At 36.5% G+C, this 243,182-nt stretch overlaps 3 protein-coding genes, 2 long non-coding RNA genes and 1 pseudogene across 8 annotated transcripts; 2 read left to right on the forward strand and 4 right to left on the reverse strand.

Moving 5' to 3' along the window:
* Nucleotides 1-1,454: 1,454 nt before the first annotated feature.
* KIN (Kin17 DNA and RNA binding protein) lies at nucleotides 1,455-31,536 on the reverse strand. Its single transcript, XM_079107001.1, has 13 exons — nucleotides 31,352-31,536; nucleotides 26,894-26,988; nucleotides 22,574-22,617; nucleotides 22,362-22,484; nucleotides 21,269-21,450; nucleotides 17,835-17,883; nucleotides 16,961-17,021; nucleotides 11,821-11,950; nucleotides 9,935-9,985; nucleotides 7,854-7,922; nucleotides 6,997-7,096; nucleotides 5,364-5,464; nucleotides 1,455-2,177 (listed from the first exon to the last, which is right to left on the reverse strand). The coding sequence occupies exons 1-13, from the start codon at nucleotides 31,463-31,465 to the stop codon at nucleotides 2,115-2,117; spliced, it is 1,182 nt and encodes a 393-aa protein (XP_078963127.1). The 5' UTR covers nucleotides 31,466-31,536; the 3' UTR covers nucleotides 1,455-2,114.
* Nucleotides 31,537-31,638: 102 nt separating this feature from the next.
* ATP5F1C (ATP synthase F1 subunit gamma) lies at nucleotides 31,639-52,254 on the forward strand (the record flags this gene model as incomplete). 3 transcript variants are annotated; one of them, XM_079107002.1, is made up of 10 exons in its annotated part: nucleotides 31,639-31,788; nucleotides 41,306-41,340; nucleotides 41,894-42,025; nucleotides 45,654-45,858; nucleotides 46,396-46,539; nucleotides 46,649-46,713; nucleotides 47,955-48,110; nucleotides 48,649-48,745; nucleotides 51,436-51,469; nucleotides 52,115-52,254. In XM_079107002.1, exons 1-9 carry the CDS (start codon nucleotides 31,733-31,735, stop codon nucleotides 51,440-51,442), a joined length of 897 nt encoding a protein of 298 aa, XP_078963128.1. In that variant the 5' UTR covers nucleotides 31,639-31,732. The 3 variants fall into 3 exon arrangements, with proteins under 3 accessions (XP_078963128.1, XP_078963129.1, XP_078963130.1); XM_079107003.1 differs by lacking the exon at nucleotides 51,436-51,469; XM_079107004.1 differs by lacking the exons at nucleotides 51,436-51,469; nucleotides 52,115-52,254 and having other exon boundaries at nucleotides 48,649-48,749.
* Nucleotides 33,980-41,121, reverse strand: LOC306641767 (transcription initiation factor TFIID subunit 12-like; annotated as a pseudogene). Its single transcript has one exon. The product of its transcript is annotated as a transcription initiation factor TFIID subunit 12-like (transcript).
* LOC306641768 lies at nucleotides 45,865-63,774 on the reverse strand. The gene is made up of 3 exons (XR_013758276.1): nucleotides 63,669-63,774; nucleotides 56,679-56,751; nucleotides 45,865-46,133 (listed from the first exon to the last, which is right to left on the reverse strand). It is a non-coding gene; the product is annotated as an uncharacterized lncRNA (long non-coding RNA).
* Nucleotides 63,775-63,821: 47 nt separating this feature from the next.
* On the forward strand, nucleotides 63,822-233,887 carry TAF3 (TATA-box binding protein associated factor 3). Its single transcript, XM_079106994.1, has 7 exons — nucleotides 63,822-64,206; nucleotides 69,828-70,070; nucleotides 186,495-188,323; nucleotides 198,596-198,678; nucleotides 227,071-227,320; nucleotides 230,212-230,318; nucleotides 231,896-233,887. The coding sequence occupies exons 1-7, from the start codon at nucleotides 64,041-64,043 to the stop codon at nucleotides 232,008-232,010; spliced, it is 2,793 nt and encodes a 930-aa protein (XP_078963120.1). The 5' UTR covers nucleotides 63,822-64,040; the 3' UTR covers nucleotides 232,011-233,887.
* Nucleotides 104,217-115,920, reverse strand: LOC306641123. Its single transcript, XR_013758037.1, has 2 exons — nucleotides 115,579-115,920; nucleotides 104,217-115,089 (listed from the first exon to the last, which is right to left on the reverse strand). It is a non-coding gene; the product is annotated as an uncharacterized lncRNA (long non-coding RNA).
* Nucleotides 233,888-243,182: the final 9,295 nt, after the last annotated feature.

Below are 243,182 nucleotides of genomic sequence, written 5' to 3' on the forward strand. Positions count from 1 at the left end.
GTTCTGTAGTTTAGGATCACATTTTTGTGCTTCAGATATTTTTTCATGAATTTAACTTGAAGTATACTACTTTATTTCATTCTGAGATAATATGTCTGACATTTCATATGTATTTCCTTTCTCTTTTTTTAAAATATTTTTTTAGTTGTAGATGGACACAACACCTTTATTTATTCATTTTTATATGGTGCTGAGGATCAAACCCAGTGCTAGACAAGTGCTCTATCACTAAGCTCCAGTTCCATCCCCTCTTTTTAAAATCTTTAATTCTTTGCAATTCTAACATTAATCCTGTAGGGACATATTATTTTTGACAATTTACAAATTAAGATTATTATGATTCATGAACATTAACTTTCCAAGATTATATAGGTAGTGAATAGATTAGCTAACATTCAATCTTACATCTCTCCAGCATGAAGACCCACTTGTTTTTCATAATACCACACTGTCAAATTAGTTTGCAAAGACTTTAACCCAGCCCTGAATACTTTCTGTAAAGGTACTAGTATTTTCCTGTTACTATTTCTTCTATTCTCCCATCTTCTGACAACAGAAGTTCTCAGCTCTCCTCTACTCTCATTCCAAGCAAGATGGACCAGGGGCTGGCATACAACCCTGGTCTGGCCAGTCAGCAGATCCCATCCTTTTCTTTGGAGTGACTTTACCAGGTATGGTCTAAAAATACTATTGCAGGCCTTCAGTATGAATCATTATAGAACATAGTCTTTTTTTTTTTTTTTTTTTTAAATGGTGTTACTGAAAGGTAAGATGCAAACGTGGAGACACTGGGAGTCATGTTGCTCTTTTAAGAATGCCTGAGAGGGGCTGGGGATGTAGCTCAGCTGGTAGAGTGCTTGCCTCACAAGCACAAGGCCCTGGGTTCAATCCCCAGTACTGCAAAAATAAAATGCCTGAGAATGGAGCCAAGGCAGAGATCAGTCCCAATAAGACCGTTCACACTTGGATCCCACTGCACCTGCTCATGCTTAATTACGTGAACCACACATTTCCTGCTTTTGGTGGGGAGGTAGGCATAAACAAGTATGAGGTGGTTTTCCAGTCTTCTACATCCCAAAAGGACATATTGCTCTATTTATTTAAAAATGGGGAGTTCACCATTGCTGGTGTGATGTAGCTGCTTTGTAAAACTGTTCAGTTCCTCGAAAATATTAAACAAGATATAAACTCTAATATAACTATGCAAGTCTACTTTTAGGAATTGAAAACACACATCTACAGAAAGGTTATAGTAGAGTTATTCATAATACCCAAGAAACAGACTTGGGTATTATGCCTATCAACCAATGAATGGATGAACAAATGTGTTCTATTCGCACAGTGGAATATTATTTGGCAATAAGAAGAAATGAAGTACTCCTACATGCTACAACATTTATAAATCTTGAAATCATTTATGATTAAGTGTAAGAAATCAGTCTTAAAAAACCATGTGTTATATTATTCCATTTATTTAAAATGTCTAGACTAGGCAAATCCATAAAGATAGAAAGTAGATTAATGGTTGCCAGGAACTAGGGAGTGATTGGGAAGAGTAAAGATTGTGTACAGGTCTTTTTTTCAGGGTGATAAAAATAGCCTAAAAAATTAGATATGGAAGTGGTTGCACAACTGTGTAAATACAGGAAACCACTCAACTACACATTTTAAATGGTAATTTGTACAATGTGTAAATTACATCACAATAAAGCTGCTATTACATTTGTAGCTTGGCTTTTTAAAATTTATATAGTTCAATTTTACTATTCGACTATGGAAAATATAGAGTATATGAAAGATTTCCTCTAATTATATGATTCTAAATTGTCTGGTATCAAACACTCTCCAATAACATTCTTTAATAAAAATAAAAAAATCAAGGAAATATTACAAGGAAAAGAAAGAAGCAAGGAAAAATTACATAGTTTTGATACTTCAGTAGACATAATTAGATTTTTCTATAAGTTTCACTAAACAACTCTACAGTAATATTTAAATAAATTCATTTGTTTTATATAAAAGAAATACCCTAACACAGTAGAGTCTCATAATGCCTTGGCAAACACCAATTTGATGCTTTAGAATTTTAATGTATTGTTAACAAATTTTCAAACTCAGGCAAGTTTAGAAATGTCTTCATATTGAATTCCTTCAACTCTGCGTCCTTTTAAAGGGCCCTACAAATTAAAATAATTTAGAAAAGGTTAAAAACGCATGACAAAAAAAGACACCACACTTATAGTTACAAATTTATCTTTTTTATACCCCTAGAAAATCATTAAGGTAGCAAATATTTCTATACACCTATGAATTTTAAAAATAATCTACGGCATTCTAATGAAAAACTACCACATTTTCTTCAATCAGTAGACATTGTGACAGAGACTCCCCAGCTGAGCAGATGACTTCTCAGCTTCCTGGATAAGCAGCTGTACTTCCCGATTCCCTTTGAGGGTTGGTGCAGCCATAAATGGGTGTGAACAGAAGTGATGGTCCAGCCATACTAGGTGACCACATGCAATCTGTCATGCTCCTCTGTGGCCTGCCTGACATGACTGCAGAGGCCACTTCTTGAAGATGGAGAGTCATGAGTTGGAAGGACCCTGGCTCCACCAGTTACAACCTAGAAAAGAGCTCTTCCTTGATGAAGAATACCCCTTTTAAACTTCATACATATCCATCACGTTTGTGCCATTATCCATTTTGAGGATTCTTTTTTACTTTTGCAAATATTAAAACCAATACAACTACTCAAGTTCTTTTATCTAGGTTGGTTGTGATGGTTAGGGTTGGTCCACATTACAGAGAATGGGTCCACCTTTAAACATATTTTCTTCCTTCATATCAACAAAAAGGAAAAGGGGAAAACTTCAAAGGCTGATGCAATCTGGGAATACAGGTGCTGAGAACATGGGTTCTTGTCCCAGACTGCCCAAGTTCAACTCCCACCTTAAGCAAGCGACTTAACCTCTGCACTTTAGTTTCTCACTCCTCTCTCTGCCCTGGTACCCTCCAGTGGGTATAACTGTAATGCTATACTATCGAGTTGTTGGAAAACATATATGTTAAATGCTTAGAATAATACTTAGAACTTTATATGGGTATAAGCACAATAATTATCAATACTTATTATTAAATCTCTGGCTAAAATTTGAATGCTTACCCTCTCCCTTGCAAAGTATAACAGGATGATGATAACAATGACAACCAGGATCCTGCACTGAGATCTCTCTCTCTCTTTTTTTTTTAAGGTGGTGGGGATGGTGTACTGGAAATTTGAACCCAGAGGGGCTTAACCACTGGGGCATATACCCAGACCTTTTTAATATTTTATATAGAGACAGGGCCTCATTAGTGTTGCTGAGACTGGCTTTGAACTCACAATCCTTCTACCTCAGCCTCCTGAGCCACTGGAATTATAGGCATGCGCCACTGCACTCAGCATGACTTTAATATTTTTAAGCAAGAACCATAACTTGCCTTAAAAAATACTTTTTGAAGTGTCATTTTTTAAAAATATAATAAGGATTACATTTAAAGGAAATAAGTTCCCAAATGAACCCTGACCCAGACTGAATCTTTAATTACTGCATTTAAAGGTCTATGTTCAATTACACTTGTCTGATAAGAACCACATATCTGGAGAGTAAGAAAGGAACCAGACATTTGGGTTCATTAGACAAATAGCTAAAAAAGTTGAGGCTCTATTTAGGAATACATTAGAAGCTATTAAAAATCTGCTCTCTGAAATAACAAAAATAGCAGAGGAGAAACAACTTGAAAAGTGATTCAAGGAAAACATGGGGACATAAGAGACAAACATTCATATACAAATGCAGACATTTCTGTTGTTTAAAGGTGGGCATGCTGAAAAAAAATGAGAGAGAGAAAGAAACAAAAACTAGGAGGTGAGTTTCCTCTTCTGGAAACACAAGCTGCTTGTAACCACCTGAAAGGCTTTACTGTGGTTTTGCTCCTAGGCCCTATCTCACAACAACCCTGTGAACAACTAACCCACCAAAAAGAAGAGAGAACTGTGGGTTTATGGTGAGTGAGGGAAGAACTTAGCTTTTGATGAAAACCATACCAAGTGTGAACCAAGATATCAGGACAGAAGCTAATATAACCTCGATAGAAATGGGTTGTTGTGTGTTTCCTGAGGATGGAAACATGCAGCAGGTTCTATATTGGATAGGACTATGAAATTAAAAAGTAAAGGACAATCAGTCTATCAAGGAAATGTGGGACTTCCCATCATCTCAAACTGACTGAGTAAGAAAGAAAAACTTGAGCAAGTTTTAAAAAACCCAAATCTGTAAATTTATTCAGATTGATATTCCTCAATGCCAGGTAAGAGTCCCTTTTTTACTTTCACCCCCTCACAGTTATACAGTGAATGTCATGACAGTTTCTACTTTAGTACTGTCAAGGACAGATTTTTTTTTTTTTTTTTGCTTAATGTATTGAAGTGTGAGTTTTCTTAAATAAGGATCTAAGTGTTTTTCCAGAAAGTCTTTCTGAGGTAAATATTTTCTCACAGGTCCATGAACTTAAGGAGCCTATGATCTTCCAAAGAGAACATATAAAATTTGGCAACTAGTTGCAATTTTTTGAAAATAGCCCAAACTTTCATCAGATTCTCCAGAGGGTCTGTCTATTGCCCCTCCTCCAAACTCAAACTTACTGTATTGGAGATGAAATTTCTTTTGTTTAGATAGGGGAGTAGTTTAGAATTTTAAGACACATCTTTTTTTTTTTTTTTTTAAAGATATCTTGGATTTCATCAAAAGACCTGTCAGTGAACTAACAGTTTCAAGTTGACAAATAATTATTTTTATATGTCAGAGTTCTGGAAATAAGTGAGTTGATTTCTGCTACCTTAAATTCCTTAAGAAAGGAGGGAGACATTTTGAAAATTTAGTGATGCCTGTGGCTCCTTCCCCATCAACTATGATTGCACTTTTCTAGGTAATTTTACTATGTTGAATTGAATATTATATTAGATATGTGGAAAAATGTCAGGATATAAAATTGCCCATCTTGTATATAATTTTATAAAATATAAGGCTGGAAAGGAGAAGACTGAAATAGTAATGGGGGATTATCATTGGGATTATGGGCATTTTTTTAGAATTACTTAAACTGTATGTTTCAGGTTTTATAAAAGTGCACATCTTTTGTAATGAGAAAATAAAATGCTTCATCAAGGACAGAGTCACTAGGAAAAGCATACAGATTTCTACATTGGAAGGAAGGCAAACAAAGAACCCATATTCTAAATTAAAACAGAGTCCAATTCAATTAAAAACAAGGTACTTTTTTATAATTTTTTCAAATTTTTGTCTTTGAGTAAACAAACTTACAGTTTCAATGACTATCGTAGCTGAGAAAGTCTTCTCATTGATGGATTCTAGAGTACCTTCATTTCCTCTGTACCCTCCATTTAAAACCAGTATTCTTTTTCCTACAATAGAAAAGAATATAAAAATTAATAAAAAGAAACTGCCTACTTTTTTCTACCTTGTTACAGCAAAATGCATTACAATGAATACAACAGAAAACAAAACACTTCTCTTGGAGGTTCTTAATCACACTAAGAACTATGTATGTATGTATATATATATATATATATATATATATATATGTATATATATTTATATGAACTATGTAGTATTCTGAAGTGTAGTTTATAAATACTTTGATTATTCTAACATTATAAAACCTCTCATTTTTCTCAATTATTTGTTAAAGGGATATGTTTTAATATTAGATCACAAGAAGTATAAGGTACTTGGAGAAAATGTTCAGAGTCCAGAAGTATCAGAAAATTTCCTTTGCCTCTTTTTAAAATTCATAAGATGGTTTGACAGTTTTATAAAAATTTCAACTTGCATCTATCATGGGACAACCATTTGAAGTATTTACCTGAGAGAAAAGAAATTACACATCCACACAAAGACATGTACATGAATGTCACAGTTTTATCTGTAAAAAATTTTAAACCCAAATGTCCATCCACAGGTGTTTGGATAAACTGTGATGTATCTATATCTTGACATACTACTCAGCATTTAAAAAAAAAAATAAGCTATAGGTTCAACATGTATGAATCCAAAATAACTATGTTAAGTGGAAGAAGTGAGACCCAACAAGATCAACAAAACCCAAAATGAATAACCACACAACTAAGACACCAATATGATTTCATTTGCATAACATTCTGTAAAAATATGAACCAATCTTCGATGACAGAAGGCAGGTCTGCAGTTGCTTGAGAAGACAGGAAGCAAGAGTAGAGGGTCGGAGGTGGGGATTAGAAAAGAAAATGAAAGGAAGTGTTCATAATCTTGATTTTAGTGATGGTTTCACAGGAGTACTGTGGTTTCACATGTTAAAACTGCTCAAATCATATTTTTGATAAATGTGCAATTTATTGTTCATCAATTATACATCAATAAAGTCAATGTAATTCTTCCTAATCTATAAGAAAAGTTTTATTTGAGGGGGAAAAATAAAGGATATGATAAGTGGAAGTTCCTAAGATCAACATTATCAATGTATCTGCAATGATATGCCCAAGGAGATTATGAGTCAGAGATAATCTAATCCAATTAATGTTTATAGTTAGATATGAATAAGAACCCAACTGACAAAGACAGATAAGAGAAAAAAAAAAAAAAGTAAAATAGACTTTTACTTGACTATTTCAGGTAGCTAAACAAATGTGTTAATAATATGTGACTGTGTTTTGTTTCAGAAGAAAAAAAAAGTTTTCTAGAAAGGGAAAATTCATCATGCCACAAAATAGCTTTATCAGAGGACTGGTCAAGTATTAAGACAACCAAAATCAAATGGGGATCAGTTATTTTGTCAGTTGATATTTCTGAAAATGAAACACATCTGTAACTACCAAGTAATGCCAAAAAACCAAGGTTTTGAGAATAGAATCACTCATTTTGATGGACTAGGAAGTAAATGGTCTGAAAAAAAGTTTACCTGGTGCTGGGATTACTGTCTCTAAATGAGTCTGGTCAAGTTTCAGCTTGTCTCCAGAATCAATCATCTTTACAACAGCTGTGTATTTGTCAATTACTTCCTGTCATGTAAAATGAACACTTTTATCATAGAAGAATATGTGAACACTAAGTGAAAAGGACAAATATAAATAAAAAGAAATGAAATTCCAATTGAAAGATACGAGTAACTCATTTATAGATTCCATACATGATTTCTTAGTTAATGATTCTCAATAAAGAATTCAATTCAAAGCTTAGCTAGGGTTTTCATTTGGAAGAATAAGAGAGTAGTGATCTTCAAAGAAGACTTTGAGAAATGTAGCAGGAAGGGCAATTTTGCCCTAACTTAGACTAGAAAAAATGCAATTTTCACATGCACAAGGCTGGGTGCTAGAATGAAACTATATTTAGGAAAGGCAGAGAAGGACTGGAATTTCAAAACTCAAGAGCAGCCAGTCTCCTAGGCAATACACAAGGAAAATCCTCGTGAGACCTCTGGGGCATAATTATACCATCCATCATTAACAAAGAGAATATGTTTCACTGATTAATCAGCAAGGCATGCACAACTGAGATTTTTTAAGTAGTAGTGATGAGATTTCTTGCATACTATTTGCTCCAGTAAGAAAACAGACCAAGGTTAAATATAAACTATGGTTGGAAAAGGAGCATTTCTCCAACAGTTATGAATTCAGATTTAATCTTATGGAATAATTGGAACCTTAGACACAATACTTCTGCTACAAGGATTTGATTTTCAAGAAATAACAAAATAACCTCACCAGGTAACCCAGCAAGTTTTTCACAATTTCCACATATATAACTTCATATCCATACCTTAACGATACCCTTTTTCTTGTGATATTTCTCTCCAAGTTTTTTGGTTATAATTTTCACAATGATTTCCTAGAAAATAACAAAATAAAAAGATGAAGGAAAAGACAGAAATTATCTTTTATGTTTTTCTTAGTAAAATGTAACTGCTCTGCTAAAAAAGAAATTAGTGAGTTCTAACCCTTCCCAGCATTGGCTGAACATCTCATTAGTAATCTTTCATTCCTTCTTCCTCCTTTTGTCCAACATGGTTACCAAGAGGAAAAAATACATACAAAAATCACTGAACTCCACAATGAAGGTTTCTTGAGATCTAGGACATTAATCTGTAAATCTCAGTTCTATTAGTTCTTGTCTTTCACGGATAGTTTTTTTCTCTAATCAAGGCAGTGAAAATGAAGATATTATACTATTGGTATTCCCTGATGATAAAAACTCAGATTGTAAGAGTCTTACCAGGAATTGAAAGGAACCGAGCCTTTGAGGTTATGCATGAAACAATGTTCTTTTCTCACTAGGTTGCTTTAAGTACTCTCTCTCTCTTTTTCCTTTTTTTTTTTTTTCTTTCCCCCAGTACTTGGGAACCCAAGGTCTAAGATCTGCTAGGCAAGTACTGAGCTACATCACCTAGCTCAGTACTTTTATTTTGAATCAGGGTCTCTCCAAGTTGCCCAGGCTAGCCTTGAACTTGTGATCCTCCGGTCTCAGTTTCTCAAGTTGCTGGGATTACAGGCAGGCACCACCACATCTGGCTGCTTTGAATTTTTTGATACAAACAGCATTATTCAGATCAGTTATAGCTAAAAGTATCTCTTTTGAGCATCTCATCTCAAACGGAAAAGAAAGAAATTCAAACCCATTTCATATTAATGAATTCTGAGTTTGCTGCGTTATCACTCCTTTTTTTTTTTGTGATTTGAATGAGCTGTCCAAAAGCTGATAATAAAAATTAAATTGCCTGATTGCTATATTCACTGCAGTGATGCTACATTTGCTACTTCAAGTGAATGTAACAAAGAAATGGTCACAGCACTTCAAGCCAAGCTAAGAATTATATTGACAAAAATTTAGTTAGGGCTTTAGGAAGAAAATATTTAATGGTAGAAAGACATGTTTAAGAGAAAACTTAAAGGGTCTTATTCTTAAGCCTCTATTCTGCTAAGACTTTTTAGATGAAGCCAATTAGTGCCAAAATATCTCCAATTTAGCTATAATATTTTAGGCTAAATTCTTAAAGCCCCTCATGGGTTCATATTCTAGTAATTTGAAGATAATTTATTACATCACTGTACTTTTTAACCCCTAGCTTATATTGGATCTGTTCAGAACATTTCTATGAACGATGAAGTTCTGCTGGTTGTAGTTGCATACGCCTGTAATCCCAGTGACCTGGGAGGCTGAGGCAGGAGAATCTCAAGTTCAAAGTTAGCCTTGGCACCTTAGTGAGGCCCTAAGCAACTTATCAAGAGATTGTCTCAAAATGCAAAAAAAAAAAAAAAAAAAGGGGGGGGGGGTGGGGGCAGAGGGCTAGGGATGGAGTTCAGTGATAAAGTCCCCCTAAGTTCAATTCCCAGAACCAAAACCAACAAAACACAAAAAAGAAACAAAACACAGAAGTTAAATAATTTTCATGCCAGTGAGAGAATGACTATGAAGACTTGAATTAGAATTCTGAACTCAACTTTCAAGGACACTTTCTCAAACCAGAAATGATCTAAGTAATACTTTACTTTTCACTTTTTATTATTGATCAAACCTGTTTCTAAAAGAATAACTAAGGTGCTTTGAAAGTTTTAGGAAAATTCTACATCTCAGTTAAGTTCAATAGAGAGCATCAATAAATAATAAGAAACTTTTTAAATACTAAAAATTACTTTAAATTACTATGTTAAAATAATAAGCAATAATCAGTAAGCAATTAAATAGAAACCTTCCTTGAGTTTGTAAAGTTAAAGCCTGCTTTTTTTCCTACAAGTTACTTAAGGGGGTATTTTCATAAGATGTAAATTGAAACCAATACTCCCATATTTACAGTTCTACTAAATGTAAACACAGAACTTAAGATGCTGCAGTTGAATACTTACAGGCTGTAGCCAGTAGTCTGTTCGGGCTGTTCTTTTCTTTTCCTCTTCAATCTACAGAACACACAAGATATTCATAAAATTATCTCTTTAAAATCCTCAATTTATTTAAAAATACCATTCTAGTTAGCAAAATTATCACCATAAAATCCATATTGCCCCAAAGACCAATGATATAATTTGCAAGCTCTGATAAATACAAATACACATTATCTGTAACTAGTTTTAATTTAAAAAACCTTGGATTTGTGATAAAGCAAGTCAAGTGACCCAGAAAATCAGTAACAACCCCTACTTAGTCAATACTATAAGGCTGTCCTCCAGCAAGCACTTCAGTATTCTCTCCCTGTGTCCTTCTGCGACTGTCATGAGCTGGAACAGGTGGTTTGGTCATTGACAAAAGCAACAAATAGAACAAATTTGCACAGCTTGGTTAAGGAGGCAGTCTGACAGCAGAAAGGAGGCTTCTGGCTTAACAACAATAATAAAGCTCATGAATGAAAGAGAAGAAAAGTACCACCAAAAGAGATGTGTTAAGAAAAGAAAAAGTGACCAAAAGAAAAAGGTGACATTTGGCCTTTAAGGCTACATCTTTTTCTTTCTCAACAGCTTAAAGTTAATTATCAACTTTCAAAGGGATCCAAAAATGTAATTCTTTGGTTGATTCTAAACCTCATTTTTAAATCCTTCAACTTTCAGATATGAACAAAGAACATTCTAAATTTAGTATGTATCATATTTAAAATAGATAGATCTGGCTTTCTGTTTTCTTTGAAATTAAACTAAATTCAAAAACTCCCTGCCAATGGCATGTGTGACAGTGTAGTGTTGCCCCTACTTCGCGAGTCTAAAATGCTACCACCATGCTCTTACTCGCTCCAGCCACATGAGCTGAGCTCTGCTGCCCTAGGAAACTTTCACAAATCTTCTCCCCAATCCTCACCCTTATTCCTCCTTGGCACTCAGTCACTCAGTACTTATTTATTGTCTTGCTTCTTTACTGAATGGTTGCTCACTAGAATGAAAGGCCCATGACAAACAAGGACCATGTTTCTATTCCTATTATTCAGACCCGGGATCTTGTACAATGTCCAGCACATAACAGCAACTCCATACTTACTGAATGGTGGAATGACAACATTTCAAGGTATGTTCATTTTATATTTTAAGCTTTTTAGACTGCCCTGAACTGTGTGAGAGCTAGTGGCAGAGAAGACTAAACAGTTATCTCCTCTTCTTTTCCAAATGAGAGATGGGAAGTCTATAGGAAATAATATTCAAGGGAAAAAAGTGAAGCTTCTTATATCTATTTATTATTCTTTTCTCCCATCCTTCTTCTTCTTCTCTTCCAATTATTTTATAAATTAACTGATAAGGTCACGATTAAGAAAGGAAAAAGGAATATTTAGGAATATATTAAGAACCTACTGCAAAATTTCTCTAGATAATCATATTTTCAATCATTCATCATATAAATTTAGGGCCCCATGTTAAATCTAACATGTCAAACATGTCACAGCTTTCTCCTGCTAGTGAGGAGGTGACACGTGGAAGCCAGAAGCAACCGGAGTGTTCAAGCTGGAGGAGGCAGGACGCAGAGGATCCACAGAGGGTCTGGTTTCAGTTACTACTAAAGCTCTTGTAACTGAACTCCACTGGGTTCACGGCATGGAGAGTTTCAAAGACTGCACTTGAGGCAAGAAAATAAACATAGCAGAGGGCTACAACTCTCTTTAGATGAACGGCAACTGGGACTTTTCCCTAACCTCGAATATAAAGTTTTTCTAATTTTATATTATTCTAATAAATGATGACATTATTTAACTTTGGTTTGAATTACATCTTCCTTCTGATTGCTATAGCATCCACAAGTAATTCATAAACTGTACCTCCATGATTTCATCAAGTGCAGATTTCTTCTTCTTCTTTTCTTTAGATTGAGCTGAGCTCTGGGAAGATTCTTTTCGTTTCACTGAAGCTGCACTCCCTAGTGTCTTGAGTGCACTTGGTCCCAAAGAACTGAAGAGAAGAACCAAGTTTGTTAACTATACACCAACAAATGCTTTCTTTGTGCAAAACTAACAATACAGAATAAATGTTACATGGTTAATTTAGAGGAGCTCAGTCAAAACAATGAACGGCCTGTGTGCATCCTGTGCAGGACTGTAGCATCATGAGAACATTTATGCTGTCCTGTCTTTAGCTCTCCCTACTATCTTTTTGCTACTACAATCAGTAGAGCAAAGTGGAGCTAGCACAGGCCTCAATGGTGGGCAGATCAGGGTTTGAGGGTACTTCCCTTATGACCTATAAAAATTCACTAATTTAACGCTTAGATACACATCTGCACATGGGGATAATAATAGAACCCAACTCCTAGTTTTACCGCAAGGATTAAATGAGACATTTTTACACAATTAGCAAGTCTACTGCATTACTGTTAAAGCAAAGTTTTTTAAAGCAAAGATTTTAACATGTCAAATGATTTTTGTTATTTCTGAGTGCCTAGTGTTTATAGTCTACATTTTAAATTTTTTTAGTGCCAATATTCACATGTCAATAGAATACCATTTTAGTCCCCATCCTTGACTTCTTATGTACATGCCAGCCATTCTGACCAATTTGCTATCAACTGGGCCATGATCTGTGCCTCATGTCACTGAAAATTTGCACATGGCTCATTTCCTACCTAAAATAACCTCTTAAAATTCTTCATGGGGGTTGTTGGATCTTCCAGCTTTCTCACCTCCCATAGCGATTCCTGGCACGAATCACAGCCCACCTGTCTTATATATAATCAGTTGTATTATATGACTCCTCTCTTATTCTACACTTTTTTTCTGGTGTAAAGCAGCAGAACTACTTTGTAACTCACATAAAATAGATAGTTAATATTTGCTAACTAAACAAATCTTACCAATCTCATCATTTAATGTATCATAGTTACAAAAAGCTACCATGGAGACAACAAGGAAAAAAGTGGGGGTCAAAGAAAATCAACAGAATTATTACTTTCCTTTATTTATTTAGGCTTTAAAAAAAAATGCTTTTAAAAATAGCATTAGGGGCTAGAATTGTGGCTCAGTGGTAGAGCACTTGTCTAGCATGTGAGAGGAACTGGGTTTGATCCTCAGCACTGCATATAAAGAAATGAATAAAATAAAGGTCCATCAACAACTAAAATAAATAAATAAATAAATAAATAAATTTAAAAACAGATGTAATCCTTAAAAAAAAACAGCATTAAATTTATTAGAAGCCAGAATACTTTAAGGACTCATATTCAGCTTGAAGTCAACTAAAATCCCTACATCTTTTCTAAAGGATTACAGTTTAAGAGCCCCCACTGTCTTTATATAAATTGTTTTCTCTTTACCTAACTGTAAGGCTTACATTTGCCTTTGTAAAACTTCACTTATTAGGTTTGTCTTGTAATTCAATCCAGTGAATATTTTTTGGGGGGTGGGGAGGGGGTGGGGACTGAACTCAGGGGCACTCAACCCTGAGCCACATTCCTAGCCCTATTCTGTATTTTATTTAGAGACAGGATCTCACTGAGTTGCTTAGCCCCTCACTTTTTTGCTGAGACTGGCTTTGAACTTGTGATCCTCCTGCCTCAGCCTCCCAAAGCCATTGGGATTACAGGTGTGCACCACTGCGCCCGGCTGAAGTGAACATATTTTAAAGTAATGATTCCCAGGTCTGTGACAACTGTACATAATGTGCATTAGTTTTGAAAGATTATATCCATATAAAGCGAAATTTCTCAACTTGTTACTTAAACATTCTTTAGACACAAATGTACTCGTTAAGTTATGAATCCACCCAATTCAGGCTTCATCCCAATCATAATCAACCACAATGTCTATAAAATAGGCACTAATAAACCTAGCAAAAAGGAAATTGGGAATAATCAGCTATTTTGGGCTCTGGTGGTAATAACTTTCTCCTTCAACATTCGCCAATCATCTATTTCCTATTGTAATCAATCATAAAAGCTTGTTAGTCTATTGTTTTCTAAAGATTGTTCTCTACTTTTTGAACACATATTTGCTCAGTTTTCTGCCTTCGTATTCCCCTTTCCACAATGCCTTGCAGATAATCAACAGTTAGTCTTTCAAATGCATCTACAAATTATTTCAGTATTTTGATCTTAGTTTCGAAATTATATTTTATTTAAGGTTGTTATGTTTTCTTTTTAAAACTAAACTAAATTTTTAAAAAATTTAAAAAACAGGTAAAAAACTTGGATAGACTTTTTCCCAAGTAAAGACAAGTGTCCAATTAGCATATGAAAAGATGCTAACTAAACATTCAGGAAATATAAATCAAAACTATAATAAAAATACCACTTCATACTCATTAGGGTGGCCAAAACAAAAACAGAAAATAACAAGTGTAAGCAAGGATGGAAGAAATCGCTAGAAGGAATTTAAAAAAAAAAATGTGGTTGTTGTAGGAAAATAAAAGGGCAATGCCTGAAAAGACTAAATGACGCACAATACGGTAATTTCACTTATGTGCATATACATAAAAGAATTGAAAGCACGAACCCAGAACGGGTCTATATACACCAGTGTTTGTAGTAGTAGTATTTATAATAGCCGAAAATCGGAAATAATTCAAATGTTCATCAATGGATGGACAGATAAAATGTGGAATATCCTTATATCGGGATATTAGCCTTAAAAAGGAATGAAATTTTGACCCAAGTTATAATATGGACAAACTCTGAAGACACTATGATAAGTGAAAAAAGCCATATGCAAAAGAAAAAAATTGTATAATTCTACTTATACAAATTACCTAGAGCAGTAAAATTCACACAGAAGAAAAATAGAATGCTGGTACCAGCGGCTGAGGGGAGGAAGATTTGGGAATTGTTTAACAGGCTTAATTTGGGATGATGTGAACGTTCTAGAGATAGATGGTGGTGAGAGTTGTACAAAAGTGTGGATTTATTTAATATGATTGAACTATATACTTAAAAATAGTTAAAATGAGCTGGGTGTGGTGGCTCATGCCTATAATCCCAGTGATGAGGGAGGCTGAGGAAAGAGGATCACAGGTTGGAGGCAAGTCTCAGAAATTTAAGGAGGCCCTAAGCAACTTAGTGAGAACCTGTACCAAGATAAAGGGGAAGGGGGACATAGCTCAGTGGTAAGGCACCCCTGGGTTCAATCTCTACAATCTCTCTCTCTCTCTCTCTCTCTCTCTCTCTCTCTCTCTCTCTCACACACACACACACACACACACACACACACACACACACACACACACATAAAATAAATGACCAATTTTGTGTTATGTGTATATTTTTTTTTCGTTCCAGAGACAAAGGCATGCATTAACACACTCAACTCATTCTAGGTTTCTTATATAACAGATTTAAACCAGTAGAAGAACAAATCTCTACCCATATAAACATAAAGCATAATTTCAGAGAAAAAAATTTACATGTATTCTTCTAATTGTATTATCTGAAACACTATTTACATATTAACATAGATAATTGAAACAATTTACAGAACTTAATCAAATAAAACATTTTTTCCTAATATATTAAGGTTTGGCGTAAGGGTACCCATAGACCCTCAAAGACATTAGGTCCTTATCCCTGGAATCTATAAATGTTGTCTTATTTAGAAAAAAGGATCTTTGCACATCAGATGAAGTTAAACATTTTGGGATGAAGAGATTACCCACCTGAGTGGGTCTAACATGCAATGAGCCTTACTATTTTAAGAGGGAGGCACAGGGAGGCTTAACCCGTAAAGGAGAAAGTGATATGAGGAATAAGAAAAGAGACGAGTGAAGATGTTGGTCTTGAAGACTGGAAGGGTGCAACCACAAGCCAAGGAAGGCTGACAGCCACCAGAAACTAGAAGAGGCAAGGAACAGGTTCTTCTTCAGAGTATCTGGAGGGAGCAGAGCCCTCCAAACACTGAATTTAGCCCAGTGATGCTGATGTTGGAATTCTGACCTCCAACGATGGACACATTTCTGTTGTTTCAAGTCTTCCTGTTTGTTCTAGCAGTCACAGGAAACTAACACAGAGCGATAAATTTCAGGGCCAGCGGACAACCATAACATTCATCAATATCTCAGAATAACAACTAATAAAAGGAAATGGGGAGTGTGAAAGTTGTCAGAATCAAAATGGAGTCACTTGTGTCAGTCTAACAATAAATGAATAAATAAATAAATAAAGCTGGGAGGTCATGAAGGGTTCCAGATAATAATTGTCACAAAAAATTCTGCCAGCTTCATGACCTTGCACAAAGGATGTTGCAACCTTCTATAAAACCTTGGATTGGTGCCACCTTTGCAATTAATCTTTATAATCATGGATTATTGTTTCAATATATTTTATACAATCTGCCTCATTTTTGCCTTTAACAACTTCCCCTTGCCTCAATCTCACTGAATACTCTTACAGTTTGCTATGGCACGTGTACTCCCATTGCCTGCTATTCTTTTCCAAATATCATTATTCCTCAGGAACTTATACTGCCCTGGGTGGTAGGGAGATAGGCTGATAACTTAAGTTTCTATTTTCAGAAAATCACAATACAGCAAGCAAAACAGAAAATGTGCATCCCAGTCTACATTTAAACTGTGGCAAATGGGTAGGGAAATAAACAGTACAGTAAGGCAGAAGGAACCATAACATGGAGAAGGATTCACAGAGAACCACAAATCTATCTATTGAACCATTCTGTCCAAATGAGCATTTCCTAGCCCAGCACAGACACTCAGGAGCTTGAGGCAGGAAGACCACCTGAGCTCAGGCCAGCATGGATAAGACCCCCTCACATTCAAAAATAAACTGAGCCTTTCCTCAAAAGAAAGAATCATCTCATCACAGTGAAGTAAGAAGAGAACTGCTAAAACACAAACATAAAACCCAATAAACCAAAATGAATACTGCAAAGAGAAAAAAAATTATTCTCAATACTTGAAAACAAGGTATCCAACATGACACTTCATGAAACTTCTAAAGTGTTGAGATCTGTAACTGTAGCTCACCCTGATTTGGAAGATGTTGCTCCTCCTGAGCTACATGCTCCTTTATTCAGGTTAAATGTGACTAGAAGAAAAAAAAGCCCAGTTATTTCATATACATATATATTTTTAGTTCAGGAAAATTATAACACAAATTCTCAGATAAGAGTCCACAGGCATTCACATAGGAAATCATGAACATGCTAATAAATGAGGCTAAAATGCTCCTCTCCAGAAAATGTCACACTGACGCTTGTAGAGCTCGGAAGGACCTTACATGCCATGTTGCTGTAGCAATCAGTGCTGGCAGCTTTGACATCCCCAAACCCCCTTTCCTTGCTCATAGTAGTCCAACTTTGTTTGAGTGTTCATATCTCTTGGCCACGGCTCAGGGGAGAGAACACCATCTGCAGCTCTGGGGTAAATTCTGGTGGTGTAAGCCAGTCGGCATAACTCCCTCTTGACTACTTTTAAAGTGGACATGATACAGTTCTGGCCAACAGTATTCAAAAGAAAGTTCACTGGTGGACCTCTAGGAAGTTTCCTTATTCCTAAGGGAACTCCAGAAGAGATGTTTTCTGACATACTGTGGAAAATTCTGGATCTGGATGTGATGAGTGGAATGCTGGCAGCTACCTTGTGTGTCTGTACGGCACGCAGAATCATCACCTCTGGGATTCTTACTATGGCAAGAGATCTTATTGTTCAAGCTTATTTTATTCAATTTTGTTACTTTTGACTGAAGGCATCCTATCCAATTCATAGTATAACCTTTTCATTTTATAGACAAGAACAACACAACCCTGAAAAATCAAATGTCTTGTTCATAGACATGTCACTTTTAGCAAAGTCAGTACAAAAGAATTCATGCTTAACAAAGAAAAAAGTTAAAAACTACCTTTCTCTTCATCATTTTCTCTGCTTAATTCTGTAAAAACAGGGACCTCCTTAAAAGAGAGAGAGAAAAAAATAATTTATAGTGCATTTACTATAAATATTCAATAGGTTTAAATTATGACTTGCTACCTATGGTGCAAGACAACTCAAAGATAAAACTCTAAAGAGATTTCTAATTAACATTCTCTAATTAAGAATTATTCTAAAGGTTAAAAAAGCTCTTCTGCACCAAACTACTGACGTTTACCTACATTTTTATTTCCATTATAATCTACACAGGAAACAAAAGAACTATGAGGGAATAAACTTTTAGAACTTTAGCTAGACTATTACTTGAAAAAGCAAAACCTTGCCATGTGCCTGCCAGTAATCCCAGCAGCTCTGGAGATGAGGCAAGAGGGTCTCAAGTTCAAAGTCAGCCTCAACAAAAAGCAAGGTGCTAAGCAACTCAGTGAGACACTGCCTCTAAATAAAATACAAAATAGGGCTGGAGATGTGGTTGAGTGTCCCTGAATTCAATCCCTGGTACTCCCCCCGCAAAAAAAGCAAAACCTTTATTGTAGAACAGCTTAATGCAAAGATAAAGAGCCTTACATTAAACAAACAAAACTGCGTATTGAATCCACCTTTGTAACCAATCAGTTTTAGAATCTCTTGTCAGTCTCATCATCTTTCCTAAGCCTCAGTTCTTCTATTTTTAAAATACAGAGATAATACACGTACTTAAGAGTTAGTAGAAGCATTAAATAAGATAATATTACATGGTGTGTAAGTGTGCCATAAACATCAGTTATTGTTTTTACTAACAAAAAAAGACATCTTTGAGATCTAGCTAAAATATTCTTTTTCCAGGTAATGCTCACATAAGCTTTCAAATAGTGAGGCAAAAGAACATAATCTTCCTTATAAAAGAATAAATGAGGATCAGTAGAATTTCTCTTACCTTTTTAAGGTAAAATATTATTTGTATCTGAAAAGAACAAATAACTTGAAGGTTTTAGCAGTATTAAACTAAAATGCTAACAAATAATAACATTATTCTATTGGGCTGGGGATACAGCTCAGTTGGCAGAGTGCTTGCCTCACAAGCACAAGACCCTGGGTTCAATACCCAGCACTGAGGGAAAAAAAAAGTAAACTATTTTTCTCACTTTCCTTTGGACAGGAAGATATGATTCTTATTAATTTCCACAATATAAAATTCTATTTTTTTCTACTGCAAACTGAGGTTTAAATTTTAAAAAGATGAGAGAAATTAAAAAATAAAGAAGCTGGGCACAGTGGTGCACACCTATAAAGCCAGTGGCTTGGGAGGCTGAGGCAGGAGAATTGTAAGTTTGAGGTCAGCTTCAGCAATTTAATGAGACCCTGTCTCAAAATAAAAAAATAAAAAAGGGCTAGGGATGTAGCTTAATAGGTTAAGTGCCCCTGGGTTCAATTCTCAGTACCAAAAAAGAAAAAAAAAAAAATGCTGATTCATAACACTGGTCCTTATCAATGTCTTAAGTCATGTTGTCTGTGACCTGCATTACTCTTCTTAGTAAGTGGCTTAAACAAGACATGAGCACTAATGATCAGAGCCACTGTCTTCATAATAGCCTGAAATTTAAAAATGTATCACATGTTCCTCAGCAGAATAAGTGTTATAATCATAGAATATGCTACTAATGCTACATTAAAAAAAAAAGAATAATAATTTAAGGAGATACGTTTAATCTGATTACACAATTATCATCTATTAAAACATCACATAGTACCCATTAATATGTATAATTTTTGTGCTTTTACATATAATTTTTAAAAATTCATTAAAAAGGAGGCTGGGGTTATGGCTCAGTGGTACAGCACTTGCCTAGCATGTGTGAGGCACTGGGTTTGATCCTCAGCACTACATATAAATAAATCAATAAAATAAAGGTCCATCAACATTTAAAAAAATATTTTAAAAATTCATTAAAAGAATGAAGCATTGATAGAAAGAACATGGGTGAAATGCACAACATTATGTTTAAATTTAAAAAGCCAGACACAAAAGAGACATACAGAATGATTCTTTTTATACAAAGTTCATGAACAGATTAAACTAACCAATGATCATAGCATTCTATCAGCTGTGGATGATAGCTCAATAGAAGAGTATATATCTAGCACGTGCAAGGCATAGGTTCAATCCCCAGCACCAGCACACACACACACAAAAAAGTATATATATTATAGCCAGGCACAATGGTGCAACTCGTAATCCCAGTGGCTTGGGAGGCTGAGGCAGGAGGATCCCAAGTTCAAAGCCAGCCTCAGCAACGTAGTGAGGCCCTAAGAAACTCAGTGAGACCCTGTCTCCAAATAAAATACAAAACAGAGCTGGGAATGTGGCTCAGTGGTTGAGTGTTTGTAAGTTCAATTCCCAATTCCCTCCCCACAAAAGTATATATATTACATGTATGTACAGATAGCTTGATAAGACAGACAGGTAGATACAGATATATTGCATGTGTGTGTACAGATAGATACAGATATAGAGGTATATCAGTGTGGTGGTTACTTCTGGGGGATTGGGGATGGAACAGAACAGGTATGAGAGAACTTCTGGGGACACTGGAAACGCTCAAAACCTTTATCTAGGTGGTGGCTACAAAAGTAGCCCCCTCCCCCTCTTTCCACACATGAATATGTAGAAGTTCAATGAACCGTACATGTAAGATTAATGCACATCTTACACTTTACCACATGTATGATAGAGCTCAACAAAAAGTTTTAAAAATACTAAATGGCTGCCAGTTTCACATACACACCAGCCTGTATTTTCCTGCTCACGTGCAACTGCTAGAATGTTGAGCCCTGCAAGGGCAGGGGCTTTTGCATCTTTTGCTCCCTGTCTATTCCCGTACTTGGAAGGTCCTGGCACACAGGAGGCATCTACAAATATTTGTTGAAGTCAGGGCCTTGATCTAGTTATCCTAATACAGGGACCCTCTTTCCCTCACCCTTCCTTGCCCATTCACTGGCTTTCCCCACAGATTCTTCAAAACACCTCAGCTCAGGGTTTGTATCCACCTTGAAATATTCTTTGCCCTTTCTGGAATGGAATAAATGTTCATCGGCACACTGTTTATCTCCAGCATTGCATTAATCATGCAATTATAATCAGCTGAAATGATCTATTTACATGTCTTCCCATTAGGTACTGTCTCCACTTTAGAGATAAAGAGACTAAAGTTTAGAGAGGTTCTACAACATTCAAGATCATGAAGTTAGTAAGGAATTAAACTGAGATTTCTCTCAACTCCAAACTCTGTGCTTTTACACCCCATCATGCTCTTTCTCCCCTAATTAAGAAACAACACCTAAAAATCTCAATTTGCTCTTTGAGAAAAAAAAGCAATTAGACGTTTTTAGATTTTTAACATCGACTCTCTGGATGATACTGTTACCTACCTGCTCTTTTCCTTCTAGACCTCTTCTCACTTGTTCTTCAATAAACTTGGCAGTTTTTTCCTCATCATCGAGGTCTTGCTTCTTCTTTTTCTCTAGTTCCAGCTGGCGACGGATAGTTTCTGGGTCTCTGTCTATGTACTGGATATACCAGCCTTTTGGTGTCTCATCCACTTTGCACAAGCCTTGAAAAACAAACCACACCATAAATTTGTGCACAATCAAGCAAAATGTAAATACAGTTGTGTTTCATCTCTGCATATTTACTCATTCATTCAAATACAATCAAAATACATTAAATACAAATTCATGAAGCACATGAATTTTTCATATTTCCACTTAATGAAATTCAGATATAAGTGGAATGTTTTCTTTATCTCTTTAAACAGAAAAAACATATTATTCTGATTTTTATATAGCTACATTGAAGCAACATATGTAAACAAGGTAAACATATGAAGAAAGTATTATTTTGAATAAAAATTATTCAGGGATATCGAAGTATCTAATATTCAAGAACATATGATGCTCTGTTAACTTAAAATGAAACAAAGTAACACACTGAATAAGCAATATATTGCCCTAATTTTTTTTTTTTTTTTCTCTTTCCTTGCTAACATCTCTTCCTAGGATTAGAAATGAAAAAAGAAAAAGTAAATTTGGTAGGGTGCAGTGTTGCATGCCTGTAATTCCAGTGGCTTGGGAGGTTTAGACAGAAGGACTGCAAATTCAAGACCAGCCTCAGCAATTTTGCAAGATGCTGTCTCAAAATTAAAAAAAGAAAAAAGGGAGCTGGGGATGTAGCTCAGTGGTTAAACACCCCTGGGTTCACTCCTGAGTACTGTCCCTCCATAAAAAAAAAAGTAAATTTTAAAAATCACCTTTAGTCATCAATTCTTTCCACTGTCAAATGAACTAGTTTAGATGTTAGTATTAAACTGAAATAAACAAAATCAACCCTGGAAATGTATGCTCCTTTCCTCCAATTCTTAAATTGCTATCTGCATCCTCTTTTCAATGAATTTAGAGAGAAAATGACAATTCTTTCTCTCTGGTTAGTGATGTCATAATAACCATGCAAATAACCTCTTCTCACCTTCTCTGCCCAACCACTTAGTAAAATCAGTCAGTGTTTCCCACTGAGTAGCATTCATGTGGATGTGTTCTCGGTGGCTGATGTATTCATTGTAGACAATGTTGTTGTGGACTCTCTTAGTGCCTGAGAACAAAATTTAACACTGAGAACATGATTCTGAGAAGATTATAAGATTATAAAGCTATTCTTTTCAGAACACTTAAGATGTTTACCAAAGCGTCTTCTGAGAAGTTCTAGAAAGTCATTTCGGAATTCCCTGGTTAAGAAAGAAAGGAAAGCATTAAGGTACTTCTACAAATATATAGCATTATCTTCTTGACATTTAAGCAATTATACACTTTTAACATTCATATGAAACATTTATGTGACTATCTGTTAGAATTCTTTAAAAACTGAACAAGGAAAGAACTCCAAAAGATACAGTTTTCAAGGATTAAAGGCAAAAGTCAGTTTGGAGTTGAAATATTGTTTTAATAAAACAACCATAGCAAAAGTTACCACGTATCTTTGGAGAGGGTCCTTCACAAAGTCTCTTAGTGCTACTAAGTGTGGTATAATAACCCCGTTTTATCTATGATAACAAAAATGCCCTTATTCCAGATGAAACTGACACTTAACAGGTACCTTATAAGTAGGTACACTGTATTAAGTGCTAGTTGAACACAAGTGAACAAAACATAAATCTTGATCTTTAAGTTACAACTGAGCAGAACCAATTATAACCAAAGTTAAACTAAAAAAGAAATGTACAAAATATCATAAAAACAATTGAAGGACATACCCAGAGGTGATTTTAATATGGACAGTGAAAGATAAATGCACAAATGGAATTTATAGGTAAAAATGAGGTCATTCCCGGCTAGCATAGAGCTATGAAAGTATCCCATGTTTGAGAAATCACACTCAAGCTACTTTGCATAAAGTTTAAGGCAGATAAAAATGAGGATGAGACTGAAGGTAGAATAGAATAAGGGGGTAGGGGAATGTAATAATAAGGTTAAAGATAATTTTAAGAGTGATAGTAAAGTTTGGACTCATTTTTGAAGTACCTTGAATATCATGCTAAATAGGTCGAGTTTTATGCAGGCAATGTGAAAGCATGAAATAACTTAGTTTGGAAAGCAATTTGTTAAAATCTATGAAGATAATAACAGTGAACAGTAGAGAAAAAAAAAAAAAAAACTCAAATGGTGATCCCCAAACCAGCAGCATCATCATCACTGGGAACTAGATAAAAATGTAAACTCTCTGGCCCATTCCAGATCTACTAAATTAGAAGTTGTGTGTGGGGTCTGCCATTCTGTTAAGCCCACCAGTTGATTCTGGTACACAGGGTGGTCTGAGAACCACTGGTATAAAACATGTACAGGAGAGGCCAAAGTTGAAGGTTGGTTAGCTGGGCATGCCTGTAATTCCAGCTACTTGGGAGGCTGAAGCAGGAGGATTTTAAGTTTGAGGCCAGACTGGGCAATTTAGTGAGACCCTGTCTCAAAATAAAATTTGAAGAGTATGGAGGTGTAGGTCAGGGGCAGCATGCCCCTGAATTCAATTTCTAGTACTTCCCCTCCCCCCACATACACACACAATAACTAAAGATTGGGAGGTTAGTGAGGAAGTCACTGAAATAATTCAGGTGAGAGATGCTGAGAACTACTACTAGACAGTAAGAACGGAGGATACGAAATTCAAGGATATTATGTAGGAGAATTGGCAAGTGGAGATTCCAACAGGACTTGAGGTTTATTTTTAGAAGTCTAAGTAAATAGCAATTGGCCAACACGGATTAGGAAGCAAGTTTGGTGCTCACAGGACAGTGAGTTCACTTTTAAAAATGCTGACTCTGAGATAGCCTTCAGAAATAAAAATTAGAGTTATCAAGGAAAAAAAAATCTAAATCCAGGCAGATGTTAGGAAGTAACTTTAGGATCTGGGAGACATCCAAACACAAAGGTAACAGTTAAAAAGATTAAGGTGACTCATGAAGACTGTTGACTGAATTGACTATGAAGTCAAAGGGGCACCTTGAAGAACGTTCCTGTATTTGCAGAGCTGGGAGAGAGGAGTTAATGAAGAAAAAAAAGCACAAAGGAGCAGAAGTAGGACAGAACAAAGGTTTTAGTGAAGAATTTTAAGTGTTATTCTCTGAAGAAAGATCAAGGAACATGAAGATGAAAACAGGCTCATGCAACTTTTCCTGAACTGAAGAAGTGAGCCAGAACAGACAGGAGAACAGTGAGTATAGACAGCTTTTGCCAGGAGGGTGTTTCCCAAAGTGTGGCATGTATTCGAGATGGTTTAGGTAATTCACAGAGCAGCAATTTTTGCCTTTGTGACTATGTCATTTGCACTGATGGCATAAAAGCAACGGAAGAAAAACCTGCCGGCAGCTTAGTACACAGGCCAGGCAGTGGGCAGTGATGTCAAAAACCACTAGTTGTTCAGTGTATTCTTCACATCATGAGCTCACAATAAAAACCTGGATAGTTTCATCTAAAATATCCTTGAGGAAACAGTAAAACTTATTGATTGTATTAAATCTCAACTCTCAGATATGTCTTTAGAGCTATGAGGTAACTACTTTTTCACAGGACAGCATTTTTACTTCAAAGAACTACTGACACATAAAGTATCACTATTCCAAATTGGAACTTTGGTATATATTTTCTCAAATATAAACAAAATAAACCTGTCATGTGGCAGGAAAGAACTGACAGTATTTGTGACCATGATGAGATTTGACCTTTCAAGCAATAAGTAGAATTTTGGTGAGTTAGTACCTGCTGTGAGCTTGACATGCTTCCTGATACTTAGGGATGTTCTGATGACATCAATGTTGATATTAACCCAAGAAGTCCCAAGTCTCCAATTCTGCAAATATTTCAACAAAATCGACACAGGTGCATTAAAATAGGTTGGAAATCAGAATCTAGAACATATGTATGTGTGTATATATGTGTATATATATATATATATATATATATACATATATATGTTTTTTCTCAAATGTTCTAATCATTCACCTATTATTTTTCTCAAAAATAGACCTCTAAAAACATAATTATTTTAAAGTTATTACAAGTGGTATATTTATTGATCAATTTAAGTTTTTATAGGTATTCCACATCTGGGACAATGGGACAAATGGGTTAATATGATTTGATGACATTACATGATAAAACATGCCACAATTTTGAAGATTTGTGTAATGTAGTGAATCAATGCTTTTCAAAAGTTTAACATGTTACAAAATCATGCACAGGTATGAGATCCACTTAACAGATAGATCAATAAATTTTAATGTAACAGTACAAAAAGTTTACTAATCTAGTTTCAAATTCTAGATTAAGACTAATTTTTAAGAAACTGCCACACATCATGATTGATGTACTATCCAAGAATAATGTCTGAAATCATCTAAAAAGATGACTAAAATACTTCCCTTCTGACTATACATCTATGTAAAGACTGGATATTCTGTATGTGCTCCAATCAATATAACATTTCCTGACAGACTAAATGCAGGAGATGTGAGAACCCAACTGCCTTCTCTATGATGCAAGACATTAAAGACTTTTGCAAAAACACATAAAATTCTTGCCTTTTATTTGGAAAATAGTTTTTCATTAAATATGTTATTTATTTTAATACTTAATAAATTGCTATTTTTAAATGAACTAAAAACAGTACTTTTAAGATTTCTCAGTTTTTTAAGTTTTTTCCTTCTTCTTTTTCTCTTTTTTGCAGTGCTTGGATGCAAAACCAGGCCCTCACACAAGTTAGGCAAGTGCTCTACCACTGAGCTATAGCCCCAGTCTTCAGTTTTAATTTCTAACAGTCAATACATAAAACCCACATAAACAAAACCTCTATGTAGTCTTCAATCATTTGGAAGCATGTAAAGGGGTCCTCAGGTCAAAGGGAAGTTTGGAAACAAAAAGAAGCAGGACTAAATAATAATAATAATAATAATTAACAGCACATCCTGAGTACCAGCCACTCTTGTGAACATGTGAAATATTAACCCAGACTTCCTATAAGCCTTGTTAAGAGTGCTACTTTTAGTGCCATGTTAACAGATGAGGAAACTAAAGCCAGAGAACCTCAAAAGTTCATTCAAATTCACCCTCCACATCTCCTAAATAGACGAGGTCTTGAGGTCAGGAAGCTGAGAGCACAGCATGTGTTCTAGTCACAATTGTGTTAGAATGAAAGTAGTTTCATGTTTAAAATGGAAGGAGGAGGGGCTGGGGAGATAGCTCAGCTGGTAGAGTGCTTGCCTCCCAAGCACAAGGCCCTGAGTTCCATCCCCAGTACTGCAAAAAAAAAAAAAAAAAAAATGGAAGGAGGAAAGTCTATTAATTTAAACAGTGGTAAATTTTCAAAAGAAGATTAAAAAATGAGCACAGAGAGAATAACAGCTATTATGTTAACATATAAGGAATAACAGACCTCCAACATATAAAATATTAAGCACCTACTAAGTGTCCAACTGAATAAAATTTATGAGATAAGGATGTCTTTGAGTTACTTACTCTGAAAAATAATCCATAAACTGCTGAGGATTTTCGGAAGCCAGCAATAGCTGTCTCTGATGAGATTCAGACATACAATGACACTTGAAGCCATTCTGCAAAAAATGCAAAGGCAGTAGTGAAATTCTGATTTAGGTCATCAAAATGGACTCTAAATAGACATACTGAATTAAGCCCTAAAAATCTGCTCTTTAATGATAAATTATAAAAAATAATCTTACCACCAGCTGTCATAAGCCTCCAGTTTTTTATTTTTACTTTATGTGGAGTTGAATTTGCAACTCTGCTAATAAAAGAACAATTCCTCAGGTCAGAGAATGAAAAACAGTGCTGTAAAAAACAGGCATCAGCTGGGCAATGTTGTGGTGCACACCTGTGATCCCAGTTACTCAGGAGGCTGAGGCAGGAGGATCACAAGTTCAAGGCCAGCCTAGGCAACTTAGAGAGACCCGGTCTCAAAATAAGAATAAAAAAGGGCTGAAGATGTAGTTCAGTGGTACAGCACCTGAGCTTTTGCCCAGTACCACAAAATAAAGATATAAATAAATAAATAATAAATAAGTAAATAAATAATTTTAAAAGGGACATTAATAATAAATATTCCTGGGCAGAGTTATAGATGAGTGATTGTATTTTCTGGACTCAATTTAACCAATTATTAAAAATATATTCACTTACTTTCTTCTACTTCAAACTATTAGCCAAAATACAGTGTTGTTATTATTATAAACTTGTTAAATATATTACATCTGTACCTTTTTAAGATGATTACAAAAAACATATAACTTTTCTATTTTTTCTATTCAATATTTAAACCTGATTCTTCACTAGGTTACACAGTTGGAACGTTTTTAAATGTGCCTCTTCTGTAGTCCCAATCTCAGTGAAGAGAACTGCCTTATATCCAATCACCCAGGAATCCAGACAGCAACCTAGAAACCATCTCCTTTTACATTCAACTTCTATCACTAAGTAAATTCAGCCTTCTGAAGAATTTACATCCAGTTCCTTTGCTCAATCCCATTGCCACTGTCCGGATTTCAACACTCAATCTTGCCTAGTTTTCTAATCCTAGTCATCCATGGACCACCTACACAATTTTTGCCTAATCTATACACTACCCGTAAGCATCACAGTTATAGCTAGGCATGCTGGCTCACATCTATAATCCCAGCAAATGAGGAGGCTGAGGCAGGAGGATCCCAAGTACAAGGCCAGCCTCAGCAATTCAGTGAGGCCCTAAGCAACTCAATGAGATCCTATTTCAAAATAAAAAATAATAAAAGGGCTAGAGATGCAGCTCAGTGGTAATTCACCCCTAGGTTCAATCCTCAGTACCAAAAAACAACAAATGAACAAAGTACCATGGTTATTTAAATTGAACTTAAAATTTGGTATCAGTTTCATAAATGAAAAACCAGTATCACTTTCCATAAATTGAAAAAAATGAATCAAAATGAAAACAAAATAATGTTTTTCAACTATAGAAACCCAAAGGAGTAGATGGAGGTTGGCAGAAATACCCAGGCTTCAACCTCAATTTCCCAATATCTTGAGATGGAAGACAGGGAAGGGAACTTGTGAGGGCCAACTTACCCCTCCTCCAGACTACCTCCAGAAGGGAAGGGCAATGAATGGATCTGAGGGCAAACAGGCCCAGAATCACAAGAGCCTCACTTACTCTGCAAACTGGCAATTAAAGGAAAGAACCACAGAATTTCAGAATGACATTTAAGGATAACCAAATAGCTCTAGTTGATGAACAAAAGCTAATTTTTATAAAAGTATGGCAGCCAACAGTAAATGTAGAAGAATAAGAAAATTAATCACTTTGTAACTCTAAAGGAAATAATTGACAAAGTAGGATGCTGAAACACGTAAAGGGAGAGTTGTACCTTTTTAAGATGATTACAAAAAACACCCAACTTTTCTATTTTTCTACTTAATATTTGAACCTGATTCCTCACTAGTACACAGTATAAATCATGGGCTTCTTCACATGATACAAAATAAAATATATAGGACCACCTTTAAAGTATTCTTCCCCATAATGTTCAATCTCAACCTAGCTAAGCCTTTGGATCTAAGTCCCAGTTGACAGAACTAAGAGTTATAGAACTGGATGTGGTGGCATACATGCATAATCTCAATTACTTGGAGGTTGAGATAGGAGGAGTCAATTTTAAGGCCAGCCTCAGTATCTACCAAGTCCCTATCTTTACATGTAGTAGAGTGACCCAGGGTTAAATCCCCAGTACTAAAATAAAAATAAAAATAAAAATAAATTAGAGAAAGAAGGCAAAAAATCAGAAAAATTCAACACAGTGGAAATGCTGTAGGATAACTAACTGGCTTAGTCTCTTCAACAAGTGAATATCAAGACAAAATGGTAAGGTCAGGGAGAGTGAGTTCTATCCTAAATTTAGAATTTTGAGAGAATTATATTTGGAGAATTAAAAATCGTAATAACTTACTACAATTTTTAGAAACTAATTCCTAAGATATTATGTTGGTGGATATATATCACTATGCACTTGTCAAAAACACATAGAATAGTGTGACTGCTGGAGGTTAAAAAATAAACAAACAAAAACTGCATAAAACATGCAACACCAAGAATGAACTGTAATGTAAACTGGACTTTGTGTACTAATATGTCGATACAGGTTCATCTATTTTAACAAGTGTGCTACTCTGCTGTAGGATGTTGGGGTCAGCTGTGCATGTGGGAGGGAGAGGTAAACAGGCAATCTCTGTACTGTCCAGTTGCTTTTTCCTGTGAAACCAAGACTTCTCTAAAAAAGTTTATTAGTTTATTAAAAAGAACTAAAAGTTCCAATAATCAAATCCTATTCATGACTTTTGGTCTTAGTTTGAAAAAACTGCTTTAAAAAACACTTGGAGGACAAGTGAAAAACTATGAAGTGTTTATGAGATGATATATGGGAATTTTTATTAATTGTTACATTGGTGACATACTGACATACATTGTGGTTATATAGAAAATCATCCTGAAATTTTGAGATATATATTTAAGTATTAGAGGTTAAATACTCTGATATTTATAATTCAAAATATTTCAGAAAAAAGAAAACATGATAAAACACTTTTGTTACATCTCTGTGTTACAAAGCCTATACTTATAACCCCCAAGAATTTATATATTGAAACTCTAATCCCCAGTAGGATGGCATTAGGAAGTCAAGCCTTAAATTTAGATTAGGTAGTGGGGGCAGAGCCTTATGATGGTGTTAGTTCCCTTGTAAGAGCCTAGAGCTGGCTCTTTCTGCTCAAAGATACAGAAGGAAGACTGCCCTCTACAAAACAGGGACACAGCCCTCACTAGAACTGCAACCATTCCAGCCCCCGGACCTTGAACTCTTCCCAGTCTCCAGAAATGTGAGAAATACATTTCTATTGTTTAAAGCAGTGTATTGCATTCCGTTATAACAGCCCAAGGAAACTAAGACGCTGGGTAATGGATATAAGGATATTCCTTGCACTAGTCCCAAGTTTTCTGTGTGAGAATTTCACCTTGACTTACACAGAAAGAAGGAAATGGAAATGGAAATGAAATAACTCTATCAATATCTTTCTCTGAGGGCTACCTAACTCTATCAATATCTTTCTCTGAGGGCTACCCTCACAGAAGCACTGGATTAGATTACTCTTATTGCTTCAGTGTTCTTCCATTCTTTTCCAATCAGAGAAAAATGTCAGGCCCATAAGGCTGCTTTCAATTCTTCAATGGGTCTCCACCACCACTTCAATAAGGGAGGGAAGTATAAACTCTGTAGTACAATATGACTTTTCAAGATCTGCCTGAGTCTCTTGAGGCACTTTACCTATAATTCGCTTATTTCAAACTCAACAACAATCTTACAAGTAGGTTCAATTATTATTCCCACTTTATGGAGGAGTAAACAGGTATAGAGTATAAGTGGCTTGTCCAAGAGCACATCCTATTAAGTAGTGCATCCTGACTTCATGATATTGATAGCCTGGTCCTAGTTCATTTAGGCGTTCAATAAATGCTTGTCGAGTGGAAAACTGGTTTCCCTTCTTTCGTCGAATAACGAGTAAGTGGGAATCCTAACTGTCCTATTTAAGAGCCAAGTCAGAGATGGTTATTATTAGTTATCGCCGGATGTCCTGCACTGCACTCATTATTCACGCCCCTGCGAGAGCTGCAGAACCTTTTGATTTCATTTCATTTTTGGGGTTGGGGGGGTGCGGAATGGGAAGGAATGAGGTGTCAGAGACCTCTGGTGCCCCTCTAGGTCCGGAGACTGCAGGGAAGAGCAGCTCTATTGAGCTGAGGAGTTAACTAGCCCAGTGCAGAGCCCAAAAAGCCTCGCGGCCGGGAACCCGAGCCCTGTGCTTTCCTGCGCGTCTGCACTTGAACCTGGATTTCCAGCGGGGCCCTCTGGGAAATGGGGCTATCCCAGGCCCACTTACCTCGTCCCGACACTGCTTCTGGCACATCTGGCAATACCAACGCAGCTTCTGAAGTCCTTTGGATTTGATCCGGTTGGCGATGGCCTTGGGGGTAAGAAAATCTGACTTCCCCATCGTGACCACCGCAGAGACCACTTTCTGGAGCCGAGTCGGTCCGACCGGAAGCGGAACTGGGGTGGAAGGGGTAGGCGGGGCAAAGCTGACAGTCGGAATAGGCGGGGTCTGGGAGGACCGGCCCCAACGCTCGCGAGACTCCTCTTTCTGGCGCGAGGAAGCGAGACTGAAGGAGCAAGCGGGGTGGGAAGGGCGCGCTGGGCAGCTTCCGCGCGTGCGCGGTAAGGCCTGTCTGCCCGACCTTCAAGCAAGGCCGGTACCACCACCATGTTCTCCCGGGCGAGCGTCGCTGGGCTGTCTGCCCGGGCCTTGCAGCCGCAATGGTATGACAGATTACGGGAAGACTGGGAATACTGCGAGGGATGGAGAGCTCGGTCAAATGGGGTGGAATTGGGGCGAGGTGGGGCGCGAGGGACAGAGCCGAGGCCCCAAGGTCCGGTTAGGCCCCGGGTCCTGCAGAAACCTCGCAGCTGGGCAGCAGGAAGCCGCTCCAAAGCGGGGAGGGCGCGCGCGAAGGCTGGAGCGGGGTCAGAGGGGGCAAGGTCACGCCAGGTCCCCGGAGACTGGATGGATCATCTGGGACCTCGGGACCGAGACCTTAGTCCGAATTAATGACGGGTCGGCCTGGAATCCATTCAGCTCATAAATACCAGCTTCTGCTACATACCAGGCTCAGAGTCTCGGGAAGTGTTTGGCAGGGCCCGCAAGGTGAAGGGGGAACCTGAGAAAGAGCCGAGGGGCAGGTTAAGGTGTGCTCTGTGTCCTTGACACCTTTTCAAAGACTCCAGTGCTGGGCAGAGTGCGCTTTAAGAGTTAACGGTCTCAGTGAGCTCCCACTGTGTAGCAGGCGCTTTAGGTACTGGAGAAACGAAGGTGAGAAAAGATTTCTGCCTTTATGGCAGACGGGCGTCTTGGTGCATAAGGGACTTTAAAGATCTGCTGTTGGCGAAGTAGGGAAAGACATCTAGCACCACCTTCAAACGCTTATGCCAGAACATGAACCTGCAAGGTCATGAAATTGTCCAAAAGTCCAGAGAAGGAGGCGATAGATGGGTTTTAAGTGACATTTGTCAACTGCCACGAAGGTAAAGGGTGCTATATGTTTGGACGATTTAAAAACTTCTCTTGGAGCAAAAGAAGGCCTAGGAATAGGCAAGATAAAAATTATGTGGTTGACGTTGTATAAATAGTATGAAATGTTTTGGAACTAGACAGTTCGGAATAATTTCAGACAAAGTCCTGAGGGGATTATTAGCTACAGGCTAAGCCCTAGCAATTCCCTTGTTTTATAGTATGGCGCATTTCTAAGGAGCTACAGCTTGGAACTTGATTGTAGCATTCTGATTTGTGAGAAGGGACTATAAATCATTAATTGAAATCGATAGGTCTTTCATTAAGCTAAGAATTTATAGCAATATACAAGAGTTTCAGGGCAGTGAGGAAGTTCAGTATGATGTGACGTATCCACATAAAATATTTGGTGGATTAGCCTCAGACGTCAGATTTTTCTTCTAATCTTGAAAAAGAATATTCAGAGGAATTAAGTCACAGTAATTAAATTCTCAGTTATATAGATTTTCCATTTGTTAACCATTAAGCAGATATTTGTGGAGTGCCTGCCCTACATCAGTTGGCACTATGAAAAGTGCTAAAATGTGGTGACAAACAAACAGATATAGCCCCATTGAGGTTGCCAGTGTGGCTATTCTTGGTGTGCAGTAGTGCTCTGCAAACATCAACTTTTTTCCTATTCTTCCCATCTTGCTGTGCAATCATGTAATATGTCAGTATTTTTAGAACCTTAAGCACTATCCACTTTATTCTTTAAAAAATGGAAAGAGCCCAGTACAGTGGACCACACCTGTAATCTAGTGACTCTGGAGGCTGAGGCAGGACTCTATCAAAAAAATATGAAGGGCTGGGAAGTTTCAGAAACAATGTTTTAGATAAAAGTTCAAAAAATACCTTTTTTTATTAAGACAAATACAAGATAATTTGAAGATATTTTAATAGAACTTTGATTTAAATAAGAGCTCTCAGAGGCAACTACTGCTAGGAACCTAATCAGCAAATAAATGGCATAGTCCTGACCTTCGAGAATGTTGGTTTAAGAGGTAGATTATGAATACTCATCAAATATCAATGTTTTCAGCTGGGTATGGGCACACGACTTTAATTCCAGTGACTCAAGGAGGCTGAGGCAGGAGGGTCATAAATATGAGACCAGCACTAGCAAGTTAGCAAGGCCCTAAGTAATTTAATGAGACCCTATCTTAAAAATTGAAATAAAAAGGGTTGGGGACATAGCTCAGTGATAAAACTCCGCTGGATTCATCATCCAGTACCCCTTCCCCCAAATATGTGAGAAGGTTATCCTATCTGCCAAAGGAGGAAAAGAAGATATAACCATGGTTGGGGGTTGAAGAAGTGTGAGGTACCACTTTTTGGTGTAGAGGTAGGTGATGGACTTTTACACCGGCATTCACCTGAATTAGGATTAATTTACACCTTAATTAGGATTAGACACACTTCATACTTCCCCTGGATAATTAGCCAGTGATGCTTCTTCCTTAATTTTTATTACATAAAGCATTATATATTTCTTTAAAAAATGGCTCAAACTGCAATTTCATTGGACAGTGAACCACTCCTGATTCCCTCCTTTACTGTGTTCAGGTTTTCTAACAGTGCTGTATTCTTATAGTAGATACTGGTGATCCCAACCCAGGTGATTGTCTATCCAGTGTATTTGATATATTTCAAGCCTCATAAACTCCTGAGGCTTTCTCAGGACATGATGCAGTGATTCAGAACTCGATCTCTCAGTGTAAAATCTTCTCAGCACAAAATTCAGTAAATCAAACCATCCCTCAAAATACTTCATGGCTATTTGATGGTAAATTGTGCTTAAAAAGAGATAACATAGAAATCATCTTTAGATCTAAATGAAGGCTAAGTATGAGAGCTCTTTGAAATGCATGAAATCATATTATGTGCACAGCATAAAGAATAACAGAAAAGGGCTGGGGTTGTGGCTCAGTGGTAGAGCACTTGCCTAGCCTGTGTAAGGCACTAGATTTGATTCTCAGCACTGCATATAAATGAATAAAATAAAGGTCTCTCAACAATTAAAAATTAAACAAGATGTTTTCTCTTCATACCTTTCACTTGGAATAACTCAGGAAAACCAAAACATTGTATTCATCCAAATATGGCATGGAATTCAGATTTGTTCCATACAGTATTCTCTAATGAGAAACTTGTGTCAAATTGAAGTGTCTACCTAAAATCATAATATCCAAATGTCATTTGTGACAGCCTGTAAATGTAGAGTGTTTGGAGTGAAAAAGTCATTATACTGAAAAAAGAAAGCCAGCCAAAAATGGAATTATTTTTCAGATGCCATTATGAGCAATGGTGATTAATAGAATAATTGCTACATCCCATAATCTGTACTCTGAAATAGCAGACTTTGTATTTTCCAGTTTTTATCTTCAGTACATCCATTCTCATATTAAATATGTAAAAGCTCATATTTTACATGTAGTCTGCTTCCTCTTTTCTTTGTGAAGGAGTAATGCCAGTATTATGCTAGATAAGTCAAGAGACTTTTAAAACAAATCTTTTGACTTTGACCTTTCATATATATTTTTATGCACACAAACACAATCACAAAAATGAGACCATAGAACATATTTCATACCTCCATTTTAAAAATTATAATTGATAAAACTTCACTTTTTAGTAGAGTTTTAGGTATGTAGGAAAGTTGAACATTTAGTATAGAGATTTCATATACCCTTCTATATAGCGCTGAACCGTTTCCCCTACCGCTGACATCTTAAAATGGTGTAAGTGCTACATTGAGCCATTATTGAAACTATTAACTAGAGTTGGAGTTTCATTAAGTTTCACTTTTTCTCTTATCAGACCCATGGATTTTGACAAGTGCGTTTGCTATTACAGCAAATTCCTCCTCCCCTCTCCTAGAAACCCTTGAAACAACTGATCTCTTTACTGTTCCTATAGTCATTTCTGGCACAGTATACAGTCTTTTGCAGATTGTCTTCCTTCATATTGTAAATATGCATTTAAGGTCTCTCCCTGTCTCTGTGGCTTGATAGTTCATCTATTCTTATTGCTAAATAATACTTCATTGTGGGGCTATACAAGGGTTAGGTTACCAATTCATTCACATATTGATGTCCTTCAGGTTTTGACAATTATGAATAATGTTGTAAACATTTGTGTGCAGGTTTTGTGTGAACATGTTTTCGGGTCAGTTGGGTAGATACCTAGGAGCATGATTGTGGGATCCGATATTAAGACTATGTATAGCTTTATGAGAAACTGCCAAACCATTTCTCCCAAGGCGACTACACCATTTTGCGCTCCCACCAGCCATCAATGAGAGTTCCTCTCCCTACACATACTTGTCATCATTTGTTGTTTTTTTAATGGATTCTTCTAGGTATATAGTGGTATCTCATTTTGATTTTCAGTTACCTAATAATATGATACTAAGTACTTTTTATGTGCTTTTTTGCCATTTTATATCTAGTGAGGTGTGCAAATCTTTTGCTCATTTTTTTTTTATTTGACTGATTTGTTATTGTCAGGTTTTAAGAGTTTTATATTCAGGGTCAAATTCTTTATCAGAAATATGTTTTGCAAATATTTTCTTCTAGTCTGTGGCTTGTCTTCATTCTCTTAATAGTGTTATCACAGATCCAAAGTTTTAAAGTTTGATAGTTAAAGTTACTGTTTTCTTTCTCCCGCCCCCCCATCATGGAGCATGCTTTTGGTGTTGGATCACTGCCAAACCCAAGGTACCTAGATTTTCTCCTGTGGTATCTTCTGGAAATTTTATAGTTTTCATTTTACAAAAGATCTATGATCCACTCTGAGATAATTTTTGTGAAAGGTGTTGTAGGGTCATTGTTTAGATTCATATTTTTACATACGGGTGTCCAGTTGTTCCAACACTATTGGTTGTAAATAGTATTCCTTCTCAGTTTAATTGTTTTTGCTCCTTCGTCAAAGAGAAGTTGACTGTTGTGTGGGTCTCCTTCTGGGCTCTCTACTGTGTTGTTGCTTGATTTGTCTGTTCTTTCACCAGGAAGTCTTGAAGTCAGGTAGTGGGTTTCAGTTTTCTTTTTCTTCTTCAGTGTTCTTTGGCCATTCTAGATTTTTTGCCTTTCACATTAAATTTAAAATTAGTGCCCTGGTATCTATAAAGTAACTTGCTAAGAGTTTGATTGGAATTGTTGAATCTATAAAACAAGTTGTAAAGAACTGATCTTAGTAATTTTGAAACTTCCTAGCCATAATATGGAATCTCTTCCCATTTATTGAGAGCTTTGATTTCTTTCATCAGTTTTTTGTAGTTTTCCTCATGTAGATCTTATATTCATACCTATGACTCTTTAAAAGTATAAAATAGATCTAATATAAATTTTATTTAAGTTTTTTATGTGTATAATTCTGAGGTCTTTTATGACTTCAGAATCCATTTGTTTATAAATGATACAGTGAGCCTTTACCTGCTGGTTCTGTCTGCAAATTCAACCAACTACAGATCAAAATATTTGGAAAAAAAATTGCATATGCACTCAACACGTACAGATTCTCCACCCTCCGTCATTATTCCCTAAACAGTACAACAAATAGTTACATTATCATAAGTAATCTAGAAGTGATTTATATGGATGGGGCTGGGGATGTAACTGTGGTAGAGTGCTGGCCTAATGTGGGTGAGACCCTGGCCTCAATCCCCAGCACCACACACACACACACACACACTCAACACAAGTACATTAAAGGATATTGTTAGGTTACATATGCAAATATTATGCTGTTTTATATAAGATATTTTGAGCCTTGAGGAGTGTGTATCCATGAGTGGTCTTGAAACCAAACCCAGTAGATACTGAGGGATGATTGTATATAGGTAAGCAATTAACTTGAGGTAAATTAACCTTATATCCTGCAACCTTGCTATAATTGCTTATTGGTTCCAGGAGAGTTTTTTGGTGATTCTTTGGGATTTTCTACATAGATAATTGTGCCATCTATGAACAAACAAGGTTTTATTTCTTTCTTCCTGTTTTAGTCAGATTTTTTGCTGTTGTGAGTGAAGGACCAGACTGGAACATTGTAGAGGAGGAAAAGTTTATTTGAGGGCTCACAGCTTCGAGGTCTTGGTCCATAGAAAGCTGGCTCCATTCCTTGGGGCTGGAGGTGAGGCAGAACATCATGATAGAAGAGTGTGGCAGAGGGAAGCAGCTCACATGATGATCAGAAAGTAGAGAGACTCTACTCTCCAGATACAAAATATATACTCCATAGCCACGCCCCCAATGAACCACTCCCTCCAGCCACGCCCCACCTGCCTCCAGTTACCACTCAGTTCATCCCATCAGGGATTAATTCACTGATCAGGTTAATACAGCCCAGTCATTTCTCTGAACTTTCTTGCATTGTCTCACACTTGAGTTTTTGGGGGCACATCTCCCAATCTATTTACATTTTACTTTCTTTTCTTGACATTGTGCATTTTCTTTTTCTTTTTTTTAAGGGTAGGAGGCTTTATTCTTTTGGCAGATCCTCTCAGTCATTATAGGTATTGCTGCACTGTTAATAAAAAAATATATGCTTCTCTGTAAAGCATTTTAAAAAAATTCCAAGGATGAGATGGCTGAAATCTCAGCTCAAGTATCTCCAAATACATTGTTGTCCATTCTGACCTTTCTGCGTGTTATTTCTTGGTTGTTTTCCGGATCAGTGCCATTCTGTTTACGAGCTTCTGTGGTGCAAGCTTTTTTGTAGGGTCATATTTCTTCAGAGCCAAATCCTGGGGTCCACATGTTCTGCGTTCTAGATGCAGCTGGACATCTTTCACCTCCAGAGTGCTGAACTTGCTATGCTGAGCAAGCTTGCAGGCTGCCATCACCACACTCAATAAGATCATCAGCAATCTCAGCAGCATCTTCATCCAACGGCTCATTTGGATCCACTTCTCTTACGAAGTCTTGTAATTTCTTCTTGGTCAATACCTGATTGTTTTCAGGGCTAAGACAACCTGCTGTCCCAGAAGTGCCTGGGATTTTTACCACTGTAGTGCTATTGGCCATGGAGCCCTGTGGAGGGGTACTGGCTGGATGGGTTTTATAGATGAGAAATTGGAGAGGTTGATTAGTGCTGAGGGGCCAAACTGGTTCATAATCTGCTGAGCTTTGGATTTCAGCTCATAGAGCTTATCAAGATTCTGTTTCTTTTTGGAGCTGTAAGGACCAAGGCCAATCAAAGGTAGCAGCATCTATCTCCCCACGATATGCGGAGACTGCCCCAGTGAAACTTTCTCGTCTCAGCAGCCGTCTGACTGCGTGGCCAACATTATGCAATTTCAATGATTTCCAGTATGATGTGGAGAAAAGTGGTGAGAGGAGACATTGCTCTTTCAGTATTAGGGGCAAAGCCTTCTAGTTTCTCACCATTAAGTTGTGGGTTTTGTAGATGGTTCTTGTCAAGTTGTGGAAGTGTTCCTCTATTTCTAATTTACTGAGAGGGTTTTCCTGAATGAGTGTTAGTTTTGTTTTTTTTTTTTTTTTTTTTTTTTTTTTGTTAGATGCTTTTTCTGCATCTATTAACTATTTGGTTTTCTTCTTTAACCTGTTGATGTGTAGACTATTTTTGAGCATTGAGTGAGCTTTGTATACCTAAAATAATTCCCACTTGGCCATGGTGTGTAATTGTTTTTGAGTAGTTTTGCATCTAAGTTGATGAGAGATGTTAGTCACAGGTTTTTGTGTTTTATAATATCTTTATCAGATTTTGGTATTAGGTTAATGCTTGCTTCTTAGAAAGTGTTCCTTCTGCTTCTAATTTGACCTCTTCTGGGATAGGTTTTGATTGTTTTTTGGTACTGGGGATTAAGCCCAGGGACGCTCAGCCACTTAGCCACGTTCCCAGCCCCTTGTTCATATTTTGAAACAAGCAACCCTTGTTTAGGGCCTAAGTTGCTAAGATTGACCTTGAACTTGCAATTCTCCCGCCTCAGCCTCCCAAGTTGCTGGGAACAGACATGCGCCAATATGCCCAGCTGGGTGGGTTTTTGTTTGCTTGCTTGGTTTTTATTTTTAGCATCAACTACCATGTCTACTAATAGTTTTCAAATCTGTATCTCAACTCTCAAAACTCTCATTTACCATTGGACATTTCCACCTTGTCCCCTAGTCTTTTTAACTGCTTCTTATTCAAAATTCATTATCTCCAGGGCATTAATCCCAGCCCTGTTTTTCTGTATCATGATAGCACGGTGCACTCAGGTCTTTAAATCATAAACTTTCCGTCAGTCTGTTTTCCTTTCTACTAAGAGTTTGTTCTCAAGTCCAGTCTCATATTGCTTTGCCCATACCTTAACCCAGATTCTTGCTGTTTCTTGCCTGGAAGCTGCAGCAGTCTGTGTATCCATGGTATGAGTATTCATCAGTATTCCTGCCTCATTTCATGCTTGTCACTGCCATCTGAAAACTAAACTGACTCATCTTTTCTGTACTATCTCCAAAATAGTATTTACACTGCTTTACTTTCTAATATTTAAAAATATTAAATATTCAAAATAATATTTAAACACAACCCATATCTCCTGCTTCCTCTGCTGCATACCTAGTACATGAAATTATCTTTCAAAACTACATCTTGTTCTGAGAATGCCCACCTTTGGCCTGGCTTTATGCACAAATTTACTGATTCTTCAATTCTCCTGTGTAGCTTTGCTGGCCAGCACAAATACTTTGTGTGAATTCAAAGGCTTAAAGATAATAATTTATAACATGCTGTCTTTCCACTAGGGCAGGGATCCTCTTATTCATTTTTCACTAATTTTAATTCAAGTCTAAACATTTTTATCTATATGCATTGCATTTTAATATTAAAGATGACAAATATTTTATTAAACTTGATGTAAAACTTGAGTTTTATGAATCCTGTCTGAGATGATAATATGTTTCTGGTGGTCAGAAACCATATCCCATTTATCAGTACCTGGAACATAGAAGCTACCTAGTATGCGTTTATTTTATTGAATTTTAAAAGGTCAAAATCATTTTAAATAAATGTACTACCATTCATGTGGTCATGTTAGGCTGTGTGATTGATGCTAACTATTATATATTATTATATTACTATTGTGGTGGTGGTGGTGGTGGTGGTGGTTATTGGTACTGGGGTTGAACCCAGGGGCACATTACCCCTGAGCTACATTCCCAGCCTTTTTTACTTGTATTTTGAGACAGAGTCTCGCTAAGTTTCTGAGGCTGGTTTTGAACTTGTAATACTCCTGCTTTTGCCTCTCAAATCACTAGGGTTCAGGGGTGCACCACCGCATCTGGCTTGGTGCTTAGTATTACTTTTAAACATTGTTCTGCACTAAGTAAGTCAAGAGTTGCTTTTTAGGAGTGTCTGGTCTTGATTTTAAATAATTAACCTAACAAGGGAAAGGACTTTTTTATCCTAGAAGTAATATAAGCAAAGATGGAGATGGGAATGGAGCATTTGTGAATGCCATTGGGACGTAAGTGAACAGTTTATGTTATAGTTAGACCAAATAAAATAAGGTTTGGCACAGGCCTTGGTTATAACTATTGGGAATTTAAATATATTTAAATTTAAATATATGACTATATATATATATATTTATGTCTATTCATATACATTCAAATTCCTGTATTTTGACAGATTGTTTTTCATGGATATTTAAACATTAACTGAATGTTTTTCTTATATAGTGGAATTATTTTTCAAAAAACTGAACTGTTTTTAAAACTTTTTTATTCTCAGGATCCAAGTTCGAAATATGGCAACTTTGAAAGATAGTAAGTATGTTTGTGTCTCAATATATGAATTAAAGAAAACTAAATTTTGACAAAAATACTTTGAAAAATATACCACTTGAGCCCATTTTTATATTGGTCAAAATTGGCAAAATGAACCTATATTATGCATGTGAGATGTTGAACTTGTTTTATAAAAGACAAGTATAAGGTGACACATGAGGAAGTTTTATTCTTATTCTATGTCTTTAGAGTAATAATGATATAACTAGAAAAATCTGTACTGTTTGCATATACATATATACATAATGTTATGAAATATGTGGTTAAGGCATTTTTAATGTCATTTAATGTTTTAAATACATAATGTACTGTTTTCTCTTAGGTTGCCATTCACTTATTCTGTCCAAATTATAACTAGTCTTGCCCTTTTATTAGTGCTAGTTTTAAATAAAGATGAGTTTAGTATCATGCTGTTTATTGATGATCTAAGTGCTAATTATTCTACCTTGCACTTTAGAAAAAATTTCAGTGAATTCACAAATGAAATGATATTGTAATGCCTTTGTCTTAACATAGCATTTCAATTTTTCAGTTACCAGGCGACTAAAATCAATCAAAAACATCCAGAAAATTACCAAGTCTATGAAAATGGTAGCAGCAGCAAAATATGCCCGAGCTGAAAGGGAGCTGAAACCTGCTCGAGTATACGGAGTAGGATCTTTAGGTAAGAGAAGAGTTTGATTTACAAATTATGAACTGTTTAAACATACACTTATGACTTGTTTAGTGCTTTCTGTGATACCAGGCCTATTCTGAGTACTTGACGTGTACTCATTTTCATGTACATACATTCTGCATGGACTCACAGCAACCCTATGAGGACAGGAACTGTGAGAGTCCCTGCATACTGAAGTTAAGTAACTTGTCCAAGGTCACATACAAATGGACAGGAAGCCTCTGTAACCATTATATGTGACTGTTAAACTGAAACATTCTGAAATCTTTCCTAGATTATTAAATGTACCATCAAAAGCACTTGAAAAGATAGTACATTAGACCCAGAGGCTTGATTGCTTCCTGTTACCTTGTGACTGTAGGTGAGAGGATCAAGGGTGGAGAGATGGTACCCAACAGAGGAGAGTTGAAGGAGTGGTCATGGATATGACTTGTTTGGAGAATATCCATGATGTAAAAACAGGGAAAATAGCTGAAAACATTCATTTTTAAGACACTTAACTACAATTCTTATCCTTTCAAAAGCATCAACACATTTTCTTTGGTAATTTTATGTAGTCCATTCTTGATTAATCTTCCTAATGGAGAAAAAAGTGAAATAACAATTTCAAAAAGAATTTATATTTTTCCAGATGCTTTTATGCTTATTTGATTATTAATTTTTCTTGGAAATAAGCAAAATTGGAAAGAGCTGGGAAGTTCCCATCACAATCCTTTGAACTCTTCCATTATTCTGTGTCATATTGACTTAAGGCTACCTCACAGAATTTGTAACTGTTTATTATGAATCTTTCACACAGATTTGAAAGTGAAGAGAATTGTATAGTGAACCCCCACTTATCTACAACTAAGCCTAAAAAAAAAAAATCTCAGCTCAGGACCATCTAAATTTTTAAGTTTGGGGCTCATATCTTTCCGAAAGAATATTTTCATTTTAAGGAAGGTAGTCCCTATTGCTCAGTTCTTATAGCCTTCCAACCTTACTTCTGCTTTTGCCCCTTTCCACTCTTTCTCCATCCCACAGCCAGAATGACTAAGTTGTGAAGCAGTTCATGCTGACCCCTGCCCTAAAATTTCTTTACAGTTAGCATAAAATTGTTACCTTGGCCTTTAGTTCTTTACGTGATTCTCTTCCTACCACATACCACACTGCTGTTTTTAATTTCTTCTGCTCAAAATGCTCTTCCCCTCATTTCACGCAGATTTCTATTCAACTACACCCCTCAAGAGACCTTCTTAAACCACCTTATCCTGAATTTTTCTCTGCATTTCTTGTGTACTTGGGTTATGCTTCCTTATTTCCTTCTTTCTCATGTGTCACTACATGACACTACCTGTCCTTGTTTACTTGTTTTATTATTTGACTCCCCAACTATAGTAGAAACTTCATTCTACATTCCCAACATGTAGAACAGTGGGTGTTCAATAAATGTGCAATTGAATAGGACTAAAGGAAAATGAATCTTACCAACAGAATTCATAAGCAGAATGTTTAAATATGAACTTAGAAGGCAAAATTCCAAATTGAAGATAATATATCTTTGTATTATCTACATATTGTATATAAAGCATATCTATGCATGAGATGTAGAATTGCCTTCAGTAATTTTTTGTGGTCTTCTATATCTTTTTAAACATACATTTATCCTGCCCAAGGAAATTTTATGTAAGAAAATAATAGAACAGGCCCCAGATGACATGGCCTCTCTCACTTTAAAAATGCTGTATTTAGTGTGACCTTGTACAGAGGAGAGTTGATAGGTTAACCATCCATTCATCTCAAACCCACTGGCTCCCATAAGTCTCATTCTCTCAGTAAATGTTTGGTTGGTTGATGCTCAGTTCTTGACTAGAGTAGGTCAGTGATTTCCAGTTTATATAGGATTATGTCTATTTATATCACTGGATACCTAATTTAAGTAGAATGTGTGGCATAGTGAGCATTCAATAATTTTATCTCCTCATAGTCTTTTTTTCTTTTTCTTTTATTTTTTTTTCTGTTTTTGTGGTGCAAGGGATCAAACCAGGGCCCTCGTACATACTATGTAAGACTCTACCACTGAGCTGTGCCCCTGGCCCTCCATGTAGTGTATTAATCATTGCATTTTCATACCAAGTTCCTCAAGCCAAAACTAAGACCAGGTTAACTTTGGCAAAGAGAAGCGTTCATAAAAAATTACTCTTCAGCTTATTTATGTAAAAAATGGAAAGTCACTTAACTATTTCCCTTTCTTGTTAATACAAATAAATATGTTTGTTCCTCCCCCAAAAGTTTGTAGCCACAAGATGTTCATTTTATAAAGGAGAAACCAGGGGCTGCAGATGTGACTCAGTGGTAGAGCTCTTGGCTGGCATGCAAGAGGCCCTGGGTTGAGTCCCCAGAACCACTGAGTAAATAAGAAACTGGCTCAGATAGTTGAATACAGTTATTTGCAGTATAATAATAAAAATTCAAGTCAAGGCTGCTTGTCAGCTTCTGTACTCTAAACTAAGAAGGTATTAACTGCTAGCTATGAAATTTTAAAATTTTTAAATATTTAAAAGATTTTAAAATAGGCATTTTATGCTGTGCAAAACATTTAAAGGACTTAAAAGATGTGTTTTCCCCACTCCATAAACTTTGAGTTGCGTATTTACTTCTCTCTACTTTTTATGGGAGATCCTCTAGTTTTAAAAATTGAGAGTCACTGTCTTATACTGAAGAGATAGCAGGAATGTTCTTGAAGTGGGTGAATGTAACGCTGCAAAATGTACCTTGCAGCTGCAGGGAGCCTCAGCTGTCCAGCTGTAGCAGCTGTTAAAACCCTGTTTGGTCAAGTCGTCCTTCTCAAGGGCTGCTCCTAGCCAGTGACTGAGCACAGACAGATGCTAAGGCAGGTTGGTCTGGGGAAGTCTTGGGGCTCCCAGTAGCCTTACACTGCCAGTGGTGAAGGAGCTGCTGCATCGCCTTTCTTCCTCAGGTCACGTGTTCTTCCCACAGGTCAGGCTTATCATGGTAGATGGCTCTTCTGCCTCTTTTGACTTGTTCCTGTTTTCTCTCACAAGGATTTCTATAGTAAAATCGTGTATCTTTAATCCATTTAATCTCTTCTTTGCCTTTGTTTCTTGGAAGACCAGTTCAACAAACTTGATAAAGTAATACCAAAAATAAATTGTCTTCATTACTTCAAAATCAATAGTTTTTTTTTAATAAGAACTTGATATGCAGATTATATAAGCAACTCAGTAAATATTCGTTTCCTGCTCTTTCAGTTGTATGCTGGAAGTTTGCATTCTATAGAAGTCTGATGTCTAGATAAGTAGGTGTGTCTATAATTCTGTCCTCTTTCACAAGTTTTTTAATTGTACTAGAATTTCTTTTAGTCAGTATTTAAGAAAATTAGCCATTAATTGATTCTAAGGAATCTTTCTTACATACAGATTTAAACCCTTCTGGTTTTTTAGCCTGGTTATAAATAAAGTATGTACACAGACACTTTTGATTATACTTGTGTCAAGTGTCACTTAAATTTAATTGCATATTGTGAAAATAGCATTCCCTGGTAAACTAGGGATTATTGCTATATTTAATATAAACTGATTATTAAGAAAGCTGTGTGTTTTGTTTGTTTTTCAAGCTCTGTATGAAAAAGCTGATATTAAGGTACCTGAAGATAAGAAGAAACACCTCCTTATTGGTGTGTCCTCAGATCGAGGACTTTGTGGTGCTATTCATTCCTCGGTGGCCAAACAGATGAAAAGTGAGGTGGCTACACTCACAGCAGCTGGAAAAGAAGTGATGCTTGTTGGGGTTGGTGATAAAATCAGAGGCATACTTCATAGGTACATTAAATGTGTTGTTTGTGTTCAGCAGGGTGCAAGTGTGATGAAACAGAAGTCTCTGGTAGTTGAAGCAAATACCTTTTTTAGTTAACCTTTCTTGATATACTCAGAGAGGTTTAATTTTTATTTTTTTCAGGATATATAGGAGTATATATTTTTCCCCATTTTTTAACTTGCTTTCCTGCTTGTCCTTCATCTGCATAAGTTGAATACAATGGGAATGTCCAAAGCTCTTAGCATTAAGCCAAACAAAGAATCTGAGGAGGGGTCACAGCCTGGAAATGTGAGAGAGGAACAATAGTTCATTAGGATTAAAAGAGATATAAAGGCAAAGAGATAAGAAAGTTTGGGGATTTTTAGTCCGGACTTCTTTGCAGGTACTGCAGGAAAGAAATAATCATGATAATGCAGAAAACTTAACCCAGGGAGCCATCACTCATTTCCCCAAAAAACTTGATCATTGGTGGTAAATTTTTTCTTTTCCCATATGTTCTTTCAACACAAATATTCTATTAAACTATTTTATGTGATCTCTAGGACTCATTCAGACCAGTTTTTGGTGACGTTCAAAGATGTGGGAAGAAAGCCCCCTACTTTTGGAGATGCATCAGTCATTGCTCTTGAATTACTAAATTCTGGATATGAGTTTGATGAAGGCTCTATCATCTTTAATCGATTCAGGTAAGAAACAATTAGAATTCCAAGTTATTTTCTGTTCATGTTTTAAAATAACTCAATGTCTTAATTTAAAGCTTATTTTGAGATTTATAATTGCTTTTGTGATTTCTAGGTCTGTAATCTCCTATAAGACAGAAGAAAAGCCTATCTTTTCTCTTAATACTATTGCAAGTGCTGGTAAGTAGTTTTTGTATGGTAAGTATTTTTGGATATGGAATGGAGAGAGTTGTACACTAAGAAAAGTAGTATTTGTCCAGAATGTCCTGTTACAAACTGGGCACAGTGGCACACACCTGTAATTCCAGCACCTCGGGAGGCTGAGGCAAGAAGATTCCAAGTTCAAAACCAGCCTCAGCAATTAAAGCAAGACCCTGTCTCAAAATAAAAAAATAAAAAGGTCTGGGGATGTGGTTCAGTAGTTAAGCGCTCCTGGGTTCAATCCCTGGTATCCCCTTGTCCCCCCCAAAAAGAGGGAAATGAACTGATAAGTTTTTACAACATTAGAACTGAAATTCATCTCAGTTTCTAGGTCTCCCATTCTTTCTTATGCTTAGAAAGGTTTTTTTCAGGGGGCTGGGGAGATAGCTCAGTCGGTAAAGTGCTTGCCTTGCAAGCACAAGGCTATGGGTTTGATTCCCAACACCACAAAAAAAAAAAAAAAAAAAAGTTTTTTTTCATTTCATTTTCTACATTTAGACATTTATAGTTATCCAATAATTAAATGGCTAACTTGGAATTATTATATTATGCTGTACTGGTTGATGAAGGAAGTAATTGTTTTATTGAAAAAGAAATTGACAAATGGTGTGACCCTACTTGTGTAAAACCAGAGAAATGAAAGTTGTACCCCATTTGTATACAATGAAACAAAAGAAGGAGAAAAAAAAAAAGAAATTGAGTGCTTGTTGGGTTTGTGACACTCTGGGAGGTGCTATCCAAAGAACTTCACAACCATGAAGTTTAGAGTTTTTTTTTTGGTATGGGGGATTGAACTCAGGGACGCTTAACCAATGAGCCATATCCCCAGTCCTTTTTTGGATTTTATCTAGAGACAGGGTCTTGTTGAGTTGCTTAGGACCTTGCTAAGTTGCTGAGGCTGGCTTTGAACTTAAATCCTCCTGCCTCAGCTTCTTCAGCTGCTGGGAGTACAGGTATGTGCCACCATGTCTGGCTAGTACTTATTTTAAATGTCAGCTTCTTTGTATTTAAGTCTCTCAGAATATCAAAGGCTTTGTTTACACATTATATTATGCTGAAAATATGTTATGATCTGTAGTACAGAAATATATGAAACTATTGGAACAATTTAATGTACTTTAAAATGACTGTAAAGGATTTTTATACTGCTAAGCTGTTTCTTGATGAACTCAGTCTTTGCTCTGTATAACTTCAAAGAAATGTATCACTTGTTTTAACAGAGAGCATGAGCATCTATGATGATATCGATGCTGACGTGCTGCAAAATTACCAAGAATACAATCTGGCCAACATCATCTACTACTCCCTGAAGGAGTCTACCACTAGCGAGCAGAGCGCTAGGATGACAGCTATGGACAATGCCAGCAAGAACGCTTGTAAGTTCAAAATAGGGACAGTGCTAGCAGTAATGTTTGTGTGCCCAGTGTATACCTCTGCTCAGAAGAATACGTTGCCCAGAGTAGTATCAAAAAACAGGAGCCAGGTGTGGTGCATGCCTATAAACCCAGCAACTCAGGAGGCTGAGGCAGGAGGTTTGCCAGCCTGGGCAACTTAGTGAGACTCTGTCTGAAAATAAAAATAAAAAAGGACTGGGTATGTAGTTCAGTGTTAAAGTGCCCCTGGATTCAATCTACAGTACCATAAGGGAGTAGGTGGGGGGGGGCACAGCTAACAAAATGTTCTCTGCCTTAGAGGGAAGTACATCTTTTCGATAGGTCATAGATTTGCAAATACTGTGCAAGGTGGCCTATGTAAGATATAAAAATACTTTCATAAAATTCTTTGTGAGAAGCCAGTTTGGGAATCCAAGAAGAAACAATTTCTTACTTTTAAATTGAACAGTAGAGGTTAATTAACCAATTATTCTTTTCTAGTTTTAGATTTTTATTCTCTCTCTAATCTTTTTGTTTGTAGCTGAGATGATTGATAAATTGACTTTGACATTCAACCGCACCCGACAAGCTGTCATCACAAAAGAATTGATTGAAATTATCTCTGGGGCTGCAGCTCTGTAAGTAATTGTAGATTGTTCTCTCACAGGGGTTTTTCTGACTCATTTCCTTATATGTGATTGTTTAGTCTTTGGCTGCTTAAAAGTTTTCTGTTTTATTTTGTCTATTAAGGTTGAAATCATTCATTGCTTAATCTTGTGTCCTTACTCTCAAGATATAATGATTTGATGGACATGGGATCTGTTTGGTGTATTGTTTCATCTGAAACAGGCTTGATTCTTTCTGTTCAGAGATCATGGTATTGCTAAGTATTAGGAATGAATATGAATATTTGGATATGAATAATTATCATTTGTAAAAATCTGTATTTGACATTTAAAGCATTATAAGCCACACTTTGTGAGTTAGAGGACTAATTTTGTATATCCATAAGCCACTGAATGGAGATAGAGTCCGGGAATTCTTTTTAATTGTTGTTTTCTATTCCAGTACCGTAGACAGTATACTGCCTTCCTGAAGAAAATTTCATTGTTGAGAAAATTTAATGGTTGTGGAACAAAGGATAAGATCATGGGAATATTGTTCAAAAATTATTAAGTTGAACATCAACAATGTGCAAAGTACAGTGCTAGGCACAGTGTTAAAGATGTGATCTTCTTTCAGGGCATTTACATTTTAATAGGATAAGAAAAATATATGTGTGATGAAAGATGAAATGTATAGCAAATTATCTTTGACTTATTCCACCTTAACCTCCTACTAATTGTTTACCAAGTTCTGTTTTACCTTTTAGATATCTTTGTAATATTTTATGCCCATATGACATACATCCTTGTCATTTCTCTCCTGAATTAAAAACCGGTTGAGCTGGGCACAGTGGCACGCACCTGTAATCCCAGTGACTTGGGAGGCTGAGGCAGGAGAACTGCAGGTTTGAGATCAGCCTCAGCAACTTAGCAAGACCCTGTTACAAAACAAGAAATAAAAAGGGATAGGGATGTAACTCCGTGGTAAGGTGCCTCTGTTTAATTCCCAGTACCCCCCCACACACACCAAAAGAAAAGATGGGGGTTGAGTTTTTTGTATCTGCTTTTAAGATAGGGTCTCACTATGTTGTCCAGATTGCCTTGAACTCCTGGACTCGAGCAATTCTCCCATCTCAGCCTCTTAAGTAACTGGGACTACAGGTACACCATTACATCTGACACTTAAAGAGGCACTCAAACAAAAACTTTTTGCAGGGCACATGGTGCAGTCTTAACAGAGAAAACAGATATAAATAGAATACAGGGGTCACAGCAAACTGTGACCCAGAACTACATTTTTAAAGGATTATAAAAAGTCGACAATATATGATTCACAGAAGAAAATTGGCTGATCTTCTTGAGTACAAGGAATATAAGATTCTGCATTACTATATTTTCTGGCTGTCAATACTCTTTCCAGTCCAATTTCTTATTATTTCTTGCTTGCTTGAATCTCTACCACCCATCTATTTTCAGGTCTTCAAATACATCATTCTCTTTCTCACCTCTAAGGAGGTAGTTAGTGCTTTTGCCTAATGTGGCATTCTTTTCTTCCCCTGATCTTTGGATTCTTTATCTGATTGCTTCCTGTTTATCCTCCTAACTGGGCTAGGAGAAATCTTTTTCCCAGAAAACCCTCCTTCACAGTTTGAATGAGGCACCTTTCTTTAGCATTCTGTGCTTCCCTTTATCTTGGTACTTACAACATTATACCAATAATTACCTTTTTATTTCTCTCTGCTCCTGAGGTTAGGATGGGAACATGTCCTAAAATGGATTGAACCAATATAGATTGTTAGCCAGTTGACTTCATCAGCATCAGCTTTACTACTTCTAGCATCCTTCTTCTGTCTCTTATTTTGCTTTCTAACCATGGCTTTGTTAGGAATAACCCATCTCTCATCCTGGTCACTAATGTTCTATTAGTATTGGGATAGTCTCGTGATGTCCAGATTGAAAAACTGGGTTAAGATACTCTCTCTGCGACTTGCCTTTGTCATTATTCTGGCTGTATGTCCTATGCTGATGCTAAGCTGATTTCTTCTTGGGTGTTAAATTAGAGAAAGCCTGGGGCTGTGCTGTGTGAGATCATCCAGAGAACTCAAAAGTACTTTTTTGCTCTTAAGGAGGAGATGTTGTGAACTGTGATGATATAACTTCTTCAAAAATGAGGATCAGGCTTTTCTTGATGGGAATGAGGAATGGGGGATTGGGACATAAAACAATTTAGGGGGGGAAATCCAGATAACTGGCAATTGACTATTAAATTTTTACTCTAGAAGTGTAATCTAAATCCTTATTTTAAAAGTTAGCTGTGTAGTCCTAAGTTGTTTATATGAATGGACTTGCATGCTCTATAACTCATCCAATTATGATGATTATACACATTGACTATTCAGTAATAAAATTAAAGGCATGAATAAATCATATTTGAGGTGCCAAGTATGAGTTGCTAGCTTAAAATTTTTCAATGTATCATATACTCCTTATAGAAAAAATAGTAACTTAAATTATATGTTGTCTTGCCTACTTGCATGAACATGTTTTTGTGGCTTCTAACCAGACTGAAATCTATAGCTTTTTATATCATATTTTTATATCAAAACTTACTTTGGTAAGTATTTATATATTCTCAAGGTAGCATGTAAAGAAATGGACTAGCATGGAATGCTTTTTGACCTGCTTGTTTTGTGTTTTTCTTTTTGTTCTAATATAATAACCAGGGATTAATGATCAAGTTCCATCCCCAGATAAGAGGTAAAGTGCACTTACTCTTTCCATACCCCTTAGGAAAAGAAACCTAGCCGGATAGAATTAAAGCCAGTTTAGCAATAATGAAACTGCTTCTCCAAAGAGATTTCAGATTAGGAGGGCAATTTTTTGTAGTAGCCAATTTATGGAAGCTAGTGGGTTTTGGGGCTTCAAAAAAAAAAAAAAAAATTTTATTAAATGTGTTGGTCATAGAAAATGTAGAAGGAAGGAAATGAATTTGAAAGAATGAGAATTAACATTGTTTTGAGATATTAAGTGTACTTTAGTGAAGAGTGGTGGTTTTCAAACTTTATGGTAAAGAACACAATGTCTGATTTAACAAGACAGCTAGATTCTTGTCTGGTTTTGTATTCATTTTGTTGTGATGTTATGCATCATGAAGCCTCTGAAAAATCATGACATATTCTATGAATAAAATGAGAATAAAAGCCAACAAATAACAGTACTATGAAAATAGGTTTGCCCTCATGGACCCCATGAAAGTTTCCACAGACCAAAATTTGAGAACCACTGGAATATTTTATTTTATAAATTATTCTTTATATCCCAGTTAAAATGTTATCTCTTGACATCATAATTTTCCCAAAAAATACTATATGATTTTTATGTGTTCTTACTTCTGTTTTTCAGGTAAAGAAGGAGAATTCTGTGAGCTGATTTTACTTTTAGCTTACTGCTGTCTGTCAGAAGAAATGTGGTTCATTGTTTGAATTACTAAGGACAGCAAGATATTTGTAAATTATCTTACAATAAACAACTTGAAAATAAAATCATCGTCTCTTATATAAAAATGATTGTATTTTTCAAAATGAGGTGTTAAAACATTTAAAAATATCAACACGCTATTATTTTGTGGAAGAAATTTAAGTAGCTCTTCTAATTTTACCAGCCTTATAAAGTCTAGCTCCTTTGGGGCCAGTGTAGAAGGATGGGCTGCATGCACATCACACCGTTAGCCCTGGCTTCTGTCCTTTGGAAATTTTTTTTTTTTTTTTTTTCCTTTTGCAGTCTTAAAGAACTTGCAACAAAATACTTGGAAGCATTTGCTTCTTCTCATACATATAGTACAGAATTCCAGGCATATACTTTAAATGTTACTTTGCAGTGCTGGGGATCAACCCAGGCCTCCACATGCTAGGCAAGTGCTCTACCACTGAGCTACATCCCTAGCTCAAAATAAATTTTCTAAAAAATCCTTTTGCAAACATTAAGAAAATATTTAAGTATGATATTCACATTTATATAACCATTAAGATTGGATTGCCTGAATTGATTCCATGTGTCATGTTGGCCATATCAAAATCTCAGACTTTCTTTTTCCTATTTGTTAGTAGGGCACTTAATTTTTTTTAATTACAAAATTAATATATGAATTCCAAAAAATACACTATATAAAAATATAAACCCATTCTCATTTAACAGTTGAAGTATATTACTAATTCTTAAAAACCATTAAAAATGTAAGTGCATATATTTAGAAAGGTTTCAAGCATTTTGTTTTTCTATCAATTCTATTCTTAAGAATGAATTGAATGATATTAATATAAAAATCAATTAGCAAGTACAAGCCTGTAAAGAGATCAGTACTGTACTGCCTCTAACAAAAAGGCTTCCAGAAGAGACTGACTGGAACCTGATTATTTTCTAGTTCTCCTGAAAGTTAATGAGCCACTGTTGTATGGGTCAGTGAATGAGGCTTTGGGAGCTTGTTAAACTGAGGCTTCAACCAGAGTAATAACATGAGCCAAGTGCCAGGTACCTTTCAGGAATGTTGGCAAGCAACTGGGTGTTCTGAGGGCTTTTATCTGGTTTTGATGGTAAACAGCTTGGGCCACCTGTTTCTAGGATAACAGAACATTTCTGTGGGGGTGCACTGAATGTCTCACTCAGACAACATGGAGGCAAAGCAAGGGCTAGAACCATCGATATAAGGAATAATCTGTCAGGCTACCTATGGCAAATTCCAGGTTCAAGAGGATGCATAACATCCTCCCTGTTATGGAGGGAGCCTTTTAAGACTTTCAGGCCTTTGCCTTAAAGTGTCCATTCTATCTGCTCATTTAGAAGTGTTTGTTGAGTAAAGATTCTAGGTTTGAAATTGGGATTCCTTCTGCATTTTAGAGGGATTTTGCTTTTTTATCTTCTGGCCTCCATGTGACACTTCAAAAGACTTGAAGCCATTTGATATCTGAACTTTCGTGATGCCTGTTTTTCATCTCTGAAAGCTGTTTTCTGTTTTGGTTTTTGGTGCTGGGGAACAAACCCAGGGCCTAAAGCATGCTAACTAAACACATGGTCTGCCATCAAGCTACACCCTCAACACCCACCCAACCCCAAAAACTTCTAGAAAGTCTTTGTCCTCACTGTGAAAGTTCACAATGATCTTGGGGTGGAGCCCTTTTTAGACATTGTGTTGAACACTTTAGACTTTTAGCTATGGAACTCGGTCTAGAAAAAATAAAAACCAGACATTTTCATCAATTATTTCATTAATGACTTTCTTTCTGCAGCTCCTGTTTTTTTAGATTTGAACCTTCTGGTCTTTCTTTTTGGATTATCTATCCATATTATCTTTTTTCTTCTACTTTGTTAAGAGTTTTTTTTTTTTTTTCCAACTTGATAATTCTGTTGCATTTCTTTTTATTCTCTGTATTCTTTTAAATAATTCCTTTAATTTTACATATTATTAATTTTATTTGGTGTTTTCCCTGCATGGTATCTAGATATTATGTTCCAGAAGGTTGGCAAACAGTTCCTGTGACGCGCCAGATGGTAAATATTTGAGGCCTCTGGGACACAAAGGGTGTCAGCCACATATTTGTTTGTTTTGTTTTGTTTTATACAGTGCTTTCAGAATGTAAAAGAAAAGGAAAAAAAATTCTTGGCGATTTGGACCAGGTTTGCCTGCCAACCCTTGTTCTAAGTTTTCCACAGATCCTACAAACTCAGTCTACCCGTGTTCAAAATTATGACAACCCAGGTGTCCTGGTGCAGCTACTTGCTACTAGGGAGGCTGAGGCAAGAGAATCCAAAGTTCAAGGCCAGCTTTGGCAACTTCGTGAGACCCTGTGTCAAAATAAATGAAAAGGGCTGAGGATGTAACTCAATGGTAAACCCACCCTTGGGTCCAATCCAGTGCTGAAAAAAAAAAAAAGCCAAAAAGAAAAAAAAGCCAAAGAAACAGAACTGATTTTAGAAGCACTGTATTTTTGTTTTTAATTTTTCTACCTTTATTTATTTATCTTTATGTGGTGCTATGGATCTAACCCAGGGCCTCACATGTGCTAGGCAAGTGCTCTACCACTGAGCTACACCCCCAGCCCAGAAGGTCTACATTTTTAAGTAGGGTTCTGGCTGTAAGCTTCGCTGAAGGGTCACCCCACCACCACCACATCAGTATCTTTAGGTTGGATATGTGTGCATTTAATTTGGCATCTTGAAACAGAAATCCAGGGTAAGATTGTGAAAATTAAAGGGTCATGTTATGCGCTTGGCTTCAACTTGGACATTCCACATTGGTAAAGTGCTACCTGACTTTTTCGGTACTTTCAAAGTGTTGAATGAACATCCTTTAACAAGTCTCTGTATATTTTGATGTATTATTGGAGATGGAATCAATGACTCAAACTATGTAAATTTTCAGTTACTAATTAATTGTGCCTTCGATAAGCCTCGTTTTCCATGACACTGCTTGTGCTTTGCAGAGTACAAACTGCACATTTTAAAACAAACAGTGCATGAGATTGGTTCCCCCTCGTCTAAAACTCCACTTTTAATCTTTAACAATCTGATGAGTGAAAAGATAGTAACAGCTCCATTTTTTAAATTGAGTTTTTTTTTTTTTTAATTGAAATATGAGTTCTTTGCCATGTTAGTGACATCAACTCTTTCATTTGTGTTGCAATTTAAAAGTAAGGAAATTTGTGTAATTGCTGTTGGATAAGACTGCATCTTCAATGTTTTTACTCTATACTTTTAAACACTAGCAGATTATGTATAAAGGGAAGCAATAAACAATAGAAATGGCACTCTTAATAGAAATTTTGCATTTCTCTTAACAGACCCAACAGGATCATGGGGGGGAGGGAGGAGACTGAATAAGGATTCAATATGCTTTGCCAACTAGACCCAAGAAGATAATTTTGCACAGAGTAGTAGTGGTGAGGAACATAACTCGTGCCCTACTAAGCTGTCTATAGACAGCTGGATTCCACTGCCTTTAGGGAAAGCAACTGTTCTCCATGTCACTGCAGTAGCTCTTGCAGTAGGTTACTGTTTCCTGCTTCACACTTCTTGCTTCTATTTTTTAAAATTTGAAAATAGCAGCTTTATTGAGATATTAATTCAACTGCCATAAACTTTGCCCATCTAAAGTATACAATTCAATGTTTTAGAATCTTCAGAGTTGTGTTCTAAGCCATTTTATGCACTATTGCAAGATGAATTGTTCTAAAAAGCTTTTATTTATTTGAATACTGACTACCTGCGAGGTACTATGCTGTATATTGGACACTTGCCAGTGAATGAGACGAACACAGCTTCCACTTCCTGAAGTCTATGGCAAAGAACAATGAGCTTGGCTTTGGACATCCACCAAATATTAATTATAGCTAAGGTGTACATAGGAAATCCAGGCAGACATTGGTCATTAGAAGCAGTGAGCCACACCAGTATGGCATTCAGGAAAAATGTGAGATACAGTGTTATATTAAGGTGTCATCTTTATAAAGCCAATGATTAAAAACTGGGGTGAGTCATGAAAAGAGAACAAACACTTAACAAGCAGGCAGAGGCATTATAGGATAAAGTAAACCTTTGATATTTCAGAAGCCAAAGTTCTCCCTTTGAGAGAGAAGGAAGATAGAAAGCTGACAGGGAAGGAGAAAAGGAACATGCTGTTTAGATTTCAATTAGGGATATCAACATGCATTTAGTACTTTAAAATACAATATCTTCTAGTTTGGCCCACTTCAAGGTAATAAAGCAGTCACTGTGGTAATGAAGGTCAGCTCGCAATCATCTCTGTTCTACGTAGTATTCCTCACTAAAAAGAACCAGGTACCCTTAGAGATGAGGCCCTTGCCAGGAAAGCGCAAGGTGAGCCTAGAAAAGCAAGTGCCAAAAGTAAGGAAATGCTCAGTGACAGTGGCATGGTGCAAGAATATGGCCGTGGTGCTGGGTGTGGTGCACATACCTGTAATCCCAGGGACTCAGGAGGCGGAGGCAGGGTTGCAGTTTGAGGCCAGTCTCAGAAACTTAGCGAGACCCTGTCTCAAAAATACATCAATAAATAAAAAGAACTGGGGAGGTAGCTCAGTTTTAAATGACCCTGGGTTCAATTTCTGGTATGCAATAAAAAATAAAAATACAATGGCTTGTATAGGCTCCCACTGGCCAAATGGGACAATTTAATCATCAAAAGATAGAACTGTGATGGTATGACATTCATATTGAACTAAAAAAGAATCCCTAATCACAGATTGATACTAGAAAGTGTGGGGCAACTCTTTTTTTTAAGAAGGCTGGCTGGTGATAAATATAGAAGAAACAATCAACACTTTGTAACTGCCAGCGTAAAAAATAAATATGCAAAAAGATATCAGGAAGGTGTTTGCCATAAAGCCCCTGCTGTCAAAGTCAAGGAGAAGCAGGATTTTGTTTTTTGCAGTGCTAGGGATGAAGTGCTCTACCACTGAGCTACATCCTCAGGTCTGTTTTTTTTTTTTCTTTTTGGTACAGGGGCACTTAACTACTGCACCCCATCCCCAGTCCCTTTTTTATTTTTACTTTGAAACAGGGTCTTGCTAAATTGCTTAGTTAGGGCCTTGCTAAGTTGCTGGGCTGGCTTTGAATTCGTGATCCTCCTGCCTCAGCTCCAAATGGCTGGAATTACAAGTGTGCAGCAGCACCACACCCAGCAGAAGCAGGTTTTTCAGTCTGAAAGTATTACTTTATGGATTAATTTCAAAGTAAGAAAAGATGTCTTTAAAATGGTGAGACGTAGCAGGCAAAAATTACAAGTGATCAAATTTTGTCACTAATAACAGGACAATGTGACTTTCCTGATGTGGAAGAGCCTACTGTTAATGCCTGGTCAATATGGTCAGCTAAAAGCCAGATCCCTTGACCCAACTCAGGACAACTGCAAAGTGCCATTTTAGCGCTAAAGCTCTGGGGGGGTGGGGGGGGGTGGGGGGGGTGGCTTGAGTGTGGGCTGTATGCAGCCCATTCTCTCTCTACCCCAATCTTGCTTTCTTCCCTTTTGTTCTTATTCTTCCATTCCTGTCCTCATTGTCTCTTTCCCTTCCCTTCCTTCCCCTCCTCCCATCCTACTTCCTGCCCTGCCTCCCTTCCCTTTTCCTAGGTGGTGTCTCTCTGCAGGCTAATCTACATCTCAAAGACTGCCTCCGGGGGTGTCCAACTTGGGACAGTTGGTACTGGAGAGGGGCTAGAGAGTGCAAGTACTAAGATGGGATTTTGAAGCTGGCTCGCCCACCTGGCTGGCTCTGAAGATTTCAGCCCTGGTGGTGGATGGAGCACAGGTACTCCTGGCATAACAGAGCAGTTCCTGAATGTGAAAGTAACTGAACTTTCACTAGTGATGAACTGGAATGGTTTAAAAGTGAAACAAGATGGTATTGTATCAATGCATTAGATATTCTAGAAATACGGGAATCACAAGATCCTAAACTTCTAAAGATCAGGTCCTGGTGCTGAACTGCAGATCAGTCTAGTCAGGTGAATGCAATTAACATGAGATTAAAAAAAAAGTGGGGCTGGGGATGTGGCTTAGTGGTTAATGACCCTGGGTTCAATGGTTTAATCCCAGTACCACCCCCCCCACCAAAAAAATACACACACACACACACACACACACACATATATGTATGTACGTGCATATGTGTGTGTGTGTGTGTGTGTGTGTGTGTGTGTGTATGAGAATACATGAGCTGGACGCTTGCCTGAGGAGTTATAGAGATGGTTCACAGATAAGGGACCCCTATGTGAAATAGCAAAAAGTGGGTAACTTGATCTGTAAAATCAAAATAGTTTAAGAATGGGTAATCAGGTGGCTGTCAGCTGTCTTCCCAATAACCAGTCATGATCCCTTGACCCATTTCGAAATCCAAGTCACTTTTCAGCCTCAAACTCTATGACCAAAAGAGGATCTTCAGGAGGAAGATGCTGCAACATCTTACAGCTAAGGTAATGATTCCCTGATGCCTTCCACAAAGAACTGGCAGCCAAATGAGCCAAATGGTATAAGTAAATACCTGAGTAAATATTTAGGTCACCATCCATTGGAGGGAGTACCCACACATTTTGCAAACTCCTGAACAGAGGGGTTTAAGTAAAAATTAGGAGGTGCAGAGTCTTTGTGGACCCATTTGGTGGCCAATTCCCTGATTTCCGAATGCATTCGTGGGATAGATGTACAGGGGTGTTGGCACAACCTCCAATGGTGGTTCCTTGGCCTGAGGGGCAAGGTGTATGATTTGAAGGGCTGAGAAGATGCCTTCTGGTCTTGCATACAGTACAGTTTGGTCTTGCTGTGGATCTGTGTTAATTCTCCCACCCTGTGTCATCATACAGTCAAGGATTTTGGATTGACTGAATGACCATAAAACATCACCTGTCTACTACATTGACATGATCATGTTAATCATACTAGAAAAATAAGAAGTGGCTAGTACTTTAAAGGCTACAATAAAACGCATGTGTTTCAGAGGGTGGAAGAGAAAGTCTACAAAAGATTCAAGGGTCCACCATCTCAGTCAGAGTTTTAGAGGCCTAGTGGTCTGAGTCATGCTAGTACATCTTTTTCAAAGTAACAGGTGAGTAAATGATTGCTTCTTGTGCCTTCCACTGGGAAGAGAGAAGCACCATGCTTCTTTGGGTTCTGGAAGCAGAATATGTCACACCTAGGAATTCTGCTCTGAATCAAACACTGATGATATAAAAGTCTGCCAGTTTGGGTTGGGGCCAAGAACAGGAAAGGTTTCTGAAGTAATTCAGGCATCAGTGCAAGCCACATAACCTAATGACTCTATGGTATTAGAGGCGTTTGTGATGGTAAGTACCATGTGGAATTTATAACAAGCCCTGAAGAGTAAAGCACAATGCAGACCCCCAGACTTCTGCAGCATGGCCATGACATGTGTGATGAAGAATTATATACTTTGGAGAAACAGCCCCTGGCATGCTGCTGGAATGTCTGATTATGGGACACCAAGTAATTATAAAGCCAGAACTACTCATGACAAGCTGGGTTCTGACAGACCCACTAAGTCAAAAGGTTAAGTAAGACAAGCAGTAGTCCACCATTAAGACAAAAGTATATCTGCAGAATTTGTCATGAGCCGGGCCCATAGGGTGCAAGCAACCTACAAAGGACAGGAGGCCAGCCCCCATTTGATGAATTAAATGAATTAATGATAATGCGCTTTCATTAATGTTGCTCCAGCCCCCAACCCTGTTTGCCAGAGACCAATGCTGAATTTCTGTGATAAGGAGCCAAATGTGTAAGTAAAGTCCAAATCCCAGCTGCACCTCAGAATTTGACTGTATTTAGAGTTAAGGCTTTTTTAAGAGGTAAAGACATAGGGTGGGGCCCTGACCTAATGGATTAGTTGTCCTTATAAGGAAAGGAACAAGCATGAAAGACATGAATACAGAGAGAAAAGGCCACAGGAGGCCACTGAAAAGGTAGCCCTCCACCAACGGGGAGGGCTCCAGAGGAAACCAAACCCATCAGCCCTTCATCTCAGACTTCCAGCTTCTAGAACTGTGAGGCATCTGTAGTTTAAGCCACCTGCCTGTGGCACTGTGCCATAGAATCTCCCCAAATTCTTTAATACTTTCTAAGACCAAGTTGACTGCACTGGGCCTCTCTGATCCTAGAAAAAGCAGTCATTTGTTTCAGTAAGAAACAGACACATATTCTGAGTTTGGATTAGGCTTTCCTGCTCAGAGTATCTGCTCCACTGGTGTCCCACATCATGATGCATCAGCCCAAGGGGCCCATTTTATGACAAAAAAGGTGTGGGAATAGACGCAAGGCCATGAAATCCACTGGTGATGTCATACTGCACCACAGAAGCTATGGCCTGGAAGTGCAATGGCGTGGCTTTTGCAGGCACAACTAAAGCAGCAGGCCCCAGGCAGTCCCTTGTGAGGTGGGCTACAATCCCCCAGGGCACCATGCATACTTTAAGTCAATGACTTTTCTGTGGTGCTGAGATCTCAACAGGAAGATGACAGGGGTAGAAGCTGGATTTTCTCTACTACCATCATTCCCAGTGACCTATGTGGGAAATTATTCCTGTTCTTGCAACTCTGGGTTCTCCAGGTTTACAGATCCTTTTTCCAAAAGGGACAATTGCTTTCACCAAGGAACAAAGCAGCAATCCTGCTGAAATGTTAGCTACAGTTGTTACTTGGGTACTTTAGCTAAGAGACAGCAGAAAAGGCAGAAGTCACCATCCAGGCAGGAGCAACTGACCCTGGTCATTAGAAGGCTCAGCTCCTTTTATTCTATAGGAGGCCAAGGAGGAACATTTGGCATGCAAGGGGTGTGTCTGTGTGCCTTTTGGTACTCTTGTTCAACTTTGAAGGTATACTGACAAGTTTAGCAGCCGCAGTCTGAAAAAAAGACATGGAAATCAGGAACTCAGAACTCCTACACATGAGGGTCTGGGTTATACCACCAGGTAAGCCACTGAGACCAGAAGTGAGAGAAAACTAGAATGAAGGATAGAGGGAAAAGGCCGTGAGTATCAACTAAAGCCCATCCGTAGCAGTAGGGCTGTAATTCATCTCTCAACCTTCCTTTTTAACAGTTTCCCCAAGACAAGAGCCCCACCCCCAATCCTGGAGGAGGGGTTCCTCAAACTTGCACCAGGTAGTGAACCTGAGGGAAGACTGCGGTGAACACCATGATGCCCTGCTCAGCATCCTCAGGTCTGAAGGACTTCAACATCCCTTGGAACTGACTCAGTTCCACCAGCAATTTGGCCTTTTCCCTAATCTATCAACATGGGTGGTTAAATGACATGGGACTATTAAGGTACTTGTCCTCACTCAGGACAATTCTGAAGGGTCTCCTGAGCTGCAGCACTCACTCTGGGACTGGATGAGGCTTCCTGACACACAAGGCAGTCCTGCTTCCACCCTTCCCTCCCACAGGTGGATGGCCATGGAGCACTGTCAGGCAGACCTCCTGTAGGCTTATCTCTGTGCGAGCTGGCTTCCTGGGGAACCAAATGTGCAGCATATGGTCATACATATGGTTATACAGAGGGCTATGCTTGTTTTGGGAGATACATGCTGAAAGATTTCAGGGTTAAATGTCATGAAGTTTGCAACTTACTTTCAAGTTGTTCTGGAAAAAAAGTTTTGTATATATATATATATATATAAATACAAACATATATACTAAATGTAGCAAAATGTTAACAACTGGTGAATCTAGATGAAGTGTATAACTGTGTTTATAGTTTGTTTCAACTTTTCTGTAGGTTTGAAATTTTCCATCCCTACCCCACCCCATGCCATACAGGCAAATAAAGAGGAAGTGAGGGAAAGGACATGTGAAATCCAAAGTACAAGAGAGTTTCAAAACTAAGGAATTGTTCAACATTATCAAATACTTACAAAATGGTCAAGTATGGCTAGGACTGAGAAATGTCCCACAGATTTGACATTAAAAAGGTCCCTGACAATCTTGAGGACAGAAGTGGCAATGATGGAGTTTAATATCAATGTTATAGGCTTGGTGCTACCTCATACCTTGCTCCTTGAAGACAGTCATTTGGTTGAAGTACCATGTTTTCAGACCTGATGGGTTTTCAAACATTTAAAAACTGGAATACTTTTGGGTGTGGTGGGGCATGCCTGTAATCTCAGTGACTCGGGAGGCTGAGGCAGGGGAATCAAAGATGAGGTCAGCCTCAGCAACTTTGTAAGACCCTTTTCTCAAAATAAAAAATAAAAAGGACTGGGGATATAGCTCAGTGAGAAAGCACCTCTGGATTCAATCCCCAGTAACAAATAAATAAAATAATTAAAAAATAAAAACTTGAATACCCATTATGTTCAAGGTTCTGGAATAGTTCCTGTAGGAGGCATATGGAACTATTCAGAAACAATTTATTGAGAGAAGCTACGTAAACTCATACTAAATATGCTGTGATGCAGAAGGGCATATTTAAGAAATCAAGTGAGTCAGCCATTACAAACTGGCTACTCATAGGCTGAATCCAGCTTAACTCTGGGATTAGTATAGCTGACAAATTAAAACTTTAAACTGTATCCTAAATAGGTTGGGTCTGGGGTGGGCCCCTGTAGTAAGTAATTCCGACTACTTAGGCGGCTGAGGCTAAGGATCTTTTGTGCCTGTTAGTTTGACAGCCTGGACAACATAGGGAAATCTCAATTCAAACAAAACCAAATCAATTTTCGTTCTCAATATTTAAAAATCAAGCTATTTATTACAACACCCCCATTTCCAGCATTTTGGAATGATCCAGCAATTACTCAGCGGGAGCTGGGAGAAGGCTCTGGGGGCAACCATTCCCAGCACACTGCCTACATCACGGATTTATGGTACTGGTTTGGCCTTTCTATACCCTAGGTTGGTCACAGCGCCTGGCGATAATCATAATCTGCAAACCACGGCCCACGAGCAGTTCACCTGTTTCTGCGCGCGTGTAGCTGGGAAGCTGTATCTGAATAGAGTTGAGATCAGAATGAGGTGAATGAGGGCAGGAGTTTCTGGCATGAGATTCTATTTTTAAAAAGAAGAAATGATAGTACAATATTATTATTATTATTATTTTTATTATTTATTTTTTTATTTTTTTATTTTTTTGGTTACTACTTCTGTTGCGTCCCCATTAATTGGGTACGGAGAGTGCTGAACAGTATGCACTTTATTCAAACCACGCGGTGGCAAGCAGCACTTAATTTTATGTTTTAGCAGAGGCAAAACCAGATCAGATCTGCATTTGGGAAGCACCTTAAATGCCGGTGCCTCTAACTTGTAACATTGAACGCTCTAATAGTAACACCATGAGTACCAAATGTCTAACATCTCAATGTCCTATGCCAGCTTCCTCGTTTGCACCTTAAAACACCGACATTCCCTCTTCCTTCTCCGCCAGACCCCCAGGAAGCCCCCCAGCACCTGCTGTCCCGGGGCGCATCCTCCACTTTCTCTCAACACGTCCGCTTCCGGCCGACTTCCAGGACTGAGAGTCGATAACGAGCCCATCGCTCTGCTCCCACGGGGCGGAGCTTTCTCATCGGCGCTACCGGCATTCGTCTCGTGATGCCTCGCCCCGGCGGCCGTCCAGCGGGAGGCGGAGCGAGTCCAAAATGGCGGCTCTCAGGCTGGCGCGCTCCGTGCTGCTGGGGCTTTGAGGTGGTCGCCGGGGGTCGGGGGGACGATTTCCCCGCCGCGGGGGCCCCAAAGAATGAATCGGGGGCTCTGCTAAGGTCAGGCGGCGGGGCTGGAGAGAAGTGGCAGCAAGGGCTGCGGTGGCGTCCACGCAGCGGGATGTGCGAGAGTTACTCCAGGTCGTTGTTGAGGGTCTCGGTGGCGCAGATCTGCCAGGCGCTGGGCTGGGACTCGGTGCAGCTCAGCGCCTGCCACCTCCTCACGGACGTGCTGCAGCGCTATCTGCAGCAGCTGGGCCGGGGCTGCCATCGGTACTCTGAACTCTGTGAGTACCGGGCTGGGTGCGGGAGGGCTGCCCCGGCAAGTCACGAGTGACACCTCAGTCTCCCCGTCCCTCTCTCGGCGTCCCCAGGGTTCGCGTTCTGCACCCGGCCCCGAGATGTGCCACCTCCTCGGCCTCCGACGCCCCTGGGCTTCCCTTGCCGCTGCAAACTCAAGTCATCCCTTGGGTGCCTCTTCCTCATCCGCTAACTTCCCGCCACCAGCCGGGGAGCCGGTCTCCGCTCCCAGCTCCACACCCTCTTACCTTGCTCGGCTCTGAAGTGTGCCTCGCTCTTTCTCATTGTCTCTTGTTTGCTTTGGGTAGAACCACCCCCAGAATGCCCTACACCACCCCTTACCTTGGTCCTTTTCCTCCTTTGCCCGCAAACTACTACAACTAGTTGTCACAGGCGCTCCGTCTACCGGCCGTTTCTTACAAGACTGGCCATTCTTGAGCTCCTAACTACAGGCTCGTTGACAGCTCTGCTACGTTAGGGACACTGCCTCTTCTTTCTGTGTCTGTTCCTTTCTCAGACAACACCTCCACTTATTACTTCCCGAGGCTGACTTTGTCATTTTCTCTAATTAGGTTAACTTTTCTATCTCAGTTATCCATTGGCTTCCTCCTTTATGTTTCTGGCAGTGGTTATCAAAGTGTGGTAGAGGGATCATAGGTTATTTGAGAGGTTCTCAAGGTAATCTGGAATACAGTGTTTATGTCTTCTAAGTGAATGCCTGGAAATATCTGTAGCTGGTGGCATTTATTAATTTGGAATCATTCTGTTGATGTGTGAAGCATGCATATGAATACCTCTGTTGGAGGAAGCACTCATTTAAATTTCAGGTTGTGATTATTAAAGTGGTAAATTGGAGAACTAGATGAAGTGTTTCATTGAATATTTTGTTAAGATTAAAAAATTGAGACCCATAATATGCTGTACTTCTGATGCCCCAAATTTGATACCTATTTTCATAGTGCCGCCAAAGTGATCTGCCTATAACACAAATCTGATACTGCCATTCATCTTAAAAAATTTCAGTTGCACTCCATTACAGGTTACAGGTTAGAAAACTCAACTCTTAATAGCATCTAGTTCTTTTCGTGAGCGAACATTTTCTTATCTTCTGCCACCCTGCCATACTAATCTGCAACCACACTGAGCTACCTACCTGCCTTTTCCAAAACATTTTAAACTATCCACTCCTTTATACATGTTGTTTTCCTAGAGCATCCTTCAGTAATACTACTTAGATTTCAAGGTTCACTTATCACTTGCTCTATCCCTAGAGCAAGTTCATGTTATCTGCTCTCATTATCCTGTGTATGTTATTTCTGTTGAGTTTATTTAAAACCTTGTCTTGTGATTGTCTCTGTATGTCTCCCCATCTCAGGAAACAAATTGATTATATTTGTATTCTGTAACCTAGAATGGGGCTAAAATATAATAGGCATCCAGAAAATATTTGTAGACTAGATGAATGAATGAATGAATGAATGAATGCTCCACTATCATAATAGCTGTTTGTGGATTTCACCTTTTGAATTTGTAAAATGTTCATTTTTTTTAAAATGCTTGATTTCACTTGTAAATTGGGAACTGCAAACATTCATTGTTGTCTTGTAAGTAGCACCTGCAGATACTCTCCTGGCCTTTGCTTCTTTTCTTCCATGATCCTTGGGTATACTGTTACCATTATGGGCAGGTCCAGATTATGGTTTTGCTACCAAGTTTGCTGAACAGCAGATGTTATATACTTGTAGGTACTCAAAATATACCCTGAATACATAGTTACCTTTCATGATTTATACACAGAACTAGAATGTGCGTTGGCACTGCCCACTTCATGTAACTAGGTATTCGAAAGTCATTGAGAATCATTGTAACACTGTAATACGAACTTTATTCCTAATCATCCACTTTTTTTAGTCAGTTTTCTTAATTTTAGCGAGAATGTGATTATCAGACTCATTATTCCCCATTGTGGTTTGGTGGATTTTAAAAAACGCTAATTTAGGTATACTACTAGACAGACATTTTTAAATTCCTTTCTCATTATTATCCTTATTTAAAAATTGAATTTGTAACCTTAAGTTTCCACTGGGCAATCTTCTACCTTTATTTATTTATTTATTGAAGTTTTTAGAATTTTATTATATGTACAAAGAACTAGCATGCTCTTTCATTGTGTGACTGTCTTGGGCAATCCATTCAAGGAAGATCACTTAGTCTAACTTAGTGAAGCCTGTATGTTTTGGGTACTGAAGGAAACACTGCCTGCACGTGTTGAGGCCGTATTTCCGGATCAGACAGCGCAGATTTGAGCATATGCGTCAAGAGCGAGAACCCAGGCCGAATTATTGCGGGTGGCTCCAGTAGAGCTGTTGGTGATCCATCTTGGTCTCAAGGGTGCAATGAGGCAAAGGTGTTCTACCTTACTTTAAATTCTTTTTTTTGACAAACTTTTCTTTTTGGGGGAGGCGAGGTACCGGGGCTTGAATTCAGGGACACTCAACCACTGATCCACATTTCCAGCCGTATTTTGTATTTTATTTAGAGACAAGGTCTCACACAGTTGCTCAGCGCCTCGCTTTTGTTGAGCCTGGCTTTGAACTCTGGATCCTCCGGTCTCAGCCTCCCCAGCCGCTGGGATTACAGGCGTGCGCCACCGCGCCTGACTTGACAAACATTTATTGATCACCACTACGAAACTAAACCTTATGCTTCGTGTTGGAAACATAAAATTACAAGGCACAATCACAAACGAATGATAATATGTCTTTCTTTAAAAAATAAAGTTCTCAAGTTAAAGCATAAAGTGGAAGTTATTAATTTAACAAATAATGAATTTTTATATTAAGGCAACAGTTTCTCCAAGTATTCAAGAGCAGATGTTTCTTTATGTATTGTGTTACGTGTGAAATATGTGTTCAGGCCCTGAAAGCAGGTGCTCAATCTTTAAATATGACTTCAACTCTAGTACTCTAAATTATTGCATAGTACAGACAGTAAATGCAAAAGAAGTAGGAGAAAGGAGAGGTGTTTGTGGGCTGTGGATTTACAGCAAAGATGAGATTTGAGTTGAGCTGCATGTGGTTATATAAAGGTAGAGAGAATTATTCTGGGTTGGAGGATAGCATAAAATAAGATGTCCAAGTTAGAGTAATAACAGTACCCACTAAGGTGACCAGCTTGACATATGTAGCTAGTACATTTGAAGGATATTCAGGGAAAACATTCAGCAGACTGAAATCAGGTTATGGAGGGACTTTGTAAGAGAAGTGAAACATGGTGGAAAATATTGCATATATTTAATTGGGAGCAACTATGATAAAAGTGGTATTTTAACAGAATCATACTAGAGGTGAAGTGCAGAAGATATTCAAGTGGGCAGAATTTGAAAATATAGCAGTACTCCCCTTGTCTGTACTTCCACTTTCTGAGATTTTTAGCTTCTCAGGGTTCACTGTCTGAAAATATTAAGTGAAATATTCTAGAAATAATTCATAAGTTTTAAATAACTTCTCAGACTATCTAGTTATAATTGTTCTGTGTTATAATTAGTTATTGTTTTCATCTCTTTTAGTACCTAATTTCACAAATTAAACTTTATTATAGGTATGTATGTATAGGAAAAAATAGTATATATGGGATTCAGTATTATATGAGACTTTAAGCATCTATCAAGGATCCTGGAATGTTTACCCCATGGATAAAAATCTGACATCTGTGGCAAGAAGAAGGGTGGGGAAAGGGAAACACCAGAAGTTCTTGAATTGAGGCTTCATAGCATGTGGAAGAATTTGAGATTCTATTTTTTAGACTGAGAGTAATAATGACTTTAATAAGAATAGAAGTGAAGTGCATATCTATGTTCAGTAAGAATAAAGATATTTATATTTACCTTGTATGCATCACAATATTATTTATATTTTACTTTTTAATGCATCATGTAACTAACCCATATTGTAGAAAAATTCAGATTGCAGGTGTTTGAAGTTAGAAATAAGTCTGCTTCAACCATACCATTCCTCTGTGCTGCAGCTAGAACCCTTTGAATTGTTAACCCTTGACTGTATATCTTTCCAGACTTTGCCTATGTCCTGTGAGCACATATGTGTGTACTTCTTGCCAAATTTTTATTGTTCTTTTCCACTTTACAGTGTGACTTAATGTCAGATATGTTGAATTTGAGGTATTCATAGAAGATCTCAGTTAAAAAATATTTTTTAGGCTCTTTGGAAATTGAGAACTGGAATTTTCGTAGAAGTTTTAAAAGAAGCAGAACCTTAAGTTCTGCTACGGTAGGAAAAATGTTCTATTAGCATAGGAAAAAAATGCTTTTGTAAAGAAACTCTCACTATTACCTAATTTTTATCTTTTTGTTTCTATTCATTTTATGTAATGTCTTCGACTTACACTTGAAAATTTATATATAAATTACCTTTATGATCTAAACTCTTCCTTATAAATATACTTGGATTTAAAAAATTCACCTGGGCACAGTGGTGCACACCTGTAATCCCAGCAACTCTGGAGATTGAGGCAGGAGGTTTGAAAGTTCAAGGCCAGCATCAGCAACTTAGCAAGATCCTGTCTCAAAATAAAAAATAATAAGGACTGGGGATGTTGCTCAGTGGTACAGCACCTCTGGATTAAATCCCCAATAAAATAAAAATATTCAGTGATTTAACTCAACACGTGGTATTGAGAATCAAACCAGGGTCTTGCATATACCAGGCAAGCATTCTACCATTGAGCTAATTTCTGGCCTTGTAAACTACTTAAAAAAAAAAAAAAATATTGGAGATTGAATCCAGAGGTACTTTACCACTGAGTACATCCTCAGTACTTTTTTATTTTGAGGCAGGGTCTCTTTAAATTGCTGTGACTGGGAACTTGCCATCCTCCTGCCTCAGCCTCCTGAGTGTCTAGGAATTTAGGCATGTACCACCACACCTCAGCTTATAAATTACTTTTGATATTTGTTGTCTACTAACTGATTGTTTGAATCACTTTCTGTAGTGTTTTGGTTAATAGATTATATTTAAAATTCACTTTTAAGAATCAACTTTGTAATTGAAGTAGTTCACGTTTTGTTTGACATTATGGGAAGCAAGCTGGTGCTAAGTATTTTTACATGGTTATGTAAGCAAAGCTGAACTGTAAATCTTCATTTAGGAATATGTATTAAAGATATGGAATGGGTGTAAGACTTGGTGGAAGAGAAGGTGGGTTTGGTTAATGGATCTTTTATGGCCCTATGATCTATCCTTTCCTTGAAAGTTTTTGAAAAAATTGAAAAGATAATTTTCTTGCATTTCCCCTATTCTTGTTTTTAAAAGAACAACAAATCCCAAGAACTGCAAATGGCTTGTATTCAACTTTTACATTTGAACTAAAGATTGCTAAACATGAAAAAAAAAAATTAGAAAGAATTAGCTTTTTATTATTTAAATAATGTAATGTTTTAAAAAATCTATTAAAATTTCCAGTAATTAGGTTTAAAATACTTAATATATTTGATTCTGAGCTGCATATTTACTTACTAATTTTTAATTAATATTTTTAATAATGTTCATGAAGTTTTAAAAAAATAATTGATTTGCTTTTGACTTTATTTCAGATGGTCGAACAGATCCAATTTTGGATGATGTTGGTGAAGCTTTCCAACTCATGGGAGTTAGTCTACATGAACTAGAAGACTATATTCATAATATTGAACCTGTTACTTTCCCACATCAAATCCCTTCATTTCCTGTTAGCAAGAACAATGTACTTCAGTTTCCTCAACCTGGAAGTAAAGATGCAGAGGAAAGAAAAGAATACATTCCTGATTACATGCCACCCATTGTGTCTTCTCAAGAAGGTTTGTGGTTCATTGTACCTTATATATAAGTGACTATTTTAATGGATTTTTAATCTTTTTAACTTCATATGCTGTGCTACATATAAATTCTGAAAATGCAATCAAAATATTTTTACATTATTTACGAATTATTCTAACACTTAAACTAACAAACATGGCACTTGGCCTTCCAAGCTTCCTCTTTCCCTTCCCTTGGTCCCTGACCCTTTTACCTAGATCATTGATGTAATCAGGGTTATATCTGATGAGGCATCTTTCTCCTTTGTAAATTTTAAATAGGGGAGAAAAAAATTTGACCACAGAGGGCCTTTTAATGGACATATTAAATTGAGAATGGAATATTAAGTAGATTAGAGAACCTTTAAAACAAAAAGAAAAATTGGTATATGTAACTCTATTCCTACCTCATTATTTTTTTCTATATTTTAATAGGTGCATTATGATTATATATAATGGCAATATTTGTTGTTACGTATTTGTAGATACACACAATTTAACAATATAATTTGGCCATTATAATTCCCCAGTGTTTCCTCTTACCCTTCCCCCTGGCCCCTGGCCCTTTCTTCTATTCACTGTACAATATACCTTCACTTTTCATGAGACTCCCACCCCCAATTATTTTTTCCTTTTTCCTCTTGAGCTTCCACATATGAAAGAAAACATTTGACCTTGACTTTGAGTTTGGCTTATTTCACATAATATAATGTTTTATGTTCCATTCATTTTCCTGCAAATGACATAATCTCATTCTTCTTTATGACTGAATAAAACCCCACTGTGTATATATACCATATTTTTTTAATCTATTCATTCACTGATGGATCCCCCTTAGGCTAGTTCCATAGTTTGGCTGTTATAAATTGAGCCACTACAAATGTGGGGATACATTAATAATGTCAATTAGTGATAATTAATTGACACTATAATGTGTCAATTAATTCTTTAGGATAAATAGTGAGGAGTGGTATAGCTGGATAATATGGTTGTTCCTTTCCTGGTCTTTTGAGGAACCTCCATACTGATTTCCACAGTGGTTGTACTAATTTACCGTCCCATTAGAAGTGTAAAAGTGTTCCTTTTCCTCCACATCCTCTCCAGTATTTGTTAGTTTGCATTCTTCTTAGCTGCCATTCTGACTGGAGTGAAATGAAATCTCAGTATAGTTTTTATTTGCATTTCCCTGATTGCAAAGAATGAACATTTTTTTCCCTATATTTTTTGGCCATTTGTATTTTTTATTTCGAGAAGTGTCTAGTTCATTTGCCCATTTATTAGTTGGGTTATTTTTTTCTTCAGCGTTAAGTTTTTTGAGTTTTTTAATGTATCCTGGGCATTAATTCTCTGTCAGAAGTATAGCTAGCAAAGATTTTCTCCTATTCTGAAATTTTTCTCTTCACTTTCTTCCTTGTTTCCTTTGCTATGCAGAAGCTTTTTAATTTGATACCATTCCATTTATTAATTCTTGATATTATTTTCTGAGCTTTAGGAGTCCTATTGAGAAATTCGTTGCCTGCACTTGTATGTTGGAGTGTTGACCCTGTGTTTTCTTCTAAGTGTTGCATAGTTTCTAGTGTAATTCCTAGGTCTTTGATCCACTCTGAGTTGACTTTTCTGCAGTTTGAGAGATAAGGGTCTAGTCTGATTCTTCTACATATGGGTAACTAGTTTTCCCAGCACTGTTTGTTAAAAGGATTTTCTTTTTTCCAATATGTTTTTGGCATCTTTGTCAAGGATCAGATACTATATCTGTGAGGGTTTGTCTCTGTGTCTTCTGTTCTGTACTTTTGGTCTATGTATGTGTTTTTTATGCCAATATTATGCAGCTTTTGTTAATATAACTCTGAAATGTAAATTTGAAATCAGGTGTTGTGATGCCTCCAGCATTGCTTTTTTGGCTTAAAATTATTTTGGCTATTCTGGGTCTTTTATTTTTCCAAATGAATTTTAGGACTCTTTTTTTTCTAGTTTTGTGAAAAATGTCATTGGTGTTTTGATGCCTCCCCCCTTATTAGCAATGTGAGTTGAATGCCATTGTTGAATACTAGGAACAATTAATGAGTTGTGACTATTCACTGATACTTTACAGACTTTTATCTTTTCTAATGGGTATAAATGTTTATTGTTTTGTCAGATAGAACTGTTGAATATAAAATAATCATCATTGCTTCATTTAATGTGTATTCACAAGTATTATCTGTATCCTAATCTTGCACCAATGACAGTTAAGTAATGAATGATGTTTAAGTAATACCAGCACTTTTTTTTTTTTTTTTTTGAAAAAAGTTCCACATAATGGTGCACACCATTTTTTTGCAAAAAAATTTGGCTTAAAATCTCAATAGTTACACTGTAAAATATGATAATAGTGAATCAGTCTTAGTGGTCAGTCCCATTGTGCAGTTCAGTTTTTCCTGCATGATTTTACATCATGTTGATCATTAAGTTCACCTAGACTCTAAAAGAGATACTTAAGTAATTTGTGGTCTACAAATTACATTACATGTATGCATATATCTTTTTATAAACAGATGAAAAAGTTGCAATTTCCATTTTAAAAATTCTAGAACCACATGTATACTTCATTAATGTAAATGATACCAGAAATAAATTATACTTATGACTTTTTTATTGTGATAAAATATAAAACAGACCATTTTAACAATTTTTAATTGTACCATTCTGTGACATTAAGTACATTCACATTCTTGTTGCAACCATTACCATTACCCATCTTCAAAACTTTTATCTTCCCAAATTGTCCCCCTTCAACATAAATCCCCATTCCCAACTTCTCTCAGGCCCTGGAAACTGCCATTTATTTTCTTTCTTCTTTCTTTCTCTTTCTTTCTTTCTTTCTTTCTTTCTTTCTTTCTTTCTTTCTTTCTTTCTTTCTTTCTTTCTTTCTTTCTTTCTTTCTTTCTTTCTTATAGTGGGGATGAAACTCAGGGGCATTCTATCATTGAGCTACATTCCCAGTTTTCTTTCTTTCTATTTATTTATTTATTTATTTATTTATTATATTTTGGTACTGTGAATGGAACCTGGGGAATTTAACCACTGAACCACATCCCCAGCCCTTTTTTTTATTTTGAAACAGGATTTCTCTAAGTTGCTTAGGACTTCACTGAATTGCTGAGACAGGCCTTAAACTTGTGATCCTCCTGCCTCAGCCTCCCAGGTTCCTGGGATTTCAGGCGTGTACCTGGCCTTTTTATGTTTTATTTCGTATTTTGAGACAGGGTTTTGCAAAGCTGCCCATGCTGGCCTGGAATGATCCTCCTGCTTAAGCCCTCTGAGTTTTGGGGCTTACAGGCATGTGCCACCATGTTCTGCAGTATTTTTCTTTTTGTGGCTGGCTTATTTCACTTAACTTCATGTCTTCAGGGCTCATCATGTTGTAGTGTGTATCAGAGTGGTCTACCTTTGTAAGGCAAAATCATATTACAATATAAGTATCTTCCAGCTTTGTTTCTCTAGTCACCTATTGATGGACTTTGGTTGATTCTACCTTTTGTCTTTTGTGGATAATGCTGCTGTGAGTGTTGGAGTACAAATATCTGTTCAAGTCCCTCCTTTTAGAATTGCTAGATCATATAGTAATTCATCATCTAATTTTTTTGTTTGTTTTGGTTCTCAGAATTAAAACCAGAAACTTGTGCATACTAAGCACATGCTCTGCCTTTGAACAACACCCCTAGCCTTGTATAAGGAACCACCATAGAGTTTTCCACAGCAGCTGTACCATTTTACCTTCCTGCCAGCAATGACCAAAGGTTACAGTTTCTTGCAATTCATTTCTTACAGTCTCTTGTTCCACTTACCTAGCATTTTGAAGTGTTACCTAAATTTGTTTCATGGATTGGATTTAAATTTGCTATCAGTTGTTTTATAGTCTGTGTGTCCATGTTGCCTTATCTAAGAAACTGGGAAAATATTGGACTTACGTTGTAGAGCTTTGTGGTGGATTGTTAGATCTTAGGTTCAGTGGGCTGTACTGAATAGTCCTAGTGCTATAATTCAATGTGCTGAAAATGAAACTTACCTGTGCTTTTAATAGCATGGTGGATACAGAAAGAGCTTGCTGTGTTCTTTTGGAATATTACCACAGTTTTCTGGTTTACCTTCTTGGGAAGTAGATGCTTCTCAATAACTTAGAACTTCTCCCCTTCAGGTTTTTGACTAAAGCAAGGAATTAGTGTCCAGAGGGACTATGATGTTGCCTGAACAAAGTGTACCCTCAACAAATGTCCTTGAACTGAGTTAGACACTGTGTGGTGTCCTGCCTGTAGAAGTTCCTTGTTTCTTCTCCTTTTCAGGCCTATTGGAAATGTAAGACACTCCTAAGTCATCTCCAACTCCTTTTAGTAACTGCTTAAAATTCTGCTTCCCCTCTTTTAGTTTATTTGTATTATAACCTCTGTTATTGTTACCTTTGAGAAAATCTTACTTTTTATTTTTATTTTTTTTATTTTTTCTTTTTTAATTTATTTTTTTATTGTAAACAAATGGGAAAAATCTTACTTTTTAAATTCTCTTATGTAAAGTTCTTCTTTTAAAACCCTTCATTACTTAATATTTTTGATCTTAGAAACCTATTTTGTTACAACTTATTTAAACAGAAATTTATTTACTTTAAAAGTATAATGAGGGCTGGAAATGTAGCTTAGTGGTAGAGCATTTGCCATATGTGCATGAGGCCCTGGGTTAAATCCCCAGCACTCAACAACAACAACAACAACAACATCAAAGTAAAATTAAATGGTAATGAATGCACTTAAAAACCAGTACTATCAAAGGAGGATTTCTTGAGCAGAGGTCAGGTAGTGGATGGATTGAAAATAACTAGTTTTCTTCTCTTCTAGAAGGCCATGAATGTCAAGAGGTCTTGGAATTTCCTTCACTGTTGTTGTTGTTGTTGTTGTTAAATGTGATTTATTAAACATCCTGTATATCTTCATGAAAGTAGTGTCAAGTTATCAGTCCATTGATATATCCTCTTGTACTTTGAGATTTAGTCTTGTATGGCTCTGAAATCTTTCTCTGGAAGTCCACTTATTAGTGCCCAACATTTGTAATTTGCTAAGAAGAGATGAAATCAAATCCTGAGAGGAAACCTGAAGAAATTTATAGAAGAAATTTACAAAACGATACTTGTAAGTAATTGGTACAGCAGTGATTCTTAGAATGGCATGAGATCGTGGATTTTATATCAGTAAATTAGACAGTGGTCAAGTTTAACAACTGACTTCTGTGTGTTATCAATGACGTAATTCAGAACTGCCTTCTCCATGTTAAAAATTTTAGTCCACATTCTGTGCCTGTTGGAGCCTTCTAAATCTATTTTGTGGTTTGCTTATCTTTCTCTTTCCTATTATGCCTCCTATTTAATAGTTAAATTGTTAATATTTAGGTTTCTGGGTTGTTTTTTTTTTTTTCTTCTCTGTCTTAAAAAAAACTGGACACATGGGTGGGGGTATAGCCCAGCAGTAGAGCACTTGCCTAAGAAGCACAAGGCCCCAGGTTCAATCCACACATACAAAGAATTGGACTTAAATGGACAATATTGGATTAATTCTTGGTTTTTTTTTTTTGGTGCTGAGGATTGAACCCTAGGGAGTCATGCATGCTAAGCACACATTCTGCCACTGAGGTGTACATCTTAGTCCCTGTTTCATGCATATACTCATCATTGGTCCATGCATAACCTGTACTTATTTATTTACAGAGTTATGTAATTATTTTTAATGCTGTATTAAACCCTAACAAACTGACCATCCAAAACCGAAGCAAGCTCTTAAATAATAATTTACTCAATCACTTGGCTCTTCTTGTTTTACTTTCATAGCATGCAAATATTACACAATAAAATTCCCTTAAAGTTATGGTTATCATGTTTAAATGCTGCCAAGGTAATATAACTAAAATATCAGATTTATGTTGGGTAGTGAGTATAGAGATTTTAGATATTGACTCATGGGCTGAAACTAATACAGTACAGCAAATTTGGGGATTTCTTTTCTGGATTATTTGAAGCAAAAGAAGAATTTTATCTAAGTTTTTATGTTGCCAGTCACAGTGGCGCACACCTGTAATCCCACCAGCCTGGGAGGCTCAGGTAGGAGGATTGCAAGCTCAAAGTCAGCCTGGGCAACTTTGTGAGACCCTGTCTCGAAATACAAAACAGAAAATAAAAAGTGCTGGGGTAATAGTTCTGTGGTAGAACAACTCTGGATTCTATCCCCAGTACTGCAAAATATGAAGTTTTGATACAATAAAAACTGTAACCATTCTAAAGGGGGAATATTGTAAGTTTGAGAGCACTGTTTCTTTCTTTCCTTTCTCTCTCTCTTCTCCCCTTTCTTTTTCTCTCCTCCCCTCTTCTCTTCTCTTTTCATTTTGTATTTGTAAGATGGGGTCTTGTTGTGTTGCCTGGGCTGATCTCGACCTCCTCGCTCAAGTGATCCTCCTGCCTCAGCCTCCTGAGTCCTGGGGCTACGGATAAGTGCCACACTGCTCAGTCTGATTTTCTTATTTCAGCTAACATTTATGAGTTATCTAAGAAGCAAAAATATTGCTGATTCATAAGATACACATGTGGTTCAGAAGAATACAATAAGTGGTAGTCAATACAATAAGATGCTTATCAAAAATTTTTCTCCATTCTTGGGGAAAAGATATAAAATGCAATCTTGTGGTTACCATTTTTTAATATAGTCACACAAGTCAACTTAATAAATCATTTACAATCTGAATTTTTTTAATGGGTACAGCATGTTAGAAAGTTCCTAGTATTCTGATCAGTGGAGCAAAGGGTGATATGTACAGAGGTGAACAACTTTGACAATGACATGGTTCACCAAGTTCTGAATTTTCCTTTTATTTCCTTAAGGGTCACAGGCAGGACCAGACTTGGTCATAAAATATTATTAGCAGAGTACGTCATGGGACTATCTTCTTATCAATCAATCATTCAAGTTGATTCATGTGAAAAAAAGCATTTTGAATGTTTTCTCCATGCTTAGCCCTCTGACTGCCTTGGTGAGCACACAAGAATAGAGGCCTGCAGGCGCAGCATGTTGAGCAGGAAAACCGGGACTTCATAGAGTCATTCATACATGACTCAACTTGTTACTGAGTTTCTAGTTTTCCCAAGTAACTCTATCTTTCTGACTGTTTATCATCTGTAATATGGTGGGCAATAGGGAGGATTAAGCCAGGTATTTTATAAGAAATTTATACAAAATAGAGCAGTGCTTAAAAACATAAAACACTTAACAGTGAATGTTGATGCTTTTCCAATTTATCCATCCTTACTCTTAAAGAATTAGCCTTTGTGTTGATATCACATAGTTATGAGTCAAGGGACCACAAACCCAACTGGGCTGGAGTAGCCCTTCAAGGAGCTGTTTGATTATCAGCAATGTGAAGAGGGTAGGGAGTAAGAGATGATGTAGAAGAAATTCTTGCCTTCTGTGTGTCCTATTACATGTTTAGAAAAGAGACCTTTCACAGGTATTTTCTACGCGCATATTTGTTGCTTGCACTCTTAAGGGTTCTCATGACTGGTACCCAATGTGAAGAACATTCCCTCCCCAGCTTGCCATACATCTTTTCGTATTCACACCAGTACTACCTCCCCACCCTCGTATTATATTATACTGAGGAATGTCTGAAAATACCATACTATGTCAAAGCCATTGTTTGGTTCTCAAAGTATGGTTGGTGGACCCTGGTTTGAGAAAGAAAACACAGAAAGAGAAACCATGTTTTACTTATTGCAGGAAACTTACTAACCTTGACTTAAACTTGGTTAATGCTTTTAAGGTTTCTATTTAAAAAAAATAAAAATAAAAGGATTTTATAACAGTTTTTAGATTTATAGAAAAAAATGAGACAGTAGTACAGTTTCTTTATATTCTGTATTTAGAATATAATATTAATCTCACATGCATATTATGTATTTGTTTTAATTAATTAACCAATATAGTGTATTATTTTTAATGAAAGTCCACATGCTGTCACCTGTCTTTAGTTTTTAGGTAATGTTCGTTTTCTGTTCCAGTATCCCATCCAGAATATAGTTTTTCAGACTTTCTTGTTTTTGTTAACCTTAACAGTTTTGACAATTATGGGTCACATATACTATAAGATGCCCCTCCATTAGAATTTTTCTGATTTTTTTGTCACGATTAGGCTGGGAATACAGTCCTCATGTCAAAGACATAATATGATTTGTCTCTGTTGAAGTTGACCTTGGTCACTTTGCCATGGTGAAATGACTCTCCCCTCTTTCCATACTGTACTCTTTGGAAGAAGTCACTATGTATTGCCCACTCTTAAGGAATGGGGAGTTCTACTCCCTCTCTTTGAAGGTAGACTATCATTTGAAATGCTTTTGCATGGGTATTTGTCTCAATTCTGCCAGAACTTTCTATTTTTATTTTGAAGTTCTTTAAAACATAAACATTTACAGGTTTGAGAAAAATTAACAAATATAATAAACTTGTTGAAAAAAATATATTCCCCAAATATATTAAGCATAAAATGAAAGGTTCTTCTCTCTTTCATCATGTTCTCATTTCCTAAGATTAATCCTTTTTAACAGGTGTGAATCCTTCTAGATCTTTTCATGTGAAATTTTTGGACTCTTCAGACTCAAAACTCTGTTCACTTGGTTGCCTCTCATTTCTTTTAGTGGATTGCAGCAGCAATCCAACCTCCCTGTCCTTTTCTTTTTCAAGTATTTTGTTGTAGCAACATGCCATCCTTTCCTCAAAACAGTGCTCACTGAGATCACAAATTACTATCTAATTGGCTGATCTAAAGGAAATTTGGTACCTTTTAAGCTGCATTCCAGCTTAAGAAACAGAACTGTACCAACTATCTCAGAAGCCCCTTCATGTGCTCAGCCCCATTCTTGGCCCCTCTTCATCCCTCCAAAAATAACCACTATCTTGATTTATAGGAATTATGCTTGAGAGTTTTATCTGCCAAATACGTATCCCTAGACTCATTAAGTTATGTTCTTCACCTTCCATCTGCCTTTGTTTCATGTTTTTAAGTCTTTTTTAATTTGCAGTTTCTCCCCAACCCCACCTCTGTTCCTTTCTTTGTCTTATAATTTATTTGTTGAAAACCCTGGGTCATTTGACACATAGGGTTTTCCACAGTTGTATTTTACTGATTGTGTATTCAGTGCAGTTCAAAGTGTGTGTCGCAAATTGTCAGTGAAATCTGAGACTTGATCGGACTCTGGTTTGATACCTCTGGCATGATATAGATAGTGTTATGTTTATCAGGACATTAATAATGTGTGGTTTTAATTTTTTTTAAATTAGCATTGTTGATCAGTTGTTCATTAAGGGTTGCGAAATAGTGATATTCTATCATTTTGTTTTTACTTCATTCTTTACTTGGAATACTTTTAAAATAAATTCCTTATCCTGTCTACTGTTTAGTAACTTAGAGGTGTAGTTCTTTTAGGAAAAGCAAGATAAATACTTGGTTTCTTCATGTTATATATCAGTTTTCAATGATCTTGTTCCTTATCATCTTTAGAAAGTGACTAGTTTTTTAAACAATATCATTATGATCTTCTAGCCTTAGCCTCCTGTGTAGCTGGGGATTATAGGTGTGTGTCACCACACCCAGCTCTTTTTATTTTTTAAATTTTAATTAATTTAGTTTTGGAGTGCTGGGGATTGAACCCAGGGCCTGCTAAGGATACATCCTACCATTGAACTACACCCCTGACCCAATTTTTATTTTTTAAATTGTAACTTGACAAATTACAGTAGTATATATTTATGAAGTATAAAGTGATATTATGATTTATGGATACAATGTGGAATGACTGAATCAAGTTAAGAAGATATTCATTGCCTCACACACCATTTTTGTGGTGAGAATATTTGAAGTTTATTAGTATATGTATAATTATATATAATATAAATATATATGTAAGATATATAACAATGTAATATGATAATGTATAACATTATTAGTGCTTTTGAAATGTATAACCATGCTGTGGATAATATCTCAATATCTCAAAGAAGAAAAGAAAACATTCCTCCTAATTAAGGCTTCATGCCCTTTAAGCATCTCCTTGTTTCCTTCTTTCCTTCTCCACCTAGCTTCTGGTAACTGTCAGTCTACAGGGTACTTTGAGTTTGTAGATTTCACTTAGAATAGTGTTTCCAGTTCTATTCATGTTGTTGCAAATGACGGGATTTCTTTTGTATGGCTAAATGATATGCTTCAATGAACGAGGAAGAGCAGACAATTCTTTGACTTAGTGATTTCAGATCTTTTGGGTAAATACCTACGGTGAAATTGCTGTATTCTATGGTAGTTCTTTTTAATATTTCGAGAAACCAACGTACAGTTTTTCATAATGCTATGCTAATTTACGTTTCTACCATCAGGGTATAAGTGTTGCTTTTTCACTACATCTTTGCTTTAGTTTTTGTTTTTGTTAGGTATCAGGGATGGTTGAACCCAGGCACAGTTAACCACTGAGCTACTGCAGCCCTTTTTACTTTTTTGAGACATGGTCTTGCTAAATTGTTCAAGGCTTCACTAAGTTGCTGAGGCTGGCTTTGAACTTGGAATCTTCTATCTCAACCTCCTAAGCTGCTGGAGTTATAGGCATACACCACTCTGCCTGGTCTATCTTTTGGTTTTTTTTTGGTGACAGCCCTTTTAACAGGTGTGAGGAGATATCTTACCCTAGCGATTAGTAATGCAGAGATCTTGTCCATATATCTGTTGGCCATTTATATGTCCTTCCTTTGAGAAATATCTGTTCAGGTCATATAGCTATTTCCAATTTCAAATTCAGAACTACAGGGTTTTTACTCTTCAAATTTTATCAGTAAATACTTTTGTCTATATTAAAAATTCTGGTTCTCAGGGATAAAGAAGATCATAGCATTAGAATATTCTGTAATTGCTCATATGCTTTATCCTGGGTTATACATACAATATTGATACTATCTCTTATGATTACTGAAACAAGTGAATTTTTTGTTTTGCTTATGCACTCCTATAACACCAATTTTCCAAAATTTTTCCATAGATATTTTGTTAGATATAGCTGCTTCTTGAGTTCTGTCACCTTGTTTCTGAATCTTTTGTAATTGTGATTTATATTCTTTTATGTATTTTAGATAATTTTAAAGTACAATATATAACCACATTTTCCATTGCTGTAATAAAGTTCCTGAGTCTAAGTACTTTATAAAGTAAGAGGTTTATTTGCTTCACAGTTTTGGAGATTGAAAGTCCAAAATTGAGTTCCATTGATTTGTCCTCTGGTGAGGGCCTCATGGTAGCATCATATTGGGAGTGCCTGAGAAAGGGAGAGATCACATGGCCAGACAGGAATCCAGGGAGTAGGCCTAGGTCCAGTTTATTTATTTATTTTATAATAGCCTTCTAGTGTGAATTAACAAGTGTCCCATAAGAAGTACATTAATTCCTTCCAAGAGCAGTGGAATGACCTATTACCTCCCACTAGTCCCTGTGGCCTAACATCACAACACTGGGGACCGAGCTTCCAACACATGAGTCCTTGGGGAACAAGCCATAACCAAACCATGGCAGAACAGTACATCGCTCATTTGTTTTTTGAGTATATGTTTCTGTTTTTTACTTTTGTTGTCTGTGGGATGTTATTTTGGTATTTAATTTCCGTTTCCTTACAGAAATTGCTGTGTGGGAAAAAAAAAATTGCTGTGTGATTCTAGATGCACCTTGATTTGCAGTGGGGTCGTGTCCCAATAAACTTATTGTAAGTTGAAAATACCACAAGTTGAAATGCATTTAGCATACCTTACCTACCAGACACCTAGCTTAGCACGCAGTATGCTGTAAAACTTTGGTCGTTTCCCCTTGTGATCCAGTGGCGGACCCCAAGCTGTTCCCTGTGCAGCACTCAAGGGAGAATTGTACCACTTCTCAGAATGGTAGAGTTCAAAATTTGAAGTACAATTTCTGCTGAATTTGTATCACTTTCTCACCATAGTAAAGTAAAACAAAAATTATAAGCTGAACCATCGTTAAGGTGGGGACTCTGTCTGATTTTTCTGGATGTTTGGAGGAAGTTTAAGGTAGTCTCTCTTACTTGGCAGTGCTCCCTCTTCTGTTGTTTTTTGTGTAATGTTCAAAATGCAGTTGCTCACTCGCTGACATTTTTTGGTCCGTGTTCCTCCACTACTTTTACCTGGATCTTCTTCCTTCATGTTGGCTTTCCTAATGTCTACAGGCTACTTGAGGAAAGAAAGATCAGGCTAATGTTTAGGTATTATTTTAAGTTATAATTTGGGCTATTTAAAGGAAAACAGAGTAGGCAGACAGACTGTAAGTATCAGAGGTTTCTAATCTAGTATACTGTAGAGAGTGAGGATATCAAAAGGTGTTTCTTAAGTATGGGGGTAAGATGTTTCCATTAGTAAATTCTGGTGGTAGTGAGGAGGATGGACTTTAGGCAGGAGATACCACTGAAGGAGAGACTTGATGGCGCTTGCTGCAGCTCTTATCCAGGGAATGACTTAGAAAAAGGAGCAGATGGGAGAAGTATTTAATGGACGGGGTTTGGTGATAGAGAAGTTGTAGAGGTGATACTGAGAGGAGCCAGGGTTCAAGCTGGGGAGACTGTCTGGGTATCACAATCTAAATACCCAGATCTTAAGCAGAGTGATCAGATCTGGAGTTAAAATTTACGGTGGAGCTCCTATCCCTCAGTGTGTGCTCTAACAACATTTTATTTATTTTTTTAAACTAGGATTCAGGTAGAATTCAAGACTATCCAATGAGACTAGTACCTGGACCCACAGTTTACTTGATTGCTTGTTAAGGGCAGCAGGTACACTTGGTTTACAACAGGTGGGTGATGGTCTGGGTTACTGAGTAAGCACCTCCCTTGTACCAGGCACCGTGCCTCACCCTGGGGACAGAGGCTAACTCATCTTCAAACTCTTAGAACAGAAATTGCTAAAAACCTAAAATAAGTTCTGTTACAAAAGATGAAACAACCTTTAGTTTTTTGGATTAGGGCTTTAAGATATAGCTCTAACACCTTGTGTACAGTGATGCCTAATATCTGCCATTGTCATGTGTTTGACTACTAAAGATTTATAACTTGGCATTTCATTGAAGTATGACGGTTTAAAGTCATTTTTTAACTTTACCCTAAATATGTTATGTCTATTATTTCCTATATCAAGTGCCATTTCCCTCATTTGTAAAATGGGACTAGTTACCTCCATGGAATTATTATTATAATTGAGATATAAATATAACCTATTATTTTAGGTCTCAGATAGGATCTTATGGGGACAACCTTACATTTACAATTTGCTCCTAAAATTCTCAGTGCTAAGTTTAATGGTTGACACACCATGTGTCTTGAAAAAACACAGTACAGTAAATATACAGAGCTGTAATAATGTCTACCTTGATTCTTTCTGAGCTGGACATTCTGACACGCTGTGTAATGCACTATGGCACACAGTAGGACTTGGCTGTGGCTGTCGGTGGGATTTTCCCTCATTCTGTTTGAGGAGGTTCTCCTCTATTTCCCATAGAAACGACTTTTCAGTGGTACAGGCTACAGTATAATTTAGTCTTGGAAAAGGGATTAGCTGTGAAAGAAATAAAAATGAAGATACATGTGGATATGTAAGTTGCATCAGCCAGATCTTTACAAATTATCTTTTCAATTCTGTATTTGCCTTCTATCATTTCTTGATGCTGTGCTTGAATTTTATTGGTATGCCTTTAGGAAGATCTTTTTAAAGTCTTAGCCATATTTAAGATTTTTAATTTTAAATAATACTTAGTTATTCACATCTCACTTTACCACAGGAAAAAAAGTAAAACTTCTCTTCCCCTGCCCCTGCTACTTTTCTCTCCTCCCCTTTTCCATCTCCCTGTTTCTTTTTTTTACTGTGAACACTGTGATAAAGTTATATTACAGTGTTAATTAATTGCTGATATCTTGTGCTTATTGCCGTGCCGTGTGCACAATTAACATACACGAATTGATCATTTTTCTTATGTAGTCAGATTAGGTTTCTATATATAATTTATTTCTATTAAGTATTATGTAGTCAGAATGTAACATTTCAATGCACTCCAGTTGTTAGTAGTTTTTATTATCATGCACTTTACTCTTGGTGGAGACTTAAAATTCTGTAGTATAAATAAGAAAATCAGTTTCTTTTTATTTGAAAAGGGATTATAATTCAGTAGGTGGCACTCTTTCCTTTCTTGTTAAGTATTAGTAAATATCCAATTAAATGCCCAAGAATGTTTTCAATTTTTTGAGAAAAAGCATATAACTTAAATCATTCATGGCTTGTTTTAGAAAGAATAATGACAATTTTGTCCATAACTGACTTTTGTGGAACTTCTTAGGATGATTACATGTGAATATGCTTAATACTTATTTACTTTGAGGAGACTTTTACATGTAGAATGAAATTCCTTTCAGCAAAGGTCTAATGTCATCCCTTCTGAAACTCTAGATTTTTTTTTTCAAAATTTGAAATTGTTATCCATTATTATCTACTTTGCTTCCATGTTTTGATTTTCAGCATCATCAGAAGATACTTTAGAAATTAACAATTCCCTCATTCTAATATAGCCGCTTTCCTTTTTTTTAGGGTGCCCGTCTCTTTTTCTGGTATAAAAAGAATATTTGGGTGATCGAACTAATTAATATGATTTGGAGCTTTGTTCTTTTTTTCACATTATGTTCTTTTTCAGAGAACTTATTTGCTATGGTGTTTCCTTATTCCTGTGTATTTTATTTTCCATTTTTTAAAAGAATTTACCATAATTTACTAAGTTCTTCTCTTATTGTTGGACATTTTTTATTATTTTAAAGTAGTATAGCATCATATCAAATATCCTTGTGCATGTTTTTCTTTTATATTATTTCCTTATGATAAATTCCCAGGAGTTTTTAGGTCAGAGGTATAAACACATTTATGTTTTTTGACACATATTAGACATTGCTGTCCAAAAGAATTGTATCACTTTACAATGCCATAATGAATGTGTGATTATACTGGTATCCTAGAAATCCCACGGGAATTAATTTCAAAGTATAATTTTTTTACCAGCTTAGATTAAACATTTTTGGGGGGGTTGTTTTTATTTTAAATTTTGTACTTGAAATGTGGGAACTACAAAAATATTTCCCAGTGGAATATAACCTCTGATATTATTTTGACGTAGTCCTCTAAGTCTTTGTGTTTGTATGTGTGTAAATGCATGTATGCACAGTACCAATTTTAGCATAGCTTAATTACAGTATATAATTTTATGTACTATTTCATTTGATTAACTCACTGTATTCTAGCTATTAACTAACTTCTTTTTGCTGGACAGTATTAGGTCTAGGAGTAAACAGGAAATGCATCAAATGGACTGAAATGATTTGGATTTGGTAATTCTCTTAGTTATGATAGGGTGTGCATTTGGGAGGTTGGCATTATGGACTTATGCAAATGTGTTAGATATTTTTATCTGAAATGCTTGCTTAGTGAATATCTGTGAATATGTACCGATAGTAGTAAGCTGTTAATTTTGTTTTCTTTTTGAGATGGGGTCTATGTTGTCCAGGCTGGTCTTGAACTCTTAGGCTCAAACATTCGTCCTACCTAAACCTCCCTAGTAGCTGCAATTACCGATGTGCACCACTGCATCAGGCTAGCCGTTTAGATATAAAGTGAAGATTGAGAGGTCTCATCTAAGGTGAAGAATTTATTCCGTGTTGCTAAATAATTTTTATAACCATCATTTCAAATGACTGTATGGTAGGCTATCTCTAAATATTAAATATTGAGACCTCCTCTAATTTTTAATTTATTCAAGTACTAGTACAGTATTTTTATTCACATAGCTTTCTTAATATTGTGAATTCTTATAATTGATTGAAAAGGTTTGAATACCGAGTTTAAATTATGAAGTTTTAGAAAGTAATTTTTGATAAATTCCTTTAAGTATTTTATTATGTTACCATTGGTAATATAGAATTCCTATTTTATTCCATGTTTGCACCTGAAATACTGTTCTAATTCAATAGATGTTATATTACCATTTTTTACTTTTAGTTCTTTTGGCACTAACATTTAACATAATTTGAGAAAAAGTGTTTTTAACCCTTGATGTACTGTGAGAATCCATTGACTATAATTGTTTTGAACTATTTGAAAGGGTTAGCATTTGATAATTTTTAGTCTTCCTTGGATGCTATCAAAAGAGAAAGTTTACTATTTAAAAAACTAAATAAAACTCATTTTGTCTTGTTATTGCCATATGTCCACTGAACCTTTGTGTAAACCCAAGATATTATAGCATTTGGGAGAACATATTTTCCTGCATCTTGAAATATTTTGCTATTTTACCATCATAGAATTATTTTATTATTCATCAGTTAGTCCCAATTGTGCTTAAGAAACTGAAGAAATGATTAAATTGTCTAGAGAAGATTGATTCAATAGTGAAATAAATTGTTATCCTTCATTTTTATTTTTGTGGAACTCAGAATATTTTAACTCAGGAATATATTAAAAAGGATTAGAACATCATCATTTCAGTCCGTTCTTAGTTTTAATTTGAATATAGTTGAGATTTTAGCATTTTTAATTTTCAGAATTGGGAAAGAAAAATTGATGTGCTCACAGTCATTAAAAAAGTCAAAATAAATGCAAAGATTCTGACCTTTGACAATGAGATGATGGAGAAGAAACTGATCATATAAGTGGAACTCTTGACTCTGGGTCTTCAGAAGACAACATCCTGAATGAATTTTTTAATTTTTAATTTAAGAACTGATATATATTCTGAAAGCAAACAAGAAGTATCAGTCTCTCATGTAGTCAGTCATTCACCAGGCAAGACTTCATCATGCAGTAATTAGTTTGTGTCAAGAACCTAAGTCATTCCTCTTTTGGAAGGATATATGACAGTATTTTAAAAATATTTTATGCTATTATGTACTAAGATTTACATGATGTAAAGTATATTAAGTTCATATTTAAACTTCTAATAAAATTGTTTTCACTACTTTTTTATACATACTTCTGTAAATTATGTGTAAACTTTCAAATATAAGGATTTCATTGTTATTTGTTAAATGGTAATGGCTATTCCTGATATACTGAGTGTTAATTTAAAAAAAAAATATTAGTCAGATCTTATGGCATTATTATATTTTAACACCTTTCTTGAGTGTACAATCCTAATTGTGGCTGACAGACACAATTGGGAATAGTTAGAAGGAAATAGTAGTTGTGGACCAATCAGCAGTGGAATGAAAAAGTCAGGAAGTCCCAGGGCCATGGTAAAGGAGAAATACTCATTTTTCATTTCCTTTCATGTACACTGTGTTCAGATTAACTTTAAAGGAGAGTGAGAGGTAGGTCAGAAGATTTTGTCTACAATTGAGTATTACCTGTGTGTGGAGCCCATCTCAGCAGGCATCCAGTCATCAGCTAACAGCCCTTTCCAGTTCCCTTGACAGCTGCCAGATATCCTGTTGCAAATTAAATATGAAGCAGGGATGGACTTAGTTTTGCATTTAAAGATTTCTTAAGGTTCAACTTCAAATGAAGTTATTAGTGCATTCGTTTTTATTGAAGCTGACTTTGTTGGAAAGGAAAGGATAGTTAGAACAGTTTGTGTGGTATTAAGAAAAGTGCTTTGGGAAAATGAAGCGAGTGGCATAGAATTTTGTACCTTTACGTATCTGTTTGGTGCATATCATAACTATACTTGTAAATACTGCAGAATTATCAAGCCTTCAAGAGTGGTATTTAACCTGCTGTGGCAGTGCAGCCTGCTGGTAAACACGTTTAGAGTTTAACAAATGTTGCATGTTTTTACAAATGTTTCCTGCCAAGGTTCTTTTGAGACTTCCCTTTTTAACTTTGTCTTTCTAAGTTTTGATAACAAAAGCAAATAAAATGCAAATTTAGATCATACCTTGAAGGATTTATCAGAGGCAAAATTCTGGATTTGATGAAACTTAGTAACGACAACAGGAGCAACACTGTACCTCTTGCTTAGGTGCCACATGCTGATTTAAGTAAGGGCTTTGCACACATTAACTCATTTAATCTTCATGATAACAGAACATAATTGCTGTTATTATCTTTATCCTGTAGATGAGAAAAATAAGGTGAGGGTGATTGATTGATTGATTGATTAAGATAGGATCTCACTGCATTGCCCAGGCTGGTCTCAAACACTTGGCCAAGACTATAGGCACAGACCATCTCGCTCAGCTGAATGATAACTTCTGAGATTAAATTTTAGTAACTCAGGGATCCAGCATTTGAATCTAGTCAGTCTGATTCAAATCTAAAGAACTTTTTTATTTTTTAATTACTGGGTATTTTTGTACTCAGAGTCTATTGCCATAAGTGAAATCCTATTAACAAGGCAATATCCTGACAATTAAAAAATCCATAAAGCAAATTTTGGGTACATTATGTCACTTGTTTAATCCTACAGATAGGTCTTGGATTTTTTAAAAGACTTAAGTTATTCCATAGAATGTCTGTAGACCAAATTTTAAAAACACTTATACATATAACTATATTTTAAATGTATGTAACAGTTGTGGTTCATAAAATGCAATTTCATTCAGTATTGCTTAGTTCCTGACTTTTTGCTATTATATATTTTGCCAATTAGCATATACCAAAACTTAACAGTTATTGGGAGTTGATGTAATCTTCCTTGTATAAAATTGGGGGGAAGGATGTTATTTATTAAAAATGGTTAAAATTCATTGAGTGACAAACTACAGACCTTCCTTCGAATGTGAATCTCCATTTCCTGAAAAATTCTCTCTCTCTGGGCCATAGTAAATTGTTCAGCCCACAACTGTGAAAGTTAGTGATAGTTTCTATTCTCAGTGATGTACCTGTAGATTAAATTTTTGCTACATTTTAATTAAGAGGTAAATTGGACAGTTACTACTCTTTTCATCAATCTTCTCTCATGATTGAGAAAGTGCTGCATTCATTTTATTCTGGGATTGAACAATTCATGCTGTCAATTTGGGGAAATCATTTGTAGTATGCAAAATCCATACCATATATAAAGTTAAACACTAATACTATGTAAAAAATCAGCCTTGCAATACATATTCTAGTATTGAAGAGAGACAAATTTAGTGCTAGGGTTTTAGATTTATTTTCCAGTTTCCCAAAACTTCCAAGTTAGTTTTAGTGCCCTCTGTTGATATGGTAGTTTGCACATATTTATATTACAGTATTCTAAGATTAGGATATGTTTTGAATATGCCCCCAAAATGGTCATGTGTTGGACTGGGGCTGTAGCTCAGTGACAGAGTGCTTGCCTAACGTGTGAGGTATTGGGTTTGATCCTTAGCACCAAAAAAAAAAATAAAAAATAAAAAAAAATAAGGAGGTTCATGTGTTGGAAGTTGGTCCCGGTGTAGTGATTTAGGAGTTGGTGAGACTTTCAGAGATGAGGCCTAGTGGGAGGTCCTTAGGTCATTGGGGTCACTGCCCTCAAAAGGGATCAAGGTACCTCTCCTGAGACCCCTGAGCTCTTGGTGAGAGTAAGTTGTTATGAGTGAGTCTGACTGCTGAATCACTTTCTGGCTTCCTGTTTCAAGATGTAATCTCTTCTTCCCACACATACTCCCACCATTGTGATACCAGATGCCATTGAGGATCTCATTAGAGGCTGAACCAATGCCCCTACCTCCACTCTCCACCAAATCTTGGACTTTGAACTTCTAGAATTGTGAGCTAATAAACTCCTTTTCTTTATAAAGTTAGCCTGTGTCAGGTATTTCATTATAATGTCAAAAAAAAAAGTACTTATTACTTGTTTATTCAGTTCACTTAGCACAGATTTATTGTTTTCTGGTAGTATGGACCAAGCAGTATTGTGAACACAGAAGACATATGTGTGAACAAGACAGACAAATATCTCTGCTCTGTGTTGACACTGTAGTGGGTGGAACAGATAGGAAATAATAAACATAACAACTCATATAGTGGTTTTGGAGGGGCATAAGTGCTCTGAGAAAAATGTAGAGCTTTATAAGGGGAAATGAAAATGCTAGCATGTGGGGAAGAAAGATGCAATTAAAAATATGGTGGTCAGAGCAATATTGTGAAAGAGGCATTTGAGCAAAGACTTAAAGGAAGCGAAGCAGATAAGGGTAGGATGCCTGGGGAAAGAGCACTTCAAGCAGGGAAGTGGCCAGTGCAAGGCCCACAGGAGGGCGGATGACTAGGGAGTTTGCCGTACTGCGACGGGGTCAGTATGAGTGGAGCAGGGTGGTGGTGAAGGCAGCGTTAGTACAGGGTCAGGAGATAACATCAGAGGTCCTCACGGGAGGCCTGTGGTAGAAGTTGACTTTTACTGTCAGTAAGATGGATTGAAGCATTTTAATACTTCAAACCATTTTTTATTATAGAAAAAGTTCAGCACACAAAAAGTAAATGGACTAGAATGATTAACTTCCATGTGTCTGTCACCCAGCTTCAATAACATCTGCTCATGGTCAGTTTTATTTCATCTAGACTCCCATTTACTACTCCTTCTCTCCTACTATCTTGAAGGAAATCTCCAACATCATATTATTTCATCATAAATGTTCATGTATATGTCTCTGAAAGATAAGAACTATTTTTGGCATGATTACAATAGTATTATCAGACCTTTAAATTAATAATTTTTAAATATCATAAAATAATGAGACCTTTTTCAAATTTTTAATTTTCTCAGAAATATCATAAATGTTTAATGGTTTATTTTTTTACTGTTCGCTTGAATTAGGATCCAAATATCCTAATTTGATATTTGATTTTGTAGTTGATTTTTCTCTCTCTCTCTCATTCAGCAATTTTTACAATAATGAATTAGTTTCATAGCTTCGCCCAGTAGTAATCAATTATTTGTGTTTTTTTTAAGTATCATTATGAACAGTTGATAATGGTTCATAAAATGGTTCAATGAAATTTGATGAGTCAGTCCATTGACACCCATCCAGTGATGTTCAGATTGTCCCATCTTTAGCATCCAGTGGCATGCCACTTGTGGGAGCCAACTGCTTAAATATTGTTAAATACGCAAGAAGTTTGTGGACTGATTGTGAAATGCTGCCTTCATTAAAAATTAAATTATATAAACTTATAATCAATTAAATTATTTTTTAAAACAAATGGCTTCATTTGTTGTTTTGTTGATCATCTAGATTTAAGAAAGTAATGGTGAAAAAGATTGAAAATGTGTTAAACTTCCAAAGGTATAGTGTCTTTAATTACTTCATTGTAAGTAGTACCAAAAATGAGATTTTCTTCTAGTATTCTAAAACTGTTACATGATTAAACAAAGAAGCTGCTTACATCATTGACAAGTGAAATTCTGACATACATCTTCCTTGTTTTGCTGTGGAGTAAACCAGAGGTCAGCAGACTGTGCCTGGATGGCAGCCTGATTCTGTTAATAAAATTTCATTGGAACATCACTGTGACCATTTATTTACATGGTGTCTACAGCTGCTTTGATGCTGCATTGGCAGAGATGAATAGATGTGACAGAGACTGCATGTCTCGCAAGCCTAAAATATTTACCGTCTGGCCCTTACTTAGTTTGCTGTCCTCTGGTCTAAAGACATTCATGTCAGAACTGCATTTGTTTAACTGTTACAAACATAGTTTGGCAACTGATATATAAGTTTGGCAAATATCAATGAAAACATTTTGTAAGAATTAAGTGGTTTTATGGAATTTATGATAAGTAATACTGTCTTTATTATTTTTAATTATGTTCTGTACGTGCTTTATATCTATAAAACTTAAACATATGCACATACCCCAATCCAAAAGCAGTTGTTTTGCCATTTACCATTTATATTTACCAGCGCACCACTTGATCCAGTTGAACTGTCTTTAGCAAAAGGACCCTACTCTTGAATGAGGGATATGGAAATTAAGTAAAAGCAAGAACCATCAGTTTTATAGGGAAAATGTATCTGAGGCTTATCAGGAGTAGTTAGTATGGCACAGAAATTTTTATCAGTGTATATTTAGAAACATTCATAGAGTTTTTATTTAAGTTTGTTATTGATTTCCTAAACAATAGTCTCTAAAGTGCCTCCAGAAAATAATTCAAGGGAAACATGTGCCCCTCAAACAATTTTTTTGTGCCTACTCTTATGCCAGGTACAACAAGATACACAGACTTAAGCATTCTTTTAGAATGCTTTTGTTAATTTTTATTGAATTCTCATATCCGTAGTGAAGCCAGTGTTACAACTGACCATGTGTAGTTCCACTTATGGTGGTTGATAGTTTCCTTTATGATAATGAGGAAGACAAAAAGTGAAGCAAAACAACAGATACCTATGTTGAAACTTCATCGTGAATGATGAGTGACTTTTTTGCTGAGTAGTCTTTAAGTACTAGATTAGTTCCTCAGGTGTGTGTGCGTGTGCATGCGCACTGTTTACAATGGATTGGCTGCATACATGGCACACTATAATCTGCATTTTCAACATTTTCTCCATAACTTTCTTACATCTTGATAATCAACACAATAGGACATTGTTTTGTAGATTTGTTGATTTCCATGTACATACTGTCACCATGGCCAGTTTCAAGCTCTCGATGGGATGCCAGTGAATGTGGTAAGGAAGAGAAGTGCAGCTTACACCGTGTACAGTGCTTCCTTCATACAAGGTGTGAATAGTTGCAGAATAACATGCTTAAGGGTGGTGAATTTTAATTATTTTGTTTTCATTGTAACTGAATTATGAGTTTGTACCATATACCTACTCTAGCACATCATTGGGTAGATCTTGCTTTTTGCAATAGATGTGGATCTGAAAAAGTTGGTATTACTCAAATAAAAAAAAAAAAAAAAATAGAACTTAAAGTGAAGACAAATACTCTTTACTTAAAAGAAACTTGCCCTGAGTCCTTTGTGAAGTGACAGGTTCTTCTATAAAACAGTTATCTCCCAATTTCAGATTAGTTTTTGGAGGAACACCTATTCATAAAGTTAAGAGCATAAAACCAGGGAATTATGTTGTACTTTTTGATTTCTGTGATAATGATGTTTTAATTTTATCCCCAGAGTACCTTGGGGACTGTAAATTCCCCAGCTAAATGTTCTGAAATTTCCTTTGAATTTACTTCTTAAAGGAATCAAAAACACTTCTTTTTGTTTGAATAATAATTAGTACAAGTAGGCATTTGTTTCTAAGGTGATGTGATTTGGTGGTCATGCTGGTGCCTAAAATGAATAAATGCGAAGGAAGAGGAAGGAGAAAACAATGATAGCTGATTTGAAATACAGAATCTTAAGCAAGCCATATACACTTCTTCCTGAAAGTTTGTCTTTCCTATCACAGGTACATCATTTTAATCCCATTAGCAAGTTAGAGCTGTGTCTTACTATGGCTCCCTCAGACATTTTGTCCTGGAGAAAGTTCTCTGGAATTGGAGGAGAAGTTGGCAAGATGCCTGTAGAATAGCAACGGGTATTCCCAGAGAGTGAAAGTTGGTGCCGGCAAGTCTTTGGAACATTAAAGTGGATACTGGATAGTGTATTATTTGGTTGGACTGTCACAGGACTCTACTCAGACTTGTTCTGAAGTTTTAAAAGGCATTTTGATTTTATGTTTCTTGAATCCTTCATCCTATTTGGAGTTATTTCATGAAAGGGTAATTGTATTTTGATTTGAGGGAAATAATGACTTTTTTCTTTCACACGGATATAAATATCTAAGAGAAGTTCTTAGCTTTCTGTTAGCTTTTCTACATGATTATTTACCTCAGTACCTTAAGTGATCCTTTTGTTAAGGTCAAGAAAGAAAAAGGTAGAAGAAAATAAGAGAAGTTATGGAACTGCTCTTAGCTTTCTATATTCACTGGGGGAAAACTGATTTTCAGCTATATCACACCCCACAGTTCTTGTCAACATTCTGAAATATGTACCTATGTATGTATGTACATATATATGTGTGTGCGTATATATCTTTCTTAAAAATTTTTACTACCAACCTTAAGGATTTCTCAGAAACTTTATTTGTCAGTGGAATTATTTGCGGGAGGTAGGAGCAAGGAAGACTGGAGTTTGAGGATTTATGGGGTTGACAGATTACAAATAGGTTTGAATGACTTCGATAGCATATTAACATTTGAGCTCTGTTTTATTGCAAATAGGGACATGAAATCATATCATTGTCCTTTATATCTGATAGTAAAAGAACCACTTTTCAAAATAATGATTGGCCTGGTTGTTAGAGGTTGCTGATTTTTCTCAAAGAATTTTGATAGGAGAATAATAAAATCTTAATCTTTATTCTAAAGCTACTTATTTAATAAATTACCAAATGAATGAGTGATATTACAAGTGATTTCCAGTAATTTTGTATCATATGGATTTGGATTCTGGGTCTTTTGCCTTATTTTATAGTTTTTCTTTTTGACATTTGATGCTTTGGAACCTCCTAGATGACATAATCACTGATGTCAGTGAGGCTACAGTTGTCACCAGCAGGGGCTATTTGTTCTCTAATATACTTAGTTGTTCAATAGTTCTGTTTCTGACTGATCACTTGGAAAACTCCAGGCTTTCTTATTCCACTAAACTAGAGGCAGAAAAATCTAAAATTGATTCCTAAGTTCCTAGCTGTGTCATGTGAGTGGTGTCTTAATTCATTAAGCTTGGTCTTATTTATTTTGGCTTTCAGTGCATCAGTTGTTAATGAGAACTTACCTTAGGGTTGTTGTGGAATTTAACTTATTTATGCTCATACACACATACGCACAACACATAGAGCGGTGTCCAGGATATATCAACAGCTATAGCTATTAATTGTTTTAATGTCATCATCATCATCATCTTCAGATCCACTGGTACATAATAGAGGGTTTTTTTTTTTTTTTTTTTTTTTTTTTTTTTGGTGTGTGTTTCTTATTTTTGGTCATATAAGAAACCATTTTTCTTATCAATGAAAACAATGAGAAAGTGCTCATAGATTATGCTCTTGGCTCTGCTACTTATCTGAACCCAGTTCTCTTTAAAGTGAGTCTGAGGTAGAAAACTGAGTGCCCTCAGATGGGAAAGGAATGAGAGGTAAACAATATATTTCTTCTTCTGCCTTCCCCATCGTTAAAATTTGTTGTTCTTATTGATATAAAGAAACAATTCTATAAACATTACTGTAGTGTGCTATAAACACTGATGTGGCTGCGTTACTGTAGTATTCTAATATTAAGTCCTTTGGGTATAAACCCAGGAGTGGGATAACTGGGTCAAAAGGTGGATCTGTTCCAAGTTTTCTGAGGAATCTCCACACTGATTTCCAGAATGGCTGCACCAATTTGCAACTCCACCAGCAATGTAAAAGTATGCCTTTTTCCCCACATCCATGCCAACATCTATTATTGTTTGCGTTCTTGATAATAGCCGCTCTAATTGGAGTAAGATGAAATCCTAGAGTTGTTTTTTAAAAAAGAAGCAATTCTACCTTTTCCCTCCTTTTTTGTTTTCATTGACAGTGCTCTCCGACCATGAATGACCAAGCCCTTTTAGCCCTCTTGTTACAAGAAATATGGTGTATCAAAAGGCCAGTATAAGACACAAAAAAATTATTCTCTTGCAATAAAACTTTGACCTACAGTGCCTTCAGACATTACTTGATTTCAAAGACCTGATGTCATCAAATTTCAAACAGATACAGCAGTTGACACTGTTGTATGGCACTTGGTTTTGGCTTTGTCGGTGGACCTGAGACTTGGTGAGGATGACATCAGAGCCCTTACTGCTTGCTTCTTAACTTTCTTCAGGGCTCTGTTCATATGTCGTCTTCTCACTGATGCTTTTCTGGGATACTTATTGAAAATTGTAACCTCTGTTCTATATACATACATCTTATCTTCAAATCCTGCTAAGTGGGTTCATGGTTCTGGAGAGCGGCACTGATATCCAAAATAATCTGACATGGACTTTTCTGCTCGGCCATTTCAGACTGGGCTGGAAGAATAATGAGGACCCATTTTCCAATATCACCAATTCCTGCAATCATGTGGGGGATGGGATTGCCCACTGTTTACTTACCTGATCTCAGTTCTTTTGTCCCTACCTCCTAGTCTTTGCTCTTATGAAAGAAAACTTTAGATCATCCTCCATTTGAGAGTGGGGCAAGGAAACAGATATTCATTGACCAGTTTTTTTACCCCCTATGGTGCATTAAGGCTGCACTTTATTTTACTCACTTAGTTTCTTTTCCCCCCTACTAGAATATAATCTGTGAGAAAGTGTTCTTGTCCATCTTATTCATTGTTTCATTCCTGACACTTATATACAATGCCTAGTAGGTGTTCATTAAATGTTGGTTGAACAAATGACTCCTAGAGAATTTATCTCATGACAATTATTATACTCACTGCATTAGCATCCTTGATTTGTGTTTCCCAGTCCATCTCATACTAAAAATGGTTACAATGGCAGTTAAATATGTTGAAATTCACTCCTTGAAACTTGTTATCAGGAAATGAATCCTTAGATGTTTGAATTTTTGTTTGAAAAATATATTTTAAAAAGTTGTGAGAATAGGGACCAGTGATCTCATAAGGTAGTACATTTTTTAAAAACAAGAATGTATTATCTTTAAAATGTATTAACTCCTATAAGTAATTGATAACTTAAGAGTAAATATACAGTGGACTAGTTATACTATTCAAAAAGTCTGTGTTGAGTCTCTCTGGGATGATACAGTGAACTCATAGGGGTGCCACAGGAAATTTTAAATTTTTAAGAGAAAACATTTTTAATAACAAAATAACAAAGTAAAATGTTTTCCTTGAAAATTTAAAATTGAAAATCCTAGTATGTAAGTACTGGGATAAGCTTAACTTGTATAAGATTAAGGCTTATACTTCTATGTCTGGCCACCTTGCAGATGTTTTTTAGGTTTCAAGTTTCTAACTACCTAATTTGAAAACAATCTTAGAGTGTTAGAATTGAGAAATTAAAATTATCTCTTAGGTTTTTTTGTCCCATCACAATTAATAGTCTCTTCCTTCCTCTGAAAGTAATCCCTGTACTTTTGATTTACACATTGGGATTATTTTATAAAGAGATACTTTTCCATCTTGTTCTATTTGCTTATTTTACTAAGAGATTTACTGAGATTTGTTCTTATAATTCCATTTCTTTCCTGAAATTGCCAGTGAGCCTATTTTCCTAAATGTTTTGAAGGTAGTAATAATAGCTTCTTGTTTTTAATATTGGTCTTGATTGCTTTTTTCTGATGTACAGATCAGATTTTCCTATTTCTTCCTATGTCTAATAATTTTTTATTGTATTCTTGATACTGTTAATGCTATTTTATAGAGACTGGATTCTGTTACATTTCTCTGATGAATGTTGTTTGTTTGTTTCAACAGGAAGTTAATTTGACTCAACACAAACTCCCATCAGTGTCTCTTACATTTGGCAGCTGCTGAAATCTGTTTAGGTTTTGATTTGGGGATGTGTGTGTTTGTGTGTGTGTGTGTTTTCTGAAGTATTATCCTTTTTTTCCATCTTAATTGTTGTCTGATTAATGTACAGTAAACTCTTCATGCTTAAAGTGTACAATTTGATAAAGTTTTGACATACGTGTATATTTCTGAAACCACTGACATAGTCAAAATAATGAATATCCATTACTCCAGAAAGTTTCCTCATGCCTTCTTCCTTCCTTTTCAGCTCTGTGCCCAGGCAATCCCTGACAAGTTTTCTGTCACTGTAAATTGGCTTCCAGTTTTTGAATTTTATATAAATGAAATTGTAGAATGTAATTAGTATATCTGTTTCTTCAGGAGAGACTGAAAGAATTTTTGTTGGATAGCATGAAATCTATAGACCAATTTGGAGAGAATGGATGTCTTAACAATATTGAATTTTCCAGTCAATGAACATAGTAAATTTCTCCATTCCTTTACATCTTCTTTAATTTCTTGTCAGCAGTGTTCGTAGTTTTCATACATCTTTTGTACATGATTTATAAACTTACCCATACATATTTCAAATTTTAATTGTTTTATATGGCATCACTGTTTTAAAATTATGCACTTTATTTTTTAGAGCAGTTTTTAGTTCACAACAAAACAGAACAAAGTGAAGAGAGCTCCCATTGGCCATCAAACCACCTCAGAGTGTCCTCCACTGTCAACATCCTAAACTAGAGTGGTACATTGATGAGTCTGCACTGGCACATTGTTGTTACCCATAGTCTGTAGTTTACATTAGGGGTCATTCTTGTACATTCTGTGGATTTCGACAAATGTGTAATGATGTATATTCATTATTACAGTATCATACAGAATAGTTTCACTACACTGAAAATTCTCTGTGCCATCTGCCAATTCATCTCTCCTTTTCTCCCTCTCGATTGCTGACCACCATTGATCTTTTTACTACCTCCACAGTTTTGCTTTTTCCAGAATGTCATTTTCAGATTCACTTTTTATACAGTATGTGTTTAGGATACATTTAGTAATTATGTTCAGGATTCCTCTGTATCTTTCCATGGCTCACTAGCTCATTTCTTTTTAGCACTGAATAATATTCCATTGCGTTAATGTACCACAGTTTATTTATCCATTCGCCTAATGAAGAACTTAATTTTTTTCAAGTTTTGGCAATTATAAATAAATCCATTACAAATGCCCACGTACAGGTTTTTGTGTAGACATGTTTTCAACTTATTAGGGAAACTGTGTAGTTTTTTGATCCTTAGTTGAATTCATGGAGTCTCTTCTGCACAAACGTAGTCTGAGATTTGGGCAGAATTTATAAGCAAAACTCTAGGCTCCCTTTTGTGTCTCTGTTGTTCATAGGATTCAGTTGTAAATTCCCACACTCTGGCCTCTGATTCCTCAAAACTGTAAAACTGCAGGTTTTTATATGAGCTCTAGTAATCTAGCAAAGCATAGACCAGGGCCTACCCTCAGCCAGAAAGCCACAGAAATGGGAAACTCCCAGTATTATTCCCTTTCTCCAAGAGATGACTCCCTTTCAGTTCTACTTGCTTTGGGTTCCTTTTTAGTACCTTCGCTAATTGTTCTTAATATTTTATTCAGAGTTCCTAGTTGTTACCTTGAGAAAGGCTTACTCTGGTGCCAGGTTCTCTGCCATTACTGGAAACGGAATTCCAGTCAGCAGTTTCTCTTTTGGGAACTGGCATTTCAGTACCATAGCCTGGGTGCCAGGACGCTCCTTGCTGTTGGTTTGGTTTGTTGTTTTCAGAACCTTTTCTTTCCCTTGTAAGTCACTGTTCTTTTTGCTCTTTCCATCGTCAAATGATTTTTTCCCCCTTTCTCTGAAAAGTCTACTGATTTTATCAGGATATCTTGGTATTGGTTGTTCTGAGTTGATACTTTTCAGGTACATTGTGTCCTCTTTTAAAAAGTAGTTTAAAATCTTCAGGAAAACTTCATGAAAGTATTGCCTTAGAAATTGTTCTTTACATTGTATCTTTACTTTGGCTTTCTTTTTTTTAGGACTTCTGTTAACCAATATGTTGGGGCTTCTTCACTTTTCACCCTGCTTGCCATTTCTTTTGAATATTTATCTCTTGATTTATTTCTGATTTTTTAAAGAATTTCTTTTCAACTTCTGTATCTCTTAAGACTTTGTTATATTTGCCATTGTGTTCTTTTCTAGTTTACTCATTGTGTCTGAGATGGTTTTTAAAAATTTCTAATTATTTTACTTCTGTAAACTTATTTGTGAATTTTACCAATTCTAATTTCTTTGTATATTTTATATAATTTTTTGATGTTCCTCAGCTTTTTTTGGAATAGCATGTTTTAGTGGGACTGTTTCTGTTTTATCAGTTTGTCTCTCATTTTCAGTGTGATGTCAGTCCACTGCTGCTTTTTTTCTTACAGTAATTATTTTGGGTTTGACCTTGATGCTTTCCTGATGCTCGTTTTGTTGAAATTACTTTTCTTGAGCTTGGAGAAGACTTGGCTCAGATAGCTTTTCTAACTTCCTAGAGCTCCCTCTTTTGGTTTTCATGTAGTGCTGAAAATACGGCAGCTGGATTTCTGAACATCTCTGGCTGTGTAACCTTTCCCCACTGTATACGGCCTTTCTTTTTCTTGCCCTCGGTTTTGAGAGTTCGTCAGCCATTTCAGATTTCTCCCAGGGTCTCGGCTGGGGCTGGAATGGTCAGAACCCTCCTGGTTTCAGCCATTCTTCTCACGTGGCCCCTGCTTTTTCCAGTAAATGCCTGCTGGTTGTTATGGGGTTCTTCTGTTCTCAGGTTAAGTCAAATGCTGTGCTTTTCTCTACTTTTTCCAGAACAGAGCTGCTAATAGTTGTCTCCTGGTCATTTTTCTGCATCTACGTGTGGTAGTGGTGGGGTTACCTGATTCGCTTCTTTATTTGTAAATATTATTATTTATTTTATTATGTTTATTTTTTTTAATTTCATCTTGCTGTTTCCACGGGGAGGTTTATGAAGTCCCAAAAGCAATACTGCTACCACCATTACCCCATAGTCTTCAAGAATACATTTTTTAAAAAGTGAATTTAAGGAAACAGTGCAGACAGCACTATAGAAAACTTGTTCTAAATCTTAGCTGTGCATAAGAATAGTCAGACCGGTGAGTAGCTTAGATAGTGTTTGAATGGGAAGAGCCATGGGAAGATTTTGGATTTTGGAGGGGATTTAGGGGAGCAGTACTGGGGATTAAACCCAGAGACACTTTACTGATAAGCTACACCCCTTGCCCTTTTTATTATTTATTTTGAGATAGGGATCCATTAAGTGACTGAAACCAACCTTGAACTTGTGATCCTCCTGCCTCAGCCTCCCAAGTCACTGGGATTACAGGCCAGCACATCCGGCAAGATTTTGTATTTTTTTAAAGATTAGTGAAAACAGAGCCTGTTTGAGTGCTAATGGAAAGAATCTGCCTGGGGTTTCTAAGATGATATAGAATATGAAACACACAAAGAGAGACTAGATCGGTCTGGTTTTTTTTTTTTTTTTTTAAGTTAGGTTTATTGAGTTATAATCTGTGTACAGCAACAGTCATGCCTTATATAATTCTACGAGTTGTAACAAGCATATGCAGCTGTGCAATTACCACCCTGATCAGAATATAGAATATTTCTTTTTTGGGGGGAAGGAGGTACTTGACCACAGAGCCATATCCCCAGCCCTATTTTGTATTTTATTTAGAGACAGGGTCTCACCGAATTGCTTAGCTCCTCGCTTTTGTTGAGGCTGGCTTTGAATTTGAGATCCTCCTGCCTCAGCCTCCTGAGCCACTGGGCTTAAAGGCATGCACTGCTTCACCTGGCAGAATATAGAATATTTCTGTCATCTCAGTAAGTTCTGTCATGTCCCATAAGAATCGGTACCCTTGTCCTGAGTTCTGTCCCTATCATTTATCTTTTTTAGACTATCATATACATAGAAAAATTAAGTATGTAACGTTATAGGTCTTCTCTCACTTAGCTTTTGAGATTCATTAATGTTGTATCAGTAGTCATTACCTTTTATTGCTGAGTCATAGTCCTTATTTTGAATATGCCACAACTTGCATATCCATTTATGAGTTGATGGACACTTCTTTGAAAGTTTTTTGACAATTAGGAGTAGGACTGTTATGAATATTTATGTATAGTTTTTTGTGTAGGTTTGTGTTTTCATTTCTTTTGAGTAAATAAATGCCCAGGAGTAGAATGTGGAGTTATGTGTCTGATTTGTATTTTATATTCTAAGAAATCTTTGCCAAACCCAAAAGATTCCAAAGATAATTCTCTTGTTTTCTTCTAGAAGTTTCTTAATTTTAGCTTTTACATTTAGGTCTATGATCCATTTTGAGTTGATTTTTGTGTAGTGTTGGAACAGGTTGACTTGTTCACCCCCTCCGCCACTTGCATGTGGATGCTAAATGATTCCTGTACCATTTGTTGAAAAGCAATCCATTTTTTATTGAATAGCCCCAGCTCCTTTGTGGACAATTAATTGACCATATATGTGTGGAGAGATTTTCTTTGATAAGACATTCTCCATTGTTACAGGAGGATTTCCGTGGAGAGTCATAGACTTCGTGGTGTGTTTAGGAAGTTCCTAGGTCTCTGCCTTCTGACTGAAGTGATTCAGAGTGGTACGCTGGGGATGTAGGTCAGGGTAGAACATTTGCCTAGCATAGGCGAGGCCCTGGGTTCAGTCCTTGGCAACACAACAGAATAAAACAGTGCTGAACTGGGAGTAAAGTTAGCAGGGAATGGGAGTCAGAATTCAAGAAGAGTGGAGAAGGAGAAATAGTGGTTAACAAAGTAGGAAAGCAAGCGAGCTAAGAAGGCGCAGCTTGCTGAGCTATGTGGAGGCTGGGAGATCAGTGACAGTAACAGGCCTGCTTGCGTGACTTCGCTTCAGTAGCATCTGGCAGTTTGGATGCAGGCACGTGGAAAGTGGCAGCTGGTAAAAGTATTTGCCTTGAATGGCCAATATTTTCATTTTGATCAAAAATCAAAACAGCATTGAGGTTTCTCCTGTCACACTTCCTTTCCATTTCATTCCCTATAGATATTCCCTTGTATATTTCTCTTCCATCGTGTCAGTGTTCATTGATACAGATACAAGCAACTATATTTTCTTTCTTCTGCTTATTTCTTACCTAGACTCTATCACACAACATATAGTGTTCTGCACTTTGCATTTTTATTTTTCTCACCAGTATATCCTGTCACTCTTTGCCCATATGTAGTTAGTTAAGCGTATTTAAGAGTTCTCATAGTGATGAGTACATGGAAATATTAATAGTTTTTTCTTGGACTATGAGATAATTTTTAAAGTACTCTTGTTTTATAAGTTCCTTCATTGTGCATATGTTATTTTTATGATTAGTAAATTTTAAAAGTTAAATTTCATTCTTTGAACACATACCTACTCTGTGCCATCACTGTTCTGAGCACTGGGATGTAGCAATAAATGGTAGATTGTTCTTTTAGGTAGTTGCATTCTAATGTGGGCTAATAGGCACCAAATAAGAAAAGAGCAAATGACGCTAATGTTACGTATGTAGAGAATGTCAATAGGGGCGTGCAATGGCAACTGCCCGTGGAATTTCAGGAGGGCTAGCCTCCTCTGAGAAGGGAGCACTTAAGCCGATATCTCAGTGACATGACAAAGAGCCAGTCATGAAGAGCAACAAAGGAGAGTGTGCTAGACAAAAGAAGAGCTAGTGCAAAAGCTCTGGAGTAAGATTAAACTTGATGTGTTCAAGAAAGAGCTATAAGCCAGTGTGTCTAGAATCTGCTTCAAGGGAGTGTGGTATAAGATGAAGCAGGGGTCAGTCTTATCTGGTAATCAGGGAGAGGAATGAGGACTTTAAGTGCCATGGGACACCACTGAAGAGTTTTAAGTTATTAGGAAGAAAACAGCAATCTGAAAAGCTGAAGTTGCCAGACGAAAGAGAAAACCTAGAAAACCCAATTTAAAGGCAAGTTTCAAGAACACCCTGTGGTGCTGAGTGTATTCAGTTGATGCTGAGTTTGAGCACCAAAAGAAGGTTTATGAATTTGTTTTTATGATACACTAAACTGTAATTTACCTGAAATGTTACTCCAAACTTAAAAGATAAATTGAATTTTAGGGTTTAGGGTGTTGCTCAGTGATAGAGCACTGGACTAGCATGTATGAGGCCCTGGGTTCAATTTTCACCAGTCAAAAAAAATTCTTTTAAAACTTAGATCAGCATGTGGTTAAAATTCCAAACTGAAAGATAGTTTTCAAAGATGTGATTTAAAATATGCATTTTACAACTTTTGTATTTAGGGAATGAATTAGTACTTATTAATTCACTCGTTTCTTTTAGATTCATAGGGCTGATGTTGAGGCTTCAAGAAATCATTTAAATTAGAACTCAAAAAATAATTCTTGACTTATTTAAAAATTACACTCTAGCTCTGAATTAGCCAAATTGTCTGTATTTTACCATTAGTACATTCCACAGTAGACTTTGAGGAAGCCATATACTCATTTCATTTGGCATTTGAAAATGGAGGAGAGAATGGCTCCTAGAAGTTTAAGGGTAAGGAATATAGTATAGTCTTGCACAGGTTTTGTTTTGTTTTGTTAATTATTGGCACCAGGGATTAAACCCAAGGGTTCTTAACCACTGAGCCACTTCCCCAGCCCTTTTTAAATTTTATTTAGAGAGTCTCCCTAAGTTACTAAGAGCCTTTTAAGCTGCTAAAGCCGTCTTGAATTCACAATCCTCCTACCTCAACCTCCCAAACCCCTGGGATTACAAGCATGTGCCACCGTGCCCGACTTGCATAGGTTTTAATAGGAAATAAGATTGGCCCATTTGTTAGCCACAATGAAAAGTTAGATTTTTTATTGTTTGATAAGTGAAATGTTCTAAAGTAAGGACAACAGAAAATCATCATCCAATAATAGTAATAACAACAACAACACTGGTACAACTATAGTGAACTTTTAGGAGTGGAGGCTGTATATCATAGCGGTTAAAATTTTAAGCCTTGTAGGCACATAAGGTTGTGTTGGATTTGAATTCTGGAGCAACCTTTTAGTAGCCATGTTTTATTGGAGGATTTCTTCAACATTGTAAGTTTTATTACCTTATACATAAATTATAAATCACAAGTAGTATTCACCTCATAGGTGGCTGGGAAGATGAAATAATACTCTATGTGAGGTTCTTAGTGCAATGTCTTTTGACACCTAGAAAAATTAACAAGGATAACAACAACATATTTAGTATGATACTTATTGTGGTTTTGGTTTTGTTTAAATTCATAACCCCAAAGGCAAGTATTTCTAAGTATGGAAAACATACTTAGAGAACCTTAAACTTTCGTTAGTTCACACAGCTAGGTAATACATGAAGGTCCAGAATTCATGCTTTGTTTTTTAACTCCTTATTGTCTCCTAAAAAGTTTTTTCCAGAAGCTGGAGATGTAGCTCAGTGGTAAAGCACTTGCCTAGTACATGTGAGGTACTAGGTTGGATCCTCAGCACCACATAAAAATAAAGAAAGAATAAAAATATATTAAAAAAAAAAAAAGTTCTTTCCAGGATTGGGACTCAGGTCACTGGATTAAGAGTGTGGTGTGTAAACCAACACATCATAGAATAATTCCTGATGTTTTTTGGTGGTGGTTTATCTGAAGATTTCACACCAATATTCTCATTTATTACTCTTATTTTAAAAATAAAAACTTTGTTGTTTAAGAAAATATAATTTTAGAAAAATTTAAAACTATAGATAAAAGACGTCGCTTATAACCCCACTACATGATGGGGTTATAAGCGCACACACACACACAACACTCACACTTTTTCTCCCCTTGTGTATATGTGTCTCTCTCACACACATACATATGTTGATTTCTTTTGTCCAAAATGAAATCATACCATACACCCTATGTTCTGTCTCCTCCCTGCCTTAAGTCATTGTTCACTTACTCTAGTGGCAGCATAGTTTTGTGTCACATAGGTGTGCCACGATTTACCTAGTTCCCTGTTGTGACGTTTAGATTGTTCTGAAATTTTCACTGTTTTAACAGTACTTTTGTTGCTATCCTTAATCCAAAAATCTATTTGTACTTTGCAATAATTTCATTAAGAGAAATTCCTAGAAGTAGAATTTCTAGATTGTTTATAGGGTTTTCACATTTTGTTGCTTACCAAATGGCCCCTCCAGCAAGATTATACAGTGTGCTCCTGAGGCAGCATGGGACAGCGCTCTTTCCCTGCATGTCTTTCTGCGATGGGTGTTATATGTTTTGATCTTTGCTGGACTGATTGGTGAAAAATAGTTATATCTTGCCTGCCTTTGATTACCAATAAATATGTTTATGTTTGTAAAGTATTTATGTTTTCCATTGTAAGTTCATCTTTTGCCCATTTTATCATGCCTGACTCTTAAATTTTGCTGGAGAAGAAATAGAATTTATGGATTCAAATTCTTTGTGGGCTGCTTTTAATCTCATTTATTGCATATTTCAATGTAGGGATTTCAGGTGATCAATTTTTTGAAAAGAATTAGAAAATTAGGAGAAAGAAAAGATGACCTGGAATATTATACATATAGTAATGTAGCTATCAGCACTAAAAAAAAAACCGTGCTCTAAGACCTTGTCTTTGTCTTTGTCTTTTTCCTTACATGTTGAATAGAGGTACAACTTTAGCTCATTCTGTGAATAGAAAACAAAATTGATTCCAAGAATGTTCGCTTGGATCTTTTACTTTTTGTAATCCATCACTCCTTTACAGTTGAAATTCTCTTCAGTCATTGTGCTTTAGAATTACTGTATTTCAGAAACCAGTGCTGGCACTTACAGAAAGTATATCCATTAAAAACAAACAAACAAAAACTTCATATCCATCAGGGTATGAATATATTCTCTCCATTTTTACTTCTGTTGTAATTTTCTGCTACTTTCAGAATTAGTTTTGTTCTCTGGTTTTCTTCTAGTGGTCATTTGGAAGATAATTTCTTTTTTTTGTTGGTTTTTTTTTTTTTTTTTTTGGATACCAGGGATTGAACCCAGGGGCACTCTACCAATGAGCCATATTCCCAGCCCTATTTTGTATTTTATTCAGAGACAGGGTCTCACTGAGTTGCTTAGTGCCTCACTTTTTGCTGAGGCTGGCTTTGAACTTGTAATCCTCCTGCATCAGCCTCCCGAGCTTCTGGGATTACAGGCGTGTGCCAGCTGGAATATAATTTCTTTACGTGGGTATTGCCTCCTAATAGAAGATGCTTTCAGGTAGTTCATTGTAAAATGAAATTTTAAACGTAAATTTCATTTTTCTATTGATGTTCCGTATAAAATTGGAAACGTAACTGTTGGAGAGAAATGGGGGTCTTTTGGTGAAGAAGAGTTAGGATGGTAAATTGTGAAATCCTCAACAAACTCTTCTCACTTGCAGTTTTTAGCCGCTATCAAGCCACAGAACTTGACACACTTCTGGTTAGATTTCTGCTTCCTTCTCTTTTTTCTTAAAGTCCTTTCCCAACCACCCCCTCCCTGCCCTAAGACTTTATCCTCTCATCAAACAACTTCTTGCTAAGTAGCCTTGTTCTTGATCCCTCCCTTTTCCTATCCTCTCCAGCCCACTAGCCTTATTTAAAATACTAAAAGTATATATTCTTAGCATTACTTTTCTTGAAACTCAAATTGATTTCCTATACGGTTATGTGGTTATTGTACTTACAACTTGTAAAAATGAAATTTCTGTGGCTTAGATCACGTGCCTATCTGACAGAAATAATCTGCTAATGTAAGGGAAGGTAACACGATTTCTGTAGTCTTAGGCATAGCAAGTAGTAATTCATTTGAGATGTTTAATATGCTTGTTGATAAACTTATTAGTTCAGTTTTGGGGAGGGGGATACTAGGAATTAAACCCAGGAGCACTTTACCACTGAGCTATATCCCCAGCCCTTTGTGTTTTTTATTTTGGGACTGGGTCTCACTAGATTACTAAAGCTGTCCTCAAACTCGTGGTCTCCTGCCTCAGCCTCTCAAGTCTCTGGGATTACAGGTGTGCATTACTCTGCCTGGAAGTTAAATTTTTAAAAGTTTTCTGTCTTACAATATAGAATTCAAAGATGTTAAAGTGCACATCACTTGAAATCTTGTCTTTTGATTATTAAAAAAATCAAACTTTCATGTGTGATAGTTTTTATTTCAACAGAGGAATTATATTAGTGGTAATGGTTATTTTGTTGATATTTATGTGCTAATTGATAATTATTGCTGAAACAAAGGGTATTACAAAAATATTTATTGGTTTAAAGAAATACTTGCTAATTAAAAGAAATACACGCAGAAGTAAATTTTCTTTGAATCTAAATTGATTTCAACTAACTAATGCTATTGGATATTGACTTGTATTATGATAGACTCAGAGATAAAAATTCATACATTTGCTGGACATGGTGGTACACACATGTAATTCCCAACTACTCTGGAGGCTGAGGCTGGAGGATGGCAAGCAAGTTCATTGCCACCCTAGGCAGCTTAGCTAGACCAAGTCTTAAAAACCAAAAATAAAAACAACAACAAAAAACAACAAAACATTTAATGAATAAGATTTTAGCTTCTCTTTTGAAATATCTGAATTTTAGATTAAGAAATATTGAATTATCCAACTATTTCTAATATTTGTTCATCACTTAAACATGATTTTGTCTCAGGTATATGGTTGGAAACCACATTTCTCGTTTTTAGTTATTTCAAAATTATTTATTTAAATTTAAAGTGACACAAGTTGAATTTCATTATTTACATTATGAGAGGAAGACAATTTTCCATAATTAAAGTTTGTTCTTCCTGGCTTTATTTTCTAAAATGTCATTTTTTTAACCTACAAAGTATTAAGATTGCCAGTAGAGGGCACTGTTGTAACACGATAGAATTGTTTTATTGATTCCCTAACTCCCATATAGTTTGCCTTTGCAGTTTGGAAAGTGTTTTTAAAAGCAATGTTCTCTGTGTAATTAAAATCAGTTCCCTGTATAATTAGCAATTGAGCCCTATTCTTTGTGGCAGAGTTTGTGGATGGTGTTATTTTTTTAGTCTGTGCTCATCTATAGCCAGTGCCCAAACTTGCCTATTAAAATATAGAAAGTTGTATTGCTGTTTATCAGCACTAAGCAATACTAGAGATGGAAATATGTAAAATTACACTATGTTTCATTTAGGTGCTCTGAACAAATTATTCAATAGGGAATGTTTAAAATTCTTGGTTCTATCTTGAGAAATAGCAGAGTTAATGTGCCAGAGTAATAATATCTTGTGTTCAGGTGCCCTGAATAATAATAGAGGACAACTAATTCTTGCAGGGTTTTAAAAAAAAATGTATCTGCATTAGTGCATTGCTTAAGAAACCACTGATCTACTTTGCAAATTCCTTATATAATTTCTTTTTCATGCTTCTTTAAAATCTTACAATATTTATATGGGTATCAGACTACTAAAATAGTGAATATTAAGGCAAATTAAGGCTATATGTCTCTTCTTAAAGGAACACAAATGTTACATAAAATAATATTAATGTGCATTCGTTGCTTGGCTATCCTGGGAAATGTTTGGGGGCAGTGAGGTTTAGACAGTATCCAAGCCTGAATTGTTAATTGTCAGAGGTGTAATTTATGAAATTATGATTTATCCATAAATCTCAAAGTCTCCATACATAGTTTAAAACAAATAGGAATCTTATTTCCAAACCATGTTATAAATTATTTCTCGTATGATTTGGAATTGAGAAAACTGTAATAATTCAGTGTGCTCAAAATTAATTTCATTCTGTGGTTTAATATTCACAAAAGAAAATTATTTCACCATTACAAAATTGTTTGACAATCAGAAATCTTGATTTTTTTTTTTTTTTTAACTTTTAATAGCCATGTAAAATTAGGGAATGGGCCTTTTTTAAATAGTTGTTTTTTTTAACTTTATGAAATACTTTAGGTAAAGGTCCAGTTGACTCTGAAATTTTTAATTCTATATCTCAAAATATGCTTTTATTTAAAAGGCAGAAAAGGACTTGCATTGGCTAACTGTATAGTACAGACTTAGGAAAGCACAATAGGTAACTTAACTTTACTTAGCTCTTTGCTTTGATAATAAAAACATAGGGGTAAAATAAGAGAGAGGAGTAAGATTGTTTAGGGATGCTATCATGTAACATAGGAAAACATTTAGAAATATCTTTTACGTATTAGTTGCTGTAGGAGTAATTTTAGAATATTTTCGTGAGATTGAAATAAAATGTGAGCTGAGAATTTAAGTGCACCTTATGAAAGCTTTGTTGTTTTCTCCTAAGTTTCTCTGATGTAATAGATGTCCCCAAAGAAAGACATTCTAGCTTTCTCCCCTTATCTTTTAAGCCCCATACTCCTTGTGCTTAGGGTGCATCATGGGACAGATGGAGCCAGGTGTTGTGAAGAACCAGCCAAATAACAGACGACTACTACAGAGACTGTACTGGTTTCTTGATTAAAATATGTTTGGGTGGATTAGAAACAATAACTTAATGCTATTTATTTATAGATATAAAGCTGTTGGTTTCTCATTTCTTATTATCAAAGTGAGAATAAAACGAATTTCCATTTCGTTGAAGCATTTGTATTGAGCACAGTTCTCTCTATCATCTCGGTAACGATTATCGCTGTGTTTTCCCCCAGAGAGGCCATCACAGGTTTTAGTCTAGGCTATTTGTATTCAGCAAGGTCAAGATAAGTTTTATCTCTACAGATAAGTCAAGTGCATTAGGATCGATAGGTAATAGTAAAATGTACTGAAAATATTATTGCCAAACTCTTAATGAATTTTTAAAGCAGTGAGCTTGTCAAATAAAATATACCTCTTATTGTTTTTATTTACTTGGATGGCACTTGGAGCGCAATTTTATAGATATCTTAAGAGTGAAGAAACAGGAGCAGATTTAAGTGACATTTTTGGAAATCATTAATTACTCTTGATTTAAACCTGTACTGTTGAAGTCTTAGGGGCTAGTTGGCTTTTGGTTTTTTTTGTTTTGTTTTGTTTTGTTTTTAAAGAATAAAAATGCTAAAGAATAAATATTAGAAGGCATTTATAAATTACAAACATAAGTTGAGATGACTTGTTAAGATAATCATTTTTGACATTATATAGATATGTATCTTACCCATAGGCCTTGATGCATAAATCAGATTTCTGCTTCCTTAGTTTGGGAATGGTGGTTGGAAAGAAGACATTTCACACATACCAAGAGATAATGATGAGGCATTTTTATTATTTTAGAATTTCTGTTCTGAACTGAATATATGAAAACAGAAAAAGCATCCTAACCATTTTCATTGACTGCATTCTTTTTACTAGCAGAATACTCTATGGCTTATATTCATGGATGTATTTAAAAATACAGACTCTGAAGAGATGTTTTTGTCTTTTTTAAAATTTTCCATTGGTAACATAACCAAAAATTTAGAAGAAATGTAAGATAGAATTTATTTTCTTTCTAGATACAGATTATATAGAAAAGTTTTGTTGAATTCTTTACCTATAAATATCACAAAACTGTTTAAAACACATAAATCAAAGAAATTGTGTATTGAACTCACATTAGTTCCCTTTTTTAATATTCTATTAAAAAGAAAACCTTCTAAACTTTATAGTTTGGAATGTTGCTGTGCCTGCCTGCATTTATACTTCTTGACTCTCCCAAAATGGACTTGTTCCTCAGTGTTCACTTGGATCAGTTTGTAGGTTTTCTTGTTTTAAAGAAAAAGTTTTCTTATTTTAGTTGCTAATGGAAATAAGGAGACTGAAACCAGTCTTCACACTGCTTTTTACGTGTTATTTATCAGTCATTTACATGGTAGTAAATAACTGACTCTGTCGCTGTCGTATCGTCCCTCCCGTTTTTCTCTGTTTCTCTACACTACACCTTGTTTATTTTGCCATTGAAATTGAAAGTAACATAAACATCTGGCACCATTTCTGGAAATCGTAAGCGTTTCCCATAAGTGATGGTCTTTGAGTCCCACACTTATTAATCTTTATAACATGAGGCCACATTTCCCCCTACTTAGCCATTTCTTTTTCTGCCTGAGGAATGACAATTTTTCCTCAACATTAGGTCGAAATTTGTTTTATTTCTGGAGTAGGTAGATTGTGGCGGAAGAAAGAGAACACCAAAAGGTAAGGGGAGCGGTGGAGCGTCCAGGAGCCGGCCTGTGCTGGAGCGCGCAGGCTGAAGCTGCTGGGCCTCCAGTGCTGAAGGAGCGCCGCCGCCTCGCCTCAAAAGTCATCTTTGTGTGGTGGGTCTCATGCAATAATAAGAAAATTAGAGCCTTACAAGGAGAACAATGGTTCTTTTAAGATATATTCAGTTTAGTGAATTTACCCCCCAGAGTCTCTGGTGTCTAATTACTCAAAAAAAGAAAAGAAAAAGGAGACATCTTTATCTACTAACAGAAAAATACAGTGCAAAAAATAGCCAGGTTCATGGAGAACATTTTAATTCTACTCTAATTAGGAGGGCAATAAAAGAAACAAATTTTGAAAATTCTTTTTTCTCATAAGGTTGATTTTACTGACAGTATAATCAGACTGAACAAGTGATAGTAACCTTATATTACTATTAAACTTTCAATGTATGTTTACAAAAATGAAGTTTGTTTTTCCTTGTTTATGATTTGACCTTTCTGTATAATAAAGGGAGACACCTAATGACCAAAAGAAAAAAATTTACGTGTGATAAATTAGTTTGTGCAGTCTTTATGTTTTGCTTTTCTTTGTTCCTGAGTGGTCATGATACACAAAATTCTAATAAGAGAAAGTTGAGACCATTGTTTAGGGTTAACTTCCTAAAAATAATTTAAGGTGCTTTTTTACTAGAAGATTAGTATTGCCTGAAAACAAGACTTTAGTTTCTTTCTTAGGGTCCGCATATTTCAGACTGTGGACCTGGTTTCCTCTCAGTTTAATTAGGAGCTCGTGAATAGAGAAATTTGATTTTGAGTGAAATGGGCAGGGTACAGGTATTTTAAAGTATGTATTATTTTCTGAAAATTTTCCTGTTGATTTTATAAGCATTAAACATAAAAGAACAACTTGTTTATTGCTACAATAGCTACTAAAGTTAGCTTTTACTAAAAATGAACTTTTGTCCATGTAGGAGATAGAAGACACAATCTCACAAACTCACATGTGAGAGCTGTAAACAAAGTCATGGGTGTCAATTATCATGTCACATTTTGGTTATTTAATCAGCTTATTTGAAAATAGATGTATTGTCCTAAAAGTTTTGAGAAGTCTTTGGGTTAATTATGTTTATCTTTGGAGCATAGCCAAAATCATTATTTCTACTGAAATCTTCATCCATGCTTTAAATTTTCTTCCACCTGGTGAAATCATTTCCCCCTCCTCAGATGGACTCTCTGAAACTTTGAGAAGTACATGATTCTTCCTCCAGACTTTTTTCTTGTACTGGAAATAGGACAATGCTAAACCTATCACTTTTACTTTGATTTGCTTCCTTTATCTTTGGCAAATCTAAATAAAACTGTCGTCCTGATTTTCAAATCTCTCTTTGAACTTCCTTTACCCAAATTGCTCACTTTTCTAGCTGCTCACTACCCTTTTTTTTAAAATGAAGATTCCACATCTGACATTTATTTTTCACTGTTACTGTTCTTCTGGATTCTTAAATTATTTTACTTTGTAGCTCAACTTTTACCCCTCTCTTGTAACCACACATGTAATTGAGAATCTTATAGAATTCCTGAGCAAGTTACTTGTCTTGTAAGTCTTCAATGTCATTAATACTGATTTCCTAATTTTTTGAAAGATACTTGATTTTGCAACTTTGGGGATAATCATTAGGGACTGAGGTGTTGGAATATGGATACCTAGGACCATTTATTTTCCTTTCATATTTGAATATATTTCACATAAGTAATTTCTCAGTATTTTTAAAACTTTAAGTAAAATTAGTAGCCAATTTCTTAGCCCAATATTGTTGGCAAATCTCAAAGTTGGAATTTCTTGATCAATTATTTTAAGACACTTAGAAAAACTATTATGAAAATACCTATTTATTTAATTCTTAAATATGAATTTAAGAATGAATGGGAATATAGTGAGAGTATGGCATAAGACATTATTGGAATTTTCAAATGCTTTTTCAGCATAATTAAAAATAGAAATGTTTCCCTTTTAATTATTACTACTATCTTATAGTAAGAATCTAAGAATATTAGTGCTGAAGTGACCGCTAAGATTATAACCCTACTATTTAAAAAATAGAGCAACTACAACTGGGTGTGGTGGTACATGCCTGTGATCCCAGCGGCTCAGGAGGCTGAGGCCGGAGGATGGTGAGTTCAAAGCCAGCCTCAGAAAAAGCGAGGTGCTGATCAACCCAGTGACACCCTATCTCTAAATAAAATACAAAATAGGGCTGGGGATGTGGCTCAGTGATCGAGTGCCCCTGAGTTCAATCCCTGGTACCCCTACATGTTAAATAAATAACTGAAGCTAATCGTGATGAATGACTTGACCAAGGTCATAAAAGCTAGTTAGTGACAGAAATAGAGATGAACTAAGGTCTCTTGGTACTTACATATTTTAAACCATGTAACAAATGCCCCTATCTTTCATGTATTACTTTCATATCATTTATGTTATTTTGAGAAGGGAGGGACTGGCTAGAGAGGGAGTTCTGTACTGTGATGGCAATTCAAATTTAAAATACATTACAGCTAATGTTTCATCACCTTACATTTCATGGTGTCCTTTGAATAGACATGTACCTTGCAATTTGTACATAATATGTCCCACTTATGTACATAATGATAGATCACAAATATTGTGCATCTTCACTTTCTCATGCTATCAGTTATTCTAAAACATGATTTCAAAAAGAATGTAAGAGCCTGGCATGGTGGCACATGCCTACAATACCAGCCACTCGGGAGGCTAAGGCCAGAGGATCTCACGTTCAAGGCCAGCATCAGCAACTTAGCGAGGCCCTAAGCAACTTAGTGAGACCCCATCTCAAAGTAAAATATAAAAAGGGCTGGCGATGTGGCTCAGTGGTTAAGTACCCCTGGGTTCAATTCCTGGTACAAGAAAGAACAAAAGAAAAAAGATGTAAAATATTTATATGTTTGTACCCAGGAGCAGATCTTGATTTTGTGAGACCTGAAGGTTGTACAATTTTGGGAGCCTTTTTAAAGAAAGTAATAAAAAAATTGCAAACACAAAAGTGGATGTGAAGACCCATCAACATTAGAATGGATAGACAGATAGATACTTAATACATACATTAAAACATTATCATGTCAGCAATGAAAAAGGATCTTCGACTATACCCGGTGTGGAAAAAAATCCCTCAAACATGGAGTTGAGTTGAGGAATCCAGGTAGAAGCAGCACTTCTGCCCTGGAAGACTGACTGGTGGTTGCTTGGGAAGGACAGTGGGGACCGGAAAGTAGCAGGACTGCTGGTGATGCTCTCTATCTTGATCTTGATGTGAGCAGCATGTGCAGAGTTTTCAAGTTGCATATGTAGGATGGAGTTACTTTGCGTGTTTCTTGTACTTAGTAAAAAGTTTTTGGAACTAAGTATGTAGTCTTGGAAGGGACTCATCTAAGAAGGAACACAGAGTATGTTAGCTTATGCGAAGTCCTTCTTTGGATACACTATAATTAATTAAACTGATTTATGGTTATTAAACATTTAGATTGTTTCCAATACTATCCAGAAATCCTTTTGATGTGATGAGTTTAAAAATTCATACTTTTACAGAATATTTAATATGTTCATGTGTAGAATTTTTTAAAGTGCTGTTTGTTTTCTAATAGTAATGAGACATCCCTTAGAACTGTAGACTATGCTAAGCGAAATAAGCCAATCCCAAAGAACCAAAAGCCGAATGTTTTCTCTGATATACAGAGAAATAAGGGTTGGCAGGGAGAAGAATAGAGGCATTTTGGACTAGACAGAGGGGAGTAAGGGAGGGGAAGGAGCTTTGGGGTAGGAAGGATAGTAGAATGAGTCAGACATTATTAACCTGTATGCGTACCTGATTACACAAACTGTGTAACTGTACATCTTGTACAACCAATGAGAAGTGGTACTCTGTTTATGTATGATGTGTCAAAATGCATTCTACTGCCATGTATAACTAATTAGAACAAATAAAAAATATGTATATATATGTACATATTAATTATGGTGTCCTTTGAATAGACATGTACTTTGCAATTTGTACATAATATGCCCCACTTATGTACATAATGATAGATTACAAATATTGTGCATCTTCACTATATATATATTTATATATTATATATAATATTATATATTATATTTATATAATATATATATATATAAATGAGACATCCTTTTTTAAAAAATTTTCTCCTCTTGCCCTTTTAATTTTAGAAGGTTATTTTTTGCTGGGCACTGTGGTGCACACCTATAATCCCAGAGATTCTGGAGGCTGAAGCAGGAGGATCACAAATTCAAAGCCAGTCTCAGCAACTTAATGAGGCCTCAAGGAATTTAGTAAGCCCTGTCTCAAAATTAAAAAAAATAAAACGAGCACTGGGGATGTTGCTAAGGGCCCCTGAGTTTGATCCCTGGTGCAAAAAAAAAAAAAAAAAAAGATTATAAAATTATCTTTACCATTATAATTAAACTGTATGGTAGGGTATTAGTTACATACTTACGTATAAAACCTTTTTGGAATTATACATAATTAATGAAATGCAACTTTGGATTCCAGTTGGTAACATACTCATACATACTGTATTTGATTATACATTTTATCTCATGAGTTTGAATCAGAACTACTGTTACTATATATGAAGTGAAATAATTATACCTTCATCTTTTCCACAAGGTTGAAATGAACAGCAAGAAGAAAACTTTTACTTTGGAAAATGACATGATACTTTAGAAAACACTTAGAAGTGTATTATATTAATAAGCCCTAAAATGGACTTCTAAAATAACAGGTGTAACTACAGGCTCTATTTGTAAGGTAATGCCAACAGCTTTGAAAATAATGGGAAATGTTTTTAAGATGCTTAATTTTTCTCTTCTACTTATTGGATAACTCATTTTGTTCATCTAACAGGCCACAGTTCGTTATCTTTCTAGATTCATGTGTGATTTTTAAAATATTGTTTAGACTTTGGACTTTAAAAAAAAAAAGTCTTAAGTTTTACCAACATGTGTCATGCATATATACTCCTCAGGCCTTGGCTCTTTAGAAACTTTTCATCACAAGATCTTAGAGGTCACCTGGTTCATCAACCCCATTTTATACTAGAGGAAGTAACATTGTTATAAGGATAAGAAAAGGAATCTTCAGAAGCAAGAAATGAGAACATGAAGACTGGCCTTTAAAAAAGAATGCATTACAATTAATCCTTAAGGATGAAGGAAAACTTTTGAAGGGTTTTAGAGAAACAATATTTTAACCACAGGAAAAAGCATGGCGGTTTGATGGGTGCAGAATGTACTGAGATAGATTTAAACTCAGTATAAATCTCTAACAATCACAGTGTCTGAAAGTGGTGAGTGGTGAAGTAGGCACTGGTGATGTGCATGCCTTGCTTAGGTGATGGCTTGAGGGAGTCCTTGCACAAAGTATTCAGCGTTGACGGGGTTCATATGATGGTTTTTGTTTTACTTTTTTATAATTGCAGATACAAAGTTGCAAGAATAGCACAAAGAACTTCCCAAATGTTAATGCTTTACCTCTTTGCCTTATTGCTCTATTTCAGCATGTGTACACTTTTTAAAATTTCTAAGTTGTGTTTGTAAAGTTGCAGATATGATGCTCTTTCCCTTAAACATTTCAGTGTGTATTTTCTAAAAATGAAGAATTCGTCATGTATAAGAATGCAGTCATCAAAACAAGGAAATTAATATTAATATAGAATATTATCTAATCTTCAGACCCTATCAGTTGTCCTAATAATATCCTCAGTAGCAAAAGGAAAAGAAAATTTATCTGGTCCAGTGTTAGGAATCCCAGGTTGGGTATGTCTTTAGTTCTTTAATTGCTGCTCAGTCTGTCATTGCCCTTCGTGACTTTGCAAGACAACAAGGTTATTTTGTAGAATGCCCACCAATTTGGGATGGTCTGATATTTCCTCATAAAAGTCAAGTTAATTTTTGTCAAAAACACTATAGAAGTGATAGTGTGTTCTGTTATATCATATGAAGTACTCCATGGTACTGATTTGATGGTAATTTTACTTGGGTCAAGTGGTGTCTGCCATGTTTCTCTGCTCTCAAGTTATTATTTTCCTTTTTGTCATTGATATCTGTGAGGAAATGCTTTGAGACTACATAAATACCCTGTTTCTTAACAAACTGTTACCCACTAGTTTTAGCATCCCTTCATGATTTTCACTCAAGTTAATAATTACAAATAACTGCTGAGTGGTAAATTTCTAATGCCATCCTTCCTTCTACATTTATTAGTTGGCATTCTACTCTAAGGAAGAGTTTCCTTTCTGCTGTGGTTTGGATGTGTTCTCAGTATCTCCCAAGGTCCATTGTGATTAGAGGTTGGTGCCCAGCGTGGTGCTGTTAGGAGGGGGTGGGACCTTTGGGAGGCAGACGCTGTAGGAGGTTCTTAGGTTGCAGGAGGAGAGAATTAGTTTGTGTGCAGTCCCGAGTTCTCCCCTAAGTCATAAAAGGAGCAAGGCTGACCCTGCTTGTTCTTTCTTGATGCTCCTTTTTAAGATTTGTTAGCCTGCTTCTTCCAGGACTCCCATCACGGCGTGCTACCATCCTGTGCTCTCATCAGAGGTGCAGCTTATGACTTTTGTACCCCCTCTCCCCACCCCAAACCAGTCTTGGACTTTGAAGCTCCAAAACTGTGAGCTAAATAAACTTTTTCTCCTTTTAAGTTAGTTGTCTCTAGTATCTGGTTGTAGTAACTCAAAGCTAACTAATAAACCACCTTTTTGCTTTTTTATTTGTGTATTAATATCAGTGTTCACTTTGGGGATTCTTTATTGTTGTTGTTGTTGTTTTGTTTTATTTTTTTTGTACCAGGATTGCACTCAGGAGCACTTGACCACTGAGCCACATTCCCAGCCCTATTTTGTGTTTTAGTTAGAGACAGGATCTCACTTACCTCACTGCTCCTGCCTCAGCCTCCTGAGCCACTGGGGTTCCAGGCGTGTGCCACCAAGCCCAGCCTCGCTTTTGGATTCTTATTTGAATCAGTGTATTATAGTTCATTACTGTCATTATTTATTTATTTATTTATTTATTTATTTATTTATTTATTGGTACTGGGGATTGCTTAACCACTGAGCCACATCCCCAGCCCTTTTTTATATTTTATTTAGAGACAGGGTCTTACTGAGTTACTTAGGGCCTCACTAAGTTGCTGAAACTGCCTTTGAACTTGTGATCCTCCTGCTTCAGCCTCCTGAACTGCTGGGATGATAGGTGTGAGCCACCACGCTGGGCCATCATTGTTGTTATTTATTTTGGTGCTAAAATTATTCCTGATCATGCCCATGGAAACCTGTCAAGTTCCCTCCTATGTCCTTTGACATGTTCTCATTTTTCTTTGAGCATTTCCTTACTTCTGGCCCAACAAGACCATCCAGGCTCTTGTCTTTCTCAGTTCTACCCCTGGGATCAGTCGTTTCTCAACAGAGCTCTGGTTCCTTGTTTTGCTTTTGCCTTTTGCAGTACTGGGGATTGGACCTGGGGCATTCTACCACTGAGCTATACCCTCAACCCTTTTCATTTCTTATTTTTGAGACAGGATCTCTCTAGGTTGTCCAGGCTGTCCTCGAACTTGAAACCTTCCTACCTTAGCCTCTCAAGTTGCTGGGATCATAGGCCTGTGCCACTGTGCCTGCCTGGCTCCTCTTTTTGAAGAACAGAAATTAGATTCCAAAATCAGAATGCTAGGATTAGTGATTACTGGGACAGTGCCATTGCTTTTAGTTCCTCTTAGCAGAGCTATGAAATACATACATATATATATTATATATATGTATTTGTATGTATATATACACATATACATCTATGTCTACTTCTGTAATTATTTCTATATTAAAAGCAACTGATGATTCCAATTCTCATTTAGTACTACAGTTTTTATTGTATATTTGTTTAATTCTATAATTTACAGAAATGAGTTTTAGAATTGTTAATCCAAGCCAAAGTATCTAAGGTTCAAATTTTGTTTGCAACTTTTTTTTTAATTGTTAGTTTGAAGGTATACAGCAGCACCCCCTTATCTGCAGGGAATATTTCAAGTGGATGCCTTAAAAAGCACATGATACTGAACCCTATAATTTAATGTCTTCTCCCTTTTACCAAAGGATTTTTCGTGTATTGTGTTCTTAACATTTGCAGTTTGAGGTACAACAATAAAACAGGTTATGAGTTTCTTTTTCTTTCCTCACAATTTCATTGATAGAAAAATTTGTTCACACCATAAGTCTTAGCAGCCGCAGCATACAATTTTGTTTTCTTGAGAACTTTCATCTTTTCAATTAAAGGAGGCACTTTATAGCTTCTCTTTAGTGTATCCGAATTTCCAGCATCACCATGCTTTGGGGCCATCATTAGGAAAATAAGAGTTACTTGAGCACAGGCAATATGATACCACTGCAGTGGATCTGCTAACTGATGGGGCTACTAGGTGACTAATGGACACAAGTAGCAGGGACCAATGGGCAAGTAGTGTATATGGCATGGCTGTGCTAGACAAAGGGACAATTTATGTCCTAGGTAAGATGGAATGGAATGGTACAAAATTTCAGCACCATACCCAGAGCAATGCACAATTTAAAACTTATGAGATGTTTATTATTGGGAGTTTTCCACTTAATATTTTTGAACTATGATCGACTACAGATAACTGAGACCATGGAAGGCAAAACTATTCTACAGCAAGAATTTTGTGTCCAAAAATTACTTGGAAGGGCTGAAGGGGTGAAGAGAGTATGGGGAATTATTGCTTAATGGTTACAGAATCTCTGGATTGATGAAGTTTTTTTGACCCCTGCCATCCCACCCCTCACCCCTGTACTAAGGATTGAACCCAGGGGTGCTCTACCACCGAGCTACATTCCCAGCCCTAGAAGTTTTGATAATAGACTGTGGTGCTGTTGGCACAGTGTTGTTGATTTAATGTCACTGAATTGCAAAGCTAAAAGAGGTTTAAATAGCAGACTTTGTTTTATATAGTTTTTGCTACAAGACACAAAAAAACTTCCTTGAGTTAAGAGTTTGTTCTTTTTCTCCATCCCCAGTATAGTTAACATTATTCATATGAAATATAGCTAGATTCAAATATAGATTCATTTCTTTATGTTTTTTTAGGCTTTTGCTTTATTTTTTTTTCTTATATGTAAAATTTTAACATGGTATGGAAGAGAATTCTACAGAAAAGGCATACTCAGAGAAGTGTCCCGTCCTTATTTTATCTACATTATTGTGTGTCCACCCACCCTTGTAGATGATCAGTCTCATCAGTTGTGGATTTATTCTTCCTTTTCTTAGATTGATTTTCTCCTTCTGTATTTGATTGTAAGTGCTTTTAATTCAAATATTTCTTTTAGTTCCCTTGATCTTAGCTCGTCCTACACAATCTTCCCTCTCCCCCAGATAGTCTTTCCTGATGCAAGAATAAACATGCATGTTTTCTCACCTGTTAGCAAACACCTTAGCGTCATCACCATCTTTTCTCTAATGGAGGCTCACTGTACTAACACTTCCCCCAAATTCACAGTTTTTCTTTTTTTTTTTTTTTTTTTAATTTTTAGTCGTAGATGAACACAGTAACTTTATATAATTTATTGTGTGGTACTGAGGATTGAACCCAGTGCCTCATGCATGAGGGGCAAGTACTTTACCACTGAGCCCCAGCCCCATACATTCACAGTTTTGATTACCTGTTATGGGGTTTCAGGTTTGAAGAGCCCTGTATAAGCCACTTGTTCCCTGTATTGATGCTTTTAGATGAGCCCACCATGTTAGACACCATTCCCTAGTCTGGTACCAACTATTTCATTCCCCTTTAAATTACTGGGTCCTTCTCTGTCCCTCTTCTAGATGTGTTTTGTTTTCTTCCATGTTTTCCACCTATTACAATCCTTAATCCTTCTATATTAATTTTTAAATTCTGAATATGTACCTATTATCATTTTTCTTTACTTACAATATGTGATAATCAAGGAAACTGTAGGCTTGATGTTCTCTTTTATGTATGAAATAGAAGCTTGTTAAGAAAGTATTAAGAAAATTGAATCTAAAGCAGTCTGTCAGCTGGTACTACTGTTAAAGGGATTGCTAAGGGAAATTAGGTGACACTGGAACTTGACATTTTATGTAAAATGGTTTAGCCATGACCCCAGCTTAAAATTTTGCTTGTGAAATTTTTGCCAGCACAAAGAGAACTTTTTATGTTCACAAAGAGGCAGGAAAGGTTTTTATCTTCACAATGAAGAGACTGTGTACAGCTCTTCTCTCTTTCTCTATTCCTCTTTTTCTTTCCCCACTTCTGCCGCTTAAGGGGAAAGGAAGCAAGAGATCAGAGAGCAGAGTGGATGAAAATGCAACATAAGACTTTCCCAGTGATAACTGCGGACTGTTTAGGCAAGATGAATTGACTGCCTGCGACTGAAACAGATAAGAACCCCAGGAGTGTTTTGATGCTGAATCATCTGAAGCCTGAGAACAAACCCCAGGAAAATGCTTTTCAATCCGAGCTAAAATTGGGGATGATAAACGAAAAGTTAAGGATTAGAGGGGAAGATACCTGATTGTACCTTTTAGGTGATTACAATTCTTAATAATTATAATTGACCACTTAAAAAAGAACAGCAAAGTAAATTATAGAGTTGAAAAAGTGAAGCATTGGAAACTTTATCTGAGCTCTAGGCCAGTGGTTCCGGCTCCATTCCATGGACCAGCAATATCAGAATAATTTGAGGAGCTTTTTTAAAATGGAGGTTTCCAGGCCTCTGAACCTATATTTTAAAATACCCCTGCCACCTTTGCCATCACAGTGAGTGTGACCATCTGTCTACTTTAGGGTCCATTGCTCTCATTCCCAGTTCTTTCTCTCCACTGGCTCTTTGCTGTCACCTGCAAACATGCTAGATCTCTCTCATCTTAAGAAAAATGTTTGAAGTCTTTTTAAAATTCTTTTTTTAGCCACAATCTACACCTCTTCTTTTTTTAATAGCCAAGTTTCTAAATTACTGTTCAGTCACATTTTGTTATTTTCCCCCTCTTAACCTCTTTAACTGTCTTTACTCTTTAACCTTTTTAACAGTAGTTTCCAAAATGGAGCACAAAGATGATTTATTGGGAGAAAATGTTTAACTTCTATTTATTTTTATGTACATGTATTTTAAACCTTATTAATATTTTAATGTTCAATAAACTTTGATGCATTTAACTTATTTACATTTAGTATATTTAAACATTGATGCATCTCATTCAATCAGTAATAGGCACAGGACACATAATATGCATAAGGTCTCCTAAAGAAGACTAGGAAGGCCTCGGTGTCCATCAGTGGATGAGTGGATAAAGAAAATGTATATGTATATATATATATATATATATATATATATATAGAATGGAGTTTTATTGAGCCATAAAAAAGAATGAAATTATGTAATTTACAGGAAAATGAATGGAACTTGAGACGATTATGTTAAGTGAAATAAGCCAAACTCAGAGTCATGCTTTCTCTCATATGTGGAAGCTAGAGAGGAAAAAGGAGAAGAAAGGCAGGGAATCTCTTGAAAACTGAAGGGAGATCAGTAGAGGAAAGGGATCAGGAGGAGGGAAGAGGATAGGGAAAGGGGAAGTACTGGGAATGATATTGTTCAAATTATATTATTATATCATGTACATGTATGAATCCCACTATGATGTATAATTATATGCACCAATAAAAATATGGGGGAAAAAAAGACTGAGAAGTCTGCAGTACGGAGGTGTTGACTGTGGTCATTGACTTGCTTTTAGTACATAGCAATGTGTGACAGTTTACGTATAACCAGCAAGATACACTTTAGGTACCCTCAACAAAGATGCTAGTCTAAAAACCTTTGATTGAATACACTGCTCATGGCAGAACTTTGATGTCTATTCCTGGTCTAAGCCTGTTGCTAGCCACATTGCGGTTTTAAGAATCTATTAAGAATTTAGGCCCTACAATTAAAAGTTCTTAATAAATTATTTGAATTAGATTTTTCTCTTCTCTATTGTTGATGTACAAAAACTCCCTGAAATGAATATTGTTCATTGAGAGGTGAGTGCGTGATGGCAGTGTAGGTTCATGCATTTATAAGGTACATGGAAAGGATGGCTAAGGTACATATTTATTTTCTTCACTCTTGCATACAATTCTAAGTTTGGGTACCATCCTATGGAAACTGCTTTTATTGAAATCTCCAGTGATTTCTTCACTCTGTCTAACCCACCTTTTCAGATCTCTATGTACATCCTATCTATCTTCATGGCCTCAACGTTACTGACTTTTCTCTTTTTCTAAAACTGCATTTTCTTGGCTGTTGTGACAGTCCTCTCCCCTCTTCTGCCTCTGCCTTCTCTGTCTCTTCTACCGCTTAAATTTTTAGTGTTTCTGCAATTTCATCTTTGGTTCTTTTCTCACTCTCCATTCTTGGGGGATGATTTAGCCATACAAAAACTTTGGTTACAATAATAACAAAACTAACATACAGTGGCACACACTATATGCCAGGCCCTTATTTAATCTTCAGAGTGACCTGGAGGTAAGTACTATTCTTATTTCTTTGTTACAGATGAGCAAGTAGAGGCAGAGAGAGGGTAAGTAATTTGCCCACAGTCTAGTATGTATGCGAAATAGTATGTAACAGAGTGGATTCACACTCAGTCTGGCTCCAGGCAACATGCTTTTAACCATTCTTGTGCATGGCTAATGTATACCTATCTCTTCCTCAAGCCTTGACCACTTGTGAGGTGCAGACTCATATTCAGTGGCTTTCTGGGAAACACTACTCCATAGTCTTTTATTTCCAAGACAGAATTAATTATTTCTTCCATTGGTTTGGTTCTCCCCCATATCCATATCTCGTTAAATGGTTTCATTGTGTATCTTGGTTCTTATGGCAAAAACCTTAAGGGGGGGGTCTTCTTATAGATTCTTTCATACTATTCCTATCTACTCTCTAATTCCTGTCAGTTCTACCTCCTTAATATAAAATCCATATTCTTCTCTAATCCCATGAGCCCTGTTCTAATTTGGACTGCCAGTTTTACAGTTAGTCATTCTTTCAGGGTTTCTTTGTTTTGTTTTGTTTTTGGTGGTGGGGTATGTCAGGGATTGAACTCCAGGGTACTCAGCCACTGAGCCACATCCTCAGTCCTATTTTGTATTTTATTTAGAGACCAGGTCTCACTGAGTTGCTTAGCACCTCACTTTTGCTGAGGCTGGCTTTAAACTCTCCATCCTCCTGCCTCATCCTCTCCTCTGTTCTGTCTTCCATACTGCAACTAGAGCAGTATTTCTGAAACAAAAATCTGTTTTATTACTGCCGTACTTAGAGTTGCCCAAATTATTTTGCCTTCCTGATAAGTAATCAAACTCTTGGCTGTTGCATGTAAGACCTTTCATGAACTGGCTTTTGTCCTGCTTTGCATTCAGTCATTTCCCCTAAACTTCGCCCGTAGCAGTCTAAATTGCAGCCAGTTGAAATTCACCATGGTGTCTCTTACCTGCCTGCTTTGTTTTCTGTGCCTGGAGCGACTCCCTATTTTTATCTGTCTGCTAACCTTCTATATCCCATTTAAGATTCAATTAGTTTCATATTCTTCTTAACTTCTCCATACTACCAAAGAATACTTGGATGCTCTTAGCATCCTGTTCGTATTTCTTTCATAGCACTTCACGCTGAATTGAATCACCCACTAGATAGTGAGCAACTTGAGTTGGTGTTCTAGGTTCCAACATAAGGGACTAAAAGTCTCTTGTCCTATTATAGTTGGTTAGTCAATCACAGAAAAGGAGTTTAAGTAGGAAATTGTTTAAAAGTTGCACACGTGGAAACATAAGCGTTTTGTTTTAAGTTAAGATATATTCATAGTCTGTTCAGCCCTTGCAGTACGCTCAAGGCTCTTTGCTGGCTCTCCAATTGGAATTTAATGTTGCCTTCTTGAATAAAACGTATCCTCGCATACCAAATATGATCTCCAGTTTCATTTTCTTTAAAGTGAAGCTAGAAATTTAAAAACAAAGTAATTAGTAAAGAATTATTCAAATTTTAACTTCTAGTCCTTCTAGTTTGTTTTTTAATTCTTGATTGCCCCTACATCATAAAGGCATTGTTTTCTCCTGTGATTAGTCTATATGGAGTCTTTATGAAGCATTTGATTTGGTTTTCATTAGAAACAAGTCTCTTTTACACTCATATTTTCATGGTTAATATTTAATTCAGTAACATAACAAGTACAACAGGCAAAAACTAGTTTGAGAACAGCACAACTGGTTTTGGGTAAGTGTATAGCTAAACTAGTGGGTGCCAGTGTATGTAGAGCTATTGGAGCGTAGCTCCATCCTCTGCTAGCTGTGTGCTTGCTGCAGACAGAGAGGGGGGAAAAAGAGAGAGCATTAGTTAAGCCAGGGAGTCAGGTAAATGGAGATTACAAGTTTTTAATGAAGTTTTCTCCCATTTGTTTTAGCTGATTAGACAATTTTTATTCATTTTGATATGAAGTAGTAATTTTGTGAATCAGTTTTAACCTTTCATCCTTTGTTGAAGTATTTTTTATTTCTACTTACAGTTACTTTCAGAAAAAAAATGAAGATGCTTCTAGTAAAAGATATAGATGCAAGTTAAATTTTGTACATGGCAACAATTTAAGAAAAAACTTAAAAATTGTCAGTTTCTAAAAGCTTGGTATAAAAAATTTAATTGCATATTAGTGTGCTAGCTTGCACCAAGGTACAAATTAACCATTACTGTAAATATATCAAAAGGCATAGCTGTTTCCTTTGGTATACTATTGAAGAAGTTTATTAAAAATATTTTTTTTTTCCTAAAAAATAGCAAGCTTCTTTATGTTTTATTTATCTTCTCTCTTCACTTCTCTATATTTTTGTTAGGAAATTTTTTCTTAAGATATTTGATTATGGTCTAAGACAGCTAATTTAAGCATCTGTTTATCACTGCCTGGCTAGACTGACTGTAAAATTTCAATTGAATTACCTCCCAAGAGAGCTTTGAGCTCTTAGGGTAAAACACATCATTTTCTCTTCTCTCCCCTGGGATTGTCAGCAGAAAGAATTCATCTAAATAGTTTACATGCATTTTGAAAATGTTGTATCTACCGGACTTAGCTTTGTTGTTTATGGAGCATTGCCAATATAAATGGAATATCTACTTTGCTTGTTAATGCAAGTACAATAGTGTTATATGGTGATACATTATGCATATAAATTGTAACAGTGAATGATTTTTGCTGATAGTTAACTTATAACCAGTTTTCATATTAACAAATAGGATATTTTCCTGTGTTAAAAATTTAATTCCAAAACCCAGATGTTTAATCATTCATTCATTCATTAAATATTTATTAGCAATTACTGTGTATGCAACTTTATATGTTACAAAATCAAGATACACCTGGTGAAAACTTATTTTGCCCAACAATGTCATTAAGAATCCAGACTTCTATCTTTCTTCTGCTCTCCTTGATACATGGCACACTCTTTCTCTCTTGCATTGTATTCTTATTCAACATGCAAAAACAGAGAGAGGTGGACTTTCCTTAAGGTTTTTTTTTTTTTTTTTTTTTTTTTCCTTTTAAATAGGAAGGAAGTCTTTCCCCAGAATTCCAGTGGTATAGGTTACCCTTACAAAACTAGGTCATGTAATCACTCCCAGGCTGACTACATCAGCCCCTGACTGCTGTTCTCACTCCTTTATACAACTTGGCAAATTTAGCCTGTCTGCAAATAGTACATGTGCTGTTCTCTCATTATTATCATACACTAGTGAACCAGATGTAGTAGGTTGGACTCAGTTCCAGAACTTATATGTTAAATTAGGTGCTACTGCTTGCTAAAGGCACCTTTTGCAGTTAACTAAGGAGTATGGTAGATATGGATGAGTATGTAAGAGGCTTGGTAGACCCCGGCTTGGGCTTTGCATGGAAGACTTTATTCTAGAAAGGCAGAATACTGTCACCACCAACCCAGGAGTATCTCTGTCAGGAACTGGGAGGCTCAAGAAGCTGTGCTTATGAACACCCTGCTGCTGGATGTTCTCTGGGCTCCTTTGTAGACAGTGTCTTGTGAAAATTATAAGACTCACATGAAATGTTCATTTTTGTCAAATCACCAATCCAGCCTTTCTTTACTTTTGAGTCTTTCCTAGAAGGCAGACTCCTTTTTCCATGAGAGAAGGCAGAAGAAATGGCTTTTGGGTGAGTGAACAGTAAGACTGCCACACCATACATTCTTTGTTTTGTCCTCTTTTTTGTTCTGAGGATTTCTGTGCATTTTCTAATTGTGTCATGCAAGGTTTTGTTTTCTCTTCATTCTGAGAAGAGTGGTTATATTTTGCTTAAATTTTCCTCTACTCCTTGAATTATCTTTGTTTCCTCTGAGCTTGGTGGAAATTATCTCAGATGTTTTGTGATTTCTGGATGTACTTCTCTATTTGAGAGTGCTGTACTTCAAAGTTGAGTGAAAGTTTTGTGTGCATGGTCAGGGATTATTGTTGATGGACTGAACTTTAGGGTGATTAGGAATTGGCCTTTTCTCTGAGAAACAATTAAATGTAGGTCCCTGCAAGGTTTTATTTTCCAAGTAAAATTTCCCCAATCTATTTGGAGGAGAATTATTATAAATTGGCTGCCAGATTTTTTTTTTTTTTTTTTTTTTTTTTTTTTTTTTTTTGTGGTGCCTCTTGAATCCAGGGCCTAATGCATGCTAGCTAAGCACTTTCCCAACTGAGCCCTATCCCCAACCCCAGCTGCTAGCATGTTTTTAAAAATATTTTTAGATGTTGATGGACCTTTATGTTATTCATTTATTTATATGTGATGCTGAGACTCGAACCCAATGCCTCACACATGCTAGGCAAGTGCTCTACCACTGAGCAACAAGCCCAGCCCACGCTGCTAGCATTTTAAGAAAGTGGCATAAAAAGAATGATACATTAAAATCAGTCAGATTGAAACTTTTACTTAATACAGTTTCATTATCACTAATCCAAAAATCTGAAATCCATAATGGTCCAAAATCCAAAATGTTGTGAGTGCCAACATGACACCACAAATAGCAAATTCCACACCTGCCCTCATGTGACAGGTTGCAGGCACACTAAAATTGTGGCTCATCGCTTCTCTGAAACACCAAAGATATTTTAGATTTTGGATTTGTTCAGATTTGGGAATATTTACATATACATAATGAGATATCTTGATGATGCAACCCATGTCTAAACACAAAAATCCTCTATGTTTCATATACATCTTATACACATAGGCTGAAGGTAATAGTGTTTTATAGCACTTATTGTTATGTTACAGTCATCCCTCAATATCCACAGAGGATTGACTTCAGGACCCCCCCCAGAGATACAAAAAACTGTAGATGCTCAAGTCTGTTATATAAAATGGCATATTATTTGCATATAGCCCAAGCAATCTTCTTATATATGTTAAATAATCTGTGGATGACTTAAAATACCTGATATTATGTAAGTGCTGTGTAAATAGCTGTTAAACATTTAGGAAATAATGACCAAAAAAGGCTGTACATGTTCAGTACAGATGAAGTTTTTTTTTTTTTTTTCCCTTCCCCACATCAAATATTTCCAATTTATGGCTGGTTGAATCTGATCTAGAACCTATGGAGATGGAAGACTGACTTTATACTTTTTCGATTTTGTTTGTTTGTTTTGGTACCAGCGATTGAACTCATGGGCGTTTTAACCACTGAGTCACATCCACAGACTGACTTTTTTCATTGGTTTTTGTTTGTTTATTTTATTTTGTTTTGTTTTTGAGAATAGGGTTTTGCTAAGTTACTTAGGGCCTTGCTAAATTGGTGAGGCTGGCTTTGAAGTTGCAATCCTCCTGCCTCAGCCTTCCAAGCAGCTGGGATTACAGGTGTGTACCACCACATCCAACTATTCTCTTAATGGCCGCATTTGTCAAAATCATTTTAATGAAGAAATAAATGAGCACACTTATCATTTCTAAGGGTTTGGTTATTTTCGGCAGATTAAATAGGTTCCTATTTTATATATGACTGCTGTTGATGGGTAAATGGCTAAAGAGAGGTCAGAGACCTGCTAGTATTTTGTGACACTGAAAGGGATCAAGAAACAAGCACAGACATTGTAATGCTGGCATAACTAAGAACTTTTATGTTCCTATAATGTGAAATAAATCCAGTTTCAAGAAAATAGGAAGTAGAAGGTTATGAAATGCTTCTAATTTTCTTAGCTACTACAGAAAAAACTTTATAAGAATTTCAACTTTTAGGACACATATAAATAGCATCTTTCCCAGTTTGGGGGTGGTTACCTAATGAAGATAGAAGGTAGGGTTTTATTCATTCGATTTTGTATAAGTTTTTGCTCTATAAGATTTATATTAAGAAAACAAAGATTTTGATGGGAATCATGTAAATTTTATCCCAAGTTAGTAGAGGTCATAAAATCTTTTTATTCATAAATTCATCACAAAATAATTTGTTTAGGATGCCATGTTAGTTTTTTAAATTATTTTTTAAGATGATTCTTCATGAAGTAGCAATGTTTTCTAATTTATAATTTCTTTCATGATGTGTACAGAAACTCCCCAGATGTTTAGATTGTTTTTTTAAAAAATTGTAGATAGTAATTGTAGATAGTAAGTTACTAAAACTCGTTGTTTTTTATTATAATTCATCTTTAAATGTACCATATCTCAAATTTGTATTTTATGGGGATTTATCTAGTTATGTGCTGTCACTAATAATAACTTAAGGTTATTTGTAATTGAGTTTAAATACTATAACACTATCATGTATATTTTTAGATTAAAAAAAACTATAAAAAGAAAAATTTTAAAATAGATAAATGTATTCTTGGAGTGTTTCCAAACCTCAGCATAGTCCATGCCACAAAAGTAAAGAGTCTTCCTTGAATGAAGTTAATTACCCACAGGGTGCATGTTGGTCACTCTTTAAAATTCTTATAAAAACAAAGAAATTAATTATCCAGTATGAAAACGAGTCTTACTCTTTTTGGCAAACATTCAATTAACTTTTTAGTGCTTGTTATTTAATGTTGTTTTTGACCAACCAACCATTGAAAACTACTTTCCTTTGAAATGGGGCTTGAATAGAAAACAATACTGTGTGTAACTGTTTAGATGGTCAGTTTCATTTGGTCATCAGCTTTTTTCCCATGATCTTTTAATTCAGTGGCTTATTATATTTTAGACTCACTATGAGATGTGTCATGGGCAGAGTTATTTTGTATATTTAGTGTTTAACAGAATTAACATCTCATGTCTATTAGGAATAATTGGAAAAATCAAGATACTTCAAAAATATTACATTTAAATTTTTTTATAAGGCCTTAATAAAGGCCTGTGACAGTCGCATTTAAATAATTTCTTTTTGGAAAATAGGTGTTTGTATGTTTTTTTTTTCTGGTATTTTAATTGATAACTGCTGTCTGCAAACATTTTGGAAGATATATTCCAAATTTGATAATTCTGTCATTTTGTCCCATTGACTTTCTCTTCCTTTGAACACATGGACGTATATGTGCCTACACATACACACACCCAAACTTTATTTTCTGAACCATTGAAGAGTTATCACAAGCATTGTGGCACTTACCCCTATTTACTTCAGCGCGCATTTCCTAATAACAAGACAGTTCTCCTGTATAATCAAAGATTAGGAAATTGAACATCAATATGATGTCTGATACTCTGTTTTGCCCTCTTCCTGGTAATGTTATTTGTAGCTGTCTTTTTACCTCTCAGTTCAGGATCCAGTCAAAAATCACTTAAGGTGTTGTGTCTTCTTAGTTTTTAATAATCTTTCAACTTCTATTTTTTGAAGAATCTTTTATCATAGTGACATTACTGTCAAGTACATGCCAGTGGGGTATGGATGATTGTTTCCTCATGATTAAACTCAGGTGAAAAACTTTGGCAGGGACACTTTGTAGGTGGTATTGTTTCTCTTTGGTACATTATATAAGGAAGTATATAATCAGTCTTTTTGGTGATGATTATTTAGTTTAAGTAGTATTCATCAAATTTTTTAATGGTCAAGTTAACTTTTTCCCTTCATAACTAGTGAGCAACAGTGTGAACAGTACTTTGAGGAATAATAACAAGAAAAATGCATCTACACATTTTATTTCTCAACATTCTTTTAGCATTCATTGATGATTTTTTTAAAATTGTGTATTATACTGGTAGTTGTAAAACTTCGATATTCTTTTGCTTTTATTTCTTGTACATTAGAGTCCATTGAAAAAGGAAAGATTGTCTCTCTTCCACTCTGTGCCCTCTGTTTAGTTATTAGACTGAACTGAGAATTCTCTTTTTACTCAATGTGTAATAATGAATTACATAGTAATCCATAGTAATGGATTATCTGTTCTTGTGTGTGTTGCTATTCAAATGGTCTCACATCTGACAAATGAGAACCCATCAAGATGGCTCCTATATCTTTTGACAAAGATCTGCACTCATTTTTTAGCTTTTTCTATTTTAACTTTTGGGCACCAGAGGCCCCAGGTTCACCTTGTCTCAGCCTTAAAAACAGCCGTTTCTCCATGAAGTCCTGGTCCTTTTAATGGGGAAATGATACTTAGCAAAAAAATTATGTTTTTAAAATTTTATTTATTTTGAATTCCCCTCTTTTGGTTCTTTAATAGCTTTTTGTAAACTATAATCACCTAATGTGCAATAGAATACTGGTACTTATTCTCTTAACCTAACTGTATTTTCATACCTGTTATCTTTTTTCTCTCCCTCTTCCCTAAATTTATGATTTCTAATAAAGATAGAAGTGTTTATTCACTCACTCTATTATAGGCCTACAATTTAATATGTTTTATCTTGGGAAATAACTTTTATAAAGCCATCTTTAAAATTGCTTAGGTGATACAGAAGTTTAAGCACTGCGTAATACATAAAAAATTGAAATCATTCATTAAAGTACAATTGTAGGACGGCTACAGATCAATATGTAAAGGTAGCCAGGTACAGGGGCCCATGCACAGCAACTCAGGAAGCTGAGGCAGGAGCATCGCAACTTAGTGAGACCCTGTGTCAAAATAAAAAATGAAAAACTGCCTCAGCAACTTAGTGAGACCCTGTGTCAAAATAAAAAATGAAAAACTGCCAAAAAAAAAGAGTAAAGGCAAGAATGTTTATTTTCTCTTTGGGATTTAATTCTTTTTTTGGCAAACAATTTTTAGAATTTAATCTGTGTTTAAGAAATATTTGCAATTGTGCTAGGAAGTTATGTGAGTATTGAAATCAATAGGATGCAGGTATTACCCTTCAGGAGCTCACAATTTTGGGGTATGTGAAACAAGTATTGAGTTATCTATAAGGTCAGGTAAATTACAATATGTATCACAAAATATTGTAAGGTATTGCAGGTTATCTGAAAACAGAGATTAGATCTAGTCAAGGTTATCAAAGAAGGGTCATGATATGTTTGAGCTAGAGTAAAGTGTCCAATGTACCTGGAAACAGACCATGAAGAAGAAGCAGTAAATACAATCAGAAATAAGATAAAATTACATTTGAAAGGTCGTATTTTTGAGGCTGGTTCTAATTTAGTAGGCAGTTAGAGCCTGTTCATTTTAAAGCAGTGATGTTTGGACATCCTCTTCAGAGGCAGTGGGTAGAGCTCACATAAAGCCTGTTTGAGTGCTGCAACAGTGGTCCACACAGAACTAAAGAGCACCTGAGAATACCACTTCTCTGCTGAGCCCTCCTTAACCAGGGAAGACTGGTCTGTGGTTTACTTATGCTCTGTAGCCCGAATACAACTAAAACTAAACAATCTTTAGTATATTTTTTCTTTAAGGTCTGTTTCTTCATTATCTTATAAATGCCATGAGGAAAGACCTTATCTGAATTGTTCATAATTGCATATTCTGTACCTAGTAATACCTGATAAACAGTATTTATCTCATATTTGTTGAATAATTAAATGAATGAACCAGAAAGTGAGCAAATAAGTCAGTGAAAATGAACAAAAGAAAGAGTAAATAAAGGAATAAACAGATGAACAATACGTGGATAGTCCTGACCAAAAATGTTGGAATAAACAGGAGAAAAGGGCTGTGCAGAGTTTGCAGCTGGCAGATGGTGGGCTGACCTGTGTGGTTTGCCCAGTGTTGTCCTTCATGGTATTTAAAATAAATTTGAAATTGTTGTCAGCACTTAAAACCTAGAATTTTTCTGACTTCTTTTGAGGAAACTAGACTTCTGGCAACACTGGACATTTTATAATTGACTAAGGCTGTAGCACCTGGCTGGACCTCCTCTGGGTTGGACATGAAGCTACACTTCAGTCAGGCGCAGTAGCACACACTGGTAAAGTAGCGCACACTGCCTCGGGAGGCTGAGGCAGGAACATCGTAAATTTGAGACCAACCTCAGCAACTTGGTGAGACCCTGTCTCAAAAGTCAAAAGGGATAGGGATGTAGCTCCATGGTAACAGGCCCCTACATTCAGTCCTCACTACCACAATATAAAACACTGGATTTCACTGCAGCTTCCCCTGCTGCCTAGTACCCCTCTACACTGAGCACGTAGTCACCATTTGTCCTTTCTCACAGTGTCCAGTGTCCTTTTTATTGTGTGTAGTTTTTTTTTTGTGGTTTTTTTTTTTTTTTTTTTGGTACTGGAAATTGAACCCAGGGGCACTTAATTACTGAGCCACATCCCCAGCCCTTTTTTGTATTTCATTTAGAGACAGGTTCTCAATGAGTTGCTTAGGGCCTCGCTATTGCTGAGGCTGGCTTTGAACTCAAGATCTTCCTGCCTCAGCTTCTGAGCCACTGTTTCTTGTGCTTTTGTTTGCTACCGATAAAGGAAAAGTGAAATATTTCTTGTGTCCATTGTCTCTTTTAAAATTAGAAAAAACAAAGATGAACTGAAAAGGTCGTATGCTTCAAGAAAAATGAAAGCATTTTTTTTTTTGTAAATACAAAGATAATCTTTTTAAATATTCATATTAAGTGTGTCTCAAGTACTGTTTGTGGAAATCAAGGGCTGTTTGTGAAACAAACCCTGTCTCCCAGGAAGCGTTAGCGCTCAAGACCCCTGAAGTAGACTCTACAGAACCTGACAACTATAGATGAAGTGACAGACAGGAAGAGCCAAAAATGACTAAGTTCTTGAGCATATGTGCTGATGGCTGCCTTTTGCAGACATAGGAAAGTCAGTTTCTTTCCACTGAGACCTGTGTGGAAAGAGGTTACTAATGTTGAGGAAGACCTTGATCCTTGTCCGCCTCCAGAAAGACAGCAGCCTTACGATGCAGCGTTTTCTCAAAAGGCAAGGTGCAGAGGGCAGGTGTTAGGCTGGATGTGTTTTCAGCGGTAGAGCGCTTGCCATGCATGCACCAGGCCCTGGGCTTCATTCCAGCACTACAGGAAGACTGACAGACCATGGTAACAACATAGATGTCACAGCAAAAACACAAGGCTAGAGGGCAGTTTTTCCTTTTTTGCTATTTGTAGCTAACGTTGGTGTTAAACATTGGTTTTATGTGTGTGTCTTGTTTCAAGAGAAGCATCTATGAGGGAGTCGATTTTGACGTTAGAGCTTTATCTAATTTTAATCAAATAAATCATTCAATGTTTTCTCCCTCTGCAAGAGAATCTATTTATTTTCGTACACTGTGAAAATAAAAGCAGTCCTTGGTATCCAAATGTATTCACTTTTTTAGTTTGGTTAACCAGAGCTCTGATACAATTGTGTTATATCTGTTTTTTGGTGAGATTTATAAGTCAAGGGATAAAAATATTGCTAGGCAATAATATTCCTTTAAAAAACTTAAAGTTGGACAAAGATTCTGCTTTGTAGAGTTTGTACTTCTAAAAATATGTGGTAAAGGCACCGGTATCAGAAAGTTATATTTAAAAATTTGTTGGCAAAAGCTAGTTAGGCAAAAGAAAATTTACTACAATGTGCTTTAATAAATTTTTCTGGGGAATTAAAGGTGCCCTTGGGATAGTAGATAGTAGACAACCCTATGAAAAGATTTGTTTGTTGTGTACTTGAGAATATATTTGTGATGTTTTACCACTTACCTAATTCTTCCCCTGCAACTTTCTTTTGATTCTTTCCTACTAAACTTTAGTTTCATAGTATCTTATCTTTAATTTCAAGGTTGGATGATAATATTGCTCTGTTACTGGCACTTCTTCCTAACCAAGAGGTAAAACAAGCAAGATACCTGATCATGCCCACATTTAAATAAAGCAGAACTGGATTATTCAGTATCCATTGCTTAGTGACAGTGCTATCAGAAACATGTGGCAATTACAGCTACACTCTGGTTCAAAGGAAAAACCCAGTGTTTGATTGGAGGGAGGACAATTTGCTGATTAAGAATATTATTCTGTATCATGCTAAGCGAAATAAGTCAATCCCAAAGAACCAAAGGCCGAGTGTTTTCTCTGATATGCAGATGCTACTTCACAAAAAAAGGGGAGGAAAAGAATAGAGGTACTTTGGACTAGGCAGAGGGGAGTGAAGGAAGGGGAGGGTTTGGAGGTAGGAATGATAGTAGAATGAATCTGACATTATTACCCTGTGTGCATATATGACCTGTGTAACTCTACATCATGTACAACCAGAAGAATGAGAAGTTATACTCCATTTATGTTTGATGTGTCAAAATGCATTCTACTATCATGTCTAATTAGAACAGATTTTTAAATAGATGATTATTCTAAAGCTTCCTTCTTTCAGAGGATTAAAATCAGAAAAAATATGAATTTAGAAATGTGTCTGTTTTATGAAACCTCAGTGGTTTCTGCTAATTTTCTACTACTTTGTGTTTGGGAGTAAAAAGACACTGTGCAAGCGAGGTCTTTTTAAGTGAAAAATGAATATTCAGATACATATGAACATTTTAACATATATTAGAAAAATATAATTGCCACAAGGATTCTGTGACTTCACAGGTATTTCTTAGAACAAGGGTAAAGTGGGCATATAGTTATTACTAGCTAATTTAAGAGGTTTAAATGATCCAGATGTTATGCTAATATTGTAAAAAATTATGAAGATAATGCACAAATATCAGAAGTTTGGAAAATACTGATTTTAGTCTGACCACACGCAGAAATGGCTTTCCCAGCATTAGATGATTTGTAGAAGACTACTTTTATAATAACGTAGACCTATGAAAGAATTTTTACAAGTGTGTAAAATGATTAGATTAGTAGTTTAGAAAGTTCACTTTGAAACAATAGGGAGGTTGGATTGATGCTGGAAGAGACTGTAGGACAGGAATTAGTAAAACAAATCCCATAATAATCAGCAAAAAGTGGTGAGGACCTAAACTAAAGCAGTGGTGGCAGGAATAGAAAGAAGTGGGGATCCTTTTAAGAGATGTTTACTGCAGTCACACCTGCAATCCCAGTTTCTTGGGGCAGAAGGATCATGAGTTCGAAGCCAGACTTAGCAGCTTAGTGAGTCTCTAAATAACATATAAAAAGGCCTGGGAATGTGACTCAGTGGTTAGCACCCCTAGGTTCAATCCCTGGTACCAAAAAAACAAAAAACAGAGGTATTTACAAATAGTGCTGATTTACAGTGACCTGTAGAAGTCATAGCAACAAGTAATACCCCATCAAAGCCTTTATTCTGAGTTTCTAATTTGCTTTAATTGCATTTTTACCTTACTTCTCCATTGCGTCCCTTCTTGTATAAACATAGATATATCCTCTTTTTTTTTTTCTAAAGCAAGCATCACAAAATCCAGTACCTTCCAGAACCAGGTATTAATGAAAATTATTAAGGGGGACTAGTGGTGGGGATCTTTGAACTTCAGAATGCTTTTCTGTCTACAGTAGGTAGCTGCTGTCTGGCTCAGCTGCCTGTTTCCATGTTGACAGGTTTTTGTCTTAAAAATAGAAACCAGAAATTCAAATTATTAATTCAGATCTCCTGACTTTTAGATAGTTGACACTTGAAATTCTAACAATAGCTGTTTCATGGGGTGGCTATAAAGATTAAATAGGTTAATAAATGCAGAAATCTCAGACTAGTACAGAACACCTTAGAAAGGTCATCTGTCATATGATATCATCATTTCTGTTCTTATCCTTAACATACACCTTTTTTCCTTCTAAACCTGGGTCATGGAGATCTGGTGAAGGAAAATAACAAGACTTTTTCTAAGATATGAAGCATCCAGGTTATTCCATGCCACCAGATTCACAAAGCACAAAATGAAATAGAAGCTAATATCAAACATTTTTCAAGCCACAGAACCCTTTCTTCAACAAACATTTACACAGAAACTTGATATGTAAGAAAGATTAACTTGGATCTGCTCTGTTTGAAGTGGTTATGGGTAGTTGAATCTCTACTAGAGCAGGGGTTTTCAAACTTTAGCTTGCATCAGAATTATTTAGAGGACTTATATTAAAACACAGATTTCTGGACCTACCTGAGTTTCTAAGTTAGTGGATCTGGAATGGGGCCCCCAAATTTGCATTTCTGACAAGTTCCAGGTGATGCTGCTACTGTTGGGGTGTGGACTAGGGGGCCGGGGAAGAACCACAGTTGAGATGTGGTGCTAGAGATTAACAGTTTTTACATCCTAAAAGACTTGATTTGAAAACCAGAGAATTGAAAATGACATTTTACATGTCTACCATACCTTGTGACTATTTCTTCTTCCTTGGAGGCCTAGTGTCTAAATGTGTTTGATGGTCTGGTCAGGGGTGGTCAGTCCACTGACCAGCAGCATCTGCTGGAGCTTGTTATGAATTCAACTTCATGGGTCCCATCCTTCATCTATTGAATCAAAACCTCCGGTGACCCAGGATATGTTGTTAAGAGCTAGCTCTAGTTATTACTCTCATTCATGCTAAAGTTTGAGAATTGCTGGCATACACATATAACAGTCAGAAGTTGGGGAATAACTTAAGAAACTGCCATGGGTGGAACTACACTTAACCATTTTCAGGGCTTGCCCTCCACCATTGTCTACCCTCCGATCAGTATTTCCACCAAATTCTACCAGAAGCTCCCCCGACCTTCACTGTACTGGTATCATAGATAAAGTGCTTTATCAGTTAACAACTTAATTTCAAGAGATGATGCCAGGTAAAGAAAATGAAAAAAAGAAATGGGAGGATGAACCCATTTTTTAAATTTTTTATTTGGGAAGGAGAACAAATTCAATTTGAGAAATAATTGTGTTTGATAGCAATAAATTGAGAACAAAAAGAAACTACTTTAATAGATCCTATTTAATTCTCATAACAGTGTAGAGAATTTTCACTGCAAAGTAGATAATGGTATCTTCATTTTCAGAATAGAAATCAATTAGGAATTGGCAGAAGTAGTACTTGAACCCAGGTCTATAAAACACTAAATCTTTATTTCCCTGAACTCATAGAGTCCTTTAATCACCTCCTCATTGAGCATTTACTGTTTATAAACACTGAAATACTCCTACTTTCATGTTAAAGACTTACTGTGTAGTCTGATGTATTGCAAATGAACAACACTAACTACAATATACAAATTCCTAAATATTTACTATTTAAAAATGTTTTAAAAATTATTTTTTCAGATATGAACCTAACCACTAACTAAAAGCTAGGAATAATTTGTTGAATCCTGAACAGAATGTATTAGTAAACTAAATCAGAACAAGAATAGAAAAACGTTGTTTAATAGTCTAATACAGGCTAGATACTTTCCTAGGTCTCATTTAATTCTCACAACAATGAGAAATAATACATACTTTAAGTTGTTGAAAAAGAACAAAACTAGAACAAATAGTATTTGACCCAAAATGATATTTTACCAGATATATAGAACTTCTGGTCTTAATAAAACTAGCTCATTATCCTTAGCTTTTAAGTATTTTTTATTTTTGATTTGCCACATTCTTAGTACTATATGATATATTTGGAGATGTGCACGATATTTTGACTTTGATTCTATGAATTTAAGGGAAAAAATTAAAATTGAAAGTTTAGTCTTACTTTAATAGATTTTTTTAAATGAAGGTGCTTTGAGGTGGTAGATGTGTGTTAATTATTGACATGACCAAAACATATTTCTTTAGAAAACAGGAATGATAACAGGCAAGTCTGCAGGATCCCTTGGGTATTCAAATCCTCCAGGTGTTTTGATTACATACTGTTGGTAAACAAAATCTGGCCTAGTCTGATTATTATCATATAAGAAAATGTATTTAGATTTTTTTTTAATTTTTTTAGTTGTTGATGGAACTTTATTTTTATTTATTTATTTATATGTGGTGCTGGGAATTGAACCCAGGGCCTCACACATGCTAGGCAGGTGCTCTGCCCCTCGGCCACAACCCCAGCCCTTATTTAGATTTTTTAAAAGACAATAACTTACTGAAATTTGTATGCAAAACCAAATATTTGCTCATGAATTTCACAGATTACTTTGAATAAGACAAACTACAGTAATGTATTTTAACAGGTGGCATTATTGTACTTAGTATGATAGTATAGACCTAGTGTAATGTTGTTTTATAAAAATATTTAGAAAATACCTTGCAGCTTTGTTTTGTGGATTGCAGTGGCTGGCAGCAGGAGGACATTTACCAGAGGTTGAAAATGAGGTAGGGTGTGGGGCCCAATTTTCATTCATCCTTGTAAGTATGTTTAGTTTGTCTCCCATGGTGTATTTAAATCTTTGATTTTATTGCTGCTATTTTAAAAATGGAGAAATTTTACATACCTAATAGCCACTTTCTGGATTTTTTACTAAAATTAGAAGATTTGGGAACATTGAGCTTTATTTCCATAATGGCCGCAATTACCTGGAGCTGGGACTCACTGTTCATTTTTGCTGTTATGCCCCAGCCTCCTTTTCGCAGTATACCCAGCTTGCTTAATTTCTTTACTTCATCTTTCTTGTCCTTAAGGGCATGTGGATTTAGGAACCCTACTTAAAAAAAAAAAAAAAGTAAAAATGCCAAAGCTATCACAATGAGTCATATTTACTTTAAAATGTTTATTATGCAGAATTCTGAAATTATATAATTATTCATCATTTATCATTTTTATGTCCACATGTTTGGGAAAAAATTCTTTACACAATGTAGGGAAGGTATTATACTTGTTATTACATTATTCAAGAAAAATGAAAGAATTGGAATGGAGCAAATAGACAGTAGTTGGAGTTGAGATCAGGTGCATTCAACTCTTGTGTCTGCAGACGTGAGTCAGTAAATGCAATAAAATAATGAAGTCGAAGTTACCTATGGTAATTATAGCAAGTATAATTAAGATTAAAAAATTTAAATGAGAGTTGTTATGAGTAGGAAATAACATGGTTTAGTGGAACTAACTTAAGATACCCTGCCCTGGGATCTACTATGTGACTAATTTTGTAATTTCAGTAATGTCAGAACATCTTGGTTTCATCTGTAAAAATAGGCTAAATGACCTAGCCTTTCCAGATATGAAAAGCTATGGTTTTCTTAATTTCTACAAGTATACAATAGTAATTCTAGAAATCTTTAGAGAGATTTCCTTTAGAAATCTTTAGGAATTTGCAGGTATGCCATTCAGAAATTTCAGCAGACAGAAGAGTTAATGCAAATGAATCAGTTAATACTTAGCCCCAAATCCAGATTCGGTCCAATGCTAAGTTGCCAGTGACTTAATCTGTGCCGCAGAAAAACTACTTGGGGATATACTGCATCTACAGTGCTTTTTCCTTTTTGTCTTATCACTTGGATCCCAAAATTCCGTCTACCAGTTACTTTCACCTATTTGATTTTTAGATGGTGTATTTGTCTACTTGGGCTGCTGTAACAAAATGCCACCAAGTGCTCATGCAACAGAAATTTGTTTCTCATAATCATGGAAGCTGGAAGTTCAAAATCAAGGTGTTAGCAGATTTTTTTTATTTTAATGAGTTTAATTTTTTAAATTATGCATAATAGTGGGATTCATTGTGACATGTTCATACACGTGCATGACATAATTTGATCAATTTCGTCCTGGGATTTAAATTTTTAAACTAAACATGAATTCCTGGGATACACTCGATTGTTGATGACATCTTATTTTTATACATCACTGAATTCAGTTTTCTAATACTTTGTTAAAGATTTTTGCATCTATGTTCATAAGAAATATTGAAGTTTTATTTCCTCTCTCTTTTAATGTCTTCATCAGAGTAATGCTGGTCTCCAAAAATGAGCAGGGACTTGTTTTCTCCCCTTTTATTTTCTGGAGAAGTTTGTGTGGAATTGGTATTTCTTCCTTAAATCAAATGTTTGATAGAAGTCACCAGGGAAACTCTGTGGGCCTGAGTTATCTTTGTGGAAAGATCTTTCACTGTGACTTCTATGAGTTTTAGTAGGCTTCTATGTCTCTTCTTGAGTAAACTTTGGTAGTCTGCGACTGCAAAGGAATTTGCATAATTCAGCTAATTTTTTCATTTATTAGAACAAAATTTTTCATAATACTCCTTTTTAAACAAGTAGCTATAGATAATACAATGATATCCCTTATTTCACATCTAATATTTTTATGTTATCTCTTCTCTCCCCTCCCCCATCATTCTGGCCAGTTTAATTGATTTTTGCAAAGTAGTTGTTTGCATTCCCTTAATTTTTATTTTCTTTCTTTTTTCCTTTTTTCCTGCTTTCTGTTTTATTGATTCCATCTCTTGTTTTTTTGTTTGTTTGTTTGTTTGTTGTTGCTTTTGGTTTTTTATTTTTTGGTTTTGTTTTGTTTCCTTATGCTTACTTTGGGCTTGATTTGCTTTGTTGTTTTAGTTTCTTAAGATTGAATCTTGAATTAAGATCTTTCTCTTTTTTTTTAATTCATTTTTATTGTAAACAAATGTTTACATGTTGTTTCTCTGTACGTGAAGTAGAGGCATACCGTTTTTGTAATCATACATTTACCTAGGGTAATAGGCTTTGATTCATTCTGTTATTTTTTTTTCTTCCACCCCACCCCTCACACCCCTCTTATCCCTCTATACAGTCCCTCCTTCCTCCATTCTTGCCCCCCTCCCACTCCCCCTGTCAGCAGATTTGATTTCTCCTGAGGCCTCTTTCCTTGGCTTGCAGATGGCCACCTTGTTGCTTGGTATCTTTAACATGGCTTTTCTTTGCATACATCTCTGGTGTCTTCTTAAATGGACAGCAGTCCTGTTGGATCAGGGCTGTACCTTTATGACTTCATGTAACCTCAATTGGAACTTAAAAGGCTCTATCTCTACATACTGTTACACTGGGGATTGGGGTTGGAAGGCACAATTCAAACCATGACAGATGGAAATGAAGTAAGAGTAAATAATCAGCTAGGTGTGGCAGCACATGCTTATAATCTCTGAGGCTCCAGAGGCCAAATTAGGAGGATCATAAATTGGAGGTCAACCTTAGCAACTTAGCAAGACTAAGCAACTTAGTGAGACCCTGTCTCAGAATAAGAAATAAAAAGAGCTGGTAATGTAGCTTGGTTGTTAAGTGCCCCTGGTATCAGAGAGAGAGAGAGAAAGAGAGAGAGAGAACTCGTAGCCACTTCAACTCTCAACTCTCCTGCTGGCTTGTTCATGTGCTCTCTCTCTCTCTCTCTCTCTGTATATATATACACACACATACACACACACGCACACATATATATTAATATATACACATTTTATATATATGTGTGTGATATACACACACACATACATACTACTGGGCCTTGACCCCATGGAGGCTGTACATTCCTAGCCCTTTTTATTTTTTGAGGCAGTGTCTCACAGAGTTGCCAGGCTAACCTTGAACTGGGATCCTCCTAACTCAGTCCTCTGAGTTGCTTGGATTACAGTTGTGTGTCCTCATGCCCAGCTATTTATTTTCAATTTTAAAATGGTCTGGTTAAATTGCTGAGAAAATGGCCTCCAATTTGCAATTCTCCCACCTCATCCTCCTGAGTCACAGGAATTATGGGTATGTGCCACCACACACAGCTCCCTGCTCTCTCCAAGCAATATTCTGTATCTTTTTTCTACTTCTCTATCTCATAAATAATAGCACAGAAATCCTGCTTCTAAAGTGTTATCAACTCAATTATACCATAGTGTTTTAAGATTAATTTTAAAGAATCTTTTTAGATGGGAAACTCGACACCCAATTTACAAACCTGTCTATGAAGCCCTGTGTCCCAGCTTCTTTGGTATCCTTTATCTTATAAATAATCCCTGTTGCAGGATACTGGCCTACTATACTGGCTACACACTTTTGTCCTTTCTTCTTCAACCCATTGACAGATTTTGATCTCACTAAAAGTGGGGTAGCCAGACATTTGTGCCACTAGTGTGACACAATGAGAGGTACACTGCATCACCTAGTAGTGTTCTTGCCAAAGAACTTAATGCTGAGTGTAAACATGACTTCAGGTCCAGCTTCATGCTTATAGGAAATACAGAGGATAGAGGTCAAATGATACCATAAATCTGGAATGTGACACTGGACCAAACAAATGACCCAGTTTCTTGGGCAAATAAATGGCATGAAAAAAGAGAGGAGGGGGAACAATCATTGCTTAAAAGAGATTTATGTGACATATCAACCAAATGCAATATGTGGTTCTATTTTAGATACTGATTCAAAGAACTGGACTAAAATATGTCATTTGCTGGTGAAATCATATGATGTCTGAGATTTGTGTTAAAATATACTGGAGATAAAAAGAGAATGCTGAGTTCCTCAGTCTCCAGACCTTCACTCTTTTAACCCCTTGGCAGAGTCGGGGAGATCCTTGTCCAGAGCAGGTATTTGTCCCATCCCATAAATTTTGATCATTTCACACTGTTGGTTTATTTCACAGCATTTATCCTAAGTTGTGGATAAGAGTTTTATGCCAATTTAATTAATACATTTTTTACCCCAGGTTATATAAACTTCAGGAGGACGGGGACCATCACTGGTCAGTCACTTTATACTTGGAGCTTGACACATTGTGTGGCATGTGTCAGGCTTTCAGTAAATACATATAAAAAGAGTGAGTGAGAGGGAATTTGATTTCATATAATGTTTGCATGTTAGTGTTTCCAGAGTTGGAGTTTCACTGTAAAAGTCCTATTAAACCTGCTGTAAATGTCTACACTTCTTATCTTGCTGAGTTGTTTTTGAGGGGATGAGACATTAAGTGCTGCCTAGGCTTTTGTACTTGAGAACTCAAACACAAAACATTTTAAATAGTAATTTCTTTAATAGTTGGTGCTTGTTAGTATGAAGGTAGAGTAAAAATGTTATTGTTAAATAACTGACCACTGGACTTCGCTTTATGTAAGTCAACGTCCCTGTCTCACCTCTGTGCCCATCATAAGCTAGTTCTCCTGCTCCCAGCACCTTTAGGGAAAGTGGCTGCTCTTTCTTCCTTTGCTCTCACTACGAGCAATTCTTGTTAGAGTTTAGGGCAAGGACTTTTTAGCTCCTAAGAATATGTCAACCTCATTTTATTAATGTCATATAGCTTTTAAAGCCCCAGTCTTGTTAAGAGTCTGAACAGTGTCTTGTATCTCTTATGTCAAAATGAGTGAATAGACTGTAAACTGTTTTGGTGTAGCTCCTCCACTTCACCCAAAAGTGTTTGGTTCAGATGGTACACAGTAGGTATTACTAAGGTACTATATAAAACAGCAACTTAGCCTTCTCTAGCTAGACTTTGTTAAGATTGTCTTTGTTTTAATCTTCTTCAGGTTATTAATGTATATATTCCTACTTTTGACCACATTCTTAAATTTCATACAAACTATTATTTGCAGTAGTAAAATAATGTAATTAACCTGGTGTACCCATACCCACCTTTTATTCATCATCATACATGCTATCTGAGCTAAGAAATGTGATCAACATAAGAACTTAGCTTCAAGAATCTAAGAACTCAGTTAATTCTGAAGTATGTCAATATATGTGTTTAGGCCTACATGTATAATTTTAGAATACTTTATCATAATAGCTAACACTATGTCTAACACACAGTGTTCTATTTAATGAAACATGCATTATGGCTAAACTTGTCAAAGGCATGTTTCTTATTATAGGTGAGTTTTTAAAATTAAAATGTATTTAATTTGTAGATCAAATCCTACTTTACTTGCTCTAGTGTGACTTGATATTTAAAGAAGTCTTAAAAGTCAGTTTTATTTTTGTGTTTACATATCTTGTTGCCTTAAACCAACCCAGGAATGTAGGTAGTTTTCTTCTTTTGACAATGGTGCTTTTCTGTTTCTGTTTTGTTTACTATTTGAGGCATAGTCTTTATACAATAAATACTTTTGAAATAAGCTAATTGACTAACAAAAAGAAATTTAACTGGGTTCAGACTCAGTTATCTGTGTTTTCCAGGAATGACAGGGTGGTCTTCGTGGTGGAACAGGCTGGACACAATGTGGGAGATTAATGTGGGGTGGTGGATGGACTTGAGAGGGAGGCAGGGGCCAGTTCCCCAAGAGCCTTGTAGGCCCAAGTGTGGATGGAGTTTTGGTCAGGGAGTGGCATGATCTCATTTATATTTTAGCAACTATGTGGAAGATAGAAGGTAGGGCTTGTGTTAGGAGGTTGTTATCAGGCTGCTGGCACAGTTGGTTTGCCCTACAGAGGTGGCAGTGAAGGGCCCACAGTGAAGGGATTGCTACTGGATCCAATATGGAGGTATGAGGAGAGGAGAAATCCTGGAAGCTAATGAGGAGATAGGGCATTAAGAAGGACATACTTTTGAGAAGTTAAGAAAGGTGAAGACTGAAACTGGACAATTGAGCAACATAGAGACCATCGATGACCTTGAAGAGCAATTTCAAAGGAGAGTTGGGGGTGAAAGTCTGATTGGAAAAGATTGAGGAGAAGAAGAATGGAATATCAGGAAGTAGAGACAAGTCCCTGTAGGCAATGTTCAAGTGTTCAGACAAACCCAAAACAGACAAATGGGAACTTAGCTGGATCGGGAGGGTTTTTGTTTTGTTCTTAGGATTGGAGAGACTACAGCATGTTCATATGCTGAGGGGAAAGGTGTGGTTGAGAAGGGGCAGTTGACCTTGGGTAAATTGGCCAATTTGGGAAGCATAGGTGGTTCTAGTTGCTTCTGCTGGTAAAATGGTTAAATAAGAAACAGCAACTGAGAGAGGAAAGAAAGGGGATGTGAAGGCTTGAAGCGAGAGAAGAAGGTGTGAAATAGTCTTCATGAGGGTTGGAAGACAGGCTTTTCTAGGGAAGTAGACTTGCCTGGCAGTGCTGTGGTGCTGGGGCTTCATTTAAAATGTGTTTCTCTGTTTAAAGAGAGTCTCACAAGAGACCCTCTTAAACACATCGTCATGTGTTTTCTCTGACCAGATTTAGCTTGCTGGGTGTAGGCCTGGAGAAGAGTTGGATTTAGCCAGGATTGGGATTTGCCAGGTGAGGGTGATGAGTTAAGACCATGCTAGGGAGGTTCAAGTTTGACCTGCAGGCTGGGAACAAGAGAACCTAAGAGCACAAGGGGACAGTTGGGTACAGAGTGTGTGTTTGGGTCGGATTCTGTGATTATCCTCCTGTTACAGATGAGGAAGCAGAGTCACGGGGAAAAGGCCAACCAGGCAGGGTAGACTAGGAGTTCAGATCTGGGCATTCAGCCTCTCAAGCTTTTATAGTCTATTTATGTAAACTTTATTGTATTCTGTTGCCTTGGGTCCCTTGAGTATCAGTGGAGAGAGCAGTAAACCAGGCACTTGAAATCTCCAAAAAATGAAGAGGAGTAACCTCTTTCACCCAAAGATGACTGGTACAAGGAAGACTAGCAGGTAGTATTACCTAATTGCGTGTGCTTCAAAGAATCTGCAGAAGGAAGGAGAGAAAATAGTTTAAAAGCAGCAGGAGGAGCAGGGAGGGACTTATCTCACCTCCAGACTGTTGGTTACATGATATATGGAAGAAAGAATCATTGTAGCCCCTGCTAGTCAAGGGGGTTACAATGGAATTAGTATTCTTACTGGTTTAAAAGGAAGGTGAAAGAAGCATTTAGAGACATAAAGGGGAGTTTGCCAATGGTAGATAGGGAGTTTGGGTGGGCACCGAGTCTGGGAAGGATGGGAAATTGAGCCAGACGGGGCTATAGCACCACAGCAGATCAGAACCCAGGTGATGATGGAAGGGTATATCTAGGAGTCTGAGGCAAATGGGGTACAGCATCGTCTCCTGGGGGAGGTGGTAATTTGTTCTACATAGGCCCCTCTGGGGCTTGGTCTCTTAAGCAGTTTGAAGTAGACAGAATTGAGCCCACAGAAGGGGTGGTCAGACCAAGAACTTGGCAGTCTTTGCTTAAATCTCTCAATGTGCTGCTTGGTGTTGCAAAGATTGATCATACGTATGAGCAAACCATGTAGCCTTCCAAACCTCAGTGTTTTCACCTCTAAAATGGATATAAATCTAATCTTGCAGGTATTTAAGACTTAAGAAATAATATGTACACAGAACCCCAATAGGGACTGGGCCTCTATGTGCCAATTTTTTTTTTCCTTTCCGTACATAGAAAAACATTTTATACATTTGCAGCTGTCCCTTGTATTCCATAGTGATTTGTTTAATTGTTAATACTTCAAAATGTTTTAAAATTTAAAAACATGTATATGTAAATGGTTCATTTGTTGGTTTACATTAATGCTATGAGTGAGTTTGTGTGATTCTGATCTTTGTTTATAATGTTGAGCTTTTCATGCTGTGTTTTGTTCTGATACATAAATGATAAAATGTATTTGTAGCCATTTTACCCCAAATAAAGTCATATTGATTTTGTGTAACATAATTAAATAGAAAATAATCTCCTAGTGTCTATTCTGTATTATTCACATAAATAGTTTCTAAAGAACAAGCCTGAATTTGTACAATACAGATGCCTTATCTTGTTTATTTGATACAAACTGGCATTTTTTAAAGTCAGAATGGAGATAAAAATCACAGTTAATTGTTTTCATTTTTTAAAATAATACAGTGAAACCTGAAAAGCTTTTTCATTTGCAGTTAAAACATTTTTGAAATAAAACTTATCTTACCAAATATTTTAAGGAGATTTGGTAGCATTGAAATCAAGTGAGACTGTCTTCGTCAATTTAGAAAGTTAATAATATTTTACAGTGATTTATACTGTGGCTAAAAAGCCGTTGCTAGTTTCCCAAATCTTAAAGAGAACTGACCTTTCATTTGAACCCAGCTGTAATGTAAACATTTTCTTGAGATGGTAGGGGTTGGGCCCACCAATCTGGAGGATATTAGTGGTGTTCTCTTTGAGGGAAGTTGGAATCCCTGGATAATTCTCGGGAGCTCTTTTCTAGGCCAAAAATTGTCTTAGACATTATGTATTTCTTAATTTTTCCTTGGTTTTGTTAATAATGCCTACTGTGCCTCTTGGAAATCTAATTAGTAAAAGACATAATTAACTTGACTTTGAAGTTGAAGGTAAGGCTTGTTTTATTTGGTAGTTTTTCTATTCTTTCCACTCTAGTTGCTGAAATATATTACATTCAGGCTACTGGGGTTGCCGGTATTATCCTGCTTCCTTTAAAAAGTCTTAATTTTTAGTCATTTATTACTTATTCAAATTATTTTTGTTCAAAACTAAGCTAAGTACTCCATCAACTGCCTTTGACACCTCCCCCTCCAGACTTTCTGAGATGTTCTGAGCAATGTTTTTCAAACTTCAGGTCATGACCCATTAATGGTTGTTAAATCAGTTTAGTGGGTTAAAATCAGCATTTAAAAAAGATTAAAATTTAATACATCATTCATAGTAAGGGTAAATGTTTCACTATGCTTTTGTTGTATTTCTACAGATATACTTGCATGAGTCTACATATAAGTGTGAAAGACGTGAAACATTTTTTATGTAGGTCACCATGACATAAATTATTTGAAAACTATTACTACAGAGAATGTTTCCAGTAAAGATTTTAATTGTTTTGTTTTGTTTTTTAAATAAGCATTCACATGTAAAACATCCTGAGCTTTCAGCTGTATGGCTGATACCATTGTTAGCTGAATGTTTTTGAAGAAAATTTAAAGATTGAAGTTTTTTTACAGAAGATATATGTTTTTTAGGAAGTGCTTTTCTTTTCTAATTCTGACATTGTCTTATGATCAAAAACTGAAATATCAGAGCTAAGCAAAAATCATACTTCTCTTAATTCAATAAACATTTAAGTATATCATGCTAGTGGATTGGTGTATTGATATATGGAAGGTACAACTCCATCTCCACAGTATGATTTTTGTTAGACCTGTATTGAAATATATCATGTTCATTTTTGTTTTACTTTTATCCCCTTAAAAAGGGCGGCCTATTCACTCTCATTATTCACACTCAAAGAAATTTTCATTGTTATTTATTTATTTATTTATTTTCTTGGTACAGAGATTTTACCCAGACACACTTTAACACTGAGCCACATCCCCCACCCTTTTTGTTTATTTTTTTTTTAGACTGGGCCTCACTAAGTTACTGAGGCTGATCTTGAACTTGTGATCCTCTTGCCTCAGCCTCCCAAGTTACTGGAATTACAGGCATGTACCACCACACTCGGCTGTCAGAGAAATTTTTAAAAGAAATGTTTGTCCCTTTTCCTTGAATATTGTCAGATTTTTCAAGCCCATAATTGAGTACTTTTTCCTATTTGAATTGTTTTTCCTTTTTAAATAAACATTCTATCATTGAACTGATTGTTAATTGTTGAAAGTTTTGAACTAGGTTTATATTTGGTTCCTAATAGGTAGATATATTTATTGCACCTGAAACCAAGAAGGATCAACTTGTGAGTTTTAAACTTTTGGTAATTTTCCATTGTGAATTTTGTACTTTGATAATTTCATCTCTTAATTTCTCCCAATCTCTTTCTCTTCTCTAAAACATAAATGATAACCTAGTCATATTCCAAATATCAAACAGATGTCTCAATATCTTTGCCTAAGACATTGCAAATCATTATGTGCCAATGAATAACTTGGGCCATGATGCTTTTCTTTTAAGTATTACTGGAATAAAAGTTCGACATACTGAAACTTCTTGCCTGGTGGTTAAAACTTGATTATTGATTCAAAACAAGGAAGTATACTGTTCTCACTAAAATAATGAGTTTGTAAAACAAACAGTTAGCAATCCCTTGATCATACTTTATTACTTAGTTATTAGTGTTTTGACTGCTGAATGCCAGTTTTACATCCTGGTATATATAACAAGTGTTCTATTTTTAAGTTTCACAGTAATAATGCTATTCCTTGAAACATTTAGAAACTATTTGGAATTCATTTTATCTCAGTTATCACTTTAGAGATAACAAAAGCATAATTGGAGTGCTGGTTTGTATCTCCCAACTTACACATTTAAACCACTTAATGTGTTAGTTTCTCCCCATGTGTATAAATCATCCATGTAAAATGTCTGGTCTGCATAACAGTTTTCTCATACTATCTTTATTATGTTTTATCTTGCTATATGATAAAAGTTGTCAAAATATTATCAACTATATTTAAATATGAATATGATTATGACAGAAATTTCAATTCAAGGTGAAGACTTGATTCATAATGTGTGAATTAAGAGTCAAATGTAATTAAAAATGCTTTATGTTACATCTTAATGATATAAGTAGAATTTGTGTATCTTAATCATTTGTTACAGATCGTGTGTGTGAGTGTGTGTGTGTGATGAAAATAGACCCTTGTGTATTTTGGGGTGGGGATGGAACTTTTATCTGCATTGTATAATATTACTTGCCTAAAAACTAATTTATTCTTCTAATATTTGCCACATCATTTTGTTTAAAATGTTTCAAAATGAACTAAATCATTTTTTTCAGGTTTCATTTTATTTTTGAAGTTACTGTTACTTTGTTTACATAGCCAAAAAAGAAAAACACTTTTTTCTCCCTCTTCCAGTTGCTGTGGTACTCTACTCATCCTGAATTAAATAGAGTAGTTGATGCATGATGATAAAACTTCATGTTAAACACAAACAAAATATGTTTTAAATACAAACAAAATATGGACTGCCTTCCCCAATTATTTTTGATTCACTATACAAATATTGCTGTAGTTGATCATCCATTGTACTGGAATAAATGGGGAAAGAATTGAATTTTTGCACACATGATTAACTTTTTATAAAAACCAAGTCTAGATATCTTGAATAAGAATTTGTGTAGTGTAAACATTTGATATAAAGTAATAACAAAACTATTTTCATTTTGAAAATAAAGCATTCTAAGGTATGAATTTTATAATATTTGATAGAGGAAAAACTAGGACAGTTGAACTATGCAGTTGACAGTATTTAGGCAGTTATTTCATGAAAACAAATTTTTTTTTTTTGGCTTACCCTGATGCCATTAAAAAAGAAAGTATTCCGTTTCTTTTCTATCAATATAATGCACATATCATTTTAGACAATGTTATTTAGTCTTCTGTATGTGGTACCAGAATTTTGGGGGAAGTTCGAGGAAGAGGTGGAAAGCCAAAGCTTCTTTGTGGTAGAGTATACCAGCTTTATTTTGCATTAACCTGATGGGAAATTCTATTAGTACAAAAACACTGACTCCATAGAGGAACACTGAAGACTTCCAGAATGCAGAGGAGCTAGGTTAGATACTCAGAGATTAGCTGACTGTCCCCTCCTTGCCCCAGATGAACACTCTCACTTTTGAGTTGGGTGCTGTGGAATTGCAACCATCACTCCAAACTCCTTCCTGCTTACATCCCCCAGCAGAAGGATCCCGTGGAGGACAGGTTCTACCCATGGGCCATTTACTGGATCATGGAGTCAGGTTGAACTTGTCTGTGTGGCCCCCTCACTTATCAGGTTCTTACTCCTTCACAGCAACCAGCACCCCTTTCCCACCCTGCCTGCCCACTATCCTCAATAAAGTATGAATGGTGGGGAAAAAAAAGCCTGAAAAAAGCAGAGTACTCTACTAGCATGTTTTGATTTTAAAGAACATCTGAGTAGTCTGGGCTTTTTGTTCTATACAGTAGCAGATTTGACTTGGTGTGTGTGTGCTTCCTTTTTCGTTTAGGAGTTTGAAATTACCTGTGAAGTCCAGTGATATGCCTATCATACAATGACAAACATAAAGGCCAAGTGTATAGGTCATTTCCATATCTTTATAGGTATACACTGACCATTTTTTTAAATCTCTATTCACACTAAGTTCATTTCTTTTGATAAAGGTTGGAAGTCCACTATTTTGATTGTGATCCTTCAGATGAACAAATATTCCTTTTAATTTTTAAATATGCACATTGCAGAGAAATTGCAAAGTAGAAAAGTATAGTTTACCTTGGAATCACAGGGAAGATATTTCCTCTGAATTTGGACATTGTTTTTTCTGTTCCCTTTTTGGATTTCTGATTTTTTTTTTTTAATAAAGAATTTCTTGTTTTATTGTCCCCAGCACTTTATTTTAAAGGATACTGATCAAAACTTGATTTTAAAACAAAGGATTAGGGACTCCTTCATTTATGCTTGTTTTAGATGTTTAGATGGTATAAAAACACTAACCTTCCATGATAAGAAGGAACATAGAAATAGGAACTAGTCTTATGTTTTATCTATTTCCAGCAGAATCTAAGTGCCATATGGACTGGCATTTTTGTGTTTTATTCCCTTCTGTGTTCTAGGACTTAGGACCTAATAGTATTCAAGTTTTTGTTGAGTAAGTAATTAAAATAGTTATACAACAACAAAACACCTTCTCCTGCATCATTAGGTAACTGGGGTAGGGAATTTCATAAGTGAATTCTCCACAAAAGTTTTCCTTTTGTGTCAAAAAATGCCATTTTAATGTATTTGTAGAAATCTGCTCAAATTGTATCATAGGGTTTATTGATTTCTTAACATAGTACTCCAAACATACTTTGCCCGCTGACTCGATTTAAACAGATAACACATGGAATGGTTTTCCCATTCCTGTTTTGGGTCTTCTGCCTTTCTACCCCACGACAGCCCAAGGCTGTCTTTTATCAAGAAATTCAGATGGAATTTTTAGCAGATAGTTACCTCCTAGTAGCTTTCGTTTTCAGGTTCAGAGAACTGTGTTCTGGAATATGGAGATTTCTTGGTGCCTTACCTCTGGAGAAGTAGGCATATTATAAAATAAATTACACTGTATAGTTGAAGGCAGGTACTTTTGCAAATTTTCATCTCCAAAGCAGAATTATTTTTTAGTGTTCTACATTTGGCTGTTCTCTGGAAATGGCATGTTGAAGAGAATATTACTCTTTAGTTGCTATCAAAGCAAAATCCTCAGAAACTTGAATTACAATGTAATAACTGTATTTGATCTGAAGTGCATAGTTGTGATCTAGGGAAGTTTTGCCTTCTAGATTTCTCTCTTTCAGCTTTTTATTCCAGTCAGGAGGATTCAATTTTTTAAACATTAGAAAATGTTTTATACAGAGACAGGTCTCAATACCTATAATTAGAATCATAAGAATCTCTTCATTTGTATTAAGAGAAATATTTTTTCTGCTTTTAATAACAGACTTATAAAATCTATGCTACTGATATCAATTCAGTCCTTTCCATTTAGGGAATGATTATGAATGAAAATAATCACAAGGAGACAGTACCTCTGGGTGTTAGGACTACATAGGTTTTCTTAATGTTCATAGAGCTTACCTGTATTTTCTACTTCTTAAAAATAAGACTGTCATTTATTCAATATGTTACCAGTAAATACAAAGATATAGGATACTGTTTATGTTAATTTAAGAATTAGATTTTACATTTAAGAATTATAATTTAACATGGTTCTAAAGTAGTAACAGGCAAATAAATAAATAAATGAAATGTCCAAACAGGGCTGGGGATTAATTCAGTGGTAGAATGTTTACTTAACATCCATAAGACCCAAGGGTTCTATCCCCATCACTGAAATAAATAAATTAATATCCAGATGTGTCAAGAGTAGAGAACAATAAGTCAGCGAGCCCAGGTAAGAAATTGCATGCCTGTATAATTATTAAAAATTCTAAGGGAGATCCTAAAAGGCCAATAGTTACATAGGCAAGATATGTGTGTAGGTAGGAGGAGGTAGGTAGAAAGGGACAAAAAGATATGCCTGCTCCCTGCCAGTATCTGCAGGAGGTTGGTTCTAGGACCTCCCCTCTCCTGTAGATACCAAAATTCTCAGATGCTCAAGTTCCCTACATAAAGTGACATAATTTTTGTATATAACCTACATATATCCTTCCATATTCTTTGGGTCATCTCTAGATTACTCACTATACCTATCACAATGTAAATTATGTAAATAATTGTTATATGTATTGTTTGGGGAATGATCACAAAAAAAAGATAGACTTTTTTCCAAATTTTTTTTTTACTTAAAATTCATTGAATCTGTGGATGTGGAGCTCATGGATACAGAGGATGGACTATACTTACTTGAATTATGTATAACTGGTTCTTGATCACTCATGAGGAGGTTATTAATGGATAATGCTAACTGCCAGGCCACACTTTTCTAACCTTGTTCCAGATTAGGGAGTACAAATTGATTTTTCTCTTCAGCTAACATAATCATCTGGAACAAAAGGTAAATGTATGTCTATGTTCAATGCATTTCTAAAGCCATAAATAATGTATTAAATTGTCTACCATACAAGTTCCCTCCTTTGGCTTAGTTGATGGGGACTTAATTCTGTATCATTGTTGAGCAGTCAAATTTTTTTTTGCTAGAACACTGAGGGAAAAGAGAAAAGTACCTGAGTATAATCATCACCATTTTTAAGCACCATTTGACTAATAAAAATAGGTCAAGTATTCCATAAGAAACAGAATCTGAGAAAGTAATTTTGAGTAATTTTTATGATCAGCAGTACTACAGATGCACTTAATGCTAGCATTCACTTTTTTCTATTACTATAAAATTAGCATGGGAAAATATAAAGATTTGTATTTTTATAGAAGATATATATGAAAATCTCTAGAGGGAAAAGAATCTGTATTCATCCTTCACCTTTCTCTTTCAGAATTGTATCTACCAATCTGTGATATCCACCATAAATTTAACAAGAACTTAATTTGAACTGACTCTACTGCTAAGTCAGTTCCTTGCTGTCTGATGCCAGTAAGAGCATTTAATAGTAATAATAACATTGCTTAGTTTTTCCGACTGCTTTTGCTTTTGCTTCTAAAATATCTAAATATTTTACTTGATTCATCCACCTTGTAAATTGCATAATAGTTAAAATGTATTTGCTGTTTTATATGTATTATTTATTATCTCATTTAATTCACTTCTCACAGTAACTCAGGGTCAGTTTTATTATTCTCATTTTATTGATGATGCATGAGATATAAAGTTGTCAAGTAACTTCTTCCTCTGCTGCTTCTCATCAGTGGCAAATTGTGAACCTCAAAGACTCTGTTCTTAACCACTATATTGCATTCGTATTCCTAGATACGAATATTCTAGATACACAGAAATGACTATGATAGTCCTGTCTTCTCAGAGTATTGTTGTATTATCCTCAGCCTCATGAATAAGACAAAAACAGTTGTATTGTTTATAATACAGTGTGATAGGTAAAATATCACATGTACACTGGATCTTTGAGAAGTACAAAGTACCACAAATAAGGAATCAGAATATATTTTCCATATAAGTTATGTTGCTCAAGAAAATAATTATACTACTCTGTGTAGATGCAGAAATGAAGATCCTCTATGGATTTATGTTTTAGTTTTAGGGGATTCTATTCAATTCTTAGAAGTTTAAACTAGGGGCATATTCAAAACTAGAAGTATAGTTGATTTTTTTTTAGAAGTAAAATGAAATGAACATGCAGTTAACTGCAATGTTAAACTAATTCTCACTTGTTTTTCTTATTAATCTCATTTTCTCCTGACTCCATTTCCTCCCTTCCCCTTCCCTCAATGTCTGTGTGCACCCTTAGAAGGGAAAAGCACCTCTATCAGTCAGTGTGACAATTGATCCTGTTTAGAGTAGTATAAGGAGTAGATCTGGGCCCTAATGAGTGGTATCAATTTTCGCCTGAACCAATAATTCTTTATCCTCTTTACAAAACACAAAAGCTCATTGAATGCTGAGTGCATGGGCCATGCTTGCATCCGGCTCACCAAAGTGACTGGCATCTTCTCCAGTTGGTAATTCATCAGATAGCATAGGAGTCAGAATACTGACTGAATTTTTTCTGCACCAAATATCCAAAAGTTGAGAGACAGAGGGAGTGGAGATGAAGAGAGACTGATTCTGAGTCTGAATTTATATGTCTTAATAGAGCATCCATAATCATTAATAAAACAAAAAAATTCTGTATTCTGTAGCTCAGCATAATTCCAAATGTAAATACCAGTTGTGTCAACCCATTCTTAGCCCAAAATACACATTTAACTAACATTGAATTATGTTCTGCTTAATATTAAATAAGCAAAACTAGAAGGAAATCCATTTCTGCTTAAATCCTTGCAGTTTGAATTAGCCTGAAAGGGGTAGGGGGTATAAATAAAGCAAACCAAAATAACCAATTACTTTGAAATAAACAGGTATTATATTTTCTTTAAGATTAGACCTTCATCTCTTTTGCGTATTTCATGTTATTGAAACACTGCTTCTTAAAATGTACACAGAAATTCACTCTGAGAACACAAGACACTGTGGCATTTTGCTTTATAAAATGTCAACTCACCAAAAATACAAGTGGTTACATGAAATAAATCCCACATCAGAGGCACACAATGGTAAGAGTTCATCTCAGCCTCCTCACGATACATTTTCTCAGTGCAGCAGCCTTAGGACACCTACCTAAGGAATGGAAATACCCAGTGCAGAGTATTTCCTATTGCTGCCTTGCAGCCCGATTCAGCCTTTGATGAGGCCTCATTTGGGCCATTGGAGAACAGATCTGTGACAATGACTTTTCCAGCATTGATAACATCTTCAAGGGACTCTCTGTGCTGGATTCTCTTTCTCTCCTCTGTCTTGTGCTCTTCCTTCCTCTTAAATAGAAAGAAAATAGGATGCTATTCATAATGATAAAATGATAGTAAAATTTCCTCAGCGTTTACACACAAGCACATCAGTGCCATCTTTTATAGGTCTCTACAGATTGTTCTTCTGGCTATACTCCTAGGGAGGGGTACACACATGAAATAAATATGTAGTACAAACAATAAAATTGTGGAAAACATCTGAAACCTGTTCTTGACTATTATATATTGGGGATAACATGCTTTCGGATTCTTAGATGCTCATGTTTTTTTCCTGTCTTAACATTTCTGAAATCCAGATGCATCTTACAGTCATTGCCTGGCAGCTGTCATGACATAGTTGTCATCATCTGCACACATGCACCAAAACTTGCAGAATAAGTGTCAGTGACTTGTAAGGAAATCCCAGAGATGCTCATTGAGCTTAAAATCTGTCTTTCTAACATTCTTGCTGACACCGAGATTGATACTGTGTGGTAAAGCATGGATTTTGACAACTTGGGGTTGAAAAATAACTCAGAAGAATAGACACTGAAAGAAAAGAAGTTTTAGGAGTACTGCATCCAACTTATTTCTTTTCTTTCTTTCTTTTTTATTTTTTTACAGATTACTTAATGTATGGATAAGTGACGTGTTAAGAAAATCTAAGTCTAGAGTAGTTTGTCCAGTTAACCTAAAATAAAATCCCTAAGTGGTATAAATGCATTGTTTTAATTTAATTTCCTTACTGGTACATAAAATAAGTGTGTCTTTTAATTGATAACATCTTCAATTCAAGGAAATGGAGTAGTCCTTCCATTCTTGCATGTGATATTTTTTGAGAAGTCTCTGATGTTCTTAAACACCAAATGCTATCAGTTTGCTAACTGACCTATTTGTTCATCTTGCAAATATTCCCCGGGTTGCTGCCATGAGACAGATGCTATTTCTGGGAGTGGTACATCCATCGGTGAACAAAACCAAAGTCTGCTGTCACAAAGCTTATGTTCTAGGAAGAAAACGCTGAATATTAATGACAGGTGAAAAATGTTAAGAAGAAAAATAAAGGTTAAGCTAGGTAGAGGAGCAGCGAATTAGGAGAGTTTCTGTTTCAGGTGGATTATTCCTGAAAGATCTCTCTGGTAAGTGCGATGCCGTGCCATTCATTGGTTCAAAGAACAAGGAGGCAAGTGGGGACTAGACCTGAATGGGGGAGGGCAGTGCAAGAAGGCCAGGGCGTAGGGAGCAGGGAAGGTGGTGTTGACAGACAGAGCTGCTTGAGAGAGTGCTGAGATAGAAGCCCAGGAGGCTCTGCACGGGAGGAGTCATTTACTCTTGATCTCATGTGGCTGCCACTTCCAAGGAGCACAAGGACCGAAGCAGCAAGACATAGTAAGGGGCTGTGAGAATACCATAGAAGACTGATGGTAGTATCTTGGGCGAGTGTGACAGCTGAGTGTTAAAATGGAAAGATGTTGTGGTTCTGTGGCATTATAAATAAACCCAACAAAAGACATCAAAGTGAGATGGATTCTGTGAACATAATGTTGATGATGTGCTCATTTCTTTGAAGACTTTGGGAATGTAACACTACAAGTTCATATTTTCCTGAAATAAAACAAGCCTTGCCTACCCACCTTCCTATCTGCCTGCCTTCCTCCTCCTCTTCCTCCCTAATTTACTAGGCATTGTGGGATCTATCAAAAGCTATGGAATGCCATCCTTGGGAGCTTCTAGGTAGGGAGATAAGTCAGTTTCTGTAGCAGTGTAAGGCATTATATGATTAAGGATCAAAAGTCAGCAAGTTCTTTTAGAGCTGAGAAAAAGTGGAGATTTCTGTGGATTGGCATATCAGAAAAGGCTTCGTAGAAAAGGTACGAATTGAGCTTCATTTTTTTAAACTGTATTTTTTAGAACAACTTTAGGATGACAGTAAAACTGAGCAAAAAGTAGAGTTCCCATGCAACCACTGCTAACTTCCTCCCCCACTATCAATATCCTGACCAGAGTGGTATGTTTATTACAGCTGATGAACCTGCATTGACACATAATCACCCCAAGTCCGTAGTTCACACTAGGCTCATTCTAGTGTATATATTATATGAGTTTTGACAAATGCATAATGGCATGTATCTGCCCTCATAGGAACATGGACAGTTATTTTCACTGCCCTTAAAATTCTCTTTGCCCTGGCTCTTTATCCCTACATTCCCCAACCCTTGGTAACCAGTAACCTTTTAAAAACTATTTCTTTAGCTGCACCTTTTCCAGAATGTCATGTAATCAAAATGTTATAGTATGATGTTTTGGTTTTTTTCGCTTGGCAATATGCATTTAAGGTTTCTTCATACTGTCTTATGGCTTGAGAGCTCATTTATTTTTAATGCTGAATAATGCTTTAATGTCTGGATGTACCACAGTTTATTTATCCATTCACCTACAGAAGGACTTCTTGGTTGATCCCAGGTTTTGGCAATTATAAATAAAGCTGTAGTAAACATGCTGGTGTAGGTTTTTATGTGAAAATAAGTTTCATCCCATTTGTGTGAACACCAAGAAGTGCAGTTGCTGGATCCTATGGTAAGAGTATGTTTAGTTTTGCAAGAAACTGCCAAATTGTCTTCCATAGTGGCTATGCCATTTCACATTCTCAGCAGGGAATGCGAGCCACTGTTGCCTACATCCTACAGCATGAGCTGTTGCCGGTGTTCCAGACTGTAGCCTTTCTAAGAGGTGCAGTGGTGTCTCACTGATGTTTTAACTTGTACTCCCTAATAACATAAGTGGTGGAACACCTTTTCATATGCTTATTTGTCATTGTATATCTTCTTTGGTGAAATGTGTTCAGGTCTTTTCCCCATTTTTAATTGGATTATCTTGTTTTTTTTTTTTTTTTAATTCTAATTAGTTATACATGACAGCAGAGTGCATTACACAAATGGAGCACAACTTCTCATTCCTCTGCTGTACACAATGCAGAGTCACACCAGTTGTTCAATCATACATGCATCTATCTAGGATAATAATGTCCAACTCATCCCACTGCCCTTCCCACTCCCCCACTCCCTCCCCTCCCTTCACTCCCCTCTGCCCAATCCAAAGTTCCTCCTTTCTTCCCTAGCTCTGCCTCCCATTATGGATCAGTATCTGCTTATCAGAGAAAACATTCAGCCTTTGGTTTTTAGGGATTGGCTTATTTCACATTGCATGATATTCTCCAGCTTCATCCATTTACCAGCAAATGCCATAATTTCATTCTTTAAGGCTGAGTAATATTCCATTGTGTATATGTACCAGATTTTCTTTACCCATTTATCTGCCGAAGGGCACCTCAATTGGTTCCATAGTTTAGCTCTCGTGACTTGAGCTGCTATAAACATTGATGTGGCTGTGTCACTGTAGTGTGCTGATTTTAAGTCCTTTGGTATAACTTCTTATTGAATTTTTAAAGTTTTTTTTTATGTATTTCGAGGATGAGTTCTTTATCAGATACATCTTTGGCAAATTTTTTTTCCCATTTTGTGGCTTGCCTTTTCTTCTTTTAATCAAGCTGCATCCTAAAGAATGATTAAATAGTTAAGGAAGTGAGTAGCATACACAAGACAGCAGGGAGGAGGAATAATAATGACAGATAAAATTTAAAAGGCACTTATAGTGGATCAGGCCTTGTGCTTACCACTTCTCCATGCATTAACTTATTTGCTCTTAGCTAAGAGGGAGGTGCTCTCTTCACCCTTTTTTATTGATGTGTCAGCTGAGATACAGTGAGACTGGGTTGCTTGCCCAAGATTGCATAGCTTGGAAAGGATAGAGTCCACACTTAACCCTAGTTAGTCTGACTCTAGGGCTGTAACCAGTTAGTAGGAGAATTGCTTCCTTGGAAATTAGGGTTTATACTAAGAACTAGTTAGAGGTGATTTTATGGTAAATGGTGGCCAGTGTGTTTATTGTTTAGATACAAGTGCTTTTATCAGTAAAACATTTTCTCAGCAAAATAAGATTTAGAGATTTGTGATTTAAAATAATAAACAAATTCCAAGGAGAGTTAAATCATTTGTGACCTTCCTGACGGTTCATTCATGGACTTAAGTATCACTCACGTCAGGCAGTGAGGAGTGCTGGGGACTTCTGTGCGGCAGGAGAAGGGCATTGTGATGAAGCGGAGCGGTAACAGAATGTGGGGCCAACAACCTCAGCAGCAGTGGAGTTAGATCCCAGAGGAGCTGAGAGGTTTCTACTGAAACACAGTGGGTTGACCCGGTAAGTTCATTTGTGCATCTTTCTAAACCCTAAACAGGAGTCGTTTAAACAAACAAAAAAAAATGCATGAAGCCATAAGGACTGGGGAGCAAAGGAAGACATGGGAAGTGGTGCGTGCCTTAGCAGAGGAGGGGAAGCTGAGACCGCTGGCCTGAGAGGAGAGTACCAAGTTGTCCGATCCCCAGAAAGTCCAAAGCTAAAGGCATCAGGAGGAACCCCAGAAGGCAGGGACGCAGAAGTGTGTGCATTTCTTGGCACAACTGAGCCACCGAAACACAGCAGAGTCAAGGCGTGGTACTGAAAATAGTGTTGCAATTTGAGATTAAAATATAATATACTGAAAGATAGAACTCTGCCTCCTCCTTCTCCATCAGGTTCCTACTATGCAGGAAATTGGAGGATCTTCCCTGAAGAAACTGAGCTGTCTCAAGAAAAATATCTACATATGATAATATTTTAGAACTAGATTATCTTACAGTGAAGCCTGCTAGTCAGCAAAGTCCCAATCATTCCACAAAGAGCTTCTGGTGACTCACGCTTAAATAGCTAGTAACTACCCATCATGAAAAGTATCCAACACAAAAAACAGTAGAGACAATACAGGAAATAGAAGAAAACTTTACACAGACATGTATGTGTGTACCTTTAGAAAAGAACAGGCTGTAAAAGAGGAGCGAGTAGTCAAAGAGCAAGAAAAGTTATTAGGCATTAAAAAGGTAATAAGCAAAAGAAAAAGTTCTAGAGAGGAATTTTAAGATAAATTCAAGGAAATCAAGCAAGTTAGATAAACAGAATAATAGGAGAGAGAAAAGTATAGAATTAGTTCATGTGGTTTTATAGCCAACTAAAGGATTTCCAGGAAAAGACAGCATTGAAAACAAAGGAAGTTAGCAAAGAGATAATACAAGAAAATTTCCTAGAAATAAAGGATTTAGATCTTCATATTGAAAGAGCCTAAAAAGTTTTCATAATAATGAATAAATAAAAGTGCACACCAAGGCATGTTATTGTGAAATTAGAGGATGTCAGATTAAAAGAAAATTATACACACTTCAAGGTCACATACAAAGGATTCAAGACATAATGGAGTCAGCAATAATGAAAGAAGATAGTGGTACCTGCCATCAGAATTTTGAATGAAATCATTTCAACCTTAAATTCTGTGTTTATCCAAACTCTATCTCATAGTGTAGAATAGGGACATTTTAGACTGCAGTCTGAAAACATTTACCTCCTGTGCATCTCTTATCAGGAAACTATGAAATGATTTGGTCTAAATTCAGTTAAATCTAATAGATATTGAGCACCCACTATATTTTTAGTGTGATGCCATGCATATAACTATCTTATGAATATTTATAGATTTAAATTGAAAGGTTCAGAAAACAAAGATGATTTAAGACACAGTCCATGCCTTTGACAAGCTTGGAATTTATTAATCTTGGATAACTCAGATAAGTAAGTAAATACAAAACATAATAAGTGCAAGTGTTCACATAAAGTTAGGAACTGCTATGGGGATTGAGAGACTGGAAGGTGGAAACCTGATTAGAAGCAGAGTTTCATGGGATTAATAATTATTTGCAATATTTCTTATAAAATAAATCAGATTTTGACAAGCAGGTGTGGAGAAAAGAAAATTCCAATCAAGAAACAGTATCACCAGAATCAGTAATGGGGAGCCCAGGGCCTTGTTAAGAAGTGATCCAATACTGCTAGGATGAGGGAAAGGTAGGGAAGAACAGTGAAGGTTAAAACTGTGGCATAGACAGACACAAACATCAGGCTGGGGGTGAGAGGTTCCTTAGTTCATTAGACAGAATAGGAGTCCTTGGGAGGTTTCCATGGGAGAGTTGTCTTTTAGGAGGATTAATCTCACAGATTCACCATGTTTTGCTGACTAGACAGAACTCTTTGGCAGGTGGATTGGCTTTTTTTGTCTGACACTTCCTTTTTGAATGGGCATACAATAAATATTTCTCAAATTGAACATTAAATGAAGATCATAACAGCGAATTTCAGGAAAGAGGGAAAGGTGGTCAGCAGTCACTGCTAGATGGAGAGCAAACAGGGTGACGATTTGTAATTAGAATGAAGATGTTCATGGGAAAGCATTTCAGGTGGGTGGCCGAGTGGGTAGCATAAGAGTGAGTGAGGGGTGACCTGAAGTGATCAGGTAAACAAGACCTTTGGAGCAACTTGGCAAGGGCTGAAGAGCCCTCCTCTGATTTGCCAGTACCATTGCCCCTGGCAATGTTCTGATGGCCCTAGGTGTCCTTACTGCTGCGTTGACGTTCAAGGGGCTGCAGGATACCTTCACCACTGATTGCTTATGTTGGGTCTGAAAAATATCAAGTTCTCAAGGAATCCCTGGATTCAAGACAGTGTGTCTGATCTTAGTAGCAGAGCTGAGGAAAAGTAAAAGGTTGAAATAGCTGGGTTGTACAGTCATGGATGTTGAGAAACAGTGAGCAATGTGTGAGCAGTGGAGGCAGAAGACACCCCCGTGCTGCATCCGCCACTGTGCTCCTGTGCTCTTCAATTAAGTAAAATATTACTTCGCAGGGTTTTTTGGTTTTAATAGGTCCATTCAAATTGCTTCTTTTCATTTCCCCCAAAAGTATCAAATTTAGTACAGCTTCAAAGAGTCGGGAATATTTGTTGTAAGCTCAATTTCTTGCTTCACAAGTGAGATATCACGTGGTTCCACTTCAGTTATAATTCAAGAGGTGACAGGTTGATGTTTTTATTAAGTTCTATAATGTTGTATTAGTTAATGTTCTTAGAAGTTATAATTCTTATTTGGAAGAAATCTCTTTGAGAGTCAGGAAAAGAGAGAGCCAATCTAGCAGTCATCCATGACTATATATTAATTCCCTTTTGTAGTTTTCAGTAGGGCCTCCCATACAGGTTGAAAATATTACTTATCTGAAAAGATACTTAAGTAAATATTTTATCAAATTTATATATTTAACCCATCTGCTTTAATTAAATTCCATTGGCATATTTATAAAATTTATCTCATAATTCACGGGATTTTTGCAACTGAAAATTATAATACATTTTTCAGCCAAAGTATTTTTAAATGTATATACATATTTATATGATATTGCTGTGTGAATAACAGTACTCTAAGACTTTATTGCCAATATGCCTACAAAACCATAAGCTTTTTTTAAAATATTTTTTTAGATGTTGACAGATCTTTATTTTATTCATTTATTTTTATGTGGTGCTGAGAATCAAACCCAGTGTCTACCACTGAGCCACAACCCCAGGTCCCAAAACCATAAGCTTTGCTTCTAAAAGTGAAGGTAAAACGGCTGGGTTTTCCAGAGAAAACATTGGGGAATCCAGCCAGGTCCTGCACCATTGCTGACTGGGAGAACCCTGGGATAGTGGCTTTTCCATAGACTTACAAACCCGATCCCAGGAGAGACTGGTGACATATGCCCCAACTCATGAGGGCAGCTTTACTCTACTCTAGTTCATGGTAGCTACATGGGGATATAGGCATGCAGTTCTAGATCTAATGTTTTCGTAAAATCAAGAAATTTACATTGTAAATTTGTTTTGTAGTTTACGGATTCTTCTTGACAGCTGTTCAAAATGTTTAAGAACACTGTATAGTCCAGAAAATAAAAGTCGCATTTGTAAGCCATATTCAACACTCAGGTTGCCTGTTTAGATTTCCCATTCTTAAAGTGACTTTGACCACCAATTACAGCTTCCTCTCTCTGGTTCAAGCCACAGACATGGTTCTCCTGAGCTGTTATGTTTACTTCTCAGTTTCTTTTTGTCCATATTTATTTGTTCCCAAAAAGCAGTCCTTAACCCAGCAGCTGTTGTGATCCTGCTCAAATCCAACCAGTCAGTTCCCGCCCAGTAGTTCTACAAGACCACAGGAAGTTCTGCACAGCCCTCAGCATTGTCTCTGCAGGCAGCAGGAGCAAAGCAGCAGCCCAGAGGGAGGTGCACCCCACTTGAGTTCTCCCATTCCATCTTATTCTGGATCTTAGTCCTACAAATCTCACTCCCTTGGTAGTTCCCTGATGCCTTCAAAGAGATGGAGAAAAAGTGGAGGTGGAGAGAGATAATTTTTAGCTCTTCTAATTGTTCCCCATAGGAGGGAGCAGCCTGGTCAATCTGGGCTATAAAGAGAACTCCTCCAAGGCCCTCTTTATACCACCAGGAGACAGAAGTCACATATCTGAAGCCTAGTGACTTTTCATGGGGAAGAAAAGCTGGGAGAAGAGATGTGTATAATAAACCCAGCAGCTATTGCAGTTCTTCTCATATCAAACGAGCATCAAATAAAATGTCGACTAGACTGAACCAAAAATAAGAGCGGGGTGCAGTGGTGCACGCCTGTAATCCCACGACTCAGGAGGCTGAGGCAGGAGGATCATGAGTTCAAAGCCAGCCTCAGCAACTTAGCAAGGCCCTAAGCAACTCAGTGAGACCCTGTCTCTAAATAAAATATAAAGTAGGGCTAGGATGTGGCTCAGTGGTAGAGTACCCCTGAGTTCAATCCCTGGTACCCCACCCCCATGCCCCCCAAAAAAGAGATGTGGTTGTTAATAGAGGTACAGAAAAGGCGGAGTGAATTCTAACATACTCTCTTGATAAAAAAAAGAAAGAAAGAAAGAAAGAAAATCCTAGAGAACTGAGAAGAGTACCATGATGAAAAGAATCGAGTGAAAATTATATTATCGAATATAAAAACTGCCACTTACCATCCCTTCTAAAGTCCCTTCATTAACCATATTGAAGGTTTTGCTTACTCAACAAGTAAGATCTCATTGATTTCTTACATTTATCAAATGGCAAGGAATACTTATAGCATTTTTACAAACAGGATGCTCCTGCATGCTATAGAAAATAGGTACTTTGAGAAAGTAGAATATAACAAATACAAAATAGAAGGCAGTAAAGTTTGAAAATTGATAGGTACTTCCCTCCCCACCCTCACACCCACTGAATCTTTTTGCTGTATTATTTAGCCAAAGCATTGTTCTGAATATAAAGTCTATGGTAACATTTTAAAAATATTTATAATTAGTGATAAAATGATGAGATTTGAAAATAGTGATCTTTTGTTCACTATATTAGTCTTATGCAAAGAATACATTATAAGAGAATTTTGTCAATGTATAACAGTTTGTAGATTCCCTTTCTACTTTATTGTCTAATGGTTAAAACACCACACAAATACAAGTGTACAACACATAAACATGGCCTCTGCCAAACATGAGTAAATCACCCGATCCTGCCTTTACCAATTAAAGCAGCACAGTCTCATTGCTCCCTGGTCCCTTCTCTCTGCTTTAGTTCATAGCACTGTATTTGACAAATTCTTGGTTTTTTATTCTGTGTCCCAAAGAAGGCGGAACTCATTCCACATTGCTGCACCATATCTCTGGTGCCTGGAGAAGTGCCAGGCACAAAGTAGGCATTCATGTAATTGTTGATTGATTTTTGTAACACAAGAGCTCAGTTGATGTATACCATACGGTTCACCTATTTAAAGTGTACATATTTTTTAGTATATTCACAGTGTTATACAACCATCATCACAAACCATTTTAGAACATTCTTATTCCACCCCCAAAATAAACCCCACACCCTTTAGCAGTCACTTCCCCTCCCCCCACCTCCTTACAGACCTAGATTAACCACTAAAGATTTGTGCCTCTTCCGGACATTTCATATAAATTGAATCAGGCATTTTGGTCTTTTGTGACTGTTTTCTGTCACTTAGTATAATGTATTTTTAAATTTTAATTAAAAAAAATTTGATGGTACTGAGGACTAAACCTGGGAGTACTTTACCACTGAACTACATCCCCAGCCCTTTTTTATTTTTTATTTTGAGACAGGATCTTGGTAAGTTTCCCAGGCTGACTTTGAACTTGTGATCCTCTTGCCTCAGCCTCACAAATTGCTGGGATTATAAGCATGCACTGTTGCACCCAGCACATGTTCAGGGTCATGCATGTTGTATCATGTCAGAATGTCATTCCATCTTATTCTATTCTTTGAATATACCACATTTTAGTTATCTAAGAGTAAATTGAAATTTAATATGAAATATGATACTCTCAATTGTTATCCTCCACCCACAAAGCATATTTCTGACCAATATTCCCCACCTCAACCTGCTATTAAAGCCTCAAGAAATACACTTTCACTTTTACGTTAATGTAGAATAGATATAATTAGATGTACCAAGTCCTGAAAAGTGTGATTTTTTTTTTTTTTTTTTTTTTTTAATTCAGCAGAGATTTGTTAATACTGTTCCAGGATCAGGGCTTCAGGATGAGTAAGTCAGATTTCCTGCCCATTAGAGACTCACAGGCTGAGGCAAACCAATATTGTGAACATTTATCTTTTATTCTTAGATGAGAAAAGAAAAGAAGCTAACTATCGAATGCCTTCTGTTTGTTAGGAAGTAGCAGGGCTTTTACCACAAACCTGTAGTGTATACGTTAGAAGAAAATTGAAACCCTTGGAGGTTAAGTGTTTTGCCTGAAGTCACAGAGCTAATACATGTCAGAATCAGGATTCTAATCTGGGCCAGTCTGATTCCAGGGCTCTTATCCATTGTTGTGCTCTACGGGAGGGAAATGGTCTTTGAAGACAGGATCGTGTGAGAGTTTTCCTGAATTCTTAAGATGTGTACTAAATTTTTTCTCTTGAAAAATATTCTGTAATAAGGAGGGTATCAAATGCTATCAGTTTTCTTCTATGCCAAAGATGGTATGAAGAGTTGTATGGTCAAAGGCAGAGAGTTGTGAAAGCCATTGAAGATTTTTAAGTGAAAGAGTAGACATGATCAATGTCTGATTTCAGAAGCTAATTCTAATGGCAGAGTGGATGACGGATTGGAGATAGTAAGAAATTGGAAACCTGAGGACCAACTGGTATTCCATTTTAATAATCCAGGCCAGAGATGATAAAGATCTGGACTACAGCATTAGTTATAACAGCTACCATTTATTGAACACTTCTAGTATAAGAAGTGTCATACCAAGTGCTTTGGTAGCATTAACAAACTATATCCTCACATGAATCCAATAACAGATATTTCAGACAGTCCCTGACTTAACTGTCATTCAACTTACAATTTTTCAGCTTTATGATAGTGTAAAAGCAGCATGCATTCAGATTCAGTAGAAACCATACTTAAGATTTTGAATCTTGACCTTTTCCTTGACTACTGATACGCCATCCCATACTTTCTTGAAATACTGGGCAACAGCAGCAAGCAGTCGGACATATAATCACAAGGGTAAACAATCGATTCTTGACAGGGCCGTGTTGCTAAGCTATGATGTTCAGTCAATTAGGTGTGTTAATTAAATGAATTTCTGACTTAGATATTTTCACCTGACAACAGGTTTCTCATCGTAAATTGCTAACCCCATTGTAAATTGAGGAACATCTTTATTTTTATCCCATCTTTTCGGCTTAGAGACCTTCCCAGATTCACACAGCTTACTAGTAGTAAAGGCAAGATGTGAAGTCAAGCCATGTGACTCCTACTAAGCCATATACTTAATTAATCACTGCTTTCTGGCATCCAGATGGAAGAATGAAGCAAAGTTAGCTAATTTGAGAAGGGAGCACATATGTAGAGGATTTAAAATCTACTCTTTGTGTGAAACCTAGTACACTGCTATTTCGGGATGTCAGATCCTAGTTCTGGAGAACCACATTGTTGCTGGTGCTTAATAAGTGTTAATTCTTTCTTGCTCTTTTTCCCCTTCTTTATAAACTTGATTTTTCTGCAGCTATTTCTGCTGCTGCTGCTCTGGTTTTCTCATAGTTGCACATAGTCAGCTACATATTCAGTCTTTTTCATCCTACTTCTTAATTACCTCTTGATCCATAACTTGAAATGTTCTCTTGTTCTCCAACCTAAGTTTTCCTGGTCCTGCATAGTGGCTATGAATTGGTGTCTGGACCATCTGAAATGTGCTCATCTGAGGAACTGAAAATTATTTTGTCATTTTACTTATTTTAAATTTAAAACTAATAATTTGTTCACTATAGGAACACTTTAAAGTATGTTTGAAACTTCTCAGATTACTTTTTCAGCCATAAATTTTATGAGAACCCACATACAGATCAGTATTTCTAATAAAAATATAGCACCTGAATTTGAACTATACTTTTTAAGTATAAAATGCATTTCAGATTTCAAATACTTGGTTTGAAAGGAAACTAAAATATCTCATTAAAAATTATTTTGATTTTGATTTCATGTTGAAATAATATTTTCACCTTTTTAAAATATTTCAATGTGGCTACTAAGGCAATCAGAGGTTACATTATGTGGCTCTTGTTATATTTCTATTGGACAGTCCTCTTAAAATTTATTCCTAATATGCCTATCACTCTGCTTATTAATTATTGCAAACTATTACATTTTACATAATATGTTTGTTTCCAACTTTGAAAATTTCTCATAGGTAAATATTTTGCAAGTCTTTTTCATATTTGAGTTCTTAGCGCCTAGCACACAGGACATAGTAGATACATAGCAAACAGGATGGAATGGAAGCCTCTCTCTTACCAGCATTTTCCACCTGGTTTCCAAACCTTATACTGTCCTTCATTCTAGCCTTCATGAGTGTCTTAAGAACCACCAAATTCAGACATTGCTAGACACAAAGTTAACATGAGTTTGAAGAATTAATGCTTTTCCTTTTTCTCTGAGCTCAAGGCGTGCAGATAAGAGGTGCAGAGTAAACCTTAGATCCATGGTTTGTACTCTCACTTTATGCATCTGTGCCAACTATGTAGAATTCTAGGAGGAGCTATAAGCAGAAATTAGTTATGTGGGTTTTTGACTTTTTATTGGGGGATATTCAAAAGCGAATACTAATGAATTTAGAACTATCATCACTATCATTTCATCTTTTAGCAGAGACAGTCAAGAATTGATGTAAATTATTTGCTTTATTTGGAGGACTAGTGGTTTTTAAAAATAATTACCCCTTAATAAGCCAAGTTTGAGTCAGCTTATCATCATAGCATCCTTTATACATTGAAAAAGGAGTGAGTTTTCTTGTTCTTTCTGCAGCTGATTTGCATAAGAGGAGTGCAAAACCATGGGTCCATTCGTGAAGTATACTTTTGAAGTCATTTACCCATATCTTAAAATATTCACGCATGTGTATGTGTGCATGTGTTTCTGGGTGTGTTGGCGGAGTTAGAGGTAGAGAGAGTTACTCGTTTAGCATGATTGTCAATTTTCTTTTATTTTCTGTCTACTTATTGCTTTGGATAAACATATTGGAACACTGCCAAAAATTCAGGTGGCTGAATACTAATTTTGCTGAAATTAGATGCAACAACCATCCCTGCCAATTTTCTATCTAAATTATGCAGAAATTTGACTCTTGTAAAACATAAATCTGGTCAAAAATAGAGTTCTAATTTTCTAGTTAGTCAGTAAGACTTTCAGTAGACTATTCTTGTTTTAGTTTTTATTCTTTATTTAGAAAAAAAAATTTTTAAATACAGTAAAAGTCTTACTGCTTTTTCTCATGTAACCCAAATGTAGATTTTCCATTGCTAAAGGATGTAACATTTATAACTTTTTCTGATATAAAGCAGGAGTGAGCCTTAGAAAACAATTAGTGCATCTTTCAAACATACTATAGTTATTGGATAATTACTCAAATAATGGTCAGTAATGGAATACAAAGGGTTATCTCTTAGCTAATCCCCAAGTAATGGAATTGGTATATCTCTGATTTTTCTCTTAGCCTTCCAGGGTTTAGAAGAATGAGACAAAAGTGATTATGGGAACTAGAGGGAGCCACTGGAGGCCACAACGAAAAGGAGACCTTATCTTAAGCAATTAATCAAGAAACTCATATTGTGGGACAATTATTCAGAGTTAATTCTAAAATAGCTTTAGAGCCCCAGGTCTTGAGATATTTTTTCCAGAATTTTGTCAAGGTCATTTAGAGCCCTGGGACAGTCTTAAATTAGAATAAAGGTTTGGTTAAAATATTTGTATTACTCTACATTTATGAGTGTATGCAATACGAAATGCAGTATTAAACAACCTACATGTAGTTGTAACTTTTTATTTTTGTTTGTATGGAAATGTACAAAATAGAATAAAGTGTATCCCAAAGATAAAGAGCCTTTTTTTTTTAGAGCTTTAGAGTTGTACATAGTAGTTGCGTTCATCCTGACAAACTCATATATACATGGAAATTGATTTCAGCTCATGATCCCCCCCTTTTCCCTCCCCTCTCCCATTCTCCTTCCTCTATTCTATTAGACTTACTTTTACTTGTCTAATAATTTTTATTTGTTTGTTTTTTGGAATCAGGGATTGAACCTAGGGGCACTTAACCACGGAGCCACATCTCTAACCCTTTTTATTTTTTATTTTGAGACAAGGTTTCATTAAGTTACCTAGGAACTCCCTAAGTCATTGAGGCTGGCTTTGAACTTGGATCCTCCTGCTTTAACTTCCCAAGCTACTGGGATTACAGGTGTGCATTATTTGGTTCTTTATGTTATCCTATCCTTCCCTCCCCCTTTATTTTACTCTGGCTTGCACATATGAGAGAAAACCAACCTTTGAATTTCTGAATTTGGTTAATTTCACTTAAGATGATATTCTCCATTTCCATTCTTTTACTGGCAGATGCCATAATTTGATTCTTTCTTATGATTGAGTAGAACTCCATTGTATGTATACATCTATTGACAGGCATCTGAGTTGACTCCATAATTTAGCTATTGCCAGGGTTTATTGTGCTACCATAAACCCTGATGTGGTGTATCACTGTGTATGCTGATTTTAGACATTTTGGGGAAGATACCAAGGAGTGGGATAGCTGCGTCATGTGGTGGTTCCATCCTGTCTTTGAAGGAATCGCCATACTTCTTTCCAGAAAGTGCTTGTATTAGTCTACAGTCCCACTAACCCACTAATGGGCAAGGTAACTTTTCCCCCCCAACAATCTCACCAGCATTTGTTGTTGTTCATACTCTTGATCGTTGCCATTCTGACTGGAGTGAGATAAAAATCTTAGGGTAGTTTTGATTTGCATTTCCTTGATTGCTGGAGTTACTGAACATTTATTCACATATTTGTTGGTCTTTTGTTTTTTCTCTTTTGAAAAGTTTCTGTTTAGTTCTTTTGCCCATGTATTGATTGGGTTTTGTGGTTTTTTGAGTGTTAAGTTTTTTGAGTTTTGCATATTCTGAATATTACTTCCCTATTGGAGAAATAGCTGGCCAAGATTTTTTCCATTCTGTAGGCTTTCTCTTCACATTCATAATCATTTCCTTTGCTGAGCAGAAGGTTTTAAATATGATAACATCCACTTATTGATTCTTGGTTTTATTGCTTGTATTTTGGGGTTCCTATTAAGGAAGTCAGTTGTCAGTGTTAAACTTATGTTTTCTTATAGCACTTGCAAAGTTTCTGGTCTACTTCCTAAGTATTTGATCCATTTCTATTTGAATTATGTGCAAGGTGAGAGATGGAAATCTAATTTCTTTTTTCTACACATAACTATCTAGTTTTCCCAGTACCATTTGTTTAAAAGGATGTCTTTTTTCCAAGACATTTTTTTGGCATCTTTGTGAAATATCAGATGACTTTAAATAGCCTTTCTTGATACACATTCCTGAGTGCATTGGCCTCCGGCTCTGCAGTATTAGTGGGGTTGTATTTACATTTCTGTGGTTAAGTTGGTGGAAGTTGGATGGTGATGCTCATCGTCCTTACCTAGTGAGTTTTCACGTGTATGTCATTTTGTGTAATAATAAATTTCCTGTTGGGTATAATTAATTCTGACCAGTCATCTTTGACTTCACACAACTGTTATTGGTTGTATAAAGAATGGTTATTTGTCCATTCTTTTGTTTTCCTCATCTAATAGTTTACCTTGTGTGCCTGTATGGTGAATGTGTGAATGCCTTTCCTTAGTTTTCTCTACTCGTCTTCTTGGGTCTTTTCCTTTGTTCCAGACAGACTGCCTTGATGACACTGGCTGGGACCTCCCCTGACCCTTAGGTTCTCTCAGTGCCTAGGCAGAGGCCAAGCCTCCAGTCACCCATCCTGCAGGACCCTCTGCCCCTCCAAGCTTGGCCCCCTCCGGCTGCTGCTCTGTCCGCAGGCAACTGATGACCACGCCACAACCTTTGCCCTTGTTCTCTTTTCTCCCTGAAATGCTTGTGCAAGGTTTCATCCCAAGGCTACATCTTACTCCTGGATCAAGTGTTAGCTGAAGTGTCACTGCCTCGGTGACTATCTCAAGTAGCACCTCCCCTTCTACATCCATTTTCCTATTTCTGTTGTCTTCTTAGCACTTAAGCACCGTTGAATTATCCTTTTTATTTACTTGTTGCCTATCAGCTTTGCTAGTAAAATCCATGAGAACAGAAACCTTGTCTTTTGTTTGCTTACCTCTAAATTACCTAGAAAATAGAATATTTTACCATGTATACTAATCTGGGAGAGATAAAATTTAAAATTCAAAGTCCAGTTTCTACAGAATGCCTGTTGCTTTCAAACCATCATAAGATTGAAAAATAAGGCAAACCATCATAAATCAGAATCATCTGTATTTATCATCAGCCTCTAATGGTTCCTAGCTTAAATGCAAACATAGTTCGGTCTCTGTGAGGCTTCATCAGAGAAACAGACCAAAAATGTATTAACAGTCAAGCTGTTACAAATTGTAACTCTTTATTTTTTGGATATAGAATAAATGACTAGAGAATACTTCTTCAAAAAGACAATGTTTAGCTTAGGCTTTACAGAGTGAGAGAGAGAGACAGCCTGGGCATAACTAAGGGAAGAGTGTTCCCATAGGAGAAGTGCAGAATATGTGGACATAAAGACCTTGACATGTCCCAGATATTCAGGGAAGGAGCATGTGGCTTGAGCAGAATGTTCTGTACCTGGCTAGTTCTTTGAATTAAACTAAAACATGTCCCAGTTAGGATTTAGAAAAATGTTTGCCAAATATAGTCACAATTTAGTTCATAAAGCATATTTATTCTTTTCATAAAATGCTTCTTAGAACTGGAATTACTTCCAAGCAAAATAATATTTTGTTTTAAATCAGTAGTCCATAAAGTATTCAAGGTGCATCAGTTTATATCCATACAATTCTATACAGATGATCTTCTTTATGTGCAAATTCTGCTTGTGCGACCTTACCTGCTTCCTCGCATGTATTTGTAAGCCCCAAATGCTCACGGAACTCCCACAGAACTTTCCCAAAGAGAATACATGTGCAAAGTGGCAAAAAATTGAGTCACTCAACATTCATGTCCCAGATGAGGTTGAACAAGGTGACACTGTCTTGGCTTCAGCTCTCATACTTTAAACAAGTGTCATTTTTGTGGTCTATGTAGTACCATATGTTTTACATTTTTGTGCTTTTTGTTGGTGATTTTGCATTTAAAGTGTCCCCAAGCATAGTGGTATAGTACAGTTTGTTGTTCTGCGATATAGCATAAACTTCCTTCAGGCATGAGGTATATTGCTGTTAGGTAATAGTTCAATTTTAATGAATTATTACTAGATATTAAATTAGGTGTCTTTAAAAAGAAACATACGAAACAAGGTTATAACTGATCATTTGGTGAAACATTGTGATCAGAGACTGACAGGAACCTAACCCTGCACTTTCCCAAGGAGAGTGGTTCAGTGTTCATAATTCAGTGTTCACAGCAACATTATATATAACTACCAAAAATAACAAGAACTAATTGTACCTGTATATGTGAACACATAGGTAATATTTCTGTGTAGCAAACCACCACAACATTTAGTGGTTTCAGACAGCAGCTATTTAGTAGCTCACAGTTCTGTGGACTGACATTTTGCGTTGACTCCACTGTGCCGTTTTCTGCTGGATAGGGCAGGACTCAGGCATATATTTGTGATTGCCTGGTGGGCAGTGCCCTCAATTACAGGTCTGATGCTTTGGCTAGGGGTCTGGGCTACACTCTTCCCTTCAAACATGCTAATCTGAGCTCACTCACATGTTGATGCTTGCAAGTTTCCCAAGGGCTTCCCAAATTCTGTTAGCACTGCATCAGCCCTTTGAAAGGACACCAATTCAGGGAAGGGAAGAATTTCTGTTCTTTTTTTAGTGTCATTCATTTATTAAACACTTGTCCAAATTCTTTACATACTTTGTCTTGCTGTTTGTTACTCAAGAGCCAGAAAGGTAGAAGAACTTCTTGCTAATTCAGATTGGCATAAAAGAAAATTGAAGTTCAGAAAGATTAAATGACCACAGAGCCAGTAATTGGCGGAGGCATATCATACATGTGTGTGTGATTGCAGTTCTATTTTTTCTCCACTATTTTCCTTCTTATAGATAAATGGCTAATTTGTCTTATTCTGGGGCAAGGGGGAACAACAATAAGATTTAGTTTTATCAATGCAGGAAAGAATTGCCATTGTTTGTCTTGAAAAGGAAACTATGTCCTGTGCACAGTCTTCCTATTGTAGTAAGTTTAAGAAAATCTTGATAGTAGTGATTTGTGAATGTGTGGTGCTTGATTATAAATTTGATTTGCACCAAGGGCTTACATCTTGGATATGGAATCTTAGTTGTAATAGAATTTATTCTGAAAGACTTAAAGGAAGATGATTAAAATATTAGAGATATTGACATTGTCTGAAGAGATCTACTTGTATTTATTTCTTGTAAAAAAAAATCCACAATATTACCATAGCTAGGTCCTATTATGCTATTGTAATCATAGTTGAACCAAGAAGGGTGATTAACGATAGCAATTTATTGTATCTGAGGAGGAGAGAAAATAGGAGATGTTGTCGTTATCATAAATCATATCATAAATAACCAAAAAGAAGCACTCGGAATGCTTGTGTGGTGTCAGCAGCCAGCCCTTTCAGGCACGTTAGCCCAGGATGTAGCCATAGAAACCCCAAAGTCATATTGTTATCTTAGTCTTGCTGCAGTTATGTGATACAACAGTATTAACATATAGATTAGGCCATTTATAATACTAGGTGTCACTTCAGGTTGGCTTGCTTATATAGCATTTTAGTTTTTTATTGTGCAGAATGTTAGTGAAATAGTGCTTTTTTTTACAGGTTAGTGTGTTATATCAGTATTTATAACACATCATCTTCACTCCATTATTAATATACTGTGTTATTGATTGGTTATACTGTATGAATTGTCATTGCCTAATTGTCTTGTCTTTGCTAGTAATTTCATTTTTTAAGTAAATTGGTTTATTTAAAAATACATATTCACTTGTATGTATTGAGCCATACTTTGAGGGTCTGATTCCTGATACATTATAGACAGGAGAATTTAAATATATTTTATGAGGAGATGTAGATGGACTTAATTTTTTAAGTCTCATTTAGAACTAAAAACTAAAGTGTTCAATGAATTGCAGTTGATTTTGATATTGCTGCTCCTCCTTCCCACTCCAGACATCCAGTCTCTCTTCTTGTTATTTGTCAATTGTCTCCAGCTCCCTCTCTTCAAAATAGCACCTGAGCCTGACCCTGACCTTCCTGGCAGTACCTTATGTTCCAGACCCATTTCATCTCCAATAATCCATCAATTTATTGTACTTATGTTCCATTTTCTCAGTCTTCTCTCCCCAAAATAAGGTTAGCTTCATCGGTCGCTTCACTGTCTTAAAAATGCTTTGAAACATTTTAAAGATGTTACCTTTATCCAAAGACATGAATCTAGTGGTCAGACAGTACTGTCACATGTTTTTCATTGAGATATTTTGGGTCAGGAGTAGCTCTGTCTTGCCCTAATTTAGGTCATCCCATGCACATGGGTCAGTTACATATAAAGATGTCCATAATAATAAAGACCTTCAACTCTTAGCAGTAGGAAGTCAGATATAAATACTTATGTTTTGTAGATGAGAAATCTTAGGTCTTGGGAGACCAAATGGACTGTGTTAGTTTGAATTGTGGGTCTGGGAAGAGATCCCAGCTGTATTTCAGTCCAGCTCTGTTTCTAGTAATTTTCATTTCTTTCCTCATTTCTGTCCTACTTGTGTACCTTGTGCAGCTCCCTGCCCTACCACTTGAATTGACCTTGACCACAAAATGTGGTCAATTCTTAAAGACAGGAAATTACCATAGTGGCATCCAGAAGGTGGAAGAGTGAGTACTTGTAGCATTGAGTGACTTCGAGGAGCTGGTTTTGATAAATATACCTTATATCCAGATGAATATAAAGGTGTTTTTCAGGAAACACTTTTAAATAATCCTTTCATGCTTATTAACAGAAAAGGAATCTTATAAAATAGGATGCACAGATGAATAGAAAAATAATAAAGTTTGTGTCATCTTTGTTGAAATTAGTTTCTGCATGTATTTTAAAAAAACATGAGAAATCTAGTTTTAAATAGATTTAAATTTTAAATAGTTTTATTATTCCTTTATTTAAAGTTTAAAAATGGAAGTGTATTTTCTGCTTAGTTTGAGAACATGCCACTGAATTTTAAAAGTTGCATGCATCTGTGTAGTTAATGAGATAAAAAGCTTTCATGCCATGTGCAAACAATTTCCTTTTTTTTCCTAATGTCTATGAGCTTTTTAGATTATAGTGTTTCTTTAAAGGCATTTACTATTCTAGTTAAAAAGATATTTTGTTCTAAGTCAATATTTATAGTAGCTTGGAATTAACCTCCCTGAAATCCTTGTGGTTTGTTCAGACCTTATTGCCTTGTTTTGTTTTTGTTTGAGAAGTTTGGTAAAGAAGCATGTTTTTCTCATTATTCCTCAAGGAAATGTAGGGAGTGTGGATTATTTATTTGTGTCATTAAGGAAGGAAAATTGGAATGGAGTTTGTAGTGCCCTGCCCCCATGAACATTTGTGAAGTTTTTAAAAGATGGACATTAATATGAATACATTTTATTTCTTTTATGTTATTAAAAGAGAGTTTGACTATTGTTCTGAGTCACACATTGATGCATTTAGGATAAAGGACCATCTACAACTTAAACAGTTCTCAAAAAATTATAATAAATTTTATTATACAAAGTTATGTATAATTATTGCCTAATTATAAATCAAATGTAAATAATAAGTGAGTCTGGGTGAAGGGTATTCCTGAGTTACTATGTTGTTGTTTTGCTTTTTTGGTGGTACAGGGGTTGAACCCAGGGATGCACTACCTCAAAGCTACATCCCCAGCCCTTTTTTAAATTTTATTTTGAAACAGGGTCTTGCTAACTTGCCAAGGCTGACCTCAAACTTGCTATCCTCCTGCCTCAGCCTCCCAGATGTCTGGGATTACAGGTGTACACCACTGCACACAGCTATTCATGAGTTCTTTATAGTTTTTTACATTATGATAAGCTTTCCTGCTATAGTTAAATACCTGTATTTTTCACACAATTTGAATTTCAAATTCTGAGTCATTCATATTATTTCACATTGTTTTCCTTTTTTGACTGGTGAAAAAGCATACCTGGTGTATTAGTCTACTTTCTGTCACGATAACAGATACCTGAGACACCCAATTTATGAAGAAAAAAGGTTTATTTTGACTCATAGTTTCAGAGGTTTCTGCCCACAATTGGTCAACCCTCTTGATTTATGACTGTGGCAAAGTAGCACATCATAGCAGGAGCCCATAGTGGAGCAAAACCTCTCACATGAACCTTTGGAGGACATTTAAGAGCCAAATTCCTACATGCAAAAATACTTGACAGAATGAAAAGTTCCTCCTTATTGAGGCAGTTTTTCTATGATTGAACTGTAACATTCATATTTTAGAGATTCTTTATGAAAAATAGGGTTGTTGATAGTGCACATGACTTAAATAAGTTAAAATTTTTTTGAAAATAGATTCTCCCACTGGTTTAGGTGTGATTCTGCTTATGTTCTTTTATTGTTGGTGGTCTTGTTTTTTTCTTCCCTGAAAGTAAAGGCTTATATCATAATTAAAGGTGTTCTCCAATGAATGATAGTAATAATAATCATAACAAATATCATAAGATTAAACAAATTCTCACAGAAAGGAAGAACATTGAAAGTCATATCACTGTTAACTTTGACCAACTTTTAACCTGAGCAGAAAGAAGGCCCTGGTTTTGTAACTCTTTACCTCCCATAGCAGTATGAGTGTGAAGACTTATCAAGCACTGGCTTCCTTAACTGGAATATCCATCATCTTAAACAGTTTCTGCAACAACTCTCCACTCTTTTCATTGCAGAACAGAGTTGTCAGGGCAGATGGTTGAGGAGATTGGTACCTTTTGACCCATGACTGCTAACTCTGGTCTTGTGCTGTTTGTGCTTCCGTGTTTTACACTGATTATAGAGATTGCTTTTTGTTTTCTTAATCTTTTCCAAAAGTATTATAAGGGTGACTTTACAATGTGTATCTCTGCTATTGACCAGTATTATTATTTAGAAGCTTGTTACTTACCTCTAATTATTGATTACTTTTTATCGTGCTCGAAAGGTATGTGATGCTAATGTCTACATCTGCTGGGTCAAGAAAGAAAGCACTAAGAAGTTGAAGATCTTGCTTAAAGTTACACAATGAACAGTTTTTTATGAACAAGGGTTTTCTCTAATACTTGTTTATTACATATATACAGAAGAGTCCTTCCTCCAGTTTCAAAAAGTTGAAACAATAGAAATATTGCATATCATCAGATATAATATTTCATTTCTTTTGGACAAATTGTGCAGTTTTGTAGTCAAACTATTTCCACAGATGAGCACTAGAAAATATTAAAACACTCATAAGAGACTGGGGTTGGGCTCAGTGGTGGAGTGCTTGCCTAGCATGCATAAGGCACTGGGTTCAATCCTTAGCACCATATACAAAACTAATTAATAAAATAAAGTTATTATTTTAAAAATTCACTTTAAAAAACAGTTGTAGGATGTTTTATAATTATTAATGGTGCTCATTTTGCAAAGAATATTTTATTGCCATCTTCCTCTGATCAAACGAAAATTAAACTTTACCCATGGTAAAAGATAAACCATTTGGTTTAGCCATCATATATTTTATCTTAAGATTGCAAAATCTTAGAAAATAAAATTAAAATTATCTTTGTTATAAAAAGCCAGAAACTTACTATGCATAACCATCAATTATGTTTATATTGGAGCAGACATCAGCTGGATCAACTGATTTATTTCAGTTGGTGGTATTTCTAGAATAAAATACATTCACTCGTGGAAAAATTCCCTATGCAGGAGAATGTATTAATAAGTGTAGAATGTTTCAGCAACAGTGAAAATGAATGAACTGTAATATATAGTACCTGATCAACCTAGGTAAATGTCCAAAATCATACTGGGTGGAAAAAAGCAAAAGAACATTATGTGGTATGATATTTATGTAAGGTTCCAAAACAAGAAAGCTACAGTCAAATGTGGCAGAACTATAATGGAAATGGGGAATGGTGGATTTTTAAAAATCTTGACTTTTATTTTTTTCAACAGGAGTTATCCATATCCTGGGGATGGGGTGGAGAAAGCAGGGGGTGAGTGGGAAAGGAGCCAAAGTCGGGAGAATGACATTGATAATGTGCTGTTTCTGAAGTTAGGTTATAGTCTCAGTATTTTTTCATTGTTGTGCATTATACCTATATGCACACTGCCTGTGGCCTTGGATAGGTATCAGATAATTACTCATTTAAAAAATTGTTTAAAATGCCTTCATAATTCTTCCTGTTCTTTTTAAAAATTTAAGGCTTTCTTTTCCAGCAAAGTTCTTTGCTCATTTTGACTTATTTCAATACTGCAATCTAAGATTTCTTATAAAGTTTTTAAAAGTAAATAGAAAATTGTAAATTAAACTAATAATCTCTTGATTCTTTAAAGACCTATTTTAAAACCTTTGTAATTTTAGGTATTCCTAAAAGCAACATTTGTGACAGTTTAGTATTGTAATTTATATCTATCCTTTAAATCATATAAAACCCCTAGATTAATATGTTGGCAGCAGGGACTTGAACAGAAAACAAGAATTATAGAAATAAATTAGCAACACCAGAATAACCCTCTCTAGTTTGTAGTCCTACTTTAAATCAAGCTTTATGTTAAAATTTTTCTCTTATTTGTTTAAATGTGAACAACCAACATTAATTTTTATTATTTTTTTAAGAAATTTTTTTAGATGTTGATGGACCTTTTTTTTATTCATTTATTTATATGTGGTGCTGAGAATCGAATGAACCCAGTTTCTCACACATGCTAGGCAAACACTCTGCGCTGAGCCACAACCCCAACCCAGTTTTTTATTGCTTTTGTGAGTTATTTTAACTCTAAATTAAAAACAAACCCAATGAATTTTCTAACTTATTTATATGAAGGTTTTAAGTTTTTTCCTAGCCAAACCAGGCATACTTCCTTCAGTTCAAATGTCTATCTGGTAGCCATCTTGCCAATTCCAATCTGATAAAATTGCACTAATAGAATAGTACAGTTTTAAGCATACTATGTTCAGAACACAACTTTTCATGCTGTTCTGATTGCAAACCAGTCCTTGTATCTGGAGGACTAGTATGATAGTCTTTGGGTAGCCTCTTTCTAGAGACTATTTGAGCATTTCCCAATGTCTTGCTAAGGAACGCTCTAGAGGACTCACTCTCAGAAGTAATATAGATTCAAATTAGCCTCCAGAATTAAAGCAAAATTTACTTTTTTTCCCCTTTCTTCCATCCCCCGCCCCCTCTCTCCTTTCTTTTTTTTCTTTTTCTTTTTCCTCTTTGTACTAGGGATCGAACCAGGGTCACTTTACCACTCATCTACACCCCCTTCCCTTTTTTTTTTTGAAACAGGTTCTTGCTAGATTGCTTGAGGAAGCTCAGTAACTCAGGCTGTCCTTGAACTTGGAATCCTCCTGCCTCAACTTCTCATGTTGCTTTGGATTACAGGCCTGCACCACCTACATGGTCAAAGTTCACTTTAACACATTAGGCCAGCAAACCTTTATCTTTCTGCTTTGGCATCTTTGAGATTCATGAATCACTGTAGAGTATGAAGGAATTCTTTGAATCTAATAAGTATTCTAAAAACTTTCATTCACTTGGACAATATCCTAAAGCTGTCTTCTTTCTGATTTTTCATGTTTACCATTTGAGCAAATTCATTCTCCAAAGAGTGAGGAGGGAAGGAAGTATTCCCATGTTCTGAATATGGTAGGTCTAAGACGGGGATCAGCAGATCTTTTCTGTAAAGGGCCAAATAATAAATCCCTTAGGCAGTCTCTGTTGCATGATAGTGGAAATACAGCTACACATGCAGCAAAGAGGGTAAGTGATCACTTCTAGTTGCTAAGAAAAAAACGTTACAGAAGAGGTAACATTTGATGGGAGAAATAGTCACCAGTGTGTCAGGAGGGCAGAGACATGTCAGGCAAAGGGAGTTTCACGAGCAGAGGCCCAGAGGTATGGCACTGCCCTGCGTATCTGGGGAAGTGCACAGACGTGTGTCTGGGCTGTGTGGAGTGCGCGGGCCCACTGTGAATGATGAGACCATTTGCCATACTGGATCATAGAGCATCTTTCTTAGTCATGCCGGAGAAATTGGATTTTTATATTTTAGAATGATGATTTTTTTGGGGGGGGGAGGCGGTGCTGGGGATCGAACCCAGGGCCTTGTGCTTACAAGACAAGCACTCTACCGACTGAGCTATCTCCCAAGCCCCTAGAATGATGATTTTTCTTACATGTTTTAGCCTTACAACAAGACTTCTATGGAAGCTAAGCACATAGAACATATCTTAAGAGGTAACTCTCCCATTTATTGGAGAATAGGAGACCTCGCCTCTACTGAGTAGTAGTCTGAGAAGGAATTCCAGAAAATCCTCAGACTCCCAGGGATACCGTTAGCAAACTATTTCTGATGGGACCAGTGAAAAATTTTAAGATGGGGAGCTCCACCTCAGATGGTCACATGTGAAAGATGGTTCTAAGGACGGTGTCACTGAGGCTGAGACCAGATAGATAATTGTGGTTGCAAAGAAGAGGCTCTGGGGCTTGGGACTAAAAGGACAGTAATGGGGGTGGGGGGACATGTAAAAGGAAATAGAGTAGAAAACTTGTGTTCACAATGCAAATTTGAAGGGGTCACAGGGAAGGAAGTAGTTTAGAATGATTCTCATGTTTCTGTCCCAGGTACTGGATAGATGATGGTGTCATTATCAAGTAACAGCAGTGCGTATGTACTGAAGGCACCTTGTTCTTTACAGTTTGCAGAATGCATCCCTTCCATCGCCTCATCCATGTCCTGTGATCTCCCCTTGATGCTTTCAAAGCCTGACTTCTGCTGCGGTTATCCTTCATTCATTCTCTTCTCTGTTCTCTGTCTGTCTATCTATCTATCTATCTTTTGGAGATGAGGTCTCACTATGTTGCCACTATGTTGCCCAGGCCAGTCTTGAATTCACGATCCTCCTGCCTCTGCCTCCTGAGTAGCTGGCATTATTGGCACACACCCCCACACCCACCTAGCCTTCATTCTCATTGACCTCAAAAGTCCTGACCTGGTTCTTGAGGCTTCCTTTTTAAAAATTGCTCCACTGGTCTCCTTGACATCTGATCCTCCTGTATTTTTTAAAATTCTTCTTCCCTTTATTTTTATATGTAGGTATTCTTCAAAATATTTGAACCTGCTGGCTCTTTTTTTACCCTTGCTCATACATCTGTTATTGTAATTTCAATCATCTCAAGAAAGATTGTTCTCTCACACACCATGTCCTGCTTTCTGAACTTCAGAATTATATCTTTAGCTGCCTACTAGACATTGCTGACTAAGTGTTTATCAAACTGTTTCAAGGCACTGAGGTAATGATCATGTCTACTTTTTCCTTATTTCCTATTTCTGTTAATGACTACATTTATCACTCTCTAGGCCTCAAAGTTTTGAAATTGTATTTGAATCCTTTCTCAACTTCTGTACTCCAGCACTGTCAGGTTCTATCTGTTCTGTCTTCAGAACATCGTTTACCTCTGTTGTTTCCTATTTGTTACCACTATTCTAATTTAGACTTTTCTTGCCTTTACCGGTATCATTTCAGTAACCCTGTAACTTGTCCCCTCTCCTTTAGTACCTGTTACTTCCCATCCCACCCACCCATGTTTCTGCCAGTGTGATTTTTCTAATACATATCCCAGTCATCTTCTCCATTTGTCTCCATTTCTGTTCATTGTTGGCTCCAGTTGGCCTCCCCGTCCAAACTACCAGGAGAATAAAGGTCATGTTCATTTGTCTGGAATTCAAAAGTTCTAGGATCTGGATATAATTTTACTAAACTTCATTTTCACTGCTTTCCATTTTGTACCCTAGTTTCCTGACAAATGAAATTATTCCCTAGTTTTTATATACTTCCTGTGTCCCACCTCCTTCTCTGTCATCTGCTCCTTCATCCTGGACTTTGCCACTCCCAGCTACAGGTATTCCACACACTGTATAATTACTAAGTCTGCCCACATATTTGACATTGCAACAATCTGTTTTCCTCTGAATTTTATAGCACTTTATCTGTCTATGGCACTAGTCATTTCCTGTGTGCTACACACGTACATTATTTCCCCACTAAATTTTGAATTCTTTTAGGTCATGAATTCTCCCTAAGCTCTTTCAATCTTGATCACTGTGCATTATATGCTAAGTTAATATGTGTAGAAAGAAATAATCTTATCTTGCAACTCTGGTCAAGTAGGCTGGGCAAGTAGCATTGGCCCCTTTTGAAAGGTCAGGAAGCAGGCTCCAAGAGGTTGAGAGATTGCCTAAGACTGGTTGCTCTGTAGTGCCAGAACTCTAGCTGAAACTCTGTTTTTTCCAATGTCTAAGCAGAATGTATTGCATTGTACCCTGCTGCCTCTCAAGCAGCTGACATCAAACAAAAAAGAAGTTATAAGTGGGAGAGGAATTGCATTCAGAAAATTAAAATGTATTCCAGAAGTTCTTAAAAAGCATGCCTTTCTGTCACTTCTGAGGAGTGTAGTCATGTAATAACCCATCTCTTGGTTTCTAGAGGGGTGTGTGTATGCGTGTGAGGCATGGGGGACATGGGAAGGACATGGAAATAGATAGACAGGAAAAGAGCTAATTAAGGAAGCAGGAGAAGAAAACCTGGAAATACTTAGCAAAGTCCAGATCCTGAAGTTAGAGCCACACCACCTGAGAGAACAACAGTTAGCTGTTCATCTGCCATCGCTGACTGTTGCTCTTAAAAGAAGGATGGCGCGCAGGTAGGGAAGATCCCTGAGAACTTCCAGCTTTACTCTCCAAACACTCAATTTCCTTTCTTTCCTAGAAATCATGTTTGAAGCATTGTTTTTATTAGGTTTCGTTACATTCCAATAATATTGTTTTTCTTCTTTGCCAGAGGAAGAAGAAGAGCAGGTACCCACTGATGGGGGCACGTCAGCAGAAGCCATGCAAGTTCCCTTGGAAGAAGATGATGAATTGGAGGAGGAGGAAATTATTAATGATGAAAATTTCTTGGGTAAAAGACCATTGGACAGTCCTGAAGCTGAAGAGATGCCTGCCATGAAGCGTCCACGACTCTTAAGCACTAAAGGGGACACTCTAGATGTGGTATTATTGGAAGCTCGAGAACCACTCAGTTCAATAAATACACAAAAGATTCCTCCAATGCTGTCTCCAGTCCACACACAGGACAATACAGACCTTGCACCTCCATCACCAGAGCCACCCATGTTGGCTCCAGTGGCAAAATCACAAATGCCAACTGCAAAGCCATTAGAAACCAAGTCATTTCCACCCAAAACAAAGACCAAAACCAGTTCTCCAGGACAGAAGACTAAGTCACCCAAAACCACCCAGTCACCAGCAATGGTTGGAAGTCCTATTCGGTCACCAAAAACTGTCTCCAAAGAAAAGAAATCACCCGGACGTTCTAAAAGCCCCAAAAGCCCCAAAAGCCCCAAGATTATGTCTCATATCCCCCAACCACCTGTCAGACCCGAAACACCAAATAGGACTCCTTCAGCCACAGTAAGTGAAAAACTCAGTAAAGATCCCATCCAGGTAAAACAAACCCAAACTCCCCCTGATGCTGGGAAACTGAACAGTGAGACTCAGCCGAGAAAGGCTGTGGTGACGGACAAAACCATCGATGACTCGATTGATGCTGTGATTGCGAGAGCCTGTGCTGAACGGGAGCCAGACCCTTTCGAATTTTCTTCCGGATCAGAATCTGAAGGAGACATTTTTACCAGCCCTAAGAGAATTTCAGGTTCGGAGTGTACCACTCCAAAAGCTTCCACTTCTTCAAACAATTTCACCAAGTCTGGATCCACTCCTCTTCCTCTTTCAGGTGGAACTTCAAGTTCTGATAACTCATGGACAATGGACGCCTCCATCGACGAGGTGGTGCGGAAGGCGAAACTGGGAACGCCTGCCAGTATGCCTCCCAACTTTGCTTATATCTCTTCTCCCTCCGTTTCTCCTCCCACTCCTGAACCTCTCCACAACGTGTATGAGGAGAAAACAAAGCTGCCTTCATCAGTGGAGGTAAAGAAGAAGTTGAAAAAAGAACTGAAGACTAAATTGAAAAAGAAGGAAAAGCAGAGGGATAAGGAGAGGGAAAAAGACAAAAGCAAAGAAAAAAGTAAAGAGAAGGATAAAGTGAAAGAGAAGGAGAAAGAAAAGGAAGTTGGCAAGGAAACAAAGTACCCATGGAAGGAGTTTCTTAAAGATGAAGAATCAGATCCCTATAAGTTTAAAATAAAAGAATTTGAAGACGTTGATCCAAAAGTGAGATTAAAAGATGGAATTATGAGGAAGGAGAAAGAGAAGCATAAAGATAAGAAGAAAGATAGAGAAAGGGGCAAGAAAGATAAGGAGAAAAGGGAAAAGGAAAAGGTTAAAGATAAGGGTAGAGAAGAGAAGATGAAGGCCCCACCAACACCACTGGTGTTGCCCCCCAAAGAAATGGCTCTGCCCTTATTCAGCCCCGCTGCAGCAGTGCGGGTCCCCTCCATGCTGCCTTCCTTGTCACCAATGCTCCCCGAAAAACTGTTTGAGGAGAAAGAGAAACCTAAAGAGAAAGAAAGGAAGAAAGACAAAAAGGAGAAGAAGAAAAAGAAAGAGAAAGAGAAGGAAAAGGAGAAGAAAGAGAAGGAAAGGGAGAAAGAGAAAAGAGAGCGCGAGAAGAGAGAAAAAGACAAGGAGAAACACAAGCATGAAAAAGTAAGCAGTTTATCATTTTCGGCACTATCTGAACAAAGTCCTAGTGAAAAACACAGGTAAACAAAGCCAGCAATTGTATCTGTGTTCTGGATGTAAATCACCCGTAACTTAATGGAAATATGTTTGTTGTAAGGTTACAAAGTTTATTTTAGTTCTGGAAACCATAAGCCTGTGATCAAGCCCCCCCATACACTCAAAGATGTTAAAATTCATAGCTTAAACTCTGTATTAACTGTGCTAATCTCTGGCAGTTTTTTCTTAGTAATCTGTAATTTTAAATAGTGAAGTGATGTTGTTGTTAATTATCAAGTCTACTGTATAATATTTTGTGCTATTAGATACCTGGAAAACACAGAACTCATTTTTCTAAGAGCATGTAAAGTCATGGCCCTGCTTTAAGAGGATAGCAAGGCCCATAGAAAGACTCCTGACTCAAGTTTCTTTCTGAAGAGCCATTCTGGCATTTATTCAGGATTATGGCTATCTATAGTACTTTGAGTAGCATCTCTTATTCCTTCCATTTTCTGCATTAACAAGATTAGAACTCATTCTGAGGATCTTAGCCCGAGCCTCTAGGCTTGTCTGGTTTAGGGCAGAAAGTAACTCCACATAGCACAGATGTTTACCTTGTCAGTAAATCAGACATTCAGAGTCCGTCCAGAGAAACTGATAGATCCTGCCATTTTGTAGGAGCCAGGACCTCTGTCCTGTTGCCAAAGGATGTGGTCTATGTCCTTATGACTCTGCTCTTCCTTCATGGCTCTTGGGATTATTATATTTGTTGACTGGTTGATTTGAAAATTTGTTTAAACTTTCTAAAAAAGCAGCTCAATATTAATAGTGCCATCCATTGAACCCCTCAGAGGTCCTTTCCCTAGCCTATAGAAGTGATCTTCTCTGTTTGAACGTAACCTCAGAATATTGAGGTTTCCACTTGATAAATATAGATTTGAGCTATCGTAGATCTATTACCAATAAATCTTACCTAGGAAAGTTAGTTTTGCTGAAAATAGTGATGGCAGCTCTCACATTTTTCTGCCTAACTTGATTCTTTCTTTTCCCCCTTAGCTATGCTAAAATAGAAAGACGTAGAATGGAAATTCTGATATCGATAACTGAATATTGGCAAGTTAAGTAGATACAGAAACTCAATTCTTATTTCCATTTTACAAATCATTTTATCATTATATTATTTATTCTTATATACAACTTATCAGGTTTGAAAGCACTTACACTTTATTTTCTCCTCCTAACACACCTGTGACATAGATCCAGCAGGTTATCACCCATGAATGAGAAACTGACCCTGAGAGAGTAACTTGTCCAAGCTTGAGTTTACAGGAGTAGCAAACAACAAACAAGCCAAGTCACTTAGACCACAGATATACTTCATATTTTGAAAAATTTATTGTTAGAGATATTGTCTGACAGCAATTAGTCATTATACTATCATGTACTAGTAACTTGGCAACTGAACCCTCAGTCAGTCAAACATGATACTCTTGCTTTCATCACCATCTTGAAATCTTTAGAAATTCAGTGGCATTGTTTCAACAGCCATTATGAATTTGAGAGAAGCCCATCAGATTAGGTTCATAACTGCAGTCCATACCTTTCCTCTGCGTCTATCAGACTATAAGAAAGACCAGTCCCTCAGACTACCTCTGGCAGGCAAAGGCTTAGTTACTAGTCACTGATTTCATCTGACAGAAGGACCCATGTTCTTAAACCAGTTTTGATGAATTATGGATCAGAGATATGAAAAGATAAACATTTGTCAAAGTCAGCCGTCTTATAAGAACTTTAAAAATAATAAATAGTATTGCTTGTAGAGTCAGACCTGAATTCAAATCCTGACTCTTGTGAAATTGGACATTTTGCTTTTATGAGGGTTACATGAGATGCAGGATATGCATATTACTATAGCTGCACCTAAGTAAATGCCATCTCAGTAACTAGAGATGATGATGGTGATATTATTCCATTTTGAATCCACCATAAAACTGTAAATCTCTGGGTTTGCTATTTTGTCCTCTAAGTTTGCTACTTCATTTGACCATACTAGCCAACGTAGTAGTACAGGTGTGTCAACTATTGTTATGCTTTTAACAATTATTTCTACTTTCTTAGCATTCATTTAAATTTTAGTCTTTTACACAGTTAGGAAAGGATAAAGGCCACTGCAACTCATGGAAATGCCTTAACAATGAGTAGAAATTGACATATTAGTATAAACCTTAAGACTTTTCTTTTTTCAACCCCAACCCTGAAGTATTAAGTAAAATGAATAATTGAAAACAGACCTGACGTGGGGTTATGTATGATCATTGAATTTTCTTACATGTCCACAGAATAAAGGCAACAAAGGTAAATTTTAAAATCTTCTGTTTATGTTGCCTATTTACAAAGATTTTACCAGCCTTGTACACATTTATCAATACCAGTGACCAACACAGATATCATTAGTTAAACAAGAATTGCTTGGTGAGTGGAAGTAGCTTTGGGCTTTGGAATCTAGCATACCCTGGATAAAATCCCAAAGAAAGTTTTTTAGCTTCTTTAATACTTAGGTATTTCATGTTTAATGTAGAGAAAATGATAAAACTAAAAATAGCAAAATACTAATAGTTAACATTTGAGTAATTACTATATGCTAAACACCATGCTGAGCACTTTATATAATCTTAAGTCCTTACCACAACCCTCTGAGGTAGACACTATAGTGATTATCACTTTAAGATGAAAAACTGAGTTTTAGAAAGATGAATAAGCGTGCCCAAGATAACATACTTAAGTAAGCGACAGAAGCCAGAATTTCAGTGCAGAACAGCAAGACGAATTGATGTTTCTAACCACTATGCTTTCCTACATTAAGTTAAAAAGGGGTAAGTGAAATTATGTATATAAGCTTTTAGTTCTCCTTTATGAGCAATAATAGGCATTAGTCAAGGTTAGGAGTCTGGTGTGTCACTTATTTAAAATGGAACTTTGTAAGAAAAACCTATTAAGAGCAATTATGTTGACGAGCCACATAGCATAATAGCAATTAGCAGTGGTCAACCTAACAGTACATCAGAGCAGTTTAAAATAAATTGAAATTAAAATTATTAAAATTATTATTAAAATTTTTGTTTTTGTACCTGTCAGTGTATGTATTGCATGACTATTTAAGACCATGACTCTTTGGGGTTTAGATGAATGTATAGGATTATAAAATTACTTTAATTAAAATTTATTCTTGGTATTTTAAGTGGTTTTTGAGGAAGGATCATTGTAAGAAAACATTTTGCTATTTATTTTAGTGGAATTGGAGAGTTGTGTCTACACGTGCGTATGTGTGCGCGCACACAGGCGCACTGCTGGGGATAGAACCCCATGCCTGTCTCCTGCTAGCCAGGTGTTTTATCACTGAGCAACACCCCCAGCTCCACCTATATAATCTTAAATACAAGATAAGCCAAAATCTGCCTGTCAAATGGGGACTGTGTTCTTATACTTGAATATATTCTTATTTGAATATGATGGCCCAGTGGAGTGTTGCCCCCAAACAACAACATCGCCATCTGTAAGTAAACAGGCCCAGCTGGCCCACAACTGGCATGGAACATGGACTTCGGTAGTCACACTGACCTGGGTTGAGGTCCTAGCTCTGCTCTTTCCTAGCTTCTCATGAGCCTCTCGTAACCTCTTGAACCTCTGCTTCCTTCCCTCTGTCTCTGCCCCTCATTCAATACCAGGAAGAGACAGCATCATTAGGTAGTTTACCTCTGTTTAAAAACAATAGTTTCATGCCTTCTCTAAGAATATGTTGGCATAAAAGGCTTTCTCTTCTGCTTTCTCATAGAAAACACTTAAGTAAAGACTAGTTTGTGTCATTTAAGATGAACAGATGACTAACAATTCAGGATTTTCTTGGAAATAACCAATAATGTTGATAACCAAACCATGGATGATTGAAAGTTGTATGTAATGAAAAGTCCATTGACTTTATAAAGGAGTCCCCAAATTTTATCCTACTGATTGATGAATTGTTTCATTTGAGTTAATATTAGCTATTGAGTGAACTAACCTAGATAGAAGATGATTTTAACAACTGTCACTTATTGGGTGCATTCAAGTGCCAGACCTGGGCAGAACTCCATTATTTAATATTACCTCCAAACAGCTCTAAGGGTTTGGTATTTCTCTTCCTGTTTTACAATTGGAAACTGTACAGAAAGGGTGGATGACTTGCCACAGCCCTGGGTGGAAGAGCTGTGATTGGCCAGGTCTATCTGCCTGAAGCCTGGATTCCTTATCACCCACGCGGCTTCCCAGGCCCATCACTCTGTCTGCTCTGGTGTGTCTGAGTAAGGGGATGCTAGTGGGAGAGGGACAGGTAAGAAGGGTCAACACTCAGGAGCAGGGTGACATCACTACTCAAAAAAATTCTAGTCCTTGAGGAAACCGTAGAGAACTCCTGTTCAACTGCCACATTTTAAAGACCATGAAAGGGGTATCCTCCAAGCCTTAATGACTTTAGTAATCAGAACAATTTAAAGTTTTAATGTTTCTTTAATCTACCTACAAATCCTTTAGGATTTGCCCCTAAATAATTTTTTATTAAATTTAAACAGTTTAGAGAATGGTAAATAGTCTTACTGGTTTTTCCCTTTAACAAAAGATTTTCATCTTTCTTGTATTTAAAGTAAAATGGATTCAATTCCAGTGTTTTCTCATTAACTGTTATAACTTGTGAGATAAAGGATTTTTCAATAAATAAAATAGCACAGTAAATGAGGGAAATACTCTCTTCGTATTTCTTATAACTGTCTATTTCAAGAAGAAACCAGTAACTTAATGTTTAAATGAGCATGTTTAATTATAGAAGTTACCAAAGTCACCCTCCGCTAACCCTGGCTGAAAGCAGGCATGGGTTGTTAGAGTGTCCAAGCTGGGTGCCACTCCTGCTTAACCACAATTGTGCATCTTCTTCTGACCATCTTAATATTTTAAATGGCTTATCAGTGTTTAGTTAGACTGTGTTTCAAAAGTAAATTATGTAAAGACTCTTAATTGCTAAGGAAGATAACAGAAGGGTTACCTGTCAGCATCCAAATGTTAGGTGATTAAACTTGGCTTTTTGTGAGGAGAATTTATGTATTTTTTCTAACTTATCAGCATAGATGGGAATCTGAACTCGTGCTTGCTGAACTTACTGCCACCACAGCTAGTACACATATGTGGTGGGTTTTTTTTTTTTTTTTTTTTTTTTTTTAATGAAAGGAGTTTAACATTAAAAAAAAATAAACTTGGACAGATTATATTGACAAAGCTGCCCATTACCTTTGTAGAAAGTCCCTGTCAAAAGATAAACTTTAAAGCTGGAATGCATGAAAGAGTTCCAAGATAGAATTTAAATTTAAACTGATTCTTTATAGATAAGCTTTTTAAAAATCCACCTCTTTGCTTCAAGTCAGGATTTTAAAAATAAATTTCCCCTTTAAATCTCTTGAGCGATTTTCATTTTTTGCAAGGCCGCACTGCTGGTGTCCTGGAAAAATGGAGAGTTAGAGCTTTATCAGTTGGTGCCCTGAGGTATGTGGCAAAGAAGCTAAATCCTTGAAGATTAGCAAAAAAAATGCAGCACATGGCAATAAGGGGCTTATATGACTACTAGTATTAGTTCAGGTGAAAGAAGTATTGCTTATACATAAAACTGGACAAATCCACTGACAATGTATTTTTAGTTAGCTACAAAGGAGTCTTATATTGCTGGACTTTACCTCTTTGGTGAATTGGGAAGCTTAGTAATCCACTGTAAATGCTCTTCTGCTTGCCCCAATTCTCAGCATTACTCCCAAAGTGCTGTTCTTTTATTTTAACCCTTAAAAGCTCATGTCGTCCCCAGATTTGGGCTCCATGCCATTAAAAGATGGCATTAGTCATATTAAGTAATCAAAGTTATTTTCATTGAGTTTGTTGTTTCTTAGGAAGTATGCATACGAAATTATTTTATAATCATAAGAGGTATCTCTTTCCAGTAAGCATTCAGATAAAGTTAATATAAGCAAAAATATGGGAAGAAAATTCTGTTTAGAAATCACACTATATCTACATTAGCATCCTCATTAGTCTTTTTCTTCTTTAGAAGTTTATTGATCTTTTTCTATGGTTCTTGAAATTTTTCAAGATAAATCTGATTTAACTTCTTTGAGAATAAGTGTGTAAGTAGTTTATAGGTGGGGTTACACCAGTTGTCCTATTTGTCTGGCACAATCCCAGTTTGCATTTTTTATGGCATAATTAAACCTCCCTTTCACTATCAGAGATGTCTCTGGATAACATGGACACTGTATATACAGATAAAATTTTGAGCTGATGTAGCAGAATCATTCATTAATTCAGCTAGTTGAATACCTGTTGCCTTCAGGACCCATTTGTACCATTTCTAATCTGACTTATAAAATGTGCCATTATTTTTGTTTGCTTATTCTTCCATGTTATTTTATTTTTTTATAAGAGGTCATAAATAGATGATATCTTGGTTTGTTTGCCCTGTAAACCATTTAAGACAGTGTCAAAAACCCAAGCTAGTTTAGTCAGATGGAAGTGAAGTGAAGCCAAAGTTAATCTCAATTTCCATATAAATTAGTTAGCCTTTGATAGAGAAAAACACATTTTACAACTAACCCTACCCATCACACAAGTATATGTCATTTATCATAGGAGACCTTGGCTAAAAAAGTGAACCATGCAGGACGTCAGCATTATCAGAAACAGAGCTCAAAATGTGTCAGAGAGCCGAGGAGATGTATGGTAGAACAGGAGATGAATTTGGTTTCAGCAGGCCTGGATTTAGACCATTTGTATTTACTGACTTTGTATCTGTGGGCAAACCAGTTACTCTTTCTGAGCCCTTCATTACATGGGGATAATAATAGCTCCCAGAGTGCTTGCTGAATTTGAGATCAAGTCGCATAATGTATATGGGGCATTTTGTGTAATAGTGTACAAGGATAATATCATACAATTATTGTTTAGTGTAGTAAAGACTAGGCCAAACACAATGCACAGCATATCAACCATAAGCCAGAATTGTTTTAAAGGTAGGGGGGAACCATTTTATTTTTTAAATACAGCTTTAAAAAAAACCTGCTTTAGTGTTTAAATATAGTGTTGTGGGTTGAAGGAATAAGGAATAAGAAATATTACTCACAGGGCAAGAAGTTCTGGTGTGCTGTTTCACAGATAGCAATAAGGTACTGCACATTTCAGAATGCTAGAAGAAAGGATTTTGAGAGTTTTCACTACAAGGAAATGGTAATTATTTGAGGAAATAGATGTGTTTAAAAATTACACAATACACATGTGGCAACAAAATGGAAAAAAAAAGAAAAAATGCTTGCTCCATGTATGTTCTGTTTACCTATAAAACAGAACCCAGGCCTGGAGTTGTAGCTCAGTGGTAGAGTGCTTGCCTAGCACATGTGAGGCACTGGGTTCGATTCTCAGCACCACACAAAACAAATAAATAAAATAAAGGTATTGTGTCCATCTCCAACTAAAAATATTTTTTAAAACTTATTTAAAAATTAATTTAAAAAAAAAACAGAACCCATAATATCTACTCCATGTGTTTGTTAAAAAGCCTTAAAGAGAACATCTGCAAAATAACCAGGTACAATGCCACGGCAAGTTGTAGGTGACTTGTAAATGTTTATCTATTTTGGTTATATTTATTTATTTCTATAAAGTAGAAGGGTGAAAAAATTATAGAAGTCTTAATAGCTCACAAAATAAAGACTGAATCTCTGGTTTTCAGATTGGTTTAAATATGGAACTGTTCATTCCAAAAAATTTTTTTTGAAGAAAGTGAACACAAGCCCTAACTAGTTATACGTGGGTCTTGCTCTACCCCATCGTAATGACCGTTAGTGACACTGATAAGATTGGGATGTTAAGAGATGAAGTGCATGATATTTAGTGGAAGTTTTTCGGTAGGCGGCTTCTGGTTTGGTCTTGGGTTCAGTCAGTCAGTGCTAGTCTAGAAAGGGAAAGTTTGATGGCATGACAGTGGAATCGTGGGCATGGATGAGATCGCTGAAGACGAGAAACTGTAGAATGACAAGAGGAGAGGAGCAAACAATGTCAGGCAAAAGCAGGGGCTATGTGAAGAGGGCAGGAGCTCAGTAGGGCCTGTCATGAAGAAAAGTACTGGGACATTCGCCAATAATTAAGTCTACAAAGAGTGGTTTTAGTGGTGTGGTTGGGGCAGAAACTGGAGTGAGTCAAGGAAAGAATAAGAGATGAACAGATAGCAATACAAATAAAGAGACAACAAATTGAAGACTGAAAAAATGTAAGCAGTTGTTAGCCAGATGTTAAAGAGAAGATAAAAAAGAAAAAAAATTTAAGATAGGATTGAGTGGGGTATGGTGGTGCCCGTCTTTAATCCTAGTGGCTCGGGAGGCTGAGGCAGGAAGATCTTGAATTCAAAGCCAACCTCAGCAACTTAGCCAGGCACTTAGCAACTCAGCAAGACCCTGTCTCTAAATAAAATCTTAAAAAAAGAACTGGGGATGTGGCTCAGTGGTTAAGCACTCCTGGGTTCAATCTTCAGTATAAAAAAAAAAAAGATAGGATTGAGTATATTTAAAAGTTAGGGGCTGCAGTTGTAGCTCAGTGGTAGAACACTTGGCTAGCATGTGTGAGGCACTGGGTTTGATCATCAGCACCACATAAAAATAAATAAATAAAAGTCTAAAAAAAATTAAATAAAAACTAGTTAAAAATAATTAATGGAATGGAGAAGCTGAGGAAGAAGACTTAAGACAGACTCAAGTAGGTAGACTGTGGTTATGGTTGTGGGTGCAGAGAAGTTTGTACATCTGTAAGGAGTTAAAGGAGTTCTCCTACCATTTGGCCTCAATACTTTTTCCTATGAGGTTTGCAAAGCAAGAGTGGAAAGAAAATCTAGGGAGGGTCTTGAAAATATAAAAGTTTGAAATCATTGCTTCATATTCATGATTGAAATGTCTTAACAATTATTATGTGTCATTGTGATAGACACTGAGAAATAGCAATAAACAAAACAGACATGGTGTCTGCCATTATGTGAGTGACTGGAAACCAAATAAACAATATTGAAGGCACAGGTGAAGATGTTTACCTGCCAGCACTGTCCAAGAGAATGGTCAGAGCAGATCTTAATGTGATGATAGATTTTTTTAAAAAAATGATAATAGTAAACTAGGAAATAAATAAATATATATGAGAAAACAATAGATTTGATCCCTGTGCAAGTCACTTTATGATATAATATATTGAGCAGTTAAGATACTCATTCCTCCTTAGAACCACCCCACTCTTCTGTCAATTCTTGAACTTGAAAAATAAAAGTCAGTGGTTTGCAGCTAGGTGTCAGGAACCTGCTGTGAACTATTGGCATGTGGTATTTCAGGACCTTGGATGTTAAACATCTGGCATGGCTTGGGACAGTTCCTTATAACAAAGAATTGTCCCATCAAAAATGCGAATTTCCATTGAAAAATTCTGATATAGATAACTATTTGGAACTATAGAGATTGGTTTTATGTGTTTTATTAGAAATATTTACTTAATCAAGGTCTTCAAACCAAAAATTGTGAAGAGACCCTTTAATGTGAAACTCAACTTATGTATATTTTTTAATGTATTTTTCAGCAGTCATTGCCTTTGCAATAAATCCTTTCTAATAAGAAAATTAGATGGACTTTTGTTTTGTTTTACAGCATTTCAGATCTTTTTACTACTAGCCAAAAATGGAATAATTTAATGCTATAACGAACACTTGACAATTCAGCTTTCTCGTATAATAAAATGAGTTTAATGTTTACCAAGTTCTACAAAAGAGGCATTTTATCTTATAAAGAAAATACCACTGCAAAGTTTTTCTGTGGTTAAACCTGACAATCATGTAAATGCTCTACCAAATGCTCTAGATAACAATTTTGTTTAAAAATTTTAATATAATAAAACCCAAAAAATTAACCCAAACTTTAAAAAAATTCTAGAAATAACAGCTGTATTTACATAATGTAATTAAAGTTCATAAAATTTCACATGATGTCAGGTAGCCTTCAGTTGTTGAAAAACAAACACAGAATCACCCAGAGTATCTTTCAGTCTAGCATTTTAGCCATATTTGTGACTTAGACATGTTTATTAAGTTTGTGGAGGTGGGAAAGTAGCAGAGGTAGGAGGTACTTAGAAAAGAAGTAACATTGAACTGTAATGTACTAACTTCCACAGATAAAAGTGGAACCAGTCGTTCCAGCCCCGAGTCCAGTTATCCCCAGATTGACTCTGCGAGTTGGCGCTGGCCAAGACAAGATGTAAGTATAAAGCTTTGAATCAGAGTGAAGCCAGTGAAACTTGACCTCCTCTACCTTGTCCTGATAGAGTTAGGACTCTGCGAACCTTTTGCAGGTATGAACATGTAGGGTCAAGCTTTGTTTTGAGAACTCTTTGTTTTCAGGTTTTTACTGGTTTTTTCCTCTAGGTAAATGCTTGTTGCTTTGTTTTTATATACAGGATCCTATTTTTTCTTGTTCTTTTTCGCTTTTTTAAAGGATTAGCACATGACATTGTTTCTACATTGTGTTTAAGGTTTAGTTATATGGAAAATAAAGAAATTGTGTTGGGTGGGCGTACTGCTCTATTTTGCTCAGGTCGATGTAAGACTTTTTCCTATATGACAAGTGGTTTTAGTCTATGCCTGTAAAACAGAGCTGCTGTTAGAGACTAGGTGAAACAGTATACAGTAGTAACAGCTGATGTCTTAGTCGTACAGTCTTTTTCATTTGTATATTTTAAAAACTAGAGATGCAGAATTAGGGGCGTAGCTCATTAGTAGCGTGCTTGCCTAGCATGGGCAGGGTTCAATCTTCAGTAACGCAAAAAAAGAAAAAAAGAAGTTAAAACTTGAAGTGTAAACCCTGTACTACTGTTTATCTGAATTTTCCCTGAACCATTATATTAACCCATTTTTAAAGTAAATTGGTTGAACATTTTTCTTTTATTCATCTTTTAATTTGAGCCATTAAAGTGAGAGTAGGACCTATGAATTTTTGTAGCAGGTGGAGCAGAAACAGAAAATTTGCTTTGTGTTCTCAGTGGTTCATTTAATCTCAAAGGTTATATGTGTTTTATGCTACTGCTTCTGTCAACTCCAAATATAGTGCAGTAAAGAAGCCCAGTATGATTTTGAGGAGTAGTACAGAGTCAGACATGATCTTCCAGCAGAGTATACTCTCCTCTGAAGATTTTAAGTATACGATCCAAAGGATTTATATTTTCTTACCTATATTCCCTAGGTAATTTTCACATTATTCTTCCTGATTGTACCAATAAAGACCTAGATAGTGGGTGGTAGTAGTGTTGACAAGCTTAGAAAATGTTAGCAAAAATATCATGTATTTTTAAAACAGGTACCTGTGTACCTAGTGCCCTCAGTCAACCTGCAAAGGTTTGAATGATGTCCTCATCTCTCAATCAGTAGAGGATAGAGGAGACCCACCAAAATAACGCTACACAAAATCTCCTTGGAAATTCTGTATATTGTCTCATTTCTCTAGGGAGAGGTATTCTTATTCATCACTCAAAAACTACTTCTTTCCTGCCAGTTCATATTTTATTCTGTCTTCTCATTTGGTCAACAGTACTTAGTCTCAATTCCCACATGAAAGTTTAGCCTGCTCACTCCCTGTGGAGAAATAAGGTTTGTTACATTCATCTCCTTGCCCTTGGGTGTCTTTCAGTCATTCTGTTGACTATTTATTCTATTTCCTCCTTTCAGTAAATCACTCATACACTTAAGATATTGGAAGATGTGAGAAACAGATCCTATTACTCTGAAACAAAATGTGTAGTTTGACAGAAATTATAATAACCAGAGATTCTAGACAAATGCCATGGGAACAGTCCAATATTATATAACATATAAACTTCCAGATATTTAGGTAAATAACCCCAGTATTTATGAGAGATTAATCATTTGACCCAGGCAGATGCAAAAAAAATCCTTACAGTGAGCAAAGAGGTAAAGTAAAATACATTACATTTTAAATTTAAAATAAGAGAAGCCCAAGTCAAGTAGAAATAGAATTTTATGTAAAATAGAAATTAGTCAAGTGGGGTTTTTGGGGGAGAATATCTAAATCAGGGATTTGTAAACTATAGCCCACTGTGTGTTTTTGTATAACCTACAAACTAAATGTCTTTTGCATTTCAAAATAGTTGAAAAAATTTTTAATATTTTATGATATATGAAACCACATGACATTCAAATTACAGTAATTCTTCATGGTTTAATGTAGCATAAGGAAGCATGGCTTATTCCTAGTGGTGAAAGATTCATACAAGTTGTGCCTTTAATGACTTAGTTTGTACACACTTAGGGGGTGAACTCATATTCTTTAAGAGTGAAATATATGAGCAGATGGGGGTTCAAAAACAAGAAGAATTGAATAGTCCAGGGATAGAGAGAAGTGTTTATTACTGAAGGACAGGCAAAGAGTAGACTCTTGAAATTATGGGAAAAAGAAAAAGCTTTACAAGGTTCAAATTATACCCTCTCTTTGGAAGATCTTTAAGACAGTGTTTAGTTTCTAAGTCTTAAAGAAGTTATGTCTTTTGCCCTTGATCCAGAAAAGTACTTTGAGGTTAGATTGTTTCCTCTGTACTCTATTATTGTTATTTGAAACAAGACAGAGGTAACTTGTTTTTCCCTTGCTTTTACATTCCTGAAAACTGTTCTAAAATGATCTATGCTGAGGTCAGTCCGTACCTCTTCCTGACAGTGTTAAAATTCAAGATGACTTTCCAAAGACCTCAAATTCTTTGAACATGTCTTCCAGCGATGGATACCCCAGGTTCCCTAGTCTACATTGATGATGAAACTAAAATCCGACCCTGAAACTATGGTCTCAGCATACATAAAGTATGAGTAGGGAACACATTCAAGGTAATTGCTGAATTGTCGTAGTCCAGCCTCATAGTGAAGTCTTGCTTGGGTACAAAATAGCAAGTAGGCTTCGCTTGCCCAGGCACAACTGCCTGGAACTCTGTTGACCGGGATCCTGGGGTCCCACCCAGACTCAGTGGCTGAGTACGGGAGTGGAATGCCTGTGCTGGGATGGGCCAGTGGTGGCAGAGTTGTGATTTGTCATCCGGTCTTATTTTTTGCTGATTTAGTTTATTTTGAGCTTGTAGAAGTTGGCAACTTAATAGCATTCATTCTTTTATTCATTTCAATGAAGAAAACAGAGCAGAGTAATGGGATAAAATTTGTTGGTGCAGGAACTGTTTAGAGAGAATTATCAAGAAAATACATGGCAGAACAGGACCTGCAGCTTTTCTAAGTTTAAATGGCACTGAGATTTATAAAGCTCAAAATTCTATTAAAGAAGCCTCATGTAAAATGTTAATTTTACATATTAGCAAAGTATTAAGAAAAAATGTAATATAAATTTACGTAAAATTTTTGGGAAACAGTGATCAGAGTGGGGAGTAAGCATTCTTCTTCACGTTTCTCAAATGTCCACTAATGCTGTCCTCTCCCAAGTCCCAGAGAGAAAGCTTCTGCCCTTTTCTATCCACTCATCCATGCTTCCCCTCGGGCCCGAGGTTTTTCTGCCCAGCCATGCTGCTCGTGCTGGTAGCCCAGGATACAGTAAAGGGGAAATTGTGACTCCTCTGCTCTCAGGACCTTCCGGTCTGTGATCCATGAGCTCACCAGAGAAGGGGGTGACTACTAAAGCCCCTCGAGATGTTCTAAAATGCTTGGTCATTTTTCTTTTTAAATTTAATAACATTTGATCTAGTATTGCAGGAATCATTTATGATGCCTTTCAGAGAACAGTATTATTGGTGATAATTCTAAATGCCTTTGAGAGTTCACGTAGGTGTTCTGTTTAACAAATTTAACCTGGTTTTCAAAATACTCAAATTATGTCAAGCTATTTTTTCAGGCACTGTTTTACTGCTGGCAGTTGTTTCCTTTTTGCTAATGTTCTGATTTCCAGTGGCAACTGGACTGATTTCCTAAATTCACAAAATTCTTTTCTTTTCATGTCATTCATTTCATTTTTTTGCCAAGGTTCACAAAGTGTAGCATATGCCTAATGAAGGATTTTTTGATAGTTGTTGTTTCTAAATTATTTCTATATACTGTAAAAACTGGAGCTAAGCTTTGCTTAATAATTTTGAGGAATGTAAGAGGTTTAATCTTTAAAGACATAAAGTAAGTACAGGTATTTGTTGTCTGTATGTTTCCAAGCTCTTTGACAATAGAAATAGAGAATACTTGTGGGTGTCTACAAAAATAATCATTTAGAGCATTTTTAAGGAAAATAAACATTTTAAATTTTAAAATGCAGTTTTGGCACCAAAAAACATTTAATAGAGTGAAAAATGTATAGTTGTATTTTAATGATAAAATTTTTTTTGGTAGTTGTAGACAGACAGCATGCCTTTATTTTATTTGTTTATTTTTTATGTGGTGCCAAGGATCAAACCCAGTGACTTACATGTGCTAGGCAGGCATTCTGCCACTGAGCTACAGCCCCAGCCCTTAGTGAGAAATTCTTTAGAGAAATAATAGTAAATGATTTTTATTCTACTTTATGCGTTTTCCTTTCAATACTTAAAATGTTTTTCTCCAGTCAAAATGAATTCACGGTAACAGTAAAGTAGGAAATAGAAATAGCAAACTGAGATAAAGAGAAGAAAAAGAAACAAATGGTTGTGCATCAAATATGATTACAGGACTGGGGATATAGCTCAGTTGGTAGAGTGATTGCCTCACAAGCACAAGGACCTAGGTTCAATCCCCTGCACTGCAAAACAAACAAACAAACAAACAAAAAAACATATATATATATATATATATTATATATATATATAATATATGATTACAACTTCCTAGCAGTGAGGGCAAAAATGGAAATACTTTTTTTGCATGGGAAATGCTGGGGATTAAACTCAGGGCTTTGAGCATGCTAAACACATACTCTACTACTGAGCTAGACTCCCAGTCCCACAAAATACTTTTTTTAAAAAAAGGGAATATGCCTTAGTTTCTCAGAATAGGGATAGGTCAAAGTTTTTCAAGGCACTAGATTTAAGAATTGATTTCCATATGGAACCAGATGACAGGATAGTGTCCTCCCTAGCAGTTTTTGCAGCTGACACAAAGGCATTTTTTATTGGCTGTTTCTTTAACCCACCATAATCTAAGGGAAAACCTAAAAATGTCTTCTTAGGGGCTGTTGCGCCTCTAGTTGAGACATGCTTATTTGCTTTTGGGTATTTTGTATTTACTCAGAATTCTTGTTGTAAGTAACAAAAAACCCTAATCAAAGTACCTTAGAATGGAAAAAATAAAAAGAGGTATATTTGACTTGTGGTGGGCAGTATTGAGGGTCCCTAAGGTGTTGCTAAGACTCTCCTCATTTTCCTTTTCTCCATCTTGCCTCTGTGTTGTGAGAGATATGGCCCAAGTCATTCCAGACTGATGTGGTTCTTCATGCTCAAAGTCCCTAGTGAAGCCCCCTCTTCCATGACATCCACTGTCAATTCCCATCAAAAAGTGCAGTTCATCAGCTCCTGTGGTAGGGAGACACCCTGTCAGATAGGAAAATGGTAGGTTCCAGTAGGAAAAGGAAAAGAGTATTCTCTCACCAGAACAAGGTGTAAGAGGCAGGCAGAATGAGCTGATGTATTTTATTTTAGCTAGGGAAAGACAGTCAGATTTTGTGTAAAAATAAGCCAAGGAGCAGGGCAAAGACAACCATGACAGAATAGTACCTGCCACTGGTTTAAAAATGATACTCAAGAAGTTAGGTTAGGTGCAGTTCAGAGGACCATCCTGTTAGACTTGAAAGGCCTTTTGCTTTTCTAATGTTTCCCTTCCAATAAAACTATCTGCTTTTGATTTTATTATTATTATTATTATTATTATTATTATTATTATTGAAGAGAGTGATAGTTCTCTTTGTTTTGCCTTGGTTAACTTGTTACTGAAACAGAAACATTCCTTAGGCATTTTGCCCATGTTAGAAGAAAAATAGAAAGAACAATAATAAGAAAAGAACCTTAAGAGTGACTGTATTTAAACTAATGACTATATCTGAAATTTAAAATGACCTATTTTTAATATTAGTGAAAGGGACAGATATTATAATGAAGTTTCCTGGTTGCTGACCAACTGGAGCAGAAGTTGTTGGTTGTATACATTAGCTTTGCTACCTTATCATGCTTATAAATTCAGTGGTCCTAAAGCCATTTATCTCAGCTATAATTCTGATTTACCTCTAAGAGGAAGCAGATAGTTAAATTTTTCTTCTTTGTGTCTTCAGCCAGAATTCTGATTTTCCCAAACAAGGAGTTCCTGATTTCCTTAATCATGTCTTTATTTTTACTGATTTAGAATTATAATGTCTAAATTTAATTTTTCCCATAACACATTGTAATTTGTTCATTTACACCAAATATGTAGTACGTTTAAGAGGAAAAACTAGAATTGTCAGAAAAACTAGCTTTAGGTTTTGGAAAATGCTTTTACGACACAGTAAAACAAGTGGAAAGATTATATCAAAGCATTTCCATCTTACTTGTAAACAATTACAGCAGTTCTTACATGGATGCCACATTAGAAGACTTGGGAAAATTTACTGGATTCCATTCTAATGCAATTAGAGCTAATTTTGTTCTTTAAATGAATAAAAGGTCAGCTTGTAAATCTAGCTTATCTTGAGTCCAGACTTCAATAAATTGTTTTATTTAATTTGTTGTAAAAGATCTTATCCTTAATGGGTCTAGGTCTTATTAGTTCACTTAGGTTTTAAAATATTTATGACCACCTTTTTAGATATGATTTGAATGATAGTTGGAAAGTTTCTCTCTGCAGTGTTATCAAGGCCCAAGATCACTAATTGAGTGAATATAGGAAGGTACTTAAGATTTGTTATCTGGAAAAAGCTGATGTGAACTTCCAGAATTTAAATGTTCTTTAACCTGTGACAGGCAGAGATAATTTAACTGGATCATAGTGACCTTTGGGACACTATCTGATTATAATTTCCCCTAAAGATCAAACTACTCACACTTCTGGCATTTAAAAAGGACATGTGCCTACTGAGGAAACTCTTAGACTCTCTTATTCTTACAACAACAAAGAAAATTTAAATTCTCCATGTTCTCTTCTTTGCTGTCACTTTATGGGCCTCTGGTAGGTTCAGATACTCACCGAAGGACTAGACGCGTGGTAGTGTTTCGTCTTCTACTGCTCCACCTCTGTGGCTTAAAATGCGGTTACTCATGTCACAGCAGGACATCTCTGATTTAGAATTTTGGCAGCCATCACGGCCAGGGTCTCAACACCTGGAATGAGTAGCCACATTCTCCAGGGCTGTTTGCATTGTCTTAGGAGTCCTGGAGCTGCATGTGCTCTCAAAGCTTATCCCACAGGCTCTGCATCACTCTCCTTGATTCTAAATCCAACCTCTTTTTAGCCTCTTTCATTCCACCTTTTGTGCCTGCTGTGGAACTTCCTTCTCTGTTATCTCCTTTCCTCTGTATTTTCCTCTTCTTCCTTTTTCTCAGATTTTTCCTTCAGCCTTATATTCTTCCACCCTAATCCTTCTCACCTTCACCAAACCTTCCCTCTACATGAGAAAGAAGCTATATAACTTATTATTTCTGGCTTCTCAAAACTAAATATTTAGATGCACCTTCTTCCAGTTTTGAAAGCATGTTGCATTCTGTTCTCTGCCCCAGAAACTTTTCTTTTATTAAGATCATTAAATACATCCCAATTCTGAAATGCAGAGACCAGCTGCAGAGCTTACTATAATATTGATCCTTTCTGCTGTATTGGATCCTGCTTCCCTGCGCCCTTTCTGAAACATTTTGTTCTTGAGTCTACACTCTTCTGAATCTCTCCTTCTCCTACCATCCCTTTTTATTTTTCTTTCATAGGCTTCTTTTTCTTTACCTTTTTTCCTTTCTTGCCTCTGGCCTACTAATTCTGTTCTTTCTTCCCAAATCTTTATTTCCAGCTCAGATTTTCCCCCATAATTCATACTTACCTGCCCAGTTACTGTCTAGAAAGTTTTGCTCAGGTTAACCAATGGCACTTTACATATATCATTTTCAAAATTGCACACACTATTATGTCTTCCAAGCTGGTTCTTCTGATGCTTCTTTCATGTTGCTGATAAGACCAGTGCTACATTTTCAAGCCATGGTAGACTTTAGAGGGAATCTTGAAAGAGGCGAAGGCTATCTAACTAATAGGATTGGAGGTTTTATGTTGTAGTACCAGACTGGACCATCCTAGAAAAATAAGATACAAATATCTTTCTAGCCCCAAAATTTCCCAAACTGAACAAAACTGAGGAATGAGAAAAGACCCTGTCCTTGTCCTTGAAGTCACTCCTTGTCTAGACCAAATGGTCTAGGAGTACAGATGACCGTAGCCTTATGCTTGGGAATCTGTACCTCATCCCAAGCAAAGATGGTTTTAGCTGGGGACAGGGGAGGAGGGTCTGGGAGGCTACATGTAGCTAGGATTTTTTGTTGTTGTTATGTGGTCGTTGTTGTTTTCCCTAGATAACGGGGTCTCACTCAAGGCTGGCCTGGAACTTAGACTTTCCTGCCTCAGCCTCCTAAGTAACTGGGGCTATAGGCATGCATTAGCATACCCTGTGGTAGCTAGGATTTTAATAAGTGAGGATTGTACAAAAGGAAAGCAAAACACTGAAAATCCTGATTAGAATATAATAGACCTTCAAGAAATGTTATTTATTTTTCTTCTCTTAATGCTGACTATGAATATTTACTTTAAAGACACTTTTGTAAAAAAACTTACCTGTATTCTTTTGTGTCCTTTGGTAAAATCAGGTATAGAAAACAAAGGGACATTTTAAAAACATTTCAAACAAATGCTACTAAATGTGGAAGTACTTGACTTTGTTTTTAAGTTTTTTTGTTTTTTCCTGATTACAAAAATAATGGCACAGTCATTTTTAGGGAAAAATAATTAACTATTTGGAAATATATTGCTTAAAAAACAAAGGTTTTCCCTACAAAATACACCCTTTCCCCAAGATAATCACTGCTGACTGTTAAGTGTGCATTTCAATAATTTTTGGAACAGCAAATTGGAATTCTCTTTCACACAGTATTCTACAACTTGTCTAGTTCCCCACTAACAATATATTGCTCATGGACATTTTCCCATGTCTCTATGACATGGTATTTCATTTTACTGTCGTATCATAATTTATTTATCCTTTCAGTCCCCAATTTGGAGACACATGAGTTCTTCCAGATTTTGCCATAACAAATAAAGAACATCCTCATATGGATCTTGCTTATTCAAATGTTGCTAGGTCAAAGACATTTTAAATTCTTATTATACCAAATTATTATCCAAAAGGCTTTATCTATTAAAATTCCCACCAAGAGATTGAAGATAAGTTTAGCCACTCTGGAAAGCAATGTGGGATTCCTCAAAAAACTAGGGATTGGAACCACCATGTGCCCAACTCTATCTTTAGTATTTTCCAAAAAGGTCTAAAATCGGCGTAGTATAGTGATACGGCTACCTCAGTGTTCATAGCGGCACAGTTCACAACAGCTGAATCATCAGCTCGACCCAGATGCCTGTCATAGATGAATGGATTAAGAAATTGTGGTATATGTATATCATGGTGTTCTACTCTGTCATAAAAAAGGAATGAAATTATGGCATTTGCTGGTAAGTGGATGGAAATGGAGAGTATCATGCTAAGTGAAATAAGCCAGATTCAGAAAACCAAAAAGGTCAAATGTTTTCTTTCATATGTGGAAACTAGAGTAAAATAAAGGAAAGGAAGAAGGAAGTATAGGGTAGCATAAAGAACCAATCAAATATAAATCAATAGATAAGCGAAAGAAAGTCTATTAGAGTAGAGGAAGGAGAAGGGGAGTAGGAAGGGAGGACAGGAAGGAAACGGGGGATCGTGAACTGAAATCGATGTCCTTGCATGTATGAGTTTGTTGGGATGAACCCAAATACCATATATAACTATAAAACTCTAATAAAAAAAATTCCCATCAGCAGAAAGTGAGAATTAAATGACCTATGTTTTAGTCAGTTTTTTTGCTGCTGTGACTAAAGGACCTGACCAGAACAGCTGTAGGGAAGGAAAAGTTTATTTGAGGGCTCATGGTTTTAGATCCACAGGACAGCAGGCTCCATTGCTCAGGGCTCGAGGTAAGGCGAAACATGTCCAAAGAATGTGGTGGAGTGAGTCCGCTTACGTGGTGATCAGGAAAGTAGAGCTAGAGTCTCCACTCTGCTGATACAATATATACACCCCATAGCCACACTCCCAATGAGCCACTTCCTCTAGCCACACCCCACCTGCCTCTAGTTACCACTCAGTTAATCCCATAAGGGATTAATTGATTCGGTTAAAGCTATAACCCAATCATTTCTCCTCCAAACCTTCTTGCATTGTCTCACATGTGAACTTTTGTGGGACACCTCACATCCAAACCGTAACATTCCGCCTGGGCGCCTGGCCCCCAAAAGCTCACACTCATCTGACTATGCAAAATACATTTAATCCATTCCCATGAGTCCCTATGGTCGTCAACAGTTCCAATATTGCTCAAAGTTTAAGTCCTAAGTCCTCTCTGAGGCTGAAGGCAATCTCGCATTGTGAGTGCCCATAAAATTAAAAACAATTTACAAGTATCCAATATATAATGGTACAGAGTAAACATTCCCATTCACAAAGTTAGGAGCATAGAAAGAAGGGATGGGACCAAAGCAAGACCGAAATCCAGCTAGGCAAACAAGTCCTGTAGTTCTTATTCGACATCTGGAGCCTCTGCCCCGTGACCTTGTTGGTTGCAGCCCATGTGGCCTTTCTCTTGGCTTGACTCTGCTCAATTCTTGCAGCTTTGCTGGGACGATATCCCACATTACTGGCATTTCTTAATCTTGGGGGTATCCTCTGCAGCTTCAGCTTCCTCCTCAAATCTCCACCCCTTGCCTTCTTATGGAGTGCCCCCAGGGACTCCGACCCTACTGCACTTTGCTTAGCTTCCAAGTCCTTCCTCTGAAATCTTGGTGGAAAACTCCATGACCCCCTAACTCCAGCATCCTGCATTCCTACGGAACTAGCACCGCATGGTTGACACCAAGGTCTGCCACCATCTCCAGTAGTCGTCAAGCCTTCAGGGACCCTTGCTGCAGCAGCCTCTGAGTGCCCAGGTGGCTGACCACATTCAAAAAACTTCCTAGGCCCCCTTGTGCAAGATGGATCCCCCACTGGTCTCTTCCCAAGAGAATTTATTTTTACTCCCTTGAGCCTGAGATGGGTGTGCTCTTGCCAGCTCCTGAGATGCCCTCAAGCCATCTTTCTTATTGTCTCTAGGCAAAGTCTTTAGCATTTCTCTAGCAGCAGATGTCTTTAATAGTTGCAACTTCCTTAGCCCCAGTTTTATTCCCACCTTTCAAGTCCACGTTTTTCAAAATTTTCTGCTCTGCTTTCTACTGATTATCACATTAAATTCAATTAAAACCATCAGCTATATCCATGTCACCACCTGATTAAGAAGTTCATCACTTTTAAAATGAGTTTCACAGAAAGTCTCAGGACATGGGCAAAATGTAGACAACTTCTTAGCCAGAACATAATCCGAATGACCTCTACTCCAAATTTCAATAGAGTCCTCCTTCTCTGAACTCTCTTGAGCCCTGTCTTCACTGTCATGGTCCATTTGGCATTCTGGTCTTCTGAGCTCCCACCAGAATCAGCCACTAAGTTCCACTTACAACAATCTAAGGCATTTCCAGCTTTCAGTGCAAAGCATCTCAAAATACCTACCACCAAGTCCAAAAAACTCAAAAAGCTTCTGAACCACATGGTCAGGCTAATCACAACAATGACCCTACTTCTCGGTACCAATTTCTGTTTTATCCTATATGTGGGAAGAATTGATTAAATCTGATAATTCTGAACTGCTGTAAGACTCTGAGCAGCTATTAATAATTTTATATGAAAAGCTAGATCCATTCTGCCTCATAGGTGTGTGAGTTCATTTTATAGAAAATCCATCCTTCTTTGTTGGGCACTTTTGTTTAAGAATAGTTCATATTATTGCTTAGGTTATTACCAGATTACATAGGTCCTTGGCTCTGTCACCATCTTGAGTGGATTTTTCTTCACTGAGTGCATTACTTATGTAAAACATAATGCTACAGATAATTACTTTCTTTGCAATAATATCTGTACTTTAGAATTCATGTATCAAATTAATCTGGGAAGGGGACATGGTAAATATGGTGAATTTATGTTTTGAAGGCCAATATATTTGATGTTGTTACCACTGTTGGATCAAGGTTGTCAAGTTAGCTTTTTTCTTTGGTACTTTAGATAGTACTCTTCTTTTTGAAAACTTGTTATCTATGTAAGTTCGTGTGTGTGTGAGCGCGCGCGCGCGCTTGCGTGTATGAGAGAGGGAGAAAGATTGAACCCCGGGTCTCTAGAATGCTTTACTGTTTGTGCTCCACACTTAAAAGTTTATTTATTGGTTTTGTTTGGGGGTTGTGTTGTTGTTTTTGCACTTTGCAGTGCTGGAAATCAAACTCAGAGCCTCATTCATGCTAGGCAAGCACTTACCACTAAGCCATATCCCCAGCCAAAAAGTATTTTTAGATGAATAGCACAGTAAAACAATTGTCTAGAAAAAAATTTTTAAAGGTCAGAATTGTCTTTGTTGCTTACGTATTTGTTACTATATAGTTTTTTTAGACATTTTGTAGAATATGTCATTGAGCATCGAGCTTAGCTTTGCCCAAGTGGTACCTATTGCAGTTTCAAGCATTATCCACCAGTATTTCAACTCAGTAGAAATAGGCTCAGAAGTCCCAGTGCAGCCTCTCAGTGACCCAGCTAATATCATGTGTCCAGCCCCAAACAATCACTGTAGTCATGGAGTCTGATGCTCTAATTGACCTGGTTCATGTGTCTGACTTGGAACTAGGGGCAGAGTATTGCCTATCCCAACCAAATGGACTGAAAGGAGGAGCAGGGAGGGCTGGAGGAAGAAGGGCAAATGGGTGCTGCATAGAAATAGGCCAGCACAGCAGATGCCCATTCTATAGTGAAGAGATATAATTTGTAAGGTTTTTATTCTGTTTTGTTTAGATCTTCTGGTATGCTAAATATTAAAAGCCATTAAATTAAATATATATTTACTTTTTTCATGGTACTATGAACCATCTGTTAGCATCATTTATTTGTGATTCCACAAAATTTTTGCCTTTTTAAATTTCCTGTCAAGTGTGAAATATGGCATTAGGCACTATGAAGTTGCTGAGTCAAATTTATATTGTTTAGTTTGAATTTTCAATTTATATAAATTTTGTTGGTAATATTAACAAACTTTTTGAAGGAAAATTTTAAAGTTTCCCTGTATGTTATAAATACTAAATTAAGACTTACTTGTAGAAACTATAAAATTTGTGTTGCATTACTACATATTATATGTGTGTCTTTAAAAGGTCAACATCCTAGTTTCTGATCCTGGTAGGATACCAATAATACTTACCATGCGAGGAGTCATAATATTCAGCATTTCTTTTACAATACCGCAGCATTTGAAACAAAACCTTTTTGTTCTAGGTGTAGGTAATATTAACTGAGAAAAATAGGACAGTAACTAGTACTGTTCCATGATTCAAAGTTCGAAAAATAATGTTCCTCGTATATATGCATCAACTGTCTGTAATACAGTATACTTATCTGATTTTGTTTTTATAAATGTGATGCAACTTAAGCATAGTATTTTTTAAACTTTATTATAATTAGAACCTCAAAATTCCCATTAGAAAAATTTTTTTCTAATTGGTTCAGTTATAATTGACCATATTATAATTGACCATATAATTGACCAATTCTTTTAAAGGAATTGTAGTTTTTATTTTTAACCATAAGGAAAGTTTTGGATAATGTTGAACGTTAACCTGTTTGTGAAGATAGCTCTAATGTACATTATGCCTCAATTGAGAAATACTGAATAATCCATATAGGAACACATGAATTCTGCTAAAACACAGAGGAGCACTAAGAGTAATTAATGCTATTAGGCTAATTTGTTTGGAACTAAGATGAACAGAGTGGACAAATCACAATTATAAGCAGTAAATGGCTGTATTCTGTTTTTCTGCTCATCAGACCATTCAAAACCAAATGAGTAAGGCAGAATGTTTTGCTACTTTTCATTGTTTCCATTGTTTTATTTATTTGGCTTACAGTAAATGCAGGGAAATTCACATTTGCCTTATAAATTTAGACCACTTTCAAAGAATGCTGACCACATAGACTTTGAATTCCTCTGCTGCTTTGCTGCTTTTTTCCTGCATTTTCTAGCATGAACTATTTTTCTATATGCATGCATACATCTGTCAGTCAATACTTATGCTTTAAAGTGTTGTCATTATTTAATTTTAAAGAAATTAGAAGAAGAAAGAGCTTATAAATAGTGAATACATTTTCAGATTCTCTGGCATTTGGCTATTCTGCTTATTTGTGCTCCTTATGATAAACAGACAAATTAAAACATTTCAAAGATCACCAGTCAGTTCGAGTTCTTTGCCATGGCAGGGCCCACATGGCTGGTGCAGGCAGGAGTGGGAGGGCAGAGGAAGACGAGCCTCAGAAGGGGCTCGAGAGAGTCCCATTCTGAGCTCCTTTGCTGGCACCACCTCAGCCAGGGTCCCACAAAAGGAAACAGTGCAGCCAGCTTCCATCCTCTCCTGACTGACCCTCTGGCTAAGTCTGAAGCTTTTCTTTGCCCTTCCAGGTCATCTTTGACGTTAGAGGAAACTAGGAAAAACTGAGGAAGTGAGAGGATCAAAATCTAAAGCAGCTCTTTAAAACTCACAGCTGAATCCTTTAGTCAGACCTTTGGGTGTTTAAGCGCTGCAGTGAACTTTTCTTTTTCTTTTTTTTCCTGTCTTTCCTTTAGGATGATCTTGAATCATCTGTGATCTAAAATCAGTAGTGTAATTTCAAGTCTTTTCTTGCCTTAGAGAAAATTTTAGAAACCCTATTTTATATGTATGTATATCATATATATATTTATAAATGTGTATATATACATAGTTTTTTTTCTTCAAACTGCACTTTTTAAGAACTTCTGCACTTTTATTTAATTAATTTAATTAATTAATTTATTGATTGATTAATATTGGGGATTGAACCCAGGGGTGCTTTACCACTGAGGTACATCCCTAGCCCTTTTTATTTTTTTTATTTTGGAACAGGGCCTCACTAATTCGCTGAGGCTGGCCTCGAATTTTCGATCCTCCTTCTCACCTTCCTAAGTCTCTGGGATGACAGGCATGTGCCACCACACCCAGTCTTGGACACTTTTTAAATAAATATTCTTTGTGTTTGTGAATTTTTTTTTTTCTTTTTTTGTGGTGCTGGGGATTGAACCCAGTGTGCTTACAAGGCAAGCACTCTACCAACTGAGCTATTTCCCCAGCCCCATTGTTAAAATGATTAACCAATTGTGAAAATCCTCTTCATCCTCATTTTGAAAGATCATTTGTTATTATCAAAGATATAATATTAAAGAGATGGTCTAAGAGGAGAATGACTCTGCAAGGTCAAGAGTATGACATAGACATGGGTATACACACACACATGTACACATATCACATATAGTCATTTATACTTGTTTTAGCCACACAAATGTGTGTGTGTGTGTGTATCTTACATGGCATAAATATTTACACGTGTTTTTTCCTTGCTGTAACAAAGGAAGATTAGAATTCATGTAAAACATGGTGATTTTTTATGAAAACCAGCTATTTTTAAATTTTAATATATTTTGAAGTGCTAATGTTGGATTTTTCCAAGCATGACTTTTTGATGACTGAATTTTATAACTCTCCAGTGAGATACAAATCTTAATCACAATCTTGTTCACTTTTCAAGTTCACTGAGTATCATCTTATTGCTTTTAATGTTTTCAAATAACTTGAAATGTTATTTGATTCTTTAAAAAACATAGAAAAAGGTGTGTTTTTATGGTTAACTTAAAACTTTAAAATGTTTTTACATAAAATCATCTTTTACTAAGTACTACTCATCCTCCTCTGTAGACAGTAGGCTCAGGGACTGTTGAAAGTAAAGTTTCATCCATGTTGAATGTTAAGTTTCATTTGTCTTTACTTTTCCTAATAGCCTCTTATTAACTGCACAGAAGCAAAAGCTTTCATAACATCTTTTGGAAATTCTGACCCCTGAGATTGGGAGGGTTGTTTTGTTTTGTTTGGTACTGGGGATTGAACTCAGGGGCACTTGACCATGGAGCCACATCCCCAGCCCTATTTTGTATTTTATTTAGAGACACAGCCTCACTGAGTTGCTTAGCGCCTGGCCATTGCTGAGGCTGGCTTTGAACTGGAAATCCTCCTGTCTGAGCCTCCCAAGATGCTGGAATCCCATTGAAAAGGGTCCTCAAAGTGCCTGCACACACAACACTGCTAGGGTTTATATTTTTTAAAAGTTATCTGCATTTAACAAATATTAATTTTATTATGTACATATACAAACTCTATCAGAGGAGATAGACTTGAATATGAAAAATTTGAATCAGATGTCCATTCTCAGGTACATAAAGTAAATGTCACAATAGAAGGTAGAAAGTGTAAAAGGCTAGAAGAGGTAATCTAAACTCACATACAAGTTCAAGTGATTACTTCCAGGTAGGAAGTGTTGGGGAAATGTGGAGAAAGTAGAATTTGAGTAGAGTCCTACAGGGCAAATAATATGTTGAAAGGAGAAAATCATAGAGGAAAAATAAAAACAAGGATGTATTAACTCAAATAACTAATCACATTAATAACCTTTCACTCTAAGCAGTTCCCATAGTATTCTATTGATACAGTAGTACATATACACTGTAGCTTTATTATATTTTATGATCCTAAATCATTCTTGATCGTATGCATATTGCCAACTTTTTAAAAAACAACATTTTAAGTGAACATTTTTAAACATGAGAGACTAAAATGATACATTTTAATATGCTCATCATCTGAATTGATTTAACAGTTTTTAAACTTTTGTCACACTTGCTTGATCTTTTTCTTCTTTTTTGTGACAGAACATTTCCAAGCAAACCCAGGCCTGATGTCATTCCACCTCTGTACACTTCAGTATGAAGCTCTAAACACATGCCTGTTGCTGGGCACAGCAGCACAGGCCTGTACCCAGCTACTCTGTAGGCAGAAGCAGGAGAATGGCGAGTTCAAGGCCAGACTTGGCAATTTAGCAAGACCCTGTTTCAGAATGAAAGGATTGAGGATTGGTTCTGTGGTAGAGCATACCTGGGTTCAATCTCAAGTACCACAAAATAATAATAACAAATTATAATATGACTGTTTTCTCCTGATTCAGTTGCAAACACCTGTAAGTCCCAGTGATTCAGGATGCAGGAAGATCTCAAGTTTGAGGCCAACTTAGGATACCCTGTTTAAAAATAAAATTAGAGGGCTGGGGATATAGTTGGTAGAGTGCTTGCCTCCCAAGCACAAGGCCCTGGGTTCAATCCCCACCACTGCAAAAATAAAATAAAATAAAATTAGAGAAAGGGTGGGGATGTAGCTCAATGGTAAAGTACCTCTGGATTCAACCCCTGGTACCACAAAAAAAATAAATAAATAAAATGCTGTTTTCTTATGTGATCAATGTTATTATCATGAAATATATGGATATTTTCCTTGCTGTTGTCTAATACATATTTAGATTTTGGTCTCAAAAATTCTTTTTTTTTTTTTTTTTTTTTTTTTCAAAACTTGTTTTGATGGTTGGTTGGTTTGAATCAGGACCCAAACCAGATTTAACACCTCTTAAGTACTTTTGACCTAGAGCTATTATTTCTATTCTACACTCCTTCCTCTTCCTCCTTTTTGCTTTCCAGTTGACTTTCTAAGGAAACCAGATAATTTATATAGTACAGTGTCTAATTTTCTGGATTTGTCTGTTTACTTCCTTTTTGTTTGTTTGTTTGTTTGTTTGTTTGTTGTACTGGAGATTTAATCCAGGAGCACTTAACCACTGAACCATATCCCCAGCCCTTTTCATTCTGAGACATTCTCTCGTTAAGTTGCTTAGGACCTCACTAAGTTGCTGAGACTGGTTTTGAATTTGTGATCCTCCTGCCTCAGCCTCCCAAGTCACTGGGGGATTACAGGCTTGTGCCACCATGTCTGGCCATTTACTTCCTTATGATGGAATTTAAATTATTATTCTATCCCTGGCCTTTTACTTCCTTATGATGGAATTTAAATTATTATTCTATCCCTGCAAGGGGCATTTAGCTCTAAAGACTTGGTTAGATTTAAGTTCACGTTTCTCTTTTCACAAGCTTATTTTGATGCTTTTTCTTCCTATGTCACCTCGGTAGCACATAATATCTGTGTATCATACCCTTAAGCAATGCTCTGTCAGTCATGTGATTAGGGAAATGGTAGCCTTTTTTATCCAGTTATTCCTCTCACACTTATTAGACAAAATCCTGCAATAAAGGTGTCCTTTTCTTCACCAACTAGGAAGTTTGGGTTACTCTGAAATATAGCTCAGCCAGGAGAGGCAGGATAAATGTTTAATTCTTTTTATTTGCCATTCTTCAGAGACAGGAGTTGATGGAGTTGGTACCATCTTTACCTCTAGTGATGATCAAGTGATCACTGGGTTTTAGTGAGGGTTTCTCTCTCCTTTCCCCTCTTCCCTCGTCTCCCTCTCTCCCTCTTCCTTCCTCCTTTATTTTTTTCATGTTCTAATTGTCTCGTCTTAACCAATGGTAGCTCCTTCATGTTTATTGGATTTTGGCATAGCCCCTTTTGTGTTTGAAAGCTTTCTTACTTCCTGTTATAAAATACTTTAAGTTTATTTATTTATTTACTTAGTCGTACTAGAGGTTGAACCCAGGGCCTTGTGCATGGACGGCAAGTGCTCTACCAATGAGCCCAATCCAAAAGTTTGTCTTTTAGTATATTTCCGTAGACCTGGAACTAGCCATTCCTTCCAGGAAAATTGATTCCATGTACTGGGAAATGTATTTTAGGAATCACAATCTGGTACTATAGGTTCCCATTGCTACTGGAATACTATTACTTATAAGCTTTTATAAGGCATAGGTCTACAAAATCGGTATATTTGAAAAGAAAAAAAAAATGATGACTTTATGTTATTTCCAGTTCAAATGTAACATTATTGTTACTTTTTTAAATGTCGTTCTGCTTCTTTAAAGAAATCTTGAGTGTTACCAACATTATCATAATTATTTTTTGCTTATTTTATAGGAACTATATAAACTAGTCTGAGTGTATTAATACCATTATTACTACTATTAACAGGAATAGTGAATGAAGTTAGATTACGATTTTCTTTTCAGAGTTTGACCTTAAAATAAATTCTGCTTTGGATGTGTGAACAAAATACTTTCCTCCTAAAGTCACCTGAAATGTTTTTTTTTTTTTTTTTCAGCATGATGGATATACTTTGAGGTTTATTCATTTCTGTTTATTTTCAATTCAAAGGCAATTTCTAAAAATTTAATTTTCTGAATATATAAATCATTTACCTGACTTCAAAGTTGAAACCTATGACAAGATACATCCAAAAAAGTCTGACTTTCATCTCTCCCTGTACCTAATACATTCCTTACCTTATAGATTACCATTTCAGTTTCTTTTATTTTAACTATTATCATATCCATCTATGTATCTTTGCAATTATGAGGAAATGGGCCTTATTCATTGCTTGTCTGAATATTAATGCCCTTTTAAGATATTTTACAGATTTTGAATATTTGACAATAGTAAAATAATTCAGGCCTCTCCCTTGGAAATGAATATTCTATAATGACTGTTTTTCTCTAATTACTTCATGCAATTTGTTTCATTTTTCAAATAGGTCATGCCTGCATTAAAAGATAAAATGTTTGCTACTTGATGTGTACTTGGGCTATGACAAGATAAAATATCCATTTTATGAGATGATGTAAATATTCAAGAGGCAAACCATGAGTTGAGGAATTAAATCCATTTATAGTTGCGTTATAATTATATGAATGTTAAAATTTGAGCTGTGAGGATCAAGAAGAATGAAGAATAATGATTGATGTGAAGAATCAACATAAAACTGATTCTCATAATTGTCTTTGTATATTTGATCAATGTGAAATATGGAAATGACTGTGTTACAGTTTGGCATCTTAAGTACTGATACTCTAAAATATAATTTCTCCCAAATTTTGAATATTTATTTATATACCTAAGTTAGAGAAAGTGAATACTTGACATATTAGTTTTCAATTTCCATATAAAAAAATGATCCCGAAACTTAGCAATTGAAAGCAACATGTGTCACTTCCTCGTTTCTTCCGGGGGCTGAGTGGTTCTGGCTCCACTCCTGGTCCAGTTGCTGGCTGGGACTGCAGTCATCAGAAGGCCTCCGCAGGGCCGGAGGATCTGCTCCACCCACACAGGCCTGGGAGCAAAAGGCACGTAGACTCCTTCATGAGGCCAGCTTTGGCCCCCCCAGAGCAGGTGGTACGAAAGGGAGCAAGGTTGAAGCTGCCGCGCATTCCGTGGCCTAGTCCTGGAGATCGCACGGAGTGGTCTTCACAGTATCCTGTCCCTCCCTTCAGTCTGAGTGTGCGAAGGCCAGAGGCCGACTCGCGCACTTGGGTGCTTGGTATTTCTGGGACTTAGATGAAGACTGACCAACCATGAGGTTGTATAGTAATACGACTTGTGAAATCTCAGTGATTTTTTTTTTTCTTCCTTCCATTTGTTGTGAGAAGGGGTTAGTTTAAAATACATCATGGGAATCTAAAGGCAGATGGTATATCAGAGTGTGATTAAAATATTAGATCTTAGGGATGGGGATATATCTCAGTTAGTAGAGTGCTTGCCTTGCATCCCCAAAGCCCTGGGTTCAATCCCCAGCACCACACACACACACACCAGAAAAAAAAAAAAAAAAAAAATAGGTCTTAGAAAAGTAAGCTATGATGTAAGGAACTTTTTTGTTTTTAATCAGTGTAGTTTTCCTCTTTTTCCCTTTTCAGGGGATTATGTAAAATTCATGGAAGTGATTACCACAGTTTTTACCTATAGTATCATTTTGTTAACATTTAAAAATGGCTCTTCACTTTTAGGGATAAGTAAGCCATTGTGAGGGAGCTTTTGAACTTCGTGTGCAGTTTAGTAGCCAGTTATTTGGACTTTGATAATTTAGATTACTCGTTTCATAGTGTTTGCACACAATAGCTGAATAATGAGGATCATTAAACTCCCTGTGCAGAACATATCCAAATTGTGTTTGCCTCTAACCTTGGAGGCTTTTGGGGGCTGGGGAGGCCAGGATTGGCTCTTTATTGACTTGTCAAGCTGTGAGTTTGCATTACAGGCCAAGCAGCTCATGACCCATTCTATTTATTTCACTGTTTTGTGGTGGGGAAACAGGTAAAGAAATCCTGCCTGAAGTCCCTCCTTGTGCACACCGGTATGAATAACCCCAGTGTTTATAGCAGTTAGGGTACTGTGACCAAATCCTCCAAAAGATGTAATGTTAGCAGCATGGCGCCATTGTGGGACACAGCTGTGGGCGGTATTGCTTTTCTCCATGAGTCACTGTACATTCAACAGAAAGCTCTGGAGGAGATTTGCTATGCAATTAAATAGCAGGGAAAAAGTGATACTTCAGGGAGAAACTTAAAGAAGCAAAACAACTGTATACAAATATGAAACAATAAGAAGTGGCAATGGAGGTGGCCAGTTGGAATCCAAAATTATTTTTACAATGGTCAGATTAGGTTAAATGTTGATAGTTTTCCTCACCAGGGATGAGAAACTATATTATGTGGTAGTGTTAATATTTTTCTATAATGCTGATAAAAAAATAATAAAAATATTGCCTTTAAAATTATGTTCAATTATCACAAATCACTGAGAAAATAAAATCAAAATAGTTAAAACTCTAATGCATTTTCTCTTAAACTTCACCAGAGTTGGGAAAGATGGCTCATTTTAGTGCCTGTGTAATACCAGTTGAATACCTTGTAAGGGGATAGGGTGGATTGTCAACACTGATCACCCACTTCCATTTTTCCTTTTATTACTCACACTTGAGTGAGAACTATATATGTATGTATGTTAATTACCTTGCACTAAACCCCACATCTTAAAGATTCCACCACCTACCATATCACACACACCCTGGACCCAGCACATGAACAAATGAACCTTCTAGAATGGACCACACCCAACCTATAGCCAGATCTAAAGCCTGTTCAAATGTAATTTAATTATGTAAAACCAATGGCATTGTTATATGTATTCTTTCTTTGCACCTCCCCTTGCCCTTTTGTTTTTGATCACTGTTAATGACAATGTCATCAATTTAGGTATACTAATTGTGCAGCTCTTTCATTTAACTTGGGGATTTTATGCTCATTCTTGTTTCCTTTTTTTTTTTTTCCTTATAAAACTTAGATTCTAATATACATATTATCCACAACCCTTTTTTTTGGATTAACATGCATATATGTGCGTGTGTGAATGTGTGTGTGCATGCGTGTATGTATGTTCTTGTGTGTGTGTGTGAGTGTCACCACTTCAATTAACAAGATGCAATATTGGACATAGTATTTAACCAATACCCTCTTTGTGGGTATTTTAGATAACAATCACTTTAGGTTTTTTTTTGTTTTGTTTTGTTTTTTTGCAGTAATAAACTGAATTACAAATGATACTGTTTACTCTTTATCTTTGCATAGTTATCTAATGATTTTTCTCAAGATAAATTTCTATAAGTGGAATTGCTGGTTAAGACTTACACATTTGTAAGGTGTTATAACCATTCAGAAATACCTTCCAGCCACCCTCTCGTTCCTCCAGTTTGACAGCGCCAAGTGTTGTTCATTTTATTTAATCTTTGTTTTAAAAAGACCTTTTATTGTTGTATTCATGTCTTTGATTACTATAAAGGTAGACCATATTTTTCTGTCTATTGCTGGTTTTGTTTTTTATTCTGTTTTACTTTTGTCCCTTTGCTCATGTTTGGGTGTTAGTTTTTTTCTTATTTGAAAGAATTCTTTACTTGGGTAAGAACTGAACCGTTTATCATGTATATTGCAAATAATTTTCTTCATTTTTTCTTTTGCCTTTTAACTTTGCTTATGATATTTTATGCCATATAAATCAGTTGTGCATTCAAATCAGTTTTTGAGAAACTTATGGTTTGAAAAACCTTTATGATCTTTGCTTGCAGTGAGATGCTTACATAATCTTTTCCTACGCCAAGATGAAAACATCTCCATTTGCTTATTTTTAGGGGTCTTCTTACTGTTTTCTTTACCGAATCTTAAAACTTTCTTGGATTTATGGTTTTTGAGATAACTGTAATTTGAGGGGTTTTTTCCCCCTAGTTGTATACCACCTTACAACTCATAATTGAGCTGATTCTCAATTGCAGATGACCGCTGTCATTAGAGCACGTGAATATCAGTTATTTTAGGCAGTAGGTTCAGTCTTTACTCCAACAAACAAAATAGCTAACAAAAATTAAAGCTGAAACAAAATGGGAAATGAACATGAATATGATGAAAGTATATTCTTGCATGTACAAATATGCCTTTATTCTGTGTCATTGAAATGCACTAATTATGTGTGTGTGTGTGTGTGATTTAAAATGGTAAATTCCTAAATTCTTTGCAAGTAGGTTTCTAAGTTCTGACCTATCAGTCGTTCCGACCTATCAATCCTGTTGTCTCCCTTTTATCTCTCTTTGTTGTTATAAAATTATTTGTGAGTAAATGATGTATCCAGAGTGGTAGACAAAACTGGGTATGGTGACTCATGCTTGTAATCACAGCTATGCAGGAGCATCACTTGAGCCCAGGAATTCAAGTCCAGCCTGGACAACATTGTGAGACCCCATCTCAAATTGCTGCACAGATGAATGAATTTTAGTGTAACAGAGTATGAGAAGCTTGGGCTGGGGTTGTGGCTCAGTGATAGAGCGCTTGCTTAGCACACATTAGGCACTGGTTCAATCCCCAGCACCACATAAAATCTAAAAGGTATTGTGTCCATCTATAACTAAAAAAGTATTCAAAAAAAGAATACGAGAAGCTCATCATATGATTTCAAATTGCACAGATTGCACCTGACTTTAAAAAGATTACCACTTGTTGGATTTTGGTGAGGTATCAGAGATGAATTTACACTATTATCTGAAAAGACCTTTAAAATATTCCTTTTCCCATTTACATATGCATGCACTAAAGGAGGTTTGCAAAAATATACAATATTGCCAGTCTTCACAAATTTTTTTGTCTTTGAAAATATAGTCATTTTCACACACAACAAAAATAAGATGTCATCTGTTAATGTGTAACGGGTTCATTGTTGTTACTTTTAGGTGTCTCATTTTTTGTTGTTGCAATCTTGGGGATTGAAACCAGGGCCTCACACATGCTAGGCAGGTACTTTAACCAGTGAACTACATCCCCTGCACTACTATTTTTAGATGAATATTTATTTTAAATGTTTATTTAAAACATTAAATAAACATTAAATATTTATTTTAAAATAAATATTTTAAAATTTCTCAGTGTAACTTTTAATATGACACATATTGAAAAGTACAGTACACCTTTTTAAAGCTTCTTCATTTTGAAGAATGTAAAGGGGATTTAGGGTCAAAAATACTGAGGATTTCTCCTTTGAGTTTCTTTTAGTAAAGGCCTTCAGGTGGCAAATCCTTAGCTTTTGTTTGCCTGAGAATGTCTTTTTTTTTTCACCCTTGTTTCTAAAATACATTTTCAAAGACAAAATTTATTTTTCTTTGACACATTGAAGATTTTATTCCGCTGTCTTCTAGATTTTATCATTGCTGGTTGAGAAGGCACCTCACTGCTCTTCAGATTTTTCTCATCTGTAATGTTTTATGGCTTCACTTTGTTGTGCCTTCATAGAGATTTTAGTTTTATTTATCTTGCCTGAGGTTTGTTGAGCTTCTTAAATCTGCAGATTAGTATCTTTCATCAGTTCTGTAAAAGTTTTAGATTTTCTTTGTTAACATTTGTCTCTGCCTGTTTTTCCTCCAGAGATGTGATCATACATACTATTGAGATCTTTTCGTTATATTCTCTTTGCTTCTTCAGGTTATACTCTAAAAAGTTTCTTGTGTCCTACTACTCAGCTTATAATTTTGTATTTATTTCTAATCTGCCTTTAAATCTACCAAGCGAGTTTTAAATCTGATACTGAAGTTATTCATTCCTAGGTCTGTGTGGGCCTTTTCAAATCTGCTGGGTCACTCATCATGATTTTCTGCCACCTGCAGATATTTTCAAGCTTTGCCCTTTTTTTAAAACTAAGCAGAGTTATTTTAAAGTTGGCAATTCTAGTAACCGTGGTATTTATATGGGTCTCTCTTTACTGGCTGTTATGTCTTCTTGTTCTGCCTGATATTACCTCACATCCTCAGTGTCTGGTTATCTTTATTTATGTATTGCTTTTTTTCTTAACTATTTACTGTATTAATAATAGAAGGCCTATATTTTAAGTCAATTCCTCTCAGGATGATTTGTGCTTGGTGCTTATGTGCATTATAAATCTAGATTACTTTAAATATAAGATCCTAGAACATCAGAGGTGTACATGGGATTCTGATTTCATTTTCACCTTCTTTTGTAGTCCTTTGGAACCCCTTGATATGAGTAAGGAGTTCTGGTAGACTTTCTACTTTGCACAGGTCCTGGGCTTTGATATCTTCTTTATCAAAACAAAAAGTAGAGCCAGGTGTGGTGGTGCACGCCTGTAATCCCAGCGGCTCAGGATCAAGAGTTCAGAGCTAGTCTCAGCAAAAGTGAGGCACTAAGAAACTCAGTGAGACCCTGTCTCTAAATAAAATAATAGGGCTGTGTATGTGGCTCAGTGGTCAAGTGCCCCTGAGTTCAATCCCTATTACAAAAAAGGAAAAAAAAATTAGATTTGCCTAATGTGTAAAATTCTCTCAGGGCAAAAACACCTGTTCTTCTCTCTGTGGGTTCTTGCTTTTCTGTTTAGTTTTGGTTCTGGCAACCGTGTATTAAACCATTATGGAAAACGGCATTCAAAAATAGTACGTTTTATAATTTTAGAGAATTCCTCCCCTCTGGACATAAATGCATAGCAATAACTTTGAACTCCTCTCTTGTATATAAAGCAAACCTCATTAGTGAGCACTGAGAGGCAGTGTAGGGTAGTTAAGGTCCCTGGTTCTAAAGTCAACCTACTCTAAATCCTGGCTGTGTCACACAGTAATCTATATAAATTTGTACAAGGTAATTACTTTCTCTGCCTTTGTTTCTCATCTGCACAAAGAATACCTCAGCTTACCTCATTTGATTGTCATGAGTATCAAATGAGGTAAGGCAAGAAAACATTTAGTGCAGTGCCCAGCCCAGAATTGGCTTTCAAGTGTTTAGAGAATCTGGGCACAAAGTAAATGCTCAATAAATATTCACTATTAATTATGTTATGCATTTATCAAGTGTCTCCTGCATAAACAGACCTGTTAAGTTATCTTAGTCTTTGGCCCCATCCAAATTAGGAAGGTAATCATACTTGAGGAAATAAGCAGGAAGCAATTAGACAGCAGTAATTGAGGGGTTTATTGGTGGTGGTGGTATTTGTATGTTAAGGATCGAACACAGAGAATCAAGCATGCCAGGCACATCTCTACCACTGAGCTGCACCTCCGACTCCAGTAACTGGTTATTTGCTTAAATAATGGTGGACTTATTGGAATAATTTAACGTTTGAAGTCTTTACTTATGTTGAGGTTCTCACTACATCCCTCAGAGGTGACTGTTTATTTTTACTTTGTAAAAAAAGTAGAGCCTCACAAGTTATTTTAGTTTTTTGTCACTGACAAGAACAACTTAGAGGAGGAAAAGTCTATTTTGACTCAGTTTCAGAGGTTTAGTCCATGGTTGGCTGACTTCTTAGCTCTGGGCCCAAGGTGAGGCAGAACATCATGGCAGAAGGGTGTGGCAGAAGAAAGGCAGGACATGACAGGGTGCAGAGAAAGAGCTCCACTCACCAGGAACAAAATATAAACCCTAAGGCACACCCCCATGGGCTGCTTACTCCAGCCATGCCCAGCCTGCCTCCAGTTACCACCCAGTTAATCCACGTCAGTGGCTTAATCCACTATGAAGTTACAGCTCTCATAACCTCTTCATTTCACCTCTAAATATACCTGCATCGTCTCACAGCTAAGCTTTTGGGGAATACCACATCTAAACCATAACAGAAATTAAGTGTGAAACAGTAGTGAGACATTAGTGCAGTTGTTTCATTTATTAATTTATTTATTTGACTGTTTTTGTGGTGCTGGGGGATGAAACCCAGGGCCTTACACATGCTGGGCAGATGCTCTGCCACTGAGCTGCATCACCAGTCCCTGATACAGGCAGTTTGTTTTGTGTCGTTTTGTTTGGTATTAGAGAGTGCTCTACCACTTAGACACACCCCCAGCCCATTTTTGTTATTTTGAGACACAGCCTCACTAAGTTGTTTAGGGCCTAGCTGAGTTGATGAGACTAGCTTCAAATTTGTGATCCAGAGTTGCTGGGATTACAGGTGTGCGCCACCATACCCAGCGATACAGTCATTTTAGAGAGCAGTTTGGTGATGGTGGGGAGTGGCAGTTGGTGGCCCAGCACCTTTATTTCTTGAAGTAGAACTTAGGGAAATTCTTAAGCATAATTACAAGCTAACATGTAACACTTACAAATGGATATGTTCTACCTTTAAAAAGTTGACAAAAAAGTCAGCTTTTTCATACCATGGAATATTCTATAGTAATTTAAATGAATAAATTGTATAGATCTATGTGTATCAACATGGATAAACCAAGAGACATCAAAGTAAGTGGGAACTGGGCAAGATGGCCCATACCTGCAATCCCAGCTACTCAAGAGTTCAAGATCAGCCTGGGCAACTCAGCCAAGGCCTTGTCTCAAAATATAAAAAGGGTTTGGCAACATGGCTCAGTGGTAGAACACTCCTGGGTTTGATTTCCCAGCCCTGCAAAAAATTAAAATTAAAAAAACTAAGTGGGAAAAACTGGTTATAAAGGATACACACACACACTCCTTAAAGCACATCAAATAATAACAGTATGTATTGTTTCTGAATATCTACAAAGGCAGAATTGCAAAGAACAAAAATATAAAAACACCTGTGGGCCTTAGCACAGTGCCTGCTGGAGGAGAGAAGGAGACTCATCTGAAGCCAACACAGGGTATATGATTCAGCCACAGGAAAGGATAACCCATCTATTGCATTTCTATGAAAAAGCACATATATAAAGTGCATTTCTATGAAAAAGCACATATATAAAGTGCAAAAAGAAGTTCTAAATAACGGGCCATTGAGGAGAAATTTGGGAAGATAAAAATCAGTCCAAACAAGTTGAGGTAAATTGATAAAGACCTTGAACTCTGAGTTCTTTAACTGTCTCTGGACTTCTAAAAAAATATTTTGCTACTAAAAGAAGTAAGTTATTTTGTGATAATTTTTTTAAAATATGTGGTTTGATTCAATTATCTGATTTTTGACTTCTACTTTTCTCTTTTGTTAACAGTGTCATCAGCAAAGTGGTTCCAGCCCCCGAGGCTAAGCCAGCCCCTTCTCTGAATAGACCCAAAACCCCACCGCCAGCCCCAGCCCCTGTACCTGTGCACGTGAGCCCTACGCCCCTACCACTGCCACTCCTCGCCCAGGCCGCAGCGTGCCCAGCTCTGATGCCATCTCCGTCCCCTGCCATCTCTGGAGCAGGAAGCTCCAAAGCCCCTGTGCGAAGTGTGGTCACTGAGACAGTCAGCACCTATGTGGTATGTGTACTTCATTGTCACAGTAGTGAAGAGAGCATTACTTGAGAACCTATCATGAGTGACGTGTGTATCATCATTGAATCTTGGAGGCAACCCTTCAGGACCAGAAAAGTATTCATTGTATTTTCGAGCTTTTGGTTAAAGAGCATTACAATGTTTGCATATTTGGTCTCCACGAATAATGTCAAAGCATTGTTTTTCATTTACTTTATATTATTTTGGAATATGACCATATGCCTATATACGGTAATCTCAAGGTAGAATTTATATAGATGACTAATGAAATTTAAATTCCATATTGAATTTCTTGATCAAGCAATTACATTATTCACTTAAGAATATAATTTATGTAATATGCATAGATTTTATGAGCCAGCTGGTGTTTCTGAGTTACAACACTAATTATATTTTATTGGCTAAGATCCAGATTATTAAATAGAAATGAACTTTTGGGCCACAGAGCTTCCCAAGTATCCAAGCATGACTTTAGATGTAAAACCCACCATATTGAATAAGTCCACATCATCCCAGGATTCTTTTTAAGTGTTTTCCCCATACTTACCAGTATCAGATTTTATTCACACCCTGAATCCAGTCTAGTAATGACGTACTTATAGATTCTGAGAACTAGAGATGTATCTCAGAGGTAGATTGCCTGCCTAGCTTGACCAAGGCCCAGGTTCAATCCCCAGTACCGCCAAAAAGAAAAGAGAAATTAAAAAAACAGAAATAAAGAAACGCTCTGTGGGCACTGTAGAGTACACACGCACAACACGTTTTTGGTGCATTGAAGCATCGACATCGTATGGCTCCAGCTATGGAGACTGGGATGCATTATCTTAGTGGTGGAAGGCATTGTGGGAAGTGTCAGGGGCACTCACAACATCTCCTGTTACAAACCATGAAACATTACATTCTTAAAGGAGTTAAGAAGGAAATTTCAGCAAATAATTAAGTATTTGAAACATTCCAGTGAAACAAAATAGAAAAAGAAAATATTCAATATATTCAGAGAGAATACAGATATGAAAAATTTACAAAAATATTGTCAATTCAAGACAGAATAGAAGATGTGATATAAAAAACTGTGATCATCAAATTGAATAATTGAAGGACCAGTTGTATAGGTGTTTAATCTAGGCAACAGCTCTCCACATGTGTTAATTAGGAAAAACTTTATACTTAATCTCCTCAACATCCATTTGTTTATAGTGGATGTTTGCACTAACTCTGTGGGGATGGGTCTGATTGGAATTGACACTGTTGTTGAAAAGGCTTCTAATTCCTAACGAGACACTTTGTAGACAGGACAGAATGTGTGATTAGGGCAAAAAGGCTGATCTTGTTACTGCCTAAAGGTATGGTGTTAGAGATGTCACCTAAATTCTAGTAGCTATAGTTTTCTCATTCTTAACCTATCCAAAGCTTGTTTTACAATGGTTAAATAAAGTAGTAGTATATATTTGAAAGCACTTAGTAAACTGTGAAGTGGTGGGTGTAATTATGAATGTTATGTTGAATTTCTTATGTCGCACAGTCTCAGCTTGATAATTACAAGAAAGGTCAACCAGCAGCAGGACTGCCCATGCACGAGAGGCCCCGGGCATAGGATGCCAGAGCGGTGTCACCCCAGGAGAGCTGGTGCATGGTGTCTGCTGGTCCTGTCCCCTTGAGAGTCTCTCCTGAAATTAGAAAAGACTAGGTCAGAGCTACCCACCAGGTTCCTTAGGAAGTTTTTATATCATTGTAATTGGCCTTGTAGAGATTTTTGCAAAAATAGTTGGCTTTAGCTGTGCAGAGTCACAGGCCTATAATCCCAGTGACTTGGCAGGCTGAGGCAGGAGGATCACAAGTTCAAGGCCAGTCTCAGCAACTTAGCGAGTCCCTAATCAACTTAGAGAAGCTCTAATCAACTTAGAGACCCTGTCTCAAAATAAAAAACGGAAACACACACACACACACACACACAAAGTTAAAAATACAAAAAAATAAAATTAATATAAAAAATGAAAAATGGGCTGGGGATGTGGCTCAGGGGTCACATGCCCTTAGGTTCAATCCCCAGTACAATAAATAAAGAAATAAACAAACACAAATAAATAAAAATAAATTTTAAAATTTAGCTTTTACTTATTGCCTTTATTCCCCTATTGCAGAAGTATTTCCCCCAGATTCATTTTGATAATGTGAAATTTGAGGAAGTGGTACAATTGGGGATGCTTACGTATTTAGAATTGCTAGGTTAATAAAGTAAATTCAGAGCCTACAATATTTATAGCAAAATAATGTTTAAATGTGTAGCTCTTTGGCCTCCTGAGCCCCTTATTTCATTTGCCCTTTAGTTGATTGTACTTTTCTAAAAATGCCATAAAGGGAATGGAAAGTTACTTAGTAACTACTCTTTTATATCCTTGATCTTATCATCCAGTTCAGGGGAAGGGTTTGGCTAATGAGTAATAAGGGGACACCTGCACACGGGCACATGTATTAATCCCATGCCGAGGAATGTGATGGAGGGAACTACACACGGTGAACTCTGTAGTTTTCAGGAATGTCGTCACTGCCTTGAAGACCCTAATCATTAAAAAATTCTGGTAAAGGATTTTTTAGATATGCTCACAGATTATCATAAAAATACTTTGGCTTTTTATGACTATAGAGTTTAGGATATTCATTAGAAGTGTCTTATCATTGAGCTTTTTCTTTTTCACATGATTCCAGAACACTGATGTCCATGATCATGGCTTTGAAAAGTGCTAATCTATGATATTTTTAGCTTAATTTGTCAGTTTATCCAGTTTATAAGTATAACATAATAATTCCTATCTGGCCTCTTTTTGGTTCTTCTTCCCTGTTCCCCATTTCTGCTCCTTCCCCTATGATAACATCAGATCCGAGATGAGTGGGGCAATCAGATCTGGATCTGTCCTGGTTGTAACAAACCTGATGATGGGAGTCCGATGATCGGCTGTGACGACTGTGACGACTGGTACCACTGGTGAGTCTCAGAGCACCTCCAGCCGCACGCAGTGGCTGCTGCTCAGTCAGGACAGCACAGCTTAGGGCCTTCAGACCAACGCAGCTCCCCTCCTCGGAGCAACACGTGGAGCGAAATCATGCAGCACAGAAAATGAGGCTAATCTCAAAGACCAAGAGCAGTGTTGTTCTTCAGCCTCAGTTCTGGATATTTTGCTTATATACCCTTTTTGTGAAAATAAAGTAGAGGAGAAATGCACCTCATCAGCCAGGAAGGACGTTGGTGTGGAGGACAGTAGCTGCCATGGCTTCTGCCATGGCTTTGACGAAACCTCAGATGCGGGGTCTTCTGGCCAAGCTCTGTGATTTCGTATTTTTGGAGCATTCATGGGGTTGCAGCTCTCTGTAAGTCTGTGGCTAAACCAAGAGAGAAGCCGTATGCAGATTTCTATAGAAATTATGATTCCATGGAAGATCTTGAGGAGGTGAAGAGGGCTGGTATCTTTCAGAATGCAAAGTGATTTGGGGAATATAAAGAATGTATTTGGATTGAATTCCTTAAAAGTTTGTAACCAACTTGTGCTCCTGAACTATAAAACATGAATATGTGGGCTAAGGAATAGTTTTTCTTGGTAAATAAACAATTAACAAATGCTGAGGGGGAAAACATGAGAGGAAGCCAGGTGTGGGGGCACTCGCCTCTACTCCCAGTGACACTGAAGGCTAAAGTAGGAGGATCCCAAGTTCCAGGCCAGCCTCAGAAATTTAGAAAAACCCTGTCTCAAAATAAACAGGGCTGGGATGTAACCCAGTACACAAGAGTCTGTGTCCAATCCTCAGCGCCCCAAAAAATGAAAAATAAAAAATAAAATGAAAGGAGATGTAGACGCTTCCCTTTCCTTCCTCTCCATTAATGGAACATTACAGAAAATCCCATTAAAAGGTGAGCTCTAGGTAAACTTAGTACAAACTGCAGAAATAAAGACAGCTTATCTGTTTCTTAAACCTCTTCAGTAATTCACCAAAACTGAAGAAATGTGACCAAAATATATACAATCTTCTTATTTTGTCTTTAAAATATCAGATTTTAAAAGATGTCTGTTCAGTTATGATGTATGATATCTAGAAAATAAAAACAAAGCCATTGCTCAGAAGAATTAGACTACTCCTGGCTGAAAGAATGAATGAACTAATTAAAGTCTCCAATGGGGCCTGTAAAAGAGGCATTATAAAATGTAATCGCAGGGGGTGGAAAAGATGGTGGAATGAGAGTGACATCATTACCCTATGTACACGTATAATTTCTTGAATGCTGTGACTCCACATCACGCACAACCGAGAAATGGAAGGTTGTGCTGCATTTGTGAACAATGAGTCAAAATGCAGTCCTGCTCCCGTGTATAACTAAGTAGAACAAACGATAAAAATAAATAAATAAAATATAAGCAAATGCCCAACAAGAGTGCTACATAAATCCAAGCCATTTAACTTTGATTTCTGGGAAATATTTCATAGACTCCAAAAATTATTTTAAAACATTGAAAGAAAAAGAATCAACATATATAAAACTTGTTTCTTTGAATCTATTTCTAACGTTAGGCCCTGTGTGGGAATAATGGCCGCACCACCAGAAGAAATGCAATGGTTCTGTCCCAAGTGTGCCAACAAGAAGAAGGATAAGAAGCACAAGAAAAGGAAGCACCGAGCACACTGACCGCTCCACACGGACTGGACCAAGCAGTGTCAGCTTGGGCTTCGTCCCTGGCTCCTCTGGAGGGAGCTGGTGCAGTTCTGCATCCCGTCCCCCTGATCCCTCTAGACAGTGAATCTGGGAAGACCAAGGACAAGAACGCGCCATCCACTCTGGATTTTCCCTTCTGAACACACTGGCCTATGGTTCGGTGGTGGTGTGACAAGGAGAACTCTACACTAGAGGTGTGGCCTCAGGGCTGCCCACCTCCATTTTTCTATTACCAGTGACAAGTATTATTAATAAAAAAGACCATACATCTTCCCTTTTGATTTCCTTCATTCTCTCCAGGGCCTTTTCATTAAGGTATTAGATGAGAAAATAATGTGTAAACTGCCTTGACTGTAATTTAAGGATGATATCATTAGTCTGTATACAGTTTTCAACTCCTTCCCTCTATAGTAAGATAATCATAATAACATAAAAGAAAACTCCAGTTGGAGTATTGGTAAATATTTTTGTGATGAGAATATATGAAGCTTCCCCCCCAACCCCATTTTTAGTACTAACATGTAAAATGTTCAGGCTTTTGTGAAATACCTTATATTTTTTAAGAAAAAGGTTTCTATCATGTCCTGTTTGCTTCTGCGCAAATTATTTTTGTTTAACGTATTTTATATCTCTGTTGCATTCTAATTTTGCCCTTTAAACTGCTGGAGTCACTTCTCACTGCTTGTACATTTCACCAACTTGTATAAAAAACTCTTCATACTAAAAAATTTCCCTTAATGTAAATAATAAATATTTATGAAGTAGTTATTTTTTAAATTTTTATCGTGTTTAATTCTGGCTTTCTCTGAAATCCACGGTGATTTCAGCCATGTCTGTAATTACTGCTGTATATAAGCAAAGAGCCTAGAGAAAAAGAGCCATAGTTCAGAGTGATTTACCTTGAGCTGAATGGACCCGTGCAGTGCCCAAAACGTTGTCGGGGAAAAGGACCCTAGCAGTTGGAAGGAAAACAAAGCAATTTAAATCTAGAGTTTATGATTTGAAATTGTTTTGTTTGTTATCTGTTTTGTTTTTGTAAATTTCTTTGACATTAAAAGGACATATAGGTTCCATGGAAGTAAAAAAAAGGAAAAAAAAAAAAACATACTGTAGCATTTTGTGTTTATATTGTTCTATTTCTACAAATTTGTTCATTGATATTGTGCTTTAAGGCTGAAATGAAGTATATTATGAATTTTTTTTTAAAGAAAACTCATCAAATTTCAGGGTATCACAAAACTTTATTATATTACTATACTGCCCACTATTTATTATATGTTATAGATATCTGAAAGGTAAACCAAATATTTTATTTTTAATGTAAAAACATCAAATTTAACTTTATTAGCATATTTTAGCAACTTTTGGAATAAATATGGACTTTTACTTGATTTCAAAATAATCCCAGTTTGGGCCCGTGTAATGGATATCTTGAATATTAGCATATGGGCTTTGAACCTAATACAAATATATTAATAGAAAATGTGATTTTTTTATTGCCAAATCAATTGATATTAGTGTGTGAATTAGTCATGTTTTAAAACATTATGTGATTACAGAAATGTGGTTTTCTGCCATGAATGTTAAGCTGCAAATCAGTGGAAATGGAGTAGACCTTTTAAGAGTGCAGGATATCATTACCCTCCTTGTTCCAAAGGCCAGAATTTTTCTATCCCTTCAAAAACAACAAAGCATCTATGTTGAGATATGTGGTTTTTGTTTTATTAATTTGAGATCATTCTAAATACTTTATACAGTATTTTCACATGCACAAATATACCCATTAGTGCTTTTTGGAGAAGGATGAGGGGTGGGGGAAGTGCGAAATAAAGATTATTGGCTATTTCATAGTTTGCTTTTCCATTTTCTTTATTTAGGATTTAGTTCCTTGAGGCATGGTCAGTGGGTCTAAAGTTGCCACGTTTAAGTGAGCAGGTCATGCTACTGAAATAATAACGGAGGTGCCTAGATAGAACTTTTCCCCCAATCCTACTGTCTGAGAGACTTCAGCCCACACTACATTTAAGGAATTTCAATCAGTTTGTTGTCCCTTGCTATTTCATGGTTGCTTTCCTAAATCCAGTTCATGATTTTATAAATGGTCTTTGCAATAATAAAACCAAAGAATCATTTTCAGGGGGCTGGATGGCTCAAGGGATTAGTAATGGAATACAGAGCCTTTCACCTCTAGGTCAGTGAGTCGAATCCAGTCCAGGTCACTAGAGACCAAAAGTTGTCACCATCTTACGACTGTTCAGTGGCCTGTGTGAAATGAACTGGTGGTCTCAGTCTCTACTGGATGGCTGTCTGTGACACAAAGCAAAGGAAGTTCAAAAAACTGCAAAAAGAAATGTGGATTAGGAAATAAAACATCTATGTTACAAAGAAAAGTTAGAAAGTCGGTCATAGTCAATCTCCAAAAAGGAATAAAGAAGAAAAAGAGACCAACTTATAAATCACAAACATTGCAATGAGAAGCAGAGATTGCTTTACTTTCCTTAAATGAAGTTCAACAAAGCAGGAAAAGAAAAGGCCTGTACTGGCTGAGAGGACAGGAATAAACCAGGGAGCATGACTTAATGATGAGAAAAATGGCAGGTAGCCCAAACAATGAGAAAAAACGGGTTTGACTTTTGAGAGAGAAGAAAGTGTCAAGCAGCAGGAGTGGGAGGAGCCACTGTGACTGAACTGATGCAGAGGAATGAGAGGTATTTCCCTTTGCAGGGCTAGAGGTTTCCCCGTTGTCAGTAAAGTGTGACCCGTTTTCATTTATCGGCACTATCATTTGAGTGGCATCCATACTTTATAAAGAGAGGCAGTCAGGAAAAGAACTTACCTGGCTAGTGATTTTATTGGAGGCGACGGTATTTAAGAAATAGACACTCGCAGGAAACTGAGCTGCTCTTCTGGTGTGATAATCTGCCTTTGGGGCCAGGTGTAACTGGCAAAGCATAATTTCTGTGGCCAACAAGGTGTTTCTCTTCCAAAGGTGTCTGGCAGTAAGTACAGGGAGGATCTTTATCCTCGGTCTGATTTGTGGTTCCAAACGTCCTGAAGAAAATCCGAGGCTATCAGAGTATTCTGACTTTGTCAGGCTTTTTTTCAAGAGATAAAATATAGTGCATTACTGTGTCACCTAAACCGCTTTTGTTCTCCTTTCAATAGGACGATTAAACAAAGACCTACTAACCAAATTAAAGTATAAAATGAACACTGAGATCTGGAAACCTTGCCATCGAGGATGCTAATGAATGAAGTTCACTGGAGGCGTGCTGGCTAAGTTTTCAATACAAATAGTTTTATGGCCAATCTCTTCAGATCATAGCAATGTTCTTTAGAAGTTTAAGTCTAAAAAGTAGATGAGTTACCTTGACTGAAGAATAAAATAGATAATGTCCTGAATAACATCTCTTTCCACAATGGTATCAGTCATTTCTGCTAGGAAACCATTTCTTTGAGAATCTTGCATTAGTTATAGACTAAAAAGTATAAAGTAACTATTAATCCATGTGTGCAGGCCAGCGGAGGACATCGAAATTAGATATGTACATGGACTGCAGGACAGTTTATTCTTCATTTCATGTGAATACAGCAGAACAATTTGGGAGTGTAACTCAGTTGGAGAGCGTGTACTTAGCATACACGAGGCCCTGGGTTTGATACCCAGAGCCAAAATAAATAAATAAAACATTTTGCATACATACGAGTTATTAAAATGACTAGTTACTTTTTTTATCCTGGACAACTAAGTTTTTTATTTAGTTTGTAGAAGAACAGCACTGAACATTTTCATTCGCTCATTCAACATTTACTAGGAACACTTCATGGAAAAGATGTGTCACAACCACGCATGGTTCCAGGGGTGTGGTTTCTGAGCAGGGGTGTGCAGTCTGCCCTAGAACTTCTGCAAATTGTCCGAGCAGTTTTCCGTGTATTAGAAGGCTGGGGGTGTGACTCAGCAGTAGAGCTCTTGCCTAGCATGCCTGAGGCCTTGGTGTTCAATCCCGGTACTGGAAATAAGCAAAATAGATTCCATACATATATATACATTACATCAAGTCCTAAGTGTATTCCATACTTTTCCCATTTTTCTATATACAATCTTTCTGTCCACCTTAGACTGCAACTGGTTTTTATTATTGTAGCTTTATGCTTATAAATGTTTATGTCTACACGAAATAATTAAAAGCTTAGCAAATGATTGCACAAACTGTCCTAGGAATTAGCAGAGTAGACATTACATCAAAAATATAAAGCTGGGCACAGTGGTGCAGACCTGTTATCCCAGCGGCTCAGGAGGCTGTCAAGAGGATCTCAAGTTCAAAGCCAGCCTCAGCAAAAGTGAGTCGCTAAGCAACTCAGTGAGACCCTGTCTCTAAATAAAAGACAAAATAGGGCTGGGGATGTGGCTCAGTGGCTGAGTGCCTCTGAATTAAATCCCTGGTACCCGCCCCCCCCCAGCAAAAAAAATATATATATATAAAAATAAATATCTCACAAGGTACAAACGTGTTGGACTTTGATGACAGCATATTTTAGGTGCTTAAGCTAGGAAATGATTTCCTACTACATCCTTGAAATCTAGTCAGCATTTGTTAACCCTTTGAAGTCTTGTGGATTTTTGTTTGTTGGTTGGTTGGTCCTGGGTTTTTGTTTTGTTTAGTTTTGTTTTTTTGGTAACAGGGATTGAACCCAGGGATGCTCAACCACTGAGCCACATCCCCAGCCACCTTTATTTGTTATTTTGAGACAGGGTCTCACTTCAGTGCTTAGGGACTCACTAAATTGCTGAGACTGGCTTTGAACTTGCCACCCTCCTGCTTCAGCCTCCAGAGTCTCTGGTATTATAGCCATGAGCCACCGCACGCTGCCGGTCTTGTTTCTGATTCATGAAACATTTAGAAGGGGACTATCAAGCAAAATAACACAGAACCGAAGAATGTCACTGTTATTGACCTTAATGAGTTAACTATTGCCAAGTCCAATGGTTTGAAGAAAAGGTATGTGTTAGTTCTAGTCAATTCATTGAGAGCTATAGAAGTACTTACCAGAGGATGTTCAAATTGTTCAACAATATTATCCAGTTCTGATTATTTCTTATACTCTGTGGGATGGTGATTAAACTTTATTTTTCTAGCTTTTATGAAGGTAGATTCTGTGTAATCCAATTTCTATATACCCAATAATTTCTCATCTTTCCTTCATTCTATTAATTTTTTACTTGGCTATTTATAACATTCACAAAAACAAATATGAGGAAGTAGACTTGTATGTAGCTCAGTGGTAGAATACTTGCCTAGCACATGCAAGACTCTGGGTTCCATCCCCAGCAGTGGGGAAAAAAAATAGCTGGCATGTTCTGCACTCAACCATATCCAGACATTTCTCAAAAAAAATGTCTATTAGTTATCTGCCTGGGCAAGGTACATCGTGTACTATGATGATACAAAAATGAAAGAGATAGCATGTCCCCAGTGTCACAGAGAGCTCTAACAGGTAATATGTCACAAAGGGAAAATACCACTCAGAGCCAGGTACAAAGCCAGGCTTGGTGGTGTGCACCTATAGTCTCAGTCAGTGCTCAGGAGGCTGAGAAAGGAGGATCATAAGCTTGAAGTCAACTTCAGCAATTTAGTGAGAACCTAGGTTCAGTATCCTCAGTATGGGGAAAAAAAAATATTGGGTGCAAACCAGAAGCTCATGGACAATCATTTCTGCCAACTATAGGTTAATTAGGCCAGACCTAACAATACAGATGGTTGTAAGTTACCAAAGGAGACAATACTGCACTGTACCAATACATGGTGTTTCTTAGGTATGACACAGTGGGAAACAAGGGCCCAGTCCTGAGCAGGAATGGGAGCTACCTCTGCAGGAACAGGGACTTTGGATGAAGAAGGAGTAAGAAAGCTCAGCACTGCTTCCAAGATACAGGCAATGTCATATTGCTTGATGTGGGCGATGATTAACATGATTGATTAACATTTGTTGTATATCTGTTAGTTTTTTTTCCTGCTTATTATTTTCTACAATTGAAAAAAATAATCTTAGAAGTAAGGGGTGTAGTTCAGTGGTAGAGGATGTGTTGAAGGTGCAAGTCCATGGTCAATCCCCAGCACAAGTAAAAAAATAATAATAATAATCTTAACTAAAAAAAGGAAGTTTAGGACTGGAGGCTGTAGCTCAGTGACAGAGTGCTTGCCTAGCATGTGTGAAGCACTGAGTTCGATCCTCAGCACCACATATAAATAAATAAATAAAAGCATGCTGTCCATCTTCAACTACAAAAAATTTTTTTAAAAAAGGGAAGTTTACAAAAGTATAGCCTGCTCAGTAATACTTAAAGGATCTGATGCTGAATTAAAAAAAAAAAAAAATGGACCTCTCTAAGGGAGATAGATCTTCTTATTTTGATAGGTACATTCCTAATGTAATCATAAACCAATTTCTTTTTCTTTTTTTTTTTCTTTAAATCAGGGATTGAACGTCGGGGCATTCAACCACTGAACCACATTCCCAGGATCCCCGTGTTTTTTTGAGACAGAGTCTCACTAAGTTGTTTAGGGCCTCGATACCTTGCTGAAACTGGCTTTGAATTTGTGATCCTCTTGCCTCAGCCTCCCAAGCTTCTGGGATTATTGGTGTGTGCCACTGTGCCCAGAGTAAACCAAATTTTTATAAATGCACACATGCTAAATGTCTGGGGAGAGTTTCTATTTGTTTAGGGGTTTTGTTTGTTTTGTTTCGCTTTGTTTTGGTACTGGAAATTGAACTCAGGGTTGCTCTCTACCACTGAGCCATACCTCCAGCCACCCCCTCCCCCCTTTTTCTTGAATCTCAGTCTTTCTACACTGCCCAGTTGGGCTCCAACTTGAAATCCTCCTCCTCAGCTTACAGAGCTGGTGGGATTATAGGCATGTGCCACCATGCCTGGCTGAGGGGAGAGTTTTGTAAAATTAATGAAATTATCCATAAAACATTTAACACATGATAAAAGCTCCACAAATAGTAGCTATTGTGACTTTTAAAAAAGCCTCATCCATTAATATGTATTATTTTACTATTTCAGTAAAATAATTTTTCAGTGCTTTTGTGGGTTTCCGTGACACTCAGATTCTGAGCTTCAATACCCCTTCCCAAGGAATGATCTTGTATTACAACCTAGGTTTGAAAAATTGGACATGACATTAACTAGGCAGTTTTTATTATTAATTTGATTATGTCAATTTCATTATTTGACCAGAAAAGAGAGAGGGGCACCCTCCCAGAGCACTTTTGCTCCTGAGTGGGTGGTCCAGCTCAGTTTGACACCTGTCTGTGTCACAAACAGAAGTAGAGGGGGTAATAATTACCACTCGGTGCCAGACCCAAGAAACACATGCATTATTAGCAGCACCTCACTGCCAAGGTTAATATGCAGGAAGTTGATGTCCAATTGACTGGGCACCCGCATATTCTAATTATCACCCTAAGCCATCTCAGGGAACGAAAAGCAACCGTGAATCTCAGAGGAAAAGACGGGGAAGTGTCTCCTACATTCAACAGGTCCACAGCTACACATCCATTCTCGATCAACCTCAGGCCTAGTAAAACAAGAAACCAGCTTACTCTTGAAATGAGCAGAGATTTCTCAAAGAATTCTCAATATAGCCCAGCTATAGGAAGGCCTTGATTTAGAAAGTGTCTTCGAGTGGAGAAGTGATCAGTATACTCCTCTATAAACTGAGGAATCTGTTCGGTGTACAAACATTTGAGTTCTTCAATCATTGTGCCCAATCTAGGGGCTCAGGCTGTTCAATGAATGGAACTTTCTGTGCTGATGGAATAGCCCGGTGTGGTTCTAGAGCATCCAAAAGTGCAGGCCTCCCTTGTGACCGCACTGTGTCACCCCAGCACTCCATAAGCCAGGTGTGATGTGCTGGGGAAGCAGCACGTCACACCAGCCACCTCCTAACCAGCGGCTCCACCTCCCATCAGCCTCAGTTCTTGCTTCTAGAAGCTAAAGGATGGCTTGGGATCTCCATGCTCTTGTCGTGCCAGCATTCTGTGTATGAGATTTGAACAATGAAATAACTTCTGTCTAAGAGGCACTGACATCTACCTGAGAGTGGCAGCCCACCCCTGTGAGCCCAGTGACTTGGGAGGATGTGGCAGGAGGTTTGCAAGTTCAAGGTCAGCCTGGGGAACCTAGGGAGACCCTATCTCAAAATTCAAAAAGGAAAAAAGGCTGGGGATACAGCTCAGTGATAAAGTCCCTAGGTTTAATCCCCAATAACACACACACACACACACACACACACACACACACACACACACACGTGACTCTTAGCCCTGTTACTTTGCTAACTGATGTTTGAAGGGAACTCATACCATGTCCTGGATTCCATTCTCAGTGCTGGGGTGGGGGGGATTTCTGAATGGCACTCACACATATGACTTACACTTCACATTTTAAAAAATGTGGATTTGGTTTAAGTAGCATAAAAGGATTAAGTCAAACAGAAATAAAATGAGGGTACAAAAAAATTGACAGCTGGGCATGGTGGTGCCTACCTATAATCCCAGTGACTCAGGAGGTTGAGGCAGGAGGATCAAAAGTTTGAGGTCAGCCTCAGCAACTAAGCAAAATCCTACGCAACCTAGCAAGATTCCGCGGGGCGGGGGTTGTGACTCAGTGGTAGAGCACTCACCTAGCATATGTGAGGCACTGGGTTCGATTCACAGCACCACATATAAATAAACAAAAATAAAGGTCCATCAACAACTAAAAATTTTTTTCAAAATACATAAAAAGGGCTGGAGATGTGGCTCAGATGCGTCATCCCTTTCAGACGCCTCTTTCTTACAAGAACCAAAGGGAAAAAGGAACAAGCGAAGTTTTCTCCAACTGTAGAAATGACCCCTAAGGCAGGGATGGGGGAGTGGAGGCATTGACCAACATTCCTCTGCCAAGTGCGTCTCTTTAATTTCAGGAGTTTGAGCAGCACAGCACAGGGGCATCACACTGCTTCATTGCTGATAAAATGGAAGAAGGCAAGTGGACAGAGTTTGAGATTTTCATCTTACTAATTTTCATAAAGTACATGTTTTATGTATCCAGGAATCTGTGCAGAATATCAGTTGTCAGTGGTTTTCAAAAAATTCGAGTGACAATTTCCACTGTGTTGATGTAGCCATTAATATAAACACAGGATACACTTGTCCACAAGCATACGTGGAACCCATGCACATTCAAACTGCTTATATTCTGTGTCTAACATCTACCAGGTAATCTAACCCATTCAATATGTACTCCATTTCCGGGATGGCTAGTTACTCTTAAAAATGTTTTTATGTATAAACTATTGTCACTAAACTTTGTTTCAAATTACTAAAAACAATAGAGAAAGTCCGCTGATGGATACAAAATACCAAAACCTGCTTGAGAGTTTCAAATGACCAGGCTACCAAAACAAAGCTAGCCCCAGGTTTCAGTTTGTAGTCACAGACAATACAGCAATTTAATGCAGCTGAAATCCTGGCTGAAATGAAAAGATGGTATTTAGACCATAAGAGGTTGTTCACTTACTTTCCTGCTGGTTAATGTTGATATTTTACAGTTGCGCACTCTGTTTTTGAGAAGCATCTCTATGTTTGTGTGTATTGATTCACATGAAGGATAGTTATTTGCAAACAGAGGGCATGCCACTCAGCCCACAATACTTCGCGTCCATATACATCCGGGTATGATTTTTACAGCTGTGTAGTTTAGACACAGAATAACATTAAGCAACTATAATTTTGAATATGCCCCAGTGATGCATTTGGAAACAGGAATGTGGACATAAGAGTTTGCAAGCTTGTAGTTTTCATGCAGTTGGCAATCATGTTCCATTAGTTGCTCAGACAACAGGAGAAAAACAAAAGGTTTGAAGCACAAGTAAGCAAAGGCCCGGATGAGCTGTCTTCTTCCCTCTGCCCTTCAGTTACTGCCCAGGTGTGAGGACAGTCCATGTCATTGAAACAAACCAACCTTCACCCTGTCATTTTCCTATCTTCCCTGATGTGATCTGATCTTTCTTTCTTTCTTTCTTTCTTTCTTTCTTTCTTTCTTTCTTTCTTTCTTTCTTTCTTTCTTTCTTTCTTTCTTTCCCTCTTTCTTTCTCCCTTCCTTCTTTCCTTCCTTCCTTTCTTTTTTCTAACAAGAAAAGCTGATCTTTCATAGTAAGCAGAGGACTATTCCAATTAGACAACCAGTATGCGCAAAGGTAAATGGAAACAGTGCACTTCATATAAAGAATTGGCATAAGGTTTTTTTTAAAAAGTTCTAGAATCTCAGTGATTGACTGTTTATAGACTCGGGTACAGGCTCTTAGAGCCAAAAAGGAAAAAAGAAAAGAAATGCCCCCCCAAACAAAACCTGAATCATGTTGTACCTAAGCCAACCCACTAATCAGTAGTACAAAATACAGAGTGCTAAGACATTCAGGCACTGTAGAAATGCCGCTGAATACTTAACATGAAAGTAAACATCCCCAGTTCCCTAGCCCTCTTGCACCTAATCCGATGGAGCCACCCAATGGCTTTGCATAAGGTAAATGGAGCTGGCTGCCCTCGGCAGTCTATCACAGGCTTCTAAATGGACTTCTATGAAAAACCTGAGTTGATGTATCTCCTGGGATCAGTGTGGCGTTTAGTTGCTGGCTGGCCCCACTAAGTTTCAGCCACCCCTGCAGTAAACCCCCACTGTTAGGGAAAGCACGTGATCGCCAGGGTCCACCCAGGCTCTGTTTTCCAGGTCTTTCCTGAAAGTTGGCCACAGAGATAACCTGGTTTCCAGGCTATTTATTGCCTAGGAAGGAGAAAGGGTTGAGCCCAACCCCTCTGGGATGTGAACTTGTGGTTCCAGGGAGTCTAGGAAGTCAAATCTGATGCTTTCAGAACTAAGCTGCCTGGTGTAGTGAATCAAACTGAAGTTTTTCTCTGAGAAGCAAAAGGGAACCAAATTACAATAGCTCTTTCTTATTTTCAACACATTTAGAAAAGAAAGAAGAAGCAGCAGAAGAAGAAGGCAACTCTCCCCTAGAACTTTAGAACGTATTTAACCTGTGGCTTTTGCAAATAGTAATTTTTCTCCATTAAGAATGCATTCCTTTTAACATTCTT

This window comes from Sciurus vulgaris (genome assembly GCF_902686455.1).
Source record: "Sciurus vulgaris genome assembly, chromosome: 12".
Lineage (NCBI taxonomy): Eukaryota > Metazoa > Chordata > Mammalia > Rodentia > Sciuridae > Sciurus > Sciurus vulgaris.

Bases quoted from the DNA above. Each gene is read 5' to 3' on its own strand.
- KIN (XM_079107001.1), bottom strand. From the start codon at position 31,465: ATGGGGAAGTCAGATTTTCTTACCCCCAAGGCCATCGCCAACCGGATC. The intron at 5,465-6,996 runs GTAAACTTTTTT...TTTCTATTGTAG, and splicing joins GACAGTAATCCCAGCACCAG to GAAAAAGAATACTGGTTTTA. The intron at 2,178-5,363 runs GTAAGTTTGTTT...TTTAATTTGTAG, and splicing joins CTACGATAGTCATTGAAACT to GGCCCTTTAAAAGGACGCAG.
- TAF3 (XM_079106994.1), top strand. From the start codon at position 64,041: ATGTGCGAGAGTTACTCCAGGTCGTTGTTGAGGGTCTCGGTGGCGCAG. The intron at 64,207-69,827 runs GTGAGTACCGGG...ACTTTATTTCAG, and splicing joins CCATCGGTACTCTGAACTCT to ATGGTCGAACAGATCCAATT. The intron at 70,071-186,494 runs GTTTGTGGTTCA...CTTCTTTGCCAG, and splicing joins CATTGTGTCTTCTCAAGAAG to AGGAAGAAGAAGAGCAGGTA.